We start from the raw sequence: 282,037 nt of genomic DNA on the forward strand, positions 1-282,037 counted from the left end.
GTGCTAGATAATAGTAAATTGGGGCAGGGAAATAGACGTTTGCAGGAAGTAGAGCGGATGTCTTACTAATTTGGAAGCCATGTTCTCAAAGCGTTTAAATCAGGCCTAGCCTTCATTTATCTCATTGTAATTTGAGTGAGATACAGTATTAACAAATTTATAGTTAAATAAATATTTAGTGTTTAAACAATGTCCTCATTTGCATTGTATGTTTTAATATTAAGATTGTTTTAGATTATGTTAATAATCTTAAGTATTTATAATTATAATATTCATACAAATGTGACTCATATAGTAGTGATGGCTGTATTATTCTAACAAAACCTATTGATTTATTTTGATAAGGGAGAGAGAATATATATGGCTTTGTGCTATTAATGGGGACCTCCTGGTACTTGATGCTTTAGATGGCGGAAGATGTCAAATTATAGGCAGTGAAATTATACAGTGAAAGCCTGTGTTGTTTGCTTTTATATGGTAAGTTAGCTACCTGCTCTAAGAACGTTTTAAGTATCATAAACTACTTTCTAAACTAACAGATCAATTTTAGGTAAGATATATTTATTCATAGAGCAAACTAATACATTTCAACTTTACCTTAAACTATTCTAAGGGCAATTATTTAATGTTCATTTGCAGCAACATTTTCATATCTATCAAGAAACATAGGTATATGGTTTATATTTATTCTCAAAAAGCACCTGGTAGATCTGACCCCAGTGAGAACTCTGCATCTTCCCTTAGGCAGGCCCTCTTGGTCCTCAGATAAAGGAACTATAATGCTCATACAACTCAAAGGGAGCTTGGCTATTAGTTACTCGTGCCAGCAGTTACATGCCCATCCCCTAAGCCTACTCTTCAGCAACAGGTAGTTGCATATTACACATCCTGGTCATTTCTCTAAAACAAAAGCAACACAGAACTAATTTTGATTCCTGTAAAATGATATTATTCATTATAATTATTCCCTCCCTTTATGGACATATACCTATATGTAGGGACAAACTTTGAAGTATAATCCCTTTAACAATAAAAACATGTATGGTTTTTATTCATCCAGAAGAAAAAATTATTTATAAATCAATTATTAAGTATGAATTCAAAAAACACTATTTAGTTATCATTATGACTTGTGTAAACCATGATGAGAACTCAATAATGTTATAGATACCATGCTTATTATATATATCTATGTGTCTTCACGAATAAAATAGAAACAAAAGTATAGTAAGCTTGAAATTTTCCAACTGAATTTTAAACAAGGCATACTGTTTATCTCTCTAATATCAAACTTTTAAATTAGAATCGACTGTGGGAAAATTTTTTAAATTGATGTTTCATAAAAATTATATTTCTTCTTATTGCATTCCTATATATATATTTTTAAATGCATTAAAACAAATGTACCAGAGTTTGAAGAGGAAACCAGAAACACACCATTTTCTTTTGCATAAAAAAAAAAACCCAGGGAATTAGGAAGTTCTTTTGAAGACATAGTAGAAAAGAGGACCTCCTTGAAATTATGAAGAATACTTAACTGGTCCTGAGATGGCATCTTTTCTTAACTCTACCAGAAAGTATTTGCTAAACACTGATATTACACAAGGCACAGAGCAATTATGGTCCTTACTCTTAACCCTAGCTCAATGTGAAAGTAATCTTAGAATAACTAGGGTAACTTTCCAACCAGGGGAACCCTTTGCAATTCTTCCCAACTAGTTCTTAAATCATAGCCAAGCCGAGATCTACCGTGAAAATGATATCTGAATTTTGATAATACATATTACAAAATATTTCCTCTAACTGGACACTCAGGATAGTTTGCATACAAAGCTACGGAACTATCATAATGTAATCATTAAATTAAGGAACAAAATTAATCGAATTATTTGGCCTATTAGTGGCTGTAATGGATTAGGTCACTGTGAAAATGATTAGAAAAATTAGATTTATTCTTATTAATATTAACACAGACATGAGGAAGTAGCTAGTTTTGCATTTCATGAAAACCATAAAATGAGAAAAGATAAATATAAGTTTTTCTGGAAATTGGCAATTAAATCTATGACTACATAAGAACCTTACAGGCAGTACTTTAGATAATACAGGAATTAGGACACTTAAGCCAGAAAAGAAATATCTTGAGCTTTCCTGTAAACAGAAAGTTTTAGGTTGAAGTGTATAAGCCCTTGTCTGAGTCATTTGTAGCTTTTGTCACTAGTATTGTGATATTCTGGATTCAGTTACATATGGCAACAAAATGCCCAATTATTTCAGTGAACCAGAGTTGAATCTTTGCTGGTCAAACTTAAAGGAATTGAATACCAACAAAGGACTGAGCAACATTTTAATTGAGCACAAAAAATATAAAGGTCTACCTTGGGAGAAATGAAGAAAACTATTCATGCCAGTGGCAAAAATGAAAATTGGAATGATCATAGATACAGAAAACTCCAAGGAATCTTCATGCAATTAGAATAAACATGTGAATTGAACATGACTTTAAGATTATGAGTCAATACATGAAAATAAATTGTATTTCTGTATTCTAGCAACAATCAATTGAAAAATAAAGTTTGAAAAACAATACTATTTACAATAATATAAAAAACAATTTTCTGAAAATAAATCTATTACTGCAAGGCATGGAAAACTGCAAAGTATCACTGAGCCTAGTTAAATAAATAAATAGAAATAAATAAATAGAAAAATATACTATGTTCATGTACCAGATGAATTAATATTATTAAAATGACAAAATTCACCTAATTGATTTGTAAAAGTCAATTTCACTTGATCAAAATCTCAACATGTGGGTGTGTTCACAAAGCAATCATTTATGTGAAATGACAAGCAATCATTTATATGAAAATAAAAAGACCAAGGAAACCAATAAAAAGACCAAGAAAATATGAAAGAAGAAAAAATTCTGTAGGACTTATACTATCAGATTTCTATATTTACCACAAAGCAAATGTAGTTAAGATAGCATGACCTGAGCTCCAGTCTACACATACAGAGTGATGAAACAGAATAAAGAGTGCAGAGAAAGACACACACATAAATGTTCATTTGATTCATGACAAAGGTAAAATTTAGTGAAGAAAGTTGTCTTTTAAAATGAATGGTGCTTATATTTTGGATCCATCTGGGAAGTAAAATGAATTCTACTTTATACCATATCGAAAGAAAAATAAAAATGAATCAGATAATTAAATTTAAAAAATAAAAAGTTTCTAGATGAAAACATGGGAGAATATTTTTATAATCCTTGGAAAGGTAAAGATTTCTTAAACAGGATACACCAAAGCCCTAACTATTAAGGAAAAAAATTTACAATTAAGTGTCATTAAATTGAGAACTTCTGTTGATTAAAAGTCACCATTTAGAGAGTGAAAAACAAGCCACAGGCTGGAAGAAAACAGGGTAATACCTATTAATATATTTAATACTGTATGCATTTCCAGACTCAAAACTCTTACTAACCAATAATTTGAAAATAAAAAAAACTCAACAAAAAAGAGTGAAAGATATAAATAAGCCTTCAAAAAGATATTTAAAATTATTGGTCATTAAAAAAACAAAAATTAGCCTGAGAAAAAAGAGGCCAAATAGAAGCCTCTACCAATCATCCACCACCCCAGAGAAACACCAAATTTAACAGCTACCTACACACACAAAACCACCTTTCAAAGAAAGCACCAAAAATCAGGTGAACAATCGCAATACCTGGTTTTAACTTTATATCACTGAAAGAGCCAATGAAGAAGGTAAGAAAGAAAAACAGTGCTCACTTGCTGATGCCACCTCTCTCTCCCATATCCTGACAGTGTCATGTGGCATAGTGAATCTGTACACTTAGGGGAGGGAGGCCACAGCAACTGTAGGACTTTGCATGACCTATAGTGCTGCCAACACTGGGTGGAATTCTGCTGACATCCACAGAGGGAGCATTTAGACCAACCATAGGCAGAGGGGAATCATTCGTCCCAGAGGTTGTAATTTCAGTTCCAGCAAGCCTCGCCTCCATGACCTAAAGTGCTTTGGGGTCCTAAATTACCCAGAAAGGCAGTCTAGGCAACAAAAATTGCAACTCCTAGGCAAGTTCTACTGCTATGCTGGGTTCTGAGCCAGGGGAGTTGAAGGGCACATGACCTACTGAGACATCAGCCAGGGCAGACAAGGGAGTGCCCGCATCACCCCTCCCTCAATCCCAGGCAGCATAGTTCACAGCTCCAGAAGAGACCCCCTTCCTTCTGCTTGAGAAGAGAGGGATAAGTAAAGAGGACTGTGTCTTGCACCTTGAATACCAACTCAGCCATTGTAGAATAGAGCCCTGGGCAGAGTCCTGAGGCCCTCATTCCAAGTCCTAGCTCCCAGACAACATTTCTAGACATACCCTGGGCCAGAAGGGAACCTGCTGCCTTGAAAGGAACAACCTTGTCCTTGCAGAATTAATCACTTGCTGGTAGCCAGGTAATACATGCCATGGGCTTTGGGTGAGACTGAGATGTGCTGGCTTCAGGCAACAACAAACATGTTCACAGCTGTGGTGGCTATGAGGAGAGACTCCTAATTGAGAAAAGGTGAAGGAATAATAAAGGGAACTTCACCTTTATAGGGTCCAGCCCTATAGGGTTCTGTGAGCCTCTGCCTGTTGGTGCGGAGATGAGAAACTGTAGAAATAAAAGACACAGACACAGATAGAGAAAAGAGAGTTTGGGCCAGGGTGTCCACTGCCAACCAAAGTTCGGAGACCTGCAGTGGCCCCGAGTGCCTGGACACTCTGACTTTTATTGAGTACAAAGCAGTGGGCAGGGAGGGTAGGGTGAGGTAATGGTGGTCGGTGATAGGGTCAGGGAAATCACGTGTCTCGAAGATAGGGGGCCCAATTCTTTCAAGTAGCCGAGGTGAGGAGAAAACCTAATGCGTCAGCGATCTTCGCATATTTGTCAGAAATACCAAGGACACTAAGATTATGTTACTATTATTAATTCTTATCTCTTAAGAAAAAGAGAAACCAGGTGCAGGAGCAGGGCGTGAGAGCAGACATGGAACGTGACCACTGGAGCACAGCATCACATAGACACGGTAAGACCCCGGGTGTTTGCGGGCTTCCCTGACAGGCGTCAGGCCTTGCCACAAGAGCCTGGGGAAGCGGAGTTTTCTCCTACTTCCCCGGAAGGAGATGTCTCAGTCATTTCGGACATCTCCTTCCCTAGTTGGCTAAACAGCAGGTGCTTTCACAGCACTGGCACTGCCGCACAGCCAAGGCGCCCTCCGGCAGCCTTTATCCGGGCGTGACAGAGGGCTTAGAGCATCTTGCCTTAGGGTCACTTTGTTCACAATGTCACCTCAGTTCCGTGCTTCATAACCCAGTAGTCATTAGTAAAATTAAAGGTTATATTGAGTATATATCTTTATGATTATAAGTTAGTAACTATAAGATTATATATGATTATATAAAGGAATAACTTTGTGCCTACATTTCTAATTCTTTTCTAAATCAGTATTTATATGGGAACAGGCTGAGGCTTCAGACTCTTGCCACGGCACTTGCAGGGTTTCCCCCTACACACCTTCATGTTGCAACTCAGCCATAGTGGGAAAGATCATCAAGTAGGCTTTCAGGACCCTTGATTCCAGGCCCTAGCTCTTGGATGGCATTGCTGTGCCTACCCTGGGTCAGAGGGGAACCCACTCACCTGAAGGGTGAGTTCCAGGCTTGGCGGCATTCACCACAAGCTGACTGAAGAGCCCCGAAGACAAGTGAGTATCAGTGGAACCCTGGCAGTACTCCCTGTGGGCCTGTGGTGGTGATGGACATGGGGAAAGGCTCCTCTGCCTGTGGAAAGGGGAGGGAAGAGTGGGAAGGACTTTGTCTTATGGTTTGAATGCTGGCTTAGCTGCAGTAAAATGAAGCACTAGGTAAATTTCTAAGGTTTCCAACTCTAGGCCCTGGCTCCCCGACAGCACCTCTGGAACCACATGGGGCAGTTACAGTGGGCCTCGGGCAAGACCAAGTGCTGTTCTGGCTTCAGGTCTGACCCAGTGCAGTACCTTGGTGGTGGCCACAGGGGTGTCTGTGTCACTCCTCCCCCAGCTCCAGGCAGCTCAGCACAGACAGAGACAGACTCCTTTTGCTTGGGAGAGAGTAAGAAAAGAGAAGAGTCTCCACATGAAAATCTGGATAATCCTTCAGAATCTTATTCAAGACCAACAAGGTGGTACTTTCCAAGACTACAAGAACTAGTGCATGAATGGAGTCACATTACCGTTTCTTGTTGCCTATAAGAAATAAAGTTCATCTATAAAGACACAAAAGACTGAAAATTCAGGGATTAATAAAGATATCCCATGGAAATGGAAACCGAAAAAGAGCAGGACATCACTATATAATGATAAAGGGGTCTATACAACAAGAGGATATAATGATTGTAAATGTATATTCACCCAACACTGAAGGACTCAGAAATATAAATCAAATGTTGTTAGAGCAAACGAGACAGATAGACCCCAATACAGTAATAGCTGGAGACTTCAACACCCCACTTTCAACATTAAATAGATCATCCAGACAGAAAATCAAGGAAGAAACATCAGACTTAATCTGCATTACAGACCAAATGGTCCTAATAGATATTTACAGAACATTTCATCTAATGGCTGCAGAATACACATTCTTCTCCTTAGCACAGGAATTATTTCAAGGCTAGACCATAGGTTAGGTCTCAAAACAAGTCTCAAAATATTTTGAAAACTTGAAATAATATCAAGTATCTTCTCTGACCACAATGGAATAAAACTAGAAATCAACAATAATAACTTTCATCACTCTTGTTCAACATAGCACTGGAAGTCCTAGCTAGAGTAATCACACAAGAAAAGAAATAAAGTGATCCAAGTTGAAAAGGAAGAAATCAAATTATACTTGTTTGTAGATGATATAATCTCATATCTGGAAAAAACCTTAAGACCCCACTAAAAAACGATTAGACCTGATGAACAAATTTAGTAAAGTTGCAGAATACACAGTGAATATACAAAAATCAGTAGCATTTTATATGTTAACAGTGAACAATGTGAAAAAGAAATCAAGAAAGGAATGCCATTTATAGTAGTTATAAATAAAGTATCTAGGAATTAACCAACAATGTGAAACATCTCTATAATGAAAACTATAAAACATTAATAAAATAAACTGAAGAGGATACACAAATAATGAAAAAATATTCCATGTTAATGGATTGGAAGAATCAATATTACCAAAATGTCTATACTACCCAAAGCAATCTATAGATTCCATGCAATCTCTATCAAAATACCAATGACATTCTTTACCAAAATAGAAAAAAAGAATTCTAAAATTTATATGGAACCACAAAAGATTCAGAATAGCCAAAGCTCTCTTGAATGAAAAGAACAAAACTGGAGGAATCACATTACCTGGTTTCAAATTATACTAGAGAGCTATAGTGGCAAAAACAGCGTAGTACTGGCTATTTTTGTCACTATAGGCCATTGTAGAGTAGAGTACTGGGCAGAGTCCTGAGGCCCTCATTCAAAGCCCTAGCTCCCAGACAACATTTCTAGACATACCCTGGGTCAGAAGGGAACCTGCTGGCTTGAAGGGGACAACTCAGTAGTTGCAGGATTCATCACTTGCTGGTAACCAGGTGATATATGCCATGGACCTTGGATGTACACATAGACCAAGAGAACAGAATAGAGAACTCAAATACAAATCTGCATGCCTACAGTGAACTCATTTTTGACAAAGGTACCAAGAATGTACATTGGGGAAAGAACAATCTCATCAATAAATGGTGCTGGGAAAATGGGCTCTCCACAAGCAAAAGAATGAAACCAGACCCCTATCTCCTCCCATATACAAAAATCCCATATACAAAAATCAAACCAAAATGGATGGAAGACTTAAATCTACAACCTCAAACTATGAAACTACTACATAAAACATTCAGGAAACTCTCCAGTACGTTAGCTTCTGCAAAGATTTTTTTGAGTAATACTCCACAAGCACAGGCAACCAAAGCAAAAATGGACAAATGGGATTGCATCAAGTTAAAAAGCTTCTGGCTGCGTGTAGTGGCCCACATCTGTAATCCTAACAGTTGGGAAGCCAAGATGGGTGGATTGCTTGAACTCAAGAGTTGGAGACCAGCCTGGTTAACACGGCAGAACCCCGTCTCTACAAACAATACAAAAATTACCTGGGCATGGTGGCATGTGCCTGTGGTGTCAGCTACTTGGGAATCTGAGGTGGGAGGATCACTTGAGCCCAGGAAATCGAGGCTGCAATGAGCCATGATGGTGCCACCACATTCCAGGCTAGCCAACAGAGCAAGATGCTGTCAAAAAAAGAAAAAAAAAAGCTTCACAGCAAAGGAAATCATCAACAAAGTGGAAAAATAACCTACACAATTCTATGGGGAAAAATCTAATTATCCAACTTCAAAAAAGGCAAAAGATCTGAACAGACATTTCTTAAAAGGAGACATAAAAATGTCAAACAGGTATATGAAAAGGCACTCAACATCACTGATCATCAGAGAAATGTTATTCAAACTACAATGAGATATCATCTTATCCCAGTTAAAAGGGTTTATATCCAAAGGACAAGCAAAACAAGTGTTAGTGAGGACGTGGAGAAAAGGGAACCCTCATATGCTGTAGTAAGGAATGTAAATTAGTACTACAACTATGGAACAATTTGGAAGTTTCTCAAAAAATCTAAAAGTAGAGCTACCATATCCAGTGATCCCACTACTAATTATGCACCCAAAAGAAATAAATAAATCAGTGTATCAAAGAGATATCTGCATTCCCGTGTTTATTGCAGCAGTATTCACAATTGCCAAGATTTGTAAGCAACCTAAGTGTCCATCAAGAGAAAATGGATAAAGAAACTGTGGTACATATACACAATGGAGTACCATTGAGGCATAAAAAAAATGAGATCCTGTCATTTGCAACAATATAAATGGAACTGGAGGTCATTATGTTAAGTGATAGAAGCCATGCACAGAAAGACAAGCTTCCTATGTTCTCACTTATTTGTGGGAGCTAAGAATTAAAACTATTGAACTCATAGAGATAGAGGGTAGAAGGATGGTTACCAAAGGCTGGGAAGGGTAGTGAGAGGGTGGAGGCAAGAGAGGATTGTTAATGGGTACAAAAAATAGAGTAAATAAGATCTAGGATTTGATATCATGATAGGGTAACTATAGTCACTAATTTGATTATACCTTTTAGAATAGCTAAAACTATCATTGTAGAGTTGTTAACATAAAGTATAAATGCTTAAGGTGATGGATACCCCCATTTACCCTGAGGTGATCAATACACACCACAGAGATATATCAAAATACCCCATATAATTCATAAACATATACACATACTATGTACGCACAAAAATTAAAAAGTTTTAGAAAGGAAATAAAAGGAAAAACTAACACTAAAGGAGAGATCTACTTCTGGAATGGTGACATGAGGAGCTCTGTGAAGATGCTCCATGGTGAAACTGATATAAGAGTTAAGAAGAAATCACTTAGGCAGACAGTGAGGGTATGGGAGTCCTTGGTAACGTTATCTCTTTAATAAAAAGCAGCCGCAAGTCATTTGCTAACAAAGAGCAGCCTGTAAAGTCGAGCTGCAGACAGAGACCAGCAAGCTGGGAGCTTGTGTGTGTGAATGCCGGTAGGAAATAGGGACTTAACATGTTCAAGATGGCAGTTCCATCTTCCCTTCTCTTTGTCAACCATGTGTACAGTAAAGAGCAGACAAGATGGCACTGATCAACTGGAAAGCCCATCTGCATAATAAGATTAGGGCAGGGAGACCAGCCTTCCCCTCGCACTAACTAAACTTCATATCTGATTGAACCAATCTGTGAGCCCCAAGTAAATCAGACAGCACCTCCTCAAGCCAGACTATAAAATCTGGTCAGTCAGTCTTTTCTGCTCAGAGATTAATCTCTATATATAGGGAGCTATTTCTCTTTCTCGTCTCTTCTGCCTATTAAACCTTCACTCCTAAACTCCTCATGTGTATCCGTGTCCTAAATTTTCCCGGCACATAATGAACCCCAAGATATATACCTCAGACAACATAGCTGCTTCAAAACTACCAGAAAAGGTAACAATTCTTTAAAAAAATTTTAATTATACTTTAAGTTCTGGGATACATGTGCAGATTGTACAGGATCGTTCATAGGTATACACGTGCCATGGTGATTTTCTGCATTCATCTCCCCGTCACCTACATTAGGTATTTCTCTTAATGTTATCCCTCCTCAATCTCCCCAACCCGTTATTCCTCTCCTAGCATCCCCACCCCCCAACAGGCCCCAGTGTGTGATGTTCCCCTCCCTGTGTTCATGTGTTCTCACTGTTGAACACCCACTTATGAGTGAGAACATGCAGTGTTTGGTTTTCTGTTCTTATGTCAGTTTGCTGACAATGATGGTTTCCAGCTTCATCCATGTCCCTACAAAGGACACGAACTCATCCTTTTTTATGGCTACATAGTATTCCATGGTATATATGTGCCACATTTTCTTTATCCAGTCTATCATCGATGGGCATTTGGGTTGGTTCCAAGTCTTTGCTATTGTAAACATTGCCACAATGAACATACATGTGCATGTGTCTTTATAACAGAATGATTTATAACCCTTTGGATAGATACCCAGTAGTGGGATTACTGGGTCAAATGGAATTTCTATTTCTAGATTCTTGAGGAATCACCACACTGTCTTCCAGAATGGTTGAACACTCCCACCAACAGTGTAAAATCATTCCTATTTCTCTACATCCTCTCCAGCATCTGTTGTCTCCAGATATTTTAATGACGGCCATTCTAACTGGCATGAGATAGTATCTCAATATGGTTTTAATTTGTATTTCTCTAATGACCAGTGATGATGAGCAGTTTTTCATATGTTTGTTGACCACATAAACGTATTCTTTTGAAAAGTGTCTGTTAATATCCTTTGTCCACTTGTTGATGGGGTTGTTTTTTTTCTTGTAAATCTGTTTTAGTTCTTTGTAGATTCTGGATATTAATTAGCCCTTTGTCAGATGGGTAGATTGCAAAAATTTTTTCCCATTCTGTTGGTTGTTGGTTCACTCTAATGATTGTTTCTTTTGCTGTGCAGAAGCTCTGAAGTTTAATTAGATCCCATTTGTCTATTTTGGCTTTTGTTGCCATTGCTTTTAATGTTTTAGTCATGAAGTCCTTGCCTATGCCTATGTCCTGAATGGTTTTGCCTAGGTTTTCTTCTAGGGTTTTTATGGTGTTAGGTTTTATGTATAAATCTTTAATCCATCTGGAGTTAATTTTTGTATAAGGTATAAGGAAGGGGTCCAGTTTCAGCTCTCTGCACATGGCTAGCCAGTTTTCCCAACACCATTTATTAAACAGGGAATCCTTTCCCCACTGCTTGTTTTTGTCAGGTTTGTCAAAGACCAGATGGTTGTAGATGTGTGGTGTTACTTCCAAGGCCTCTATTCTGTTCCATTGGTCTGTATCTTTATTTGGTACCAATACCATGCTCTTTTGATTACTGTAGCCTTGTAGTATAGTTTGAAGTCAGATAGCATGATGCTTCCAGCTTTGTTCTTTTTGCTTAGGATTGTCTTGGCTATGTGGGCTCTCTTTTGGTTCCATATGAAGTTTAAGGTGGTTTTTTCCAGTTCTGTGAAGAAGGTCAATGGTAGCTTGATTGGAATAGCATTGAATCTATAAATTACTTTGGGCAGTAAGGCCATTTTCATGATATTGATTCTTCCTAACCATGAGCATGGAATGTTTTTCCATCTGTTTGTGTCCTCTCTTATTTCCTTGAGCAGTGGTTTGTAGTTGTCCTTGAAGAGGTCCTTCGTGTCCCTTGTTACTTGTATTCCAAGGTATTTTATTCTCTTTGTAGCCATTGTGAATGGGAGTTCACTCATGGTTTGGCTCTCTCTTTGTCTGTTATTGGTGTATAGGAATGCTTGTAATTTTTGCACATTGTTTTGTATCCTGAGACTTTGCTGAAGTTGCTTATCATCTTAAGGAGATTTTGGGCTGAGACAATGGAGTCTTCTAAATATACAAACATGTCATCTGCAAATGGAAATAATTTGACTTCCTCTTTTCCTAATTGAATACCTTTTTTTTTCTTGCCTGATTGCTGTGGCTAGAATTTCCAATACTATGTTGAATAGGAGTGGTAAGAGAGGGCATCCTTGTCTAGTGCCAGTTTTCAAAGGGAATGCTTCCAGTTTTTGCCCATTCAGTATGATATTTACTGTGGGTTTGTCATAAATAGCTCTTATTATTTTGAGATACATTCCCTTGATACCTAGTGTATTAAGAGTTTTTAGCAGAAAGAGCTGTTGAATTTTGTCTAATGCCTTCTCTGCATCTGTTGAGATAATCATGTGGCTTTTGTCTTTGGTTCTGTTTATGTGATGGATTATGTTTATAGATTTGCATATGTTAAACTAGCCTTGAATCCCTGGGATGAAGCCTATTTGATTGTGATGGATAAGCTTTTTGATGTGCTGTTGCATTTGGTTTGCTGGTATTTTATTGAAGATTTTTGCATCCATGTTCATCATGGGTATTGGCGTCAATTTTTTTTTTTTTTTAGTTGTGTTTCCACTGGGTTTTGGTATCAGGATGAAGATGATGTTGGTTTCATAAAATGAGTTAGAGAGGATTCCCTCTTTTTGTATTGTTTGAAATAGTTTCAGAAGGAATGGTACCAGCTCCTCTTTGTACAACTGGTAGAATTTGGCTGCGAACCCATCTGGACCTTAACTTTTTTTTGTTGGTAGGCTATTAATTGCTGCCTCAAGTTCAGACTTTGTTATTGGTCTATTCAGGGATTCAACTTCTTCCTGCTTTAGTCTTGGGAGGGTGTAAGTGTTCAGGAATGTATCCATTTCTTCTAGATTTACTGGTTTATGTGCACAGAGGCATTTGTAGTAATCTCTGATGGTAATTTGTATTTCTGTTGAATTGGTGGTGATATCTCCTTTATCATTTTTATTGCATCTATTCAACTTTTCTCTCTTTTCTTTTTTATTAGTCTGGCTAGTGGTCTATGGATTTTGTTGATCTTTTCAAAAACCCAGCTCCTGGATTCATTGATTTTTTTTGAAGGGTTTGTTGTGTCTCTATCTCCTTTAGTTATTGCTCTGATCTTAGTTATTTCTTGTCTTCTGCTAGCTTTTGAATTTTCTTGATCTTGCTCCTCTAGCTCTTTTAATTTTGATGATAGGGTGTCAATTTTAGATCTTTCTTCTCTTCTAATCTGGGCACTTAGTGCTATAAATTTCCCTCTAGACATTGCTTTAAATGTGTCCCAGAGATTCTGGGGCATTATGTCTTTGTTCTCATTGGTTTCGAAGAACATCTTTATTCTGCTTTCATTTATTTTTATTATTTTCATTTCATTCAGGAGTAGGCTGTTCAGTTTCATGTAAATGTGCGGTTTTGAGTGAGTTTCTTATTTCTGAGTTCTAATTTGATTGCAATGTGGTCTGAGAGATGAGTTGTTATGATTTCTGTTGTTTTGCATTTGCTGAGGAGTGATTTACTTCCAATTATGGGGTCAATTTTAAAGTAAGTGTGATGTGGTGCTGAGAAGAATATACATTCTGTGGATTTGGGGTGGAGAGTTCTGTAGATGTCTATTAGGTCCACTTGGTCCAGATCTGAGTTCAAGTCCTGAATATCCTTGTTAATTTTCTATCTTGTTGATCCATTGAATACTGACAGTGGAGTGTTAAAGTCTCCCACTATTATGGTGTGGGAGTCTAAGACTCTTTGTAGGTCATTAAGAACTTGCTTTATGTATCCGTGTGCTCCTGTATTGGGTGCATATATATTTAGGATAGTTAGCTCTTCTTGTTGCAGTGATCCCTTTACCATTATGTAATGCCCTTCTTTGTCTCTTTTAATCTTCGTTGGTTTAAAGTCTATTTTATCAGAGACCAGGATTGCAGCCCCTGCTTTTTTTTTTCTCTTCATTTGCTTGGCAAATCTTCCTCCATCCCTTTATTTTGAGTTTATGTGTGTCTTTGCACATGATATGGATGTCCTGAATACAGCACAGTGACGGGTCTTGACTTTTTATCCTATTTGCCAGTCTGTGTCTTTCAATTGGTGCATTTAGCCCATTTACATTTAAGGCTAATATTGTTATGTGTGAATTTGATCCTGCCATTTTGATACTAGCTGGTTGTTTTGCTCATTAGCTGATGCAGTTTCTGCATTGTGTTGATGGTCTTTACCATTTGGTATGTTTATTTCAGTGGCTGGTACAGATTTTCCTTTCCATGTTTAGTCCTTCCTTCAGGAGCTCTTGTAAGGCAGGCCTGGTGGTGAGGAAATCTCTCAGCAATTGCTTGTCCATGAAGGATTTTATTTCTCTTTCACTTATGAAGCTTAGTTTGGCTGAATTTGAAATTCTGGGTTGAAAGTTCTTTTCTTTCTTTTTTTTTTTTATTGCATTTTAGGTTTTGGGGTACATGTGAAAAACATGCAAGGTTGTTGCATAGGTGCATACGTGGCAGTGTGATTTGCTGCCTTCCTCCCCTTCACCTATATCTGGCATTTCTCCCCATGCTATCTCTCCCCAACTCCCCACCACCTGCTGTCCCCCCAACTCCCCTCCAACAGACCCCCATGTATAGCCTTCCTCCTCTTCACCTATATCTGGCATTTCTCCCCATGCTATCTCTCCCCAACTCCCCACCCCCTGCTGTCCCCCCTACTCCCTGCCAACAGACCCCAGTGTATAGTGCTCCCTTCCCTGTGTCCATGTGTTCCCATTGTTCAATACCCGTCTATAAGTGAGAATATGCGATGTTTGATTTTGTGTTCTTGTGTCAGTTTGCTGAGAATGATGGTTTCCAGGTTCATCCATGTCCCTACAAAGGACGCGAACTCATCGTTTTTGATGGCTGCATAATATTCCATGGTGTATATGTGCCACATTTTTCCTGTCCAGTCTATCATCGATGGGCATTTGGGTTGGTTCTAGGTCTTTGCTATTGTAAACTGTGCTGCAATGAACATTCATGTGCATGTGTCCTTATAGTAGAACGATTTATAATCCTTTGGATGTATACCCAGTAATGGGATTGCTGGGTCAAATGGAATTTCTATTTCTAGGTCCTTGAGGAATTGCCACACTGTCTTCCACAATGGTTGAACTAATTTGAAAGTTCTTTTCTTTAAGGACGTTGAATATCAGCCCCCACTCTCTTCTGGCTTGTAGGGTTTCTGCCAAGAGATCCACTGTGATTCTGATGGGCTTCCCTTTGTGGGTAACCTGACCTTTCTCTCTGGCTGCCCTTAGCATTTTTTCCTTCATTTCAACCCTGGTGAATCTGACAATTATGTGCCTTGGGGTTGCACTTCTTGAAGAATATCTTTGTGGTGTTCTCTGAACTTCCTGGATTTGAATGTTGGCCTGCCTTGCTAGGTGGGGGATGTTTTCCTGGATAATATCCTGAAGAGTGTTTTCCAGCTTGGATTTATTCTGCCCATCACATTCAGGTACACCAATCAAACATAGATTAGGTCTTTTCATATATCCATATTTCTTGGAGGCTTTGTTCATTGCTTTTCACACTTTTTCCTCTAATCTTGCCTTCTCATTTTATTTCATTGAGTTGATCTTCAACCTCTGATATCCTTTCTTCTGCTTGATTGATTTGGCTATTGAAAGTTGTGTATGCTTCTCAAAGTTCTTGTGCTGTGTTTTTCAGCTCCATCAGGTCGTTTATATTCTTCTCTAAGCTGGTTATTCTAGTTAGCTTTTTGTCTAACCTTTTTTTTTTATTTTTTTTTATTTTTTTTTTTTTATTGCATTTTAGGTTTTGGGGTACATGTGAATAACATGCAAGGTTATTGCACAGGTGCACACGTGGCAGTATGATTTGTTGCCTCCCTCCCCTTCACCTATATCTGGCATTTCTCCCCATGCTATCCCTCCCCAACTCCCCACCCCCCCACTATCCCCCCTCCCCCCAACAGACCCCCGTGTATAGTGCTCCCCTCCCTGTGTCCATGTGTTCTCCTTGTTCAACACCCGCCTATGAGTGAGAACATGTGGTGTTTGATTTTGTGTTCTTGTGTCAGTTTGCTGAGAATGATGTTTTCCAGGTTCATCCATGTCCCTACGAAGGATGTGAACTCCTCCTTTTTAATGGCTGCATAATATTCCATGGTGTATATGTGCCACATTTTTCCTGTCCAGTCTATCATCGATGGGCATTTGGGCTGGTTCCAGGTCTTTGCTATTGTAAACTGTGCTGCAATGAACATTCGTGTGCATGTGTCCTTATAGTAGAACGATTTATAATCCTTTGGATATATGCCCAGTAATGAGATTGCTGGGTCAAATGGAATTTCTATTTCTAGGTCCTTGAGGAATCGCCACACTGTTTTCCACAGTGGTTGAACTAATTTACACTCCCACCAACAGTGTAAAAGTGTTCCTATTTCTCCACATCCTCTCCAGCATCTGTTTTGTCTAACCTTTTTTCAAAGTTCTTAGTTTCTTTGCATTGGGTTAGAACGTGTTCCTTTAGCTCAGAGAAGTTTGTTATTACCCACCTTCTGAAGCCTACTTCTATCAATTCATCGAACTCATTCTCCATCCAATTTTGTTCCTTTGTTGGTGAGGAGTTGTGAGCGTTCTGGTTTTTGGTGATTTCATCCTTTTTGTGCTGGTTTCTTCCCATCATCATAGATTTACCTTTGGTCTTTGAAGTGGGTGACTTTTGGATGGGGTCTCTGAGTGGATGTCCCTTCTGTCGATGTTGAAACTATTTCTTCCTGTTTTTTAGTTTTTCTTCTAACAGTCAGGCCCCTTTGCTGCAGAACTTCTGGAGGTCCACTCTAGACCCTGCTTGCCTGGGAATCACCTGCAGAGGCTGCAGAACAGCAAGGATTGCTGCCTGTTCCTTTCTCTGGTAGCTTTGTCCCAGTAGGGTGCCCCGCAGATGTCAGTCAAAGCTCTCCTGTATGAGGTGTCACAGTCTACCTGCAGAGGCATTGCTGATCTGCCACTGGCTCCTCTCAGCTGCTGTGTAAACTTCCTTGCAATTTTGTTTGCACAGGTAAGGTTAGAACTGCCTCAGTAGTGGTGGATGCCCCTCCCACCACCAAGCTCGACCTTCCCAGGTTGAGCTCAAACTGCTGTGCTGGCTGCAAAAATCTCAAGCCAGTGGGTTTCAGTTTGCTGGTCTTTGTGGGGTGTGACCCACCGAGCCAGATCACGTGGCTCACTGCCTTCAGCCACCTTTTTTCAGGGGAATGGGTGGTTCTGTCTCACAGGCGTTCTAGGTGCTGGCTAAAATGGCCACCCAGTTTTGTGATGGAAAACCACAGCACTGGTGTTGTAGGCCCCAGTGAGAATCTCCTGGTCTGTGGGCTGTAAAGACTGTGGGAGAAGTGCAGTATCTGAGCCGGAGGAGGGTAGGAGTGTCCAGGAAAGACCCTGATGGCCTCCGTTGGGCAGGAGGGGGCGTCCTCCAACCCAGTTGCACTTCCCAGTTGAGGCAACCCCCCACCCTGCCTTGGTTTGCCCTCCTTGGGCTACACCCACTGTCCAACCAGTCCCATTGAGATGAACCTGTTACCTTGGTTGGAAATGCAGAGATTGCTCACCTTTTGCATTGCTCTTGCTGGGAACTGTGCTCCAGAGCTGTTCTTATTCAGCCATCTTCACAGAAGTCATAACAGTTCTTGTATAAATAAAATAAGCATGCCTGTGCATGTGTCTTTATAGTAGAATGATTTATAATCCTTTGGGTATATACCCAGTAATGGGATTGCCGAATCAAATGGTATTTCTGGTTCTAGATCCTTGAGGAATCGCCACATTGTCCTACACAATGGTTGAACTAATTTACACTTCCACCAACAGCGTAAAAGCATTCCTATTTCTCCACATCCTCTCCAGCATCTGTTGTCGCCTACCTTTTTAATGATTGCCATTCTAACTGGCATGCGATGGTATCTCCTTGTGGTTTTGATTTGCATTTCTCTAAGAAACATTTAAGGTCTCTAGAAATATTTCTAAAAGTAGACATCAGATGAAGACATATTTTACCCAGAAAATCTACCTAATCACAAGCGTGAGAGTCTTTCACAGTTGAGCCATGGTCTGCTCTCTCTTCCATGATCCCTGGTAACATAATATGGAAGCTCTACTACAAAAAAGTATGACCAAAAATCTGGGACTCCCTCTCCCACACACTCCCTGGCAAGGGCTATTAAGTCTTACTAGAAAGAGCAGGACACAGACATTTCTCATTTTTTGTAACTCTGTTTTGCAGAGGTTAAATTCTATGTGACTGCAGCAAAGAGGTTAAAAACTCTCTTTCTTCATCCAGCCCTCACCCATAGGATGGATGCTCTACCCTTGGTATTGCAGTAAAAATATAAGAACTCTGGTTGCCATTGGCCCAGCTCATACATAGGCCAGAGGTTTTATATCAGGAGAGGCAAACCAAGAACAGAGGTTACCATCTCTTCCCAGAGCTCTGCTCGTAAAACAAGGACACCCCAAGATAAATGGGCCACTGTTCCCACTCCAAACCCCAGAGCAGTGGCTTAGAGATTTTGTCCAAAATGAGAAACTTGGTATAAGGACAGAGTTCTGATGCTCTCCCTAAAGGAACTGACTTTATTTAGAAGAGAATGGGGAAAGGGATATCTTAAGACTAGGTGCTTTGGAAAGTAATGGAGATTTTGGTGGTAAACAATGAAAATATCTAGTAGCTTATGATAGCAATAAAATAAACTTTAGGCCATCATCTTTACCAGAGAGAATCAGGCAATGAGACAGCTAGGAAGAGATCTTTTGGGGTCAGAAACGAATAAAAAGATTCATTTCAAAAACTATGCAAAGTGACTAAAATATAATTATTTCAAACTATGGAGTAATTTATATCACAGGGTATTGCTGAAAACAGTACAACAACCAGCCAGCAAGTAATGGAGTCTATCAAGTAATGGAGTCTATCAGTTTGTGAGATGTACACAAAGACATATCATAGTAAAATGTCCCAAGACAAACACAAAGAGAAAAATCTTAAAAGTAGCAAGAGAAAAAGGACTTGTCACATTCAGAGGAACCCTAATTCAACGCACAGTTGACTTTTTTGTACTTTTTAATTGATACATCACAGTTGTACATATTTCTGGGGTACATGTGATATTTTGATACATGTATGCAATGTATGATCAAATAAGAATAATTGGGATATCCATCCCCTCAAACATTGAAATTTTCTTTGTGTTGGGAACATTACAATTCTTTTAGCCATTTTGAAATATGCAATAAATTATTGTTAACTGTAATTTCCCTACTATATTATCAAATAATATGATTTATTCCTTCTATCTTATAAAAAGTTGACTTTTTATAAGAAAGAATGAAGGTTAGAAGGCACTAAGGTGACATATTCAAAGTGCTAAAAGAATCCTATTTCTAGAAAAACTGTATTTCAAAACTGAAGAAGAAATGAAGGCATTTCCAAATTAAGAAGAACTGAGAGAATTCATTGGTGGCAGACTACCTTACAAAAAATCTAAAGTTAAGTTCCTCTGGCTGAAATCAAGTACCTAGATAGAAATTCGAATATATATGAAAAATCAAAGAGCACTCATAAAGGGAATTCTGTAGTTATAAAGATATTAGAAATGCATATTTCTGTTTATATAACTGAGTTAAAAATCAATTGTTTAAATCAACATATTATATTGTCAAATATATAGAAATGTAATATATTTGACAGCAATAGCGAAAAGGAGATGGATGGGAACAAAGCATAACTGGAGCAAGGAAATGGCCACCAAAGGGTAATATGAATACACAGGAACTGAAGCAAGGAAATGGCCACCAAATGGTAATATGAATACACAGGAGCTGGAGCAAGGAAATGGCCACCAAATGGTAATATGAATACACAGGAACTGGAGAAAAAAATGACCACCAAATGGTAATATGAATACACAGGAACTGGAGCAGGGAAATGACCACCAAATGGTAATATGAATACACAGGAACTGGAGCAAGGAAATGGCCACCAAATGGTAATATGAATACACAGGAACTGGAGCAAGGAAATGGCCACCAAATGGTAATATGAATACACAGGAGCTGGAGCAAGGAAATGGCCACCAAATGGTAATATGAATACACAGGAACTGGAGCAAGGAAATGACCACCAAATGGTAATATGAATACACAGGAGCTGGAGCAAGGAAATGGCCACCAAATGGTAATATGAATACACAGGAACTGGAGCAGGGAAATGACCACCAAATGGTAATATGAATACACAGGAACTGGAGCAAGGAAATGGCCACCAAAGGGTAATATGAATACACAGGAACTGGAGCAAGGAAATGGCCACCAAATGGTAATATGAATACACAGGAGCTGGAGCAAGGAAATGGCCACCAAATGGTAATATGAATACACAGGAACTGGAGCAGGGAAATGACCACCAAATGGTAATATGAATACACAGGAACTGGAGCAAGGAAATGGCCACCAAAGGGTAATATGAATACACAGGAACTGGAGCAAGGAAATGGCCACCAAATGGTAATATGAATACACAGGAGCTGGAGCAAGGAAATGGCCACCAAATGGTAATATGAATACACAGGAGCTGGAGCAAGGAAATGGCCACCAAATGGTAATATGAATACACAGGAACTGGAGCAGGGAAATGACCACCAAATGGTAATATGAATACACAGGAACTGGAGCAAGGAAATGGCCACCAAATGGTAATATGAATACACAGGAACTGGAGCAAGGAAATGACCACCAAATGGTAATATGAATACACAGGAACTGGAGCAAGGAAATGACCACCAAATGGTAATATGAATACACAGGAACTGGAGCAAGGAAATGACCACCAAATGGTAATATGAATACACAGGAACTGGAGCAAGGAAATGGCCACCAAATGGTAATATGAATACACAGGAACAAATGAAGAGAACAAGAAATGGTAAATTAGAATGTTATGCAAGAAAATCTACTAATACATACTTATTCTCCTTTCTTCTCTCAGTTTCTTTAAAGGCATATGATTATGTAAAGTAATAATTATACAAATATATTGTTGGATTTTTAACAGATGTACCTGCAATATATATAACAGTAACAGCACAAAAGGGGGGAAGAAGAAATAATGCTATACAAGACCAATGTTTATATATCTCATTGGAATTAACAGTATAAATCTTACCTAGATTCTGACAAGTTAAAATGTATAAAGAAAGCCCTAGAACACTATTGAGAAAATTAAAATATAAAGTGAAAAAAATAAATGAATTTATTACATGATAAAATATTTACTTGATGCAAAAGAAATAAAAAAGGAAGAGAAAACAAAAAATGCCTAGAACGTACAGAAAACAAAAAGTAACATGAAAGATGTAAATCCAACTATATCAAAAAGATTAAATGTAAAGAAATTTAAAAATTTGCTCAAAAAACAGAGATTGACAAAATTGATAGAAAACAAGTTTCAACTATGTTGTCTACAAGAAACACATTTTGGAGTCAAACAAATATGTTGGAAGAAAAATAACAAAAAATGTAGACCATGCAAATAGCAACTATAGGAAAGCTGGAGTAGTGATACTAATATCAGACAAAATAGACTTTAAAATCTAAAAAGGTCATTAAAGATAAAGAGAGACACTTGATCATGACTAAAAATGTCAAGCAAACAAGGAAATACATAATTATAAACATATATGCACCTACATGCATGAAACAAAGTATGACAGAATTGAGGGAAGGAATAGACAATTCAGTGATAATAAATGAAGACATTAATGCCCTGTTTTCAATACTAGATAGAAAAACTAAGCAGAAGATCAACAAGAATATGGAAGGTTTGAAAAACACTATAAACCAATGAGATTTAATAGCTGTCTATACAATACTCTAACCGACTACAATAGAATACACATTCTCCTCATGTGCTCATTGAACATTTTTTTGGGTAGATCATATGCTATGCTGTAGAAAGCCTCAATAAATTTATGAGTATTTAAAATAATACAAAACATGTTTTCTGAGCAAAATAAAATAAAACTAGAAATCACTAACAGCAGGAAGTTGGGCAAGTTAACATATACTTGGAGATTACACAACATATTCCTAAATAAGAATTAGATCAAAGAAAGGGGGATCAAGAAGGAAAATTATAATATACTTTTAGATGAATGAAAATGAAAAAAAATCCAAACGCAACATAATGAAACGTATAGAATGCAGCTAAAGCAGTGCTTACAGGAAAATTTCTAGCTATAAACACATATTGATAAAAGAAGAAATAAATCAATGGTCTAAACTCACCTCAAGACACTGGACCAACAAGGCAAGTAAACCTTAAATAAGTGGAAGAATGGAAATTAAAAGAAAATACGAGTGAAAATTAATAAAGGGATAAAAAATACAGAAAATCAAAAAAATCAAAAGTTGGATGTTTACAGCTCCACTAAAAGTTTGTCAGTTTCATTCAAAAACAGACAGAGCATGGTGGGAGCAGGCAATACTACCTACTTCAAGGAAATAAAAAAGTTATAGACAAATACTGTGAACTTATATTAAATTAGATAACTTAGATGAACTAACTCCTGGAAAGATATAAATCACCAAAACTGACTTAAGAAGTAGTAGAAAAACTGAGCAAACTATAACAAATTAATAGAGTGAATTTGTAATGAAAATTATTTCACAAGTAAAAGTCCAGGTCCAAATGGCTTCAGTAGTAAACTGTACCAAACATTTAAAGAAGAATTGACAGTCCTTCACAAACTCTTCCAAAGAATCAAAGAGGGGAGAACACTCCCCAACATATTCAAAGTTATATTCTGGCCTTGGTAGCAGGATGGTAATAAAGCCAGACAAAGGACACAAGAAGACTACACACTAATATCCTTGGTACAAATGTTCAGTGAAATGCTACCAAACTAAATCCAGCAACCTATATAAAGGATTATGTACCATTACCAAACAATTTTAACTGAAAATAATGTAATGTAAAACACTACTTAAAAATAATGACAAAAATTAAATAATCATTGCAATATATACAGAAATAAATTTGAAAATTTAAACAGCCCTTCAGAATAGAAACATTCAATCAACCAAAATAGAAGGGAACCGATAAAGGTCATCTACAAAAAACCAACAGCTGACATCATAGATAACGATAAAAGACTCAATGCTTTTCCAGTAAGACAGGAACAAGATAAGAACATCTGCTCTCATCACTTTAATTCAATTTTGTACTGAGTTTCTTGCCAGAGCAACTAGGTAAGAAAATGGAAGTAAAAAAGCTATATTGAAAAGGAAGAAGTAAAACTATTCCTATATACAGATGACACGATCTTGTGTGTAGAAAATCTTGAAGAATCCACTAAAATCTAGAACTAATAAACTAATCCAGCAAGTGTGCATGAAAAAGATCAGTATATGAAAACAATTTTTTCTATACATTAGCAAAGAATAACTCAAAAATGAAATTAAGAAAATTCCACTTAAAATAGCATGAAAAGAATAAATCATTTCAAAATAAATTTAACAATGTTTACATCCTGAATACTATAACAAATTATAACACATTGTTGAAAAAACTAAAGATCTAAAACAGTGGGAACACATTCCATATGTTCATGATTTGAAAGAACTAACATTTTTAAATGGCAGTACTCTCCAAATTGATCTGAAATCTGTATTAAATTTCCAGCTGACTTCTGTAAAAAAATTGAGAAGGTGTTCCTGTAATTCACATGGAAATACAAGTGACCTATAGCCAGATGACTCTTAAAAAGGAAAAAATTGCAGGACTCACACTTCTGGATTTCAAGACAAGAATCATCAAGATAGTATGGTACTGGGATATGGACAGACATATAGCTTCTAGAAATAAACCCTCATATTAATGGTCAGTTGATTCTTTATAAGGATCTCAAGACTATTCAAGGGCAAAAGAATGGTGTTTTTAGTAATTATTGTTGGGATGAGTGAGTATCCACATATACAAGGATAAAGTTAGACGCCTTCCTCAAACTGTATCTAAAAATTAACTCAAAATGCACTGTAGTCCTAAATGTAAGAGCTAAAACTGAAACATTTTTTGGAGAAAACATCTAAGGAAATCTTTCCAACCTCGGACTAGACAATGCTGTCTCAGATCTAATACCAAAAGCACATGCAAAAAAAAAAAAAAAAGAAAGATACATTGGACTTAATTAAAATTAAAAATTTTCTTCTTCAGGATACCATCAAGAGAGTGAAAATATAACCCATGGAATGGGAGAAAATATTTGCAAATTATATGCCTGATAAGGAACTTATGCCCAGAATATGTAGGAAGCACTTATAATTCAGTAATAAAACAAAATCCAATTAGGAAAATGTTCAAAGTATCTGAATAGACATTTCTCCAAAGAAGATATGCAAATGACCAATAAGCACATGAAAAGTGGCTCAAAAACATTAACCACTAGTGAAATGCAAATCAAAACCACAAGGAGAAAGCATTTCACACCACTAGGATGGCTATAATAACAAGACAGATAAAAAGTGATGACAAGTTGTGGAGAAATTGGAACCCTCAGACACTGCTGGTGGGAATATAAAATGGCACAATTGCTTTGGAAAACAGTCTGGCATTTCCACAAAAGGTTACACATAGTTACCATATGATGCAGCAATCCTTCTCCTAGCCATATACCCAAGAGAAATGAAAACACAGGTTTACACAAAAAATTACACACAAATGTTCACAGAAGTATTATTCATAATAGTAAAAAAGTAGAAAGAAACAACTTAAATATCCATCAACTGGTGCATATGTGTGTGTATATATACATACACACATATGTACATACATACAAAGACATATATACATACATATATACACACATACACACATAAATATATATGATGTGGTACATCAATATGTCTTAGTTTCCTGTTGCTTCCGTAACAAATTACCACAATTTGGTGGCTTAAGCAATGCTAGTTTGTGTAAACTACTAAAGCATATACACACATATATATAAACATACATACACATATATATATGATGTGATACATCAATATGTCTTAGTTTCCTATTGCTTCTGTAACAAATTACCACAATTTGGTGACTTAAAGCAATGCTAGTTTACTATATTATAATCCTAGAAGTCAGAGGTTCTAAAACGATTGTTGGCAAGGCTATGTTCCTTTTTCTTGACTTCTTCAGCTTCTAAAGGCTTCCCTCATTCATGGTTTCACGGTTCTGCAGAATACAGCCTTTTTCCCTCTCTGTTTCTGTAGTCAGATCACCTTCTCCTTAACTTTGCCTGTGTTACATTCCTCTTATAAAGCCCCTGTGATTACGCTGAGCCCACCAGATACTTTAGGATAATCTCTCCATCTGAATACTGTTAACTTAATCAGATCTTCAAAGTCTCTTTTGCTATATAAGGTAACATATTCACAGGTTCTGGAAATTAGTATATTGACATCTTTTGGGGAGCCATTTTTCTGTCTACTGTACCATAAAATAGAAACTTATTCGGCAATAAAAAGGAATGAATTACTGGTAGATACTTCAACATGGACAAACATTGAGAATATGATGCTAAGTGAAAGAAGCTAGTCACAAAAAACACATATTTTAAGATTCAATTTACATAAAATGTTCAGAATATGCAGATCTATGAAGCCAGAAAGCAGGGTAGTGGCTGCCTACAGCCGAGAGGTTGGAGGAAAATTGACAGTAACCGCTAATGGATATGGGGTTATAAAAATGTTATAAAAATGATTGTGCTGATTCTTTCATAACTTTGTGAGTATATGCTAAAAACCATTGAATTTTCTACTTTAAATGACTGAATTGCATAGTATGTGATTATATAAAATAAAGCTGTCATATTAAAAAGAAAAACCCCATCTAACACTATATAGCCACCAGAGTCTCTCACCAACAAAATAGAAGAACTCCAGTTGATTCAAATCCTTACCAACATATGATATTGTCATATTTTACTGATGGGAGTGTAAATTGGCTACAATATTTTGGAAAAGTATTTGGCAGTATCCTATTTTTCTATTGCTACTAACCACCATAAAGTTTAGTGGCTTAAAAGCAACAATGTGTTATCTTTCACAGTTCTATGGGTACTTTAGCGGAGTAGCTCTTCCTTCAGATCTCTCAAGCAGCTGCTAGCAGGTGGTGGTAAGTACCATATTCATCTGAAGATTTGATTGGACACGACATAGAAGATGGCTCACTCACACAGCTTACAGTTAATTCTAGCTGCTGACTGTGAGGTTAGCTGGGTCCTTATATGTAGCTTTTCCATGTGGTTTGGGCTTTTTACAGTGTGGTAGCTGGATTTTGAAAGGGAGTGCTCCAAGAGTAAATATGCCAGGATATCTAAGTAGAAACTTCAAGGCTTCTTAAGACCTAGCCTGGGGAGTCACACAGCATCACATCAGTCATATTCTACTGGTTATACAGGGCTAGCCCAGATTCAGTGTGGACAGGGACTACACAAAGGCATGAATAAAGGGAAGTGTAGTTCACTAGGGCCGTCATGGGAAACTAGGTCTTGAAGTCCTCCTCCTACTTCTAATGATTTATTTTCATTCTACCAGCAAATTGCTCCTACAGCCTTCTCAAACCCCGAAAGTCTCACTGTATTAAGTCACGAATATCAAGTTGTAAGTCTATGATTTCATCTAAAACAGGTCCAGGTATGAATGGGGCTCCTTGGGACCAGTTTTCTGCTGAAGCACCTTGAATGCACTCTTGGAGCATGATTCCTCTCAATCTGAAGACTTGTGAATTCAAGAGACAAGTTATCTGCCCTTACACACCCAAGTACAATGGTGAGACAGGGATGAGATAACTGTATGAAACACTTCAACTTAAAAATGGGAAGATCAGGAGGCAATTACTGTCGGTGGACTATAGAAATAGTGTTGAGTCCATCCTGCTCCCTATGAGTAATTCTCTGTGGTTCCATTTTTTTTTTCTTTTTTTTTTTTGAGACAGAGTCTTGCTCTGTTGCCCTGGCTGGAGTGCAATAGCACAATCTCAGCTCACTGCAACCTCCGCCTCCTGGGTTCAAGTGATTCTCTTGTCTCAGCCTCCCAAGTAACTAAGATTACTGGAACGCTCCACCACGCTCAGCTAATTTTTTATATTTTTAGTAGAGACAGGGTTTCACTATTTTGTCCAGGCTGGGCTCGAACTTCTGACCTCAAATGATCCACCAGCCTCAGCCTCCCAGAGTGCTGTGATTACAGGTATAAGACACCATGTCCTGACAATTCTCTGTGGTTCTAGGCTCTGTCTTTAGGGCTCTTGATTCTGCACTCCAAGACATCTTTCCTTTCCATAAGAGAGAACACTGTTAACAGCTGAGCTGATTTCATAGATTTATTCTTGCCTGAAGACGGTTGGGGCCTCTGTGGGCACTCTTCCTTTTGAATTGCCTCTGTTCCTTTAAGACCAAGTAGATGGGTTGTATGTTTGTTTGTATGTTTCTCCAATGCAGTGCTCTCTAAGGTTCCCAGTGAATATTACTGGTGCTACCTCTGTGTGACAAAAGCCACACACACAAATATCTGCAGGATAGGCCACATTCTCCTTTGGAATGAGCGTCAGGTGCTTTGAGACGATGCCAAGATTTTCAGAAACTTTTTGCCTAACAGATAAGGACTGAGTAATATGCCCTTAAGATTCCTAAAAGCCTTCTTTGCTACCTGAGAGTCCTATGAGGACATTAATTTTAATTTTTCTGAGATATTTACAAGGGCCATATATTTTACTTCATTTGTACCCTGAAACCATGTGTTGCTGTTAGTGCCATGGATATCATCTTTGCTCTGAGCCAATTTCTTACTTTGTGAAAGTTCTGCTAGCCAGAAAGACTGTCATGGACCCTATTTTTCACTAAATTTTAATAAAAGCTGAGCAGTTTCTTCTTTATTTCAACTCTTCTTCTGTTTCATCATAGACACTAGAAGCAGCCAGTCATCACTTTCAACATCTGCCTGGACACTTTCTTTGTTAAGCCAAGTGTTTGTTAAGCACCCTTTCCATTTTCCACAGGAACTCAGGAGATAGCATTGCTCATTGTTCTGCTATATATAACTCACATCCTCTTCCATCCTGCACCTAATAATAACTTCCTTATTGTTCTTCAAGAGTTTGCCAACATTCTTCCCAACTGCCAAGGTTCCACTCAACTGCTCAATCCCCAAGTCAATATGACACGTTTTAGGTGTTTGTTACAAAAACACCTCACATACAGGTATCAATTTCTGTTCCATTATCTATTTGCTATATAACAAACCACCCCCGAATGTGGTTTCTTAGAACAACAATTTATTGTCTCTCATGGCTTTATGATGTTACTGGGCTCAGCTGGGCAATTCTCATTTGGAGTATTTCATGGTAGCTGGGACTGAAGCCACCTGAAGACTGACCTGTCATGCAGATGGCTCACTTACATGGCTAGGAGTTCATGCTGGCTATCAGCTGGGATCTCATCTGGATGTTTACCGGGTAACTTTCCTTCCTACTTATCCTCCTTCTTTCCTTTGTATTTGTGTGTATATAATGATGTGAGCAATAGAAAGACATGAAAATTTATGATACATGATGTTATAGTTTTATGACAATATATATGAAGAAAGGAAGTAATTTTTTAAAAGAACTAGAAGATTGTTTCTGACAAGAACAGCAAGCGTATTATATAAATTATGTGAAAATATATACACATAATATTTGTCTATTTGCATGATGATGAGATATATAAAAGGAGAGTCACTACATGTTAACGGTGGTTATCACAGGATGAATGGACTTCAAGTTTCAGTTTCTTTCTTCTTCATATATTGTTTGCAATTTTTTGCAGGGAGCATATATTGTCCATCTTCTCAAAAAGTGAAACTATTTTCATTTAAAAATAAAAGGAAGAGGATAGATGAAGGCTAGATAAACTTTTGGAGTAAACACACCTGGGCATAGAAGAGGAATGAAGTGATGACTGGTAGATCATAAGCAGGAAATGTGTTTAGATGCAACACTGGGTGATCCTGCAAAAAAGCCAAGATAGCTTTAATCGTATGGGCAGGAAAACCCCTTCAGCATCATATTCACAGGGGTGCTTCCTTCTTTTCTGAGAAAGGGTTGAGTATCCTCATGGCTGTGGTGACTGAGCCAATAGCAATGTTGTAATGAGAGAAAGAACATCAGTGCATGTGACAGCAGTGGGTGCTAGTGGACAACTAACAACCACAACACATGTGTGATTGTCTCCCTCTGTCTCCTCCCTATAACCCTCTGGGGCCAGAAAGGTGCTGAAGCAGGAAATTAGAGACTTGGAGAGACTGATGGGGAAGCAGGAGGATTTTACTTAACGTGAACATGGGCTTAGTGGAATTGCTAAGACTAAGCCTGGTGCAAAGAAACTGAGGGTGTTTTAAGCATTTTTGTGACACAGGAGGATGAAGCAAGAGGGAATTTTACAGAACCAAGAACGAAGAACAGTTAATTAACCTGTAATATGTTTTGTGATGTACATTACATTTGAAAAATGGCATTTTGAGAAACACATTGTACATTTTTTGGGTGTTATTTTGCCCTGTGACCTTGTAGCTGGTCAGCAAGAGAAACAGGAGTGTTGAGATGCCTGGGAACTCTGCTGAGAATGTGGGGAGTATGGGTAAGGTAGGTTTTACAGGGAGTTAGTCAATTTTAAGCAGAGTTGGGGGTTAGCTTTTATATTGAATACAACACAGTAAGTTGGCTTTATTGTACAGTAATTGCAAATTATTAATTTCTCTCTTCAGTGCACTCTCCACCTGAATCTTGCTGTCTGAGACTCCTTAAGGAAAACTCTAACCTCAAGAATCTGGTTACAAGGCTAAATATGCTAGCCTTGATATGCTATAAAACAAGAGTTGGGCAGAATATTAAGGAAATTTTAAAATATTCTCTCAAAATGACAATCTGTTTTACTAGGCTATTGTCTTGTTTTTTTCTTTCTTTTTTTTTTTCTGGACACAGATTGTCACTTTCTTGTCCAGCCTGCAGTGCAGTGGTGCGATCTCAGCTTACTGCAACCTCTACTTCCCAGGTTCAGGTAATTCTCATGCATCAGCCCCCCAAGTAGCTGGGACTACAGGTGCACAATGGCTAATTTTCGTATTTTTTAGTAGAGACGGGGTTTTGCCATGTTGGCCAGGCTGGTCTTGAACTCCTGACTTTAAGTGATCTACCCGCCTCAGCCTTCCAAAGTACTGAGATTACAGGCGTGAGCCACCATGCCCGGCCTAGGCTATTGTCTTGATGCATAAATTCTACTTTTAATGTCCAATATGAAAAATTATTTTTCATTATTTTTCTTTTGTAACACTGCTAATTTCCTTTTCCCATCTCTAGTAGTATTGGGGTAAAGTTTTTATGCCTGGAAAGTCAAAAGAGGAAAGTACATTAATTATTTTAAAATTATTACCATTGTCACAACAGATATCGTTTATATGTGCTTATTACATCATGCCAAGCATTGTGGTAAGTGTTTCATGTTCACTTAATCTTTTTAACAACACTATAAAAGAAATATCAAACCTGTATTTTTTTAGTGATAAGAAACCCAGTGGGATGAAGTAATTTACCCCAGAGTAAATTTAGCTAGAATATCACTGCTATTGGTAAATAAGACTAACCTGAAAACCCATTCTCTGAATCACTGTGATATTCCTTCTAGAAGTTTTTGGGACAGAATGTGTGTGTATGCGTGTATAAGTAAAATGTCCTGAGTAATAAATCTTTAAATGTCAGGTGTTTATATCTGCTCTTTATTGTCCTAAGCTCTTTTCATTCTCTTCCAATTCTAAAAATATCATTTGCATCTTTGGAGCTTTCCAGAACCTTTGACATAATCCCTAGTGGGATATTAAAACTTAAAGCAGAATATAGGACCCATAAGTGCAGTAGAAAAACAAAGCTATGGAAGCTGAGAGGATGGAAGCCACATCTGGTAGACAGATCAGTAATGATTACTAGGGACAATGATCTTTGCAAGGGCCAGCTTGAAGATGGAAAGGCTTTTCACAAAGTGTGGGTGGGCTGTGATTTCTGAAAAGAGTGGGGCTATAGGAGAAAGATTTTAGGCCTGGAGGATAATGCATAACAAGTTTCAGCCACAACAATCTTGGTTGAAGACAGAATAGGTGCAGCAGAAGATGAGGTTAAAAAGTGCACCTGGGCCTCTGCCACAGAAAGTGCCAAATGTCTGAGTGAGGGATCTGCTCCCATTCTGGGGTGTAGCCAGATGGGGGTCACAAATTCTCCTCCCCACAGATACTGGGTAGGTAATGGAAGAGAGTAAAGAGTCCTAAATGTATGACGAAGGCATACACCAGTTTGACCCTATTATATACTTAGAAATGGTCTGCATTCCATAAGCAAATATGTAGCCTTCTCAGGCTTTCATTTTTTTACGGTTGAAAGACAGATGAAGTTAGAGAAATATTTCTCCACTCTAAGAAAAACAACAGAACAAGAGTAACATAAATAATAAAGTATACTTGGCTTCAGCAGGAAGATAATAGGGAGTGCTGGAGACTCTGGCAACCTGGAGAGTATTTACTTTATCTGCAGGGAGCGGCCAATAGTAAGATGTTTACTGCCTCATGGGAGCCTGGGCCCACTGTTTGCAGATCTTTTCGTTTTTATGAGAAATCAGTTTTATATATGAAATCCCTTAACTATTTAACAAATGGCTAAAAATTTTATTTTAAAACTGAGAAACCCAAACAAACAAAACATATATTCCACCTAAATTAGAACCACAGGAGGCTTATTTGCAGCCCTTGCCTAGAAAGTTATTCAGATTTTTTTTGATAGAATAAACGGTGAGAATTTACTCTGGGAATGTTATCTAGATGCTGTGCGTAAAGTGAAAAGGGGAACTAACTTGCAAGCAGGCAACTCAGTTAGGCTACGCAAAAAGCTTGGCTCAAACTGGCTAGGCAGCCAAGGAAATGAAAGGGGTTTTCAGGTTTAGGACTATGAAGAAAGAAAGTCTGGGATGTGGCACCAGGATGCAGGGTATAAAACACAAACAACAACCAAAAAAAAAAAAGAAACCCAGAAACATAAAGTACAGTGATGGTTTACAGAAATAATAAATTCAGAAAAGGAGTTATTTTTCTTTCTCCCATTGCTTTGGTACTAGAGATAGGTATGATGATTTTGAGGTCAGGATAAAAGAGATTCTAGAACAGGAAATGTTAATCCACAGAAATCACAACTGGTAGAATGAAATCAGATAAGAAGGAAGTTTCAAGAAAGTGTCACTGGTGACAGGAACAATGAAGTCATAAACAGAGATGGAGTGTAGATGTCAGTGAGCATGGAACTTCACTGTGGTGCTGCTTTTTAAAACAAGTTGATTTTTCTTTTGAAACTCTTTCCATTGGAGAGGCAGCTGCTGTCAGACCAGAGCTAGAAAATACTCTTTCAACATTTTATTCAGCACTCAAAATGGGTCAGATATTATGCTGGCCAAGGGAAATAGATGCTGAATGAGATTGAAAGGTATATATGTTTTTATGGAGAGAATTCTAGCTCACAAGATAGAGAATTATTTTTATTAGACAAATTAACAAGAAAATATCAAGTAGTGATAAGTACAATACAAAAACAAAACCAGGGTGATACAGTGTGGAATAATTGGGGGCTACTTTAATATGGGTGATTAGGGAAAGCTTCTCTGATGAGGGGCTAGTTTTTATTTTCTGTATTCAAAGGGTGATCATCTAGAATCTAAATATGTTTTGTTGTATGAAATAAAAAGAGCTAAAATTAGAAAGACTGGCCACACCAAGTTTTGGTGAGAATGTGGAAAAACTGGACTCCCTACTTTGTAAAACAGTTTGAGAATTTCTTCAGAAGTTAAACTTATTTCTGCTGCACGATTCAGCCATACACTCTTAGGTATTTACCTAATGGAAATAAGAACACACCACTACACAAAGACCTGTACATGATTGCTCACAGCAATTTAATTTGCAATAGCAACAAACAAAAAGTCCATCAGCAAGTGAATGAATAAACAATGTATGATATATATCATCTTCACCAATAACAAGAAAGAAACGGTTGATATATGCCCTACATGGATGCATCTCGAAATAATTTTGCTGGGTTAAGAAAAGCCAAAGAGTACATGTAGCATGATTTTACTGATATAAAAATCTGAAAACTGCCAGGCATGATGGCTCATGCCTGTAATCCCAGCACTTTGGGAGGCTGAGGTAGGCAGATCACTTGAGGTCAGGAGTTTGAGAACAGCCTAGAAAAGATGGCAAAACTCAGTCTCTACTAAAAATACAAAAATTAGCCAAGTGTAGTGGTAGGCACCTGTAATCCCAGCTATTCAGGAGGCTGAGGCAGGAGAATCGCTTGAACCGGGAGTTGAAGGTTTCAGTGAGCCAAGATTGCACCATTGCACTCTAGCCTGAATGACAGAGTGAGACCCTGTCAAAAAAAAAATCTGCAAACTGCAAACCTGTCTGTAATAACAGAAAGCAGATCACTGGTTCCTCAGGATAGGAAGGAAGTGGGCAGAGGCAGAAGGGAGGAAAACAAAGGGGCATGAGAAATCTTTTGGGTGTAATTGGTCTGCTCAATATGTTCATTGTGGTGATGGCTTCATGAGTGTGTACATATGTCAGTTGCACACTTTAAATAAGTAGTTTGTTGCATACTAATATACCTGAATGAAGCTGTTAAATAATTGAAGAAAATATTTAAATAATTAAAGCCCAGCAATCAGAAGATGATCCTAACACTCTACGTGTATGTGTCATGTGTTCAATAAAAGTGGGTCTTGAAAATTGTTACTGGAATTGTCTGATAAATCATTTTTTATAAATTGTTCGAAGTCTTTTTCATTAGAAATGTGACAGTAGTCTTTTTATTACTATAAAATCCATTGGAAATATCATGTAATCATTCTGGCGTCTTTCTTCCTAGAGTTACTACTTTTTCATGTTTTCTTCTCAGTGGCTTTGCCCTTACTGTCTCCACCCCCACTGCCTGCCACTTCCTCCTCCTCTCTCATGTCCTTTTCGGTGTGTTATTTCCTCTCAGCCAGAAAAATATGCCACCTCAAAAGGCACATGAACCAAAGCATTACCGACTTTAAATATCAGGGCTTTATTTCCTCATTCAGCTGTTGATTCAGACACACTTTATGTGGATGAGACTCAGTTTGGGAAACTATTTTATACCTGGACTGTGGGTGTTTTTCTGTAGTTCAGAAGATTAATTGCTTTTCTTCTTTTACGTTTCACACAGGTTTTGGTCCATAGTTACCAAGGAGCTTAGCTATGAATAAATAGGTGTACTTAGAGAATGGTATGGGAGGAGTTACTAGGTTTTTCAATCAAGTAGGTCTTGTTTATTGATTCAGCTCAGTTTATACACCAGGCTCACAGGTATATATGAATTCTCAAAGATTGCTGTGATGGTTACTTTTTTTTTTTTCTGAGACAAAGTCTCACTCTGTCTGTCACCCAGGGTGGAGTGCAGTGGTGTTATCTCAGATCGTCACAGCCTCCGTCTCCCAGGTTAAAGCAATGTCACAGCCTCCTGCTAGGATTACAGGTGCCTGCCACCACACCCAGCTAATTTTTGTACTTTTAGTAGAGACAAGGTTTTGCCATATTGGCCAGAATGATCTTGAATTCCTGACCTCAAGTGATCCTTCCACCTCAGCCTCCCAAAGTGCTGGGATTATAGCTGTGACCCACCACACCCAGGCAGTGGTTAATATTAAGTGCCAATTTATGATACTCTGGACTTGAACTTTCAGGATAATGCTGGAATGAATTAAGACCTTGAGGGACTCTTGGAAAGGCATCATTGTGTTTTGAAATGTGAGCACATGTGATTTGGGAGGGGCCAGGAGCAAAATGATATGGGTTGGCTGTGTCCCCACCCAAATATCATCTTGAATTGTAATTCCCATTATCCCTACATGTCATGGGAGGGGTCCGGTGGAAGGTAATTGAATCATGGGGGTGGTTATCCCCATGCTGCTGTTCTGGTGATAGTGAGTGAGTTCTCAGGAGATCTGATGGTTTGATAAAAAGCTTTTTTCCCTTTTGCTCCCACTTCTTCCTGCTGCCACCATGTAAGAAGAATCTGTTTGCTTCCTCTTCTGCCATGATTGTGTTTCCTGAGGCCTCCCTAGCCATGCTGGACTATGAGCCAATTACACTTCTTCTCTTTATAAATTACCCAGTCTTGGGTATTTCTTTATTAGCGGCATGAGGATACACTAATGCAGTTGCTAAAAGTAGCACTAATACCAAGTGAAGTCAGTGTTAATTGAAGTACCAAAGATGCAAACTTTCCCTTTTTTCTCATGAACCTTGGAAAAGTGACCTATGAAAAGTTAAGATGGTTTGGGATCAAATATCGGATAAAATCATTGGTGCAAACAAGAACTCAGAGGAAACCAACAAATCAAGAACTCAGAAAGAAAAGAAAATTAAATCAATAAGATAAATTTCATTCCTCTTCCCGCCACACATAGCCCTTACAATACTTGATTATTCCCAATGAATTGGAAAGGTTCCAGTGAACAATTTAGAAGGGTAGAATTAAACTTTCAGCTCAGTTCCTTTCTTCTTAAGAGCTAACTACTGATCCCAGTATACAGTTTTCTAAGGGAAAAAGAAGATTTCTCTACAATGGAGAATTATGTCTTTGGAAGATGCAAAATCCTGTCACAGAAGGTTTATAAAACATTATTTGATAATAAAGTTAGAACTCATAAAAACGACCTCTTGAGATTTCTACAGATAATATACTTCTGCCGTCCTTTGAAGGCTTAGTGAATTAACACAGTAACAAGATCAATAAGAAAATTCAGAATAAAGAGTGTATTTTCTTTAAATTGGAGGAATTTCATTTTAATTATAGCCTGTATATTCAGGCCATGAAATCTGTGGATACAAACAGAGTCATACTAAAAATAGAAAATCTCATTTCCTTTGTCTAATATCCCATCAGAATATCAACAGTATCCTTCTTTTGATAGTTTCTGAGGTTTTCCATGGCACAATCCCAAGCAGTCATGACTAATTCAGCTCACCTACCATCCAGTGTCTACCAGATACATCCTCCTCATGGACAATCCAATTGTCCCTCACCAGCTGCATGTATGCCCTGCAATACACTTTGCAATTACCACTACAGTTGATTGTTCTGATGCCACAGATGTGATAGAGGAGAGCTTGGGGGGAAATTCTCACCCACCCAACCTGCCTCTCTACCCAGTTCCCTACAATAGTGTAAAAGCTACCCTTTTGCTTAGCATGATGTAGGAAGATTGTTAGCAAGTACTGAATGATACATATGGAAATTAAATATGATACTCAGAGTTTCCATCCCTGGTATTGATGACTAGGTTGCCTTAGACCAACTTCCCTATTAAAAACAATAAAAAAAAGACAAATTTAAAAAAATCCATTTGAAGATATAAGAAATGGTGAGAATTTTAAAGGTGAAAGTCTAGAAGAAGAGAGAAGTAATGAGAGATGAACATAGCATTTGAGGTGAACTTTTCCTTCAATTTACTTGGCAATTTCAAAAGCAAAAAGCATAGCTGAGAATCTAAAAACTAGGCAGAACTTCTCCAGTCTCAGGAGAGTTGAAGAACAAAAATGACAAGCTGGGACTCTTCAAGGAGAAGGGGCTTTCTGTAAAGATCCCTGACATAGAAATAAGGGTAACCTGGAAATAGACCATATTCATAGAGACTGAAGTCTTTATATCAACTAAGTCTTTAAAGAATTTAAGGTGACTCACCTCTATCCTAACCTTCTTTCAAAGCAAAATAAATTACTCATGAAAGAAGACATAATAATTAAAAGCATCTAGTTATCTTGGTGGTTTTTAAGATGCAATTTCCAGTACTCAATCCAAAATTAACTGACGTATTAAAAAATTTGTCTCAAAAGCCAGAGAAAAAGCAGACAAAGGAATCAGAAATACAGGAGACCTAAAAATTAAATTTTTCAGACACATAATTTAAATAAATGTGATAATATATTCAAGAAAAAAAATGAAAGAATGAAGAATTTCAACAAAAATTGAATATAATTTATATAAAAATATGGGAAATTTTAGAGCTTAAATTTTTTTTTATTGCATTTTAGGTTTTGGGGTACATGTGAAAAACATGCAAGATTGTTGCATAGGTGCATACGTGGCAGTGTGATTTACTGCCTTCCTCCCCTTCACCTATATGTGGCATTTCTCCCCATGCTATCTCTCCCCAACTCCCCACCTCCCACTGTCCCCCTCCACTCCCCCCCAACAGACCCCAGTGTATAGTGCTCCCCTCCCTGTGTCCATGTGTTCCCATTGTTCAATACCCGTCTATGAGTGAGAACATGGGATGTTTGATTTTGTGTTCTTGTGTCAGTTTGCTGAGAATGATGGTTTCCAGGTTCATCCATGTCCCTACAAAGGACGCGAACTCATCGTTTTTGATGGCTGCATAATATTCCATGGTGTATATGTGCCACATTTTTCCTGTCCAGTCTATCATCGATGGGCATTTGGGTTGGTTCCAGGTCTTTGCTATTGTAAACTGTGCTGCAATGAACATTCGTGTGCATGTGTCCTTATAGTAGAACGATTTATAATCCTTTGGATATATACCCAGTAATGGGATTGCTGGGTCAAATGGAATTTCTATTTCTAGATTCTTGAGGAATCGCCACATTGTCTTCCACAATGGTTGAACTAGAGCTTAAAATTTTTTAACGAAATTCAGACCTCACTGAATACATTTAAAAACAAATCACACAGAACTAAAGAAAGAATTAATAAATTGGGAGAAAGGGCAGAAGAAATTATTCAAAGCAAATCACAGAAACAAAAGGATGGAAATACACAGAAAAGAACACAAGAGATATATGCCATGCAGTGAAAAGACCTAAAGTTTATGAAATTCAAGTCTCAGAAGAAAAGTTTAGAAAAGATGGGCAGAGTGTTTTGAAGAGCTAATAGGCAGTAATTTTTCTCAGTTTATATGAATGACGTCAAGCTTCCAATTTAATAAGGGCTACAGCAACAAGCGAAGTAAATATAAAGAAAACTGCACATAGGCACACTGTTCAAAATTAGAGACAAATTAAAAAAAAAAAGCAATCAGAAAAGGTGACCCACTTCTAATAGGATAAAATAGTTCACAACAGACCAGGGACACCAAACAAATGCGTAGAAAATTCAGATCAATTACATCAGCCATATATTTAAAAGCATCAGAGAGTGGTGAAAGCAACAAGGACTTCGAGAAAAATTTCAAAGAAGAGAAATCCTTCAGAAGGAAGCAGAAGATCTGAAACTATTTATAAAGGCATTGGCTGATTCTGGGCACTGCCAGGGTGAAAAAAATCAGGCTTGTCCCCTGAGAGAAGAATTTTGTTGAGAAACAAAGTCACTGGGGGCAGGGGAGAGATTTTCATGAAGCTAGAGTGACAAAAGATTTGAGATTCTCAAAATAGATCACAGACCTAAATGTAAAGCTAAAACTATATTTACACACACACACACACACACACACACACATTTTTTAAATCTCAGTGTAATTTTTAAATTTTTATTCTATTCTTTGTTCTTGTTTTTAACTGACAAAAATAAAAATTATATATGTTTATGGGGTACAATGTGATGTTTTGATATATATCTACATTGTGATAAAACTGTAAATACTCTAAGAAAACATAGGAAAATCAACCCAAGCTTATGGCATGTTTTCTTAGATATTACACAAAATGCACAAAGCATAAAAGAAGAAAAATGATATGTTTCATTTTATCAAAATGAAAATTTCTCTTCAAAAGTTACTTAGGAAAAGACAGGTGCAAACTTGCAGAAAATATTTACAATTCATACATCTAAGTATTTCTTAAATTCAATAATGGACAACCAGCCAAATAATAAACAGGCAAAACATTTGAAAAGAGACTTCACAATACAAGAGATACAAATGGCACATGAAAAGATGCTCAAAATCATTCATCAACATAAACATGCAATTTAAACCACAATGGGATACCATTACACATCCACTAATTCTAAAATTTTAAAAAATAACCATACCAACCGTTGACAAGAATGCAAAGAAATTGGAACTCTCAAACATTGCTGGTGGGAATGTAAAATGGTAAAACCTCTTTGGAAAGCAGTTTGAAAAGTTCTTATCAAGTTAGATAGACACCTACGATATGACCTGATATCCTCACTCCTGTATATTTACCTAAAAAAAATAAAATCATGTCAACACAAAGACTTGTTCCTAAATGGTCACAAATTATTCATAATAGCCACAAATTAGAAACAAAACACCATAAAAAAGACAATGAATAAATAAATTGTGGAATAGTGACACAATGGGATACTACTCAATAAGAAGAAAAATAATTTGCTGGTACTTGCAGCAACATGGGTGGGTCTCAAAAGTATTATGCTGAGAAACAGAAGCCAGGCCAGACACAATGTGTCTCTCACCTTATGTCTTAGCTTGTTTGTGTTACTATAAAGGAATACCTGAGGCTACGTAATTTATAAAGAAAGGAGAATTATTGGGCTTGTGGTTCTGCAGTCTGAGGGCCTCAGGCTGCTTCCACGCATGCCAGAAGGTGAAGGAGAGCCAGTGTGTTAGAGATCACATGACAGAGGAAGCAAGAGAAAGGGGAGGCAGGTACCAGGCTCCTTTAACAATCAGATTTCTCAGGAACTAGTAAGAGTGAGAACTCACTGTTGCAGGCATTAATGTATTCACGAGGGAAATGAATAGGATGCAGTAGTTCAGCCATAGAGCATGACCTAATACCTCATATTGGGCCCCACTGCCAACATTGGGATCAGATTTTAACATGAGGCTTAAGGGGGCAAACATCTAAACTACAGCACCAGCCAGGTGCAGTGGCTCATGCCTATAATCCCGCCTTTGGGAGGCTGAGGGGAGTGGATCACCTGAGGTCAGGAGTTTGAGACCAGCCTGGCCAATATGGTGACATCCCATTTCTACTAAAAATACAAAAATTACTCAGGCATGGTGGCATGTGCCTATAATCCCAACTACTCAGGAGGCTGAGGCAGGAGAATCACTTCAACCTAGGAGACAGAGGTTACAGTGAACCGAGATTATGCCACTGCACTCCAGCCTGGGCAACAGAGCGAGACTCCATCTCAAAAAAAAAAAAAAAGAAAAAGAAAAAAAGAAAATCTATGTAGCACCTTATGATTTCATTTATATGAAATTCTAGCATCCAAAAATGTAGCCAATAGTGTCAGAAAGCAGATCAGTGTTTGTTTGGGGCAAGAATTTGGTGAGATTTAACTGAAATGAAATGAGAAACTTTTTAAAGTGGTGGACATAGTCTGTATCTTATACGCGTTGTTGAAATTCATCACATTGTGTGCTTAAAATGGATCTATTTTATTGCTTTCTAATTTTACTTCCATGAAGTTTATTTCTTAAAAACTACATCAAGATATCATATTATTCACCAATCATATTGGCAGTTAATGCAAAACTTGACAACAGACTCTGTTGGTGAGGCTGTGGGGAAATCAGTATTCTTACATTGATTGGGGAATTTTAAAAAATTCTTTAATCCCTAACAAGGGGAATCTCAGACCTCCTAATAAAATATTCTCAGAATATGCTAAACTCCTGCCAAAAATGTATTAATGGAAAATAATCATTGGAGACATCAAACAAAGCCAAATTCAGAGACATTTAATTGACTTGAACTTCTAAAAAATATCAATGTTAAAGATGATGAAAGATAGAAGAATAGTTCCAGATGAAAGGAGACTAAAGAAACACGACAATAATGCAATGTGTGATTCTAGATCTGATCCTGGAATGGGAAAAAAAAATAACCAAAAAGGACATTAATGAGAAAATTGGTAAAATGTGAATATAAACTGTATATTAGACAATATTATATCAGCATCAAATTTCTTACCTTATTATTATACTATTGTTATTTAGGAAAATGTTCTTGTTAGGATATACACATTGAAATAGTTTGGGAGTAAAGGATTATGGTATCTGCAATTTACTCTCTAATGTTTCAGCAATAACAATTAGATTTTATAAAGCAAATATGCAAGACATTAATGATTGTTGGTTATAAGTAAAGATTATATTGGAGTATTATTTTTTCAACTTTTAAAGTTGATGGTTCTTTTCCTTTTTCTTTTTCTTTTTTTATTTTGATGGAGTCTTGCTCTGTTAACCATCAAGCAGGCTGGAGTACAGTGGTGCAATCATGGCTCACTGCAATCTCAGCCTCCCAGGTTCAAGTGCTCCTCCCACCTCAGCCTTTCAGGTAGCTAGGTCCATAGGTGTGTGCCACTATGCCCAGCTAGTTTTTGTATTTTTTGCAGAGACGTGGTTTCACCATGTTGCTCATGTTGCTAGGCTCAAGTGATCTGCCCGTCTTGGCTTCCCAAAGTTCTGGGATTATAGGTGTGAGCCTCTACACCCAGCCCGGTAGTTCTTTTAAATTAAACATTTGAAATAAATAAATGAAACAAATCTTTAAACAGCTGTTTCTCAACTACCAAACATAAGACGGAAAGCCAAAGTAAGAAAGCAGGGCACTATTTTTGTCATGGGCTCCTGGAACAGTGTAGACCCCTGCCGTTCTTGTAGAGACTTCATAACGGATTTATAACTTCACTGGCACAGCAGCTTAGAAAGTAAGAACAGAATATACCCTGGGTGGAGAGTGGGCAAGAGGGTGTATGTGTGATGGTAAAGGAAGGAGGTCCACAGCTCTGCTCCTGCACCTGCTCTGCCACTTTGCCTCTAATTCAAAGGGCTGTAAACATACTCTTGCAATCTTGGCAACATTTGAAAATGTACCAACTATTATATCAGCAAAGGGTGTTGGTGACCACAATAATTTTGAGGAAAAAAAGATGCCTCAGAATTTACCTTGGACCTGGGGTGAGCAACTTTAGTCCAGAATGCCACCCGAAAGATTAAGACTATATCTTAGAGTCACTGCCAGGCAATTATGGGCTAAAGTACCCCAAGGAAGATGCCAAAGAAGGGAAATCTGAAACAGGGAAAGAAGGAGGGGAGGACAAGAGGAGGAATGTAGTGACTGATGTGTGGAATAAGCATTTGCCCAGGTACTACCCGGCTGCCCCTCAAGGGCATTTGCAAGAGGCAGCTTCTTTTGTTCTTATGCTGCCCATAAACCTTGGTCAGGAGGATCCCCTGAAATACAAGGTCTGGTCAGTCATACAGGAGATGTTTAAATTTTTTCCAACTTAAAGAAATTTGAACTGCTGACCTAGGCCAGGGGTGCCCAATCTTTTGGCTTCCCTCGTCCATATTGGAAGAATTGTCTTGGCCACATGTAAAATACACTAACACCAGAGATAGCTGATAAGCTAAAAAAAAAAAAATCACAAAAGAAATCTCATAATATTTTAGGAAAGTTTACGAATTTCTGTTGGGCCACATTCAAAGCCATCTGGGCTGCATGGAGCCCATGGGCTGTGAGTTAGACAAGCTACTCTAGACAAAGATTCACTTCTCTTCTAAATTTTTATGGTTCTTTTGTCTAGTTTTCTAACTTGCCTCATGCCTCCCTTTATTTTAACTTTTATCCATGCTTTGTCTCCCTTACCAAATTATAAATCTCTTATAGGCAGAGCACAGAATGTAGTCATTTAATATTCCTTACAATATTCAGCATAATGCCTAACAATTCATTTTCAATATTTGTTGAGGAAACAAAATTTAAAAATAAACAAAACAAGCTATCAATATTTTTATTTGACCTGTTGTGTGTTAGAGCCCCCTAGTGTACAAAAACATCTATCTAGAGGAGCAGGAATTAACTAGAATTTGAATAAATTGCCAAGGGAATGACCTCTGATTCACTCCTTTAATTCAAGATTACTTTGTTTTCTTATCACCCTGATTTATTCCTCTGAGGGGAAGGACCAGTTTTAGAGTATTAGGACACTTCTATTCTCCATGACTACATCACTGACTTGTGCTTCATCCTCCTTCTAAAATGCCTTTTCTTTCATCCCAATAATGGAAGACGAAAGTATTTATTGATTCTAAAATACACTTTTTTTTCACATTTTAACATTTCTGAGCTCAAACTGTACCTTACAATTAATGCTGTTACTATTACTGTTAGGTATGCAGCCTCATGAGGTTACTGTCATTTCCTACACATATACAAACTCTGTTACAGCACTTCTCAGTCTCACATTAGTTGACTGATGGGCATTGTTTGAGTCATTTTTGTTTAATTTAACTGCCATTTAAATATCTTTAAAAAGATGTATTATGATGAACCAACAGTTACATATATATATATACATGTAGTCTATACAGTGAGTCATAATTGGGCATTAAGACACAAAGCTGTTGCATGTATAAAAAGGCAGGAAAATTATGCAGTGAGATGTCAATTGATTACTATAAATGTATTATTTTTTGGAAGAATGACTACATTTCCAGATCATGCTGCAATACAACATCCAAGTTTTCTACAAGACCTAAGAAAGAAAGACACCCAGAAATGAATAAGGCTGGGTTATATTTTATTGCTGAGATTCATGCAAAATTATTGCTTATCATGTGCCATGCAATCCAACTAAAGGCAGAAAAATTTGCAATGGTACCTCTTAATAGATTAAATAAATTTCAAAGGAATGAGATACTGATATGGTCTATTCATTCATTATGCCAGACTATCAATAAAATGTCAATTTGTTAGCATCTTCCTGATAATTCTGAATAGAAGCTGATGAATTTAGGGATACATGATTCATTCAGGGAAAACATGAAAATGGTAAATTAGACATCCTAGCAAAATCCTAAGTAGAAGCATTCCTCAAAGTCATATGGGTGATGTTAAAGTTATTAAGGAGACCAAGATCGTGACTACAAGTTATAAAAATCAGTATATCACTGATAATATACATGATTACTGATGACCAAAAATTATTTCCACATATTTAATTTTAAGGCACAGCATGAAATCTAAGAATGAGAGCTCCAAAAATGCCACTGCATATAAATGCCAAAATAATTGGATGGATAAACTGATGGACTGTCTGAAAGTCATTTGGAATTGATATCTAAGAACTTCACTCAACCCACACAAAAGTTTGATTTTCAATTCATTTCATGCCCCCTGTATCTTAATAGTTAAAGAAAATGCTCGCCAAATGCTACATCAATGTGGAGTGTCTTGGCAATTATCAATCCTTTGCTTTTCTATATAAATTATAAAGTAAATTGTAGAACAAATTCTGTGGGTTTAGATCAATTTTAGCAGCAATGACATCTTTAAAATATTGAATCTTTCTGTCTATGAATACAGTACATTTTCCAATTAATTCAGGTCTTTTTTATTGTCTTTCAATAAATTTTATAATTATTCCATAAGAGACATGTACATTGTTTGTTGTGTTTATTATGTCTTGGCATTTCATTATTATTGCTGCCACAGTAAATAGTTTCATTTTTCAAACTGCATTTTCTAGCTGTTTATTACTAGCACTGTAAAAATGAAATTTACTTTTTATGCTGATCTTGTATTCGGTAATCTTATCAAATTTGTGCATTAACATTACAAACTGTTCAAATTTTGATAGGTGAAATCATAATTTTGGTTTTTCTATGTTTTAAATAGAAGAGTTGTGTTTTCTCTTTCAAATCTTTATGTTTTTATTTCTTTTTATTTTCTTTTTATGTCATCTAGGTACCCAGAGAAAATGTCGAATGATAAGGAATCCTACTCTTATCCTTTATTTTTAAAGGTATGTTCTAATGTTTCGCTGCTAAGAATTATGTTTACTATACATTTTTAAAGTACATATCATTATAAAGTTAGGAAAGTTACCTAAGTTTTTTTAAATCAAAAATAACTTAATTTTTTTTTCTCATGACCTTCTTTATCTACTGATATGAACATAAGATTGTTTTTAACCGGGTTAATGTGATTAACTATGTTAATATGTTCTCTAGTGTTGAAGCCTCCTTCTATTTGGAAATAAATCCAACCTACTCAATAACCAGAAAGTTGAAACAGTCTTAAAACTGTACCTAATAGCATAGCTTTAAAATATATTAAACAAAATTAGACGAAACTTCAGTTTGACAAATCCATCACAAAGGTAGAGCATTTGTCTTTCAATTGGACACTTGAGTATGTTTGAATTAATTGTGCTTGCTGATGTATTAGGTCTCTAGTTAACAAAGTGAACTATTCGTTGTTTCCCATACAGTCTGCACTTGCCTGCCTTTGCTTGTCTCATTCCCTCTCCTGGGAATGTCTTCCCCTCCACCTCTTATCTTTCTCACTCCATCATAATCTACTCTTCGAGGCTCAGCCTAAATTCTACATTTTTCTCAAAGAATTCCCTGATTCAAGAATGGGAAGTAATTAATCTTTAAACTCCTGTAATACATTATCTTTACCTCTCCAGGAACAAAACAAACTGAAAGGAAGTAGAAGAAAGAAAATAATAAAGCTCACAGCAGAAATCAATGACATGAAAAACAAAAAAAGAAAATGTAAGATGACACCAGAAGTTGGTGGGTTTTTTTTTCAAAGAACAAAACAACTGATAAATCTTTAGTAAGACTTGCTGTGAATAAAATAGAAAGACATAAACTACAATTCAGAAATAAAATAGGAGACATCATTGCAGATCTGAGAGAAAAAAAAGAATAATGGCCAGGCATGGTGACTCATACCTGTAATCCCAGCACTTTGGGAGGCTGAGGCAAGTGGATCACTTGAGGCCAGGAGTTCAAGACTAGCATGGCCAACATGGTGAAACTTCATCTCTATTAAACATTTTTTAAAAAGCAAAAAGTAGCCAATATGGAGGTGCATGCCTGGAGTTCCAGCTACTTGGGAGACTGAAGTATGAGAACTGCTTGAACCTAGAAGGCCAAGATCGCACCACTGCACTCTAGCCTGGGTGACAGAACAAAACTCCATCTCAAAACACACAAAAAAACACCAATACTATTAATAATTTTATGCCAAGAACTTAGACAAGTTACACGAATTAATAATACTGACTTATGGAAATTCTAAATAGATCTATATACAGGGAAGATATTTTAATTATCAATTAAAATATCTTCCATAAAGGAAAGCCAATGCCCAGTTGGTTTTACTATGATTCTATCAACAATTTAATGAAGAAATAATACAAATCCCAAACAAACTTTCAGAAAGAAGAGAAATGCTTCCCAATTTATTTTATGGAGCCAGTTTTAACCTGATCCTAAAGCCAGACAAAGACATCATAAGAAAAGAAAATTGTAAACCAATACACCTCATAAGCACACAAAATCCTCAATAAAATATTAGCAAATCATATCCTGAAACACACAAAAACTTTATACACCATGAGAACATGGGGTTTATCACAGAAATGCAAGACTGGTTTAATATATTAACTGATAAATTTAATACACCACAGTAATAGAATAAAGAAAGCAAGAACAATCATCTCAATAGATATACAAAAATACATTTGTAAGTAGTAAAGAATCATTTATAATAATAACTCTCAACAAACTAGGAACAGAAATCAAATTCCTCATTTTGATAAACGGCATCTATTTTAAAAACTTCAGTTAGTATCCTATTAATATTGAAAGATGAAATTTCACCTAATATCAGGAGCAAGTCAAACACGTCCATTTTCAGTATTTCTACGTGACGTTGTGTTTGCAGTTTTAGCTAGTTAATTAAAGCAAGAATTAAAAAATTAAATGCATCCATATTGAAAAGAAAGAAAGAAATGTGTCTTTATTTGCAGAAGACACCAAAGTCCTCTCTATGCAAAAATACCACATGGTCTTCATCAAAACAAACGTCCCTGGGAAGAAGGATGGGACAGTTAATGGGTACGAAAAACAATGCTTAGAAAAAATAAATAAGACCTACTATTTGATAGCACAACAGGGTGACTGTAGTCAATAACAACTTAATTGTACATTTTAAAATAACTAAAAGAGTGTAATTGTATCATTTGTAACTCAAGGGACAAATGCTTGAGGGGATGGATATCCCATTTGCCTATGATGTGATTACTTCACATTGCATGCCTGTATCAAAACATCTCATGTACCCCATAAATACATATACCTATGTACCCACAAAAATTAAAAATAACATTTTTAAAAAAGAAACACCTCTGATTTTAAGAGACAAAATTAAGAAAATGAATAAAAAATTTATAGAAGAAATTGCAAATCTTATAGCTGAAAAAGGACTTGTATACAGATTATATTTTTTAAAATCTTACAACCACTTCCCCTAAATGTGCAATGTAAAATATTTTAATACATATTTCAACCAAGGAGATACACAAATAGCTTTGCTGCAGGTTTTTCTGTTCATTTCTTTTTGTTTGTTTTTACAAATACTTGCTCAACATCATTAGTCATTAGGGAAATGAAAGTTAAAACTACAAATGGTATCATCACACAGTCTCCAAGAATGGTTTTTAAAAGACCATCACTAACAAATTTTTTAAAAGACCACCCACCACTAACAAATGTTGTTGAGTATGTGGGGAAACCAAATCAATCATAGATTGATGTTGGCTGGTGTAAAACAGTGCAGCTGCTTTGGAAAACAGTTTAGAAGTTTCTTAAAATGAAAACTCTACCATGAGAACCAGCAATCTGTACACAAACGTTTGCAGCAACATTATTCAAAACAGCCAGGGACTAAAAACAATCCAAATGTAGATCAGCGAGTGAATGTATGAACAAAATGTAGTACGTGCATGCAATGGAATATTATTCCACAATCAGAAGGAGCAAACTACCGATATATGCAACATAGATGAACCTTGAAAACATGCTAAGTGAAAGAAGCCAGACGTGGATGACTACATACATAATACATATTGTCTTATTCCATGTATGTAAAGTTTCCAGAAAAGACAAAGCTGTAGAGACCAAAAGGAAATCCATGGTTGTCTGGGGTGAGAGCTGGCAGCAGGGACTGACTCCAAACTGTACTAGAAAACTCTGGGGGTGGCAGAAGTGTTATAAAACTGAACTCTAATAATGGTTGCACAACTATAAATTTTACTAAAACAAATCAAACTGTACATTTATAATGTAAATTGTATGAAATATAAACTATCCCTAAAGAAAGTTGCTAAAAATTTATTAGAAACCCATTTAGTTTTAAGTAAAATATAATATTCACCTTTCACACAGATCTTGGGTAACTTGTCTGTTAAATAATAATAACAATTATAAGACAAACAAGCTATTGGTACTTGGAGCAGAAGGGGCTGACTGGAGTCTGGGAAAATCCAGATGCAATAATGATTGCCTTGACCTGATATCTCCTTCTCTACCAAAACACCACCAACAACCATTTTGATGGTAAAAGGTTAGTTAAATTAGACCTGAAAAACATAGAGATGAATGATTTGTGGTCTGGCTCATAAAAACTTGGAAATCACTAGTCCCTTCTAACAACAAGTAAAAATCTAAAGAAACTGAACATTCAACAACTCTTTTTAGATCCATAAAAGAAGTGAGGTCACAGGGCAAACTACTGTCCCCAAAATTGGAGGAACAGAAAGGCAGATACAGAAAGTCACAACTTACCTGAGCAGAAGCCAATACGCACAAACAGCTACAGGACCAGTGCTAGGGTAGGAAAATTTAAATAGTAATGGCTGAATTGGGGGAGGCTTAGTGTGGACAATTCTTAGAGTTAAAAACTTCAGGGAGACTTAATCATAAGAAAGCCCCAGCACTTTGGTGAGTTTTACCTCCAGGAAATGAGGTAAAACTAGTGACTATCAGAGAAAAATCCCCGTGTGTTTCTGGCAAGGAAAGGGAAAAAGGAACCATTTTTAAACAGGCCAGAGCACTTTATTCTCCTTAACAAGGTCTGCCCTCAGGAGAAACTAATCAGAGCCTAACCCACTGGAGTTTCATCTGAGCCTTAATGATCTGGGGGAAGAGAAATCTTAACTCTAGCCAGCTGTAGTCTTCCACACGGGAGAAGAGAAATGCCGAACTCCAACCCACTTAACCATTCTGTTCCAGTTTCTTTTTACTTTTTTTTTTTTTAGGGGGAAAAAATGAGAAGCATTTGTGATAGTCTAGAGGCACCAGCTTTCTGAGGACTGAGACCTAACCATAGAACTATAGGACATTACCCTCCCCTACCGCCTTACAACCACATGAGTAAAGGATTATTTATAGAAGTTCCTTTTACTCAGTACCTTACCAAGAAAATAATACACTAATTTACATTAGACGGGAAAATAACTTACTCAATCTGGTTATTAAGACAAAAATTACGAGGTGTACTAGAGGAAAAAAACACAGATTGAGGAGACAAAACAAGCATCAGAACCAGATTCAGATACGGCAGAGACGTTGAGATTACAGACCAGTTATTTAAAACAACGATAACTAATATGCTAAAGTAGACATGAGTAATGGATAAAGCAGACAGTGTGCAATAATAAATGGGCCATGAAGGCAGAGATATGAAAATATTAAGAAAGAACCAAAAAGAAACTAGAGTTCAAAATACTGCAATAGAAATGCAGAATGTCTTTGATGTGCTTCTAAGTACACAGGACACGGCTAAGGAAAGTATCTCTGAGCTTGAGGATATGTCAATGGAAACCTCCAAAACTGAAAAAGCAAACAGAAAAAAAAAAAAAAAAAAACGGGGGGTAAGAAAAAGAGAGAATATCCAAGCACTGTGGGATGACTACAAAAGTTGTAACATACACATACTGGCAATATCAGAAGTAGAACGGAGAGAAACGGACAGAGAAATATTTGAAACAATAATGACTAAAAAATTTTCACCTAAATGAATGTCGAATAATGAACTACGGACTCAAGAAACTCATAGACAAATAAGCAGAATAAATGCAAGAAAAAAACACCATATCTAGACTTGTAATATTCAAACTGTGGAAAATCAAAGCTAAAAAAAAAAAATTTTAAGTCAGAGAGAAAAAATCCTTCTCTATAGAGGAGCAATTACATCTATTTTCTCACAAACAATGCAAGCAAAGAGAGTGAAATGAAATAATTGAAATGTCGAGAGAGAAAAAACCCACCAACCTGGAGTTCTGTTTCCTGCAAAATAATTCCTCAAAAGTTAAGACGAAATAAAGATGTTCCCAGAAAAGTAAATATTGAGGGTATTTGTTGCTAGTAGACCAACCTTGTAATAAAAATTTAGAAAGGATTACGTAGGTCAGAATGTTAGTCCATTCTCACATTTCTTCTGCTATGAAGAAATATCAACGAGTGAATAATTTATAAAGGAAAAAGGTTTAATTGACCTATGATTCCACAGGGTTGGGAAACTTCAGGAAACTTACAATCATAGAAGAAGGCAAGGAGAAGCAGGCACCTTCGTCACATTGCCGCAGGAAGAAGTGCCCAGGAAAGGGAAAGGCGGAAAAGCCCTTTACAAAACCATCAGATCTCATGAGAACTCACTATCATGAGAACAGCATGGCGGTAACCCCTCCAACCAGGTCCCTCTCGCGGTACATGGGGATTATGGAAACTACAATTCAAGACGAGATTTGGGTGAGTATGCAGCCAAACCATATCAGTTGCAAACTCAGATCGACATAAAGAAAGGAAAAAATCTAAGAATAAATAGATGAAAGTAAAAAAAAAACTGTTTTGTTTCTTAGTTGACCTAACAAAGAAGAGTTTGTTCAAAATTATGATAGCAACAATGTATTTGATTATTTGCATGTATACGCTTATGTATATGTGAAATAAATGGCAGAAATAATACAAGTAATGGAGGAAGGAATTAGGAATATTTTATTATAAGGCACTATTTGTGAAGCAGTTGTTTTATTTGAAAGTGGAGTTGAATTAGTTGTAACTGTACATTGCAAACTCTAGAGCAACTGTTAAAAATATTTTTTCTGTAATCCCGGCACTTTAGGAGGTCGAGGCTGGCTGATCACGAGGTTAAGAGATCGAGACCATCCTGGCCGACATGGTGAAACCCCGTCTCTACTAAAAAATGCAAAGATTAGCTGGGCGTGGTGGCGCGCACCTGTGGTCCCAGCTACTCGGGAGGCTGAGGCAGGAGAATTGCTTGAACCCGGGAAGCAGAGATTGTGGTGAGCTGAGATTGCACCACTGCTTTCCAGCCTGGCGCCTGGCGACAGAGCAAGACTCTCTCTCAAAAAAAAAAAAAAAAAAAAAAAATTTAAAATACAACTGATATGCTAAGAAGAAAAGAGAAAATGAAATAATGTAAAATGTTCAATCAAAACCACAAAAGGCAGAAAAATAATGGAAGTAGGAACAAAGAACAGGGACAGCAAATAAAAAACACTAAAACATGTGGTAGATATTAATCCAACCCATATCAGTAATCTCTTTGAATATCAATACACCAATTAAAATAATAGAGAATGTAAGAAAAGATAAAAAATAAAACCCAAATTGTATGTTTTCTATAAGAAATTTACTTTGAAGACACATAGATAAAAGTATATGGGTGGAGAAAGATGTATTATCCTAACCCTAATCAAAAGAAAGCAGGAATAACCATATTAATTTCAGACAAGGAAGAGTTCAGTGCAAATGAAGTTATCATGGATAATGAAGGGCATTACATAATGAAAAGGGGGTCAGTTATTCAAGAAAACGTGGTAATCTTTAATGTGTATGCACCTAACAATATAGCATCAAAATAAATGAGGCAAAAACTAATACAGCAGTCCAGACATGGTGGTTCATGCCTCTAATCCCAGCACTTTGGGAGACTAAGGCGGGAGGATCACTTGAGTTTGAGGAGTTTGAGGCCAGGCTGGGAAAATATAATAAGACCCCATCTCTACAAAAAACAATTTTTTTTTAATTAGCTTGGCATGGTAGTGTGTGCCTGCACTACCAGCTACACAGAAGGCTGAGGCAGGAGAATCACTGAAGCCCAAGAGATAGAGACTGCAGTGAATTATGATTGTGTCACTGCACTCCAGCCTGGGTGACAGAGCAAGACTCTGTCTCTAAATAGATGAATAAATAATTTTTTAAAAGTCAATCAAATAGCAAGGAAGCATAGATGAATCTATTATTATAGTTGAAGATTTCAATATTCCTGTATCGGAAATGGCAGATCTAGCAGGCAGAAAGCCTGTAAGGACACAGTTGAATTCAACACAATCAATCACCTGGATATATAAGTATTTATAGATTCCTTCATCTAACAACAGTGGAATACGCATTCTCTAAAACTCCTGTGGAACGTTCACCAAGATATATCACATTTTGAACCATAAATCACATCTTAACAAATTTTGAAAGAACAAAAATTATACAGTGTCTTATCTCAAACCACAATGGATTTAACTAGAAATCAATAATAGAAAGCTAGCTGAAATATCGCCCAAATACTTGGAGATTAAACAACACGCTTCTAAATAACACATGGGTCAAAGAAGAAATTTCAAGGGGAAATTAAAAAATATTTTAAACTGAATGAAAATAAAAACACAATGTATCAAAATTTATGGGATGAAGTAAAAGCAGTGCTTAGAAGGATATTTATAGCATTGAATGCATACATTAGAAGAGAAGGGCTAGGTGCAGTGGCTATAATCCTAGCACTCTGAGAGGCCAAGGCAAGCAGATTGCTTGAGCTCAGGAGTTCGACATCAGCCTGAGCAATGTGGTGAAGCTCCATCTCTACAAAAAATACAAAAATTAACCCAGCTTAGTGGCACAAACCTTTACTTCCAGCTGCTTGGGAGGCTGAGATGGGAGGATCATTTGAGCTTGGGAGGCGGAGGTTGCAGCAAGCCAAGACTGTGCCACTGCCCTCCAAACTGGGTGACAAAGGGAAACCCTATCTTAAAAAGAAAAAAAGAAAAAAAGAAGAAAAAGGAAAGTAAAGAAAAAAGATTGAAAATCAATGAGTTAAGCTTCCACTATAGGAAATTAGAAAGAGCTTGAGAGAAAATAGTTGCAAAAAGACATACCCAATAAAGGAGTATTATTCAAAATGTACAAAATCTCAAACTCAACAGTCACACCAATAACCTGATTAAAAATAGGCCGAAGATCTTAACAGACACCTCATCAAATAGGATATACAGATGGCAAACAGCATATGAAAAGATGTTCCATCATTTTTCATCAGAGAGTGCAAATTAAAATCACAATGAGATATAACTACACATTTATAGAATGGCCAAAATCTAAAACACTAACATTAATGCTGGTGAGGATGTGGAGCAACAGGAACTTTGATTCAGTGCTAGTGGAAATGACTGTAAAATAGTACAGCCACTTAGGAATATAATTTGCCAGTTTCTCACAAAATTAAATATACTCTTACCATATAATATAGTAATTGCGCTCCTTGATATTTATCCAAAATAGTTGAAAACTTATGTTACACAAAAACCTGAACTCAGATGTTTATACCACTTTATTTATATTTAAATGTTTATTCTTAATTCACTATCAAAACTTAGAAGCAACCAAGATTGTCCTTCGGTAGGTAAATGAATGAATAAACTGTGGTATATAAATAGAATACTATTAAGTTCTAAAAAGAAATGAGTGATCAAGCCATTAAAAGACATGGAGGAAATCTTAAATGCATATTGCTGAGTGACAAAAGCCATTTTGAAAAAGGTATACACTATGATTCAACTATATGACATTCTGGAAAAGTCAGAACTACTGAGATAGTAAAAAGATCAGTGGTTGCCAGAGAGTAGGTGGGAGGGAGGAAAAAATAAACAGAACACAAAAAATGTATAGGGCAGTGAACCTACTGTGTATGACACAGAGTAACGTGTAATAGGGGTATGACAGTGGTGGAAACATGTCCTTATACATTTGTCCAAACCCAAAGAATTTTATAATACTGAGTGAACTGTAATGTAAACTATGGATGTTGGGTGGTAACTTTGTCAATGTAGGTTCATTACTTGTAACAAATGTACAACTCTGGTAGATGTTGATAATGGGGGAAGGTCTGCATGTGTGGGGACAGAGAGTATTTGGGAAATCTCTGTACTTTATCCTCAATTTTTCTGCGAACCTAAAACTGCTCTAAAAAATAGTGTATCACCTCTACTCCCCCTCACCCCCCTCACACACAAAGGACTTACATAGTTTTGCACATATTAGTGATACCTAGAACTGCAGATGCTTCTACTCTTAAATCTCTATCAAAATGCTAAAAACGGAATGAAAAAAAAGCACCCTAAAATAAAATACCTCTATCTGTATAGTTCAATACTACTACAAATTATTAATAAATAGGAATAATAATAGAAATAAAGCAATTACCTCTAATGATTTATAAATTTTCTTTTATTAAATTATGCACACATTTTTTTATCTGCAAAATTGAACTTTTTCTTTTTAAAATATGAATCTGGTGACTGTACTTGGGAAGTCACTTGTGCCTCTATGACTTGAAATTGACTCATCTGTAATGTAGAATATTTTGATTAGATAATCTCTAAAATAACCTTTGGTTTTGTTCAAAACCAAAACCCTAGGGTTTCTTTCCCTCTATGAATTTGCAAAGAATCATAGATTTTATATTTATGGTGTTTTGTCCTTACTTCAAATCTAACTGAATAAATCAGCAGCATTAGTCGGCTCATCAAGCATTTGAGGACTTTTTCCCTTCTACCAAAAGACAAGAAAAAGAAACAAAATGGCATTATTGGTGGCTACAGTGAGTTCGTCTGAAAAATACCATGCTTTAACTATTTTGCATTTACTTCAATAAAGTAGGAGCTCTAGTCTGCTGGAACGGGGAGGGGAATCCCTAAAAGAAGTTAGAGTGTGATAGGAAAAGCAAACATCACCTATAATACATTGATGATGATTCTAGTCAAATTTTCAGAAACATGGTAAACCAGAAGACAATGGGATGATATATTTAAAAAGCTGAAAGAACACCTGTGAAGCTAGAATTCTATAGCCAATAAAAATATACTTCAAAAATGAAAGTGAACTATAGACAGTTTTAGGTAAGTAAAAGCTGAGAGAGGCCAGGTGTGGTTGCTCATGTCTATAAACCTTGCACTATGGAAGGCTAAGGTGGGATGATCACTTGCACCCAGGAGTTTGAGACCAGCCTAGACAACATAGGGAGACCCTGTCTCAAAACGAGAGGGGAGGAGAAGAGAGGGGAGGGGAGGGAAGGGGAGGGGAGGGAAGGGGAAGGGTAAAAGAAAAGAAGAAAAAAAGCAAGCAGAGAGAATTTGTTACCTGCACTATAAGGAAAGCTAAAGGGCCGGGCGCGGTGGCTCACGCCTGTAATCCCAGCACTTTGGGAGGCCGAGGCGGGTGGATCACGAGGTCAAGAGTTCGAGACCATCCTGGTCAACAAGGTGAAACCCCGTCTCTACTAAAAATACAAAAAATTAGCTGGGTATGGTGGCGCGTGCCTGTAATCCCAGCTACTCGGGAGGCTGAGGCAGGAGAATTGCCTGAACCCAGGAGGCGGAGGTTGCGGTGAGCCAAGATCGCGCCATTGCACTCCAGCCTGGGTAACAAGAGCAAAACTCTGTCTCAAAAAAAAAAAAAAAAGAAAGAAAGAAAAGCTAAAGGAAGTTCTCAAGCTGTGGAGAAATGGTATCAGTTCTACAGAAAGGATTAAAAGAATTGAGATCTGTACATAAAGGGGTATATATACAAAAGTGCATTTTCATATTCTAATTTATTTGAAGGCATCTATGTTTTTAAAACAAAAAGCAACAGTGCTGTATTATGGAATTAACCAAATATATAGTAGTAATATACGTGGCAATAGGAAAAGGGATGGGAAATCAGACTAATGTGACTTATACTAATATAATCTTATATGTGAAGTAGTGTAATATTAATTCAAGTTATACTGTGATTAAATATGTGCATTATAATCCCTAGAGCAACAGATAAAAATATAGTTAAAAAATGATTAATCTATAAAAAGGCAAGAAAGCAGCATGAAAGGCAAAAATGGAGGAAACCAATAAAAAACAAAGTTATGCACCATACAACAATAATTCTATCAATAAATATACTGCATTTGCCATAAATAAACTGCATTCGCCATAAAAAATGATGAGTTTGTGTCCTTTGTAGGGACTTGGATGAATCTGAAACCATCATTCTCAGCAAACTGACACAAGAACAGAAAACCAAACACCTCATGTTCTGACTCATAGGAGGGTGTTGAACAGTGAGAACACGTGGACTCAGGGAGAGAAGCATCACACACTGGGGGCAGTTGGAGGGGGTAGGGGAGGGACAGTGGGGGGTGGGGAGGTTGGGGGGTAGGGAGGGATAACATGGGGAGAAATGCCTGATATAGTATACACCTAAAGTAAAATTTAAAAAATAATAATAAAATAAAAATAAATAATAATAATAAACTGCATTTATGACCTTGGTCCCATATTTAGTACAGCTTGAGTGTACATTGTTTGTAAAGTCTACAGTAGTGGACAGTAATGTCCTCGGCCTTCACATTCACTTACTGATCCACCCAGAGCAACTTCCAGTCCTGTAAATTTCACAGTAAATGCCCTACTAAATATATCATTTTAAAATCTTTTATACCATATATTTACTGTATCTTTTCTATGTTTAGATACACGAATACCATTATGTTCCCATTGCCTACAGTATTTAATACAGTGTCATTCTGTACGGGTTTGTAGCCTAGGAGCAATTGGCTACGCCATATAGCATAGGTGTAATTGGCTATAGCAACTAGGTTTGCATAAATACAGTCTATGATATTTGCACAATGATGAAATCACATAACAACACATTTCTCAGAATGTATTCCTCCATTAAGTGACACATGACTGTAATAAGATGATAGACTTAAACCATCAATATCCACAATTGCAGTAAATATCATAGTGATAAATGCCTCAAAGGGCAAAGATTGTTGAAATATATAAAAAAGCAAAACAAGACCCAAGTATGTTGTTTACAAGAGATACATTGAAAAAATATAATAACTACAATAAGCTCAAAGTAAAAGGATAGGAAAAGATACACCAGGTAAATATTAACCATAAAAAAGTTTGTAAGTTTTCACTAACTTCGATGTAGACTTCAAAACAGAGTATTAACAAAAAAAAGGAAAATTTATATAATTATTTTGATACTTATTCATATGATTATACTTACATTGTTATAAAAGTTAAGAATAAAAGAGTCAATTCATAAGGAAAATTTCACAATCTTCAATGTGTGTTTCAAGTAATCAGGTGTTGGTCAATTAGGACAATAAGCCAAACTGAAAGCAACAATCAAGTCTTTATTTACCTGCTATGACGCTGCAAGCAGGAGGGACCAGTTTCCCAGAGTATAGTTTTTCCCCATGGAATGGTACTGGGTGAGAGTTAACTAAATGCAGTGTAGACGGGAGAATTGACTCACTGCCGAGGAATCCTAAAAAAAAGGCTCTTTCCCTCTCTATGGATTTATGGGCTGGGAAAGAAGAGAGGGCAGGTCTTCTAGCAGTGAAAGGATACTGAGTCAAAGGGTAGAAGTGTCTCAACAAAGGCCCCTGATGAAAAGGCCGCCATATGAAGGTGTTGGGTTAGGAATGCCGATATGCATATGAGCATGGCTCTTCTAAGAGTCCTAAGTCCATGACTGCAACTCTCGCTAGAAAACTGATGAATTGACTATGCACCAAAGTGTGAAGAGGTGATATGATCTGGATGTTTGTCACCTCCAAATCTCATGTTGAAATGTGACTCCCAATTTTGGAGATGGGGCCTGCCTCGTGGGTGGTGATTGTTTGATGGGGGCAGAACTCACATGAATGATTTAGCACCATCCCCTTGGTAATAAGTGAGTTCACACTCCAAGTTCACACCACACCTGGTTGTTCTCTGCTCCCAGTCTTGCCATATGATGGGACTGCGCCTGCTGTGTGCTTTGTCTTCCAACATGATTATAAGCTTCCTGAAGCCCTCACCAGAAGTCAAGCAGATGTTGGTGCCATGCTTGTACAGCCTGAAGAACCATGAGCCAATTAAACTTCTTTTCTTAATAAATTATCCAGCCTCAGATATTTCTTTCTTTTCTTTTTTTTTTTGTTTTTTTGTTTTTTTGAGACGGAGTTTCGCTCTTGTTACCCAGGCTGGAGTGCAAGGGCGCGATCTCGGCTCACCGCAACCTCCGCCTCCTGGGTTCAAGCAATTCTCCTGCCTCAGCCTCCCGAGTAGCTGGGACTACAGGCACGCGCCACCATACCCAGCTAATTTTTTGTATTTTTAGTAGAGACGGGGTTTCACCTTGTTGACCAGGATGGTCTCGATCTCTTGACTTCGTGATCCACCCGCCTTGGCCTCCCAAAGTGCTGGGATTACAGGCGTGAGCCACCACACCCGGCCAGATATTTCTTTATAGTGATGCCATAACAAATTAATACAGGAGAGCAGCTTCTCTCCATTAGGACTGCCAGACAAAGCCTTGTAATTGGCTGTGTTCAGACAGGAAGGATTACAGATAGAGTTTGGTTTGGAAGTCAGACTCCTCAGTGAATGAAACTTAAAATAAATTTCAAAGTAAATTCAATAAATTTCAAAGTAGATTCAATAAAGCTAAAATGTATAGAACTAAAAGGAGAAACTGGCATATCATACTTAGAGACTTTAATATACTTTTTTTCCTATAGTTGATAAAGCAAACAGATAAAACATATCAGTAAGGGTGTACAGTTGACCCTTGAACAACATTGGTTTGACCTTGTGCAGATCCACTTATACGAGGATTTTCTTCCATCTTTGCCACCCTGAAACAGCAAGATAAACCCCTCTTCTTCCTTCTCCTCCTCAGTCTACCCAATATTAAGGTGATGAGGAGGAAGACCTTTATGATGATCCACTTAATGAATAGTAAATATGTTTTCTCTTTCTTATGATTTTAATAATATTTCTTATTCTCTAGCTTACTTTATTGTAAGAATACAGCATATTTTATATACCTATCATGCAAAATATTTGTTAATCAACTCTTTATGTTATTGGTAATGTCTCTGGTCAACAGTAGGTTATCAGTAGTTAAATTTGGGGGACTCAAAAGATACATGTAGATTTTCAAATGCATGAGGGTCCACGCCCCTAACTTTTACATTGTTCAAGGATGATCTCTACTTGACCTAATAAACATTTTCAGTACACTATCGCCAACAACTGCACAATGGACATTCCTTTAAAGTACTCATGGAACCTGCACCATAAAAATAAATTCCTAATAAATTTTAGAAAATAAAATCACAGAGTATATTCTGTGGTCATGCCAGAATTAAATGACAAAAAGTTAACAAAAAGATACTAGACAATCTTCCATATTTGAAACTTAAAATATAATAAATAACAATTGATTTAAAGAAAAATCACAAGATAATTAGATAATATTCTGATTTAAAAATGATAAAAGTACAATGTATCACAACTTGGAGAGCCACTTCTACTTCCATCTCTTGGTTCCCAGATCCAGATATTCTAAATACAGCCCAAATATATAATGGGAGAAACTAGTCACTGTGCAAAACATACACCACATCCTATAAGATGGTACACCATACTCCTAAGACATCGTCTCTCAGATGGTCCTTAAAATGAGTCTTGCAGGGCGTGGTGGTTCACGCCCATAATCCCAGCACTTTGGCAGGCTGAGGCAGGTGGATCATGAGATCAGGAGATCGAGACCATCCTGACCAACATGGTGAAACTCTGTCTCTACTAAAATACAAAATATTAACCGGGCGTGCTAGTGCACACCTGTAGTCCCAGCTACTCGAGAGGCTGAAACAGGGGAATCGCTTGAACCTGGGAGGCGGAGATTGCCATGAGCCAAGATCACACCACTGCACTCCAGCCTGGTGACAGAGTGAGACTCCATCTCAAAAAAAAAAAAAAAAAAGAGTCTCTATTAGGCCTTGCCAACTTTGGGTAAAGCAGATACTTCCAGATCCACATTCCTCAAACTTTTTTTTTTATTATCCCCCACATAAACTTTTAAAATATTTTTTTCTAACCATTATAATATATAAAATTTTCTTTTTTTACCTCTGTCATTCAAAAGATACCAGGATGGAAAGATAGTAGAAAGGAGAGTTTTATTAGCAATATTGGCTGAAAGCCAGGAAGAGAAAGTCTCCAGCATAGACCAAAGGTGTTCTGTCTTTGCAGAGGGGAAACACAGGCTGGGTTTTATGCCTCACAAGGTTTGTACAGTCATAAATATTCAGCAGGTTTTGAGGGAAAGCTATACATATTTATGAGGGGAGCAGAGTGCATGCATGATGGATAAACATCCATGTAACATACAGCCGTGTTCACTTTTGGGCTGGGATTTAGCATTAACATGAGGTGGAATTTGGCTCTTTATATCAAATGGTGAAGTATAAGATGCAAAGAATTTGTGTGTAGCCTTTATAAGCTGCTGAAACTGGCTTCAGGTCTGGAGTAGCTTATTAGAAGAGAATGTTTCTAAGGCTGGTCCCCTGTCCAATCAGAGTTGCAGTGGTCTGGGTTGTAAATCAGAGTTAGGATAACTTGCCTGAAAACTCTTATTATTAAGGAAGTTATTGAGAGAGAGAGAGAGAGAATGTGTGTGTGTGTGTATGTGTGTGTCTGTGTGTATTTGTAGAAATTTAGAAATGTGTCATGCCAGCCAGAACCTGAATTCTCCACCCATAGGTTAACTTTGTTTCCTTAATCTTTAGGTCTGTCCTGGTTGATAAAAAAGCATCTATTTTGGTTTCTCAGATCACACCCTCTAAAACCAATTTTTGCCTTTTTAGGGGGCAATATCTCTCCTGTTGATAATGTATGTTTTATATAATATGGTAAAGAGTAATACTAATACGAGATAATCCCATGGGAATTGGTTCCTTGCCACATTTCTTTAGCCATAAAATGTGTATCCTTTGGTCAGAAGGATATTATATGTTGTAAATGATGTCAATACGGTAAGTCATTCTGTAAGTATATAGACAGACGTGCTTGCGGAAGCATTGAGGACAGAAAAGGCAAACCAGGAATACATGTCTAATTCAGTTAGAATAGATTGTTGCATGCTCCAGGATAGAAAGCATTGATAACCACTCCAGAAATTAACCTCACTACCGCAGTCATAACCTTCATAAGAAGCCCAGACTAAACAATGTGTTGCGTGGGTATCAGCTGGTCTCTTTTCTCAATTACCCCACTACTTTCTCAGTGGACTTCTATACAAAGTGGTTTCAGTAACAGGTATGGAGGTTATGCATGGAATCAATATCAAAGACTAATGATAATCTGGCTGCCACTACTGCCAAGTGCCCAACCAGCAACAGCAAAAGGCTAATGTTCATCCTTCAGCAGAGACACATTCTCTTTCCAGAGATCAGTAACCTGCCTGGAAGGAGATTGATTACAGTATTCCCACCCCAGAAACACTTGTACCCCATTCCTACTGTCTCCCTTGCCCTCATATGCAAAAGTTGGAGTCTCTTTGATTGACATTTATCTTGAGACCCACAGATTCTTGATTGTCTTTTAACCTAATTATGATTGCACTGTTCATCAGGAAAAAGTTCCCAAATATTGAGGCTGACTTTTTAATTCCTGCCCAGAAATCATCACTATTGAGAAGGAAAGAATAACTTTTACTCTATCTGTATAAAAGAAACAAAGAACTTGTTTTCATATACTTCCAAAACCTCATAAAATGGAATAATATATATTATAAATGAAGTCAATACTCCTACATCTGTAATTATTGATATCACCAGGAATCTAACTGTATATCCAAAATAATAAGTTTTCAAGCAAAAATATATCTATGATTTATAATTATCCTCCTTTTAGGTTTAGGGGGAATTCTTGAGTAATTAGAGTCTTTTGGAGTCTTAATATCTGTTTTTGAATGCTCAGATCGAAACAAAGTAGAAGAGCAGGACTCAGTCAAATCTAGATTTGGGGACTTAATGATAGTTGGTGAAAACAAGTTAAGTCTGTTTTCCTCACATGGTCTGAGGATAGGTTAGGGTAAGCCACGTCTATACTAGAGTGCTGCCTTTTCTTCCAAGTGATTCAGCTAAACACCATGTAGATTTTCCATTAGGTAATAGAATGTTCTTTCTTAAAATAGCTGTAGCCCAAAAAGCTATATTTTGTGAGAATGAAGTCAGAGAATTAATAAGGAGATCTGTACAGAGTATGTTGATCAATTTCTGAGGAGAAATGTGTAATAAAGGATGGACCAAGGTCACTTTTCCTGATGTCACTCCCTCTGAGAAACAGTCTGACAGAACTGGGCCAACACAGCCCAAGGGAAATGGGAGTTTGAAGCAATTATCTAAATAACTCAGACCAAAAGGCACACTTGGGCCTTGAAAGTCACCCATATGAGTAGAAGGGGAATCTAAATGTATTCCATCTTGTTAGGAATGTATTAAAGTATCTCTTGGACACACATACTGATGTTGACAAAAAGGAGAAGTTTTATCACTGGAAAAAGTAGGCTCATCTACATTAATCATATTAAATAAATGCTCCGTTTTCTTTCTAGTTTGCCCTATAGATAGTGCCTTTCATCCACATAAGTGCCAATAGTGTTCTTACATTCTAGCAATTATACTTCAGTATTTCTAAAATGATTTCCTAAGTCGCATGACTTTTCATCTGTAAGAAAAAAAAATCAGTGTAGCTGACATGGTTATTAAATAAAGCAGGAATAGAAAAGGAAAGAGCTTTACTCATTTAATTCTGGAAAATAAAAAGACTTCACAATCTATTTAAAAAATCATTTTATTCACAGGGTACATTTACAAATTTTCTCCAAGTAAGGGAGGTAGAGAAATTGAGACTTACTGAACCTTCTCACTGCCAGCCATAATTACAATGAACACACCAAAGAAAAAGACATGTTTTTACAGCAAACCTCCTCCTATGACATTGCATTTAGATTCTGTGGAAAGAAACAAGTCAGCAGAACCAAAAGAGATAGACACTAATTTTTCTAGTCACACTGTAGAAAGTACCAATTAAAGTTTTCTTCTTTACCTGCAACATTTTATATGAAACTCTAAGAAAAGAATTGAAGTACACTGATTTTCTCCACACTTTCTGCCAATGGAGGTTGGCTTTAATAGAAAGAAGCAATTCCATATACTCTTCAAAGGTGATTTCAATTTTATAGTCTAATCTAAAATTTTTTCCCAGAATTATAACACCCATGAACTACTAGTCAGATTATATGAGAAAAAACGTTTAAATTTTTCTAACCTCCAGCCTCAAAATTTGCTCTTGAGAAACAGTTTGCACACCTGTGTAATACTACTACAATGTGCCATAACAGAGTTAAAGAGACCAAAAAGAAACCTTTTGTCCCCAATGCTTTTTAGACCACCATGCTGCATGGCAATTGGAGTTCTAGTAATATTCCAGACTTTTTAAAGATTAAGCAGGCTTTTCGATGGAGCTATATTTGTCCTCTTCTCTCTAGTGTCCCTATGATGTACCCTAATGGCCATCAATCATCCTAAATTGTGAATCCTGTATATTAATTATATGGGGAGTATCTGTAGTAACCTATCAACAAGAGAGCCCAACGGTGCTTAAGACTGAATGAAAAACAGTGACAGATTGATTCCCTGCTTCTGGTGTTTGCTGGAGAAACAAACACTAATCCTCTTGCAGTTATCACCTAAGGTTCTACTTCAATAAAGGATATTTACATACTATTATCAGACTTCTCCAAGGCCTATATGCTATTGTGCAGTTCTATAAAATAGTCACATTTGCTACATTTATAGGACTTCTTGATGATAACGATACAACTTGGAACAGACATGGTTACATCTCTACAGTGACAGAGGTACGTGAAGGAAACACATAAGGAAGGAGGGTTCAAGCCAGAAAAAGTTAAGGCACCCTCTGCCACTCCCCACTCTCACTAAATCAGCCATCTCCCTCTTCACCACGGGAGTGAATTATGTTAAGAGCTTATGTGTATGTGTGTGTGTTGTGTACACTAGAACACAGGGGTAGACAATGCATCTAAGTCAGCTGAAGTCATCATGGATACAAAAGCCTGTTACTGAAGTAATTGTGGAGGCAGGGTTAGAACCTCCTGTTCTAACTCTAGCTATGCGAGCCCACTTTCCAAGGGTGAGGGTCAAAGTGACACTTCCTGCTATCACTGCCTCAGGATGACAGGAGATCTAAATAATAATCTTATTTGGGGAATATGTGCCGAGGTGCAGATGAAAGAGGGCTATGAAAACGGGAGTGTTGCTTCACTTCAGTCAAACTCACAGGAGAGCAACCCTCTGAAACTCACAGGAGAGCAAGAGACGGAGCCTTGAGACTGTCATGGTCCAAGTGAGTGAACAGGTGCCACTCTAGTCTCTCCCTCAGCATCTCATGATCTTGCTGTCACACTGCTTCCTCTAGAATCTTCTCTCTCTCTCTCTCTCTCTCTCTCTCTCTCTCTCTCTCTCTCTCTCTCTCTCTCTCTCTCTCTCTCACTCTCTCTCGTAACCAGGGAAAAGCATGAACATAGTCTCCCACTACCACAAATTATGCAGTCAACTTTCCCACATTTGGGGAGATCACAGGGGTCAGCATATCCGGTATGCAATGAATAAGCCTCACCCGGGGAAAACCATCCATTATTAACCACAACAGCTGAATGACAAGGTATTTCCGATATTTCAAAAAGGTTCCGTTCTTGAGACTGCTCTCAAGGTCAACAGCCTCTTTCTTGCTTCCTGCTGAACTCTCTTCTGAGATCACTCCCAATCATCCTTTCTAATTAAAACCAACATTTTGTCTCTCTTTTGTTTTCATTTTGGTTAAACCTTTTTTTTTTTCTTTACAATTTTCTGTCTCACTGTGCAGATAAAATAGACATTATCTGATTCTTAGTTTTTCTGCCTTGGATTAAATCACATCTCCTAGATGTGTATTGATACTGTGTGAAGCATACATTTTAAAAATAAACAACTAGAGAAAATCTAATTACATAGAAGCAGAAAGAGGCAGGATCAATATATTTGGATATTATTCTATAAAATTCTCAGACAGGTTGGCATCATTGATCATACTCACAACTTCAACAGGATAAAAAAATCAGAAATAATTTTAGCACAATGTAGAGATCAATAGAAACACAGAGGGGTAACCATAAAATATAATTCCTCTTCTGTGCTTTAAAAAGTATAGTCATGGGCTTTGACTATCTGGCAAATGCTCGCAAGTATATAAGTCAATTTATAATATGGTATTTATTCCTTATGTATTAGAGACAGAAGAAATCAGAAATGTTGGCACCAGGAAAAAAACAAATTAGAAGGAAACAGAAGCATGTATTTTTCCCTTAGTGAAATGATGGGCAGAGGCTGTGTTATGTTTGAATAAGCTTTTCATTCATGCACTTGTTTCAATCTCTCACCCCTAAAATGTATGTAAAAAATTCAAAAGACAAGTCTGGGCTGAGGGTAAAGCAGATGGTATCCATTTTCTTATGATAGAAGGGAAAAAAAGCTACAGCAATTACAGATTCAGGTCTCCTTCCACTCGCGAAATAGAAATTTTATAGTGCTCAACCTAAATATTGTGGCCTCATATTTAGGAGTTTATAAACAGACCCTCTGGGCTTCAGACTTCCTATAAGTTAGTTTCTAGGGCTTTTAAAGAAGCTATGTAGGAACTGGTGGACTATTTGATATCTCCCTAGCTTCAAGGACTCAGACTATCCATATGAATGAGGAGGAAAGTTCCACTTTAGAATCACTGGCAGGGCTATAACTAGGTCGAGGTGATTAGACTCTGGCACAAGACACTCAAATTTAGACAGCATGAGTTTAAGCAAAAACAAGAGTTTAAGGCAGTGTAAAATTTTGAGCTCCTCAGCAAATTTCCACACTACCTCTCTAGTCACAATGCTACTAGCTCAACTCTGGAGCCAAGGCAGCTCTCCTGGGAGAGGACAGAGATCGACGGTGCTGAAAAGCCAAGGTTAAGGGTAGAGACCACTCTGGCCTTTTATATCCTGAGACTGGGGGATAGGGTCATCTCCTTTCAACTTGCCTCTCCCTCCTCCTAGCACATAGTGGAATGAGGCTGCTAGTTACATTTACTGCTGACTTTATTAGAACCTAGGCTTTGACCTAGGTTGCAAGTACCTTGAAATTGCTAGCCCACTTCTACCACTTCCACCACTTCTACCACTTCCACCCCTGATGTGTGCACAAACTAAAGTCATATACCTGAGAGTAGACCTATCTGCAGGGAAGATAAAGAAAGAAAAAGCATAGTATTACTCTCAGTCCTTACTCCTCCACAAGCTTGTCCTCAAGTTCACATAAATGCCCTTACAGCTCTTGATCTTTGGACTTCTACAAACATAGAGCATATATTACCTGGTGCTGGTGAGAAAGTATTTATACAACACGATGAACATTTCCTAAAGTTTTCAGTGGACTGGTAACATTCCCCTCTTCCTAACAAGGATTTGTCAGTGAAAAATTTCACAAAGTCAATATTTCAAACATAGAAACTAAAACTCTGGATGCCCAACTTTCTATTAATAAAGAAATCAAAAATTATATATAATAAAGTTATAAAACTGGAATAGATAGCTGCTGACGAAAAGAAATGTTATCAATATTGTTTCCATTTTTGATCATCTATAACACTTTTGTAAAGCCTTTGACTAATCCAAGAATATTTTTGGCAAATTTAAAATCCCAGGATTTTTTCAGTTATTTTCCATTTTAAGCCATGTTGTCCAGATTGCTTCAGGTACAAGTTATATATAGCCTAAATATTTTTTTTTTTTTAGCCAAGAGAAAGACATGAGACATCACAAAGCCAAACACAGTACTGTCTGAGCATGTGCTATTTGGAATCATTTACTTCCTACCTTTGTTAAGACAGATAAAAGTGAACCGTACAGAAACAAAACCCAATGAGCACTTCCTTAACTTCTTGTATGAGAAGTATGCAGTTTAGATGCACAATTTTGTATAACTTTTGGCAAAATACTCTATATAAAGCATATGTGTCTGTGAATCATTGTCCATATAAAAATCTTTCACATAAACATTACTTTTCTTAGTTATGGAATGACTTAATCCTTCACCTATTTTAATTTTACTGAAGTGTGATTAAAATTAAGCAGAGGCCGTCCTTAGTCATGATCTTTGGAATCAATGCAGTTCTCAAAGTGAGGCTAACAAAAAAACTGAAATCCTGTCAGGGTACTAGTTTTTAGCCTCCCCACCCTTCCTTGTGTCCCCATGGAGCAACCTAATATTCCTCACTACACAATTTTTTTTTTAATTAGTCTGATGGTACAAAGTGATGGCCTCTCTTGGCAGGTGCAAAATCAAAAGTGATTAAGTGATTAAAGATTTTCTTATTGAATGTCTTCTGAGCCGAATCTTAAGGGTCAGTCATATCAAAATATAATTGACCAAATCTGGAAAAGTACCAGGCCCAATTCTGAAGGTCTTAATTTCAGAAAAACAAAGTAAAATAATGGGAGCTTATAATTTCATCTTAATAATAACAGAGTATTTCAAAGCAGTCAACATGATGATTCTAGCGAGGTCTTTATTTAGGAACACATAGCACAGTAAGGATAGAGATGCCTAACTTTGTACTATACACACACACACACACACACACACACACTCTTTGATCTAACCAATCACAGAAAAAGGCATATATGTATGGCGCACCTATGAGTTGTAATCTACTGTAAGAAAACATTCTCATTAAATTGTAGTCATACTTTGAATGCTGTGAGCATGTATGTTTACCTTTAAGTGAAGACAAAGTAGAACAATCAAAATTTCATTTTGGGCTAATCCAGGGTGTCTCAACCTTGCTACTACTGACATTTCAGCCAGGATAATTGTTTTGTTGTGAGAGGCTGACTTGTGCATTATAAGTTACTTAGCAGGATCCCTAACCCCTACTAATTACATGCTATTAGCGCCCTCAAGCCATGAAAATAAATAATGTCTCCAGTCTCCAGACATTGCCAAATGTGAGCAGAGAGGGATAAGGAATCACCCCAGCTGAGAAGAACTGGTCTGATCAAACATCACCAGCACTGGCCATTTCTGTTTTGCCTTTCAGAAGCCACATGAAATAGTTTTACAAGTTTGTAAACTAAATGTTATAAGTAAATCTACTGCATAAATCTATCCCAGGCATCATAACAAGACGCAAAATTTTCACATAATATTTTCCTTCTTTTTTCTTTTTTTGAGACAGAGTCTTGCCCTGTCATCCAGGCTGGAGTGCAGTGTCGTGATCTTGGCTCACTGCAATCTCCACTTCCTGAGTTTAAGAGATTCTGGTCCAGATAATATTTGCAATGGAACTGTGATGTATAGGCTTTATGGAGCTCATTAAATACATTTTAACAATTTTAACAATTAAAGCACTAATCTGAGTAACACATACGTTATTATTATATGTGTTTTTTATTAAGCCTTTTACCTTTTTAATGGTATACTAGTAAAAATGGATTCTTCTTTTAGGTAACTACTAAATAACAATAGCTCAAAAGAGGAAACATATTCAGTTTCACTCAAAGTGAATATTTAACACAGTTTCTTCATGATACATTCTCATTACATTTTCGCTGCCATAGAGCAAACCAGTTCTCCAATAGAATTGATACTCAACTTCTTAACTTTCTAAGTAGCAATATAATCTGCATTATCAACAAGTCATATTTTAAATGCTAATTTTTATAATAACCTCAATATTTAATTTCATTTAGAAATGGCCTACTTCAATTATGTAGAATTTTGCCAAGGGCTTTGTTAGGTTGATGTCATGTTAAATTAACTCACCAAAAAATACCACTCACTATTATTCACGTGGTGACATGGTATGCTAAGTTTCTACTGTTAAAATTAAACTAGAACTTTTTGCTACAATTTACCTACAGTTTGGTGACATTAAAATCAATAAAGAAATTAAGTTCTAGTGTCTCATTTTAGCTTAAGACATTCCAAAGCATGAAGACAATGAGAGGCTTTCTTTACCTTTCCGTGAAATGTAAACACATTTGGCTACTTGTAATCTGTCAGAGTTGTTTTTTTTTTTTTTTTTTTCTGTGTATCAAAGCTGGTGTAACAAGCTAAGTAGTCCTACCTGCTACTAAGGAAATGAATAGCTACTAATTCACATCTCTTGACTTGTACAAACTATACCTTTTGTGACCATGCTCAACACCAGGCCCGTTCCTGAGATTTTAGGTAAAATCAGGATGAGTAAGACAATTCTGCTTATTCCGAATAAGCATTTGGGGGTAAGACTGGCATCTCATGCTGCTATGGGAGTATGTGCAGCAACCAGTGAGCTCAGTTGTCTTACAGCAACATGTAATGGATAGCACATAACACATTTGTGACTCTCCAACACTGGTTACAAATTTTTGCCATACCAGGTCGTATGAGTTCAGCTTTCATAGTTGCATGGTAATGAGCTTTGTTTAACTTTGTATGTGTGTGTCTATGTGTGTCTACATGTATGTATACGTGCATTCTTGCACGTATACATACATGTGCTTTATCTTGCAGTGAATATGCCATGGTAGATAGAAAAGGGATTTGTCTTCTGGTCTGTCTTTCACAGAGACTAAGCTTTTCATTATTGTGCTTTCCTGCTTTTCTGGGCATTAAATTATGAAGACAATTATGCCAATTTACAAATAAATAATGCACTCATACTGGTAGTCTTTTGCACTAAAATAAAAATGACAATGCAAACAGGCTTACATAATGCAGACCTAAAATTGGATTTATGTCCTAAATTCTGAGGAAGAAAAGTGGCTCCTGTTATCCAGACTATGAATCAACACAGTCTAAATTCAACAATGCTTCACATTGTCTGTGTAAACTTGACAGAAGAGGAAGAAGCAATTCTTATGCAAAATTTCAAAAATAGAAGGGAGCTACAGTTAATGTCGACGTAGCTCAACAAATCACAATTACCAGGAATAACATTTTGTATCTTTATTACTCAGGAAGGGATGTTTTTATTTCCCCTAAAGAGGGCAAAAATAAATAATAATTTTTTTTTAAAAACCTACGGTTCTAAAACCAGTCTTAATAAGACAGGTTCTTATTACTACTATTAAGCCAGTTTGTGTTGACAATCAGCAACACTTTTACCCCAACGTTTTTTTTATTCTACCTTGACAAGTTCCTCATCCCTAACAACTTGAGTCTGTCTTGTTTTTGAACCGCATCTTCTAGATTTGAACCATGTGCTTTACCAACAGCATTTCACCAGCATTTTAATAGCTGCAAATCTACCATGTGCTATAAAATATTTCATAGGATGTTTCATTTCTTATTTGTTTTCCAAGCCAACACTGAAAGTAAAGTTTTGCTTGGGTCTTCATTGTTCCTTTCCTGTTGTTCCTTTCCTGTTTTTCCAAGTGGCCCGTGCAAACCCATGAAACAACTTGGCCACTCCCTCTTGGAGTCACATAGAAAACCTAACAAAAATACCCTGGTTCAGTCCTTTCTCCTTCCATTGTCCCTAGGAAGTGGGCTGGAGTGAGGTGTTCTCACATGGGTCCAGCTGCATTCTCAGTGCACCGATTTTATGAAGATACCAGAGTTGGAGAAACTCCTCAGGCATGGCATGGAAGCCAGAAAAGGGTAAGACGTTATCATAGTAGTGGTGGCTGATGGGCTGCTCATGCATATTAACAGAGAAGGGCCAGAAGCCATAGATGGCCACCTCTTCACAGAGACCCAGAGCTGCGCTCACCAGAAAAAGTCCTGTGGACAGGCGCTTGGCATGGATTCCTCTACTTTTCCAGAACTTTCCAATGCTACGCAGAAAGTTGGGGTTGGCAAACAGCACTGTTTGATTGGCACCAACATCTGACAGTGTATAATAAACACGCAAAGATGGCTCTGTTCCTGTCTTCATAGAAAAGGCAGGCATGTAGATGTAACTGTGGTTATAGATTTTCATGTTGTCCACAAATGTCTTTCTGGACCACAGCAGGTTCTGAAACCTATTAAAGAGAAAAAAAATGGTTCAATTAAACCTAGAGAAAAAGAAACTCACTAAAACCCACTCTGTTGTCTTCTGATGCCCCGATAGTTCAAATCTTCTCAGTGAAACATATGAAAAACACTTTATTTGTATTTAAAATCCTCCTTGAACTTATTAATGATCTCCCAACAAGTATCCTGGCTTTTTCCCTGACCCCAACTTCTTAAAAGCAGTTAACATTCATTAATGGGGCTCTCTCTGAACTAAAATGCATTATACATTTGTTCTCTTCCGGAATGTTTTTGCCTGAAATGTAAAATGGTTTAATTCTCATAAATTCACAAAGGTTGTTGGCTGAGATTTTGGGTTGAGGCTGTTAGGTGATCTAACATAAGCACAGGACTGATTTCTTCATCTGCAAATCAAAGTAATCACTTCTAAGATAACTCTCCCCACTGAAATTCTGATTCCATAAGTATTCAGATTCATTAGTGCTACAACTATAAAATTACATGGAAAAAGAAAAGCTTGTTACTACTATGAAAGGATGCAGGGAGTTGCCCATATTGCTTGCTCCAAAGAACTCTACTTTCCTATGTTCTTTCAGTTTGGATTACATGAAATTCAAGTGCAGTTGTAGAAACAAAGATACAAATAAATACAATATAATGTTCTAAATACAATGTTGATATTTGTATAAAGTACTATGGAATACAGATAAAAAAAATAATTCTGCCTTGAAAGAGGGAGTGTGGTCCAAGAAAGCAAGAGTCGAAATAACATTTAAATACACTTCTTATACAGAAACATCAGAAAGAACAGCAACGAAACTCGAAGGGACACTTTGGTTACAGGCAAGAGTGGGCAGTATACTGAGGCAATGACAAGGATTCCCTGTCCCTAGAATGTGGGAGGTGCTAATGGAGGGGGCGGGGCTGAAGACAAGGCACTCTTCTTTGAAAAACCTCTTATGTCTATCCTGTTTGTTTGAACGTCACCCTGTGGCAATGGGAAACCTTCACAGGAGTGACTATTTACAGCACTCATGACAACTGTCAGTCTCTTTTAAAAAAGGTACTGTAGTAGAATAGAAGATAACCTTGGAAGAAAGAGGCTGGTAGCCTGGAGACCAGGTAAGAGGCTGCTAATATACTCAAGTAAAAAAAAGAGGGACAGACAGAGAGGGAGGGAGAAATAAGGGAGAAGAGAGAAAGAGAGGGAAAGGCAATGAACTAGACTAGGGCTTTGCAACTTTTTAATTCCTTTCATAAGGGAAGCTACCCATCTTGGGTTATGTGCAGGTGGAGCAGCAGCAGCATCAAAGAATGAACTGAGCCACAACTAGCAGAGAAAAGTCTGGCCTGACACGTTGGCAGGCTCATCATAATTATGTGAAATTAAAGTTCTGAATACACAAATCCAGGATTGTACATAGCAACCAGTGTTATTTTCTCTGCCTGCACAGAAAGGTATGTTTCTCAAGGCCAGAAGGAAGGGAAATGTCTCAAGTTTTCTTCATGTCCTGATCCAGAAGCCTGCTTTATCAATTTTCCCTGGGCTCTGACAGGGAAGTAATAACAGGGTCTTTAGGTAGAATCACTTTAACTTAGAAGAAGCCATAGAAGCACATTCAACCATATCTGGAGCTGGGCCAGCCCCTCCAATACAAATTCCTGCTTCCCAACTTCCAAGTGGGCTCTGCACAGCAACTATTTTCTTCTTTCCATTGCCCACCCATATCTTCCACCCTCTTCCGAAAACACCAATGCTTTCCCAATCATATCGACACACTATGCAGATAAGCTCCATTTGAGCCATTGGTTCTCATGCTTTAGTTAGAATAACCTAGAGACTTCACTAATATCATAGCTTCCTGAGTTCTGATGAGAATGATCCAGGAGCTGAATTTTAACCCAGCACTCCTGGGTAATTCTGATACAGGTGGGACATAGTTATTTAGAAGAGCAAAGCATTAGTGTAAGCTGTCTGGCTTTCTGCATCCATCCTTCAACACCTTTTTCTTTACATCTTCTAATGTTACCCTGCTGCCACTCTAAGAAGTGTTCCATCTTCCCCTTTGTATCTTGAGACAAGCTGTTTCACATTTCCTAAAGAACTTATGTTCTAAAGTGGGTCTCTCCTCTTAAAAAAAAAAAAAAAAAAAACTTCAACCTCTCCATCTCTACTGAATTGTTTGCTCTGTCTTCTAAATATGGTTAGAACTTTCCCCTTCAGCTTTACTAAGGTATATTTTACCAATAAAAATCATGTATATTTAAGGCATGCAATGTGATGTTTTGATATACACATACAATATGAAATGATTGTAACAAGCAGGTTAGAACTTTAAAAAACTCTTCTTAATATATCCACACTATTCCCAGTGCTACATTCTCATTCTCTCATTTCACCATCAACCTTCTAGAGCAGTTAGGATACCTCTATGGCTTTCCCTGCTTGCTTCCATTCCCTCCTTATTCCTGTACAGAGTGGCTCCCATTTCACAGGGCTCTCCTAGCTGCTGAAACTGATCCCTGTCTCTGCAGTGGACTACATGCTAGTGGAGAATTATACATAGCTTCAATAAAGTCAGAATGATTAATTTTGTGTTTTCTGTCTTAAAGCCAACTGATTAGTCTTGAAGGGAGTAGTTTTCCCTCTCTCATTTTTCACTTTGAAAAGGAACACACAGCTTGAATTTACTATAGCCCAAATTTTATTGACACTGTTATTATTTTCACCTCTCCCATTCTGCAACAAATGACATTATTATTTAATAACTTGATACAAGTCAATAATTGTTATGGTATACCAAAGATGTTTAATATTATCCTGATCAAGAGTTTCATGGGGTTGGTATTGAATTTTATTATATTATTACAAAATTCAACTGGAATTAGAAAAGAGGGGTGCTCCAGTTTGTCTCTCCAGCTTCATACTTAGCTACTCCTCATGTCCTCACCCTATGGTCCAGCCATCACTGTGTGAGTATCTGTCCACAATTTTTATTGCATATATAAATGCATTTTTGCTGACCTAGTCATCGTCCGGGTGAAGTTGTGCCTATAAATCAAGACCCAACTTAGGCTTTTCTTTATTAACCTTATTCCTTTCTTCCAACTTAAGCTTTCAAAAATCTTCTTTGAATTCCTGAATAATAATTGCTCATAGTCTCCAAGACTATGTACTTCTTGAAAATGAGAGACAAGTCCCATTCATCCTTTAATTTTTATAACCTAGCTTAGAATATTTGTGTACTGTATGAATAGAAAACTATTAAATTATAATTTTAAAAATTAAAAAGAAATCAGACCAGCCTATGAATTAAGAATAAAAATGAAATCAGATTAGCCCATAAATTATTAAAATAGAAATGATTAATTTATAATCAATATGGGCATAAAAGGAAAAACAAAAACAGAATGGAAAGCACAAAAATATACCACATTTTACAAAGGAATTGAATATGTGATAATGCAGACAAAACCAGTAAAATTTTTTAAATTACTTAATAAGCAATATTGAGATAATTAGCTAACAATTTGAAAATCTGAGAGGGAATAGATTCATACTTCACATGACAATTCCTAAATAATTTTAAGATACGTAAGATAAATATATAAAATCTAGCCAGCACAGTGGCTCAAGTCTACAATCATAGCACTTTGGGAGGTCGAGGTGGGAGGATCACTTGAGGCCAGGAGTTTGAGACCAGCCTGGGCAACATAGCAAGACCCCCATCTCAATAAATAAATAAAATTTCTGTTACAAAAAAATCTTTAAAAAAATCATGTAACTTATCAGACATTTGTAAAATGTATTTCGGCAAAGGAAAATATTGACAAAATTGATTATATCATGATGTAAAATTTCATTACCACGAAGAATAAGGTAACTAAAATAAAAAGGAATTATTCCAAGAAATATTTACAGTAAATACGACAAACATAAAGCCATATCAATAAACTCTAGAGTCTAAATATATTGATATTAAAATGGACAATTAATCTAGAAGGAATTTCTATTAAAAATGTTAAAGTGTTCGGTTACAGCTGCAAGATGCAAACTGAATACAAAGAGGAATATTAATAGAATAGAAAGGAACAGAATAAAGGGTAAGGGTCCAGCTCTCACCTCCTATGAACAATCTCTAGAAACAGGAGAAAATAGGTTTTAAAAAAATCCATATCCATTCTGAAAATAAAAAAGAAAGCAAACCCTCAGTGGATGCTGAATCTACGTTACCTCAAAAAAACAGAAAGTTTACCAAAGGAAACCAGAGCATGAAGTGGCTTACTGAGCATTCCTCTAAAAGGCAGCAAGAGCAGTGCCCTATGCCTGGAGGCAGGAGAAACTAGGGAATGTGGTGTCTAATAGCAATCAGCAAGGTTATTGTTCAGATTATGGGGTAGCAGAGAAACTCAGGTGGACTGAACTCTAAAATTCTGCACCAATCAATCACCACTGTGTATATGGAAGGAGGTGTCAGTTTCCAGGCAGGAACAGTGGGTATGTGTCCAGAAAGCTAGCTCAGCCCAGGGAAATGGAATTCTCAACTCATACAATATCAGCAGTCAGACTTATAGTTCCCAAGTGGAATACTGACACTGAGTAGGCCAAGGAGAAGACCTACAACCAGTGACATTTGGGAACTGACCAAGAGAAAGCAATGTTGCCACCTTGTCAACCCACAGTGAAGCCCACCTGTTGATAAGTGCAGTCTCTGCACAGAGCTTCTAGTCACCAAACAAGAACAGACAGCCAAGCTCAGAAGACACTGATGGATAGCATCCAACATGAGAGTCAGAGCAGAGGGACTCAGAGGAAACCAAAATCATTCAAGGGGCAGATGAAAACTCTTAAACAACTATAATTAGTTTGCTTACTCCTTCCTATTCATGAATATCACATCTGGACTAGGATGATATAAAAAGAAAAAGCATTTAGGTAATAAGAAAGTGCTGCTGGCAATTAAAAAATATAACAAATGATGGATTTGGGTAAAGGAAAACTCCAGAAAAATAGCTATACAGTAGGCCTAGAAAACCATCAATTTGGTTTGAGTAAGAGAAAAATACAGCTCCAAATGAATGTCTCCACAGAAACAGTGCCCCAGATAGACCAATGTGCAGCAGTAATAAAGAGCTGTGGCTCTCAAAGGAGTCCAGAGATGGATTCGTCGTTGCTGCATGGAAGGGCTCTATGCTCTCTGGGAGAAAATTTAAACTTGAACAGGATATAAATTCCTGTAATAAGCTTTTTATCTCAGATGTGAACTACACTTAGTTAGGCACTGACTATTGATTTGATTGTGATATATCTGGATTGAGAGGTCAAGAAAGTTTAAGTTTGTAGGGTACACAGCCATGCTGTGAGGAGCACATAAAGAGAACTCAATCTATTTTTCCATAAGAAATCAACAGACAAGTTGAAATTTTAAAAATTGTAATTAGGCATGTCATTTTCACATGTGAAAAGGAAAAAATCAGCTGAAGAAGTTGAAAGGTATAGATTTCTCGGAACATAACTTGAAGGAATTGGGGGTTCTGAGACAGGAGATTGCTGCTTTTCACTTTGAGCTTTGTCATATGAGTTAATTTTTCCATGTATGTATATTATTTTGGTAACAATAGAAATTTAATTTTTTAAATTATAAAAAAGGTAAAACAATTTATATTGACCAAGCGCACAAGACTACCAAAGTAATAATAATAATAGTCAAGAAACTTTATGTACCTAATATGATAGTTTTTAAAAAATATAGCATAAGCCAATAAAAACTACAGATAGACATTCACAAATCCACAATTACAGTAAATCTTCAATTTTAAAATATATTGTTTAAAATACATAAAATAGAAAATTTCTAAAAATGGTTACAAATTATGTTACAAAAGAAAAATCAGTAATAAAACAATTATCATCAAATGGGCCACACTATCTGATTGAAAATGTAATAAAATGAGAAGTCAACAACATAAAAATACACACACACACACACACACTGCACTAGAAAAATTTGTTAAAACATATTTCAATTATGTATATAAAGGGAAATCTGCCAATATTTGAAGATGTTATAATTACCTATCTAGAATATACAAAAGAACCAACTGAAAAATTATTTATTGGAGCCAGTAGAGTCTTAGGCTTTTCAGTCTCCCTACACAGCAGGAATCATATATTAAAAGAATATCATAAAACAAAAATTTCATTGTTAGTAGCAACAAAGACCCCAAACACCTTGAAATAAGCCTAAAAATAAACATAACATTTTTATGGAGACAAAAATGAATATTGAAAGATGTCTCCCCAAATAAATTTGTAGGTTCAAATCCAATCTCAACAAAAATACCAACATTATTTTAAAGTCAAATTTGATAAGATAATTCAAACTTCACATGGGAGATATAAATTAGTATGTATACTGACAATAATTTTGGACAAAAGAATAACAGAAAAAACTTAACTTACCAATGTCAAAACTGATTATAAAACTATAGTAATAAAAATACTATGGAACTCATGCAAGAATAAACCACATATGATTGAACAGGAGAATGAGTCTAAAAATGTACCTAAGCATTTTTGGAGATTTCCCTTATGCTAAAAGTAATATTTCAAATGAATTCATAAAAATCTACCATTCCATAAGATGTACTGGATCTACTGGCTATCCAATAATAGAAAATAAGATAAATTCTTACTTGACACTGTCCAAAAAGTTAAGCTCCAGATGGAATAATCACATACCATAAAATTAGAAGAAAATAGGAGAAAATGTCTTTAAGACCTTTAGGACACAAAAGGCATTGTAAACACGAGGCAATTCCTTAGCAAAATCCATTGAAAAATGTTAAACATGACCGCTTTAAAATTAAAGTCTTCCACAAACATATTTTTAAAGAGACAAGCAGCAGATTGGGATGAAAATGTTTACAACATACATGACAAAGGATGAGTATGCAGTATACAAATGATAGAAATCAATAACAAATATAGCAAATAGCACAATATATCAAGACAGTAGTATCCAGAATACAAACAATAAAAGTTAATAACAAACATGCAGTTGTCACAATGGGTAAATGAACAAAGATGTAGAACTGCCAAGTCTGAGATGAGAAAATTCAAAGGGCCAATATGCATACTAAAATAAGCACAACTCACTAGCATTCAAGTTATAATAAACTATAGCAAAATAAGTTTTCCACACATCTGACTGGTACAAATTAAGGAAACTGATAATAGCAAAGAAACCTGTGAGAAACAGGCACTTTTATGCTTCAAATGGGAGTATAAATTGCTACTGAAATGTTGGAAAGTGATTTTGCATTTCAAATATGTACACCTACTGACCCTGCACTTCCAGTTCTCAGCTGGTGCCTTTGATATTTGCATGGCACCATCCATCACTTCTTTTAGATCTTGGCTCAAATGAAAGTGCCTCATAGAAGCCTTTACCGCCACCTACTCTCTCATTTTTGTTTTCTTTCCTATATTTTTTAAATCTTTGTTGTATTTTTTAAAATTTTCTTTCTTAGATGTGTTTTATATATACATCTTTACTGTCTCTGTTATATTTCTTCTATCATACGTAATATTTTATTACATATACATGTCTTCATTTATGTTTGTCTCCTCTTACAAGTCCACGAGAAGGATTATTTTGTTTACTATTAAATCCTCAGAACCAAGAAGGGTGCATGGCATGTGGCACTAAGTAAATATCCATGAACGTTTGCTGGAGGATGCAGAAAATTGGAAACCACCTGAAGACCATCACTAGCAGAATGCCAAATAAATTATGTTATATCCGTATTAGGATACATGGCAACTTTTTAAAATGACACAACTCTAATTTACATTGAAATGGAAATATTTCCGAGACAAAATGTCATATAGAAAAATGAGGAAGTTGCAGAATTACTCCTGCTATTTGTATAGTGGATTATCATACATACATATCATAAAAGATAAAGATAGAAATTTTCTATAGTTATGTGTATGTATGTAAATGTATGGGAAAATAAAACAATGGTTACCTCCAGGGAGAGCAGTGGCATGGAGGTAGTGGTAAGGGTCTCTGCGTAAAATAACAAATTCAAAGCACTTTTTCTGTTCTCTCACTCAATACCAATCAACACAGAAAACTTCTGTGACCTATGTGTGGGTTTTATCCCCCACACACCAAGCAAGCAATGAGTTCTACAGTGGACACCAGCTGGGTGTCTTCCAACTCAATTTCAACAATATCTACCTAGAGATAGTGTCAGATCCCACAAGACACCCCTCAACCCCTTAGACATCAGTTGCAAGTCTGGGCCTCCAGAACTTCTGATCAACTGGCTTCAAGTTGAGGTTCCTGCAATCCCTTCTTTATGCTGGATTAATTTGCTAAAACTCACAAAACTCAGGCAAACACTCACATTTTCTGGTTTATTATAAAGAATATTACTGTTAAATTAAGTTTAGTCTAAAGCTGCCTCTTTACATATTTTAGGTTCAGCCTAAAGATTTCTCTGTACACAATGAACTGTAACTTAACAGGATGTGTAAACAGACCATAACCTATTCTTGTACCAATCACCAAGTTTTAGCCAAAGGTGGCCAACCGTTCCAGCTGTGTTCAAGTAAGGCAAACACCAAACTGTAATCAATCATGCCATTTCTGTACCTCAGTTCCGTTTTCTAGATGTCAATTTCTTTTTTCTGTCCATAAATTCGCTCAGAAAACACAGAAGCATGGAGTTGCTCTGAACCTCTTCTGATTCTAGGGGCTGCCTGATTCATGAATCTCAATTAAACTCTGTTAAATTTAATTTGTCTAAAGTTTTCCTTTTAACATTACTAAGGATACAGAGTGAGAGATGCACAGGGCAATGTATGAAGGAAGGGGCGTGCAACCCTCCAGGAACTTTCACATGTTCCGCTATCCAGAAGCTCTCCAAAACCTGTTGTATTGGGTTTTTATGGAGGCTTCATTACATAGGCATGAATGATTGAACCACTGGCCATTGGTGATCAACTCAACCTTTGGGCCCCTATTTCCTCCCTGGAGACTGGGGGGTGGGGCTGAAAGTCTCAATCCTCGAATGTTCCTTGGTCTTTCCTGTGATCAGCCCCTAGCCTGAAGCTACCTAGGGGCTATCAACCATGATTGTATACTAATGATTAGCATCCAAAATACATCACCTTATGGAGATTCTAAGGATTTTAGGAGTGGTATGTGATGAAATAGGTTAAAGATGAAACATGTATTTCACAGGGTCAAAACCTTATCTTGTAATGCTTTTAAGTTTTTAGAAGGTGAATATATACATGTAACTTGTGTTATTAAATATGTTCTTTTAAAAGGTTAGGCTCCTTAGTAATCATATAAATGCAAAGTAAACTAATTGAGAGTTTCTAATTTACTATTTTCTTTCTTTTCTTTTTTTTTTTTTTGAGATGGAGTCTTACTCTGTCGCCCAGGCTGGAGTGCAGTGGTGTGCTCTCAGTTCACTGTAAGCTCCACCTCCTGGGTTCAAGTGATTCTCCTGCCTCAGCCTCCCGAGTAGCTGGGACTACAGGAACCAGCTACCTTGCCTGGCTAATTTTGTATTTTAGTAGAGACAGGGTTTCGCCAAGTTAGCCAGGCTGATCTGGAACTGCTGACCTCAGGTGATCCACCCACCTGGGCCTCCCAAGTGCTAGGATTATAGGCATGAGCCATCATGCCCAGTAATAATTTACTATTTTCAACACAACAATAAGCGAGGATTATGGTGTACTTTTATTCTTTTGATTTTTTTTATTATTGTACTGTCTGTGCAGTATAAAACATATTTATAAAAAATAAGTCATAAATTTTCAAGTTAATTTATCTCCTAAGCATATTGCATTTTAAAAGTCCACTTGTTTAAAACAGAATATTTATTCTACTTTCTTCTGTATAATAAGTTTAATTTGAACACTTCCTTTATTTACTTCTTGTTCAAATGTTTCAGCAATTTTCCAATGGGTTAATTCATTTTCTTATATTATTTACTTGCTTTTCTAATATTTGGGGACCATTTTCCATGTTCATGGCTGCTTACTTTCTTCTGTCTCTTTGAGCAGCTGTTTGTTTACCCAACTGTTACCTCCTTTCCTTCTGTCAATGAATGTTAATTTCATGTTGATTTACAATAGTTTTCTCCTCCGTACCTTCTCATTTTATGGGTGTGTTTCTTCCATAGAAAAATATTTTACTAGATTGCAATGAACATTCTATGCAAGCTATTCCTTTGATAGATAAGATATGAACTGCCTTTATAAAAATATAAGAGTGAGAGAAATCTAACATAAATTGACTCCATCTTGCTTTTCATCTCACAAGCTATCTGCCCTTGCTCATTCCTGAGCACAGCTTAAGCTAACTATAGGAGAAATTTAGCTTATAGTTTAACTTTGAAGCAAGGATGATAATAGTCCCTTCCCCAAACTGATCTCCTCTGGGGAATGACACCACCTTTGTAAAACTATGGTGGGGCCTGAATTCTGCTAAGAGGTAGGCATAGTTAAACAATAACTAGCCACTGTTTCCTAGATTGCTTTTCTATAACTGCTCACTGCTCAGGAATTATATAGTCAGAAGTTACAAGATTTGTAACTTTCCCAATTGCTCCTGTATATTCATCACTACTGTAAAACCTAAGAAGACTGGTCTTTGACATCTTTTTCAGACTTTTGCATTCTGGCAGACCAAGTGATGCCACCCAAATCCATGACTTATACCAAAGAACTGACTCGACAGGTCCACTGGTCCTGTTACCCACCCCTGCCAGCCAGAAACTGACTCAGGATATGAGGATAGTTTCACAATCCTCATGATTTCATGCCCAACCAATCAGTAGCACCCATTCCCTAACCCCCTGCCTGCCAAATTATCCTTAAACACCCCAGCCTCTGAGTTTTCAAGGAGGTGAATTTGAGAAATATCTACCATCCTACTCACTTGACACCCCACCATTGTGGGGTGGTTATTTCTCTACTGTAATACCTGGTGTTTCCATGTATTTGCTTTTTCTGTGCAGCAGGCAAGAAGAACCTGTTGGGCTGTAACAATAATAAAATATGACTTATGAATGCAAGCTTTTACAATACTTGTGGCATGGGAGTTCCGAACTTAGACTGGGAATGTTACTAAGAGAGAAGAAAGTTAGGGAAGGCCTTTCAGATATGCACATATGTGAAATGAATTTTGAAGAATGAGTAAAAGGTAGCTATGCAAAGGGAGTTGAAGGAGAAGAACACTCTTTACTGAAAGATCAGCATAGGCAAAGGCATGTTGTAAGAGCAGGTAGTGCCTGGGGGTATGCAAACAATTTAATATAGTAAAGTTTAGAGCCTTGGGAGCAGCTAAAGATGTAGCCAGCTTGATGCACAGGACAGAATAAAGGAAGGATCTATGCCACTCAAGGTTGAGATTTTACCTTCAAGGAAAATGAAAACACATTAGCATGTGGATAGTCCATGGTGAAATGATCTTACCACAGCGGCAGTAGGGGCTGACTTTGATAACTGAGTGAAGCAGGCTGATCTTTAGTTGGGAAGCAATGGTGAGGTGTACGGGGCACTGTCCAGTATCATTTAATGCCTATACTGTGCCAACTGTTGAATATTTATCATTTCTAGATGTGAGAGTGGTTTCCGCTTGGGGAATTGAATGGCTTGAATTTCTGGTGACTGCTTTTATTGTGATATGTAACACAATAGGAGAAAAGGATTTGAAGAGAAAGACTATTATCTAAATTTGGACATGTTGAGCCACAGACATGAGCCACCCAGAAGAACACTGAGCTAAAATAAAAACACTGACAATTATCACATTGAAATGGTGGGCAAAGGAGGCAGAATGTGAGTAATAGACGATAAAGGGCCAAGTAGATTAGGAAAATATGTGAAGAGACCAGGCAAAAGACAAGAGGGAACAGACCCGGAAATGGAGTGTTGCTTGTCTCATTTAAGGATTTCAGGTTAAAAAGAAGGAAAAAAAGTTATAGCCAAGTGAAATAATTCTGCAGGCCAGATTTGGCCTGTTGACAAAAAGTTTGATGTCAAACCTCAAAACTTATTCAAAATTCCAAAGGACATGAAATCATGAAATCCCAAATCCTTTTGGAGCAAATGAAACAAAAAAATATGTATAATAGATATGGTCTCTCGTTACTTATGACACTAGTGATAATTTGAGATAAAAATCAAAAGATTAAATTACAGAAATAATCAACAAATTCCATCACAAGATTCTTGCTTAATGCATGTTATGTCATTTAAGCCTTGCAGTAACTCTATGAGGAAGGCATTATCCCTTTTCTGCTGTTGAGAAAATTAAGGATCAGGGGAGTTAAGTATTCCAGCAAAATTTCATAGCACAAATGTAATAGACTCTGGCTTCCAACTCAGATCAACCTGACACTTGATCCAATGCTCTTTTAATTATTCTGTGTAGCTTTTCCCAGAGTGGAAGACACACCCCTCCTGTCCTGTATGAATTCACTCCCCTGTAGTCTGGGTTCCTTCTCACCTTCTGCAGGCCCTGGTCCACATCATTCTCGTTACCCACTCAATGTCATTGACCCCTTCCTCCATATAGGCTCTTTCTCAAGTCTCCCCCAACTGAAAACTAACATAACAAAGAAAAATTTGCTCAGAAGTACATCTTTCTCTAGTTACTTCCCAGTCTCTTTCCTTTTCTCAATGGCTGATTTCTTCCCTCATGTCACCCATACTCTCTGGAAAACCTTATTCCACTGGCCAATTCCATTTGGATTCATTCACACTCTTAGCAATTATTATATTGACTACCTATCATGTACCAGATGCTGTTCTGTGCACTGAGGGATGTAGCAGTGAACAATACTAACAAAGTCTCTGCCATCATAGAGCTTTCATTCAAGTAAGAAGAGACAACCGGTAAACCAAAAAATGAACAACAATATGTGGGAAGTGCTATGAAGAAATAAAGTGAGATAATAAGAAAATAGAGAGTGAGAGTGTTGCTATTTTGTTTAGGGTGACATTTTAACACAGGTTTAAAGAAAGTTAGTCAGTCCTGTGGAGATCTGTGGGAAGCATCACAAACTCCCATCTTTCCTCCAATATCTATTGCAACAACCATATTCCTTGCATGAAAAGATTGCACAACCATCCACAAGTGACTCAACCAAAACTAAAAACATATATTCTTCCCTTTCCTGCAACTTCTACACCCGATTGGTCACAAAGTTCCATTTTCATAGCATTGCTTAAGTGTATCTTTCCATTTCTCTACCTATTATAGTATTACAGGCTGAGCCACATAAAACAGTCATTTTGAAGGTCAAAGACAGTTGTGTCCTCAGTCTGCAACAGCAAAATCCTCTGTCAGCAACCACAGCATTTACTCAAGAACTCTATAGCCCTAAGGTAATGGTGGAACCACTGGATGGAAGAATTTGGGGTCCATAAATGACAGTGTAGAATAGGACCATTCCCCTTCTTTGTGTACCCTCAAATTGTATCAGGATGAGAAAGAACGTTTTACTGTATTAAATCACGAAGGTTTGGGGAAGTTTATCATGGCAGTTGGCCGATCCTAACTAATGCATATCCTCAGTATCACAATTTAATTTCAGGTTACCATCAAGCCTCTTCATATTATTTGTAATAGCTCATTCACCAACACATAATTCTCAATGCTCCCCAAGTAACTGTCCCAAGCCCAATTTGACCATGTCACTTCTTGTCAAACGGGGCGTTCTTCAAGGACTTCTCCTCATCTTCAGGTAAAGTCCAAGCAATCCAGATATTTAAAGAGCTTGATGATATAATCCCTGTCTATACCTTCAGCCTTCTTGCCACTGCTTGTCAGCAATCCCTACCCCTACCCTGCCCAATTACTTGGTGTTCATCAAAAGGGTCACGCTCGCTGAAGCCTCTAAGCTGTTGCACATGCTACTTGTTTTGTCTAAAGTGAATGCCTCCTTGGCCTGCTAATTCCTACTAATCTTTCAGGACTCAACTCATGGCATCTACTATAAAAAGTTTTCCATGACCCTGAGCCTGCATTAGGTATCTAACTTTGTGCTCCCTTAGCACTTTATTTTTATCAAGGTACTTGTCACCTTGCCATATCTTTATCTCTTAATTTTTAGATCTCCTTTACTGAATTCCTTCAGAAAAGACGAATGCCCTTTACCTTGGTGTCCCCTAAGGCTAATAATAGTATGCTGGACACAATGCAGCATCTAATAAATATGTGTTGAACAAACAAATGCATAATGAAATGAGTGAATTTCTAAGCATTTTTGTATCTTTGTCACAAAGTGCATTTAATTCTTACCAAAATATGTCATGGGAAAAGCAAAACATGCTATTTCTTTTTTGAGGAATACCAAGATAACATAAGAGATACTTTTGATTGCCTTCACATTTGTCATGCAACATTTTCTATCACTGGCTTTCATGCAAGCTATTTTCCTGCCTGAAACAAGAAAATGGGTAATTAGGAACTGAATAGCACCCTTAAATACAAATCTCTCATTAGACGCTAGTTCATTTTCTTGTAAACAGAATATGGCAATTTCTAAGAAACATCAAACTTTCCAGAAATCACGCAATCATTTTTAATTTCAGGAATCATTTAGAAAAATCTCATTTTTTTCCAGGACAAATAAAACTGTACTTGCTGTTGTTTTGACCATAGGTGTTTATTTCTTATGGTCTCTCCCTTTTGAAGTTCTCAGAACAGCAATTTATTTGTTTAAGTTTCTTGATATGAAATTAAAGCCATACTAAACTTTAAAAACAGATATTAATTTATTTTGAGACATAAAATTAAGTGAACTATATTCTAATCTACAGACTATCACCATTTAAGTAAAAAACAATGGAGATGATGGCATAAAGCAATATCTTATATTTTTCAAAGTAGACTGTAGGAGAACCCATTGATTTTGCCATGTGTGTATCTGTGTCTAATATAGATGATTGTCTCAAATGTGGTTTCAAATTTTAGAGAAGGTATTTTGAGAAGCCTGTATGTTCTGCCTTTTCCCTAGGCAAACTGCACAATCTTAAGCTGGTTACTTCATTTCTTTATGCCTCAATTTTCTCATCTGAAAAAAAAAAAAAAAGCATCTAGTTCATAGGGCTGTTTTGAGAACTAGATGAGTTCATATGTATAACACACTTAGAAGAGGGCCTGGCACTTAATAAGCCTTACAACTCCTAGCTTTCATCATCATCATCACTGTTACTCTCCTCTTTGCAAAAGCAAGTAATGAAAATTTGAATCTTAAATAAACCTTTTCAAAGAAATAAGCATTATCTCCAAGGAACCAAGTTATAAATTAATAGAAAACCACTTCCTAGGCTTGGTATGACTGTACATTTATATATATAGGCCTTACCAGAATAGTGAAGATGAATGTAAATGTTCATTTCTCATTGTTTTGTGAAATAAAATTTAAACATGTGACTGATATTCCAAACCGTCAGTGAACACTTAGAAATAACAAGAAATAGGCCCAGTGACTCATGCCTATAATCCCAGAACTTTGGGAGTCCGACGGGCAGATCACTTGAAGCCAGGAGTTCAAGACCAGCATGCCCATCATAGCAAAACCCCGTCTCTACAAAAAATACAAAAATTAGCCAGGCATGGTGGCAGGTGCCCGTAATCCCAGCTACTCAGGAGGCTGAGATATGAGAATTGCTTGAACCTGAGAGGCAGAGGTTGCAGTGAGCAGAGATCATGCCATTGCACTCCAGCCTGGGTGACAGAGCGAGACTCTGTCTCAAAAAAATAAAATAGGCTGGGGGCAGTGGCTCATCCCTGTAATCCCAACATTTTGCAATTTAAAAGTTCAGGAGTAATTTGGAATTTTCTATTGTGCCATAAACTCAAATTGAAAACGTGGGAAGGGTGTGAAGATGGGGATCCTTCTCTTGGGATGCAGCAGTGGAAGGGGGCATCAGCTGCACTTGGAGCAGGACAGGGTGGAGTTGAGGGCACTTGAAACCATTTCTCAGGCCTCAGACTACATCTGAAGGAAGAAGAGATGACTTAATATTCCACTCATCTTGCCTTTGGTCAGGTCACTTGGCAGGTTGATTGTTGGCTACTGCAAGCCTAATTTGGGTAACCTTGTTGTGGAGGATTTCTTAAAATGAAATCATCATGAACTAATCATTTATAGGATCTTTAAAGTTGCTAGAGAGGGTATTTGCTACTTATGGGAAAGCAAATGGAAATATCTCACTGGCACGAGCCTGCCACCTACACCTTGCATTGACTACTTTAGGAGGCTGCTATAACACATCATGCCAGGGTGTCCATGATCCATCTGCAATGAATTTCCATTGAATTTGATGTGATAAAAACTTGACCCACATAGAGAAATCATTATTTTAAAAAAGAACCAACTACCAGATTTGACTGTGACTTTCACATGAACCTTTCTAATCCATTTTTGGTATGATCACTTGAGTCAGTATCATAACACTTTGCAAACTTGCTTCACTTCTGAAGATCAAAACAGAGTTCTGGTCTGTATGTAACCACAACATAGCCTAAAATTGTGAATGAAAAGGCTTGCATGGGAATAAGTTCTATGTAATCCCAGAAAAACGATTCCTAAAGACTTTGGAACTTACATTTAACTAACCTCAAAAACATATACTGAGGAACAGAAGAGTCAACTCCAAGGCCTGTTTACAACTCACATGGTGGGACATGTATCACTCAAATACCACAGTGAATGGATAGGATAGATTTATTTTTAAATAACTGTGACTTATGTCTTCCTCTTCACAAAAGTAAAACATAGAAATAGTTATTTGTAGAGGAATTCAGAAATAAAAATAAGCACCAAAGGAGTATGTTTGGCAGAGGGACAATGTTTAATAAATGTATATTGAATAAGAGAGAGAGAGAAGGAAAAGTAAAACAATAACCACCTAACAGTTCCACCATTCAGAGTTAACCTCAATGCACACACTGATTGCTGTCTTTCGTATACACACTCCTAATAGCAGAACCGAAAATTTATACACAACTCACATGTGCAAAAGTCTTTTTCTCCCTGCAACTGCCTTCATCTTTCTCTAAGGTTCCCATCCTTATGGATGGCAGAAAGAAAACCTTAAATTTGCCATTTAAAGCAATTCAGTGTCTTTCAAAGTAAAAATAATGTTGGAGGCAAATATTTCCTTCATTTAAAATGCAAACTCCTTCAGGGCTGGTTTTTCCCTCCCAGGTGGTCTCTCCCCCTCCTCTCCCTTCAGGATCCTCACAGAAATAGTGGATCCTTATGTTGTCTCCAACGTGGTGAAGTTGATCTGAGCTTGTCCTTGGGACCTGGCACTGGTAGTGTCTGCATGGCTGGTACATTTGGTTCTTCTGGACACCAAGCTGACAACCAGAACTCTGAACCTTCTCTGTTGTCCCAGTCATCTTTGGCTGTCTTTTCTCTGCCTTGGGCCCTTTCTACTTTTAGTGTTTTTCTACATATTGGACGTGTGGAAATGTCTCACTTCCCAAAATACCACATGCAGGCTGTGGCGAACTGGAGGTAGCATCTCAAGTCCATCCCTGGGAATTCCCTTCAACCATTTTTCATTCTCTCCTAGCACAAAGATGGCTCCCACCTAGGCCGCCAGTCTCCTTAGAGAAGCATGCAGTTATTTCAGACACCCACCCTGCCCTCCAGCAATACTACTACCCTAATTTTCCAATTTGTACCATCACTTGGAAAGAAAAACATGATGAGTAAGGACAGATGGAGAAGAAAGGGAAAAAAGAGAACAGAAGAATAGGAAACAAAAGGACAAGAGGAAGAGGAGGTAAATCAAAAAGTATTACCAAAAACAACTGTGAAGATAAAACAGGCAATCAAAAACTTTACAAAAAGAGAAAAAGAACAAAAATCATTTTCCTTCCTATCACTCATCCCATTATTTATCTGCCACAATGAACAAAGATGAAGAGAGAAATAGCAAAGTGTAGAAAATAACAAAGAAGAGGAGGTGAGAAGAGATGTCTCACTTGCTCTCTTCAATTTCAAGGACTAAATTATACAATCATTTCACCTTCAATTCTTTAAATCATGAGCTGCAAATGGCCCCAAACAAACCACAGTAGACTGCAAAACAGTTGATTCACTGGCTAAGTAAAAACAGACCCTAAGAGTTAATTATATTACAGTTGTTGAAAACAGAACATCTATTTTCATTTCACGTTGTGATTCAAGTGTTAGTGGACTACGTCAGCTTTTAAAATAAATCTTTTCCTTGCTTATACCTATATTAGATGTAGGGCAAATAGTAATTTCTTTCATTTATATGTCTCCTCAGTTACTGTCTCCCTAGACTAAAAAGTATTTTGAATAATGAATTTCATATGTTACATGTATATGCAGTGGTCATTCTCCTATCTCTCTAAAATGTCTCTCTAGAATACCACCATTCTTCACCCATTTTTCAAAAATGGAAAAGAAAGTTAAAAAGCTGCACAATACAATGCACACTGGAATATTTATTTATTTATTATTTGTGAGTCAGAGTCTCACTCTGTCGCCTAGGCCGGAGTGCAATAGTGCCATCTCAGCTCACTGCAACCTCTGCCTCCTGGGTTTAAGTGATTTTCCTGCCTCAGCCTCCTGAGTAGCTGGGATTACAGGTGCACGCACCACCACGCCTAGCTAATTTTTGTATTTTTAGTAGAGTCGGGGTTTCACCATCTTGGTCAGGCTGGTCTTGAACTTCTAACCTCATGATCTGCCAGCCTTGGCCTCCCAAAGTGCTAGGATTATAGGCATGAGTCACTGTGCCTGCCCTGGAATCTTCTTAATAGTGTGTCCTATAACTGCAATGTGTTAGGATAAGAAACCAAATATATTTATATTAAGAGAAAATTTCAAAAAAGTGTATTAACTTATTTAACAAATTTAAGTAAGTAAATGAACCTACTTAACATGTTTTATTATTAGGTAAATTTTACACATTAGTCCACAACTTTTAGCATCACACTGAGGGAATTTCTTGTAATGAGGTGGGCAGTTAAATCACCCCTCAGAGGCCAAGGCGGGTGGAATCCGAGGTCAAGAGATCGAGACCATCCTGGCCAACATGGTGAAACCCTGTCTCTACTAAAAAAACAAAAATTAGCTGGGCATGGTGGCGTGCACCTGCAGTCCCAGCTACTTAGGAGGCTGAGGCAGGAGAATTGCTTGAACCCAGGAGGCGGAGGTTGCAGTGAGCCAAGATCGTGCCACTGCACTCCAGCCTGGTGCCTGGTGACAGAGCAAGACTCTGTCTCAAGAAAAAAAAAAAAAAAAAAAAACCATCCCTCATATCCCCAAGGGAATTGTAGTGCTGGATCATGATGCTAAGTTGAAAAGCTTGGTCCATACACGTTCAGCAAGAGAAGCTGCCTCATGAGGAAAAATTGTGGAAAATAACCTTTTGCTCTACTTGAGTATTTTTATTTTAGTAATGGATTTACTTTAGAAAATCTCTAATTTTCCAAAGCAAAAATCTCTAATGCTTAAGGAAGTGAGAGAAAAGACATTGAAGAACTTACTATTTTTATCACAGTTGACAAGTAGTAAAAAGTATTCATTCAAAATACTGGATATTTTAATTAAAAGTAGCACTCTATGTGAAAGAAATGTTAAGTAATCTTACTGACAGTTAACTAGAAAAAGACCATATATATTTATATACTCTCTTTATACATATATATTGTATCTCTGGGTTTTCATTTTGTTTGGAAGCAATCATTGATTTATTTGTGATTGAAAAATAAAATTAGTTTCTTTACATTTTAATATTAAATAAGATTCTAAATAGTCATATACTTTAACAGAAATATTATATATATACACACATATATATTTATAGATTACCCAAGAGAAACACATAAATACACAAATACCCCTAAATTCAAGTCTAAATGACTAGCCCGTGCTACCTATGGTATTTCTTCAGCAGCTACAACTCATGGCTGATGTGAAAAGGCCAAATTTAGAGGGAAATTAACAAGCCTATTTGGATCTCTTCAAACCCTAAAACAGCAAAAGAAATGGCCATGGATATATTTATTTTCTTTTCATCCATGTTCTCAATACCTCATTTATTTAACAAACATGTTTGTTTATTTTGATGGGAACTGAGAATTATAAAATTAATTTATGTTCATTTTAGGAAACGTAAAAGGTATAATTAAGAAAAATAACAACTCCTATAGTTTCATGCAAGTGTTTAATGCACTGACATAGTTCTCAAGTGTTTTGTTCTCTATATTTTTCATAGATGAAATCATGAATTATATATGCTTCTATTCCATGCTTTTTAAAAAATGTTCAATCAAAAGTATTTCTGAGTCATTTAAAGCCATTGAATACATCTCTTATAATTTGAATGTTTAGAGTATGGTGTGGATATGGGCTGGATCACAAAATATTCATTTCAACCTCTTTATGTATCTTCCTGTAGTCCAAAGTTGGAAAGCTAAGAACTGCCTTTTTCAGACTTCTTTACAGGCGGGATTCCTGCTGTGATGCTGGCTTAGCCAATGTGATGTACCTGTGTGAGTCTTGACTTCTGAACTGGGTTAAACGAGGAGACAGAGACCCATTTTTCAAGCCAGATTTCTGATTCAAGCAGCATGAGTCTGGAGTGAGCAGCTGAAGTTGTGGCTTCCCAATGTGGCAGGGATTCTGATTCCGACTGATTCTGCAGTCTATTGATTGCCAGAGACGTTCTGTCGTTTGGCTTTTGGAGTTGTTTTCCATTTCCTTAATCAAGAATCTATTTCTTCACCCTCTCAACAGCTGTAAAATCCCTTTAAATAAACCCCTTTCTGCTTAGGCTAGTTAGAATGAATTGTATTCTCTTCAAAACCCTTCACAATAGAATGTTTCTAATTGTGCCAGATAATACTTAGTTCTGTTATATCTTCTTCTGCTTTCTACATCTTTATCCTTTATACATTGCTAGATTATTACTTTCTGACTTTTTTAGAAGTGTTATTGTGAATTCAAAAGGTAGGAACATTTTCAAGATTCTTGATGTATGTCAATTCTTTTGTTTTCCTAAAAGAAAGGTTGTACTAATTTATCCTCCCATTAGCAGTGCATGAGAATATACAGCAGCATTGTTATCATTTCTTTTTATTTTTGCTACTTTGGTCGTTAAAAATAGATAATTTGCTTCCAGCTCTAAAGTGAATATATTTAATTATTAATATGACTGAATACTTATTAATTTTACAAACCATCTGTATTTACTCCTTTGTGACTTTTCCACCTCTACACGCAATTATCTCCTGAGACTACAGTGTTTTTCATACCTTTTTTACATATCATCTTTATAAATATATAAAAAATATATTTATACTTTTTTTTTTGAGACGGAGTCTTGCTCTGTCACCCAGACTGGAGTGCAATGGCACAATCTCAGCTCACTGCAACTCCCTCCCCTGGGTTCAAGCGATTCTCCTGCCTCAGCCTCCTGAGTAGCTAGGATTACAGATGCCCACCACCACGCTTAGTTAATTTTTGTATTTTTTAGTAGAGACGGGGTTTCACCCATGTTGTCCTCCCAAAGTGCTGAGATTACAAGCACTTGCCACCACACCTGGCCTATTTATACTTTATCTTGTTATATCTGCTGCAATCTTTTCCCAAATAATTGTTGGTTTTTAGATTTTGTTTATGTTTTTGACAGGAACAAATTTAAAATTTTTGGAGTCAAATGTGTAAATCATTTTTCTTTGATTTCTGCCAGCAGAAAGTACTCTATCTTCAACACCAGTAAGTATTCACACTAATGCTTTTTATTTTTGTGGTATGTTTCTTACATTTAATGTGCGAATCCTTCTCTTGGGTCAAATCTTGTACTGGTCCCCGCAAAGTTCACATCCACCCAGAACTTCAGAATATGACTTTATTTAGAAATAGGATCTTTGTAGATATAATAGTTAAGTTAAAGTGAGGCCACAGCACATTAGGGTGGGCCCTGATCCAATAACTAGCAGCCTTGTTAAAAGAAAAAACAGCGACATAGATCATACATAGAAAGAATGCTGTGTGAGGACAGAGGCAGAGATGGAGTGCTGAGTCTATCAGCCAGGAAAGCTACAGATTGTTAGACACCATCAGAAGCTACGACAATGTAAGGAAGGATCCTCCTCTAGGGCCCTGGAAACTTCACAGAGAGCCTGACCTTGCTGACACCTTGATTTTAAAATTCTAGTCTCCAAAATTCTGAGAAATTAAATGCCTGTTATTTTAAGCCACTTGGTTTGTGGTAATTTGTGGTAGCAGCCCTAAGAAATTAATAAAATGATTATATACTTAATTTTGGTATATGGCCTAAGATGAAGATTTAAGTTATTTTGTGCTCAAAGAGTGAACTAATTGGTCCAGGTCCTAATTATTAGGATCTAGATCCTACTAGTAGCTGGATCCTAGTAGGCATGTGAGGACCACTTGCTCACTTTTCTCCTGTTAAAGTGAATGAAAATGGAGACCAGGGCTGAGGAATTCCTGAGCAGACAAAGCCAGTGAGAACTCATAAGAGACCTTAACCTTGCTTGATTTGCAAACATAAGTGAAACACAACTTGAGCTATTAATATTTCTTATAAATGCCTATATTAAAGGAAAACAAAACTTAAGCTCAATTTATCAGAAGCCACCAATTAACAAACTTACGGTTATGTAACTAAGCACTTTCTTGCAGGACAGACCAAAAAAGGCAACTGTATAACTGTTACCAATCAAATGTTTTCTTGCTTTATTTCAGCATTCACCCTATAAAAAGCCATCTCCTTGCATTCCCACTGCAGAGCCTGAAGCCACCTTTGGTTTGGTGCTTTGTGAAGCAAGAACCACTGTTTGCTCAAATAAACTCTTAAAAATATTTTATTGTACCTCAGTTTACCTTTTATTACTCCCCAACTCTATATTAATATCACAATGATAGCTTGAATTGGCCACGGGGGCAGTACTTACACCATGTATATCAGCAAACACTACAAATGAAGGCTTTCCTCCCCACCCCAGAGCTGGTGAAATATTTACCAGCACACGGTATCAATCTGCATACTCTCAATTGTTTTTGAATTACTATCAGTATCTTATACTGCAAATTTCTTATTCTTAGGCATTTGGCTCTCAGCTGTAGTGCATATTCATAATACTTATGTATATGGTACATATTTTATATTCAAAAAATTCAAGAAAAATATTTGAGAAATAACCTCTCTGAACCCTTATATTATACATAAATAACAACTTGGCTAGATAAAGAATCATATCCTTCACATCTTGGTACTTACCATGACATCTGTCCTGAAATTTAGTAATAGGGAAAACTCTGAAGCTACCTCGATTCTTACTCCATTGTAGGTAAGTCATGTTTTTCTGATTGGATGCTTGTAGAGTTTTTCTCCTTATCCTTGAAGTATAAAAATTCATCACAATATGTCTAAATGTGGGTCTTTTTGCATTAATTTTACCTGGAATGTAATTAAGTACTTCTGTCTGTGGACCCAGTCCTGTTTCAGCTCTGGAAAGCCTTTTGGCTCCTTTTTGGAAAAAAGATAAAATGGCTGAGTAAGCATTAGACTGTAAATCTAAAGGCAGAGGTCAAGGCCTCTTTTTACCAGCCCTGAGATGATTTCTCATGTTGAATTGCAAATTCAAAGAAGCAGCTTCAATCCTGCCGGGGATTCTCCTGCCTTTCTCCCCCGAACAACAGAAGTAAAGTGAAGCCAGTTGATTAGAGCGTTTACCTGTTAACTAAATTTTCGTGGGTTTGAGTTCCACCAATCTAGCAAGGGCTTAGCTTAATTAAAGTGGTTGATTTGCGTTCAATCAATGCAGAATAGAATCTCGCAGTCCTTAGGCCTGTTACAGAAACTAAGTATAATTAACTTACTAAGGGCTTTGAAGGCCCTTGGTCTTATTTAACCTACATTTCTAAGTTACAGTTAGTATTAGTGGAGAGATGGGTAAGAGGAGGGTAGAAGAAATAACAAGTGGGGGGAGGAGTAGTACGGGTGTTGTGGTTTTGAATTGTCATTTTATTTTCATATTATTAGATGTAGGGAATATTGTCACTGAGATGGAATAAATAAGGCGTATATAAGTAATAGATTAGTCCAATGTGATGTCAGGAGTTCAGTAGAGTGATTGGAATTTAAGATAGACGGTGAGCTTGAACACTTTCTTAATTGGTGGCTGCTTTGGGGCCAACTATGGAGGTAATATTTTTTACTCTCTGTAGGAAGGTTGTTTCCTAGGGTCTAAAGAGCTGTCACTTTTTAGACTAACAGTTAAACTTACAGGGAGATTAGGTATTTCTGTGGGTAAGTTTAAAGTTGAACTAAGATTCTATCTTGGACAACCAGCTATCACAAGGCTCGGTAGCCTTGTCACTGCTACTCATGAATCTTCCCCCTATTTTGCCATACAGGTGGGTGTGCTCTTTCAGGTGTTCTTGAGTAGCTTGTCTGGTTTCGGGGCACTTGGCTATGATTCTCTGTGTAACTTTATTTCTAGTTAATACATTATGCAGAAGGTATAAGGGTTTGTCTTTGCTTTTTAATGCTTGGTTCAGTTCTTTCATCTTTCCCTTACGTTACTATGTCTACTGCGTCAGGGTAAAAATTTCTATCACCTATACTTTTGTCTAAGGTAAATGGTTTGATTAAGATGGTTTATTAGTATTTTAGCAAGGTTTGGGGCTAGGGTTGGCTCAAAGTGATGAAATCTTCCCAATATAAGCCGGATGCTTTGGTTTGTCCAAGCACACTTTCCATTACGCTTACCATGTTACAACTTACCTCCCCTATATGTACATACAGAGTTTTTAGTAATAGTAATTTCTGGAATGATATTTGAGGAGGGTGACGGGCAGTGTGTGCATGCTTCATGGCCTTATTCAACCAAACACTCTGCTCTTGGTTTACTGCTAAATCCTCCTTAAGTCTTTAGATTTCATAAAGGTTGTCGTGAGATTTTCTGGGTGAAGAAAATGTAGCCCATTTCTTGCCACCTCATAAGCTACACCTTGACCTAACGTTTTTATGTATTGTGCTTACTCTATAGGCTTTTTAGGGTTTACTGAAGATGGTGGTATATAGGCTGGGGGCAAGAGATGGTAAGGTATATCGGGGTTTAATGATTATAGAACAGGCTCCTCTAGAGGGATATAAAGCACCGCCAAGTCCTTTGAGTTTTAAGCTGTTGCTTGTAGTATTCTGGCGAGTGGTTTTGTTAATGCAACTATTGGAGCTCAGGGCTACGCATAGTGGGGTGTCTAATTCCAGTTTGGGCCTTAGCTATTGTGTCTTCAGGGTATTAAAGACACTTTCGTAGTATATTTTATTTCAGCTGGAGTTTTTTACAACTTAAATGGAATTTAGCTTTATTGAAGGCAGTCCTTTAACACTCTTTATGCTAAGTTCTATTAGCTTATATTAATCATATGGCCGCGGTGGCTGGCATGAAATTGACCAACTCAAAAGAGCCAAAAAGAACCAAAACATTTTTTTCAACATTTTTTTTCTTACTGGGTCTGATAATACTTTTTTTTATTGTTTCTTGGTTCTTCTTCAGAAAACTTGTCATCTTTAGGATGAATCTCCTTTCCTTTTTCTCCATCTTTTTTCTCATTATATTCATTATAGTCTCATTATTTCTCATTATATTCTGAGATTGTTTTCCTCGACATTCTTAAAGTGGAAATATTATGGGCTGTACTTTTTGCACTATAACTCTGCTCTTTGCACAATCTGACATGAACTTTGTTGCTTTCTTTACAATTCTGCCTGCTCTCAGCCATCTCTCTTTTTATATCAACTTCCAGCTCATCTTTTATTCTTCTAACTATTCTGTGCACCTAATGAGTCAATTCTTATTAAGACATCAAGCTAAGGCTTTGAATTTTTTTTCTATTTCCTCTGCGAAAGCATGTTTATATGAGTGTTCTTCCTCTGAATCTTTAAGTCACATTTCCTGTGTCACAAAATGTTTTGAGGTGTTCTGTGCCAAATATTTCTTCTATTATTTCTCTTAAATAGTAGAAAAACAAACATAAAGCAAAACAGTTGTTCCAGAACTATATTTGGCTTCAAAAAGGTATACATGGTATCCTTTTATCTTTAGGTCCTAATCATTTGAGTAGTCGTGTATTTTCTTTCTTGACCTAGACTTAAAAAGAATGCCACAGTGCCAAGTCCTGAGCCTGGTTTCTCATGTCCAGCAAACAATCATCTAAAATTTCTGCTAAACTGAGGTAAAATCTTCTGCTCCAACGGACAGGTTGCCTGATGGCTAGGGAGTCATATGCAGAATTCAAATCTTCCTTTAGTGATAGAGATAAAAATTGCACCTCCAGCTGCACTGTGCTAAGGGCTCTTCTTCTCATTTTCCCTCTTTGGTTTCCTTAAGTTTTTACACAGTTCTGCCTGCAAAGTGATACTGCCCCTACTTTTCACTCTCTACCCATGGCAGTGTTGTGTATTGTGAAGTATAGTTGTCAAGTGGACGAAGACAGAAAAGAACTGATAAAGAGAAGAAAGGGCATGGCCCTAGCCAGCTAAGAAAAGAATTCACACAGCTTTGGGATTTTCTATGTTTCTTTGCCAGTGGATAGAGTGGGGTTGAGTCACCGTCTTTTCCCATCTTCTTCCCAGATTTCTGTGCTATTCTGGTTCAGCAGGCTTAGTTTAGGATTATGACTCTCAACCCAACACCCTCCTTGCTGCAGTAAGTGGAAATTCCCTGCAGATTCTAGCATTTTATTTTTCTCTTATCCTTATTTTTTAGTTCTCTTGTAGATTTTTTTGTCTATGCGTTTATTTACCATAATTTAATTTAAAAGTTGGAATATAACATTTCGCCAGAATGGCACATACTAACCCAGATACTTGCTAATGAGTCACTGTGTTAAACATGCTGCTAGATACTGATACTAAAAAGATAAAAAGAGACACAGTCATCACCTTTGGAGAGCTAAGCCTTGTAAGGGACAATACAAAGAAGAACTCTCAGGCAAAGGACATTGTATGTGTGCAGAGTTACTGGTGAGTGTGGTCCCTGCAGAGTGACAAGTGATACTGGCATCTGAGGCAAATGTAGGGTCCAGCCCTGCTGGGTCTAGAGGGTATTCTCTATGGATGCGGAGACGAGAGACTCTGGTAGTGGCCCCGAGTGTCTGGGCACTCTGACTTTTATTACGTACAAAACAGGGGGGCTGGGTAAGTAGAGTGAATCTTCAAGCAGATCACGTGTCTAAGGAACAAGGCGCCCAGGAGTTTCAAGTAGCCAAAGCAGAGGAAGCAAGATGCATCAGCACTTTATGTTATACTTGCCAAGTAAGAACAAAGGCTTCAAAAATTATGCTACTTCTTACTATCTTCAAAAGAGGAACCAGGTGCAGAAGTAGAGAGGGAAAGCAGACACAGATTGCAACCAATATAGCACAGCACCACACAGAGACAATTAAGCCCCGGATAGCTGTGGGTCGGGCTGACTGATCAATCAGTCCTTCCACAAGAGTGTCAGGGAGCGGAGTGTTCTCTGACTCGCCTAAGGATAAGGAATGTTCCCTTCCAAGGTCTGCTGAGTAGCGGGTGCTTCCCCAAGCACTGATGCTACCGCAGAGATGTTAGATGCCCTCCAGCAACCCTTATGCGGGTGTGACAGAGGGCTTGGTTTCCGCATTCAACGGGTTGTCTGCTGATTCTACCAATCGATGTTAGACAGGTATTAATGCTCTTGCCTCATGGCCACATCTCACAGTGTCCCTTATCAGACCCTGACAACAGCAACCCGAAGCTCTGAGATAATTATGCATAAAGTTCAAGAAGGCTTGAATCAAGGCTTAATATTCAGTAAGACTAATATCTAATCACTCATGACACTTATTCCTAACTAGATTCTTCTTTCTATATTCTATTTATTAAATAGGAACTGGCCGAGGCTTCAGTCTCCTGCTTCGGCACTTATGAGACTTTCCACCCACAGGCAAATGAGACAGTAGTGGAGATGATGACCTGAGATTCCATTTAAAAAGTAATGGGAATCCAGTGAAGAACACTGACTTTGGATTTTAAAAATCCAAAAGGTGAGAGGTGTTGAAGGAAGATCTTAGGACACTATTTCCATCAAGGGATTAGAATAGCCTGAACAAACACAATGGCAGTTGAAATAATGAGACAGTAACAGAGTTTATGGAGAATGTACAAGTGATATTAACAGTGTTTTGCAGATGAATATATAGGAATGATGACAGTGAGGATGTACAAGAATGACTTCAAGGGCTGAGCATGGTGGCACATGCCTGTAATCCCAAAACTTTGGGAGGCTGAGGTGGGAGGATCACTTCAGGCCAGGGATTTGAGACCAACCTGGGCAACATAGAGAGAACATGTCTCTACAAAAATTTAAAAATTACCTGGGCATGGTGGCATGTGCCTTTAGTCCCAGCTACTTAGGATGCCCAGGTGGGAGGATTGCTTGAGCCCAGGCAGTGGAGTCTGCAGTGAGCCGTGATGGCACCACTGCACTCCAGCCTGAGTGACAGAGCAAGACTGGGTCTCAAAAAAATAAAAGAATAGCTTCGAGGTTATCCACCGCGGTGACTTGATAGATACAGTGCCAATAACTGTGATGGGGACTACAGGACCAAGGATGGTTTGACGGGAGACAAATTCCTCACTTTAAGGACATATGAAACATGAGGTACCTGTGGGAGTTCTAAATGGAGTTGGCCAGTAGACACATAGCTGTCTGGAGCACAGAAGAGAATCAAGGCCTGGGACAGATCTGAACTAGTGGTAGTTCAACATTAAGAACACGAACATTAAGGTGGCAGATGAAGGGAAAACCCACAAAAGAAGCTAACAAGACACAGTAAAGAGAGATGTGTTGGGACATAGGGTGAAAAGAATATCAAGGATGCAGAAACCTGTATTAAGTGCAGCAGAGAGCAAGTAATGTAAGTACCAGTAATCACTAGTTTCACTCTTTCAGGACTTTAAATCTCTGTTTCAAAGTATTTGTTTAATAACTTTTCAAACAAATAATGGCAAGCTCTTATCAAAATAATGCTCTTACACAAATACTCTAATCAGAAAACTTTTCCGTCTAATGAAAATCTGTTATGAAACCTTTGCCTTCTGGGGTTTTAGTGATAACAGGCACATGTTATGATCTAGCACATATTTGAGGAATGAAATCTCTTTGTTGCAGAGAATTTGTTGCCAAGAGATGTAAACCCTGAAAAAGGCAACCTTGTAAGAGCCTATAGTCTTAGGGGACAGCTGTAGACTCTCTGAATCCTGCCCTCTATGTGGCTTTGTAATACAGAAGAGTAAATCTGTTTCCCATTAGTTCTCCAAAAGCCGTCATTAATCTTGTGGTAGCAAGGTCAGCTAGGAATAACCAGCTGTATGAATGGAATGATGTAAAGAACATAAAGGATTCCTTTCCAATCCCCCACCTAAAATCCCCTCCACAGCCCCCACTCTCAAGACAGTCAAAGTGTCTGCGGTTCCTCTAGTTAAAGAACTATTCTATGTTTTTAAAGCACTTAGTTTCTTCCAGGTGGCTCCAGTTAAAATGTAAAACCACAGAGAGAAGTAAAACATTACCCCTTATAAACTACTAACACTTCAACAAAGATATGTTTAACAAATGACTCACTATCATCTTGAAAAGAGTAGAGACTAGACACTGAATTGAGGAGATTTGAATCACAGGGCATTGCTGGGGGACAGGGCTCTTGGACCCAAAAAACACTGTGTCACTGGGAATGGGAGCAAGGATACCACAATAGGGAAGTGGGCAATAAAAAGCAGCATTCCCAAGACTGTTGTTTTTAACCCAAATTTATCTTTAACAAACATTAAGATCTCTGAGGCCACTGCCTCTGCCGATTCTGATACACTTCCCAGGGAAAATAGGACCTCTTCTAAGAATCGCATCTCCGCATATCCCAAACAACCAAAAATATGTTAGTGAGCTTGATATTTTGTAATTTGCGTTGTGAAAATAAGTGACTAGGAGTAGTTAAATATTTAATTATATACTTTATAGATATAATTATACCAATTATCTATAAATACATAATAGATATAATAAATAATACATATATAATATTACATATTTAAATACTCATATTTGGAAAATTTAATGAATTTCCAAATGAATTGAATGAATAATGCTGCATGTGATTTTCCAAAAACCCATGCCCTGCTGGAAATCATGATTGTAGCTGTCCTACAATCCCCACCCTATCACTAACACCTTGACTCCAAAATAGATGAGGCTAATAATTGTAACAAATTAATTAGAATAAGCTTTTTTTTCTGAGCTGAAGAGCACCACAGAAACAACTGTAAGATGAAATAAAAATTTAAAGCAGAAAAACTAGCCCATGTGGGAAGAAACTGCTTGGGGAGAATAAAGAAGCATAAGAGTTTGGGATGGCCAAGGATAAACTAATTATCCTACTTTGTGCTAATGCAGTAAGCTTTATTCTTAGACTGGGATGTTGTGGTTTTACAAATGCCAGAGTATTAAAAGACAAGAATAAGAATCTCTTAGGTGTGTGTTGACTGGTTTAAAGTGCTGGGAAATGCTGCAAGTTGAATTTAGTACTGCTATGGAAAGGAATGATTGCTAGAGTTATTCTCATAGGAACCAGAAGGAGACAGGGGACCCACAGGACGCCAGCAGGAAGGGACAAATCCATTTCCCCTCAAGCCTCCCGAAGTGTCCCTCTAGTGCCCCTAATTGGAAACTAGCTGGCAAAGGGGAAACGTGATTTGTAAAATCCTGGTTTCTGCACCACAAACCAGGGTATGGTAAAGTGGTTTTGCAGCTGAGAGGCAATCAGCTACTGAATAGCACAGTGGTAAGGCTGGAAACATAAAAACTTGTTGAGAGATTACTGCAATTATTCAGGAGACACGTGGACCAAGGTAGTGACTGACAGTGGAGGAGGTGAATAATGGTCACAAAATAGGAAAGTAGATCTGCCATAATTTAGAAGTGGATTTAATAAAATAAGCCAAGGGGGACTCAATTCAAGGTTTTTGAGCTGAGCAAATGTCCATTTTTTGAGACGGGGAAAATGACAGAATACACAGGTTTGCAGAAAAGGGGAAATAGGAGTTCTATACTGGTTATTTTAGTTTGATATTCATATTACATACCCAAATAGATTAGTCAAGCTAGGAGTTAGGTATATGAGGCTGGAGATAAAAGAATAGGTCTCAGATAGAGTACAAATTTAAGAGTCATCAGAGGATATACATATAGTATTTAAGCCCTGAGACTGGATAAAATCCTGTAGAAAGTTAATAAAATAGAGAAGAGTTAGCAAAATTAGCGGATAGAGGCCTGGACCACTCCAATGTTTATAGGTTTAAGAGATAAGTAGAAACCAGCAAAAGCTACTAACAAGTAGTAGCTTTTTTTTTTTTACAGAGTCTTGCTCTGTTGCCCAGGCTGGAGTGGAGTGCAGTGGTGTAATCTAGGCTCACTGCAACCTCTGCCTCCTGAGTTTAAGTGATTCTCCTGCCTCAGCCTCCTAAGTAGCTGGGACTATGGGTGCATGCCACCACGCCCAGCTAATTTTTGTATTTTTAGTAGAGACGGGATTTCACCATGTTGATCAGTCTGGTCTCAAACTCCTGACCTCATGATCTGCCCACCTCAGCCTCCCAAAGTGCTGGGATTACAGATGTGAGCCACTGCGCCTGGCCAAGAATTAGTAGCTTATAAAATAGCAAGAAAGAGCGAGTGCAGTGGCTCATACCTATAATCCCAGTACTTTGGAATGCCAAGGCTGGTGGTTCACCTGATGTCAGGAGTTCGAAACCAGCCTGGCCAACATGGCGAAACCCTGGTCTCTACTAAAAATACAAAAATTAGCCAGGCATGGCAACATGCACCTGTAATCCCTGTAATCCCAGCTACTCGGAAGGCTGAGGCAGGAGAATTGTTTGAATCCGGGAAGTGGAGGTTGCAGAGAGCTGAGATCGTGCCACTGCACTCTAGCCAGGTGACAGAGCAAGACTCTGCCTCAAATAAATAAAAATAAAATAAAATAGCAAGATAATCTAAAGAGTGTTAACTTGGAAACTAAGTGAAGTAAGTGGTTAAAGGAGAGAAAAATCAAATGTGTCATGTGTTCCCAGTAGGTCATATAAGAGAACTGACAACTCACTACTGCAACTGGCAAAGCAGAATTAAGGAAATAACTAAAACAAAAGTCCCAAATGAAAGGACATAAGCTTGCAGATTGAAAAGTTCCACTGCATGTCAGCACAATGAATGAAATTAACCCAATCACTAGGCACATCACTGTGAAATTTCAAAACATGACGTGAGGAAGGAGACCAGATTAGAATGCAGGGGTAGTAGAAATCCAGGTCATACACAAAAGATCGGGAATCACAATGACATCAGTTTTCCAAGAAGCAACACTGAATCTAGGAAACACTGGAGGAACAGCTTCAAAATGCTAAAAGGATTGTCAAAGTAGAAATAAAATCCCAGCAAAAATATCAATCAAGTATAAGAGTAGAATACTGTGGTGGTGTTTTTTTTTTTTTTTAACATTTACTGAGCATGCATTCTTTCACCCTTTCATATCTTCTGTTACTGTCAGAATCTTTGAAATACAGAGTACAAAGTCATCAATCACTCTTTTTTGCCTCCCCAGGAGTTTCGCTCAAGTTATCTCAAGTCAATAAATCCTCCCTTTCTCGTTTAAATGGTAAACTCATTATTGACCTCTTGGAATTTTCTTGTTTTCTCTTCTCTCCCAGTAAAACATGGCTAAGCTGCAAGACCAACCATAAACCCCTCCACAGTATCTCTCCAACTACGTCCAAAGAAAAACAAAGGGTCCAAAGGTCTAGGTTCAAGTACCTAATCTGCCACTTAATATCTGATTAAGCAAATCACCTGTCACAAAAATTTTCACTGAAAAATCAGGATAATGCTAATACATACATTACACACCTCTCAGTGTATCAGTTCTAGGTACCTCATGGTTGTGCAGTGCTTAGTATTTTCTTTTCTTTTTTTTTGAGGCAGAGTTATGCTCTTGTTGCCTAGGCTGGAGTGCAATGGCGCAATCTCAGCTCCTGCAACCTCCACCTCCCAGATTCAAGTGATTCTCCTGCCTCAGCCTTCCAAGTAACTGGGACTTCAGGCACCCACCACCATACCCAGCTAGTTTTTGTATTTTTAGTAGAGACAGGGTTTCACCATGTTGACCAGGCTAGTCTTGAACTTCTGACTTCAGGTGATCCACCCACGTCAGCCTCCCAAAGTACTGGGATTACAGGCATGAGCCACCATGCCCGGACTAGTATTTTCTTTTCTGTGTCACACTTCCTCCAAATTTTCTGTTCTATTTTCTATCTAATCATTTTTATTTCAGAGGAATTGGCAGATAATGTCTATTTAAAAGAAGTTATACTTTATCAAATATAAGATATGATTTACTAACTATAAAGAAAAAAAGCACTGCCAATAAAACCATGACTCAATATTTTTATAATAGTATTGTGAATAGTCTTGTACTGTCTCTTCTTGCTGTGGCATTTTTCTTCCATTCTAAGGAACACGAAAATTTTTCCTACTTTCATCTGCATTGTCTAGACAATCATTTTGCACACATCTTAGTAACTACTTAAAAGAAACCATCATCTACTTGTGATTATTTTCTTTTTCCTTTTTTTATGTTGCTTTACAAGAAAATACAAAATTGCTTCTATTATTTCCCTGAAGTAATTTGCTTACAAATCAAATTTACACACCACTGCTTTGTTTCCATCTTTATACACAATAGATATTCAATCTTTTTGGAGATATTTTAAATGCCAATCAAACTCAACATGTGCAGTACCAACAATGTGCATAATTTAATCAGGAGGACAGCACAGGAGCGGCCATGAGCAAGGTGACAACTAGGTACTCGCAGTGCCAACTATGCCTCAGCTTCCAACCGGACGACAGAGGCTGTAAGAAGCAGCTGTTTCACAGATGTTAAAATATTAAAAACTGTGCCACTCACAATCAATAAAACATGGTAATTTAGTCACGTGCGTAGCACTTCCTTTCTCTGCCTTTCCCTTCATTTGTATTTGCAATGATATTTATCAAATGTGGTATCTGTCTCATGAATTTATATTCTGCCCTTATCAATAATTTGGATTGTGATTCTGATTCTCCTTTGTCTCATTAGCATGTGTATGTGCACATGTGTGTGAATGTGTGTATTGTGTGTGTGCAGGTGTGTGTCCAAAGAGATCCAGATATGAAAGCTACTAGCGGAAACTTCAGTTAAAAATGCATATCACGATTTATAAATCTAGTAACACTAAAGCTCTGATTTTAAAAATTCTATTAAACAAATCGAAGAAATTTAGTAACAGAAATTTACAGAGATATGTTCTTATAATTCCAGTTGGAAAGCAAACCTTTTTTTTAATAAAAACATTGTTTTAAATAATATATAATCAAATGCAATACAGTTAGTAATCACTGAGACTATATTCTATTTAATCTACATGGTTCATATTCTCCAATAAAATGAATTAAAATATAAATTTAACAATAAAGTCATTTTTATTTTAATAAATAGAAATATTCACATACTAATAAATATTGCTGTCTTATCATTTTTCGTGAGGATAATGAAGAAAGTTCATTAGTACCTGAACAATCTGAAATCACTGACTACATAACAACTCTGTGTAATGAATTGTTCACAGACGAACTCCTACCATCTTGCTCAGAGGCTCTTGGAATATATGCAGTTGGTAAGATAATCAGCCAGTTTCACACTTTACACTTACGTTTGCCTCCCACAGATAAGCTGGGGCACAAATGCCTTGGCTGTAACAAAATAGCTTTGTGAGTCAAAAGTTGTCTCTACATTCTAAAAGGGGCATGCAGTCACTACAAAAGTGGTGTTTCCCAGGATTTCCATCTGAACATCCTTAGGAGCATTACATTTTCAAGGTCCTCTCTGTCACCTCAGTGCCATTATCCAGGAGAACAAACCATGTTGATTCCAAATGAAGGGAGCACATTCCCTTCATCTCACACACACACACACACACACACACACACACACACGTGCACATATACATGCTAATATTGTACACAAAACTGACAAAAATGCATGGCTATGTTAGGAATCTGAAGAGTCACAGAAGTTGAGAGAATGAAGGGGAAATAATCTCAGGACACACACTTTCTAAAAAACAACTTAAAATTGATTTTAGAAATTTCAGTTTATTTCTAGTCAACATGCCTAAGTTTCCCAAAGATTTTTCTCCTCTCCTTCACCTCATCTACTGTCTCTAGACCTTTTTTCTTCCTCAACCTCTCTCTTTTGTCTCATCCCAACAATTCTACACTCACCTATTACTCAGATCCAACTCTGGAACCAACACAGGCCCTTGAGTTTCTCCCTGATCCCTACAAGTAAGCAAGAAATAGTTCCATATACAGACAGCACACTTTCAAAACAAAATTCTGGTGCTGACTGTTAAATTTTTTCTGCCACATTCCATGCAGAGGGTGGTTGAACAACTCATCTTTGATCACATAGCCAATGTTGTCCTATTAGCTTACAGAAAACCCTCCACACATTTTCTCTTTCACTGAAATTGTAACTCACTGATATTGTACTGATTAGTAAAAATATTCAATTGAAGCACACATTAAAAAGAGAGTTAAGGATGGGTGGATGGGAGAAAGTTGATACAAATTGTTGACCCAGTGGTCTGAATACACTGCATATCAATATAAATCCTGGGTAAAGATTCTCAACCTGGTACCCTTGCTGGGTCCTCCCCTAATGTTTCTTCACTGGGTGCAACCCACTCTCAGTGGGCCTGCATGAAAGTGCTACGAGAACTTGGGCTATTCTCATATTTATTTATTAATTATGTAATAATTTTGCTTTTATAGTAATCTTTGATCTGATCTGCTATTTAACACTGAAGATTAGAGTTTCACAGAGGAAAAGAAAGAAACAAAGGGACATATGTGTATGCAGTAACTACTGTGTGTCAGGAGCTGGCTTCTTGGTGCTATGCTTACCTCTGCTGCTCTCAGGACAAGGTGACTGGAAAGACATAGAGAACATCTGACTCTGAATTAAATACACAAAACTTGGAGTTCAAGCTAATCTCACTTAAATCTGGAAGAGCAGGAACCCACACACGAAATCATGGCTTTATTCATATTGCCTGCTCCTTCAACTCACAGGGTTGCTGTATTGTCAAAATGAGTTAACATTAGGAGAAATAAAATAACAAGGCCTTACCTTTTTAAGAGATGGGGCCTCACTCTGTCATCCAGGCTGGAACACAGTGGCATGATCACAGTTCATCAGCCATGAACTCCTTGGCTCAAGTAATTTTTTATTTTTTATTTTTGTAGTGATGAGGTCTCACTATATGGCCCAGGCTGATCTCAAACCCCTGGCCTCAAGCAATCCTCCCACCTCAGTCTCCTACGTCCCAAAGGACTGGGATTACAGGTGTGAACCACTGTGCCCAACCAAGATCTGCTTTTTAAATAATTTTTTTCTTCATTATAAAGTTTTGCAACTTTGGAAAACATTGATTTATTTCCTTAGAGATTTTCTCTGAATATAATTATATTTTTTAATATATTTAGATATTTATATATTTTTTCATTTAATATTAGAACATTAGCATTTTGCCATTTATTAAAACCATTTATGTACATTAACCTATAATACCTTTGCATAATATACCATCAACATGGGTATATCATAAGTTACAAAATCACTGGTGTATTTTTTACATTTAGAGATATTATTTTGTTCACATTATCCATTTATAATGTACATAATACATTTGTGTATAATAGAGTTTTTTCTTGTTTTTTAGGATGGATTTGCAGAAAAATCATGAAAAGTCTATTTAAAAATAATAATTATTTATTTATCAACTTTACTAAAGGTTTGTCAATTGCAGTAGACTTTCCAAAGTATTAGCTTTGGCTTTTTGGACGCACTCTATTGTATTTTTGTTTTCAGTTTATTCTTTTCTGGTTTTTGTTGTTGTTGTTCTTTCAACCTTTTGGAGATTCTGGATTTTAAATTGATGCTGTAATGGGACATATCTTGAGAGTCTTCAGGAAGGGACTGAGTTTATTTTGAATATGTGAGGGATATAAATTGTTGTGACCCAAGGACAGATTATATTTTCTGCGGCAGGAAACTGTGGCATATTGCATTTTCCAGAGATGACCACGACAAATCTCCTACCACGCATACTTTTCTAATAATGTTACTTGAAAACTCCTCCCAACAAGAGGTGGATCTGTGCTAGAACTCTTCCCCCTTGTATCTGGGTGGGACTTTGGTGGACTTCGTGACTGCGTCAATTAATAAAGTATGATGAAAGTGATGCTATGCCACTTCCCATGTAAGGCTATTAAAATGTCATGCACTTCCAATTATTCTCTATAGACACTAGCTTTGGGAGAAGCCAGCTGGGATGTAAACAGTCCAACTTCCTGGAGTCTGTCATGCTGTGAGGGCGCCAACACTAACTCACAAGGAGAAACCACACGGAGAGCTCTGAGACTACAGGAAGGGAGATGTCTGGCCAGTCCCTGCTGCTCCAAGCCTTGGCCATTTCAACTCCAGCCACCATGTGAGAGATCATGAGACAGGTCTGCTCAGCCTAGTTCTTCCTGAATTCCTGACCCAGAGAAACAGTGAAAGATACTAAAATTATTGCTGTTGCTGCTTAAGACAAAAGAATGACTTGTCACTAAGCAGTAAAAACTGAAGAAGAGCTAAAAGCACTTCGGTCTCCCCCTTCTAAATTATGCAATGTCATTTTCTAGTATTTTAGTTGTCTTTTTTTTGATTACACAAATCATCTGCAAAAACAATGTATGACAGTAATTATTTTATACAGATAAAATTGTTTAGACTTATTGATATGCTTGGCAATTCATTTGCATCCCAGATTTTGTTTCTGGAATAACACATTCTTTTTCTGAGATATATTCTTTAGAATTTTTCTCACTGAAGGACCTTTGGAGGTAAAAAACCTGTGTCTGTTTTTCAGAAAACGTTTGCTATTGAAAAAACCGTTGAAGAAATAGATTGCTGAATATGCATTTCGATGTTGATAGTTTCTCTCTCAGCACTTTGGGGACATTTTTCCACTGCTTCTTGATGTCCATTTTTACTATTAGAAGAAGTTTGTTTTTAGTATAATTATTCTTTTGCAGGTGATCTGTCTTTTCTTTCTGGCTACTTTTATAAGCTTCTTACTATCTTTAGTTCTGTTTCACTAAAATTATCTAAGTTTGCATTTTTAATTTTAATTGATCTGCTTGATACTTTGTGTTTCCTTTACTTATGGCTTACATTAATCATGAATTCTGAAAAAGAATTCTTATCTCTATTGTATAATTCCACAATTCCATTTTAATACAGTCCTTCTCATTCTATCCTCCAGGTTTCTGTCTTGCCTTTACATTTTGCATAGCCTCATATCTGGAAAATTATTTTCTCTGTCTTCCAGTTCACCAATTCTCTCTTCAGTTATGTCTAATCTGATGTCTTTCCATTTCAATGATTATACTTTTCATTTCTAAAAGTTCAATTTAGTTCTTTTTCAACTTTACCTACTTAATTTAGATATTCTCTTATTGGCTCCTCATTTTTTTCTCAATCTATTTATATTTAGTAATCTACTGTATCTGACAATTCAAATAAGTTGGAATTATTTTCATTCCAGGCATTAAACTCATGTTACTTTTTGTTTGCTTTTTGTCTCTGAGAATTACACTACTGATGGCTTGAGTGCATTTTGAGTGTTTGCTTATGAGCTATCATTTGTTTGAACATAGTATACAAGAATTCTATGAGTTTTTTTCCAGAAGAAATTTGTGTTTGCTTCTGTTGGAAGCCAGGGAGTGCTACTGACCTGGAACCACAATAGGCTCCTTCTCAGGACTTAATATGGGACACCCATTAACATGGTGAGCCCAGAAATTGGTCTCCTTTCTAAGTTTTGGTATCCAACTTTTATAACTCACAGCATTTGGTCTCATTTTTGCTCCCTCATTTTCTGTTTTTGTTTTTTTTTGGTGGGAAGGTGGACATGCAGATATGCTTGGAGAGTTCTCTAAATTTGATGAGTACAATAATGCATTTAAAAATATGTTTTATCCAAGAACAAAATGCATTGCAACAGGAGAGTCCTCTTGAGTAGCTACTTTGATACTATTCTAGCTGCATCTAGTAGAAGCTATTCTAGTCAGCTACATTATCTCATTTATATCTCTCAACAGTCCTCAAGGTAAATAATTTTATACTCAATTAACATATGATACATTAAGTAACTAAGGTTACATAGCTAGTAGGTAGAAGCACTTACTAGCACTAGCACTAGAATTTGAAAACAAATTCGTTCTAAGTCAAAACTTGTGTTTTTCACTGCTATGTAATATTGTCTCTCAGACACCAACTCCATGTATTCATATTTTTAGGGGCTTTTCTTTTCTATCTCCTACTTGCTATCTCTAGTTTCAGTTTTGTTAGCTGCCTTCCAACTCCCTCATTGCAGAACAGTTAGAATGAATAAATATCAGTGACTTCCAAGCCTTGATACAAACACTGATAAGCTGCTCTGAGTATGGAGAAAAAAAAAAAAGAAGTCACACAAAGCCATGCAGCAAAACAGATATGTAAGTTTTAGGAACACAGTATGAAACATGTATGTACATTATGTGTACATTAAGTTGAACACAATTTTAAAGATAAATTGCTATAATCTTTTTGGACCCAAGTTGTTTTCCTCAAAGCTCAAGTTATTATTTTAAAAGCACATAAATAACATAAACAATTACTCCTTTGGCTATTATTTCTACATTCTCAATTCCCTTTATTAAACTTAAGAGACACTAACTACTGAATAAAATCTCTTGTACTTGTATGGGAAGATATTACTCAGGTTATACCTAAAAATAAATATCTAGGTCTCATATCAAGTCACCTTACTGAATTAAAAGTTATGCATTTACAAATTTTAAAAGGTTACCTCCACCATGATTTTTACTCCATTTGTTCTAAATATCTTTGTTTCCTAATTCATATCAACTGTTTTTTAAACAGGGTCTTGTTCTGTTGCCCAGGTTGGAGTGCAATCATGGCTCACTGAAGCTTCAACTTTCTGGGCTCAAGCAATCCTTCCACCTCAGCCTCTCGAGTAGCTGGGACTACGAGAACATGCTACCATGCCCACCAATTTTTTATTATTTTTTGTAAAGAACATTTTTTATAGTTTCAGAAGGTAATATGTTTTGTATCTGTGTCTGCACTAAAATCTCATGTTGAATTGTAATCCCCAGCATTGAAGGTGGGGCCTAATGGGAGGTGATTGGATCATGGTGATGATTTCTCATGAATGGCTTAGAGCTGTCCTTGGTGGTGTCCTTGCAATAGTAAGTGACTTATCACGAGACCTGACTGCTTAAAAGTGTGGCAGCTCACTCGCTCTCTCTTGCTCCTGTTCTGGCCACGTGATATGTCTGCTCTCCTTTGCCTTCTGCCATGATTGTAAGTTTACTGAGGCCTCCCCAGAAGCTGAGCAGATGCCAACATCATGCTTCCTGTAAGGTCTGCAGAACCATGAGCCAATTAAACCTCTTCTCTTTACAAATTACCCAGTCTCAGGTATTTCTTTATAGCAATGTGGGAATGGACTAATACAGAAGGGTTCCCTGAAATTTTTAAATTCCCTTCTGTGGCCACTCCAACATGGGTATGAATGCTTCTGGGAGCAACTTCAGGGCTTGAGGCCATCTCATTCAACTTTGTATGTCCTGTCCCAGAGTAGATTTCAAGAAATATTTGTTGGCTCCTATGTTATTCCTCCTTCTCACCATAAATTTCCAGAACTTCAAATTCCATATGTATACTTTTCTAAAATATATTTGCTCAAGACCAATCTGACAGTCTAAAGAACTCTCTTTTCCAAATTCTACTTCCATAATTTTTCTTTTTCAACTTCATAAAAGAAATTCATGCCTCCTATTATCTGAAATATTATAATGATGCCTTGCCCGAAAGGATAAAAACTGCTAGGCCACCAAACAAAGAAACATTTCCAAAATACATAGATTCTGAGAGAATATCCCCTGAAAAAAAAGCAAAAATTTGTTTAAAAGAAGTAGAAAGGAGCTGTGCCTTATTTTATCCAGGGGACAAACTCTCCTGACAGTTCCCCATACTGAATCAGTTGAATAATAAAACCTCAGAAGTGAGATGATTATATTAAGTTATACTGTAACACTTTAATTAAAAAGGTAGTCCATCTTTTCTGACAAAAAGTTAACTTCATAAGTTAATTTGACAAAGAGCACTGATTTAGCCATGAGGATATGTAACATCTGAAGAGTTCGATGTGCACTTCGGAAATTCTGACAATATATATTTAAAGCATACATAAATAATGCCCTAAAAAGTCCACCCTTAGCACACAAAATTTAACCTATGCCACAAAAATTAGGTTAATTAAAAATAATCAAGGGAATAATAGATTTTAAAATTTTTTTAAAGGATATTTGAACACTAACTTCACCACTATGCAATGTAGCCATGTAACAAAATGGCACTGTATCCCTTAAGTTCAGACAAATAAAATAAACAGTACTCGTACAAAAATGTTTGAAGAACAAGGGCTACAGATGGTATATTGATAAAAGGTAATGCTATGTATGAATCTTCTGCCTTCCACCTGCAAAGGCCAGCAAAGGAAAAGAAAGGATAGTAGTAAGGAGTTTAGAGATCCGGCTGCCAGATTAAAACCACTCCTTTTCTCCTCGACCATAAAAATGGAATCAGAGGATGAATGTGAATGCAAAGCCCCTTCTAATCTTATGTCTCAGGCACTCTAACTAATCTTTTTGTTCTAGGTACTGTCGAGAAAAATGCACTCCAAACAAGCTATCCTAATAAAGGCTGTAGCAAAGCTCCTTCTTACTGGGAATTTCTTTTATATACAGCAGTAAGTATTACCTTTTCTAACTTTCTTTTTGTCACTATAATTATGTATGCCTCTCATATATGTACACTTCAGTTTCTAAGACCTGTTTTATTCTGTTACTGATATTTTCTAAGAGAATTTTATAGTGAAAACTCTTCATGCTTGTAACTTCTGAGAGAATATTTTTAGGAGAATCAAGGTTTTGGAGACAGCTATGAAAATTAGCATTTCCACTGCACATCTTTGCCCAATGAGTTTAATTTTTCATCACATGAAAGTACAGGATAACTGCTGATGTCTTGGATTTGCACAGCTTTGAGAGAAGACTATGAGATATGAATAAAATATCTAATATAAATAGGATAATATTCTAATATAGAAATATTGCCTTTCTCACTTCAATATTATTTCTTTCATTTTAGTGTGCCATCATCGTATAGCATCCTCTATATTTTAATCCTTATATACAAATGTTAGCACCCTGTTTGCATATACTGCTAGCCACATGAAGAAGATGCTATGAATGTAGTCTCAGCTGTACTTAACCAAAAGTTTCCAGCACTTGCTGGATCCCTTCTATAAAATGAAAAGTTGACCATTGATGGGTTAAAACATTGTATTCCAATTTGAGAACAGAGCTTCACAACACTGACAGTGGTGCTGATAAGGCTCTAACTACATTTCTATTCAAATCTTTTTATTGGCTGGGGGTGGTGGCTCATGCCTGTAATCCTAGCACTTTGGGAGGACAAGGCAGGCAGATCACCTGAGGTCAGGAATTGGAGACCAGCCTGGCCAATATGGTGAAACCCCATCTCTACAAAAAATACAAAATTAGCTGGGCGTGGTGGCACATGCCTATAATTCCAGCTACTTGGGAGGCTGAAGCAGGAGAATCCCTTGATCCTGGGAGGCAGAGGTTGCAGTGAGCCAAGATTGTGCCACTGCACTCCAGCCTGAGCAACAAGAGTGAAATTCTGTTGCAAAAAAAAAAAAAAAAAAAAAAAAACAACTATCAATCCTTATTTTCAAGGCACTGAAATCTCTTTTATATAAAACTTACACTCCAGTATACTTCTCTGGAACTCAATTTTATCAAAAAAGCAAACTGAGAACCTTTAAAATTAACTATAAGTTGTACAGTCCTCCATTAGCTAGCATACTTTTTTATGATGTTTTTAGTAAAGTATAAATACTGAAGAGAGCATCTAACATAAATGTGCAGCCTAAGAAATCATTATGAAGTGTATATCTATGTTATACCAGCCTGGCCAAGAAAAAGAACACTTCCAGCAATCTAGAGGTCCCACTATTCCACACCTGAACCCAGTACTCTTCCTACCCTGCGAAGTGACTACTTATTGTTCCTTATAGTTTTACTTGCTATGTCTGTGTCCTTAGCCATATTGTTAGTTGGTTTAATTTTTAATTTTATAATCATTATTTTAGAGACAGGGTCTTACTCTGTCACCCAGACTTCAGTGCAGTGGCACAAGCATGGCTCACTGCAGCCTTGACCTCCTGGGCTAGAGCAATTCTCCTGCCTCAGCCCCCCAAGTAGCTGGGACTACAGCCATGTGCCACCAAACCCAGATAATTTTGTATTTTTTGGTAGAGACCAGGTTTTGCTATGTTGCCCAGGCTGGTCTCAACTCCTCAGCCAATCCACCAGCCTCGGCCTTCCGAAGTGCTGAGATTACATGCATGAGCCACCACGCCCAGTGGCTTTATTTTTAGATCTTAACCACCTGAAAATAATTTTTGCTATAAGTTATGAGGTAGAGGTTTATTTTAATTTAATTCAATTTTTCCCCATATGTAATCTAAGTATCCTAACAAGTTTTGAAATTTATACTTTTTTCACTGATCTAAATATGACATCTGTCATATATAATGGTTTATATCTATGTGGAAATATTTGGGAGTATCCTATTCTGTTTCACTGCTCAATTGGTTTATCCCTGCACTAGAGCCTCATTATCTTAATTATAATAGCTTTATAATAAGTCTTAACATCTTATAAAGCAACTCTGCCAATCATTTTTTCTTCAAGAGCTTCTTTGCTATTCTCAGCTCTTTGTATACCATTTTAAGTTTAACACACATACACACATGCATGCATCATTAGGATTTCTATTGGAATTTCAACGAATCTGTAGATAGATTTGGGTAGACCTGGTGCCGTTACAATACTGAGTCTTTCAATTATGCACATGGTATTATCAGTACATCTAATCAGGTTGTCTAAAATGTCTCTCAGTAAAATCTCATATTTTTTCCAAAGAGGACTTGCTTTCTTGTTTAATTAAGTATATCATATTATTTGATGCTATTGTAAATGCAATTTTTTCTTACGTCACAGAATGGAATTGGTATGCGCATACCAATTTGAACAGAAACCTTGTAACATTGAATACATTTTTTAAAGTGAAGAAACTTTCATTCACTTTTACAAAATGATTTACAACCTGTGAAAATTCTACTGTCTCCTTGTGTGACACATGGATCATGGAGAAAGATCAAAGGGTGTGATGGTGTCATATTATGACATATTTACTTGATCTTTGACCTAGTTTTCCGGAATGTAATGCCTAAAATCTTTAGCAACTCAGAGTGATATCTTTTTGGATGTCAATCAGTTGACTGATGGCAGCCCTATGCAGCTTCAGAGTAGGGGCTGGTCACTGGAAAGAGTCAAGGCAGGATTCTAGGTTTGGGACTTTCAGCCCCACTCCCTGACCTCTGGTGAGAAGAAAAGGGTTACAGGTTAAGTTGATCACCAGTGGCTAATGGTTTCATCAATCATGCTTGCATAATGAACCTTCCATAAAACCCCGAAAGGACAGGGCTTGGAGAGCTTCCAGATAAGAAGGTGGAGGTTTCTGGAGGGTGTTGTGCCCAAGGAGGGCATGGAAGCTCCATGTCCCTTCCCCCATACCTCAACTTGCGCATTCCTTCATCTGAATCCCTTGTAATATAATACACCAGTAAACGTAAGCAAGTGTTTCCTTGAGTTCTGTGAGCTGCCCTAGCAAATTAATCAAACCCAAAAAGAGAGTTGGGGGAACAAACTCTGGTTTGGGGGTGGGGGTGGTCTTGTGGGACTGAGCCCTTCACCTGTGGGATCTGACACTATCTGTAGATAGTGTTGGAATTGAATTGGAGATACCCCGTTGGTGTCTGCTGCAGAATTGATTGCTTGCTTGGTATGTGGGGGAAAAACACAAACACATTTGGTGCCAGAAGTCTTCTATGTTGATTATTCTGGGAAAACTCTATTGTCTCCTTGTGCAACTCATGGTTTACAAAAAATGATCAGAGGGTGCGATGGTGAAATATCGTGAAGTATGTATTCGAGAGCTTAGATCTCATATCCTGGTATGCAACTCCTAAAATCTTTAGAAACTCCTCAGTGCTATCTTTTTACATGTTAATGAGTTGATTGAGGCCCTATGCCGCTTCAGGGTGGGGGCTGGCCACGGGACAGAGCCAGACCCCCCCAACCCCCTACGGTTCTTTTCACGGTCTTCTGTGTTGTAGTGTGAGAACAGAGGAAAAAGCAGTTTGGGGTTTTTTTTCTCAGAGATGGTCACTGGTTGGGAGCATGGGCTTTGGAATAAGAGAGGCCTGGGTGAAGTCCCAGGCGCTTATTAGTAGCTGTGTGTATGATCAGGTCCCTAGATTCACCACATCACAGGTTTCTTCTGTCAAAGGCATAAATTAAAATAGATCCTGACTGTTAGGATTGTTTTAAGGATGAAGTGCCAGGTTCTGCCTAATAAAGAGCACAGAACCTGGCACATATAAATGTGAACTAAATACTTACCAATGTTGGTAATAATTCTTGTTTGTCCATGCTTGTTTTCTTCATAGTGAGCTTCAGTCTTAACCAACAGTTCTACTTTCCTCTTCAAAATTTAATTTTTGACCCTGTCCTTCCTTCCTCTGTATTTATATTTTTTCCCTAAAACAAATCTCTCCCTTTCCCTCCCTTCCTGATTTCCTTCCTCCCTCTCTCCCTCATCTTGTTCTAAATCTTGCTCTGAACATTCTTTTTCACATTCCTTTTTAAATCTTAGACCAACTCCACATATTCAGGTGGAAAAAAAACAGAATCTTCTGCTCCTGGATACAAAATATTGAATGTTTCATTCCCCACCGAAGGAACATGTGTTCCTTCTTAAAAGTTATTTTATTTCCAAATCAAAATAATAGTCACAGATGTCACCTTTGGGGGAAACTAGGCAAGGACCATGTAGAACCTTCTTGTAAATTGTTTTTTGCAATTTTCTGTGAATCTATAGGTATTTAAAAATAAATTGTTTTAATAAAAAAATTTTCTTCTCTTATTTCTTCTTTGCACTTTTCTGTTTAATTTCTTATAATGACATATATTTGTGTTTAAAAACAATAAAATTACTCATAAGAATAAAAATAAATACATTTACATGGATTAAATTTCTAAATGTAAACCATAAATGCATTAGAAAACTTCAGGATTTTTTTTTCATGGAAGGGAGGAGCATCAGGGTAAGAAAGATCATCCAAAGAACTATTGTTTTTATACAAGAAGCCATAAAGGAAAATACTAACAAGTCTCATTGCACAAAAATTTTAAATTACAATAGAATATAAGTTAAAATATGTGTGACAGGCTAGAAGAAAATATTTGCTACAAAGACTTAATATCCACAATATAAAGAGTTCCTATATAGCTACAGAAAAATATTTTTTAAAAGCAAGTTGGAAGTAGGCCAAAAATACGAAGGGGCAGAAGAAAAAATACTAAAGTCAATACTCACTCAACTCTTCTTATATTCAGAAAAATGCAAATTAAGTAAAGTATAATGTATCCTTCTTCTTTTTTTTCACATATAGTATTGTTTTCCATATAAGTAACAAGCAGTCTTATCCATTACTGAAGATAAATGGTATATTTGGGGAGGGTAATTTCACAATATCTGACAAAATTAAAAGCTGATTGCATTTCTAGATATCTATTCTGTGAGAATTCTTATGAACAAAAACAAGTAGTGCCACATTGTGAATAAGTGAACACACATATTGTTCATTATGACAAGCGCCTGGGCCCAGAACATCTGGATATTTCACTCCTAATTGCTAGGGACACAGGAGGGCCTAAAGCAATGCTTGATTTCTCTTTCCTCGGAAAGAGACTCATTCTCTACAATGAACAGTCCTTGGAGAAACAGCTGATAGCTCGCTGATGCACTTCATCAACTACAGACTGACCCACCCCGCCGAAGCTCCCACAGCAGCCGCCAAGATTCCAAGCAGTTTCAGATTTCTGGAATTGACACTAGAACAAGAATTTTACATCCACTCCCCCAAATATGATTGAATATAATGTAATGTAATATAGTATACTATAATCACACATTCTTGTACATTCTGACAATATTGCTATTTTAATGCATGCATATGCAGCGGATTGGCCATTGCTTTGTTTTTATTCTTGATATTAATTCGGTTCACAGTTGCCAATCAACAAATCGGGACTGACGCCAACAAACTGAAAAGTAGCAGTAATGAGTAAGCAGAATATTCTGCTGTTCTTTGAGCAAAACAATTGATCCTCATGTTACTTCTACCATCTCTAAAGGCAAGAAACAGAATCTTAGAGGAAGCATAAATACTGTTTGGATTCCCATAATCCTGCTTTCTTTATTTACAATTCCCTTCTTCATCCTTCCTCCGTCTCCAGATGGTTTTCCTCTTGATTTCTCAAACTGAATTATGCTCACTGCCTTTGAGATGCTAAGTACTTGAGAGGATTTCATCTTCATTCCTCAGAAACAGAAGACATAAACTCTTACCTCTGCCGAATTATGCTGGGATTAGCTGTCACTAAATGACTTTTGGATCCAACATCTTTAGTGTATTCACTTGACAAAGGAGGGAGATTGCATCTAGAGGAACAAAAATGAACATTTTGAAATGATTTGCATACTTTAAATCATCAGTTAGAATAATATGTATAGGAACTTTATTAATGCTAACTTGATTCGCAAGTAACTGCTTTTTTTTTTTTACCACCTCTCCCTTTTAATAGACATTAGATGAATAATTAACTATCAGCATCTTCCAAATGCTGTCATAAAAACTATTCCTGTTTAGGAAGAAAGGAAATGTCAGCCAAAGGGGCAAATGATCTACAAAAAGAAAGAGACAGTAACTAGGGGGTATTTATCCCATTCAAAATATTTTTGAGAAGGTAGGACAGACATTCTTATACCTGAATTAGAGCTCAGCAGAGTGTGATACACTAGAAGACAGAAGGACCTACAGTACCTCTGCACACGCATAAACCTCAGAAGACAGGGAGGAATTAATATATTGTTGGGAGGTTTTTCTTTATTTTTCCACAATCTAAATTGTAAGAGTGCTTTCAGGGCCATGTGCTATTCACTTAAATCAAAGCATGTCTGACTTTTGTGTGTGTGGTCAATGCATAGATGGGTTACTGGTGAAGGCATAATGGCTCATCATGCAAAGAAGTGCAGTGATCTACCATCCCAGCTCAGCCAAAGAAAGAGTACAGGTGATGTTTCCCTGGTGATGGAACAGCCATCCTACTCCCACCCACAAACACCACCCTGCCCCTGTTGCTCTCCTTGGCCACAGTGTCTTACAAATGCTTACAATGGGAAATATGACCACTGCAAATTCAAATCCCATGACTTTCTGCCTGTGGAACATTAGGCAAGTTAATTCATTTGCCTGACTTTAGTTTCTCCATTACACAAAATGAGGATAATGATTTTTCCTCTTTTACTGAATTGTTGTAAGGACTAAAAAAGGTATGTAATATAAAAATTCCCTAACCTTGATATATACACTCAATAAATATTCAAAAATGTCACAAATCAGAAATGGCATACAAAAATAATTAAATATACATTTATTATCTATGAAAACTCCAAACGAGCCTGTAGTTTCCATTACATTTTCTTTTGTTACTGAGTCCTCATTTCTCCTCTCCAACCGTATCTCTAACTTGACTCCTACCACATTAGGGCACCTGTAACTTTTTATTACTTCAGTAAACCAAAGCATCACTTATTTGCAGGTAAAGATATCTTACAAATATCGCAGTCTCTTCTAGTTCCCCAACTACTAAATTTTCCCTACAAATTACCCCCAGTATCCAGGCACCCACTCAGCTGACCAGCTTAAGTTCTCTGATTTTGTCTGTTATTTACCCTGTGACTATCACCACATCAAGGCATCCTGGGTGGAAACTTGTCTCAGTTGATTTAGAATCTTCCTTTTATCTGCTCTTTGGTGATAAGATACTGGTTTTTCTGGCAGCTACCCACAGGCCAGTTAACCAGTCAGTGTGGCTTTTGCTGAATACCCACTGAAAGCAAACACAGTGGGCATTATGGGGACTTTGGGGTGGAGCCCAAGTCACAGAACCTACTCTTGAGGCATCTACAGTCTAGTGTTTGCCCCGTATCCCCTGCAGTTTCCTGAAGATTCTCATGAGGGAGTGAGTTCATGCATTAACAGCTAGGCTCATCAGGCTGTGGTAACTGACTGTGGTCTTGTGATCTAATTGATCTTTGCCCAGAGGAAGATGACTTCCAGGATAAAACACAGACTAAAATTTGGATACTTGTCTCTTAAAGAAGCTTTGATCTTAATTGCCCTTGGAAGCATGTGAGAATCAGCTATGTTATGCTAAAACTGTAAACTGAGTATTGCTGGGGAGTGCTGTCAACATGCTTTGTCATTGTTAAACAAGCTGGTTTTCATGAGTAAATACTTTGTTTTCCTGTGTGTTCCATGGCTCATGTGTCTGGGTCTCTTTGTATCTACTGCCACAGAGTAATAGCTCAAGAAAAACTTGCAGGTGTTTATTATCTTGTATAACAGAGGGGAATGCTTAAAACCATAAAGATAACATTTTATGTAAATTTTGATGCATTTCCAGAAAATAATCACAATACATTTTGGTTTAAGTTCTTTTGGGTAAACTTACTCTTTAAGTGCAAATACCTGCGACACTTTCCTGTATCTCTTCTCTTAGGAAAAGCACATAACTATAGTTCCCCAATTCCTAAATTGCTAATTACAAAGATGTACACAAAAGGCACATTTAATAAAGTCAATTTGTTTTAATAAAGCATAATTGTGGTGTAAAATAAGTTTCAAAGTTTACATTATCACTTGTTGGCACAATTAACAGATAATGGCTAAAGTGTCTTAGCAACCGTGCTCATAATCCTAAAAGAGATCTGATCAGAGAATTAATGAGAAATAAATATTCTTTGAATTGGGATGTGGAAGTAAGTGGGAAATGGGCCTGATAGAAAGAAGTCTTTAAGTAGAAAAATCATAAAATTACTTTAAATTTTTTTTATATATATGAGTATGCAAAACATGCATTTATGTATAATTGAAAAGGAACCAAAATTATGTTCCCTCATCCATGTTCCTGAGTCAACCAGTTCCTCTTAAGGATCTAATACCTTTTACATTTGTCTGACAGCCCTTCTCAATAAATTGAATTCAACAATATTATTTTTTAAAGTATTGCTTTTGGCTATAGAGCAAATGTTTACTTTGAGAAATGAGAAACTGATTTTCATGTGTTTGAATTTAAGCAAAGAAAATTATGAAATTGTTATATCCTAGTCCTAGAAGACATTTTGAATTGTAATCTGGTATATCACTGTGTACACGCAGGGATATTTTTGGATGTTCTCTCTTACTGTACCTGTCCATTATATACCCTACAGGGCTGGACCAGACATATGACATGCTTTCTAATCTACAGTTATTCATTAAAATGCTTAAATATTATCTCAATATATTAATGCTTAAATATTATCTCAATATATTAATCATGTCCCAAAATACATATTAAGCAACTATTTATTAATAGATCTGCAAATGGTGAAATAATTTTAAAATAATCTATCAACATTTATTACTCCTATAATTTAAACCATACATAAGGTTTTTAAAAATTAAAATATGTCATGAAAACAGCACTACTTTTGCAATTAAATCAAAGGCATATGCATACATAGTTCTAATTATGGTACTACCTTGTTTGAATTCTTTCAACCCTCATCTCTCCATATTTTATAAACATTATACTTAATACTGTGCTAGGCATTCTAATCAGAAGTGCTCATTAATTCTGAACTTGAATATGTCAACACCAGATTGCATGTAAGGCTAACAAAGTCTTCTTTACTTGTGATAAATATGGCCCACGAGAAATAATAGATAACCCTCTATGGTACTTAAGCCTAGTCTTCTACACGTTAGTAAATGTCCATCTTCACAAATGGATGACACACACATACACACTCATGAATAATACAAGAATACATTTATTGTACTGCATGAAGTGCATTTATACTTCTACATATCAAGGCCACCTGAAATCACTTAACTTCTTTCAATCTATGAGTCGAATACTATCTATTCCTTCTTCCTTACATAATTTTTGGCAGGAGCACATAAACTAATAATATTCAGGAGCAATTTGAAAATTTAAACTAAACTACATAAAAGGTGTTACAAGCTTCTTGATCTCAGCTCCCCTTCCCCACTCAGCACCCTATTAGGATCAGTGTGTGTGGATGTGATAGCCCTGGGATGGAAAGGACTAGCCTCTACTGATGCAAAAAAAAATTAGTAACAACAACAAACGTTTCCTTCTTAAAGCACATGCACTTACAATGACATGATTTGTATTATCGTCACACGTGTTTACTACTGCTGGGGCCTTCCTTCGTCCTCTGAGGGCTATTTTGTACTTCCTGCAGCAATCAGCTTAGTAACAACAGTTATCACATCTGTCTCTCTCTCAGAGAACACGGTGTATGTCGACACATACATGGAAACACAAGAGCCCACCACTTGAATTTCTAAGACTATTTCATTCTGAAACTCCTTATCAATTAAACCTCAACGAAAAACAATTTTGATTTCTTTACTGAAGAAGATGCCCCTCCCCATTTCCCTCTCAACCCACCTGCATGCATCTCCCCCAGAGGAAACACTGAGGGCAGGGGACAGGAGGCTCAGGACTGGCACTCCGAGTCGAGTGTTTCTTCACGGGTAACCAAGAGAGGTCATGAGGGGGAAAGTCCTTTTTTGCCCTTCTCTAAAAGATAACTTTCCTCTTCAGAGACAAACTGTCCTATCCACTTGATCTTTTAGTATCAAAAGGACAAAGCTGCAAGGGTGCAAAGGGCCTGTGCCAGAAGAAAACACACAGGAAACTGCTTTTTTAATCAAATGTAGAGAATAGTTATTTGTAATCTAAATTAGAGAATTGTGATACAATGGCAGTCCTCAAAGGCTTAATGAGTTCATCTTTCTTTCACCATAGGGGTTAGAGTTCTGTGGCTTGTGCTACTCTGGAATCATTTCACTGTTTGTTTTTATTATCTTAAGTGCTAATTAAAAAAATAAAATTTTTAAAAAAACTTGTAGTTTCATTACCTTTTTGAATAATGTCATACAAAAAATGTATTTGTGTTTTTTTGTGCTGTGAGAATTGATGTTTATAGGTTAATAATCATTTTGCTTAGAATTACAAACTAGTTTTTAAATATTGTCTGAGAAAAGCCAAAGTTAATGCACCCTAGTGGAGACTGTAAGACCATTTGAGTATTGTTTGTTTTATTGAGGCATTTGGATTTTGTTGTTTGATGGAATTTGAGCCAAAAAAAAAAAAAAAAAAGCATACGCAGGCTTTCCTATTTCTACAACTGATTGTACTTACGCATTTTGTACCAGTGGAACTTTTTATACTGGAGATTAAAAAAAAAAGTGGAAATTTTTGTGGCTTACTCTGGTGGGCCCCTGACAATGACTGATTTCAAGTTTGATTTTGGGTTGATAGAAAGAAAGTTGCTTTTCTTTTGAGAATTAAAAACTTTGGCTTGATTTCTTTTTTCCCTTTGCTTATATCTAGCATTAGAATTTTGTCTTAAAATAACAGCGGTAAGTTTCACTTTTTATTCTGTATTGTGCAGTTACACAATAAGGTAATTAGATTTAGAAGTACTCAGTCACTTTAAGTGGATAAATGTATTAGTTAAAACTTTAAGGTTTGCTTTTTTGCTGTTTAGATCAAAGTTTTTTCTGATTCTTCTGTCTTCATTGTGAACATAACCGTGTAGTTGAAACAGTCAAACTTATTTTTGTAATGTATGTTATTGTGTGATGCAGTTTTTTGCTTCTGTCTCCAATATTAAACCATTTTCCTAATTAAAAAAAAAAAAAAAAAGTGTTACAATGATACAGTATTCACACAGTCTTCGATAGAGTAAGAGCTGCCACAGTGGGAAGGCCTGAGGAATTGTCTACTCCCGCTTCCTCCTACAAACTAGAAAGTTGGGCCCCAGCAAGGGTAAAACAGTGCACTGTAGGTCACAGACCTAGTCAACAAGAGCAAGGGCCTGTCTCCTACCTCACTGTCTTCTTTACTGGCTCCTCAGCCTCACCTAATGCCAAAATACTGGAGAGGGTGCCTAAAGGTGGACCAGGGCTCTGCTCTTCTCACCTATCCATGCTCTCTAGGTGATTTTCTCCACTCCTATGCCTTAAATACCTCTCTGACTCAATCTCAAGCCATTCTTTCCACTGTTAATGACACTGCAACAGCAGTGTCTTTCCCACCTTGGACCCTTGGGAAAAAACCCAGGTTGTTTCTCTGCTTAGGGTGAAATGAAGAGAAGACTCAGCTCACACACCACTCTCTTGAGAAGCTTCCATGTGTCTTAATTCCCCCATGGTAGCAAGCACATCTCCAGGATATAAATCCATTACAGAATTGTTCAACGCACCATTCCCAGACCCAGCTCAAGGCCCATATGTCATGGGTGCTCAATGAGCAGGTGTTGCATTGACTAGAACTAAAAGAACTACATTTGTATTTTTTCCATTTTTCTATTGTTTGTATATATTGAAAGGAAAAACTGTAATATAGCGGAAAAATACAAATGGGGGTACCTGCACAAAGGAAAGGTGAGTATAGAAGGATCTAGACTCTCCTGCAGGCTTCGCTAAGTGAGAAAAAAATGTTTTTCAAGGAGACCAACTGTGAGAGTGAACCCAGCCCCACAACTACATGGCTTCTCCTAAAACCCTCTCAAATAAAGTCTTTACTATTCCCACCCCCACTTAACTCAGGGCTCAGAGGTGGCTTAGCATTCTTTTGGCTACCTTTTTTCCACTCCTAGACTGTTACTCATTTATACTTAAAAATAAACAGGAATGCAGAAGCTCGCTCAGCTTTCTATCCTTGGTGTTGCTGCCATCTTCGCCCTTCCTGGCCACGGAGTCTGCTGGCCCTTGGTTCATAATCATTCCCACCTCAGCGAGGCTTGAGGGTCCACCTGAAAGGCCCCTCAGAGTCTATCCTCAAGGTTCCCTTATTTGCTCAGTAACAAATGTTTTCTTTTTCTACAACATATCCATTCATCCGCCAGACACCCTGAGCTCTGAAATCTTGCCCTCTAGAAAGCCATTCTTTGACTTTAGCTTTTTCTTCTTCTATTTCTTTTTCATTCATGGCCAGGAGCCACCCTTACCTCATCCCTGCTCTGAATGACTCCACCATTTGCCCCTTTCCTTTCTCCTTAACTCATCTCAGAGCCTTCTTTTTGCCCAGCCCAGATTTCAAGGTGTGTCACTTTACACCCTCTCTAGCCAGAGCCCCCCCACGTTGTCACTCTGTGTCCTTCTTCCCTCTCACCCAGATAATGCCAAACCTATCCTCATCCAATCACTTGCTGTCGTTCCTTCTATACCTGGCTGGTAAGCATGTCTGGGCAGAATCACCCAGCAGTGCAGGCTGCTGCCACTACAATTTGGCAGTCTGCCTCTGGCTGAATATGTCTCAGCAATCTTTTTTCATGCTCCCGCGGGGGCCTCCTGTTTATCCTGGAACTGATATGCACATCACCACTCTGCTCAGTCCCTTTACCAAGCATCCTCCTTGTTTGAAATTTACCCCTGCTCCTTTGTTCCAGTTTTCCTACCCACTCAAATATTTAATCCCTCTTCAGATCCCACTTGCTACTTACAAATGTTTTGGTGAAAAAACTAAGAAGAATAGGAAATAAAATAAAATGAATCCATTAAGATATTTATTCATAGAGAGTTGGCCTTAAGGAAAGGAACAATTGAAAAAGTCAGAAGCACCTGACTCTACCATCTAAAATGAGAGCTGAGATTTTCCACTTTCCACTGCTGCCTTTATTCACAGCAGAGTGGGTGTCTCCACTGAGTCTTCTTGGCTTTGTACTTTCTTGGGGCATGTTCCCCCTTACCCCTTTCCTAAACTCACTTGTCTATGAGCTGGAAGTAAAGCTAAGGAGCGTGCTACAACTGATTAATCACAACTGACTAGTTTTGAAAAGCCCCAGGGCTTGTGGGAGGGGTGGGGAAAAGGAGAGAAGGCAGAGGCCGCGCTGTGGGTGCTCTCTCTTACCGCATGACAAAATTTGCTTCATCTATTTGACGGCCACAGCCACTCTTCTTCAGAATCCCACCATTTCCCACCACCGCGCATTTCTTCAATGGCAGCTGGAATGGGGTTGCCTAGCAACAGAAAACAAGGCGGGTTTTCACTGCAAAGAACACACAACCACTCACAAAATCATTGTTTACAGCAGACCCTTTGGAGGAATTTGACTGAAGACTGGGTCGAGCAAAAAAAGAGCATGTGAAAAGAAAGATGCCAAGAAGTTTGTAAGGAACACACTAGTCTGTTGCCTTGAAATTTAAAAAGCAACATTTTTAAAAACCGTTCCTGAAGTGTATTTAAATATAACAACATTTATTTTTTTCATCTACCATTGGCCATGCACATAGCAGAAGGTGTTCACTAGGGAAAATTAAAAAGAAACACAAACTAAATATAGGATTATTTTTAAAGCCATTAAGCTGGAAACAAATGAGCTCTATTCTCCCATGTGATTGCAATTTCATTCATTCATACAATCAGCCATTCACTCGACAAATGTTTCTGAACATTTCCTTTGCTAACTGTTGGGGATAGATACATGCAGACACAAGTCACAGGCCTGAGGGTTCACAATTTGGTATGTGAGTAGAGAAAGGGATGATAAGAGTGTGAAAATACATACCTAGGTAACAAACTCTATTATAATGCTGAAGTTGCTGCCAAAGAGATATACACGGGATGCAATCCACAAGGAGGAAGAAGGCATTTCTGCTGAGCCAACTCAGGGAAAGCTTTCTCACTTGGAATGAAACTTAAAAAATAAGTAGGATTCTTCCAGGCACAGCATAAACAAAGGCACATAAGTATTTGCTGGGAGTAATGCTGTGTTTATGAGCAAATAAACACTCTGGGTGGGTCTGTCTAGAACTTAGGAGCCACTAAGGGGCAAGTGACTTGCAGAGAACCAGATAGCATGTGACTTTCTTTCTGGCAACACTGAACTGGACTGCAAAGAAAATGTTCAGTGTGTCTGAGTGTTCCCTGATATGCTATTTATAGTATGAATATGAAAACCCAGCAATAGCCCCTGAAAGTGAAATGCGTCATTCGGCCACTTCTAGCTGGGTCAGCAAGAACTGCCAGGTACAGAATTTCCTGCTTGCTGAAACCATGCAAAGCAGCTGGAGTTATTTGGGGAAAGACCTTACATATACACAACTGGTATCAAAAATAACCACCCCAGATGAATCTCAAGCAAATAATATGTGTTATTCTGAAAGAATAAATAAAGTTGGCCACCCTAGATGGATCTCAAGGAAATAAGATGGGTTATTCCAAAAGAATAAACGCAATAAGTATATGAATATACACTGTGGGGCCTCATATAGGCAGGAAGGAGTTAAACCAAAAATAAAATTCCAGGAGTTTCTGTGTTCATTGGTAGCTGAGGCGGCCACTTAATGCAGCATGAGAAGAGGATTTTATTCCTTTGATTTTTTAGTTGTCAAAGGAACAGCCAGAGCTATGAAAATACTGTTGATAAAAATACAGTACATAAAGTGTAATGCCTAAGCATTTGCCAGCAGAGTTAAGAATTTCCTGCATTACTACACCAGAGACCAGTCCAACAAACATCAGAGCAGACCCAGAGAGGAGAGATGGGCAAGAAACAGAGGAGGGCTTGGAATCAACACTGGAAAAACATTAGTTAGAGCTATAATTTGTTAGATGAAGATTTTAAAAGTAGCTGGTTGTTTATTCCAAAAGTATTTACAAAGTGCCTACTATGCATCAGGCACTGCCCTGGGTGACAGGGACACAAGTAAAAACTCCTGTTCCCACAGAGATTATATTCTAGTGTGGAAAACAGAAGATACGTAAAGATAAATGAGAAAAATGAACAGTAGGTCAGATGGTGACATGAGCTCTGGAAAGAAAGAAAGCATTGGCATTAGGAGATGCTTTCAGAGAGGAACTGCAATTATTATTATTATTACTATTATTATTTTGAGACAGAGTCTTGCTCTGTCGCCCAGGCGGCTGGAGTGTAGTGGCAAGATCTTGGCTCACTGCAACCCCTGCCTACCAGATTCAAGCAATTCTCCTGCCTCAGCCTCCTGAGTAGCTAAGATTATAGGCACATGCCACCATGCCAGCTCATTTGTTTTGTTTTGTTTTGTTTTGTTTTAGTAGAAATGGGGTTTTCCCATGTTGGCCAGGCTAATCTCAAACTTCTGACTTCAGATGATCAGCTCACCTCTGCCTCCCAAAGTGCTGGGATTACAGGAGTGAGCCACTGCACCTGGCCCCAGGAACTCCAATTTTAATAGGGTGATCAGGGAAGAACTCAAAGAAGGCATGTGAGCAAATTCCTGCAGGAGATGAGGTGGTGAGCCATACAGATCTCTGTGGGAACTCTTGGTGCAGAGACCCTAAAAGAAAACATTCCTGGGATGGGGAAGGAGGAGCAAAGAGCCTGTTGTGTCTGGAGATGAAGAAGCAAAGGAAAGAGGAGTAGGAAGGATATCAGAGAGTTGACTAATAGGGAGGTTGGGGAATACATTCTGAATGGCCTTGTAGGGTATTGTAAAGACACAGGTGTTTATTCTAAGATGAGAATCAAGTCAATGTTGGTTGTACAAGGGAGTGACATTATGACATATTTTGGAGCAATCAGTATACTGCTACGAGAACAGGCTGTAGAATGTCATGGGCAGAAAGAGAGAGACCAGATAAGAGTCTCTTGTGAGAGATTTTGGTGGCTCTTGGACCAAGGTGACAGTGATAGGAGTAGTGGGAAGAAGTAGCCAGATTCTGGACACACTCTGGAGAAAGAGCTGACTGACTTCGCTGATACAATGAAAACAGAGCAAGAGAAAAAGAGAAATCAAGGATGATGCCAAGAGTTCTGGCTTGAACAATTGTAAAGATAGACTTGCCATTTACGGACATATGGAAGATTACAGGAGGAGCAGGTTTCTAGGGAACGATTCGGAGTTCAATCTTAAATATGTCAAGTGCATGATGTCCTTTAGATGCCCAGGTGGCAATGTCAAGTAGGCAACTGAATATATGACTATGCAGTCAGGGAGTTGGTCTTTCCTAAAGATAGAAAATACAGAGTGATCAGCATGGGTACTTAAAGTCAAGAGATTGGATGGTGAATGAACGCAGATGGAAAAGAGAAGAGGTTTAAGAATTGTCCAAGTTAAAAAAAAAAAGTGTCTCAAGAAAAAGTGAAAAAATTACATCAAATGCTATTGATAGATTAAGTAAGACAACAGCTGAAAATTGCCACTGGACTTTGCAACAGGAAGGTCACTGGTGACCTTGAAAAAGATAGATTTATTTCAGCAATAAGGACAAAAACCTGAACTGAGTAAGCTATACACGAACATTTGCATATCTATTTTCATATAGCTTATTTGAAAAATCTGGGTTCACTCATCCTCAACTAATACTTAGTTTGCTTTATAAAAGCCAACTAAAAATCCCCTTAGGTGTTGTCAAAGAGTGGTTCTTGCCTGAAACTATTAGACCGACAATTCCACGTTTTCTGGCAGGGATCTGGCCCCAAAACAAATAGATTTTGGAAGCAGGAAAATAGTCCTGGATATAAACATTATCTCCTAATTTCCAAATTGTGAGACTATGGAATTGAAGGGTGAACTGTCAAACCCCTCTGTATTCTGCTTCCTGTCTTGGAAGGGGGATAACTTCGCACAGGCTTTCACAAAATTATATGAGCTTGTGTATATAAAGCATCTAACCAAGTCACTGGCATGGCAGTCCACTCATCTTCCTTCCCTTTTCCATTTCTGTCCTCCTTTTAGCAGAGTTTCCCTGGCTTGTTCAAGCCATGAAATGCCTAGATTTCATGGTTTTTGTAGAACAAGGTAAAATAGTAACTTATCACCTCTATCTTAACAATTAGTAATCATTTTATTAACAGAAAACTTAGCTATTATATCCATGCACTATTAAAATACCACCTCCTAAAGCCCTCAAACAAAAATCCAGGGGTTTAAAAAAAGCTATTTTGACTTTTTATTATTGACAAGCAATTTCACTTCATTTCAATAAATATTTCTTAAGTGCCTGAGTGCACTCTCTGGACACTTATGACACATCAATGAACAATAGCAGCACACCAAAGCTTTATAGACAAAAACCTTAACTGAGAAAATACTATGGATTTTTTTAAAGTAATTGAGATAATACTCTTATTAATACTCAAAGAATACCTCCTCAATTTCTCATTTTGGCAATTGTCAATGTTTTCCAGAATGATGTATGAGCAAGATTTCCTTTTTGAGTATGCTTATATAGAAAGAAGTTTGGTCATCCATTGCCACATGAATATTACGATTTTAACAGAGAATATTTTTATTAAGGCATTGCATGCTGTCTTTTCAAATGTGTCTCCTTGTACCTATGTAAGAAAATAATCTACTGGATTTGAGAATATACTATAACACTCTTGGTAACACTAAAAAAACCTACTGTAAAGGCAAGGATAAATTAGATTAACTAAAGTAATAAGCTCAAAGGCTTTTTTCATTTTCTTTTTTCTTTTCTTTTTTTTTTTTTGAGACAGGGATAGCTTTGTATCACCCATGTGGAGTACAGTGGTGCCACTACTGCCCACTGCAGCCTTGATCTCCCAGGTCCAGGCAATCCTCCTGCCTCAGCCTTTCAACTAGCTGAGACTACAGGTGCGTGCCACCACACCAGCTATTTTTTGTATTTTTCGTAGAAACAGGATTTTGCCATGCTTGTTCAGGCTGGTCTAGAACTTAGGTTCAAGCGGTCTGCTCACCTCAGCCTCCCAAAGTGTTGAGATTAAAGGTGTGAGCCACTGCGCCCAGCCTAAAAAATGTTCTATTCCTGCTCAGCCACTAACCATCCTACAGATCTTTGTCCAAATTTTTTCATCTATAACTGTTCCATCTGTTAATGGCCATCTTATTAATGACCATATTATGTTAATCATCTGGATTGAGATCCAGATTTGCCAGGCCCCTCTACCCCTCAGTGCCTCACTGGAAACAAGGCATGATAATAACCATCTGTTCCATCTTCCAAGACTACTTTGAGAGTTAAAACAAGGTGAGGCATTGAACATTATCAGGAACCTCTAAAGTCCCATATAAATATATTATATTAATGCATTATTATGTACTAACAAAATTGCATTCCTTAGGGGAAAGTTAGTATTTTGCTAGACCACTGTAATATTTACTCTATATTTGTGTTAGATATTTTCAATTTCAAAGATTTATATAGTTTTGTTTGTTTGTTTGTTTTGAGACAGGGTCCCACTGTGTCCCCAGGCTGGAGTGCAGTGGTGCAATCACAGCTCACGGCAGCTTCAGCCTGCTAGGCTCAAGCGATCCTCCTGCCTCAGCCACCAGAATAGCTGGGGCTATAGGCGCATACCACCATGCCCAGCTAATTTTTGTTGTTTTTTTCTTGGTAGACACAAGGTTTCACCATGTTGCCCAGGCTAATTTTTATAGATTTTGAACAAATTAATATATTTGGTCATTGGTCCTTTGAGGTTGTATTTATTAATACAACTTCTATCAAGTCATGAGTTTTAATAATGGATATTTTTGTAGAAATCATTGCAGGTATCCTATCTTTTTTTATCAATACTCCACATCTGGACTAAGTACAGATGAGATGATCAACAGTTTGTTCAATAATTAGCTATTTAGTCACAAATTTTTCCTGGAGCAACCAATCCATTCTTAGCAGTTTCTGGACCTAAAATGGCATTTCCTTACATTATAATAAATATATAAATTAATCTTCAAATTTGAAGAACAAGCATGAGCCTATCACTAAATATGCACTGATCAGTAAGGCCATTCAGAGCCTTGCTTCTGAGATACCCTTTATCCTCCTTTTCCGCCGGCTGCATCATTTGTGCCTCTTCTCAAATAGCCCTGATACCTAACTTCTCTGTTCATTCATCAACTATTCATTGGGCACCTTGTATGGAACAGGAGCTGTTATGGATGCTGAAAATGTGATGGTGAACAAAATAGACATGTACCCCACTCATGCAGCTTACACGCTAAATAGAAAAACAGAATTTAACAAACGTGACAGCAAGGTGCAGACTGCTACAAGGTTAGGGAAAATCTCTCTGAGGAATTAACATTAAGTTGAGATCTGTAGCTTTAGGCATATGAAAGTAGTGGAGAGTTCTGGTCTGTTGGACAATATTAGGAAGGTGAAAAAAAGACAAACAAAAATTGGGGTCTTTGGTGTTTTATAGTATGCATGAGAGTGGAAAGACTTGTTTCAGGCTAGAAGACTTTTCAGAAGCAAACTACAAAGTGCCAGCTGCAAACATATTCCTGGCTGACAAAGTGACTTCTGGAAAAATGCTATTCAAATCTGAAGAATTAAATCCTGTTTTTTGTGCCTATGTAAATAGTACTGGAGCATCTCAGAATGGTTTTTATAATTAAGTGAACAAACTATCGTTTACCAGAGTCATTTCCAAAGCTCACCTCTTCCTCCTCTCTATGTGCAATCCACACAAAGTAACAAAGAGCTGGCGAGCTGGGACTCCACCCCCAAAGCCGACAGCAGAGCCAGTACCGACCTCCACCACTGGCACAAGGAGACTTTACACCTGCTCATCTTCCATCCCACAGATATAACTACATATCTTGAATGATAACTGCGTGACCTCTAGAAGCACATAAGTTAACCACCATAAATCATTAATTGTTGCAGTGTCTGAACTGGTCAGGGCAAAAAGTAGGATGTGCATGGAGAAAAAGAAAAACTTAGTAGATAGAGAATTAGATGCAACAGCAATTTTCACAGGAATACACAACATTTTGTTAAGAGTGCTTCTGATTACAAATTAAGTTATAACAGCCCTCGAGAGAGGCCGCCTTTGAGGCATGTCTACAATTTTAAAAATCAGCATCACACATTGACGTAAAATCAAAATCTAACAATTCATAAGAAGTTCTTTAAAACCACTAAAGGGCAGAACAAGAGATTGGTGGCAGGCTGCAATGTCCCTACATCCACGTTATAAAAAGTAACTAATCTTAAATATAGATTTCTTGAATCCTTTTCGGATTATTTTTGAATCTAAAATCTTCAGAATCCCTGAAGCAACCAGCTCACCAGGATTCTATCAATACTGGAGTTCTGTCAGAACTGACCTAAGACCTGAACAGATATGAGAAGGCTCTGAGGCTCTGGGGTTTATGAGAATCGAGTGCTAGATTGAATCAATTTAAGCAGACTAGTGACCAATTAAATATCTTTAATTTCAACAGTTACCTAAGCAACAAACAAATATTTGAAATGTTCTCTAGCTTTTGAAGATGACAACAAGAGCCTCCATATTTTAAGTTTAATATAGACTGTATCAGATTATTATGATCACTCTTACCATACTTCACTGCTTCCATGTAAGTTTCTGAGATCCCCTGAGTAATTTTCCACCTACTTTCTTGTGATCATTCTTCCCCTGGCTCCCTTCTGCCGCTCCCTAGTTCCTCTTTTACCTGCAGCTACATTTGTTGCTTTGTTGCTTTTATATGTTAGGAGGATGCCAAAATTATTTATGAATACATGTTGTTTTAGAAATTTAAAATAATGAGGCTACCATAACTAAGTTTTGTTATTTTGTTACACATTTACGTACCATTTTGTCTAAAAGCGTGATGCTTACTTTCACACTTGGCAATATAAAGAAAAATCAGGTTTTTGTTGCTGGTGGTAGAGGGTTTTGTTGTTCTTGTTTGAGTGTTTCTTTCCCCTCCAAACTCTTTCCTCTTTGACAGGAAGGGGGAGCAAGTCTTCCTTGTCATGTAGTTGTGAGTAAAGCTAGAAAAATTATCCAGCCACTCAGTATTTGGAATTGTGGCACCAAGTGCTACAATTAAGAAGAATCAACAGCAGTGTTGTTAGCTGCAGGTCTCAAATCATATTGAAAAAGCAGAGAGTTTGCTTTGCAAACCTTCAGAGTGGTCTGAAAGGCTGTTACTACAGCCCACCTGCTATCAGTCATGATGTCAAAATATATGTTTGCCCTTCTTAATGAAAATCTCAAGTTTTTGTCCATAAGAACATCAACTCACACATCTAATTGCACTCCGACCCATTTCTTTCTATATACCCTCACCCATGTATCCTCATGGACTCCCACACATAATTATCCTTCACCCACACACATAATTTAATTTCTTGCCCATATGTTAATTATATCCTCAACTTAGGCATCTAAATACACACCCCTGCCTCACATTTAATTACAGACCCCCTCTTACGAATGTAATTATATCATTAAGCCTCCCACCTAATTATGCCCTCCTTAACATATTTAATTGCACCGCCCTGCTCAAGGACCTAATTACATTCTAACCAGCACACCAATCAAGCCCCCAACTCTCCAACAATACTCCTCATATGAACATCTCTTTATCTCTGTACCCCATTTGCTTTATTACTTCAACTAAGGACTGGCAACTTCCCACAAGCGAATTCCTAGCGAGCATGGTGCCCAGCTAAACAAACAAAATAATGACAAGATGCAGCCAAACCAAAAGCAGCTTTGGTTCCTTCCAGTAAGTAAACGAACACACATTGGCTTTTTCAGTCATTTAGCCCCTTGGAAGTCCAAATTAAAATTTCAGCTGTTTTCTTACTTTGCATACGTTAAGCTTTTTATGATGAAAATATCTGGTAATTAGTTCACTTATTCCAGAGGAAAAAATGCTTCTCATTATAGATATTTAATTATTAAACCCTTTAAAAAATTACCCAAAATTTTCCCTGAAGATATATATTTGTAAATGCTAATTATAGAATATTTGCAGTTCCCTACCACTCAAGGACTTTTAACTGTTCTTCAATTATATGAAAACAAATTTCCAGAAAGCTGCTGCTAAGATTTGTATTCCCCATTCTATTAATAAAATTGTGATTTTAAAAGGATAACTTCAGTGTGATGCTTTCTACACAGGATGCTTCTTTGGAAATTGAATGATGTGAATATTTATATAGTGGGTACTATTTGCTTATTAAAATTTGTTACTCAATCCATTATAAAAAATAACATGGAAGCATTCCAAAAAGTGTTTTGTATGTTTCACATGTGATCTGTTATTCTGGATACATCCTCATGTAGTATCAGTTCATGTGCCCAGGCAGCAGATTTATTAAACATTTCATAGTCAAGTTCCAATAAATTGAAATTTTTTACTGATGTTGATTCTGAAACATAAGATGACAAAGACTGAACCTATAGTTTAGGGCAAAGGTTTGCCACATTTTAAAAGTCCTCAAAACTGTCTTCTTCTCACGGTGGAAAGAGAAGGAAATATTAAGGGCATGCCCACCATTTCAAAGGTAGTGCCAATCATCTTAGTATTGGAGCAAAAAATGGAAGAAGCAGCAGCAGAGAGAACTAAGCCTCATGCTATCACTAGACGTCATATTTGCAACCCCCTCCTTGGAAATACCACTAAAAGATGATTTTTCTTCAAATACAGAAGGCACATCGTCATGCTGATGAGCATCATCCAGCAGCCTGCCTGCCTGCATCCAGTGCCTGGCTTTAATGTTTCTCTATGACCATTGGCAACTTATTTAACCTTAGTGCCTTAGTTGTCTCACTTGTAACAATTGTACTCGCTTCTTACAGTTGTTGTGAGGATTAAATGACTTATGTCTGGCACAAGGTAAATGATCAATAATTGTTATTTTTATTTTTAATAGACCAACATTTTCTCAGCAACACAGGCTAGGAATCTCAGAGCCATTTTTGCTCACCTCTTTCTTAATATCCACCTAACACCTCCCTCTGCTGAGGCTCTTCCGTTCTTCTCTTTCCACCCTCATCGTAACTATTGTTTAAAATGAGTTAATGCTACAAGTTGACCTCTAGTTCTTGCCCATCATCAATCCTTCACTCTTATATCCTAATTCTTCTAAAACAAAAGCTGGTAAAAATCACTTGTCTAATAAAAAAAAAAAAGTACCATTTTATGCCCACAGACAAAAACATTTGGGATCTTCATTGAAGCACCCACCCAGGACCTCTCAAAACCCTAAACTTTCTGTTCACTCTTTTCTACCACTTCATTATCTATGCATACACCCTGTATTCCCTCCACACCATTTTACACATCTGTATTTCCTCAGACACAGCTTGAATTTCTTGTCTAACTCTGTTAAAGCTGCTTCAATGGCTCACCCCCACCCCTTTACTTTCTCTATTCTATTACCTGCCTTCCAAATTATTTTTCAACCTTAAGACGTGTGAAGGATCTTCAGATATAGTGTCCAATAAAATTCCCTACAAGTGCAAGGAATCCTCAAAAACTCAAGCAGACAAGAGGCACACTGGAATTCATTTATGCCCCATGAGTCATGAGAATTATGTATTAAAGCTGTGCACAGTGGCCTGTAAATACACGTAGAATTGAATGAAATCATTTCTTCAATACTTCAGAGACTTCCAAACTTATTACTGTTGCTATTGTTATTTTCTTTGCTTCAAAATGGAAGCCTTTATTGTTTTTTAAACAAGCTTATACCCAGAAAACCCCTATTAATATATATATACACACACACACACACACACACACACACACACACACATATATATATGCCAGGCATAGTGGCTCACATCTCTAATTCCAGAACTTTGGAAGGCTGAGGCTCAGGAGGATTGCTTGAGGTCATGAGTTTGAGACCAGCCTGGGCAACACAGTGAGACTCTGTCTCTACTTAAAAAAACATTTTTTCAATTAGCTCAGCATTGTGGCACAGACATGTAGTCCCAGGTACTAGGGAGGCTGAGGTGGGAGGATCTCTACAGCCTAGGAGTTGGAGGCTACAATGAGCTATGATTGTGCCACTGCATTCCAGCCTGGGTGACAGAGTAAGACCCTTTCTGTTAAAAAAATGTGTATACATACACAAAAGTATATATATATATATACACACACACACACAAAAGTATATATGTGTGTGTTTGTGTACATATTATATGTATATAACATATACACATATACACAAAAGAGAAGATGCGGTAAAGTGGACACCCCTCCCGAATTTCTAGGTCTATTTCTGGAATTGACACTTAGACACCCCAAAGAATTTGATGGTGTAAAAAACCATGAATCTATCCAACTCAATTTTTTCAGAAATGAAGAACTATAAATACCAAGCAAATTTCAATTAAGAATATCCGGCAAGTATTTATCGAGTGCCAACCAACCATATACCAGTCACTATATGAGACGCTGGGTCCAAAACTGTGAGCTTGAGTTCAGTATCTGCTACACTTAAAGGTGGTGTGAATTAGGATATCCATTTTGTTTTCAACTATAAATAGTGTGCAATTACTCAGTAATGCAGCAGACTGCTAAACTGTTAATCCAATTTAACTGATTAGGCACCTGAACTAGTAGGACCAGACTCAATTGCCTGCTAATTAACTATTATTTGCATTAAAAAAAAAAAGCATGTCCATGATTGATTGTCTCATATACAACTATTTTATTCCATTAAAATACAAATAAATCAAGCAGAGAATATTCTTTTTGGGAATAACTGGCTGCTGCTGACGCTTTATTTCCCCAATTTCGTAAAATGTATCTGCCATCCTTTCTTATTGATAAAAAGAACAGTAAGTTATTTCCAGAGCATCTCTCTCTTCCCAGTATTCCTCCCTTAATTACCTCCCAGGACGCCACATACAAGCATCCAATCAACTGAGTTTTGCAGCCTCTAAATTTCCTTCCCACATTCCTACCTTTACTTATTTCCCCTGACCTGCTTGGCTTAACTTCTCCCCCTTTTTTCACAATGTAACACATATATTTCAGAATCACATGGAATTCATATTAAAGATGCATGTTCTTGGTCCACTTCAGCCCTCTAGTTATAGGATCTCTGGGTAGAGCTTAGAAATCTGAAGTTGCCCTACATCATACAATCCACATGTACAGTGATGTTTGTGACTCACCCAATCTGCCAACTCGCAGATATGACCCGAGGTCTTCCTTCCCCAGAACTTTCCCTGACCTATGTCATCTTCTAGGATTGGCATGCACATTTTGTCCATTCCCACAGAAACACCTACTGAACTTACCGTCAGTCTCACTAACCAGACATTCTAGGCTCTTGGCACTGGGTAACAGTTTACTAGCTACTGATGTGTATACCCATCTTCCAAAAGCATAGAATAAGCCCCTCAAGGGGATGAACCATGTCTTGTAACTCTTAGTGCCTCCAGAGCCTGCCACATAGGCATACAGACGTTTTCATTAATTAATTGATTTAATCCATCCCCAGACTATCTCAAGACATGCCAAGAATCTATCTAAGCAAATGGGGCAAATTTGTTCACTTTTTCAGACCACTGATTGAAAGGTTAAGGAAATTGCTAAATGATATGCAGATGAGCTTTTTAAATTAAAAGGTTAAGGAAATTGCTAAATGATATGCAGATGAGCTTTTTAAATTATTTTAGAGTTAGTACACAAGGTGCAAAATCAAATGCCTACACAATTCAAGCAGGTAACATAAATGAGTCGAAGGCAGGCAAGAGGAAGGGCTAGAGACTGTGGCAAACAAAAATCACGTGACCAAACGTATTAGTCTGTTTTCTCATTACCAATAAAGACATACCCGAGATTGGGTAATTTATAAAGGAAGAGGTTTAATTGACTCACAGTTCAGCATGGCGAGGGAGGCCTCCGGAAACAATCATGGCAGATAGGGAAGCAAACATGTTCTTTCTCACGTCGCAGCAGCAAAGAGAAGCGCAGAGGAAGTCCAGGGGAAGCCCATTATAAACCCATCAGATCTCGTGAGAACTCACTCACTATCACGATAACAGCATCAGGGTAAATGCCCCATGATTAAATTTACATCCCACCAGGTCCTTCACATGACACGTGGGTATTATGGGAACTACAATTCAAGATCGGAGTTAGGTGAGCACACAGACAAACCAAAATCATATCGCCAAAGCAACAGGATCAGGAGCTGCTCATACCCTACTCATGGGCGTGGGAGCCAGGACTGCCAGATATTCTGATTTTTTTCCAAGTGATACTAAAATTCCAGGTTTTAATGTAAAACCTCCTAGTTTTTAAAAGTTGGCATACAGTTCAAATGATTTTTTTTTAACGGTGAAGGCCAAAATTTGAAGGTCAGATTTCTCTTAACTGGTAGCCAATTTGCATATCCTACTATACACAGGCAGGGCCCTAGCAGACTTAATAAATAAATTTATTCCAAGAGTAGGCAGTTAGAGAAGAGTGCATATCTTAAATTATTCAGAAAGACATAATAGGAAAACACAGGTTTTCAGGAAATTTAGCCAAGGATTGGGAAAGACTCCATTCTCTGTGCCAGGTTTAAATGAAATACAGGGTTTTTTAAAGTAAGGCAGTTAGTAAAAAATTCGGGATTTTAACTGACAAAGAGAAGTCCAAGGCTTCGAAAAGTCTCCCTTGCTTCTTTTCAAAATAACATTAAGTAATATTCAGATATTAACCATAGTGATTTCTCAGCCCTCTGTTGCTTGGACTTCTCGTCCTAAACGGCTTGTTTTCTAGTCAAAATGAGGTCAGATGATCCCATATTAATACTGTTGTAATGTGCATTTTTACTTAATATGATATCATGGATATCTTTCCATCATGATTTTAATATCAACATGGTATTTAACTATATAGGTGGTTCATAATTTAACCAATTCCTTAATATTGAATATTTTAGGTCTTTCTCAGTTTTTCACTATGATAAACAATACTGCTATAAACATCTTTTAATTGTAACAGATCTAAGAAGGTAGATGAGAAAGGGGAGTATCAGCTCACTCTATTCTCTCCTTTTATAGGGAAAATAAAGTTTGCCGAATTTTATGTAAAATACCTTACATAAAAGGGGTCTTGTAGAGACAGAACCCCCTTTTTAATAAGCTCACCATCACTAACTCATTCCATGTAGAAGTCCTCCTGCTGTTACTTACCTGATACATATAGCCTGGAGCACTTGTCCAGTTAATTCCTTAAAAGAAATCCTTAAATATGGAATTGCTAGGTTTAAACAATTTGGGTCACATTACAGAAATTAGCAACTAAGTAAGTGTCTATCATTTCCACAAGAAAAACAAAATGGGAATCTCCTTATACACTATTATAGGTATTTTAGACATATCAGGAGAGAGACTTCACTGGATTGCAATTATTTTACAGCATATTACTTAATTTGAAAGGAAATGCAATGCAGTTTAAAGGGCTAAATTTGCAGATGTTATCTTCCACAGACTTCAGTTTGAATCCTGACTTGGAATCACAGCTTGGAACCAGTATCTAGCTGGGAAATCCCAGGCAGGTCACTTAGGCTCAGCCTCAGTTTCTACATGTAAAATGGAGACAATAATATGAGCATCATATGTTGAGATTATCAGAAAATGCATGCAAAACATTTAGCAAAGAGTCTAGCACACAGTCTTCAACAAACTATAGTTGTAGAGTGTATCCATAAAATCTAAGCAAATTGCAAAAATAGAACTAACTTATTCTTTGGTAGGTTTTCTGTAATACATTTGAGTTTCATTAATATTTCCTAGACACTTTCCTTAAAATGTCACATTCTGGGAAACTGAGTTAATTTTTTTAAACTAACTTACTTATTATTTCCAATTTGAAATTAAAATGCTGAATTAATACAAAAATATGTTCAATATAATTTTTCCTCTAAATAGACAGGATCTATTTCAATTAAGAAACTTTTATGTGGACCTAGAGTGTGGAAAGATAGACAATGGGGACTCGGAAAGGTAAAGGGGCAAAAGGGGGCTGGATAATGAGAAATTATTTAATGAGGACGCTGTACATCATTCTGGTGATGGAGACACTAAAAGCCCTCACTTTACTGCTATGCAGTATATCCATGGAACAAAATTATACTTTTTACCCCATACATTTATACAAATTTTTAAAGTAGGAGCAATAAGAAAATTGAAATTTTAAAAAAGGAAACTTTTTAAGGAGTTGTAAACAGTTTACGTTAATTGCTTTATTTGTACAGGTGGTCACAGAATCATAATTAGTAAATGGAAATGTATTTAAAAGTTCATTAAAATGTGCCTTTTTTCCTATGTATTTGGCCATTCTCACTTGCATCTGCTCTTTATTGCCACTCCATGTCTCTTGCAACCGTAGTCTTTTACATGAGGTAGGTAGTTTATGTCTGCATTTCCCATTGGCACATGGATTTCCTTTTTCTTTCCAATAGGAGCCTCAAGAAAATGAAGCTTTGGTTGTTTCATCAGCAGTGGCTTTGATGAGCATTTTGGCTCACATATCCATTAACTGACTCAGTAAGAAAAAGTCTGCATTAACAGGATGATTTTCAAGGCTGGAATGACTTTCTTATAAGTGTACTAAACAAAATGCCAAGCCCACAGGAAGCACTGGCAATAAAAAGTTCGGGGTTGGCCAATTGCATCCTCAGTGCTTCTCAAGCACAACTTAATTGAGGAAAACCTCAGAGACAGATGGAACAATAGCATATATAAACTGTATATGAATATATGTAACATATCTAAATCATTCCTCAGTCATCTTCTAAGTGCCCAGGTCATGGAGAATAAAATGGTTATTTACACAATTACAGCATCAGAGGCTTCTGCCATTTCCAATGTACTTTGTGATGGGTACTTAGCCTCAGCTTCCTCATCTATAACATGTGGTGAGAGGAGAGGTAAGAAATAACCTCCATAGAGTCACTGAAAGAATTAAATAAAATGGTAATTATAAAAAGTGCCAGGTCTGAAACTTAGGAATCATTCAGTCAATATGAGCTATTAATAGCTATAAAATATGAGAGTTCCAATCACCACATCATTCTGGTGACTTCCCTGCTCCATGTAATTTTTCTGCTGTTCTGTGCCCTACACCATCCTTTCCTGTCCCCTTGTTCTCTGCATCCCTCCACTGTTCTTACATCTTCTCTAAACCATGTGCAAAAGTGGAAAGAAATTTCTATATATCAAGATCCTCATGATCTGACATCCTAAAACGTGAAATTTATATTTCCTTCAGGTACTCTCTTTTTAAAGACATGACATAATCTTTGACATTTTATTACCATTATTTTTATTCATATGATAACAGTTTGCCTTTTTTCCCAAAAGTTTCCTGGCCCTTACTTCATCTATCTTACATCTTATAAATCCTTACCACTGAATGCTTATTTTCAGAAGCCCAAATCTTTATCTTCTAAATCCTTTCTTGCCTCTATTTGTTCATGATGCAATAAAAGATCAGCAATGAAATTACAAAATGCCTTAAGCAAATGTTTTAAGTGAATGACTATCATTTACTTTTTAATTTTTGACCTGTTATGGTCTTACTTTCGAATATTGCAGAGAACACTTTGCTACTTGTTTTACAGGGCCATTTCCTGGAAATGTGATTACAAGCTGAAAAAGAAGACCTAGGGGATTACTTAATGTATGTCCTTTACTAATTCCAAGAACACTCAAAAAGTTTTCAACTCAAAGGATGATTGTTCAAACTGCCCACACCAACCAAGGTTTAGTGTCCATAATCTGGATGAAAACTTTTTCCTGTTAAGAGTTCAAGAGGTTAAAAAATCATTTCTGTCTCTGCCAAGAGTTTGGTTGGGAGCTATATCGACTGGCTCGTTTCCTAAACATATTGGCTCCACAGTGAAACAAAAACTAAAAAGTGTTTTCCTCCAGCAGCTGGGTCAAGATAAATTGAAAACCAACAGGGAGACAGTATGTCAATTTCAAAGATACTGGTATTATAATAGCTGTGGTTTCCAAATACAAATCCCACTCATTCGCTTTGTGGGAAAATTGGTACAAGAATATTTGATGGCTAAAAGACTGAAGAGCACCAAGGCCCCAGTACAAGAGCTGAGAGTCTGGAGATGCCAGCTCCTGGCAGAGAAGAGACCTAGGAGCCAGTTCAGATTTTTGCTCTGTCACATTTAGTTCTGGTTGGGGAGAAAGCAGAGACTGGCTGAGCTGATACCTCTGACTATGATTTTTACATCTTCAAAAATAGCAGCAATTTCTCCATTATGGTGTCCCTTCAGATTGATTTCATTGCAACACCTGAGACTTGTATTACCTAATGACACAAGGATGATATGGTAACAAAAGGGCTCGCTGTCACCCTGTTTGACTATCTTCACAGTTAGCCCTAAAGGCTTTAGTCTGGGACAGTTATTCTGAGATTTCTTATTGATAGTGACAGGAGGGAGCCAAATGACTAGATAGATGGGGGCAGGTCCTGGTGAAATCCCACCTCCAAGCCGCAGACAGTTTAAAGCCTGAATGAAAGTCAAGCTACAAGTTAAATCCTCGGACCGGATTGAGACTCAACCTGCTCGTTTGGCACACTTTCCTCTAATTGATCCCCACCCTTCACCTATTTTGCATATATTGGCTTTCTACACTGTTGAGTCAGCCTTTGAGTGGCATCTTCACTTTGACTTTTTGCATACTTACAAACCAATCAACACAAACTACCTATTCTGAGCCCATAAAAAGCCCCAGACTCAGCCATATTGAGAACTTTCCCACCTTTGGGTAAGGGGACCAGCTCTGTGTTTCCTCCCTGCTAAAAGCTGTTTCATCATTCAATAAAACTCCCTGCCTTGCTCACTCTTCCAGTGTCTCTGTGCCTACTTCCTGATCATGAGACAAGAACCCAGACCTAGCTGAGCTAATGAGCAAAAAATGCCTCATCATTATGCTGACTGCTTCCAACTCGAGGATTTTCCCCTCCACTCTCTATCGATACACTCCAAGTCTCTTTATTTATAACAAAACATAGGCTCTAGGTACACCAGGATACACTTCGTGACTGCATCCAGTAAAACCAAGCAGCTCAACTCATTCATTCATTCATTCCACTGAAATGTATTGAATTTCTATGTCTCAAGCGCTATGCTACAAACCGAGATACATAACTCCCTATCCTCCAGAATTAAACATTATCCCTGGGGAGGTTCCCAGCTGGTGAGAGAAGGCAACTTGAATCAAATAGCTATACAATTGAATATGCAGTTGAAAATGAAAGCTACCTGGTGCTCTGGGGACCAGCCCCCTCCTCCCCAGGAAATGATTCTCAAATAAGATGTAAGGGATCAATGTAGGTTAATTAGGTAAGAGGAGGCAACAATCTTCCAGGAAAATGGATAGTAGAGGTTTCTGTTGAAAAACCTGTACAGAAAGAGAGAGCACAGTATTTGTGAGGATATGAAAGAAGGCCAGTAAAGCAAGGTATGAGGATGAGAGGGAACATTTTGGAAATTGATGCTGGAGCCACAGGAAGAGATCAGGTCTTAAGGAGTTTTTCTTTATCCTAAAAATAGTGGGAAGACCATCAAGGCTTTTAAGCATAATGATGGCATGATCTGATTTGCATTTTAAAAAGATAACTCAGGCTACAATGCAGTAGTGGACTGGAGAAGAGACCAAATTCGGTACAAAAAGCCCAAAAGATAACTTTTTTAGAATTCCAGGCAAGAGACCATTATCACTTGAAATAAGATGGTAAAGGCAATGGTGGAAAATAAGAAGTGGTTGTAAGAAAGAGAAATTATCTTCACAAGTATCAAAATGTCCTTCAGCTCCATCCAATAACAATTTCTTAAGAATAATGTACGTCTTAAAAGAGTAAGACTAGTGAAAGAAACAAAAACAAAATAACTACATGTCCAGAACCAATATTGTGGCTTGATTTTTAAATTGTACGATCTTGTCGCTTCAAGAGGTCCTGCACACCTAGCGGGTGACTGTCCACATACCATCACACATGCCATGCACTATCATGAATATCCAGAACCTTTCCTTCTTCCATCGCTGTTGCCTATGTGGACCTAGGTTGACTTTTTGATGCCATGTGGGTGCAAAGGCTTTGGAAAAAGCAGCCATCCATTTGATCATTCATTCAGTACATTTTAATTTTCCACCTGCTATGTTATGTGCCAGACCCCGTCTATGTGCTGCCTTGAAGGGGCTCACAATGTGGTCGGCAGAAAGCATGTGAGCCATTAATTGTTATTCAGTAACAATGTTGACAATTCAATTATTGAATTGTTATATAATAATTGTTATTCCATTGTATTAAGAGAGACATATACAAATTTGGGGGGAAACAGACTTTAAATCAACATTGCTGGGTGGTTGAGACATGGGAGAGGGAAATGGGAAGGTTTACAGAACCTATGATGCTTTAGTTGTAACTTGAAAGATAAACAAGAATTCATCAGATAAGGATAAGAGGGGCATTCTAAGCGAAGGAACAACATATACAAATGTGAAGATGAAACAAAAAACATGAATTGTTCTGGGATACGCAAGACACTTAGTAAAAGTAAAAAGTAATGAGGAGCTAGGGCCAGGCACGGTGGCTCTTGCCTGTAATCCCAGCAATTCAGGAGGCCGATGGGGGCAAATCACTTGAGGCCAGGAGTTCAAGACCAGCCCGGCCAACATGGTGAAATCCCATCTCTACTAAAAATACAAAAATTAGCCAAGCATGGTGGTGCACTCCTGTAGTCCCAGCTACTTGGAGGCTGAGCTTTAGCTGGGGTGGTTGGGGGACAGAGGTTGCGATAAACTGAGGTCACACCACTGCACTCCAGCCTAGATGACAGTGTAAGACTCCATCTCAAAAATAAAGTAATGAAGAGCTGGAGGAAGCAGATGGATGGCAGTTGATAAGCTTATATTAGCTGACATTCTCAGAGCGTTCATATCTTAAAAACCTTGTGTGCCACTCTAAGGGGTTTGAACTTTATCACAGAGGTTGTAACCAGGAAGGCTGAAAGGATGAACCTGCTCAAGATTGATTCCCCATAGACAGGAAAAAGAAGTGGCCTCCTGTAGAGCTGCATGGAAACCAGATGGGGCTCAGAGCTTAAGGCCCTCAATCCTCATCAGTAGCAAGGCTTGGATTCCCAGTATTCTCAGCAAGCCAAGGAAGAGACTAGCTCTTCTGCAACCATAAGCTGATGCAATAAATCCCGTTTGTGTTCTGTAGCCGGGGTGAGGGGTGAGGTGCTGGCAGTCCTCCGGGAAGTGGGCCTGCAGCCTTCCTATTCCAGGACGGCTGTGAGTCAGGGGAATGGTATGGAGGGAGGATCCAGTGCAGCAGCCTCCAGGCAGGATTCAGCACAGCACTGGGGAGTGATCCTTCCCTCTAGCCTCTGCCTACCAACAACTGGGCTTGTCACTGGGAAAACACAAAATATCACACAACCCAGCAACAGAAAAAAAAAAACTAGTCCTCTTAGAATATCTTGCACTTTGATTTTTTTAGGGCTTGTGCCCTATTTCATTTGTAGGGTATAGAATGCTTGAGTAAAAAGAAGATGCCCCAAAATTCAAAGCTGCTAAATGTTCTCTTTGCCAGAAAGACTTCATGTAACTGTGTGAACACTTGGGATTTTTCTCCTCTGTCCCGAGGCTGTCATCTGCTTTCTTTTTTGGGTTTCTTTCTAGAAGATTGAGAAGTTCCTGTAACAGCAGCTGAGAGTACCCACCAAACACACACGCTCTCAGCCACAAGCAGCTTCTCCATAGCCCCAGCTTCTCCTTAGCCCACAGACTCCTGGAGGGCTGCCTGGGGGAGGCAGCCATGGAAGTACCAAGGGGGTCAGATGGTTCCAGGACTAAAATGTCTTCATTTTTAACTGTTTGCCACTGCCACCTCCACCCCTACCTGGCTCTGGAGTACTGTCTGCCTCAGACAAGCAGGAGTGAAGTGGAGGGGGAAAGCACTGCCTCCCAGTCAGTTGGGGGGCTCCTAACTGAGCAGTAGAGATAGAAGGTGTGAACCTGGGAGTGCTTTTATACATTATTTTCCTTATAGATTTTATTATTTAATTTATCTCTGTGACCTGCCAGGGAGAGAGAGAGAGAAAGAGATGCTGTTGAGCACATAACATAACAAAATAAAACAAAATGGAGAAAAATGGCCACCGTTTCTGGCCACCTATGCCATTCAACTATATATGCAAGACTTGTACCTGAGTCACCCATCATAGCTACACTGGCTTTCCATTCCCTGCAAACACTAAGTTGATAAAATAGCCCAAAGCCAGGATTCTGCCCTATCTTAGTAAGTTGTTACAGTTCAGTCTCTGAATAGCACTGGGGAGGGTTTGGTGCATCCCTAATTACAGGACTAAAAAGCCCAGCATAGTTTCAGGTTTCCTTTCCTAGAGGGTAGAATTTCCTTATTTTTGATAATAAAACACAACAGCATATCTGCTAGCTGCTCCTTGTCCTTCATGACTTTCCTCCGTGAATGCTGCTCCAGCCGACCTGGTGAGTGGGCCATTTGGCGACTTGCTCATTTGCATGGCAAGTAATGAAGAGTAACTTAAGAGACATCACACACACCAATTTACATTTTATAACAACAAAATTGGCAGAGGGTGAAGGATGTCACAGGAAGGCAAATTCATAATAGTGAAACTTTTTTTTTTTTTTGAGACGGAGTCTTACTCTGTTGCCCAGGCTGGAGTGCAGTAGTGTGATTTCAGCTCACTGCAACCTCTGTCTCCTGGGTTCAAGCAGTTCTGTCTCAGCCTCCTGAATAGCAGGAATTACAGGTGCCCACCATCATGCCCGGCTAATTTTTGTATTTTTAGTAGGGATGGGGTTTCACCATGTCGGCCAGGCTGGCCTCAAACTCCTGACTTCAAATGATCTACCTGCCTCAGTCTCCCAAAGTGCTGGGATTACAGGCATGAGCCACTGCGCCCGGCTGTGAAACTGTTTTGAAAGTTCTTGAGTTAGTCTAAATAACAGATGATAAACCTTGACCTAACCCGGTGGCAGTGAGGTAAGAAAAGAGGGGATTGATTCAGAAGATATTTAAGAAATAAACTTGGATTTGGATAGTGAAATTCAAACATAAGATCCTGGTGTCCAGTTCAAGTGACTGAGTAGATGATAATGTCACTACCTGAGATCAGGAATAGATGAAAAGAAGCAGGAGAGAGGGACAGAACTGTGAGCATGTGAAAGGTAAGGAAGCTTTGGGACACTGAGGACAGTATCCAACAGGTGTAGGACCGGATCTGTTTTTACTCACTATTCTTCCCCCAGGAACTAGCACAGTCCCTGCAACACAGTAGCAGTTGCTCAATAAGTACTTCACGAATAAGTGGTTGAACACTTACTTTACTTACATAGAATCATCAAAATTTCAGGAAGGCGTAGTTGTGCTGGCAGCAGGGCATATTTACTTAGGTGACAAGTCCAATCAATGTGAAAGGTAATTTTCGATGCATCAAACCCTTGCTTTAAATTTAATTCTAACCTTGATTTTATTTTGTGGATTTTTGATTTACACTACATTTTATAGTTCATATAGAAATACTGTATTTTTTTGAGTCCATAAATATTACTGGACTTTGGATTTTAAAATATCTTCAAACAATCTCCATGTCAGGCATCTGGAAGTATGTACTAACTGTAGCAACTTCAGTCCTTACTGACCTTGGGTGTTATAGTCAAAGGAGGTCAAGAAAAGACAATTAGGAAATTTATAAATCATGGCTCTGGAACTAACCATACTTTGTGAATACACTATCCTCGAAATAGTATATTAGACTCAAGATGTATATAAAATCAGAGTGGACTGAACTCTAGAAACAGAAAAATTTAAGCAAAATAATCAGATGATACATATTGTATATGGGGCTGTTAGCCAGTGCTTCATTAACTACAGACCACCCCAGGTGAAGTGATTATCAAATTAATTTAATTTATAATTGCGTTTCTCTCAGCACTTATTTTCTTTTTCTTAGCAAAGAGTTACCATTCTGAAATCTCTGAGTCTGAACAGACAGGAAAAATAAAACATCAAGAAAAAAATTCTATGCATAATAATTTTCAGAGTATAAAATATTGTCTTACCCTCAAAAAGCACTTTTGTTTCTTTATAATCAGCAGATCTTGACCCATACCCCCCACTCTAAATTTTCTCACCACACTTATTCACTTTACTATTTTTCTGACAAGCTGTTAATATAATTTACTTACCTAACAATTTTCCCAAATCCCCTCCTTACACTTAGTTTTTGCTCTCTCTGTACTGTCAGCCTCCACAGAGTTAGACATCGGAGACAGTAAGAACCTAACGTTTTTGTCTGAAAAATTCTACTCATTTATCTAGCCTACTTCTCAACCTCTATATACACCCTGAACCTACAGCTGGGCCCACTACGGATTCAGACTGAGCCCTGGGCAGTGTGGGTAAATCTTGGCCTTTAGGGGAATTATTGGAGATGGTCATCTGAAGCTATGGGCATCACTATCAAGTTACACTTGTGTTCTGGCCCTGGCTTTGAGGTATGGCTCTAGTGATTCAGTTTATGACTTAATGTCAAAACATAACCCCAGGCTGCCCTTCCAGATCCCTGCCTCCCAGCTCATACCAAGTTCCAGCAACTGTGCTTCAGCCTTGCTTACAAAAACAGTCCCTAATTTTGGCCCCAATGCTGGGACCCTCACCTTGTTCACTTGTGTTCCTGCTGTGATAAATGATCAGTTCCCAAGCCTCTAGAAGGCCGAGACTCTGCCTTCTTCTGACCAGTACCCTTGGAGGCTACCAGTTGCCAAAATCTCCAGCCTAGCGACTGGTAATTTGAAGTCAATTGTTTTAACCAGGTCTCTGGGTATAGTCCCATCCACTCCCACTTTCATCTCTGCATCCTACATACTAGCAACACATCATGTTACTCCTTATTGTCTTCTGGTTATTGCCAACAGTATCCCATGGTAAGAACTGCAATACCCCTTTCTGGCTACTGAGTGGACTTCCTTTTAGGCCCCAAAGCTATGTCCACTCCCCATCCTATCTCTACCCAACCCCTTTCCCCATTGTGTTGGGCAAGTTAGCTTTAGGATTGGTCTCTTCAATCTACTTAGAAGTTCTGAACCCTGAAAAGAACAGGGTATAGCTAGTCAGGCTATGAGTGATTACAAATATGTTGTGCTATCTCACTTGTGATCTAAGAATTTTTGACCACCAATGGAAGGAAGACAGTGAATTAGAAGGAAGATAGTGAATTGATTTGAACATAGACACTCAGAAAACATTCTCTGTACCTATTCATACCTCTTGATTATTTGACCAAATTAATTAAGCCAGAGAAAATTCAGGGTTGAAATGATGCCTCTCTTTCAGTCAATCAAATATTAACTGACATTTAAGCTACTCCTAATAGAGTTTAAAAGTACAAATGAACATATTCATAGAAATGAAACAAAGGCTTCCTAGTATTCAAACAAATGCTCAAAACTAAATCAAAATAGGATGCAAATTCCTTTTTACACTTGGACCTTTGTAAGAGGGACCAAGATTAAGAAACTAATCAAAGGAAAAATAAAAGAAACTAATCAAAGAAAAAAAATAAAGGTATACCAGCTTTCTCTGCAGGGAAACACCCTGCACGTCACCAAACCTAAGAAGAAAACGTTCTGTGGAATAGTAACACCTCCTAAGAAAAGCCATCATTCCCGACAGGCCTACTGGATGAGAGGTGACTCAGTGGTAATTGGTGGCATGAAGTCTTTTCAATTATTTTCAGGAAGCTAGAATCCTGAGCCATAATCAGTCTTTGTATGAAATTTTACACACCATCAAGTAATTTAGAAGATCTATGCCGTGGCAAAATAGAGCATTCCTTTGTTTTTCATTTTGTTCTCAACCACAGACGACCTGCAAATTTTCATTAAAGAAAAGTCTTAATTTTTAATTATTTCTAAATTTGAAAAACAAGACATCTTATCGTTCCCGCCAGCTATTCTTTTAAGCAACTACATTGCACTACCTCACTTCTAATCAATTGTTCTCCTTTTCCTATGAAGAAAACAGATATTTGGATGTCCAGTGATGCTCCATTCTCCTCTTCTCAGTTACAGAGAAATTTGAAGAACAGTGGATATCAATTCATTGTTCAGATCACAATCTTAATTCACTGGAAGTTAATAATTTATTTCACCTTGCACTTTTACTTTACTGTATTATCCAAATACAATGACACAAGGACTTAGCATTCTCCATTACTACTTTATATTTTCCTAACATCTTTATTTCTTTTCACTGTCCTGGAAAATCGATTTGACCCCTTTTATAGTGGTGTTTTAGTTTTTGTTTTGCTCCATGGGTTCCTGGCATTACCCAAATGCCAAGGCAATGCTAAAGTCCATAAACACTTTGAGAGAAAATAACAGTAATAATATCATCATATCTTTTTACAGTGCATTCATTACAAAGCACTTTTAAACCCATTATCTCGTTTTAACTTTGTTACTCAGAGTAATAATACTGAAATATAAAGACCAAGTATTATTTGCCCCAATGTGCAAATTATGAAATTCATGCTGAGAATGGTTCCATGACTTGTCTGGGATCATAAACATCATCACAGAAAGGCCAGGCTTAGAATCTAGATTTTTAGACTGCATACCCTACATAGTACTCTAGTATTAGCATTAGGCCAAGAATGGCAGGGCGAATTACCTTAATTATTCAACAGTAATGGAGCCATGTTCTAGATTCCTATAATAAAGAAGGAATGCAAGGTTTCCCCTTTATAAAAATCAAAATAATGAAAATGCTCTTATTTCTCCTTTCAACACGGACCACTAGGGAGCTCAAAGCCAAAAACAGACTAGAGTATTGTATGAAAACTAGGGTCTTGAATAGGATTCCATATTCTGTATATTTACACTGTTATTTTTTTCTCCCAAAAAGCTGCAAAATAAATTTCTTGGCCAGGTGTGGTGGTTCACACCTGCAATCCCAGCATTTTGGGAGGCCAAGGTGGGTGGATTACTTGACCCCAGCGGTCCTAGACCAGCCTGGTCAACATAACAAAACCTTGTCTCTACAGAAAAAAAAAAAAAAAGACAAAAATTAGCCGGGTGTGATGGCACACACCTATAATCCCAGGTACTTGGGAGGCAGAGGTGGGAAGATCATTTGAGCCCGGGTCGAGGCTTGCAGGGAGCCATGATCATGCCACTGCACTTTTAGTTTATCAAACAGAGCAAGACCCTGTCTCAAAATAAAATAAAATTAAAATTAATTTTTTAAAATGAAACTTCTCCATTTCTTATAAGGGTATTTTTATAAGAGAAGTGAAAAACCTTAAAATGGTTTCAGGTTGACTGAGTAACAAGAATGAACTAATCCACTAGAATCCATGTCTTCTAAGGAAATAAACCGGAGAGTAAACACTGAAACCTTTGAAATCAGACAGGCCAGGTTTCACATCCCAGCCCTTCCACCTACTAGCTCCAGGACCCTGAACAAGATATTTAACCCCTCTCAGTCTTAGCTTCATCCATGAAATGGAAACAATAATAACAGCCACACGGGGTTGCCGTAAGAGACGAGTGAGAAAACATGAAGAAACTGAGGCAGCCCATATAGTTGACAAACGCAAAGCATTTGCCTGAAGCTGGAACACAGGACTTCCCAGGCTTCCTTGAAATTAGACACACCCATGTGACTCAGTCCTGATTAATGACACGAGCAGGAGTCTGTCCAAATTTCCTCTTCTGTTTACTCTTTTTTGCTGGGATCCTGAACCAAAACTGCAAAGTTCCTTGGCTGTCAGCTAAGGAGGTTTGAGTAGGAAGACAGAGGTCAGGGAGCTTGATGGGGCTATGTAGCCACCACTGAGCCTGAACTACGCACCCTCTAATTCCTTATTGCTTGAGATGAATAAGCACCTATTTGGTTCTGCCCCCATCACGTTTCTGTTATAAAGCAGTCACATGCAAGCCTCCCAACAGAAACTAACAAAAGTCCAGCAAAGATCGATGTCCACCAGACATTAGTCCCCTTAGTTCCTTCCAGTTAAAAAGATATGTAACAGGGGAAATGATTACAAAAATGTGAATAAGTGGAAAAAACCTACCAAATTCTGTAGACTATATAGTATGATCCAAATTTTATTAAAAGAAAAAAAATTCCTGTGAGACTCAGGGATATCTAGGAGCGCAGAGAATTCTATTAAGCACATTACCGTGAAGGAAAAAAAAAGTGTGTATTTTCATTTTAACAAGGCTATTTTGACAAACCACTTCAAAATGTCCTGCTGGGTTTCCCACAGGCCAATGACACTGCAGTCCAGGCTCAGTGGAACATGACAGGAGCCTACGGCCGACCTAGGAAGCTGGAAATGAGTTCTGTGTGGGGAGCATTAGTGATGTTTATTGATGCTTTACATATGGCCTTGGGTGAACATGCTGAGGAGAAATGAATAGTCATTTGTAATTTATATCACAATGTAAGAGAATGCAGAGCTAACCATGTTTTTATAACACCAAAAGGAAATATTTTTCAGATTATATCAGCGTGACACAGTTGTGACTTCTAACATTCCTGCTACTCCCTCACTCATTCCCATGGAAATTTGTGTTCTTCCTGGGCAATATATCTTAAGCCAAAGGAGAGTTTATTCTATAATTCCTGCAAACACTGGACCATGCAGGCTTAAAAGGGACAGTTCCTGGCTAAGCAGGAAAGAGCTGGTCCCAACCCAGGGGATTGGGAGCAGCTATTCTCAAAGTGGGACTGCTGATACCACCACACTTTCCTCCCCAAATACAAACACGCACATATATGTCACATGTTTTAAAAATCCTGTGGGAAGGTTAAAAATTCAGCCCTTCGTGCCTAAGAATATTCAACAAATAGTTCACCAAAATACATGTATAGAGCCCTTTGGAAACAGCTACCTCTGAATGTCCTGCTTGGTTTCCTATAGTTGAAGCAAGGGCACTGCAGGAGTCTAGCCCAAGTGAGACACGGCCGGGGAAACCCCTTGACAGACATGAGTGGTTGGAAATGAATATTTACACTGAGTGGGAAGCATTGCAGTGGGCACAAAAGCGAAAACCCTCTTGTTCTCAAGAGCTCACAAGAGGGTACTGAGATAGCAGATAAGGACTTTTAAACCCTGTCACATGTAGGTATGAAGTTACGTGCACAGCATTATGCGGCAGAATTGAATACATTTGAAAATAAAGTTACAGGAAGTTGTGGAAGGTCCAAATAACAAGGAACTAACTACCTAAAAGGTGTTTGATGTGGCATCTCAATGTACAGACATTTCAATAGTTACCTCGTGAGGATATACCGCCCCAGCCCTTACAGGACCTGTTGATATTCTCTAATGTACCAGAGCATCTCCCTTCTTACACTGCATTGGTACCAACGACAAAAAAAAAACATTAGTTAAAAGTAGGCAAACGAATAACATTGATAATGATGGCTAACATATACTGAGCATTTAAGGCGCAAGTGTAAAGGTACACATGTAGAACTGAGGTTGGAAATGAGTGACTTAGCATTATTTCACTGAAACTCAGGGAAAGGAGTGATGCTTTGTTCATGCTGAAAACATTGAGCCTGGCCTACTCACCTGTATTTCTACCTCATCTGCACACACTCTATTTTCTTCCCGCTGGGAGCGTGCATAAAGCATACCAATTAACGGACAACCTTGTTGGCTGATAAACTAGAAACATTTTGCTAAGATATAATAATGAATGAGAGCAAAGGGATAACACCATTTTTTTCAGTGATGCAAACTGGTTTACCAAGATTTCTACGAATCAATTAGTTATTTCAGATTCTTAGCAGGAAAATACATATGCAATGTTTTTTAAAACCTACTTATTGAATTGGTTCTGCCTTTTGCAATGGCTGTGTCCATACACAATGATGTGATGACTTCTGATTCCCAAGAAGAAAGCATTCTTCCTTTATTATTCGAGGATGTTTCCTTGGTCTTACAACTGGCACAAAGAGGCACAGAATTCATCTGCACACACTTTAAAAAGTAAATACTTCTTACAACCCTATTGCTGCAACCGACAGATATGATAGGAAGCTAGTTTATATATCTTTAATCATCCCTTTAAATCCATTTTCTAATACAAAGTTAGAAGTCAGTTGGTGTAACTAAAAGTCCTCGTCCGCAAAAAGGCTACTTTGGATTTCATTTAAAACATTTCTATGTGATAAGCTGTTAAAGGAGATTCCTTCCTTATCTCTTCCTCATGCCACAGCTAGTTGGTAGCAGTTTTCATACATAGAAGGTCCTGTGGATTGGCTTGCTCAACCCTGTTCCACTCTCTTTCCAGCTTCCTGCTGAAGCGTGATAGTTAAAAACTGCCTTACCTGGACTTCTTTGCAACTACTGTTCTGTATGCAAATTATTTCTTCATTAGAAACATTTGAGGAAGAGTTGAAAAGGGGAGGAGAATTTGAACCCATCTTTCCTGTTTCTAAAGGAAGCAGCTGTGGCTACGCTAACAGCAACGGAAGTCGCGGCTTCCCAGCCCCTGGACCACAATTACAGTAGTAGGTTCTTGAACTCAGTAATTCTAGGAGCCACCATTTGGCTCCCATTTCTCCATTCTTCCAGTGATTTTTCTAAACATCAAATTCCCTGTATGAAACATCTTTCTGCTGAAAATATCTACAGAGATGTCTGTACCTTGCCTAAACTCTCACCAATACAATTATATTCTTCATGCTTCAACCTCAAGATACTAAGTATGAATCAGCACATTAATACCAAACATATAATGCTTTGTAGTTTATAAAGTACATTTATATGCATTACAGTGGGGTGCGGTGGCTCATTCCTGTAATCCCAGCACTTTGGGAGGCCAAGGTGGGCAGATCACTTGAGGTCAGGAGTTCAAGACCAGCCTGGCCAGCATGGTGAAACGTGGTCTCTACTAAATATACAAAACTTTGCTGGGTGTGGTGGCGCATGCCTGTAATCCCAGCTACTGAGTAGACTGAGGCAGAATTGCTTGAACCTGGGATGTGGAGGTTGCAGTGAGCCGAGATTATGCTACTGCACTCAAGCTTGGGCAACAGAGTGAGACTGTCAAAAAAAAAAAAATGGACATATACATGCATTATTTAAGTTGATCTTTTCCACAACTCTGTAAAGTAAATAGGACAAGTGTGCTCTAGCCATCACAGAGACAAGACAGCTGAATCTCAGACAACTTAGGTAATTATCCAAGGAATTCAGTTAGTGAGAGAGAGACAAAAGTCAGTTCCATATATTATGACTCTTAGTTATTTCCTTTGACACTTGGAAGCCTCCCAAGGGCAGATGAAGAAGAGAGAGAGAAATACAGAGAAAACATGTAGATGCTGGCAATAAACTAAAGCTTCTATTTCCTATTTCAAAAATTAAAAGAAAAATCTTATCACTACATTTTAAAACCATTAAACTAGACTGAAACATCTAAGGATGAACGAGTCAGCATGGCTGTTATGTAGAGTATGACTTCGGATCTGACAGAACCTGTGTCACAACTTTGTAGGATTCCTCCTTTAAAGTCTCATGGGCTATTAACAGAGATATATGAAAGGTTCCGTCCCACTTTCCAAGGCTCATAAATTATCTTTCTGAACAATCATCTGAGCAAACCAAGGGTGGCTAGAAGTCTTGGGGAGGCCACAATTCATTTCTGAATTTTTCCCTGATCGCAATTTTACCTAAGATTTCCCCTCCCCACAACTAGGGTTCCCTAAAATAAAATTTCCCTTTTCTCCCCGCTTGCTGCCTACATGTATGTTAGAAAAACATTTTATTTCAATGCTCAGAAAACCAAGAAGAGATATTAAGTAAGCAAAGCTTGATTTAGACCACTTCGAAAGTGGTCAGGTTGGGTTATCCCTCTTCAAATTCACCACTCCTCCATTTCACAGCAGTAATCTAACCACAGGGTTAACATTCAGGAGCTCTAAGAAGCAACCTTCTAACCATATGGTCCCCACTCCTTGAGCAACATCAGTCCTAAGAAAACATTCCAGTATCACACAAATCCTCACGGTCATGCCACAGCCAACCTCAGAACACTAGAATTCCACAAGTTCCTGACCATTCACTTTTTGCTTCCTTCAGTCTCACATGACTCAAATTAGAAAAGCTAGGAAAACTGTAACTCTGTAATATCCTATGTCCACCCTTGCATCAAAACACTATGTGATTTATTCACACACACAAGGATGACAACTATAAAGAAAAACATTTAAGAGAGAAGAAAACAAAAAGTCAATCTGATGAGTTAGGCAAACTCAATTATCCCTTTTCTATGACAGCAAGAAATTTAAGAAACTATATTGAAATGCAACAAACTCTATACTAACCTGAGGGAAGAGAGAATAAGTTGAATTGTCAATGGTGAATGAGTATAAAAACTCCCCATCGTACCACATGCTCTTCCCCATGGGGGAATTCATCTTAGTCATTGCAAAGAGATGGGCAGGGTCGCAGCAGTCTTCCATTTGTTTCCTAGGAGAGAAAACAGAGAGAGAGAAAAGAACAGCAGGTTAAATGAGGAGCAGATTCATTCACTTGTCATTCTCACAGAGATGCGCTGCCTTACCTCAGTGCCAGCTCACAGAAGCATAGCATCTCCAGGGTGATTAGACTACTATTAATTCACTCTTCCAGCCAGCAACATGCGTGACTAGAATATTTCACAGTTAAAAAAAAAAAGTTTAAGAAAAACACATCAGCTCTCAGATTCAGGTGAGCTATGTCAAAAGGCATAAATAATCATCACAGTCGCAGATGTACTGATTGATTCAAACATCCAGGTCCAGGAAAGACTTGGATAGCTAACTTTGGAGACTGTTGAGCTCTTCAGCTACAGCAGAGGTGTATCTCTATCCTCATTAACAATCAGGTGGTTAAGTTCAGTGAAAAGACACTTTCTGTGAGCTGTATGGAAAGGGAATACACAGAGCGACCCTAAAGAGGGTGTACTCCCCAAAACTGGTGACAAGATAGAGAACAACCCCTTAGAAATCTTTTGAGTACAAATAGAATAAAATGAATGATGTGATTTCAGACACTGGAGAGCAACCTACCTTCTCATTGTTAAACCTCATGGGCCTTTTTGGTTCTCACCTCGTCTAGCCTCTCAGAAGTGTCTGACACCTTGAGCACCATGACTCTGGTGGAAGTTTCTCCCAGCTCCCTCAGTGTCTGAAGTGCCAGCATCACTGGGGTAACCTCACCCTTCTGGACTGGCTTGCAGGCTACTTCCCAGCTAGCCCCTCAAGTCTAAGCCATGTTTGTTCTATGGGGCAATCTTTATATGACCCTCCAATTAACAGTCTGTCAGAAACAAATTCCACTTACTCATGAGTAAAAGAGCTTATTCACCACCTCTGCCTCTAGGAAGATGAAGCAAATAAGTTGCTGACATAAACCACTTCTGAATGGTGACCTCACACAGAAATGCTTGCTCAGACATCTTTAGCCACCCACGGTACAGAAGCTAGGAGCTGAAAGGGGATGGTGGAGTGGCAGACCTGATTTCAAGTCCTGCCTCTGCAGCTTACTAACACCATGACTGGGCAAAAAGACTGTGCTGCAGAACCGCCCTATGAGACTCTCATTGAGAGTTCACTGAGAACATAGCAGCAGAGCACACAGTTCAATATACGGTAAGTGTTCAATACATGTTAGGTGTTCAATAGGTTCAATGCAGAAAGTTCAATATGTGGCAGGTGTTCTCCTTATTGTTACACCGTCCCAGCCTCATTGTTGCCTTGAATCAACCTAGTCAGTAAGGCTGCAGCTGCAGAGGCCCCGTGGTGTGGGCAGGCCTCCTCAGCCCACGGGGATGGTGCTCTTCCCGCCACACTGTGCCTCCCTTTGCACCCTCTGAGATCTTGGTTGACTTTGCCTTCACGAAGGTTTTAAAGGAAAGGAGGACAGGAGAGAAGGGCTCAAGGTGGACAACGGGAGAAGAGCTCAGGAGGAAAGCTTGCCTCTTATCAAAGTTGCTGGAACGAGTGTCCCTTCTTGCTCCTATGCCATCCCTCCGTTTCTCATCAGCTGCCTCTCTCTTTCCTCTTTTTCTCCACCTTCATTCATTTTTATTGGTGTTTTGCCATTCAAAAGATGGCTTCAAGAGATGGCGAAGGTTGCCTTTCTTGTTTGTTGTTGTTGCTGTTGTCTTTGTTTTTTGAAACAGGGTCTCACTCTGTTGCCCAGGCTGGAGTGCAGTCACTGCAACCTCAAACTCCTGTGCTCAAGTGATCCCCCCACCTCAGCCTCCCGAATAGTCGGGACTACAGATATGTACCACCATGACCAGCTAAGGTAAACTTTTATACTGGACTGCATACATTTTGTCAAAAGTGCATCCTAGGCACATATTGAGTCAACAGAAAACACTGGACGTGGCTTAAGACTGTCTTTAAAAATGAGAATTATCATGAGCACGACGCTACTTTGCGGGAGAATAGACTAAAGTTTTAGTTCCTATCTCATGTCTGGTGATATCTCATATTTTTTAGTCCTTAGAGCAAACCTAAGAGATAATTAAGGGAATAGTCATTATTATTATTATTATTATCATTATTATTCCCAATTCTCATCTGAGGAAACAGGCTTAGAGTGGTTCCAGGACTTTCTCAGGCCACATGGGGCAGAGCAGGAAGCCAGGTCTGTGGAGTTCAGGCTTTCTCCTCTTTGCAGGCTACCTGCTCAGAAGCATTTTGATTCATCTGTATCTTTCTCTGTCCTAAAAAAAAAATGCTGTGTAAACACTGGCCAACTGCCTACTGTATACCAGGTGCCTTCACAGATATTTTTCTACTTAATTCTCTCGGTAACCCATGAGCTGGATGACTTTAAGATTCTTTTCTCAAGTAATTTATCTCAGGTCACATAGCTAGTGAAACGGCGGGGCAGGGCTTTGTTCCCAGGTCTTTGGACCTCATGTCAGGTGCTTATGTTCAACCAGACCATGGCTCTGGCCTCCAACCAAGCTGACCTTGCCATTCAGTGCAAAGTGCTACAGGAGGTTCAGAAGAAAAAATTATCACAGCCATATAATAACAACTTATGTTGCCTAGTACCTGGCAGCTTGCAAATTGCTTTCATATTTGTTTCCTCTTTGCATTCTCCAAATAGCCCTAAAAAGACAGGTTACATTATTCTGAATTTATGGACAGTGAAACAGACGCTGAGACTCAGAGACTTGTTTAAGTTCATTAGTTTAGCAAATGTTTCCTTAATCACTGATAAAATATGTATTAGATGATGTGGAATCAAATTTCCATCTCCTCCTACAGCATCACCATGCTAGGGCAGTCATACCTTTAGTGAGGGACACCAAATACCCCATAGAAAATAGAAAGTGCCACATATATAGAAATATTTTAAAATCCAAGAGGTATAGCAAATTCACAGTGACCATACCACTATTTGCAATATGAGTGGCTTTTCTATCATAAACTCTTAAACTTTTCTTTTCATCCAGAACACCTCACATCTTCCCTCTGCCGTGACCATCTCGAGAGGGTGGCTGAAAAGGTACCACAGTGTGGAAATGTGCATGCATATCCCCTGTGCATGAGTGGGGTCCACATTAGCTCACCAGCTACACTGGATATGGCAGAAGCAGCAAAAACAGGAATAGTACTAGTACTCTAGTACTACCAGCAGCAGTACTAATAATCATAGTCATATTAGAAGTAGTAGTAGTGATTTTTACTGAGTTCTTACCTAAAACTGTGCTAGGTTCTTGGGATATCAAATTGAATTTAAAACCAGAGCTTCCTTCTAAAAACATAATCAAGAAAAGGGGCAACTAAGAAGCAAGTGATTTCCTGTGTATGCAGGGAGATGTGACCAAAGCCACAGCAGAGATGTGCACAGATATCTGCAGTTGTTTAGAAAAAGGAGGACATCCAGAGTTTAAGTCACATCCAGAGTTTCAGGAAGGGTTTCCTGATCTGAGATTTTCAGCCCATTGTTTGTGATGTATAGAAATTATCAGATTAAATAATGGACTTCAGCTTCATCCAACCTTCAGGTAATCCTGAAGCAGAGCTATAAACCAGCTTTTGGAATTTTTAGCAAATTTGGCTCCTACCTCCTTTTTCTCTTTCTTTTCTTTCCTGTTTTTGTTTGTTGGTTGGTTTGTTTGTTTGTTTGTTTTGAGATGGAGTCTTGCTCTGTCACCCAGGCTGGAGTGCAGTGGTGCCATTTCAACTCACTGCAACTTCCACTTCCCGGTCCAAGTGATTCTCCTGCCTCAGCCTCCTGAGTAGCTGGTATTACAGGCACACGTCACTACACCTGGATAATTTTTTTTGTATTTTTAGTAGAGAGGAGATTTCACCATGTTGGTCAGGCTGGTCTTAAACTCCTGACCTCGTGATCCACACGCCTCAGCCTTCCAAAGTGCTGGGATTACAGGCGTGAGCCACCACGCCCAGCTCCCTACCTCTCTTTTCATGCTTTGCACTGATTATTTGCTTTTCTTTTGTGGCAGACAATAAAATCAGAGGATCAAAAAAGCAAAAGGAATTCCTTTCTCATATTCAAGTTCAAATTGCCAGATCATTAAGTTTCAGTTGTGTGTGAGTTGAGTACTGGAATTAACATCTAATTGCCTTTTATTTGAATTCAAGCTTCAGCAATAGTCATAGCTAATGATGCTATAGCTGCAGCATGAGGGTAAATACTTTTGAAGCCTGGGAGCCACTTGCTAGAACCTCATTCAAGTTCTCATTCCTCCTAAGGGAAGTCATAAGATCAATTAAGCCAAGAAGCCCTCATCTGTTGATTATGTCTAACGACCAGGAAGACAGATTCTGAGGAAACTTAACAAGGAAATAAGAGTGAAAATCCAACCAATCAATTAATAATGCCTAGAATCAGAATGAACCTTGTTATAACCCTTTCAGATGCCACGTTCAATATTTTGGTCACCAGACAGGAAGAAGGTTGGGAGCCTGCCACTCCAATGAGTGATACTTTGTGCTCCTTCCAAGGGATAACTGAATTTGAGACAGGAGGGGTGGCCAAGAATTCTACCTCAGTCTCAGTATTTGGCCAAAATCTACTGTTAAACTAGCTTTAGACTTAGCTTTGGGAAGGTTAAATAGTGAGATAGACAAACATCCAAATCAATGTCATTGCTGGCATCCCTGAACATGTATGTGACAAATGATCATGTGATCACAAATGTCTTCATATCTAATCAGGGTATCAATGTGAGCAGCACAAACAGGGAGCATCATCAGAGTTTATTGTTTGTACCCGAATACGCAATCTAAAATTCTTATATGCAATCTAGGGGTAAACAGTGACAATCTCTTTATGTGCTTTCTTTCTTTCTTTTTCTTTTTTTTTTTTTTTGAGGTGGAGTCTCGCCCTGTCACCTAGGCTGGAGTGCAGTGACGCGATCTCAGCTCACTGCAACTTCTGTCTCCTGGGTTCAAGTGATTCTCCTGCCTCAGCCTCCCAAGTAGCTGAGATTACAGGCACTTGCCACCATACCTGGATACTTTTTTGTATTTTTAGTAGAGATGGGGTTTCACTATGTTGTTCAGGCTGGTCTTGAACTCCTGACCTTGTAAGGGATCAGCCCGCCTCGGCCTCCCAAAGTGCTGAAATTAAGAGTGAGCCACCACTCTCAGCCCCTCTTTATATGCTTTCTATGTTGAAATTCTATCAGTCAGGTGAAGTGTAAATGAATATTTAATATTGCAAGAGGAAAATGATGAAATAATAAATTTATTATGAAAGCTGTTAAAATGCCACATCATTATTCTGCCAATGAATATTTATAAAATTTTAAATAATATAAGGCAGAAAATATTAAATAAGTCAGGTCTTCCTAGAATCATCTTACATACTGGAACACAAAACATTAGACAAAATAACCTTGAAGAACTATAATTAATTTTCAGTTATTTAATTCCATTTAGACAATGAGATTTTCAAGAAAAAAAAATCCTAAATTGGAACTTTTCACATCTTGTTATGAAGAACCAAAAGTTAAATGCTAAATCTGCCCTCAAAAAGTTCCATGGGGAATAAATACTCCAAAACCAGTATCATGAGAAATCATCTTTGATCCAATCACAATAGAGAATTCCTCATATCCCCCTTGCCTGCTTTATTCTTCTCTATAGCACTTAAAACTATTTATATGCTATATATTTAATTTATAGTCTTGTTTATTGTCTATATCTTTAAGGCCCAGAATGTAAACTCCATGAAGGGAGAGACTTCTGTCTTCTGTTTACTGTTGTATCCCCATTTCCTGAAATGCTGGCTAAGACATTAAAAAGGTGCTTAATAAATATTGACAACCTAGATGATCATCAACAGTGGATTGGATAAACAAAATGGGATACATATACAGGATGGAATATTATGCAGCCATAAAAAAGAAGAAAATCATATCCTTTGCAACATGCATGCAACTGGAGGCCACTGTCCCAGGTGAGTTAATGGAGGAACAGAAAACCAAATACTGCAAGTTCTCACTTATAAGTAGAAGCTAAACACTGGGTACACAGGGACATAAAGATGAGAATAATACACACTGGAGACTACTAGAAGGGGGAGAGAGAAGGCAAGAAAAGAACTGAAAAATGACCTGTTGCATACTATGCTCACTACCTGAATAATGGAATCATTTGTACCCCAAACCTCAGCATCGCACAATATACCCAAACCTGCATATCTACCCTTTGAATCTAAAAGTTGAAATTATAATAAATAAATAAACACTGATTGAATAAATAAATAACAAATAGGAAGAAAAAAGACAGTGTTAGAGAAAACAGAGAATCTCAATGTGCATTTTGCTTCCACAATCAAAATTCAAATTTAAAAAGTCAATTCCTTATAGTTTTCATCTGTGTTGTCTGTTTCAAGAGCAAGAAACAAACACTTGTCAAAATAATTGCTTTAGACTGGCAAACATTTTCAGTAGCAGAAGATCCCGGATTTGGGGTACTTGCTGAGCAGTGAATCCCAGTTCCTGCCACTGTGTGCTAAACGTTAGTCCAGTTAAAGTAGGCATGTGTGTAGGACTGCGGACACGCAGCACAGAGACCACAGGAATAATCCACCAGTGGATGGTGCTGAGAAATTATTTTTCCTTCATTTGACTATATTTGACTATATTGTCAAACTTCCCAATTTTGACTTGTAAAATGTTTAGTAATTTTTCAACTTTAATCTTGTCTCCCCACAGTTCTTTCTATTCTAGTGATATCTGACTTGGCAATTATTGATTTTAACATTTGGCTGTCAGCCAAAATGTGTATCTAATGCATTTCCTCCAGACAGCTAAATCAATAGTCCTTATTGTAAAGTGTCCTGAGCTGAGTTCCTAAAATTCCTTTTAGACTATGATATATTGACTCCTTCGGTTAATGTCACAGAGCCTCAGATTCATGACTGAAAGTGTGCCCTAGCCTCAACATCAGAGGATGGTTTTGAAATTGAGGTGATATATATAAATCACTTAGCACATTATATGGCCTCAGTAAGTAATTTCATTCTCCTTCTTAATAGTTAGAGACCATACAACTTTGTTTGCCTCACACAATAGTAGTTTATAACATTTTTCTGGCCATTATTTTTAACAGTTACTCCTTCTAGTCTCAAACATGCCCCTATTTGAGTGATAAATTATATGTTCATGATATAGAGTAGAAGCTGAAAGGTTAAGCAGCTAACAAAGGGGAGCTTTTCTTTAAGCGAAGAATCTGGTAGCCTAGACAGAAATGAGAGAAATTTCTTATTCTAAAAACTAAGTGGCAGATTTCACAGAGATCACGGAAGTAGAGTTTGGGCCAGCATATATTTGTTTTTTTCCTCTGACTTAAAGAAATCTGTCTGAAATAATCAATTTCGAAGTAGGTATTTTTTTTTTAAAACACTGTTGGTCACTGTTGACTGAGAGCCCATATTTTCTATATGATCTAGAGCAAGAACTGGCAGAAGCTGCTCTGAAGAATTTCAGTGAATGTTTATTTTCAGTCTCTCTGTTTATACCTACTGGTCTATGTAGCAAAGAGTCTAATACTGTGCTTTGAGAATTGAGCAGCAGGGTTTTTCTCATGGAGGGGGAATGGAAGCAAGTGGTGACAATACTGCCTCTGGAGCGAAGACAATACCTTTGCTCCAGGTATTGGGGCAACTGTATCGGTTCCCTGCAGTGACTTACATCATTGACCTAATAGGCCAAAATACACACTCTATATAGGGTAGAGATTTGTATTCATCTTATATTTCCATCAAAATCTCTTGAATTGTATGAAGGAGAAATACTTCCGTTAGATTATTGCTTTAAAATAATGTTTTCTACAGGTATAATACAAAGTCTTTCAAAGATTAATCTTCTGGATAATTTGCCAGAACTACAAACACAGAGAAAAACAGCTCTTATCCACTACTTAAGCCAGCAAGTAATCTTGTATTTAGCAGTATTTTATTCTTCATATTTGAAATGACTGCAAGATCAAGGAAATGTGTTCCAAAGAAAGGGAGATTAGTGCCATGTATAATTTGCATTTCTCTAGAACGGGCAGAGAAAATTGAAAGAAGGAACTTTTGAAACAAAAATATTCCAAGGATGATCTGTTTTTTCTAATACATATTTGTTTTGTGATTTATTGAACAAGTACACATAATTATTTGGATTAAAGAATATCAATGTTTCCAGGAAAGATTTCAATGAATGCTTATTTTCAATCTTTCTACTCAGGCTTACTGGTCTATACAGCTAGAAATATTCTAATATTATCCTTTGAGAACCACTTATTTGTTATTTTAGTAGCTGGAAGTGACTGGGCTAATTCAGACAGCACTTATTCAGTCAATCAACAAACATTTGCTGAGCAAATTCTATGTGCCTAGTGCTGTTCTAGGCACAGAGGATAAGGCAGTGAATAAACCAGGGGTTGGGGTAGAGGGACACCTTGCCCTCCTAATTCTGATGGAGAAATCGGAAAACAAAAATAAATAATTTACTTGGGTGAGTTGGGAAAGATGCAATTTTTAACAGGATGGCTACGTCAGTCCTCATCAGGTGACATTTGAGTAAAGACTTGAAGGAGGTGATCTGAGAGAATAGTATAGTGGAGTCAAAACTCTCTCTCTCTCCACTCATAGGGTCCTGGCTGCATCTGAGAATTAAATTGATACATGATAGACTGACAGGAGAAAAGTTTTAAAATTAATTTAATGTAAGTTTTACAGGATATGGAAGCCCTCATAAGAAAAGTAAGATTCAAAGACATGTCAAAACCTCTAAGCAGGCCAGGCACGATGGCTCACATCTGTATTCCCAGCACTTTAGGAGACCAAGGCAGGAAGAAAGCTTGAGCCCAGGAGTTTGGGATCAGCCTGGGCAACACGGTGAGGCTCTGATTCTACAAAAAAAAAGTTGTTAATTAGCCTGATGTGGCGGTGCAAGCCTGTGGTCCCAGCTATTTTGGAAGCTGTTTGGAGGATTGCTTGAGCCCACGAGTTTGAGGTTGCAGTGACCCATAATCACACTACTGCACTCCAGCCTGGGAGGACAAAGTGAGACCCTATTTCAGAGCAAACAAAAAGAACCTACACGATTTTGTATAAGTTTGAACAAAGAGACGCAATTGTGGAAAAGTAACTAAACTACGGCGGGACTGAAGGCAGGCAAGATTTATTTTAACAAAGTCTGCTTGTACAGAATTCTCTCTGCTATGACTCCCCATCAAAGAATGTTTCCTTTTTCCTGGCATAGGAAAGGCAGCTTTCACCTGGGAGTTTTTAATCTCCTGCCTTCAGGGAGAAAAAGAGAAGATTAGAATGTCCTTCTTGTATCTGCTGTTCTTCAAGTATCTTTAGCTTGAAGTCATCCCCGTGTGGTAGTGGCATGTTTTGGGGAGGCATAATCTGCTGTCCTTCAAAAGCATTCCAGGTAGAGCAAACACCAAGTGCAGAGGGCTTAAGGAAAAGTGTGCCTGGTATGCTGAAAGGCCATCAAGGAAACCAGCGAAGCTAGAACAAAGTGAGCATGGGACAGGACGGGTGTGTTGGGGGAGCAGCTCACACAATGTGCAATTTGGCTTCAATAGGATTGGGTGCATGTGGCACTTACTCTGAGTGTAAAGGAGAAGAATCTGCCCTCCCTTACAGATCCTCAAGAATAAATCCAACTCCAAAAGCACAGAAAGACATTTGAATTTGACTGAAAGTTGCAATAGAGGGTGTGGGGCCACTACACAGCAGAAGCTTCACAAAATCTTCCAGTGGATGTGTTTCTCTCCTGGACACATTTCTCACATTTCCTCTAAACAGCCCTGTCAAGCCACTCTCTCTCACTCTTATCTCTGTCCTATCCACAGCAATGTATCCCTCTATTAGACTCTCCAATTTTGATTTCCCTCATAATCATTTAACACCATGCTTAGATATGAGAAAACCCACTATACAAACCCTTTTTAAAAATGTTTTTCCTCCTTTGAAAAATGAAGGAACAGGAAAGACTAAGAAAATATTCTTGTTATACATGAATTCATATCTTTATGAATAAAATTCTATTAGTCTGTTAATGGCATCACAGAAAAACAGGGAAGTGGGTGTCTACCACATCTGGAGAGTGTGTTTCAGTGTTCTGAAGTTTAAAACACATGTCTGGAGAGATGCACTCAATTCAGTTCTGGAGGCTTGAGCAGGAGCATAGGGGTGGGCAGGTGCATCCACTCAGAGAGATGCAGTAATCACGCAGTCATCATGAGAACAGCTGAAAATATGGTCCAGATCAGAAGCACTAGTCCCCACATGAACCCATATACTCCACTGGGCTTTAAGACATGGGCCCAAGTAGCAGATGCTCCAAACTGCAGGCACTGACTTATAATTGAACCGCTTCTCCAATATACACGTTTACACAGCAGGTTGGGAAGCAGCAGGGATGTCTTTACCCAATCATGGCCCATGGTGCTCCTGAATAGCACTGGGGAGGCCAGACATTATACAATAGATACAGGAACTCCATCTGGAAACACTTCCTTTCTTGTTGTAATGACACCTAGGTCTGAGATTATCTCTGTGAAAGATAGGGAGAAGTTTGTCAAAGGCGAAGCAAATGAAGAGAAAAAAGATACAGAAAAAGCATTACGAATTTCTAAATTATACAGATTTTTTAAGTCAGGGAACTGAACCAGCAAACATTAAGATGATCAGGGAAGTGACATATTTCAGAGGGTAAGATCATGGAGTCAGCTCCGTGGACTCATCCCAGTTGCACTGCCTACTAGATTCAGGACTGGACAGTAGCATTTGTCCTGAAATTTTACCAGACCCTAATTGTCTCTTTCATGATTCATGGCAGACACTTCTGGTATTTCTATGAGTAAGATTCAAAATTATTTTATGAAAAAAAATTTGGCTTTGTGCTATGAGCCATTTTCACAGAATGGAATTCTGTGTAAACACAAGTCAAAGATTCTCAATTTTCTTCACAGAATATTAACTGTGCCACCTGCTTGTCTAAAACATATGGGTCTCTCTTTACTCAGCACAGAATATCAGCATTTCAGGTTGTCAACAACCTTTAACTGACTGTCATCCAGTTCCCATTAAAGAATGTGCTAGCTGAATCTTATTCTGGGAGCTAGAGTCTTCATATTTGTGAAATTATGAAATATATATTTGGTCTTCGACCCTGTTTCCTGGCATACAAATCTTAAAACTTTTAGAAACTCCAAAATGATGTCTTTTTGTATGCTAAGGAGTTGACTGGTGGCTAGAGGCCCCTAGATAGATTCATGAGAGGGGCTGATCATGTAAAAGCCCAAGGCAGGATTAGAAGTTTAGAACGTTAAGCCCCATCCCCCAACTTCTGAGGAGGAAAAGGTGGCTGAAGGTTAAGTTGATCACCAGTGGCCAATGGTTTAATCAATCATGTCTACATAATGGAGCCTCCATAAAAACCCAAAATGACAGTATTTGAATTGCTTCTGAATAGCTGAACACCTGGCGGTTCCTAGAGGGTGATGTGCTGGGTGAAGGCATGGAAGTTCCACACCCCTTCCTCCATATCTCACCACATGCATCTCTTCATCTGCATCCTTAGTAATATCCTGTATAATTAACAGTAAATGTGTTTCCCTGAGTTCTGTGAGCTGCTCTAGCAAATTTACCGAACCCAAAGAGGAGGTTGTAGAATCCCCAATTTATAGCCAGTCAGTCAGATGCAGTGGTAAAACAACCTGGGGCTTGCTACTGGCATCTAAGGTCGGGGCAATCTCGGGGACTGAGTCCTCATCCTATGGGATATGACTCTATTTCCAGGTAGACAGTGTTGAAATTGAATTGGAATACACCCAGCTAGATCCGCTGCAGAATCAATTGCTTGCTTGTTGGTAGGGAGTAAATCCCCATGCATTTGGTCACAGAAGTCTGTGTTGATTGTTGTTGAGTGAAAGAATAGAAAAAGCACTTCGAGTCTGTGCATGTTTTCTTCCTACCCTCAATATTCTTTCTCTATATCAAGTCAGACCATCAGCAAGTAAGCTATTTATATCACATAAAGGTAACCCTTTTTAAAAATCCACCCTATAGAAGCTCATAGACATGAACATAGCTATTTTCCAGGTCCAGTGTGTCAACTCAGCTCCTCACCAACATATGGTGAAAACAGTCAGGCAGGCACTGCCACCTCATCTACCCATCATCCCTCATCTTGTTGCTGTGTTCGCTGCATTTGTACTTAATATTTTTTGTGAATATCACTGTCCATCTTGATAGAAAAGTGCAGAGGTATTGAGAGAGTTGAAAGCAACAGTTAAGGAGATGCATAGGCTTAGAAATGAAAACAAAAGTAGAGATGTTTTTAAACTTGGAAGCATTGAGAAAGTAAAGGATACTACAGATGTAGATGGAATGAATCATTTAACAAAGAGTGAATAAAGAAGCAACAACTGGCAAAAGGGAAGGAAAATGAGAAATGAAATGAACATTTTTTTTTTTAAGTTTGCTGAGAAGATAAGCAGAGGCTGAAAACTAGAGACCAGGTAAACTTACTATGATATACTCAGTGCTTAGAGAGTAACAAGGCTGCATGTAACTGAGAGAAGTACAAAAATGTTTGAATGTATTCCTAAAGAAAAAGCATAGATTCAAATGCCTGTTAACTCATTGATAACTCAGGGTAATGGTAGGGTAGTATTCAAAAATTTAAAGGAGCAGATGTGCAAGTACTGCTGATGCACGTGTTTTCCTTCTATTCGAAGCCACTGTGAATCTGCACATAGAGGGAACAGTGCCTGCTAAGGAATCCTTCACAGCATTTGAGGAGATCATCCAGGAAATGTACTTACTTGCCTCCAATTCCTTCAATACAGACAAAAACTAACCATTTTGGGAAAATGTTACGTATTCAGCTATAAACCGAAAAGCAAAAGAACATGCTTTCAAAAGATACTTTGAAATTCTATTTTGAAATTCTCATAGTAGAGTATCTTCAAAGATTCTATTTAGTGGAAATGTAATAGAGAACACAAGATTAAAATCCTCTTGGTCATTTTAGACTTAAAAGCAACTTTTGGAACTGTAACCCATGTAAAAGTTGAGAGGTCTCTGAATCAACTAGCCATCCTATAGAAAAGCCTTCACCAAATTATAGTACTAAGTTACGATTTTATGCAGGATCCGTTTAAGAAACAACTACATCAAGAATATTGTTCAGCCTCCTGTAAAATTGAAGTTTAGGATAATGTCTATTATCTATCCTGGAATTACTAATTTGCATGTTAATTTCTTCCTTGAATTTAATGTCAGAAATTTTTTTCAAATATTTAAAAATATATGCTTCTACTTATCAACAATGAGAATTATTTTCACCCATTAAACATCCCTTTCATCTGGTCATCAGGAAGTTCAGAACTAAATATAGCACAGTTATAAGAGTATCTCATCCTCAATTCTGTGGGCTACTAACCCTCTCCTGTTTACTAGTGGTTGCTTTAAACATGTTAATGCAAAATACTAAATTTAAATACTGATAAAATTCATGAAAATTTTAATTTTACAAATTTATAATTTTTAAATGTTAACTTTAGAAGTTTTCAAAAATATAAATTAGAGAAATAGGCAAAAATATATAGAAGAGCTCTAATGAATGGACTTAAAGAATAAGACTGCTTAAATCAAATGCTTTATCAGCAAAAAAGGAAAGACTAGTCAAATGCTTTTTCAAGTATATATGACTTGAGTAAAATCTTTAATAAATAAGCTAGCTTTTAAATTATTAGTAATGCAATATTAGAAATGTCTTAAGAATTGCCAGCATACATTTTTATTTGCATTTATTGATCAAGCAATTTCATACTTATCCCTGCCAAATCCTATAGAGTGTCAAAATTGGCATAGGGTTTACAAAACTATAAACCCAGTCCAAAACAGAATGCTTGTATAATTTTCATAAATAAGACATTGATATTGGTTTAATGCAGAGAGCTACATCTTGAGTTATTTAGTAAAATTACTGTAACTTCTAATCTTGTAGCTTTAGGCAGTCTAGTCCACAGGCAGTAAGGAGGTTTGTTTTGGGAAAGGACTGTGATCATCTTTGTTTCAAAGCTAAACTATAAACTAAGTTCCTCCCAAAGTCCAGGAATGAACAAAGACAGCTTGGAAATTAGAACCAAGATGGAGTCAGTTAGGTCATACCTTTTTCACTGTCTCTGAGTTTTGCAACGGTGAGTTTCATAACTTTAAATGATGGCTATCATAATTTTCATAAATAATTTAGATAAACAATTAAAATAAAGAGGAAAATGTAATGGGATAAATACTTGTAGACAAACTTGTCATAATTTAGATTCTAAAGTTATATTAATTAATAGATATTTCATTATTTTGGTATTTTCCAATAAAAATATACTGTAGAAAAAAATCCTTTCTAAAAAAGTGTCCTTTTTACAGAGGTGAACAATTTTTATCTACTTCAAAGCTTATTTAAATGTCATATATAAAACACAATAAAAGGAACTAGAAAATAAGACAGATGTAAAAAATGTTACAGAAATAAAGAGGTATTTTTTGGTAAGAAAGCTTACAGAGAAATAATTTTAAATGAGAAGGAATGTTATGTGGTAAATGTAGTCCTAGAATAAAATGACTAGTTGTTTATGAAAGAGAGATGTTCAGGACAAACCAGAAAGTCTGAGCATGTCATGAATGGTCTGAGTAAGTCCAATAAAAGGATTATTGAAAAGTGTATAGAGTATAAATCCAATAAGATGATTTATTTAAAAAAAATTAAAAGTTTTCATATGATGAAGTTGTCTACAATTAAAGGGAAATTATTCTGGTCTTTCTAGAGATTGGGTTTGATGTAAAAGAACATTAATACACTAAAAAATTGATTAGAACAATAAAATTTTCTTAAGGGATTGATTTACTCTAAATAAATTATCCAACATTTTAATTTTTTTAACCCAAAGTTCAACTTTTATTGCATCTCACCATTTTCAGTTTTCTCTCCCCTTTGAAAACCCACAAAAAGGCTGGGTGTGGTGGCTCACACCTGTCATTCCAGCACTTTGGGAGGCCAAGGTGGAAGGATCACCTCAGGTTGAGAGTTCAAGATCAGCCTGACCAACACGGAGAAACCCCATCTGTACTAAAAATACAAAATTAGATGGGCTTGGTGTCATATGCCTTAATCCCAGCTACTCAGGAGGCAGAAGCAGGAGAATCACTTGAACCCAGGAGGCAGAGACTGCAGTGAGCTAGATCGCCATTGCACTCCAGCCTGAGCAACAAGAGCAGAACTCTATCTCAAAAAAAAAAAAAACAAAACAAAGCACACAAAATAGTAACACTCTCCATCAACTCATTTTCAGCTCATATAAGGTTTTTTCCCCTTCAAGTTCTGTTTGCCATGGCCTGATGCTAACAATGCTTATTTAAAAGTCTAAAGGAAATTATTTCTTCCAACATAATATATTCTGTGCACTGCAGAAGGTCTTTCTTTTGCTTTTTGGTAACTGGCCTAACAGAATTTGTTTTATCAAAATTATTCGTATGCCATTATTATTAAGTTTTGGGTTGCTTTGAAAAAAACTAAGATTTAAAATAATTATTTTTTAATTAAGGTTATTACATCCATGTATCTTTCTTTATGTGCTTTTAAAGTCCTTTTGATATTGAGTTACAGGGTTTTGACCCCTGGGTCTAAAAAGGACACCAAGTTCTACTAAATCTTAAAAACTAAAAGCAATTAAAGCCTCATCTCCAGGCCGACTGGAAGATGCCAATCAAAATAAACTGCATTTCAGAGACACAGGGCCAGAAATTAAAGCTATTCAACTCCTCAAGGCCCAGGGACTATTGTGGAAGAGGTGGGCATGTGAGATTCTAAGGGCTGATGTTGAGAGATGAAATAAATTCAGTTTCTCAATAAATTAAGCATTAATGTTATAGGCACACTAATCAAGACCAGCATATGGGCACCTGTATCAGATTAGCAAGGTTTTCTTGAAGCATTAACTAACTCTTAAAATAGCTTTAAAAAGTTAAAAAAGGCTTATGGAAATTATATTTTATGGTCAAGATTATAATTTTATAGATTGTTTATAAAATTTTGAGAAACAATTTTAATTGGCCTCATGCTGTTTTTATTGGGGCTTATTATTTGGAAAATTAAGTCTCCTCTCTCAAAGACAGAAGGTTTTTGCCTTTTACTGAAATCCTTGAGTTATCACTTTGTTTAAGTGGATGACTTATTTTACAATGACCTGTGATCCAATTTTGTGAAATCAAGTGTCTTAACCTTTGATATTTGACAAAGTTTCCAAAATCAAGTTATAAATTATGTCTTTTTCTGACCTAATTAATCCTTTAAGATATTAGGTTTCCTAAAGTCCAAAATTGACATATTTGACTCATTTGGTATAAAAATTATATAGGAAGCATTACCAAATATGAAATGGTGTTTGGTTTTCTTTGGGCTGTATTTGTATAAATATGTTATTGGTATGTGTTCCAAAACTATGGGAGACTCCTATCATTCTGATATGACTTACTGTACATTTTCAGTAATAATTATAATTGTTATGATAAATTATTGTGTGCCACATAGGTAACAAATTTCCCTGTCAATTGTGTCTTTGCCTATAGCTGCCCTAAAACTTCTTGTCATCCAGGGACAATTGTTGTCTTATTTTGGTCCCCTTTAGAAGGTAGTTTTGTAATCAACTATAAAACTCTAACAGGTGCTCGTGAATGAGGGTGTCTGATAACTTTGGAGACTGTGACACCAGAATGAAAGTAAAACTTTCAGGACTTGTGGAGAGTTGAAATGTCATGAATATCAAACAGAATAGGTATTAACTGCATGGAGTAAACTAATAGAAGATTGAAGTGATCTTTTTGACTTTCTGCTTAAAACATTGCTGATCTTTTGTTTTGTTTTTCAGAGTCAAGAAAACTTTTCTTTTAAGCTATTGACAGCTTTTAACAATTAAGTATACTCCTATGAACAAAATTTGGAGCATATTTGTTTCTCTCTACCTGATTTCTCCAGATTTAAGAAACTATGAGTATTCTTACCTTACAGCAATATAGGTATTTGCATAAGTCAATAAGAATCTTTTCATTTGTGACAGGACATAATTTGAGGAACTGGTTATTTTACCAAGGCTTTGACTGGGATAATGTGCTTTCCTTTGAGGAACAGAAGTTGGTTTAGAAAGCCAATAAATGCCTCTTGGGAAAACTGGCCTCTTACCTTGTCTACGCAGCTCCTGTACAGGGTTCTTGACCCATGGTAAGTAAAGAAGGTCACTTTCTGATAGGCCCAGGAGCCCCAACCTACTAATATCTTGGAACCTCAAGTGGAGAGTAATTCATCCAACTCATAGGTATTTGATGGTACAAATCCACGGCTGGGCTCAGCTTTGAAAAAATCTTATCTGAGATTCCTTCTGTGGAACAAAGTTCCATCAAAGACAATTTTAAAAGCCTATGTGAAAATAATTATTCTTGCTGTACTTTATGCAAATAATCTGGCCAAGTATAATAAAGCAAATCAGTCCTACCATGATTTGTCTTTAGTAAAAACAGGAAGCTGGAGAGAGAAAAATTATGTTTCAAAAACTATAGTACACCTGATGTTAGATTCCAGTCTTGTCTAATGTTTTTTGGTTTTTATTATTTTCTATAGTCTGAACTGAATTCTAATTTTTCCTGGCTACAAGTATCCAAAATAATGTTTTCATTTTTTTCTTCTGTCTTTCCCTCCCACCCCCCATTTTTCCTAATTTGAAATCACTAAAAACTATAGACCACATTACTCTGAAGTCCATATAGTTATATGTTGCAGTTTAAGAAAGCTGTGCTATCTTAAAGCACTGCTCACTGAATTTAGACAACTTAAACATCAGAAGGAAATAACAACAATCTATTTACACACATAGGCCACTTTCATACCTGCCTGCTGATGTATGGACTTCAGAGTAATGTAGCCTATATCGATTTTCCAGAATTGTTCTTTTGTTTGTTATTGTTTCTCTCCTTTGGTCCCCCTATTTTCTCTTCATAGAACATGAGACTTCTCAACCTGCTAAAACTGAGCTTTCCTAATAACTCGGGACCTACCTGTATAGGAGTAAACCATCCCAGTCATGAGAGATCAGATAAACCTGAGACCAGAGCATTTCTTGTAAAATGCTTTCTCCAAAAATTTTAGAAAAGAAAAGGGGAGAAATGTGAAAGGAAAATAAATCTCGTGGCCCCAAAATCACTAAGCTAAAGGGAAAAGTCAAGCTGGGAACTGCTTAAGGCAAAGCTGCCTCCCATTCTATTCAAAGTCATCCCTCCTTTCACTGAGATAAATGCAGGCCTGATTGCTATCCTTGGAAAGGCTAATGGAACTCAAAAGAATGCAACCATTTGTCTCCCACCTACCTGTGACCTGAAGTCCACTCCCTGCTTGAGTTGACCCACCTTTCTGGATGGAATCCATGTACGCCTTACATGTATCTATTGATGTCTCATGTCTCCATTAAATGTGCATAAAGCCACACTGTGCCCAGATCACCTTGGGCACATGTTGTGAGGACTTCCTGAGGCTGTGTCATGGGTGCACGTCCTCAATCTTAGCAAAATAAACTTTCTAAATTAAATGAAACCTGTCTCAGATATTCAGGGTTCACATTTTGGTAACCACAAAGAGATTCTGAGTGGAGGTGCCTCTAACCTTTGACAAATCTCCTACTGGTATTTGATAGCAGCTTGAGATATCTTTATGGCTCAAATGAATAGGACAATTTCCTGAAGCCTGGAAGCATCCCCTCCAGAGAATCCCTGATGTCCCAAAATTTGGTCAAGATCTAAAGTTTATATTGCCATACAACTCCTTTTTCTTTTTGGAATTTTCCTTGCTTCCAACACAAGGAAGGCAGGTTTTCCTTGCTTCCATAACAATGGAAGGTAGGTTTTTCTTGCTTCCATGACAATGGAAGGCAGGTAACTATTTTATGAAGTCTGAGCTCTCCTCCAACAGGGAAGATGAACATGAGATTTTTCCTGCTTCTAGGATGGTAGAGAGCAGTCTTCAGCCTGAGACCCATTCCTAGATAAGTAACTGAATTGGGGTTTGTCTTGGCTACTGTTAAGATCCACAACCAGCTGGTTTTAATGCTCCTTATTAGAACACTCGGTAGTTGTATAAATTGTACCATTGTTTGTTCTGCCTGTTTTGTTGTTGTTGTTTATTTCTGTTTTTGTTGTTGTTTCAGTCTTTTCCCATTGGGTTTGATCAACTCTATCCGACTGAATCAAATTGGAAGGAAAGTTCCAAATTTTGAGGAAAAAGCCCTCTGAAGTGGCCAAATCACACATATAACACACACACACACACACACACACACACACAGGTGGTGTGGTATGGGGAGAAAAACAAACAGCAAAACATAGGAAAGACTTGATTTTTGACTACTTAAGGGCCTTTATTTACATAATAAGGCCACCTTTTTGGTAGCCAGGCCAAATGGAAAGAGCAATGGCTGTCACCCCATGCTGCTGTTCCATAGTTAAGGATTCTGCCATTCTCTTTTCCAGCACAACAGCCTGGGTTTGGTTCCTAAATCAAGCACTTTCTGGTTTGATACTTGGTACTTCTAAAATAGCAGCAATTTGTTCTAGCTGAAATACAGTAATAAGATTTAAAATATTTTGTTAAAGAAGCTCAATGGTGAAAAGTCAGCTTAATTAAAAGCTAACATCCAAAATGTATGTGTGTGTGTGTGTGTGTGTGTGTGTATGTTTGTATTTAAAAGGCCTTCATGTTGGTTTTTATTTCTCCTAGAACCTTGTCTTGTCTTTTCTTTTTTGAGCAAAAGTTTTTTTCTTCTCAGTTGACTGAATTCTGTTTTCTTCATTTACTTCTGCTGTCTCTCCTTTCTTTTGCACCCTCTGCTGCATGAGGAACCTAAAATAGTTTATAACAGCCTTAAAGAAAATGAAGAAGGTGCCAAACTCCTTTTGGGGGAGAAACATGTTTTTCCTTATGGAACCCCAAGAGTATAAACAGAAAAGATCACCTCAGCTCTTAAACTGCTTGCTTGTATCTTTTGCTATTTGATTTGACTAAAATAGCTATTGCAACAGAGGCTACTCTTGGGTTTTTAAGGAAGAGTGTGGTTCAGACACTCAGAAATGTCTTTGTTTAAAAAAAACCTTTTTTTAAGTGCACTGTAAAAGCATCATGTGGTCTAGACTCGTAATTCTCCCTTTTTGCAGACCCAGGATTCGATGTGGCTCTGCCCAGAGCTCAGATGCAGTTTAAAGATAAGTAGTCCCTATCTAAATAAAATTTACTCCTCATACAATCCTATGGTAGATTTGTATAATTTTGTGTTTGATATCCATATATAACCTCCCTCCAATACTACTAGACTTTTTCTCACTGTATCTTGAGATGTAAATTTTGCTATCTGATTTTTCAATAAGAATTGTTTCCTTCAATCTGAAGATTTAGGGCCATTTAGCTGACAACTGCCAAGGTGATGAAACAGGTTATCAAGAGTTTGCAAGTCTAAGATAGGAAAAAAACAAAAAAGGAGGTCTTAAGAATCTAAAAATGTACTTCTAGCTGTATGCCTAATACATCTATTTATGTGTTGTGTACATAATGTTTCACTAACAAAAATATATAAAAGAGCTCTAATAAATGGGCTTAAAGAAAAATACAAGTTCTTAAATCAAACGTTTTATCAGAAAAAAGGAAAGACTAATCAAATGCTTTTTCAAGTGTACGTGACTTAAGCAAAATCTTTAATAAATAAGCTAGCTTTATAATTACTGGTAAAGTAATATTCAAAATGTCTTAAGAATTGCCAGTATACTTTTCTTTTTGAGAGAATCTTTAATAAATAAGCTAGCTTTAAAATTACTGGTAAAGTAATATTAGTAATATCTTAAGAATTTCCAGTATACTTTTTTTTTTTTTTTGAGATGGAGTCTTGCTCTATCGTCCAGGCTGGAGTGTAATGGTGCAATCTCAGCTCACTGCAACCTCTGCCTCCCGGGTTCAAGCTATTCTCCTACCTTAGCCTCCCTAGTAGCTGGGTTAAAGATGCCTGCCACCATGCCTGGATAATTTTTGTATTTTTAGTAGAGACGGGGTTTCACCATGTTGGCCAGACTAGCCTTGAACTCCTGACCTCAGGTGATCCACCTGCCTCAGACTCCCAAAGTGCTGGGATTACAGGTGTGAGCCACTACACCTAGCCCAGCAGACATTTTTGTTTGTGTTTATTGACCAAGTAATTTCATACTTACTTCTGGCAAATACTACAAGGTATCAAAATTTGGCATAGGGGTTACATAACTATAAACCCAGCCCAAAACAGAATGATCTTTGCTGTGTAATTTTTAATAAATAAGACATTGATATTGGTTTAATGAAAATAGCTACATCTTGAATTATTTAGTAAAATTACCATAACTTCTAATCTTGTCATTTTGAGCAGTCTAGTCCACAGGCGGTAAGGAAGTTTGTTTTAGGAAAGGACTGTTATTATCCTTGTTTCAAAACGAAAACTATAAACTAAGTTCCTCCCAAAGTTCAGGAATGAACAAGGACAGCTTGGAGGTTAGAAGCAAAATGGAATCAGTTAGGTCGTATCTTTTTCACTGTCTCTCACCTCCACTGTGTGGTGGAGGCCCCCTCCCTGCTTGAGTTCTCCTGACTTTCCGGATGGAACCACTGTACATCTTACAAATATTGATGGATGTCTTGTGTCTCCCTAAAATGTATAAAATCAAACTGTGCTCTGACCACCTTGGGCATATGCCATCAGGACCTCCTGAAGCTGTGACATGGGGATGTGTCCTCAACTTGGCAAAATAAATTTTCTAATTTCACTGAGACCTGTCTCAGATATTCAGAGTCTGCCCCTTATAATTTCTTTCTTTCTTTTTTTTTTAGTACCCTCTCATTTTGGAGTAGCATACAGTGTATTTCTTTCTTGAGAAAGGGTACAAGCAAAGTACATTTTTTGAGGCCTTTGAATGTTAAAAACACTTCCTAGTTTGGCTGGGTAACAAAATTCCAGCATGCGTAGAAATAATTTCCCTTAGATTTTGAAGGCATTATTTATTGTTTTCTAGCTTTCAGTGTTTCCATTGAGTAATCTGATATCATTCTTAGAATAACCATTTTATTATAATGATTTTTCTTCTTCAAACATTTGTAAGACGTCAACTTAGGGATTCTGAAATTTCATGAATATGCCTTGGATATGCCTTTTTGTATTCCTTGTGCTGGACACTTGGTGTTCCCTTGCACCCAGAAAACAGGTCCTTCAGCTCTGGAAACAGCCTTTTACTGTTTCTTTAATATGTTCTGTCCTCTCTTTTATATTTCTCTTCCTGGAACTCCTATTATTGATACTTCTCAGCTTTTTATCTCTTTTTTCCTTCCTATCCTTTCAGGAGTGATTTCCTAAACATTATTTTGCTAATCTATTTATTGATATTTAAATTTCTACTATCACATTTTTAAGAACAAATTTTCTTAGCTTCAAAAGGGTCTATTTGCATAGATTCCTACCCTTTGTGAATGCAAAGGTCTCACTATGTTGCCCAGGCTGGTCTCTAGTTTGGAAGGATCCTAACTATATTATTTGTTATGTATTCTTCTGCCTCCTGCTTGTCTGTTTTCTGTGTTTTTTCTATTGCTTTGTTTGGTCTCTGCTTTTTTACGTGAGAGGCTTTCTAGAAATATTTACTGATCCATAGCTGTCCATTTACATTTGAGAATGAGTCACTACACAGCTGACTGAAAGCTCTTTCTGCTTGGGTGGTAATTACCAAGCGCTGGGCTTCATCAGAGGCTGCTCCACTGGGACTCAGCCCTTTCACAAATGTCAGTCTCCACATATCAGTAGTCTTTTTCTCTTGGCCTAGTCAGTCTCCCCAGAAAGAAACTCTCCAATCTCTTGGTGTGGTTTAAGCCTAGTCGCTAACATTCTGTGAGCCAGGTGATAAGAAGGGCTGAGATCTCTCTCTTCGGATACAACCTTCCCTGTCTTCAGCTAATGTCCCAAATCCAGTGCCTCCCGGTTTCATCTCCAGTATTCTAACAGATGGGCAAGGGCAACTCCTTGTACCTGTGAGTAGGGGAAGAGCAGACACACTTCCAGCCAATCTTCCCGGTTTTAGTGACATCAGCACAGTCACCTCTAATTCCTTAGTGTTTCAGGAATTTGCAACAGAGCTGACTTCCTTTTACTGCTTCCCGTGTTGTGAGTACTGAAGTTGTAGATTTCTGTACTCTCCCAGTCAGCTATTACTAGGCCATCTGTTTTTCATCTCCTAATATTTTGTTGATATCTTTTGTCTGCTATTTTCTTCTCTTCCATTATCTTCATTCTTACAAGTTTATGCCTATTTACATTCTTCTCTTCTCATGTTATTAGTCTTTCAAGAGGCATCAGAAAATCATAAGCCAGGTGGTACCATCCTTTTTAAGCTTAACTTCTTTACTAATGAATTTTCAATAATGTTTTCTGGATTTTAAAACATATGTGTATAAAAAATTACTGAAAGACTACCAAGAAAAAAAAAATTATTTTGAGATGAGAGGTCTCACTATGTTGCCTAGGCTGGTCTCTAACTCCTGGGTTCACAGGATCCTCCCACCTCAGCCCCCTGAGTAACTGAGACTACAGGCACGTGCCACCACGCCCAGCTTACCAAGTAAATTTTTGATGGTAGTTACTTTAAAGAAACAGAAATAAAATATTAGGGCATGTGGGAAGTTATAATTTTTATCTTATATGTTTCTATAGTTTCTTAATGTCATGAACATGTTTTATTTTATCATTTTAAATCTGCTTAACTTTTAAGAGCTATTGAACATTGAAAAGTTATAGATGCTTGTTATAGAAAATCTGGAAAATATAAAAGAGAACAAAGAAGAACTTAAAAGTTAAAAAAAGAACACAACCATACAAAGAAAAATACCACTAACAGTTTTCTCAGTGTGATCTTAACATTAGATTCTCAGGCTTTCTTCAAAGTTAGCACACACCTATCACTCATCTCTGCCCTCTGACATCTTCAAAATCTCCTTCTTAACTAGATCTTTAATTTTTGCCCATGAAAATACTTATTTCTGAACAAAAGTAAAATGTTTTCAAATATGACATCTCTTCAAGATAAGATAAAATCTCTCTGATTTTTACAAACGTCTCAAAATAGTTACTGCCTCTATTTCCTCACCATCCTTATTACTTTCCTCCAGCCCATTATCTCTACTGAAACTGCCCTCTTCAAGGCCTTTAAAGGAATTGCAATGATCAAATCACATGGCCTTTCCTCATTATTTCTCCTGATCTCTAGCATTTGATACAGTTGATGAAATTTCTCCTTCTTCTAAGCCTCCCTTCCCTGATATCCATGGCAGTCTCACATCCCACCTATCGTCAACTCCTCCCTAAGTGTTTTTTCTCTGTCTCCTGATAAAACAGCACTTTTTCCTCCCATCACCTAAAGATGATCGTCTCAAGGCTTACACCTTGATCCTCAGCACTTGTTATTCTAATCGTAATGAAGGATTGAGTCACAGCCACATTCCTTATATCCATCCCAAGAGAACTAATATCTCTAAAAGAGATAAAAAGAGAACAGACCTAGGATGGACCATCGGGAGATATCTAACGTATTGTGAACTAAAGATGAAATCCTAAGCTTCCCAAGTAACTGAATGGACACCCTCATGACCAAGGGGACCCCAAGATAATCCTGAAAACTAAGTTCTTGGCCATGATGTAGGATAGGAAGTCGGACATGCCTTGTTATACCTCCTCCCTCACTAACCACCATTAGTCTTTCTTCCCTAAAGACTAGAGAGAAACCGTCCCTTTCAAAGGACTCCACCACTGATGTCCACCATCCATCTGACACTGCCCTCCTTTTTGCCTAATAAGAGACCACCAACTATAGAGTGGTTTGGGCCAGTCTACAAAGAGTGCACAGTAACAGTTTTTGTGTCCTCTGCTTCACCTTTTGACATCAGAGGGCCAAACACTCCACCCTCAGATTAAGCTAACACCACTATTTTTTGCACATGACACCCAGGAAGGGGCATGAAGCTTTACTGCACATGTACACGGTTCTCCTTTCATTAATATTCATGATTCTTCCTATAGCTTATTGAATATGTAGATTTGGCCACTCTGCTCAGTATAAATTCTTGTTCCCTTTGTTCCTCTCTCAAAGTGTCTGTTTCTGGCTTCTGGTGGGAGGCTAGGCTTCCAAGCCTGGCAGAATGGCCACTTGCAGGGTGCAACACTTTATGAGAAATAAAGTTCCCCTTTCCAAATTTATGAACCTTATCATTCTTTAGTTGGCAGTAGAAAGACAGGGCTGGGTCACTGGAGAAAGGAGAGCCTACAGGAAAAAGAAGAAGACATTTAAAAAATGTATTTGGTTCTTACTATGCACAGGATGCTATGCCATGTCCTTTCATATATATTACCTGCATTTCATCCTCAAAATGTGACTTAGGTACTTTAATTTTTTGTTACAAGAGTTAAACAGCAGCACAAAACCACACAGGTATGATCCAGGTTATCAGAGAAGGAAGCCAGACTGATGTGATGGAAAAAACAGACACTTGGAGATTACATGGCTTTGATGCTACCACTTACTGCTCTACGGCGTCGGTCAAATACAACTCTCTGGTCTTCAGCTTTCTTATTTATAAAACAGGAACAAAATTAGTTGATTACAAATGAAAGACTTATAAATAAGGTGCATAAAGTACCTAGTACATAGGAAGTGCCTGTCAATAATTTGTAGTTGTTGTTATTCTGACTCTATAAATATGGGTTATTTTCACTAACAAAAGAGAACAACACTAGGGAAAGCAAGGCGAGCAAGTTTCAAAAAAAAGAAGTAATGTTTCTTTCAAGGCACAGACCCAAGCCCAACTGAAGCCCAGGTCTCTAGTGGCTGCACAACCTGTATCTATAAGGGGCTTGTCTGTGAGAAAAACAAAGGGTCAGGTCCCCCCTGTGACTTAGCAAGAGTCAGGGCAATAACTCGTCACAGTCATATTGTGAGCTGGGAAAAATGCTCAACCCAGTAAATTGATTGCCTAGAGACCATATGTCCACAAATGAGAGAGCTCAGTTCACCACCGAATCTTATGAGAAGCTGCATCTATGCGTTCTGGATATGTTGTTTTGCTTTCAAAAAATGTTTAAGGCAAAAACAAGTGTGGTTTTTAAAAAAGAAACAATAACAACATGAAAGCAAAGTATCATAAGCCTCGGTGGATTTAGAAAAATTAGACTACAAAAAATGCTGACTTTCCTTCACACTCACTATATAGCATGTCTTACAATATTATACATTCCTTTTCCCATAAAAATAAAAATGTGATAATCAACACAGCAGCCCAAAATGAATTGACTAAAGAAAAACACAAGCTGACCAGAAGAGCTGAGAGAAGCATTATAGCCCCTGTGTTTCAGATAGCAGCTGCAGACTGTTCCCAGACACTCTGATAATGGAGAACATAATGAGTTTTCTTCAGCAAAGAAAAACAGAAGAACTGATGAGGTCAACACCCATAAATTAATTCAATTTAATTAATATTAGTGTTTGTCTGAATAAATCCCATGTGCTCGACACCGCAGGTCACAGAACACATGCAAAACACAAAGAACAGGCAGGACATCCAGGTAATCACTCATTCACTCATTCACCTACCGCTTATTGTGCGCTGAGTGTGTGTCAAAGACTATGTGCCAGACTTTGGGAATGAAGGTGAATAAGATGCGGTTTCTGTCCATAAGAATCTCATGGTCTTGTGACAAGAGACAGCAGCAAATTACCACAGCACATTTTATCAGTACTTGGAAGAGGATGCACAGACTGCCACCAAGAGATAATTGGAAGGGTGGGTGGGGTGCAAGACAGCAGTTGGAGGGGGATGGAAGAATTTCTAAGGTCATGGTGCAAACTGAGAATCGAAGATCTAGGAGGATTTATTCAGACAGGCAAAAGGATACGCTACATCACTCCCAAACATCACATGCCAGTGTCAGTCCATAGCTATTTCCTCACCCGTCTCTGACAAAATGAGGAAAATATAGGCAATGTGCAAGGTTTTCATAGTTTATTTTAATTAGTGGCCTTTATTCTGAGATGATGTCCTTTCTACTTTTTGATGTTAACATAATAAAGGCTTTAATGAAATGGTGGTATTTTATAATTGCCTTACTTGCTGTAATACAACATCATCAACACTGTTCATTTTTTTATTTATTTGGGAATGTTCTAGCCCATTAAATCCTAAATTTGGGAAACTCTGTGCATGATGCATCAACAGAACCACTAGTACTTGGCATGATCAATCAGCAGAGTATACACAGCAAACAAACAATAACAGTTTATGTATGTAAGAGATTAAATGCATGAAGTAGGCAGGGTCCCCACTGCAAAGGACTTTAAATGGCTGGCTTGGAAATTTAGGCTTTATCCCAAGGTCAAAAGGGATGAAGGTGGCCGTCAAAATTGAGAAATTAGTCAATATAATGCCAGGCAAGTCCCCAACTCCTCCTCTCTAGTGCTCCTTTCTAAAATGTTGATGCTGATAAGCACCCAACCTACCAAGCTTTGTGGGTGCATAAACCACAATCGAGATGAGCTGATGATGTTCCCCATAAATTCTAGTGTGTTAGCCTAGAGGTAGAGGGTTAACGTTAATAACATTCTCCCTCTCCTCTAAATAAACTTATAAACTAACCAGCTGTTAAAACCTCCCCTCCTGGCTTTTTCTCCTGGATCACCTTTGGCTGGAATACTGCCTACCAGGGTCCTAGAACAGGACATGAAGCAAACCGAAAGACACTTCTTGGGTTCTAATAAAAACAGCACATCTTTCCCAGGACTTGGATTTTTATCTGTGAGGGAGGACCACCTACTAACAATCTACTAAGTTAATTTTAAGAGTTATTAAAATTCGGTATTCAAACACTAGAACTGCCACATTTGAGAGTTTACCAAGGATTCTCATTCAATATTCTCCAAAGAAGCCTGGCTGCCAAGCAGCAGTTGGCAATATAACAATGCTTCCTTTGTGCATGGACACATGCACAGTTTGGAAATTCCCACAATTGTCAGAAAAGACGTGTTTTACCAGTGCATCATTAGTGTTGTGGGGACTTGGCTATGATTTTCAATTGCTACTGCTCTTGTTGGTAAATAGAAATTTTAGTCATTGCTGGATTAACCAAAAGCAGATTGTTCCTATTTGGTGTGCCAACCAAGTAGGGGCGTCACAGAAATGAAAATAAAGAAATCAACAAATTTGTGAAAATAACTTGATATTTAAATTCCTAAAAGGATTAAAGTGGTCCTGATAGGCACATGCAAAACTTTACTAAACTGAGTATATACCATATTCTTTTCAATGCTGAAGTCCTCTAAAAGTTTTCATCAGAACTTTTAATATTAGCTTAGCAAAAAACTTTCATTTCTTGTGAATTACTGGTCTAACCCTTTGGTATACAGAGATGAGAATTTACATTGATATTGTATGCTATAAGTTCTGAATAACTTTTTAATTTGAGACATATCTGTTTAATTTGCAGTTTAAATATGAACCATCTGTAAATGCGCTGGTAGAGTCCAAGCTCACGGAGGCAGGCTATCCTGAATCTGAATTCTGGTCCTATCTCCTACCACATATGAGACTTTAGTATGTTCCACAGCCTCTCTAAGCCTCAGTTTTCTCAACTGGACAACAGAAATAAAATAGTACCTCCCTCATACATTAGTAGAGAGAACTAATTAAGATCATACATATAAACCCCTTTGCATGGAAACTCACATTTCTCAAGCAGTTAGGCATTAGCAGTAGTAGTATTATGTAAGTTCATGTTTTCAACAATAGTAAAAATAGGTAAGATAAAAGGGCAAGAAAGCTCAGTGCAGTCAAGCTACCAAATAAACACACTTGAGTTTTGCCAATGAAGAAAATAGGAAGGGCACAGAACAAATGTTAGAGGAGTTATTTCCACACAGAAACCATGAAGCATAGAAAATGGGACAATATCCAAGTACGCTGAAAATGAGAAGAGGATTCTAGCTTGTGCCAGAGGGCCTGGGGAAACATTTGTCCACAAATGTCACCTATCTCAGTGAATCTAGACAACTAAACTGAATACCCTCAATGCTCAACAACAATAAAGAATCACTGGAATGCACACTTAATTGTACTCATATTGATGAATTTCTGCATAAAGCCAGTTTACCAATTTTTATGGTAATGAATGATTATAACTTTCACACAGGTACTGCTGTATCTGGAACGTGCCAGGAATGCCTCTGGAGCCAAGAGCATGTGTTGCCAGCAGGAAGGTGCCCCAGGCCATATGGACTGACCAATCAGTGGCCAGATACCTGACACTGGCAGATATGCTCAACTTATTCCCTGATATTTGCTTATAATATAAATTTAGAAATTATCAATCTTCAAGATGCCTATCTCTTTAAAAAATATTTTGGTTGCATTTGTTCCATGTATGTGTGTGTGTTTATGTCTGTTTGTTGCAGGATAAGGAGTGAATCTGGAATAAGCAATTTGCGGTCCTTAAAGCCGTGAGCTGGTTTGTCTGAGGAGGGACAAAGGAGGCAAAGAAGGATGTCAGGAGGCTGTTTCTCCCATCCATCCAGACTCATGCTAGCTTAGTCCCACCAGGTGTACAAACACTTGCTACAAAGCGGGACAGGACAGAGAAACTGACAAAGTGGCTACATGAAACCCTGCACTCTCCCCCTCCTTCCATGCTCACTAGTACTACTCTTCATGGTACATCTTTAGCCATCAAAGAACTCTCAAACACAATTATCCCACATGGTCAAAATATGTTAACCCAAAGAAAAGAAAGCCAGCCAGCCAGTATGCCTCCTAACACACTGTTAAACCTCCTCCTCAATTTATGCCATATGGTGATAGCTTTAACTTTTCAGTCACCAGAGCATCTATTGGGAGGATCACTTGAAGACAATTCAGTGCATAACTGATAAAACTAATGGGAACACATCAAGAATCCTATCTAACAATGTAAAGAAAACAATGCAATAATAACTGGCTCAATTAGCAAAAGAAAACTCAATTGCAGTCCAGATTCCATGATCTAGAGCAAGAGTACCTAGATAGTGTCAAACCTGTTCGCCCAGTTTTGAATTGTGTATCTTCCTTCTCTTCCATGAACTTTACAAAATCACTTCCTTATTCTGGAGGGTTTTCTGTTGTGTCTGTTAGATCTACCCATTCTATGTCATTCCCATTGTTTGCACTCTAGACTGGGCTCTCGGCATGACTGTTTCTTAACTCACACCCCTGGCTCCAGGCATGCTCCTAAACACAGTTACCATGTTACTTACATACTCCAGAGCTGATGATGGCTCTCAAACTCCTACTGAAGTTCATCTTAACTGCCCCAGGTTTTCTTTCATTTCTCCCACTCACATAATGCTGCTCAAACCAACCATTCAGCTAACTCTCAACTAAAAACCATTTCTCAGGTTTTTCTCAAGCTCAGAATATGCATGACTGTTTCTCTGCCAATTCAAATCCCACTCACCCTCAAGATTAAGTTCAGCACTCCTCTCTGCTACCAAGTACCAGCATTTAGTTATCTGATCCATTAGTTACAATCACTTGGAGATCAGAGACTATGCCTTATACTTTCTTTATATTCTCCCTTGAAGCTGTCCTCATAGTAGAAACTCAATAATGACTCGTTGAATTAAAAAAAAATGTGCTAAGCAGAGTTGTAAATTCTATCACTTGCAAATAAGAAGCCACTATTTTTGTCATTTTTCCTACTCCTTATTCATCTCCATTCCAACCACTCATCACAGACCTGTGCTTCACTGACAGCGGACTTGATTAAACCAACCATTCTTTCTCCCAGTAAGATTCATGCAGTAATCCCACTGCTAGAGAAAATAGAGCAAAATTAACGCATACTGATTTTTTAAACCTAGAGAAGTTCCCTTTCTGAACAGAACATCTATTTTGCCTCTTGCTTTCCATTTCCCCTAGAAGAATCTAAACTATTTTCCTTCCCTACCTCCTGTGCTTCCTCCTAAAATAATGACATTTCCAGAAACCGGATTCATTTGATTTAAGTGTCTCACAGTGAGCTGTGTTTCCTTTCAAAGCGAGAACCTTATAGTGAAGGGCAAGAGGAGAATGTGCAGCAGCAAACCTTGAAGTAATGAGGGAACTAAACAACTCTGAACAATCCAGAAGAGATAAAAGTAGTTAGGGCAAACATATAAATACATTCACAAACCCCTTACCCCACCTCCTCAAAAAAAAAAAAAAAATCCCCTCACAGAGAGATGATGCTGTATGATCAAATCATTGTGCTTAAAGTCACAAGTCCATCAGGACAAATAGCTAAATGCCCATGGGGCCTAATATTTAGGTGATGGGTCGACAGGTGCAGCAAAGCACTATGACACACATTTATCTATGTAACAAACCTGCACATCCTGCACATGTAGCCCGAAACTTAAATTAAAAATTTTTTAATGATAGAATTTTTGAAAAACTAAATACTCTTTTTGGGGAAATAAAATGAGATTTAAATATACAAGAAAATATTCTTAAATAAGAAGTTTCAGTTTTTAATAATATATAAATGAGTGCAATTCAAATAAAAAATCTCAACAGAAATCATTTGAACTTGAAAAACAATCTTAATTGTATCTAAGAGAAAAATCTGACACAATAGCAAAGAAATTTCTGACAAAGAAACAGTGACTGCCTTATCATATATTAAAATTTACTGTGAAGCTACAGTATGGCTTAACAAAAGAACTAGGGAGACATAACTATGGAAGAAAAGTGGGACTTCTGAAATAGACCCTCACATATTCAATTATCTAGTATGGACGAACTTGGCATTTCAGATCACTGGGGAGAGGTGAGTTTTTGTTTTTGTTTTTGTTTCAGTAATGACGCTAGAATATCTCGTGAAAAAAGCTGGAGCTCTACCTCACTATACTAAAATCACAGATCGATCTCAAATTTAGATGCAAAAAGTTACATCATAAAAAATACCAGATGAAAAGGTTTTGGGCTTCAGGATTTATGACACAAAGGCTCAAAAGCTATAAAAGAAAAAACTGATGAGGTTGATTGCCTGATAATTTTTAAATTCATTATGGAAAAGAAAAATTTTAAACATAAACATAAGTGGTCATAAGACGAAGTGGGAAAAATATTTGCAACAGATGTGACAAAATCATCTGCTACATTCCCTTAAAAAATAAGGAACACTTTTAGTATCAAAAAAGAAAAGATGAACAATCGAAGAAGAAAGTAGGTAAGAGACATGAATGTGCCCCTCACAGAAGACAAAATCCACAGTGATAATAATGCATAGGTAAAAGAGAGCTCAGGCTCACTGATCAATACAATTATATTTTTTCACCTATATATTGGCAAAATTGTTTCAAGTTGGTGACGTTCAGTATTGGAAAGACAAGCAGGCTTTCCCATATACTCTTGGTCACAAAATAGATGACTTAAATTGGAAGACAATTTACAAATATCGACATAAATCTAAATGTGCTGTCTCATGACCCATAAATCTTTCCTGTAAGAAGCTACCCTGTGGAGATAACTGCAGAAGCAAAAATCATATTTCCAAGGATTTTTAAGGCATTTTTCATTTAAAAAAAAAAAACCAAAGAAGAAGAAGAAAAGGAAAAGAGAAATATTATGGTCAACCCTAAAATAATTTTACATTTTACCTATTTTAAAAAATGAAACAGCATTGCTTTTTACTACACATACTAAGTGGGGTATCTACTGTTAGATGCTGTGGGTGGAAAAGAGGATATTGTTCAAAACTATTAGGTGATTTTATTTTTTATTTAATAAATATGAATGAGTTATCTATTATAATATAACAAATTACCACAGACTTAGCAGCTTAAAACAGCCAAAACTGACTTTCTCACACAGTTGATTAGGGCCAGGGGTATCTCAGCTGGAGGGCTCTAGCTCAAAGTCTCTCGTGAAGTCGCAGTCAAGCTGTCTGCTGTGGCTGCAGTTATCGGAAGCTAAAGGACACACTTCCTAGTTTACTTACGTGGTTGTTAGTGGCCTCAGTTCCTCACTGGCTGCCTACCAGAACCTCAGTGTTTTGGCACACAGCCGTCTCCACAGACTGCCTGAGTGGCCTCACGGCATGGCAGATGGCTTCCCTATAGCGAGTAATCCAATAGGAGAGAATGAGGGCACTCAAAATGGAAGCCATGGTCTTTTCATAACCAAAGTGGTGTGCCATCCCTTCCACAGTATCCTATACTATTCTAGTAGTGAGTCACTAAATGCAGCCTACACTCAGAGGGAGAGGATGGCACAAGGGCATGAATGTCAGCAGTGGGGAGCACCGGGAGCCATCTTAGAGGTTGTGCATCACCATAAATAACACGTATGTTGAGTGTATCTAGATATTTCTATAGATATAGCTATGAAAAATCATACACAGTAGGAAGATTATATAACCCAGTTTGTTGGAAATAGTCTTAGTTTGTGCCTGTTGTCTTGGAATAATTATAGCATTTTATCTCAAGTACCCCAGTTTAAATAACAAATTATACTCTAAATAGGAAAATATCTGGAAGAATAGACATCAAAATATTAATATTGTTTATCTCTAGAAAATGAGACTGATAAGGCTTTTACGTTTGATTAATACACTTGCATAATACAAGTGCATTATTTTAATTAAAAAATACACATTGGATTCTCTCTCTGAATAACTCAAAACATTATCACGTACATTCCACTTCAGAGACAGTGACTGGAGCCAAAAGGAAAGTCCAGGGAGACTTCAGCAATGGAGAGAAATGAAAGAATCACTTCTCTTTCTGGGTGCATGGAAAAAGTCTCCACATGACTCACTGCTCCACTTGTTTCTCAGTTATACAGGAGATAGTTTCCCTGACTGTAGTATGGCTGGTGTCTTTTCTAGGCTTCCACCTTACAGATCAAAGCGGGAGTTAAGCAAGTGGGCTGTGAGAGCTAGATAGTCAAGAGAGCAAACAATCCTAAAGCTAAGTCACTGGGATGAATCAGAGATGTTAGGCAGGGAGAGGAAGAAAAGAGACACCCTCCCTCCCCCTCTTTTCCCCACCTCCTTCCCAAGCTAAGCCACTGGGATGAATCAGATATGTCAGGCAGAGAGAGGAAAAAAAGAGACATCTCCTTCCTCACTGCTTTATTTGTAGGGCCCTTGAGGAATGGGTGATATAACCAGCCTTTGATTTTAACAATAGCAAAATAGAATGAAGTGTTAATTCACCGCTACAGAATGAAGTTTTACCATTTGCGATTCATTCCTTTGTGGTAAGACACGACAATATAAGAAGCTATCAGGCTTTGATTTGAACCTTGAATGTGAATATGGATCTTACTGCAAAGGTTCAGCACAGTAAGGAAGTTTGTGAGTACTACAGCCAGACTATTTTCTAACTATGTAACCCTAAGCAAGATCCTTAAGCTCTTTGTGGCTCAGTTTCTCCATCAAGATGGTCTTAACATCCCAAAAGAGGAGCTGATGCATAGTAAGCATTCATTAAATGCTATCTCTGGGCCAGGTGCGGTGGCTTATGCCTATAATCTCAGCACTTTGGGAGGCTGACGCGGGCAGATCACAAGGTCAAGAGCTCGAGACCATCCTGGTCAACATGGTGAAACCAAGTCTCTACTAAAATACAAAAATTACCTGGGCGTGGTGGCATGTGCCTGTAGTTCCAGCTATTTGGGAAGCTGAGGGAGAAGTGCTTGAACCAGGGAGGCGGAGGTTGCAGTGAGCTGAGATTGCACTGCTACACTCCAGCCTGGTGACAGAGTGAGACTCCATCTCAAAAAAAAAAGCTAGCTCACTCTGGGCACCACTCTCTAAATGCCCTTATGCAAATAATTATTCACAGCCTGTTTCTTTGTAAAATAAGGATAATAACATCTTCATTTTGCATTTGCGAATGTTAAATGATAACACTGTGTAAAGTGCTTAAAATAGTGCCTAGCATATGGCAGACACAGAATAAATAAATAGTAGCTCTATTACTAAAAATATCATCATTACTGTCTAAAAAATGGAGCTGATCTAGGGTTAAATTGACTGATAAAATCTGCATTAAAGCATCTAGCACAGTGCTTGCACACAGTTGGTACTCAATAAATGTTCACTAAATCTGAACTTAATTTTCCATATTGTATCTCTGTTTTAAAAATCCAAAGAGAATTTTTTGGACCACTTATAAGTTATAAATCTTAACATCTGATACACAAGGAGCGATCTTCTGGCTTCTTTATCAGTTCCTTCTTTTCGTAACAGAATGTTCAGTGGGATTTTATGCTGGAATTATGGTTTAAGTGCAAGGCTGGAGATGCAGCTGCTGAGTATCTGGCATGAGTTGGGAGAGCCCCTGGACAAGATGGCCCTCAGCAGGGCTGGAGGAAGAGTCTGACTTGCAGTCCAGCACCACCACCTCAATTGCCCCTCACCTTGGCCAACATGAAGGGAAAAGTGGGAGCAAGAAGAACCTATTGAGAATGGGGATTCTTCGCTTCCCTGAAGAAGAGGGAGGACCCAAGAGAATCAAGGTTGGAGCTATCTGGCCAGAGGAGTGTCATTCATTGTTCCCCGTTTGGAGTCTGCTTAGCTAGGGGATGTGTTGATCTGAGCATGAGCTTCCTAAGCAAGAAGTAAAGGAAAATTTTTAAAAGGCAGTGAAGAGTGATTCTAAATGGTGAAGAGACAGTTTGAGACATTCATGGTAAGCCCCCTAAACAGGAGGTGAGGGGCTTGGGCATCTCATTTGTAGTGGGAAACTTTGATTTCTTGCTCAAGAGGAAACAGAGTGGACTCAGTTGAGCGTTTCCCAATGACATAGATCTGCAGAGATTCTTTAAGAAACAGTGTGCAACAGATTGGATTTCTACAAATTATATGAATGTATTAAATTATCACATGTACCCCAAAGCTATGTACATCTATAGTGCATCAATTTAAAGAAAGAAAAGAAACTTAGTCAGTGTACAAAACTTAAGCTTCACGAGGGTTCAAAGGCTTATCCAGGGAATAAGTATAACAAAGTGTGAGGAATTTTCCCTCTTATCTGAGAATTACAGTCAAAGCCCCACCCTGAGGCCAAGGTAGACTAAGTACCCCATCTTTTATGGTTACTACTCCACATGTTATCTAAGAGGACCAGTCCTGTCATCACCCAGCTGATTTATACTGGGGAAGGAGCTGCCTTGGGAGTGGTATGCTTTTGCAGTGAGGCCACAGCCTTTCCACCCCCACAGAGAGGGAAGACAAGGGCTTCCCTTCCCTGCCAACACAGGAGAGGTGTAGAGAAAACTCCAAACTAATCACCTGTAAAGAAGTGGAGCCAGGTGTGGTGGCTTATGCCTGTAATCCCAGCATTTTGTGAGGCTGAGGTGGGAGGATTGCTTGAGCCCAGGAGTTCAAGACCAGCCTGGCAACACAGGGAGCTCCCTTCTCTACAGAGATAAAAATTAAAAATTTGCTGGGCCTACAGTCCCAGGCACTTGGGAGGCTGAAGTAGGAGGATTGTTTGAGCCCAAAAGGGCTGCAGTGAGCTATGACTGCACCACTGCACTCCAGCCGGGGTGCAGAGAGAGACCCTGTCTCAAAAAAAAAAGAAAGAAAGAAAGAAAAGAAAAAAAGAAGGAAGGAAAAGAAAAGAAAAGGAAGGAAGGAAGGAAAGAAAGAAAGAAAGAAAAAGAAAGAAAGAGAGTCGGCAGAACCAATCAGACACCAGGCACTCACTCCTGCACTTCATTCCTGGATCTTTCATCTGGCTGTCCCTGCACTATGAAGAAAGGGGAAAGGTAAATGAGAAGAGAGATGGTGAGACTGAGAGGGGTAGGCAGGAAAGAGCCCTTTGGCGTGGCAAGGATAGGGGATCTCCCTGCGGATGGACTGTTTATCAGGACCCCACCTAAGAAGGTTGCCCGTCAGGTGAAAGAACCAGAACACTTTGCCCATACAAGACTGGGCAGGCAGGCAGGGTTCACAGGGTTCACAGTTTCACCATCCCCAACAGAGAAAGGGACTATGAATACTCCCCTCCTCCCTGCCCAAACTGAAGAAGCAGCTCCTAGAAGAGGGCGGAGTGGGCTCCATCTCAGAAAAGGCTCTCCTTGCCTTCAACCACAAGCTCCTAGAGGTTCTAGAGCCTGAGCAAGTGGAGATGGTAGACACCAGAATTCTCATTGTGCTTTAAAATAAACAAACTGAGCTAAATACCAGAGTGAGATTGTCCCAAGAATCAAAGTGGATAAAAAAATTAATAAAACCTGACCAAGTGGTTCAGAGACCCATTAGAGCCAGCTAAGTGGGGTGGGAGTGAGGGTCAGGAGGTAGATTTGACATGGCACAGTTGGAGCAGTTATTAGGAAACAACAAAGTGACTGTGTTTTTACCCCAAATTGAGACTCAGCTCACTGCTTACTGATCAGCTCACCAAAGTCTTGCTGCCGGCTCCTCCACTTCCTCTTCTTTGCTATTGCAGGGTGGCAGGTTGAGTTAAGAGAATAGTTGCTTACAAAGTGAGCAATCCTCATCCAAGCCAGCCTGCCGCTGTCTCTTTGATTCTGCCAGTAAATGAGCTTTGTGTTTCCCCCATGGGCTCACGTATCTTTCAGCAAGGTTTTCAAGTGCTTTTCCTCTCCATCATTGCACATGTTGCATAGATTAGCAAGAGTCCAAAGATATCACACCACTGAACTAGATGGAGACTCCTGGCATTGCAATCATGATTCAGGCCCCACACTGAATGGACCAGAGTCGTGATTGGGGCCCTTTCTGGACTGAATCAAATACAGACAGACACAGCTGAGTTCTGAAAGCTAAGGCAAACCTGTGTTTGTTTTTCCTTCTATAGAAAGAAGGGGAGAGACTGAAGAATATTTCTGCTCCTTTCACGACGTGTGCTACATGCTTATTTGTCATATGGGGGAAGGCCTGCGTCCTCTTGGCTTACCACTGTGTTCTCAGTAACTAGCATTGTTCATGGCACACAGAAGGCATCAGATACATATTTGTTGGATAAAGGAATGAAGGAGTGAAGAAATGAACCGGTAGTGAATATTTATTGCCTGCAGTCTTAATAATAGACAATAAATGAAACTGCCCCTAAAAGGTATTCAGACAGCTGTCTACCAGACTTTCAGACAATCTGATGTTTTCATTCATCCAGCAAATATTCATTAGACATTTAGTAAAACAGTGACCAGGGCCTTGAGACAGACAAATATCAACAAGACTCTATTTCTAGCCCCAAAGCACCAAAACAACAGTATGTAGAGCCATTTCACACAGGTGAAAGGGAGTAGAAGGACCCAATGCAGATTATATCGGGCAATGTCATCACAATCACCAATACTTGACTTCCAAAACGTCGACCCAACAAAATATCATGGAATTTTTGTGCCTTTTTACGACACCTTCACCCTCCATCAGGTGAGTATGATCTGCTCCAGATTCATGCTCAAGACATTTAATTTTAGTAAATAGGAAAATGACTCTCAAAATTAGAGTTGTGAAATATAATATTTCCATTTTATCTAAGACATTTTTTCCCTTGAAATCTCTACCTTATCATGAAGTAAAAGTTCATTTTCCTTTTTAAATCACAGTTTTATTTCATTGCCAAAGTCCTAGAAGAAAGAAAGGTATTGCTTTTTAAATGGAGATAAAACACCATGCTAATTATCAGCTGTACTGTAATGGAGAGGATAACCATGAAAAATAAAAGCACATGCAGCACTGCACTAAATAAATTCCTCATAGGGGGGTCTCCGCAATGCTGAATGAAGGGTTTAGCTGTCACTGTACATATCCAGTTGCATGGGGATCTTTATTCATTGCCTGACCTATTGTAAATCCACCTAAGGGAAATTTTATTATTTAATTTAACAATCATAGTACGTCTGCTATTTATGCAATCGCTATGCACACTTAAAGAGGGAAAACCCCAAATCTACATTTAGCCAAAGCCAAAGATTTTCTATGAACAACCAAAGATGCCAGATATAAGAACTGGTGTTTACTGTTGGTGGGAATGTAAATTAGGTCAACCATTGTGGAAGACAATGTGGCAATTCCTCAAAGACATAGAGGAAGAAATACCATCTGACCCAGCAATTCCATTACTGGTTATATACCCAAAGGAATATAAATTATTCTATTATAAAGATACATGCACGCATATGTTCATTGCAGCACTATTCACAACAGCAAAGTCATGGAATCAACCTAAATGCCTGTCAATGATAGACTGGATAAAGAAAATGTGGTACATATACACCATGGAATACTATGTAGCCATGAAAAGGAATGAGATCGTGTCCTTTGCAGTGACATGGATGGAGTTGGAAGCCATTATTATCAGCAAACTAACTCAGGAACAGAAAAACAAACACCACATGTTCTCACGTATAAGTGAAAGCTGGTCAATGAGAACACATGGACACACGGGGGGAGGAACAACAACACACCTGTCAGGGTAGGGTGAGGTGGGGGAAGGAAGAACAGCAGGAAGAATAGCTAATGAATGCTGGGCTTAATACCTCGGTAATGGATGATCTGTGGAGTAAACTATGGTACAGGTTTACCTATGAAACAAACCTGCATATCCTGCACATGAACCCCTGAATTTAAAAGTTGAAAAAAAAAAAGAAAAAACTATTATAGAATTAAGTCAACTTAAAGTCATGAAATGACAGTGTTATTATCATAAAAATAGTAAATAAACTAATTTTCCAACGAAGATCATTGGTTAAATACATTTAATGATATTCACATGATGGAAAATTATGCAAGCTTTAAAATGTATGTCTGGGCTAATGTTTAATGGCATGGAAGAAATGCTTGTAGTAGCATTCATTTTAAGTGAATAAATTCAAGAAACAAAAATTTTTAAAAAAGAATTGGTATTTAAAACTAAAAAATGTGAAAACATTAATTCTAGAAATTTATACCAAGAAAATAAACAGGTTAGTGTTTATGATGTACACAAAAGGATGTTCACCACATCATTATTTATAAAAGTGAGAAACTGCAATATAAATATCCAATAACAGTAGATGAATTAAATAAATTTGTATCTATCCTAACAATGGAAAATCTTACAGCCATTAGAAGAGATGATGTAGACTGCACATACTATTACTAGAAAAATATTTGCAATGTACTGTTGAATTCATTATATTTTTGCTTTATTTACACACACATTGGTATTGAATGATCCAGAAGAATATAAACCAAAATATTAGCGATGTTTGTTAAATGTCACTTTTACAAATGAAAATAGTGTTGCTTTTATTCTTTAAATACCAACCTTGAGAAAGCACAGATTTTTAAGAGGCTTTTTAATTTCCTATGCTCAGCTATTCCATAAATACGTATGAAGAAATCGCTCAAACAAAAGTCTAATGTAAATTTGTCAGCAGCATGAATAATCTTTTTTAAAAGTATTTTTTATGATAACACTTGGACAATGAATAGTTATTTTTCCAAAATAAAAAATTATAAAGCTATTTTTTCACAAGTTTGTATATTAAAAAATATTTAATTGTATAAGAAAATACTAAAGGTTTTGATTGAATAAAAGAGGATTTAAAATTAAATATACAAAATACATACAATTTAGTAATACACACATGCAAACAAATATACACGAAAGAGACTGTTTACAATGAGTACTTCCAAGTGAGGAAATTTGAGCAGGCTTTTTCTTCTCTTTACTAAACTTAAAATTTTTGTATAGTAATTATGTATTCTTTCCAAAATCAGACAAATAATAAAAGCTATAAATTGTTTAAATGAACATGGGGGACATAAAATCATGTACTATATATGTTTATTTTATCAATAATGGAAACACACACTTTGTTCTAAAAGGCTCTTTTCTCATTATGGTCACCTGGAAATCTCTGGTAGTGTCCTCTGTGCTTAACATCTGAATGTGTGGTTCTGAATTCATTTCCACTTCCTCCCGGCACCTAATTAGAGCAACACAGCTCTTACGGTCTTGGCTGCTTCCCTCTCACGCAATGCCACGGCTAGAAGGCAGTTCAACCAAAAGGGGAAAATAATCGATGACTTCAACTCGTTATCAATATCCAAAACAGACAAACTACAACCAACCCGTGGAATCCCACATTACTCAATTTCTTACTGATTTAACAAATGAAACTAGGAATCTCCTCTTATCTGTGGAGGATACATTCCAAGACCCCCAGTGGATGTCTGAAATTTCAGATGACACCAAGCCCTATATACTGCTTTTTCCTATTTTTTCCTATACATACATACCTATGATAAAATTTGATTTATAAATTAGGCACAGTAAGCGATTAACAATAATAGCAAATAATAAAATGGAACAATTATAACAATACACCTGCATCATCTCTCTTGCATTTTGGGGCCATTATTAAAGTAAAATAAGTGTTCCTTGAACACAAGCACGGTGATCCCACAACCAAGATGGATATTAGGTGACTCATGGGCTGCAAGTGTCAACAGTATGGGATCGCTGAATGAAGGGAAGAGTCACATCCCAGGCAGGATGTAGTGGGAAAAAGCGAGATCTCATCACACTACTCAAAACAGAGCACAATTTAAAAGCTATGAATTGTTGACTTCCGAAAGTTTCCATTTAATATTTTTGGACCAAATTAACCATAGGCAACTGAAGCCATGGAAAGCAGAACCATAGATATGGGAAAACTGCTGTTAATTAGCCTATACATTTTTATCAAATCAGGGACCAGGCCTTGTATTGATCACTGTATTGCCAGCATCTAACTGGTACATGATAGGCATTCAGCAAATGTGGTTGAATGAATGATTGAAATCAGTTGATTTATTGCTGGGCTCTTCTGTCTTCCATAAAATTTTGCAGGCCATAATACAGCACCCTCGACACTAACTGTAAAAAAAGAGGGTGTATCCCACATGGTCTCACTCAGAGGCGGGTGTTGAACAATGAGAACACACGGACACAGGGAGGGGAGCACTACACACTGGGGTCTGTTGGGGAGAAATAGGGGAGGGACAGCGGGGGGTGGGGAGTTGGGGAGAGATAGCATGGGGAGAAATGCCGGATATAGGTGAAGGGGAGGAAGGCAGCAAATCACACTGCCATGTGTGTACCTATGCAACAATTTTGCATGTTCACCACATGTACCCCAAAACCTAAAATACAATTTAAAAAAGTTAAAAAAAATAAATAAATTAATTAATTTTAAAAAAAGAGGGTGTATCACAAGGTCACATTTCATTTTCAGATATTCTTTTACTGAAAGTACAATTAATAGGCATAGAATGTGTCCAAAGACACAAATTTTCTCTTCATTATGGACTAATAATTAGCAATTATTCAGCATCTAATCCTCTCAAGGTAACTACTGCCACCTGTGGCTAAGGCTCAGGAAGACCATGTACATTGTTCAATGTCACAAAGTTAATAATAAATGACAGAACCAGGATTAGATCCTGATCTCTGGGACTTCAAAGACCAGACTTTTTCCAGGTAGGAACACGCTTCCTGTCATCCCACCCAGCCAGGTGAGGATGGCTGCGGATTCTACATTAGTTATCTGATTTAATTATCATCACAAACCTATGAAGTAGATTAGTACATTACATTCATTTTTCAGATGACACAACAAAGGTACAAAGATGTTAAGTAACTTGCCCAAGGTCACACAGCTCCCGATAGAGCCAGGTCAGAATGAGAAGCTAAAATAGATTATTTTCCCAGAAATCTATCAAATCCATCATGAGAGAGTGCATTAATGATACATAGTCATCATTATTTCCAAGATGATTCACAACTTTGTCAAAAGACTAACTGGCCATACTCCACACTGCTTGCATAATTATTCAATTGATCCAACTAGTTTCCTAAAATCCTTTGCTCTCAAATGAAGACTGATGGACTCCAAAGTTACCGAAACAACAACAACAACAAAAAACCCACTATGATTTTCTACTTGAGTATTGATTATACAGTACAAACCAAAAACTCTCCAACCACCTCCATTTGCAAGGCAGAGAACAAAAGCACAACTGTATCTAATATTGAGAAGTTATAATCAAACCAACAAACTGATAACATATGTTCCATTCTCCTCCCTGGACAAATATACCTGCATAACAATCTGGAATGCCATATTCAAATTTAGACTTCTGAAACTCCAGGAAGTTTGGTCCTGCAACCTAGGGACACAGGGCAAGCCTACCTCACGTACATATGTGGGCTCCAAGGCACCATATCAAAGTTCCTTTCATAATGTCCCCTTCCCTCAAAGAGCTTTCCCTTGGCCATCCCTTGTGCCTTCTGGTGTGTGGTAAAGGACTGTACACACCGGGGGTGGAAGGGGAAGCCACTCTCAGGGAAAAGATTGGGGAAAATGCCCCACACAGGTAGGCAGACTGGCTGTGGAAGTAGACTTGGGTATTAGGGCAAAAAATTCCAGGGTCTAGAAAGGCCCCATTAAGACACTGCCTCAAAGGGTGAAACCAGAGAAAAAGAAGGATGTGGCCCCTTAAAGTATAGGGCACAGAGCATGGACCCTTCTCACCAGGGGAGCACTAATGAAAATCTTCAACAGCTCTTACATGTACTTTCAACAGAGACGTTAACTTAAATAAATATCCTAAAACGCCTCCCCTCTCCCTACCCTCCCCTGACCAAGACGTATTTATCAAGTACAGTTCATTCAGTCCTCTTCCAGGAGGACTTCTCTAGCAACTCAGGCCCACAGAGACACATCCTTTCTCTAAACAGTCATAGCATTTACACTGTAGTTTCCAAATTTAGTTCTTAATTACACATACTTGCAAGGTTTCTTAAATACTGTCAGTTGGGCAGGTTTTGTTTCTGTAAATCAGTGGTTCTCAATCAGGTGCAATTTTCCCCCCAGGGGGTATTTTGCCAAGTCTGGAGACATATTGGGTTGTCTCATTTAGTGGACAGAGGTCAGGGAAGCTACTGAACAGTCGACAATGTGCCGGACAACTCTCCACAGCAAAGCAGCATGCCGCTAAAACATCAGGAGGGTTGAGACTAAGAACCTCTGCTCTAGAGTAAGAGCTCTTTGAGAATACAGAGGATGCTTACTCCTCTGATCTGCCACACTGCCAAACAGAGTGCTGGACACACAGTAGGTCTCATTAAATATTAGTCGACCAAACCATAATGAGATACCATCTCACACCAGTTAGAATGGTCATCATTAAAAAAATCAGGAGACAGATGCTGGAGAGGATGTGGAGAAATATGAACACTTTTACACTGTTGGTGGGAATGTAAATTAGTTCAACCATTGTTGGAAGACAGTGTGGTGATTCATCAAGGATGTAGAAACAGAAATACCATTTGACCCAGCAACCCCATTACTGGGTATATACCCAAAGGATTAGAAATCATTCTATTATAAAGACATATGCACACATATGTTTATTGCAGCACTGTTCACAACAGCAAAGACTTGCAACCAACCCAAATGCCCATCAATGATAGACTGGATAAAGAAAATATGGCACATATATACCATGGAATACTATGCAGCCATAAAAAAGGACGAGTTCATGTCCTTTGCAGGAACATGGATGAAGTTGGAAACCATCATTCTCAGCAAACTAACACAAGAACAGAAAACCAAACATCGCATGTTCTCATTCATCAGTGGGAGCTGAACAACGAACACATGGACACAGGGAGGGGAATATCACACACTGGGGCCTATCGGGAGGTGGGGGACTAGGGGAGGGATAGCATTAGAAATACTTAATGTAAATGACCAGGTGATAGATGCAGCAAACTACCATGGCACATGTATAACTATGTAACAAAACTGCACATTCTGCACATGTACCCCAGAACTTAAAGTATAATAAAAAACAAAAACAGTTGTTGACTGATTGGGTGGCCATCTGGTTCCACGCCATCTTAAGCATTCATTCACATGATATCTAAGCAAAATTTAGTGTGCCAGGGATCATCCTGGGCTTTGGGAATGGAACTATGAATGAGGCATAGTTCCCACCTGTGAAAACTTAAAATTTAGCAGGGAAGGCAGGCAAGTGCACTTGCATTTTTAATACAGCAAGATTAATGCACCTGTTGCTACCAGTTATTTGCATATTTCTCTGTTTATTTTCTGTCTCGCATCATTAGCCTATAAACTCCAAGAAAGCAGAAATTCTGTTCAGTTCAAGCTACAGACACAGCATCTCCTATAGTAGACACAGAGTGACAGGTATTTTGGATAACTGAAAGCATTACAATCATATGTAACATGGTATTAAAAAAAAGACAATAAGCTTCTAAGCCCAGCCTGGGAAGGGAGGAAGGAGTAAGGGAAGCTGCCTTGAGAACTAACAAGGACTGAGCATTCATTATATGCTGGAAATAGTTCTAAGCATTTTCAACACATTATCTAATCTAATTCTTATAACAATCCTATAAGAAGCCGCATTCTACAGATAGAGAAATGAGCAATGAAGGCTGATTTGCTCAAGAACACAGCAAGTGATGAAATCAGGATTTGAATACAGCTGACTTCAGAACCTGTGCTCTTAACCACTATAATGCACTATCAAGAGATGAGAAGGAACTGGCCAGGAAAAAGGCAGAAAGATGTGGTTTTAAAGTCAAGTCATTCCAAGTGGAGGGGATAGCTCGAGCAAAACCAATATAGCCTGGCCTATTTCAGGAACCATAACGATTCCAATATTAGCAAAGATTAAAAAGGAAAACTAATGAAAGATGACATTGGAGAAGTAATCAGAGCCAAATCATGAGGGATATATACAGCATTGCTTCATTTATCCAAAATTAAAAGGGAACAAGCATGAGGTTTAGAATTAAATAGCTCCAGGTTGGAAATCAAGCTCCATCATTTTGTTCATGGATCTCTCTAAACCTCCATATCCATATCTGTAAAACAAGGAACACACACAAACCTACTTTAAAAGGTTGCTTTGGGGACAAAAAAACATATATAAGTGCTAAGTACTGGACCTGGTATATTTTATGTATCCAATAAATGTTAGTGATTGGTTTTTACTATTGTGATTATTAGGGATGGAATTTTTCCACATTTGTAAATTTGCAACATAATTGTAGCGTATTTTCTTGAGCACCAAAACTCATTCAACCATCTTTTTCCTAAACTACCTTTTCAAAGTGAATTCCACAAATCCCCAACTTACAAACACTAAATTGACATTTTATCTGTACAGATGGCTGCACGTACACTCATACCCTCCATTCTCAATGCCCTTCTCCTGCCACCAGGACAACTATGGAAATTTCTGAGCTTTTATCATCCCTGGATTCAAAAATAGGGAAATAAAAGAGGCCACATGAAGGTGGAACTGCTGAAAGTAGTCGTTTGTTCAGAATTTTGGAAAAGAACGAACTTGACTGCTAAGAGTAATGGTTACCACCCAGTGAGTCAACAGAATTTTCAAAACAACAACTTTGCTGTGTTAACCTCTATTCTGTTTCCCAAACCCACTGGTAACAGTGATGTGCCATCTCTGCTGATGGCTAACCCGCAACCAGTATCCTCAGATCCTTGATGTTTGTCCATTTCTAATGAGCCACATCTTAAGTACCTTCAAAGATTCCTGGCTTCATCTTACCACCCCAGCCGATTTTTCTATGGTGGTCTCCATGGGTGACTTCATAACTTTCCATACAATAAACACACCAGGCACTTCCAAGTCACTCCGCCTTCACCTTTGCTGTCCTCTCTGCCTGGAATATATTTCTATTCTCACCTCTTACCACCATGCCACCCTACCATCCTTCGAGGCTTACTCCAAACACCACTTCCTCTCTGAAACCCGATTTCCCTCCCTTCAGTAGAATTGAATGTCATGTTCTGGGAATGTCCCCAGCACTTACTGGTGTTTCTATTGTTATAACAATCACGTATTAAACAGAGATATGTGGCAAGCATCATACTAGGTGCTGTCCATATGACAGCATGTAATTTTCACCACAAACTTACAAGACATTTTTACAAGCCCCATTTTACAAACGGAAGAACTGAAGCTCTGAGAGCTGGACTTACCAATGATTACACAACCAGAAAGTGATACAGCCAGGTTTCCAACCACGTTCTGACAGCTCCCAAATCCACAAGGTTTTCACTCCGCTATTTCACTTTCACAAGGTTTCCTCTCTTTGATAGCCCTATTTCCAGTTAGTTGATTATATACATTACTTGTCTCTTCCACGGGATTATAGCAACTCTCTTGAACACCAGGGCATGCTCATTTTCATAAATGTGGATAATACTGTATCCACTTATACAAGATTCTTATGAGGATTAAATGAGATAATACACACTAGCATAGTGTCAGGCAGATAACAAGCACCTAACATCTTGTTAGTTTAATTGTTACTATTATTGTTACCATGCCAAGTGCCAAGAATAAAGTCTTGCACATAAATTCCGAGTTCAGGTTCATTTCTGAGGAGCAAATGAAATGGGTGAGGATCTGATGGAAGAAGCTCACAGTGCTTTGGGTTGGCATTTCCCACAATACCACTCAATCAGAAGCAATAAGAATGAAGACAGTTTCTACGATAGGATCTATTGATTTCTTTATCTATTACCATATCAACATTAAGAAAACTTCCTGTTCCGTTCAGAACTCTTACAGCTTTCTTACTTTCTTTCTGCCCCCTCCTATGCAGTTTGACAAGGTTCTCCTCTGAGAATTCAGTACATATCAAGTTCTCAGCTAGAAGAAGAAAATTACAAAAGTAAATGGAAGCACAGAAGGCAAAATAAAATCTGAAATTTTGGTGTTTATAAACAGAGTAAACACTCTCTTTTCTCTTCACAGAATTTAACTGTATTTAATTTAACTGTTAAGTCATTGCATTTATTTAATCGTGTGTCAATCATCCTCTACTAGGAGGTAAGCTCTTAGTAGAGGAGGCTATCTATCCATCCTATTCACTGCTCTCCCCTGGGGCCTAATACATATCATGAAATATTGGTTGATTGACTGATTGCAAATATTTGTATTTATGTATGTATACACATATATTTCTATGCATATATGATATCATTCCATGACTTGTGAATAAATGGGCATATATCTCCACATATAAGTGCATCTTGTGCATTTGTGTGCATATATTTGTATTTATGCAGAAGATGTTTCAGACTGGAGAAAAACAGATGCTTGTTTGTCAAAGTTGTATCTCCTTCACATGACAATGGCTTCTGACCGACCTGTCTAATATTTAACAAATATACATTACTGCTATATACTAACAATCCAAATGTTAAAGAACATTAAATGTGCATGTAAAAAATAATTAACTTAAACCATGAAACTTCTCCTACCTTTCAAAATGTCTTGTCCCTGTTTATTAGTGTAAGTGTACTGGCTGGGGAGACGGGTAGGGACCAATAATGTTTCTCTGTAAATCTGGCAGGAGAAACATTCCAAATTCTCACGGACTGGCCAGATTTCCTTATTTAGGTTGTAACATATACCAGAAATTATAACAATTATAAAGCAATCATTTTCTAGGTATGCAATGTACCAGATACTAGGCATCAGTTTTTATTTAAAATTTAAACTTTATGGCCAAGCACGGTGGCTCATGCCTGTAATTCCAGCACCTTGGGAGGCCACGGTGAGCGGGTAACAAGGTCAAGAGTTCAAGACCACCCTGGCCAACATGGTGAAACCTCATCTCTACTAAAATACAAAAATTAGCTGGGAGTGGTGGTGGGTCCCTGTAGTCCAGTTACTCGAGAGGCTAAGGCAGGAGAATCGTTTGTACCTGGGTGGTGGAGGTTGCAGTGAGCCAAGATCACGCCATTACACTCCTCCAGCCTGGGCAACAGGACGAGACTCCATCTCAAAAAAAGAAATTAAACTTTATAACAATTCTGCAATGTAGATAAACAAGAAAGCCAGAACTCAAAAAATATAGTAACTTGCCAAGATTCTCTGCTGTTTATCTAGTCACGGTATACTCAGTATACATATTCAGAATTCTACTCTGAAGCTCAAACTTGTTTCAAGAAGCAATGGTGCTTTTTACAGTTTTACAGACACTAACTTTGAGGGATATGTGTTTAGGTAGTTTTTATAGTGTATGGGTCTTAACAAGTAATTCTCTGAGCATAAACACTAGACTAAATAACAGCCAAACACACTGAAGATTACTCCAGGCTACAGAAAGCAAGGAGCAAATGTGTCTCAGAAACTATCAGCCTGTGTTTCTCAGAATATGAAGCATTTTCCACTTGATTGTGTCCTCTAACAAGAAATCTATTCTCTAACAGGGCTTCATTATTCCTCCTCCTATATTAAAAAAAAAATGGACTCTTTCATTGCAAACCAATGGGAAGTTCTTAACTCATTTCCTTACATCACTTGAAATGAAAGTGCTTTCTGTCTTTAGAGAAAAGCATTGCTGGATGTGATGCCTTTTATCAGCTTTTGAGTCCCACAATCAATACAGTGAAGGAAAGAAAAAATTAACCCTTAGATACTTTTAGGAAGAGTGGGGTTATTTTTAAATTCAATGATGATAGAGTTCTAAAAAGAGAAGGAAAGCCCTTCCTTCCAAGGAGAATGCAAGTGCCTTCCTCTAAACAAACTGGCTCTATTATCTTCTTAACCCTCTTTCCAGGAGGAGACCTGAGGAGGGAAATCCGATGTTTAAAAGTTTTTTTTTTTAATGTATAGATGCTCCTGAATATTTGTAAATAACTGCAGTGAAAAATGTTGACGTTGGAACTCACCTGCCCCTGCACTGATTAGAAAGATCCTCTGCAGAGCAGAGGAGGGCATTTCCCACCCAGACCACTACAATCACAGGAAGAAGCCAACCGCAGTATCTTCAGCCCCAGGGACCAAAGGTGAAAGGGGCACCTCGCAGTGGTGGAAGCACCAGTGTGTTCCCTCAACATGTCTGGGGAGGTGGAGTGAAAGGGGAAGCAGGGCTGCCTTCTCTTCAATCTAAATACACAACCCCTGCTGCCAAGAACTTATTTTTGGACATTTAATCTAAAATTTCCAGAAAGGAAGGGGATCTACAACCTCTGAATGATCCACAGAGTTCTGATTTCCAACCTGGCTTGGGGGTTTTGTTTGTGTTCTGACTTCAAGTGCCTACCTAAAGTACATCTCCAGTCTTCCAGAGGCATCCACAGTCTAGGCCAATAAAAAGAGCTGGGAGCTTTGGAGCTTTAAGTGATGAAAATTACAGCCCCCGCAGGTCAAAAGTAAGGACCTTGGGGAAGTTAGTCATCCTTCTAAAGAATCAATTTGTGGTCAGCAAGATGAGATAATAATACTGGAAAGTTGAGATTTCAACACAAAAATTGCACCGTAACGTCTCTTAGTAGGACGTCAGTAAGTGCTAGGCATTTGCTGTGGGCACACTGCACAAAGCTGCGGGATCTGTCCATTTTTCCACTGCCCATCACTCCCACGTTGGGGATTTATGTTACCGAATGTGCACCCCACCTCCGGGACATGCCTTTTACCTGCTTCTTGTTCTCTACAGCTTCAAATGTCTGCAGAGCCCAAGAGATAAATCCTCATTAAGTGCAAGAGACTAAGTTATACTGGGTTCTCCTTTCCTCTGGTTATCCGCAAATTGTTAAATACAACTCCGGCTTGGGAAGAAATGCGTAGAGTCTTTACGTGCGCAAAGCAGGTGTCTGCATATCTCTGGGGGTCGGGGATGGGAAAGGGACCCTGAATAAGTCTCCAGGTTGGGAATGGCACAAATGGAGGGAAGGGATAAGGAAGAGCAGATGAAAGGGACATCTCTGCGAGGCGGTGCAAGGCAGTCCTCTCAGGTGACCCTGTCCTCTGCACACCGGGAGGAAAGGACGCTAGAGGGGAGGAGCCGCGAGGGCAGGAGTACCTGAACGCTCTGGCCGCGGTCTGGTTCCTCCTCCACGCCGTGCCCTGTTGCAGCACCCCCTGCACGATCTCCTTCTCGTTAGGCAGCCGGTAGACGGGGAAGATGTAGAGCCAGCAAAGGACCACGACACAGAGGGCACTGGCTCCCATGGGTAGCCGGGTCCGCGGGAACTTCCACGCCAGTACAGCCATGGCCCCTCTAGACGTTTGTCGCCGGGCCCGCCCGCAAGGGCTCATCTCAGCCCCGGCGTCCCAGGGGCGGGGGCCGGGGCCTCAGCACAAAGCTAGGCGAAGTGGCAGCAGAGGGTCCCCCACCGCCGGCCCCCCATGCACACACACCTTTCAGTTTCCTGCTTGCAAATGCACGCACGCTTCTTCGGCCCCGTCGGCCCCAAAGGTCAGAGCAAGGATTTTTTTAAATGCAACTTTTCCAAGGATTTCTTTCTAGGGGAAGTGGCTGGGGGGCAAGTCACGATCTATGGCCATGGTCGTTTCCCCTGCAGAAGGCAGGCGCTGGGGTCTCCAAGAGCGCAGAGAGCGGCGGCGGCAAGTCGCTCCCGCCGGTTCTGCAGCATCACGGTCGCCCTCGGCGAGGGTCCGGGAAAAGGCTTGGCTCTCTCCCAGACATTTGGCCCGTGGCGTCCCCTGGTCCCCTTCCGAGCGATGCTCCTGCGCCCTTCTCCTCCTCCCGCGCTGCTGCGCCCCCAGGCAACCCCCCCTTCCAGACGCGCTCTCTGAGCCGCGCCAAGTCCTTGGAAATTTCCACGGCGGCCCGGGACCGCTATCCTGCCCCGGGCTCCTCCGCCTCGCCCGCCAGGACCCTCGCTCCCCACCCCTCCCAGAGAAGAAAAGAACTCGCTCTCATCAGTTAATTCAGCGGCGCGCCGCAGCCTTCCGCTGCGCCCCGGACTTCGCAGACAAACGCCCGGGGATTGGTGGAAATCAAGGTCTCCCCCTCCCTCCCCCACCCGCAAAATTGCCTCCTTCGACCCGTTGCGAGCCGCGACACTCGCCCAGAGCGCGCACCCCTCACTCGTGCCCTTGTTCTTTGGAGATAACAGCAGACAATAAAAAACAACAGCACCCCGCCAATATAAATAGATCAGTCCTCGAGTGTGGCGGAGACTGACTAATATCCTGACCCTTCGACACGCGGCCGGTGTGCCCAGGCTGTCACCCTGCTGCCGTCACCGTCGTCTTTCTCTAACTGGCTGGATAATAACCCGCAGCCAGGCGCGAGGAGGCTGGCGGAGATTTATTCCTTCCTGGGCCCCCACCCCCATTAGCCGGTCCCGGAGCCGCGGCCCGCGTGCGCGCGCGCGTACACACACACACACACACACACACACACACACGGACGCTCACGGGCTCCAGCGAGCGCGCGCACGAGGCGATGCGTGCACTCCGGGGTCCGCCACCTCGCCGGGAAAGGCACTGCTGCATCCAGATGTGCAGGCAGCTGGTGCCCAAACACTAGACCTCAAGATGTCACAATGCCTTGGAGGCGCGGCCTTTTAGATTAAAGGACTTATGGTTCTTAAATGTCCTTCTCGCTCCTCCGATAAGCTTATCGCAAATCCGACCTTGGAAAAGCGCCACCCGCCTTGACCCACCGAGCGGAGGGAGTCACTGTTAGCCATTTCTGCTCGCCCGGGAGGCCGACGCATAGCTCGGGTACCTCCTAGCGGTCGCCTATTCTATTTGCTTAAGCATCTCGTCAAGCATAAAGTGTGCAAGGACAAAGAAGAAACCTGGTCAGTTTAGTCATCACAAAAACAAAATCTAAGGCTCTAACTCCATATGTTCAGCCGACCAGACTGCGGTGCCTGGTATCTTTTTCTAGCATCCTTCGCCACTGAGAGACGAAACTTGAGAAGCTGATGCAAAGTTATTTACCAAAAGCGAAGTAGCATCCCAGATGACCACCTTAGTGTCATATTCTCAACAATACTGTGCTCTCTAAGTTGAGTGACCTACTGCCCTCCACCGGCAGTCATGCCCAAGAAATCTCTGTCCTACTTAGGTAAATCAGTAGAGACAGGGAAACCTTGAAATCCCAGTCACATCTTACCACAGTGGAGGCTATTACAGATTGTTTAAAATGAAGATCATCTTAAGTCCTGCAAAGTAATCAGCCAACTCTTCTATTCTGGAAAAGGGCTTGAAGTGAAGGGGGAGCTTTTCCTACTTTCCAGGGCTTTGGATAAATCATCTGCCATCTTTAATCTTATAATGTAAATAAAATACAACCAGCCCCATTTCTTTCTTCCTCAAGTCCACGGGAGACTTGTAGAGTAAATAACAAAGAAATAAACTGAAAAACAAAACAAAGGCATATTACATTTAGAAAGGGGCTATGTAAATATTTCCTCATTTACTATTATAAGTATGCATTAAAATCATGCTTTATATGAAAAGATCTGTGTGACACAATGTGCTGTTTTTCTTTCGTCTGCAAACTAAGAATTTTCTTACCCTGGTGGGCTTTTGCCCACCCAACAATCCAAACTTATTCCCTGCTTTTTCTTCTTCTTTTTATTTATTTATTTATTTATTTTATTTTTATTGTACTTTAGCTTCTGGGGTACATGTGCAGATCATGCAAGATTGTTGCATAGGCACATTCATGGCAAGGTGGTTTGCTGCCTCCATTCCCCCATCACCTATACCTGACATTTCCCCCCACATTATCCCTCCCCTCCCTTCCTCCCCTACTGCCCCTGCAAAGGGCCCCAGTGTATGACGCTCCCCTCTCTGTGTCCACGTGTTCTTATTGTTCATCACCTGCCTATGAGTGAGAACATGTGGTGTTTGATTTTCTGTTCTTGTATCAGTTTGGTGAGAATGATAGTTTCCAGGTTCATCCATGTCCCTACAAAGGACACAAACTCATCATTTTTTATGGCTGCATAGTATTCCATGGTGTATATATGCCGCATTTTCTTTGTGCAGTCTATCATTGATGGGCATTTGGGTTGGTTCCAAGTCTTTGCTATTGTAAACGGTGCTGTGATGAACTTATGTGTGCATGTGTCTTTATAATAGAATGATTTATAATCCTTTGGGTATATACCCAGTAGTGGGACTGCTGGGTCAAATGGTATTTCTATTTCTAGATCCTTGAGGAATCACCACACTGTCTTCCACAATGGTTGAACTAATTTACACTCCCACCAACAGTGTAAAAGTGTTCCTATTTCTCCACATCCTCTCCAACATCTGTTGTTTCCAGATTTTTTAATGATCACCATTCTAACTGCCGTGAGATGGTATCTCGATGTGGTTTCGATTTGCATTTCTCTAATGACCAGTGATGATGAGCATTTTTTCATATGTTTGTTGGCTTCATATATGTCTTCTTTTGAAAAGTGCTCATATCCTTCACCCACTTTTGGATGGGTTTGTTTGTTTTTTTTCTTGTAAATCTGTTTTAGTTCTTTGTAGATTCTGGATATTAGCCCTTTGTCAGATGCATAGATTGCAAAACATTTTTCCCATTGTCCTGGTTGCTGATTCACTCTAATGATAGTTTCATTTGCTGTACATAAGCTCTGGAGTTTTATTAGATCCCATTTGTCTATTTTGGCTTTTGTTGACATTGCTTTTGGTGTTTTAGTCATGAAGTCCTTGCCTATGCCTATGTCCTGGATGGTTTTGCCTAGGATTTCTTGTAGGGTTTTTATGACGTTAGGGCTTATATTTAAGTCCTTAATCCATCTGGAGTTAAGTTTAATGTAATGTGTCAGGAAGGGGTCCAGTTTCTGCTTTCTGCACATTGCTAGCCAATTTTCCCAACATCATTTATTAAACAAGCCCATTGCTTGTTTTTGTCAGGTTTGTCAAAGATTACATGGTTGTAGATGTGTAGTGTTGCTCCTGAGGCCTCTGTTCTGTTCCATTGGTCTATGTCTCTGTTTTGGTACTAGTACCATGCTGTTTTGATTACTGTTGCCTTGTAGCATAGTTTGAAGTCTGGCAGCTTGATGCCTCCAGCTTTATTCTTTGTGCTTAGGATTGTATTGACTATGCGGGTTCTTTTTTGGTTCCATATGAAGTTTAAAGTGGTTTTTTCAAGTTCCGTGAAGATCATTGGCAGTTTGATGGGGATAGCATTGAATCTACAAATTACTTTGGGCAATATGGCCATTGCTTTTTCTTTTCTTTTTTTTTTTTTTTTGAGATGGAGTTTCGCCTTGTTAGCCAGGCTGGAGTGCAATGGCGTGATCTTGGCTCACCGCAACCTCCGCCTCCTGGGTTCAGGCAATTCTCCTGCCTCAGCCTCCTGAGTAGCTGGGATTACAGGCATGCGCCACCACACCCAGCTAATTTTTTGTATTTTTAGTAGAGACGGGGTTTCACCATGTTGACCAGAATGGTCTCGATCTCTTGACCTCGTGATCCACCTGCCTCGGCCTCCCAAAGTGCTGGGATTACAGGCATAAGCCACCGCGCCCAGCCCACTTTTTCTTAACAACTACACCAAATCTAATCAGGCCATCCCTCTTACTCTTCCAAGTCACACTATATTGATCCATTCTCACACTACTATAAAAAATGCCACCGAGACTGGATAATTTATAAAGGAAAGAGGTTTAATTGATTCACAGTTCCACATGGCTGGGGAGGCCTCAGCAAACTTACAATCATGGCGGAAGGTGAAGCAGGAATGTCTTACATGGTGGCAGGCAGCAGAGAGAATGCATGTGTAGGACATAGTGTCAAACATTTATAAAACCATCAGATCGCTGGAGATCTCACTATCATAAGAACAGCCTAGGGGAAACAGCCCCCATAATCCAATCATCTCCCACCAGGTCCTGCCCTGGACACGTGGGGATTATGGGGATTACAAGTCAAGATAAGATTTCAAGGGGGATGTAGAACCAAACCATATCATACACAGGCATCAATTCTGTCACGGTGTCATGATCTGCTCATGGGATGTGTTTTTCTCCCCATGTACAAATCTAGTGCATTATTCAAGACCAAGCCAAGTAGCTAGAAAGTTCTCATTCAATAATGTGTTCCCAGGTCACTTAAAACACAGGCTTTATGGGAACTCAATAACTATTTGTGGTTTCTGCTTCTATTCTCTTTGACCTCCTGATCTGATGTCATAGTATTTGCTGGCTCTGAGAGATGATTAAACACTTAGTTGTGTTCTGTTGTATTGTATTGTATTGTATTGTATTGCTAGTATTTTTTATGTATAACTATGGCTCATCAACTAGGCAGGAAGGGTATTTAGTCTTATGTATTAAATGAAAAGCCTGTGCTTTTGATTAAATTAGGACTCCAAGTGGCATGGCTTAGTGTCTAGGGGAAGAGCAAGAATAATATTTCACATTTTCTTCATGTTCCTCCAGGGACCAACTCAGGCACATACATCTCAACAAATAATTGTTGCTTGGTTTTATAATGAGATCCTCAAACTTATTCAGGCTATTGCCAAGGCATTACTGTTTAAGGAAAAGTATTAATTCCCAAGTTTTAATGTTTTAAATGAAATATTTTACCTGATATTTAGCCATCTTGTTTGTATGACTTATAGTAAGTAGTTTGGGTATTCTTTTATATTTCTGCATCTGAGTAAGCTTAGAGGACACAAACAGGATTTGCTCAGGGACTAAACAACTTTTAAAACTCTATAAATGTGTGGTAGAAAAATGTAAAGGCAGGAGTCCAGATTAAACAGAATTGTCAGTGATTTGAGACAAAAATTTTAAAAGGCCATTCTTCTGTCTCTGATCAAGTTCTTCTTGTCAGAATGGCTTGGAATGGCCAGTCAAAAGCATAAAATGATGCCTGTTTCACAACCAATTATACCACCAAAGTATATAAGGTTGTAGATTGAGAAAAGTTATATAGTTTATCTGAATAAATGCATTTATTTATCTCCACTCTCTATTGTGGCCACTAAAAGAACAGTAAGGGAGTAAAAGGGAAAAAGATTCAGAAGAATAGAGAAAAAGAAGGAATACAAAAGCAGACAAAGGATGTCAAAAAGTTCACAAGCAGGAAAGCAACTAAACAAGTGTTAACTGACTTACTAGGAGAGAGAAAGGTCTGGACCTTGAAGTAATTTGTGTGTGTGCACGTGTGTGTGTGTGTGGCACAGACACACAGAGTAGAGGAGCAGAGAGAGAAGACAACAAGAGTACAAATTAAGTACATTATTTGTACTAAGCCAACTTAGTACAAATCAGTGTTCTTGAAAGGCTCAGAAATAAAGGCAACCAGGACCTCTGGAGGTGGAGGTAATGAATTAAACAAAGAGGTTTGTTTGAAAATCTTTAAAAAGGAGCAGCTGAAACCTCTAGATCTTATTCCTCAGCTTGGCTTAAAACAGGAGATCAATTCTCTAGAGATTGACCAGCACAAAAGAGAAGACCTACAGATTATGATATGTGCAAGAGATCGCCAATCTAATGGCCACATCCCTGTCTAACAGCCTCTAGTAAGACCTATCAGCTCTGCCCACACAGAGTTTCTTGGCCTCTTTTTAAGGCCTCCTTCTTATATGAGTGGGGAGAAAAGGATTCCGGGACATTTGAAGAGAGTCTCCAACATGAAAGCAGAGAGAAAACAACCAAACAATCACACACAGAAATCAACGCTAGGAAAAAAATGATAATGCAGGAAACATAAGAAATCTTCAATAAAAACCATAATTAATATTCTCACATGGGCCAAGACACAGTCCAATGAACCAAGAACAAGAGGAATATTCAGATGACCAAAAATAAAGTCCTTTGAAATTGAAAATAAGATAACAAAATCTATAACACAATTCATAGAAAAGTTGAATTATAAAGTTGAAGAAATATCTCAGAAAGTAGGCCAAAAATATAAAAAAGGGTAAAAAAGATAATAAATTATACACTCACACAAAAAATAAATATCCAAACAACAAGAATTAAAAAGAAGATTTTCAAAGACTAACTAAAAAGAAATCCTAAAATTTAAGGTTCATTAAGGACACAATATAATAAATTTTTAAAACCCACATGAAGAGTATATAATAGTGAAATTTTAGAAAATAAGAAAGAGAAAATCATGAAAGATTTAAAAAGAAAAACACATGCAAAAGATTGGAAATTATGTTGGCCTAGATTTATTTAAAGCAAGAAAGCTGAAAATTAACAATTTTACTTGGGTTCATCAAAAAAACTAAAGTTACAAGGCAATTTCCCCCTCCTCCAATATGGAGAAATGGACAAATCCAAAGCTAGAGTTGAGATATCTTTATGTGGAACAGAAGATGTTGGAGCCATAAACTGGTAGGAACACTTAAGTCGTCCTCTGGAATTGTAATAGTGGAATTGCTGGAGGCTGAGTATGAATGAGGGTGAAAGGGAGAAACTTCTGGGGATCACAGTCAGAAACTCCTGGAGATCACAGTCAAGTGGGTCTCCATACTTTTATGAGTTTTGCCTCCAAAAATCTCACTGATACAGAATGGAGACAGGGAAGTGCTGGATAAAGAAGGGCAGTGTCCCTGAAGAGGGCTCTAACCTCAGGCCTGTGCCCACAGACCTAAGTGAGAACAAGCACTCCTATTTTCATGCCCAAATGTTGCATTTTTCCAAGATCACTCTGGCCGACCACGTTCCCCATCCTGTGCCCATATAAACCCAAGGCCTTAGCAGGCACAGACACAAGCAGCTGAATGTTGAACAGAGTAGAGGAACACATCTGCAGACACCAGCAGACTGGCAGACCAGTGACAGTGGAACGACATGGCAGAGAAAGAGAGAAGGGAGGGATGTCTGGATGCCAAGGGGAGTTCAGCCAGGGATGGTTAGAGAAGAGTCTGGCTGCTGGGCAGCCCAACTGCAGAAGAAGACCACCTTTCCACTCTCTCCCCCTTTTCCAGCTCCCCATCCATCTCGCTGAAAGCCACTGCCACCACTTAATAAAACTTTATGCTGATCCGTCCAGCCCACATGTGATCCAATTTTTCTGTACAATGGACAAGAGCTCAGGATACAGAAAGCTGTCACACTGGCCCTCTGCCCTTGCAATAAGGCAGAGAGTCTTTTGAGCTGATTACCACAAGCCATCTGCAGACAGCAAAGCTGAAAGAGCACTCTTTACAGGCCTACTTGGGCTTTGGGAGTTGCAGATACTCACCTCTAGATGCTGCCATGGGGCCAGAGCCCCAAAGTGCTCCCACAGCCTCTGCACCTGCCCATCTGCATGCTCCCCCTAAAAGTCTGAGCAGTGGGGCCACCAAAGGAGCAAGCCACAGCCCCGTTGCATGTCCTATGAGGGAAATAAGGGAGCTCTCCTGTTTCATCACCAGGTTTACAGGAAGAGAAACTGAGAAAGATCATCTTAGGGCTCTTGCGTGGGTAGGGAAGAGTAACCACTGTGAAATATTAAAGCCCTATTTTAAGGAAGAAAACCTTACCATATCATTATCTCATCTCAGGAAAGGACATTTCTTTCATTCCAATCTCCTCTAAGCTTTCTGTCTCTCCTAAGCTGGGAAAATAAAGTCAAGAAGTACTTGCAAAGTTCATTGTCCAAGGACACAGGGCCACTAAATGCTAAAATGTAACAATAAGATTATAGGATGTTTCTCCTCCCCAACACCTTACCACCACACCAATATGGCTCTGAAATAATATCAGTGGATTATAGCTGAAAAAGATACAAGACACAGATTCTCTCTGGGGAGAAGTACTTAGACTAGCCCAAACAGGAGAGACAAAAACTAGAACATTGGAGAAATTTAAAGACTCTGATACTCACAGCTATAGCAAACATTAAACACAGCCCAAATCTTAGCCAAATTAACATAAAACTTCACACTTGAAGGCCTGTTTACCCTTGCTTGTATTACCCAATACAACATATCTGGCTTTCAACAAATAATTACAAGGCAAGAAAAAAATTCTGAAGAGACAAACCAAGCATCAGAACCAGTCACAGCAAAAAACATAAAGCATACATGTTGGAATTAATGGACAGATAATTTAAAATCACTAAGATTAAGATGTTAAAGGTTTTAATAAAAAAGTAGACAACATGCAGGAACAGATGGCTGATGTAAGCAGAGACATGGAAACTCTAAGAAAAAACCAAAAATGCTAGAAATCAAAACCACTATAACAAAAATGAAGAATGTCTTTAATGGGCTCATCAGAGATTATATATGGATGGGGAGAGAATCAGTAAACCTGAAGATAGTTCAATAAAAATTTGCCAAGCTGAACCACAGGACAATTTCAAAAGGTATAATTTAAAATTAATTGGAATACCGGGGGAAAAAAAGGAACATAATAAATATCCAAAGTGATAATAGCTGAGAATTTTCCAAAGGTAATGACAGACACGAAACCACAAATTCAAGAACTTAGAGAACACCAAGCATGACAAATCACACACACACACAAAAAAATGCATGGGTATATCATACTCAAACTACATAAAACCGAATACAAAGAAAAAATCTTGAAAGAAGCCAGAGTGGATAAAAACACCTTATCATAGAGGAAAAACTTAAGAATTACAACTGATTTTTCATCAAAAACCATACAGATAAGCAGATAATGAAGTGAAATACTTAAACTGTTGAAGGGAAAAATTACAACCTAAGATTCTATATTGAGTGAGATTATCTTTCAAAAGTCAAAGATAAATAAACAGTTTCTTCAACAAAAACTGAAGTGATTCATTACCAACAGACTGACCCTGAAAAACTATTGAAAGAAGTTTTTCAGAAAGAAAGAAGTGGTACAGGTGAGAAACTCAGAGCTACCATAAACAAAGGAAGTACATTAGAGAAGGAATAAATCGAGGTACAAGCCAGGTTCAGTGGCTCATGCCTATAATCCCAGCACTTTGGGAGGCCAAGGCAAAGGGATTACTTGAGCTCGGGAGTTCAAGACCAACCTGGGCAACACAGTGAGACCTCATCTCTACTAAAAAAATTTTTTTAATTGTCTGGACCTTGTGGCATGTGCCTGTAGTCCAAGCTACTCAGGAGGCTAAAGCAGGAGTGTTGCTTGAGCCCAGGAGGTCAAGGCTGAAGTGAGCCATGATCATGCCACTGAACTCCAGCCTGGGTGATAGAGCAAGACCCTGTCTCAAAAAAAATAATAATTAATTTAATTTAATTAAGGTACAATAAAATGGGATAAAATATCAAGAGTTAAAGGGGTCAGGATGGGGATTCAGATGAGATCTCATCATCCTTACCAGGACTACTGCCCAGTCACCCCCAATAGATGTTTGGATGCAATGACAACTTAACCTGTTGGTTCTAGATCAATACATGGTGCTATTGTTTGGTTTGTTTGACCCCTCCAAATCTCATGTTGAAATTTCATCCCCAGAGCTGGAGGTAGGACCTAATGGGAGGTGTTGGGGTCATGGAAGTGGATCCCTCACAAGTGGCCTGGCGCTGTCCTGGCAGAAATGAGTGAGCTCTTGCTCTATTAGGTGTCTGGAGAACTGACTGTCAAAAAAAGCATGGCCTCCTCTCTCTCTTTCTCTCTCTCTCTCTCTCTCCCCCCCATCTCTCTCTCTCTCTTTCCCTCTCTGTCACTCCTCTCTCTCACCATGTGATCTCTACACAGTCAGCTCCCCTTTACCCTCCACCTTGAGTGGAAGCAGCCTCGAGCCCTCACAAGAATCAGATGCTGGTGCCCTGCTTCTTGTACAGCCTGCAACTCATGAATCAAATAAACCTCTGTTCTTTACAAAGCACCAGCCCCAGGTATTCTTTTATAACAATGAAAATAGACTAAGACAATTGGCTTTTGAAAAATCTCTTTTATACAATATAATATATTTGACAATGTCAAAACCAGATGAAGTCCCTAATTATTCCTTCAGCTCTCCTGACAGAAGTAGAGGCAATCCTGCATTATGGGAGGAACAGATAAAGCCTGTTCTAGTGTTTCTCAAACTTTAATGTTCATATGATTCACCTGGGGAATCTGGTTAACATTCAGATTCTGATTCAGAAGGTTTGGAGTGAATTATAAACAACTCACTGCCATTCTGAATTATAAACAATGATCCTTAATTTGTCAAAAACCAACCAATTTGTACCACACAGAATATAAATGCCTTTTTAATTTGTGGCGCTGTGAGTGCAATGAAACTGATATAAAGACATCTAGTGATTAGTGACATCTCGCCATAGTTTAGGCTTCCCATAGTTCCCTTCCAAATGTATCCTTCTAGCCTGAAACTTCATTATACCTGGGCACTGCTCTGCAAGTATATCACATTCTATTGTAAGCAACATGCCAAGGCTCAGGTCATCCAAAGATGTTAGCAAACCTAATTCTCAGTGCATTTGGTAATGGGCAATCTTCATTTGCATATTTCTTTATCATCTTTCCAGACCAACTGCCAAGCCCATGGCTGTTCCTCTAGTTGTCCTTATCTGACTTAACAGGTCTTTCCTATCACAATGGTGGGGCTCCCAAAGAACTGTCATCTCCACTTGTCTCCACAAACCAAGCCCAATTACTAACATCCACAAGCCTTTTTTTAGCATATTGCAGCCAATACTGGTTAAGGGACAACAAATGATGCCACTGTGTATTTGTGGTGTGGGTTAAATTCGAGAATTGTGTTATGTGAGCCTATGCAACTCTTAGATACAGTTCTGAGTTAGTTATAAAATTTCCATAATTATCCTTTTTGAAGTTCCAGGGATGAATTATCTGTGATATAGGATAAGCACATCAAGCGAGTGTTCACTGTCTGGGGCACAATCCCAATCCTATCAAGATGAGCTTGTCTAGCACTCTGTCTGTATTCACATCTGGTATTGTCAAATGAGCAAAGTAGACCCTGACATACGAGGCAGGCAGCAATACAGCAAGTCATCTCTCATCATACACAGTTGCCTTAACAGGCTGTCATCTTGGTTCACGGCAATGCACAGTATCAGCTACAGATGCCAAAATCACAATGTATCCTCCAGTTCAAAGAAAGGTTTTCTCTAAAAACTACAAGAAAATAAATACAATAAATACAACCAACATAACACAACCCAAATGGCAACTGCAACCTGCTCATATTCAAGAGTCATCAAGGGATGCTAATTAACGTATTTTCTCTAAACTTCCCAAGTACTTCCTTTGAGTGAATCTTATAGTATGGATCCAATCCAATCTTTTTTTTCTTAGGGAAAACAAATCTAGGGGCTTTGCCTAGCATTGGCCATGATTCCACACCACATCTGAGACAGCTAAAAATATTATTTTCCTGCTGTGAGATGATGTCTCAAGAAAAGAATGATGGTTCCCTTTCCTAGCATTGATACCAGTCAAACACGCCATTCCCATCTCCCACGATTTTCACTTGTTTCTATTTATTACCTAGCTTCAGCTTCCACAGGTGGGAGTTTCTGTCCCATCATAAGGCAGGTAGCAGGTATAGCTTTGCTCGAGCTTCCTCTTTTATCCCTGTCCAAGAAGGAAAAGTAGTGTTAAAAAAAGCGGGGAGGGATATGGGACTTCTACTACTAAACAATGAAGTGCACATATGGTCAGGCATCAGTTAGCCATACGACGGGAAGTCACTATCCAGCTCACTGGGCTCTAAGAATATACTGAGTCAAATTTGGAGTAATTATGAAATCTGTGTGGTGTTGGTGAAAGGACAAACATAATAATGATACAGAATAGGGAACCCGTAAACAGATTTGAAAAAATATAGGCAATGATTTTTTTTACAAAGACACAATGGAAGTTTAATGTAGCAAAAACAGTCATTTCAACAAATGGTGTTAACACATTCATATTCAAAAAAAAAAAAAAACCTCAACACATATCTCATACCTGATTTTAAAAATTCACTCAAATGGATCATCAGCCTAAATGTAAAACATAAGAACATATAACTTTAAGAGGAAAATAATGGAGAAAATTTTTGTGACCTTGAGTTAGGCAAAGATTCCTTAAATATGACACCAAAAGCACAAGCCATTTATCTAAAAAGTTGATGAAATTGGTATCAGCAAAATTAAATTATTTTAGCCTCTGAAAGACACTTTTAAAATGAAATGAAAGCCACAAACTGGGAAAAAAATGTTTACTGTAAATTTTATTACTGACAAAAGACTTGTATAAAGAGTAAAGAAGGGCTGCAGGCAAGATGGCAAAATAGAAACAGCTCCAGTCTGTGTTCCCAGAGAAATCAATGCAGAAGGTGGGTGATTTCTGCATTTCTAACTGAGGTACCCGGCTCATCTCATTGGGACTGGTTAGACCGTGGGTGCAGTCCAGGGAGGGCAAGCCACAGCAGGGTGGGGCATTTTCTCACCTGGGAAGTGCAAGAGGTCAGGGCACTCCCTCCCCTAGCCAAGAGAAGCCCTGAGGGACTGTGCTGTGAGGAAAGGTGCACTCCAACCCGGATACCACATTTTTCCCATGGTCTTTGCAACCTGCAGACCAGAAGATTTCCTTGGGTGCCTATGCCACCAGGCCCCTGGGTTTCAAGCACAAAATTGGGAGGCCATTTGGGCAGACTCTGAACTAGCTGTAGAAGTTTTTTTCATACTCCATTGGCAACTGGAACCCCAGCAAGACAGAACCGTTCACTCCCCTGGAAAGGGGGTTGAAGGCAGGGAGCCAAATGGTCTAACTCAGGGGATCCTCCACCCAGGGAGCCCAGCAAGCTAAGATCCACTGGCTTGAAATTCTCGCTGCCAGCACAGCAGTCTGAAGTTGTCCTGGGATTCTGGAGCTTGGTTGCGGGAGGGGTGTCCGCCATTACTGAGGCTTGAGTAGGTAGTTTCCCCCCAACAGTATAAACAAAGCCACCGGGAAGTTCAAACTGAGTGGAGCCCACCACAGTTCAGCAAAGCCACTGTAACCACAGTGCCTCTCTAGATTCCTCCTCTCTGAACAAGACTCTCTGAAAGAAAGGCAGCATCCCCAGTCAGGGACTTATAGATACATCTCCCCAGGAAAGAGCACCTGGGGGAAGGGGCGGCTGTGGGCATACCTTCAGCAGACTTAAACATTCCTGCCTGCAGGCTCTGAAGAGAGCAGTGGATCTGCCAGCACAGCGCTTGAGCTCTGCTAAGGAACAGACTGCCTCCTCAAGTGCGTTGCTGACCCTGTGCCTCCTAACAGGGAGACACCTCCCAGCAGGGGTTGACAGACACCTTATATAGGAGATCTCCAGCTGAAATCTGATGGTGACCCTCTGGGATGAAGTTTCCAGAGGAAGGAACAGGCAGCAGTCTTTGCTGTTCTGCAGCCTCTGCTGGTGATACCCAGGCAAACAGGGTCTGGAGTGGACCTCTAGCGAATTCCAGCAGACCTGCAGCAGAGGGCCCTGACTGTTAGAAGGAAAACTAACAAACAGAAAGGAATAGTATCAACATCAACAAAAATGACGTCCACACAGAAACCCCATCTGAAGGTCACCAACATCAAAGACCAAAGGTAAATAAATCCACAAAGATGACAAAAAAACAGCACAGAAAGTGAAAATTCCAAAACCAGAACGCCTCATCTCCTCCAAAGGATCACAACTTTTCACCACCAAGGGAACAAAACTGGACAGAAAATGAATTTGATGAATTAACAGAAGTAGGCTTTAGAAGGTAGGTAATAACAAACTCCTCTAGCTAAAGTAGCATGTTCTAACTCAATGCAAGGAAGCTAAGAACCTTGAAAAAAGGTTAGAGGAATTACTAACTAGAATAACCAATTTAAAGAAAAACATTAATGACCTGATGGAGCTAAAAAAATACAGCATGAGAACTTTGTGAAGCATACACAACTATCAATAGCTGAATCAATCAAGTGGAAGAAAGGATATCAGAGATTGAAGATCAACTTAATGAAATAAAGCATGAAGACAAGATTAGAGAAAAAAGAATGAAAAGGAACAAACAAATCCCCTCCAAGAAATATGAGACTATGTGAAAAGACCAAACCTACATTTGATTGGTGTACCTGAAAGTGACGGGGAGAATGGAACCAAGTTGGAAAGCACTCGTAAGGATATTATCCAGGAGAACTTCCCCAACCTAGCAAGACAGGCCAACATTCAAAATTCAAGAAATACAGAGAACACCATAAAGATACTCCTCAAGAAGAGCAACCCCAAGACACATAATCATCAGATTCACCAAGGTTGAAATGAAGGAAAATATATTAAGGGCAACCAGAAAGAAAGGTCAGGTTACCCACAAAAGGAAGCCTATCAGACTAACAGAAAATCTCTCTGGAGAAACCCTATAAGCTAGAAGAGAGTGGGGGCCAATATTCAAAATTCTTAAAGAAAATAATTTTCAACTCAGAATTTCATATCCAGCCAAACTAAGAAATTTCATAAGTGAAGGAGAAATAAAATCCTTTACAGACAAATAAATGCTGAGAGATTTTGTCACAAATAGGCCTGCCTTACAAGAGCTCCTGAAGGAAGCACTAAATATGGAAAGGAAAAACTGGAACCAGCCACTGCAAAAGCATACCAAATTGTAAAGACCATCAACACTCTGAAGAAACTGCATCAACTAACAGGCAAAACAACCAGCTAGCATCATATGACAGAATCAAAGTCACACATAACAATATTAACTTTAAATGTAAATGAGCTAAATGCCCCAATTAAAAGACACAGACTGGAAAATTGCATAAACAATCAAGACCCATCAGTGTGCTATATTCAGGAGACCCATCTCATGTACAAAGACACACATAGGCTCAAAACAAAGGGATGGAGGTATATTTACCAGGCAAATGGAAAGAAAAAAAAGCAGGGGTTGCAATCCTAATCTCTGATAAAACAGACTTTAAATCAACAGTCAAAAAAGACAAAGAAGGGCATTACATAATGGTAAAAGGATCAATGCAACAAGAAGAGCTAACTGTCCTAAATATATATGCACCCAATACAGGAGCACCCAGATTCATAAAGCAAGTTCTTAGAGACCTACAAAGAAACTGAGCTCCACACAATAATAGTGAGAGATTTTAACACCATACTGTCAATATTAAACAGATCAACGAGACAGAAAATTAACAAGGATATTCAGGACTTGAACTCAGATCTGGACCAAGTGTACCTAATAGAAATCTACAGAATTCTCCACCCTAAATCAACAGAATATACATTCTTCTCAGCACCACATCATGCTTATATAAAATTGACCACATAATTGGAAGTAAAACACTCCTCAGCAAATGCAAAAGAATGGAAATCATAACAGTCTCTAGAACACAGTGCAATCAAATTAGAATTCAGAATTAAGAAACTCACTCAAAACCGCACAACTACACGGAATCTAAATAACCTACTCCTGAATGACTACTGGGTCAATAACAAAATGAAGACAGAAATAAATAAGTTCTTTGAAACCAATGAGAACAAAGACACAACATACCAGAATCTCTGGGATACAGCTAAAGCAATGTTTAAAAGGAAATTTATAGCACAGAATTAGAAAAAACTACTTTAAATTTCATATGGAACCAAAAAAGAGCCCATATAACCAACACAATCCTAAGCAAAAAGAACAAACCTGGAGACATCATGCTACCTGACTTCAAACTATACTACAAGGCTACAGTAACAAAAACAGCATGGCACTGGCACCAAAATAGATATATAGATCAATGAAACAGAACAGAGGTCTCAGAAGTAACACCACACAACTACAACCATCTGATCTTTGACAAACCTGACAAAAATAAGCAATGGGGAAAGGATTCTCTATTTACTTAGTGGTGTTGGAAAAACTGGCTAGCCAAATGCAGAAAACTGAAACTAGACCCCTTCCTTACACCTTATACAAAAATTAACTCAAGATGGATTAAAGACTTAAACATAAGACCTAAAATCATAAAAACCCTAGAAGAAAACTTAGGCAATACCATTCAAGACATAGGCATGGGTAAAGACTTCATTACTAAAACAACGGCAACAAAAGCCAAAATTGACAAATGGAATCTGATTAAACTAAAGATCTTCTGCACAGCAAAAGAAACTAGCATCAAAGTGAACAGACAACCTACAGAATGAGAGAAAATTTTTGCAATTCAGCCATCTGACAAAGGGGTAATATCCAGAATCTACAAAGAACTTAAAGAAATTTAGAAGAAAAACACAAACAACCCCATTAAAAAGTGGGCAAAGGGTATGAACACACACTTCTCAAAAGAAGACATTTATGCAGCCAACAGACATATGAAAAAAAGCTCATCATCACTGGTCATTAGAGAAATGCAGATCAAAACCACAATGAGATACTATCTCACTCCAGTTAGAATGACAATCATGAAAAAGTCAGGAAACAACAGATGCTGGGGAGGATATGGAGAAATAGGAATGCTTTTATACTGTTGGTGGGAGTGTAGAATAGTTCAACCATTGTAGAAGACAGTGTGGTGATTCCTCAAGTATTTAGATCCAGAAATACCATTTTATCCAGCAATCCCATTAGTGAGTATATACCCAAAGGATTATAAATCATTCTATTATAAAGACACATGCACATGTATATTTACTGCGGCACTGTTCACAATAGCAAAGACTTGGAACCAACCCAAATGCCCATCAATGATAGACTAGATAAAGAAAATGTGGCACATATATACCATGGAATACTATGCAACCACAAAAAAGATGTGTTCACGTCCTTTGTAGGGATATGGATGAAGGTGGAAACCATCATTCTCAGCAAACTAACACAGGAACAGAAAACCAAACACTGCATGTTCTCACTCATAAGTGGAGTTGAACAATGAGAACACATGGACACAAGGAAAGGAACATCACACACTGGGGCCTGTTAGGGATGGGGGACTAGAGGAGGGATAGCATTAAGAGAAATACCTAGTTTAGATGACAGGTTGATGGGTGCAGCAAACCACCGTGGCATGTGTAGACCTATGTAACAAACCTGCACGTTCTGTACATGTATTCCAGAACTTAAAGTATAATAAAAAACAATTTAAGAAAAAAAAAGAGTAAAGAACTCTCAAAACTCAGCAATAAGAAAATTAAAAACAGCTTAAAAATAGGCAAAAGATTTTAAGACAGTTTAGCAAAATAGATATACAAATGGAAACTGAGCACATGAACAAATGCACATTATCATTATTCATTATGAGTAATTATTTTAAACTACAGGAAGTTATCACTAAACACATATTAGAATACCTTTATTTATTTACTTAATTTATTAAAGCCCATTAACAATACCAAATGCTGGTGAGGATGCAAAACAATGAAAACTCTTAAACATGACTGATGGAAATGCAAAATAGCACAGCTATTTAAGACAATAGTTTGACACTTTCTTATATAGCTATACATTAACTACCATATAACTCAGCAATTTCATTCCCAGTTATTTATCCAAGACAAATAAAAATTTATATTCATACAAAATCCTGTACATAGATGTTTATAGCAGCTTAATTTATAATTGCCAAAAACTGGAAACAGCACACATGAGTTTAGCTTGCGGATGGTAAACCAACTGTGGTTCATCCATTAAAAGGAATATGATTCAGCAATTTTTTAAAATACCCAACTTGATACCAAACAAAAATAAATCTCAAATACATCATGTTAGGTGGAAAAAGCCATAGGCTACATACTGTATGATTCCAACTATACAACACTGTGGAAAGGGCAGAACTACAAGGAGAGACGACAGATCAGTGATTGTCAGGGGCTGGCACTGGAGAGTGACTGATGACAAAGGGATACTGAGAAATGTTCTTTTGATGATGAAACTGTTATGTATTTTGATCGGGTAGTGGTGATCCTATAACTCTATGCATGTTTCACAATTCAATGAACTGTACACTAAATAATAAATTTTACTGTATGTAAAATTAAAATAGAATCAGACATACATTTTTAAATAAATTAAAATTTAATCTTGTTAGATTCTATCTCCGTGTAGTTTTTAACAACCCAATGTGGTTTTGCCTTATATCTAGCCACAATTCTATGACTATAGTATAAGTGAAAAACAGACTTTTTGGATAATCAGTAGACTCTGCCATATAAAGTTTAATTCTGCATGGAATTATTCTCCAGTGCAAACCCTTTCTACATAGATCCACAAATAAAATGATGTGAAGATCAAAAATTTGCAGGTTACAGAACAAAAACATTGTAACAATTCTGTCCTCTATGTAGAAACTTGGTAAGACCATTGCAGGCTGTTTGATAAACTGTAAAGAGATGAGAAAAGCAACTGCAAGGGAATAGAGAGAGGAAAAAATAAAAGTACAAGGCAGGGTAAAAGAGAAGAATGCAGTATAAACACACAAGAGAGGTAGGATTAGAAAGGGAAGACAAGGCCGGGTGCAGTGGCTCACACCTGTAATCCCAGCACTTTGGGAGGCTGAGGCGGGGGGATCACAAGGTCAAGAGACAGAGACCATCTTGGCCAACATGGTAAAACCCTGTCTCTACTAAAAATACAAAAATTAGCTGGGCATAGCGGTGTGTGCCTGTAGTCCCATCTACTCGAGAGGCTCAGGCAGGAGAATCACTTGAGCCCAGGAGGCGAAGGCTGCAGGGAGCCGAGATGGCACCACTGCACTCCAGCCTGGCGACGGAGCAAGACTCCATCTCGAAAAAAAAAAAAAAGAAAGAAAGAAAGAAAGGGAAGACAAGATAAATGGGGAATAAAATATGAAGAAACAGAGAGGGTATGAAACTTTTATATCTTTCTTGTGTAGAACAATTTTTCATGGTTGTAGCTATAAAGCAAAAAAGAAGTCAATCAGGAACTATGTGTTACTTTGTTTTGGTAAGTGAAATTAAGTTTCTCACACAATGAAATAAATTACTAAAGTCTCCCGCATTGCAAAAATGTTGCCAATTATTTTCCCTTAGTGCTAGCTTAGAAAATATTACTGTCTATCTCAGAAAATGAAATTGTCTAAATGTTCTTTTATGAGTATCTCTGATTCTGGTTCTCACGTCCTTTAATTGTAGAAAAACTACTTTCTCCATAAATGTTAAATTGCAAACAATATTGAAATCAATTTGTAAGCTAGATGAAGACTACCACAAAGTTTCCACAAAAGTACACTCACCTCACATTGCTGATATAAACATTTAACATAAAAGGTTTACATATGCAATTCTCTGGAATCTCTCTCTAAAAGTCAGCAGTCCCTATCCATCCTAAACAACCAGAGAACAACCTATCTGCAAATCTGAGTGCAGTCTGCTTTTCTGCTTTCTACTACGCTTGCTGCCATTTTGGTCTCTCTCATGACTTTCCGCTTTGTGTTGAGAAGCAGGACCCCTCTGCCTCCCTCTCCATCAACAATATCAAGGTAAGAGAAGCATTTTTAAAAGTTCTACTTGGGTCTGATTCTCCATACTACAGCGTATATTTGAATTACAACATGTGTATCGGTGATTTTCAAACAAGGAGATTTTGTTCTCAAGGTTTGGCAATGTCCAGAGATGTTTTCTGGCCATGATTACTGGGGGAAGGATGCAACTGGCATCTAATGGGCAGAGGCCAGGAATGCTGCTAAATTCTACAACCAATGCACGGGACAATCTTCCACAACAAAGAGTTATTCTATTAAAAATATCAGTAGTGCCAAGGTTGGGAAACCCTGATCTATCTATCTATCTATCTATCTATCTTAACATCACCACCTTATCTGTATCTAGTTTTAAACCAAGTAGTTGTTTAGGGTTTCTGATAGTTTTTGCAATTAGGGATGTGTGGAGTTTTCTGATAAGCATGTTGGTTGGTTAAGAGACCACCAGATTAATTAGCAGACTCACTGGAGATCTTGAATAATGCCTTCAGTAATACTGAGCATTGGGAGTGTGTTTCTGAGTCAAGCTGCAGAACCCTAGTTTATGTAGCCACATTAACTCTGAAGAGGAACAGACTGTCTAGTTTGGAGTGGAAACTTCCACAGTTCTGACGTTTGCACTCCCTGCCTCCACAAGGGGAATCAATATTCTTGTGGCACTTGTTTAAAAATCATACCAAAAAATGACCGAAAAAAAAAAACAAGCTTTAAGCATGAAATACCAGCATAATCATACTTGCAGATACTTGGATAATTGCTACTTTTTTACCTGGCATTATAGTACATTAATAACATAGCAGTAAGCTGAATTTACCCTTAAATGGATCCTTAGGCTCAAGTAATATTGTTCATCTCTAAAAGGCACTGGAAGTACAAAGCAAGTTCACCCGGGTAAGTGGATAGATAATTTATATTATAACATAAATCCAATAAAGTTTTTTATGCCTTCTTTAAAACTAAACAAGTATTAAAACACTTTCGTCACTCTGACAAATACAGAGCAAATGAGAGTGAAGCAGAAAACTAGTTTGCAAGTTCCAATTACTTCTGTAAGAGTCAAAAGACAAGGTTACCTTTTGAGGCATCCTATCAATACCTTAGACACCAGTGTTGGTATAAGTACAACAAAAAAATGTAATTATTATGTTATGTACATTTAAAATTTTTTTCATTTTAAAAACATTTTTATGGCTACATTTACAGATATATTTAAGAGTCTTTACAAGAAATTCATTCTATTGGACTTATAGAAACATTAAGATTAAAATATTTGTTTAAATATTTGGAAATTTTCATTGACTACATTAATAAGTTTTTATGTATAAAGAGTCTGTAAATATTTGGAAATACCTAGATTAAGGGTTAAACAGACATTACCTGACATACAAATAGAAGTAAGGGGATAAAGTCCTCCATAAAACTATAAATTTTACAAAATATTGAGACAGCCAAGTAAAGAGGGGTTCTGGAAGATTCTCCCACTGTCCTGTAAAGTGGGAGGACGGGGTGGGGCCTCGGGAAGTTCACACTGTCTTAGGTTTGTCCCCTCCAAGGCATCTGTCAAGAAGTTGTTCACTTTTGGCTAAGGAAACTGAGCTCTTGAGGATGACTTTAAGGGCTGGGTGTGGAAGTGGCATACATAAGTTCTGTACTCACTCTATTGACTAAACTAGACATGTCCCCAACATAACTATAAAAAGTAATAGGAAATGCAATCTTCCTGTGGGCCCAGAATAAAGAAATAAATTCTGTGAGCACAGAGCCAGTCTCTGTCTTACCTGTCTACCCGTGGCCTCACAGTTCTTGAGCAGTGAAAACAAAGTCACAAGTCCTTAGGGTTCAGCAAACCCTCTCAGAGCAACATTAGCTTCAGAGCTTGGTTTTTCTCTCTGGGTTTCTGCCTTCTCCTAGATTTAGGCCTGGCAATTGCTTTTCATGTCTTCTCGTCAAGGCCTTTAAAATGATACAACAGGCGGGGCACGGTGGCTCACGCCTGTAATCTCAGCACTTTGGGAGGCCACGGCGGGTGGATCACGAGGTCAAGAAATTGAGACGACCAACCTGGTCAACATGGTGAAACTCCGTCTCTACTAAAAATACAAAAAAAAAAAATTATCCGGGCATGCCGGTGCGTGGCTGTAGTCCCAGTTACTCGGGAGGCTGAGGCAGGAGAAATGCTTGAAACCGGAAAACGGAAGTTGCGGTGAGCCAGGATCGCGCCAGTGCACTCCAGCCTGGCTGTAGAGTGAGACCCCGTCTCAAAAAAAAAAAAAAAATACAACAGCATTTAAATGTGTTCAGCATTTTGGTTGTTCTCAGCTGGAGTGATGGTCCAGAAGCTCAACCAGACTGAATTCCAGAAATGAAAGTCACAAAAAAAATTTGCCATTCCCTGGGCTTTGTAGGGCTGTCACTATGCATGTGATTCCCTGGAGCTTAACTCCCCTAAATTAAGTATTTGTTTCAAGCTGGTAGGTATTAGGTTCTTATTCTGTAAGTCTAAACCGCACATATATAGAGATAGGGTAGACAGCACTACGTAAGATTTAAGTGATCTCACATCTAGGTTTCATACCATTTATTTCCGGAAGAGCCACTTGATCTTTCTAGGTGAGAGGGGACTGCCTGTTGCCTTACCCTTTACCTATCTGGGGCAGAGATTATCTATTTTTCCATGAAGCTAATCACGATTATCCATTCTAGCCTGCTTCTGCCTCTCCCACTCTGGGGCATTGCTTTGCTTCTCCTGTTTTTCACTGACAGCCTCTTTTCAAATTGGTTTTGTCTGCTTGTCTGTGGTCAGGGTCTGCATGTGCAGGACAGGCACAGGAGAAGTCTACTGGCTTGCTGAAGGTCAGGCACCTCACATCAGCTCTTAGTCTGAGTAGCATCCTCTTGCCTCTCACTTGTTTTTCCAGGCTTCTGGAATCCAAGCGTGTGTTGCCTGTTGACCAACTCTGCTGACAGATTTTTTTCTTTTATTAATTTCATCCATTGGACAGCTCTCTCTCCTTTTATGAAAGAATGTAAGAAAGGAACAACCAAATCTCAGCTTCTTTCCTAAACAATTCAGAAGCCACAGAAGCTGTGGCCTCCAGCCAACTATCCTAAGTCATGTTATTTTTTTCCCATTGCTTAAAATGTTGGTGGCATATAGGTATGATGCCAGATTGCTTCTATCAGAGTTTATCAAGTCCATCTATACCTCAACAGATTTATGTCTAAAGTAGGAAAGTAAGTTATTTAACACCTAGTTGCTTTGTCTCAGTGACATTTTTAAATTTAGTAAAATAGACTTCTCTGCAAATAGTGAGGCTTATAAATGTCTCAAAGATATTTAATCAAAACAATATTCTATCTTACTTGGCATAGATAATGTAGAGGCAGAGCTTTTAAAAAGAAATGTTTTGTATGCTTTGGCAATGAAAGTTTTATGAATCTATTGAATATCTAGTTCACTTAGAGAAACGATTTTAACACTCTGTCTTTAAACACAGATTTTTCTTTGAATGTAATTTATTTGTATAAATTTCAGTGACTTAGGCCAGGATTGCCACTAAGGAGAAAGATTTTGGTATGCGTTTTAATAGCATTAGTTAAAAATAAGAATTTATGAACCAGTTTTGATACTAAAGTATTTTTTCATAATTAGCCCTTTTCTGTAACTTTCACATATACAATATGTATTTTTCCTTTAATATTTTAAAGGGGAGAGTCTATTTTTTCATGGTAAGAGGAAGTAGGCCTTTTTGATCCAGATTTTCTGGTGTGACCTGATCCATTTTCATCCCCGCCAGCATGTAGATACCTTGGACAATTTACTTCCTGTGCCCTGGTTTCCTAAGCTACAAATTGTGTTTAACAACAGTACTTCACATCATAGAATTGTTGTGATATTAAGAGAGTCAACACATGTAAAGCATTTAAAACAGCTCCTGGTGCACCATTAGCACTAAGAGTTACCAGTTAATATTAACATAAATATCATTTTATTAACCTTTTTGTTTTGTACAAGCAAGTTATTAGTACTGTAATAAAACAATTTTAAACAATAAGTTATGTTGCCAGAATCACAGGTCTCAACCTTTTTGTTGTAACGATTCATCTATCACTCGCCACCCATTCAAACCTAAAAAAGCTCCTCAACCTCAGTGTATCAACTTCTTTTTTTTTTTTTTTCTTGACGAGTTTTGCTCTTAGGCCCAGGCTGCAGTGTCACTATAATCTCAGCTCACTGCAACCTCTGCCTTCCTATTTCAAGTGATTCTCCTGCCTCAGCCTCCCAAGTAGCCAGGATTACGGGTGTCCACCGCCATGCCTGGCTAATTTTTGTATTTTTAATAGAGACAGGATTTCACCATGTTCCCAGGCTTGTCGCAAACTCCTGACCTCGTGATCCACCCGCCGTGGCCTCCCAAAGTGCTGGGATTACAGGCCTGAGCCACCGCGCCCTGCCTGTTGTATCATTTTAAAGGCCTTGACGAGAAGACATGAAAAGCAATTGCCAGGCCTAAATCTAGGAGAAGGCAGAAACCCAGAGAGGAAAAACAAGCTCTGAAGCTAATGTTGCTCTGAGAGGGTTTGCTGAACCCTAAGGACTTGTGACTTTGTTTTCACTGCTCAAGGGCTGTGGGGCCACTGGTAGACAGGTAAGACAGAGACTGGCTCTGTGCTCACAGAAATTACTTCTTTTTATTCTGGGCCCACAGGAAGATTACATTTCCTATTACTTCTTATAGTTATGTTGGGGACATGTCTAGTTTAGTCAATAGAGTGAGTACAGAACTTATGTATGCCACTTCCACACCCAGCCCTTAAAGTCATCCTCAAGAGCTCAGTTTCTTTAGCCAAAAGTGAACAACTTCTTGACAGATGCCTTGGAGGCGACAAACCTAAGAGAGCCATCTGACTTATATCTATGACATGAATGAAATAATACATTTTTATTCTCTTAAGCCACCAAGATTTTGGCTACAGGAGCTGGTGAACATTAAGCTGACAAATTCAGGAGACTTCAAAGAGGCCCTCAGCCCCATAAACGTGAAAAACAGTATCAGCCCACTCTATAGACCCAACCACAGAACGCAACAAATGTCATCTTAGTTGAACAGAAAAGGGAAGAAGTGGAGATACACTTGAAAAACCGTAACCAGTGGCACATACACACCATGGAATCCTATGCAGCCATATAAAAGGGTGAGTTCATGTCCTTTGCAGGATGAAGCTGGAAACCATCATTCTCAGCAAAACTAACACAAGAACAGAAAAGCAAACACCACATGTTCTCACTCATAAGTGGGAGTTAAACAGTGGCAATGCATGGACACAAGAAGGGGAACATCACAAACTGGGGCCTGTTGGGGGTGGGGGGCTAGAGCAGGGATAACATTAGGACAAATATCTAATGTAGATAATGGGTTTATGGGTGCAACATATCACCATGGCCCGTGTATACCTATGTTACAAGCCTGCATGTTTTGTACATGTACCCCAGAACTTAAAGTATAATAATAATACATTTTAAAATTGCTAGGAAAAAAAAAAAGAAAAACCATAAACAGAAGTGAGTGATCACGTGGGTGATTAAATTGTGTTCCCATTTTCTGGACTATGTAAAAAAATTCAAATTGAGAATTCAGTTTAAAATTGTCTCCGATTATAGTACAGCCTAGAGTCTGGCAAATGCAAACATGAATCGCTTTGTAGGAATTTGTCTTTATCCCAGGCATCAAACAACTTTCAAAAATAGTTTTACAGGAAAAAATGCACGGATCACCACCCTAAACCACTGAAAAGGGCAGGAAACAAAGCATCATGAGCAAAAACAGCAGAAATAGCAGGCAGCAGGAACAGACAGGAAAAGAGATGATATATTGGAATTGACAGAAATATAATTCCATAATTTTTATGCCTAAAAAATAAAAGACTAATTTGGAAGTATCTATAGGAATCAGAGAACTATAAAGAATGACCAGGCCAGGCACAGTGGCTCACACCTGTAATCCCAGCACTTTGGGAGGCCAAGGTGGGTGGATCACGAGGTCAAGAGATTGAGACCTTGGTGAAACCCCGTCTCTACTAAAAAATACAAAAATTACCTGGGCGTGGTGGCACACACCTGTGGTCCCAGCTGCTCAGGAGGCTGAGGCAGGAGAATTGCTTGAACCCCAGGAGGCGGAGGTTGCAGTGAGCCGAGATTGCACCACTGCACTCCAGCCTGGCGCCTGGCAACAGAACAAAACTCTGTCTCAAAAAAAAAAAAAAGAATGACCAGCAGATTTGAAAAGGGTACAAATAGAACTTATTCTATTGAAAAATGTAATACTGAATTTCATAAACATAAGATGCATTTATTTTCTGGCTATTATTTCCTTGTAATTGAAAGGCTCACAATCTATGGCAATATTGATTCAAAGAAACATGGTCATTGAAATAAAAAGTCATTGGAAAGATTTAACAGCAGATGAGACAAAGTTAAAGGGACAATTGGTGAGATGTAAAATGAGTCAGAGGGAACCATCCAGAAAGATGCACAATGAGGAAAATAAATGTAAAATGTGTTTTTGTTTAAATTTTGAAACATGGAGGAGATAGCACTTCCAAAATTATGGAATAAAGATCTATAAAAACCAGCTCCTCCATAAGAACAAATATTGTCAAAGTCAACTTTTCAATAATGCTGGAAACTGATGGCTTGCAACAATCCAGGAGTTATTTATTCAAGAAAAATAGCTGAATTTTAGAAATACTATTATAGTGAGCCCTGTGATGTTTGAACTTGCTCTGGTCTCATCTGCCTTCTCTAGTTCTGCAGTAGCCTTGAAAGCCAACAGCCTCACAAATGTCATAGCTGTGAAAAACACAACCTAGCAGCCCTGGAGGGGACAGAACAGGTTTGGAGAACCACAAAAACTCTACACTCAGAGAATTGTCAGTATTTGACCAGTCTGTAAACTCCCTGAAAAGTTTCTTTCTCATAGCTTGGCTTGTGTAACTATCTTAGGCCTATTGTCTTAAAAACAATCAGCAGTAGTTATTTAACACTACAGTTGCATGAAGCAGTGATAACAGTTAGGGATAATAACAACAAGCTGACCAAGAAATTCAAAAGGAAGAATTAGGAATGGGATGTCTATAGGGGGCACTGAAAAGCCCTGACAAATTTCTAGAAATCTAAAAAGCAACGTGCATGTGCCAAGGAAGACCTGACAGGCCCTGATGTCTTACTTCTGGCAGATCTTAAGGTTCTGTGCAAGCAAGAAGAGAAGGTTAAGACAGAGTTGTGAACTACTTGCTGAGGACTGAAAACACGTTCCAACACACACTGAGAGATTCTTAGCAAAGACTAATGTACTTATTGGTTTAAGGCATTTAGGGAAATAGTGTTGAATCATTACTTAATCAGTAAGTTAACAGAAAAGAGATTTTAATGACTACACACAACAAAGAATACAGAGTCCACAAATTTAGTCCAGGAAAGTCACTATACAACCAAACAATAGCAATAATAGCACCAACAAACAGCAACAATTAACACTGGGGAGGTACAAGGGGAAGATGCAATTTCCAGGGTTGTAACATGGTATTATTTTAAATATCCAGTTGTATACAAGATGAGACATGCAACAAAACAGAAGAGTATGGCCCATACACAGGAGGGGAAAAGGTAATATAAATGGTCCTTCAGTATACCCAGACACTAAACTAGAGAAAGACCCTCTATCAACTATTTTGAATATCATCAAAGAAATGGAAATAACCATATCTAAAGAATTAAAGGGAATTATGAGAAAATGTTTTAACAAATAGAGAATATCATTTAAGAGACAGAAATTATTTAAAAAAAAAAAGAACCACAGGGAAGTTTTGGAGTTAAAAAAGTTAATTGAAATAACAATTCACTGGAGGAACACAACAGTTGATTTGAAATGGCAGAAGGAAGAGCCACCGAAATTTAAACCTAGATTGATTGCAGGTTTCTAATCTCAGAAACAGAAAGAAAAAATAATAAAAAAAAAAACTATGGGAAACCTCAGAGAACTATGAGAAACCATCAAGCATAGCAACATACACATAATGAAAATATCAGGAAAGAAGAGAGAAAAGGGGGAAGAAAGAATATTTTTAAAATAATATTCAACACGTTCACACATTTGATGATGTCTCATCAGAAATCATGGAGCCAGGAGGCAGTGGGACAATTTATTCAAAGTGTTGAAGAAATAGACTTTTGACCAAGAATTCTATATTCTCCAAAACTATCTATCAAAACAAATAAGAAATTAAGACATTCCCAGATAAACAAAAATGGAGACAATCCATTATTGGCAGACCCACCCTGCAAGAAATACAAAAAGGAATCAACTGAAATGAAAGGACACTAGATAGTAGTAACTCAAGTCCATATGAAAAAATAAAAAGCATCAGTAAAGGTAACTATACTTGATAATATAAAAGACATTATAAGTGTACTATTGCTCATAACTCTTCTCTCACTGATTTCAAAGACAACTGCATAAGGTGCTAGTTATAAAACTGTGTTGAAAGATGCATGAAGAAAAAGATATAATTTCTATGACAATAATAGCACAAAAGATCAGTGAGGAAAGAGAACTATACTGGAGCAAAGTTTTTATATGCAATTGAAATTAAGTTGTTACTAATATAGATTGTTTTAAGTGAACGGGTTATTTGTAATTTCCAAAACAACCACTAAGAAAATAATTTAAATAGATACATATGTTTATACTTATCTATAATATGTATTATATATATAAACATAAATATTTGAACCATTTAGTTTTTAATATATGAAAAGAAAGAAGGGAATTAAAATGTTATACTACAATATATCAATTTAACTCAAAAGAAAGGTGAAATGGAGAAATAGACAAAAACACAAGATGTAAAGAAAATAAATGGCAAAATTCCAGATATAAATCATACATTATCAACAATTGCATTAAATGTAAATGGATTAAACTTATCAATCAAAAGGCAGATTGGCATAATAAATTTAAAAAGCATAATCCTGTCATAAACTGTCTACCAAACACATTTGATATTCAAGATACAATCGGTTGAGAATAAAAAAATAGAGAAAGATACACTATGCAAATGGTAAGTAAAAAAAAGCTAAAGTGGCTGCACTAATTTCACAAAACAAACTTTAAACAAAAATTATTACTGAAACGAAGGACATTTTATAATAATAAAAGAACTAAACCATCATCAAGATTCATTATTTATTCATGAAATGAACAAATATATGTATTTCAACATTTTGGAAAATATTTAAAAATATATATGCAGCTAACACCAGATCCCCAAAGTGCATGAAACAAAAGCTGACAGAATTAAAGAAAAAATAGACAATTCAATAATAATAATGAGAGGCTTTAGTATGCTAATGTCAATACTAGATAGAACAAGGCAGCAGACAAACGAGGAAGTACAAGATTTGAACACTCTAAACCAACTAGCCCTAACAGAACATCTATAGAACATTCCACTCAATGACAGAAGAATGCACATTTGTTTCAAGGGTATGTGGAACATTCTGCACCTTAGACCATCTGTTAGATCATATTGCAAGCCTTAGTACATTTTAAAAAATTTAAACCATACAAAGTATATTCTCTGGCCACAGTGAAATAAAACTAGGAATCAATAACAGAAAGAAATTTGGGGAATTCACACAGGTAAGTGTACATTAAACACACTACTAAGTAACCAATGAGTCCAAAATAAATGCAAACTAAAAGGTAAACTAAAATATGTTGCTAAATAAATGAAAACATACCAAAAATTATGGGATGCAATGAAAGCAGTGCTTAGAAAGAAATTACTAGCTATAAACACCTACATTAAAAAATGAAGAAAAATCTTAAATCAGTAGGCTAACCTAACACCTTCAGACTAGAAAAAGAAGGGCTAACTAAACTGAAAACAAGCAGATGGAAGAAAATAATAAAGATTAAAGTGGAAATAAATGAAATAGAGAACAGAAAAAAAAAACAACATCAACAAAACCAAAAGTTGGGATTTTTTTTAAAGCTTAACAAAATGAACAAATCTTTAGCTAAACTGAAACCAAAAAAAAGAAAGAAAGAAGATTCAACTTAATAAAATCAGGAATGGAAACAGAGACATCATTACTGATCTCATAGAAATAAAAAGAATTCCAAAAGGATACTAGAAACAATTATATGCCAACAAATTAGATAACTTTGGTGAAATAGACAAATTCCTAGAAAGACACAAACTACTAAAACAGATTCGAGGAGCAAAGAACACCTGAATAAGCATATCACATGTAAAAAGATTTTATTAGTGATCAAAAATCTCGCCACCCCCCAACATACACAAGTCAAGTACCAAATTGATTCAGTGTTCAATGATGAATTCTACAAAACAACTAAAGAAGAATGAACACTAATTCTTCACAAACTCATTCAAAAAAATAGAACAGGAAAGAACACTTCCCAACTGCTTCTGTGAGGCCAAGATTATCATATTAACAGAACCAGACAAATATGTCACAAGAAAAGAAAACCACAGATTAATATGTCATTATGGGCTGGACCCAGTGGCTCATGCCTGTAATCTCAGCATTTAGGAGGCCAACACGGGTGAATCACTTGAGGCCAGGAGTTTGAGAGCAGCCTGGTCAACATGGTAAAACCCTGTCTCTACTAAAAATACAAAAATTAGCTGAGTGTGGTGGTGCATGCCTGTAGTTTCAGCTACTTGGGAGGCTGAGGCACAAGAATCGCTTGAATCTGGGAGATGGAGGTTGCAGTTAGCCAAGATCATGCCATTGCACTCCAGCCTGGGCAACAGAATGAGACCCTGTCTCAAACAAAAACAAAAGTCTTTATAAATACAGATGGAAAAATTCTCAATAAAATACTAGCAAATTGAATCCAGCAACATATAAATAGGATTATATACAATGCAAATCAAAACTACAAGGATTTATCACTTCACACCTGTTAGCATGGCTATTACTTGAAATAAAAAAGGCGTTGGCAAAGTTGTACAGAAACTGGAACATAAAGGTTGCTTGGAATATAAACCAATGTGGCAGATATGGAAAACGGTATGAAGATTCCTCAAAAACTAAAAATAGAACTACGATATGATCCAATAATCTCACTTCTGGGAATATAGCCAAAAGAATTGACATCAGAATCTCAAAGAGATATCTGCACTTCTCATGTTTATTTCAGCACAATTCATAATAGCCAAGACATGGAAACAGCCTAAGCGTCCATCAACAGATGAATGGATAAAGAAAATGTGATATATACATACGATGGAATATTAGTCAGTCTTAAAAAGTAAGGAAATTCTGCCATTTGCAACAATGTAATGAACCTGGAGGAGACTATTCTAAGTAAAACAGGACAAATACTGCATGATTGCACTTCTATTAAGTACCTAAAATAGTCAAACTTACAGAAGCAGAGAATGTAATGGTTGTTGCCAGAGGCTGGAAATAGGAGAAGTTTGGAGTCGTTATTCAAAGGATATAGTTTCAGTTATGCTAGATGAATAAATTCTAGAGATCTGCTTATAACACAGTGCCTATAGTTAATGAAATGATATGGTACACCCCTCCTCAGAAAAAAACAAAAAAAAAAACTCTGGGAGGTATTAAATATGTCTATTACCTTGATTGTAATGAGAATATTATGGGTGGTTGCATATGTCCAAACTCATCAAATTGTACACAATAAATATGTGCAGTTCTTTATATATAACTATACCTCAATAAAGCTCATTTTTAAAAGGATTATACAACATGACCAAGTGGAATTTATCTGAGAAATAATTCAAGATGATTAACATCTGAAAATCAACCAATGTATAATATCCTATTACAAAAACCAATCATTTCAATAGACACAGAAATATCATTTGAAAAAATCCAACATTCTTCATAATAAAAACACCCAATAAATGAGGAATACTTTAAAAAAAAAGTTATCAGCCTGATAAAGATCATGTATAAAAATTGCATAGCTAATATCATAATTAATGTTGAAAGGCTAAATGCCTTTCCCCTAAGCTCATGAACAAGAAAAAAATGTCGGGCCGGGCGCGGTGGCTCACACCTGTAATCCCAGCACTTTGGGAGGCCGAGGCAGGTGGATCACGAGGTCAAGAGATCGAGACCATCCTGGTCAACATGGTGAAACCCCGTCTCTACTAATATAAAAAGTTAGCTGGGCATGGTGGCATGTGCCTGTAATCCCAGCTACTCAGGAGGCTGAGGCAGGAGAATTGCCTGAACCCAGGAGGCGGAGGTTGCGGTGAGCCGAGATCGTGCCATTGCACTCCAGCCTCGGTAACAAGAGCGAAACTCCGTCTCAAAAAAAAAAAAAAAGAAAAAGAAAAAAATGTCCATTCTCACCACTTCTGTGCAATTTTCTAATGAAGGATCTAGAGAAAAAAAATGGACAAATGTCTCTACAAAAAAAAAAGATTAAAAAATTGCCAGGTATGGTGGCATACCCCTGTTGTAGTTCCAGCACTCAGGAGGCTGAGGCAAGAGGATCACTTAAGCCGAGGACTTACAGGCTGCAGTGAGCGAAGATCACACCACTACACTCAGACTGGGTGACAGTGTGAGACCCCCAACTCTTTAAAAAAAGAAAAGGTAAAAAAATAAAAAGTTTAATATATCAGAAAATGTAACAATTTTAAATGTATTTGTTTCTATTTACATTAATACAAAATAGATAAAGCAAAATTTTACATAACTATGAGAAAGTTAACACATTCACAAGAAGAATAAAACATTTTTTAACAATCTACCTCAGTACCTAATAAAATAAAGCAAAAAAAGATATTTAAGTAGCATACCCTACAAACTTCAAATCACATTCTTTGAAATAAACATAAACCAATTACAAAAACTGATCAATGACTTGGCCTCAAAACAACTCCCAGATAATTTCAAAGTTTTAAGATCATAAAGATGAAATACTATGACTATAATTCAATTAACCCAGAAGTCAATAACAAAAAATATAACTAGAAGATATTTCATGTTTAGAAATAAATATATTTCTAACTGAACTATGGTCCAATAAATAAATCATAATAGAAATAAATTATAAGAAAGTACTCTACTGAAAATGGAGAGGAGGGAGTACATGATAACATAAAAGAAGAAGAAAGTGAGTAAAAAATCACTTGAAAATATAAAAAGACAGGAAAAGAAGATGCTATGTGGGGGAAATTGGGAATATATTTAGAAACAATACAAGTAAGTGTAAAATAACTAAGAACTTAGAAATTTTGTAAAGCAAAGCAGAGTGTATAAAATGTATCTTAGTTTTTAAAACTCAGTAAAGTAGTAATATACGGACATTCACAAACACACAAATAAACACCACGCATAGATCTGAAACTAGTCTGATTGGCTTACTATCAGAACAGAAACAGAAGAAAAATACAAAAAAAAAAAAAAAAAAGGAAAACAGGATTTGATTGAAGGAAGAAAGGTATTTTCTTAAGAAAAAAGGTTGTCTGGGTGCTGTGGCTCACGCCTGTAATCCCAGCACTTTGGAAGCCCTAGGTGGGTGGATCAACTGAGGTCAAGAGTTCGAGACCAGCCTGGCCAATATGGTAAAACGCCATCTGTTCTAAAAATACAAAAATTAGTCAGGAGTGGTGGTTCGCACCTGTAGTCCCAGCTACTCTGGAGGCTGAGGCAGGAGAATTGTTTGAACCTGAGAGGCAGAGGTTGCAGTGAGCCAAGATCATGCGACTGCACTCCAACCTGGGCACAGAGCGAGACTCTGTCTCAAAAAAAAAAAAAAAAGAACAAAAGAAAGATAAAGGGCAAACTGGAGAGAAAATATCCCCTTAACAACATAAAACTATCAAATTCCTAGGAACTAACCTAATGAAGAATATGCAGAGTTTTATAAAGAACTATTTTAAACTCTATTGAGGACCTAAATAAGACTTAATAATGCAGATTTAACTATGTACATGGTTGAAAAACATAAGATTGTTAAAATGCTTTCCTCCATACACAGATACACACACATAGCCTATAAAGTCTTCATTATTTCAATGGACTATAGAAGAGAATGGTAAAGATATTCTCAAATTTAGATGAAGAAAATAAATGAAGGATAAGTGAGATGATTTTGAAAACGAAGACTGAAAACATAACTCACACAGATAGTTGCCTACACAACAACTATTTTCCCATTCTTTCTATTTAGCAGAGGTCTTATTTTGTTCCCTCCTTCTATGCAACTGAAGGAATGACCCTATTTCGAGTTCCTCCCCAGCGTTCGTTCTATGTGGTCTTATGTAATCATTGTGGGCCTAATCTCTTTGCCTGTAGCTGGGTTAGATATGGACATGTGTGTGATCTGGCCAAGGACATGTGAAGAGAAGCCTACTGGAGGCCCTCTGCAAAGGTTTCTTCACTCTCAAAGAGACAAGTAAAGACAGCCCCTCTTTTAATATTATGCTTTGGCCTGTTGGAATATGACCCCTGCTATCCTGCAGCCATTTTGTAATCAGGAGGAGAAAGCCAATGTGACAATGACAGCCATACTCAGTGGGAAAGAATGGGATATTTGATGATATTGTTGAACCTTTGAATTAACCTGCTCTGGACTTTTTGTCCATAGCATAATAAGTGGTGCTTCCTCGATGTATAAAAAAATGGAGTGACAACCATAAAAAAGGGAAGAAAATAATGGCATTTGCAGCAAACTGCATGGAATTGGAGACCATTATTCTAAGTGAAGTGATTCCAGAATGGAAAACTGAACGTCGTTTGTTCTCACTCATAAGTGGGAGCTAAACTATGAGGATGCAAAGGCATAAGAATGATACAATGGGCTTTGGGGACTTGGAGGAAAGGGTGGGAGAGGGCGAGAGACAGAAGACTACATATTGGGCACAGTGTACACTGCTTGGCTGATGGGTGCACCAAAATCTCAGAAATCTCACTAAAAAAAATGTATTCATGTAACCAAACACCACCTGTTCCCCAACACCTATTAAAATATTATTTTTAATGGAGGAAGATGGAATATACTGCTATGAAAATATGTTGAAACACATTTTAAATAGGAAAAATATTCAAAATAGTATGTAGAATATGATTTCTTTTGTGTAAAACAAAAATTTATATGTATTATTTATACTTGTAATGTGCACGGAACATGTATATCCAAGAAAACAAAATAATCTATTAATGGTTTTTACTTCTGTTGTATAATTTCAAACTTTTGCTTCATATACTTTATAATTTTTAATGTTTGAATGTTTTTTATCCTATGTGTTACTTTAAACGAGGTAAAAATTTAGAAAATGTTGATTTGTCAGGTGCTGGGGAGAGATAAAAGGGAGAACATAGTTACCGAGAAAAACAAAGAAGCATGATTAAAAACCAAAGAAACAAAAATTCCAGCAAATTGAGAGTGAAGTCTGAAGTCAACATCTAGAAGTTGACCTAGCTTTAGACCGGGTTGATACTGTTGCTAACTGAAGCTTCAGTTTCAGTTATAGCCAATGCCAGCTGTTGCCTTATGTTCTGGGACAGTGGGGAAGGAGAATCAAGTCGGGATGGCAGGGGCTCTTCACTTACATGCTCTCAGCTGGTTGAAGAAGCCTTTATGTTCAGAATCTTGGCTCATCTCATAGAATGCCCATCTGCATCGTTTGCCATGAAATGAATTTTGTGTTACAAGAGGCAAGTTTTGCCATTCTTAATTATACCAGATGGTGATGGAAGACTTATTAGACAATAATTCTGTTTGGAAAATATCAATAAATGAATTCAGGAAATAGGGTCTATCCATATATCATTAGGGACAGTCATTAGTTTTTCCACAGTAGGTATCAGTCTTTGAAGTTGGTTGCATAGTCGTAAATTAAATTATCCAGAAATCCAAATAGGAAATTACAATGTTTAGAAAGCACAGATTCCCAGAATGCTAAATTTTAGGAGGAAAAGAATAAATTAACCCTTTTTATTTGAACAGAAACACAACTCAGTGTGATACAATTAGAGTGCACCTATTATGCCTTGAATTCATAGGGAATAGTTTCCAGCAGCTCAGGCTCCTTCTCACTGGTTCTTAGAAAGTGCGCTTGTCTGGGTGGAGCAGGCTGGCGCTTCAGTTGAACCCAGGTACCTTTCTCTTTGGCTTCTTTCTTTTTCTGATCATTTTCCTTCACGAGTTTCAGGAAGCTGTCTCGGCTCTTAGAGTGCTTGATGTGCTCAATACGCACATTAATTCTCTTGGCAAGAATCTTGCCCTTCACTTGTTTATAACGACGCCAACAGCATGCTGGGGACCACTGTAGACTCTTCCGTTTTGCCATGAAAACACTTGTGGGGCCTTCCTTTTTGAATAGTACCCATTCCCTTGATGTCTACAACATCACCTTTCTTACAGATTCGCATGTATGTGGCCAAAGGAACAACTCCATGTTTTCTAAAAGGCCTAGAGAATATCCATCAGGTGCCTCTCCTCTTTCCCTTTGTGTTCTCCATTTTGATGAATTACTGGAAGATGGCGGTTCCGGCCCAAAGGAGGAAAACCTCATTTTTAAACCTTTATAATAAATTCATTCCATTTTAGCCAGCTTAACTACACAAGATTATCTAACTCTCTTCATATTATCTCTTTCTCTCTCTCTCCCCCACCCCTATTTCTATGTCCATTCAGTTTTTGTCCTTCATTTTCCTCTTTTTCATTTGAAATAATCTTTAACCTCTAAAATAGAACAAAATAATTCTTTCTTTTTCTCAACAAAAAACACATCCTTGTACTTTATATCTTGTCTTACCAAAACTAAATCTTACTTTTCTTGTCTACTTAATATAAATTTGTTTTTCTTATTATTTCTAGTGGTCTTAATTACATATATTAACTAATTCTTAACTCTTAGTAACCTTAATTTCCAGCAAAAATGAGGAAGTATGCTATTGCGTAACTATGAGAAAGCATAGTACAATTCTTAAATGTGGCACATGTTTACTTATAAACTCAAATATCTTGAGTCTCTCTGTAATAAGAAGCTACAGAAGAGGCAAAATGTTCTCTCTCTCATCTCTCTCCTCTTAGAGTTTTCAGCTGAGCCTGAGAATCAAGTTGTTGTTTGTACAGATTTCCCTTTGCCTCAACTTTGCATTCTTGACAAGAATGTTACTTTCCTTCTTATAAGGTGAGAACATCTTTCATATGAGAATTTTATGTCCTGCTTTTAAGAAATAGAAGGCAAATCAGAGTGTTTTGTTTTTGTTTTTATATATGCTATTTTTCACGTGCCTTTAATTCAAAATAGTTAATATGTCAGTGCAGTATATTTTGGGGACAGTGTATTCTGAACTCCTTCAAACCTAAAAATAAATAAACTTATGTTTAGCATTAATGTTTTTATATGTTATCTTATTTGGGAAATAATCTAGATAGTGAATAAATATCCATCATTTCACTTAATATAACTTCAGAGGTGTAAATTACTGAAGACATTTGGGAAACTATCTTTAAGTAGATATAATTACTGTTGAAAATTTTATTGACATACTTTTATTTTACTTACATCTATTTTATTTGTTTTTAACAATTATGCTTGCTTAATATTTATGAGACATTAAATAGCCATCATATTGAGTTATTTTTCTGACTGGCAAATTTTTTAACAGGGATAACAGGAGCTTATTTTATTAGTACACACAGATAGAAAAGTTGCGTGTCTGTATTATATTTAATGCTGACAACACTGAAGATGTATCTGATGTTTTTCTCATTTGTTTTGCTTCTTTTTTTTTTTTTTTTTTTTTTGAGACAGAGTCTTGCTCTGTCACCAGGCTGGAGTGCAGTGGCACAATCTCGGCTCACTGCAACCTCTGCCTCCTGGGTTCAAGCGATTCTTCCACCTCAGCCTCCCGAATAGCTGGAACCACAGGAGCGTGCCACCACGCCCAGCTAATTTTTGTATTTTTAGTAGAGACAGGATTTCACCATGTTGGCCAGGATGGTCTCGATATTCTGACCTCGTGATCCGCCCGCCTTGGCGTCCCAAAGTGCTGGGATTACAGGCGTGAGCCACTGCGCCCAGCCTGTTTTGCTTTTTGTTTCAACATTGATGATGACCCAGTAAATAGTGATATACCATGAGACTCCAGTTAAGATGTCAACAGTGGTGTGAATACAGAACCGAGAACGTGGCATGGCAAACTCAATAAAGGATTCATTTCAGTTTGTACCACAATGAGGAAGTTCTTATTTCTGCCAACAGTTGGGCTATAAGCCTGCATCTCATTCTTACATCTACGGAGGCAATAGCTGCTGAAAAGAACAGAAACATAAGACAAATTGCCCAAGTGCCAGAGAGAAGCACTAAACTACAATATTGATGTCATGCTGCCTTCTCAGCTTCCCTGGAAAGCAAGAAGCCTAGATTTATTAGTGCAAGTTGGGGTCAAGCAAAGTCTTCCATAGAAATCAACTGACCAAGACTTATTATTTATATTTGTACTTAAATACGTACATTAATACAGATTAGGACTTAGTAATAGGGTTTTGATTCAAGAGGTAGTCGTCCCAATATTCTGTGAGACACTTGAGAGGAAACCTAGAAATAGGAAGAAGAATTTGGACCTGACCCAAACCAGTTTCCTTGCTCATGGATTAGGCATTACCAACAGCTCCTTAACCAGGAGTGGTTAGAAAGATGTATCTTTTTATATCCTTCATAGCTAATCCTCTATTACGGCAGTGCAGGTACAGCTGCTCTCAAGAAGTCTTTTTGTAAAAAGTTATTGTAAATGTATGACATAAAAGAAAAATGTGTTGTGACTTTTGGAAACTAGGGTTGGATTAATTCTACGCACTGGTCTGTCAAGATTCTTACAGCAAAGCAGAAGCAGCACTCTTTAAAGAAATAGTCTTAATAAGGCTTAATTAGGAAAAGTGCAAGTATTTTAGGGTACTATGTACTCATACAAAGAAGTAATAGTAACAACCGACACTTACATAGCACTTAATATATGGCAGTTACTTAATATATCGCAACACTTACATTGCACTTAATATGTGGCGAGTACGCTTTATACTTATAAAGTGTTACATGTTGAGCATCCCTAATCTGAAAATCCAAAGTCCAAAATGCTCTAAAATCTGAAACTTTTTGAACACTGGCATGACACCACAAGTGAAAAATTCTACCCTGACTTCATGTGATGGGTCAAAACAAAACTGTGTTTGATCAGGCATGGTAGCTCACACCTGTAATCCAGCATTTTGGGAGGCCGAGGTGGGTGGATTGCTCGAGCTCAGGAGTTTGAGACCAGTCTGGGCAACATGGCAAAATTCCTGTCTCTACAAAAACACAAAAAAATTAGTGAGGCATGGTGGCACATGCCTGTAATCCCAGCTACTCAGGAGGCTGAGGTGGGAGGATCACTGGAGCTGGGGAAGTTGAGGCTGCAGCGAGCCATGATCATGCCACTGCAACTCCAGAGTGAGACCCTGTCTCAAAAACAAAGAATAATAATTCAAAAAGAATGCAACTTTGTTTTTGTGCACAAAATTATTTTTAAATATTGCATAAAATTATCTTCAACCTGTATATATAAGGTGATATGAAACATACAGGAATTTCATGTTTAGACTTGGGTTCCATCCCCAAAATATCTCATAATGTATATGCAAATATCCAAAAATAATCCAAAATCTGAAATACATCTGGTCCCAAGCATTTCAGGTAAGGGATACTCACCCTGTGCTGTAATCGTCCCATTTTAAAAATGAAGAAATTTAGTTACAGAGATACCGTAATGGCTAGTTTTATGAGTCAACTAAGCTAGTCTATGCCAGTCTAGGTGTTGCTGTGAAGGTATTTTGTAGATGCGCTTAAACATCTGTAATCAGTTGACTTTAAGAAAATTATCCTCCATAATGTGAGTGGGCCTGATCCAATCCATTGAGATTTTCCTGAGGAAGAAGACGTTCTGCCTGTGGGTTGCATTACAGGTCAGCCAGGCTGTCCTACAGATTTTGGGCTTGCCCAGCCAGGCTGCACAATCACATAAGCCAATTCTTTGAAATAAATCTCTTCGTGTGTGTGTGTGTGTGTGTGTGTGAGTGTGTGTGTGCCTACACACACATATGCTACCTTTCTGTTTCTCTGGTAGAACCCTGACCCCTAGAGACCTTAAGTATCTTGGAAGTAGCTTGTTCCCAGGCACACTGCCAGTAAGTGGTAGAACCAGTACAAGGACCTGGCCAGGCTGGGCCTTGAACCAAAGCCTTACCCCACCACCCCGACACTACCCCTCCTAAAAATTCCAGTCATTAGCAGTCTAAAAATGTAAGACGTGGCTCTGTGGGAAAAAGCAAAGAGAAAGAAAAACAAAGCACACGTGAATGAAAATAAGTCCAGTATAAAAGAGTTCATTGTGTGTAGAGATCTGCAGAGTATGGAGAACAGCACTAGTCCCTACAGAAGAGATTTTTGAGTTCTGTTAAGGAGTGAAAATGAAGAATGTGTATTTGCTTAGAAGAAAAGGAAAAGAGCATCTCCAGCGGAGTGCACGACATAGGCAAAAGCCCAAAGCAAATCCTGTAGAATCTGGCTATGGAAACCTGTCAGAATGAAAGTTAATGAGCAAAAAGCATGAAATCTATATTAGTTCCCAATAGCTGCATAGCAGACTAGGGGTTGGAATCAGCTGAAATTCACTATCTCATGTCTGGCAGCAAGGCTGCTGTGTGCTGAGACTGTAGCTGGGGCTGACAGCCGCTTTATGTGTTCTCTTCACATGAGCCAGCTTGAGCTTCTTGAAAACATGATGGCTAGCTTTCCAAGGTGAGTGTGGAAAGACAGAGAGAGAGAGAGAGTATGAGAGAAACTGACTCTCTCGTCTCCTAAGACCCAGCCTCAGAAGTCGTGCAACATTTCTTTTCTTTATTTTCTATTCTATTTTCTATTTCAAGTGGAAGACACCTACTCTACTTCTTTGTAGGTAAGGTGAGGTTCTTGAAAACTATGTGGGGCTAAAAATATCATGTTGTCAATTTTGAAAAAAAACATCTGCTGCACAATAACTCATGGGAGATTATTCCGTTGTGAGTTAGTCCAATATCTCTTTTAAATGCTTGTTGATAGAAACTCAGTGGGGAGAAAGAAGGATGTATCACCCTCCAGCTGCTCACAGTCCCGTCACACTCTGCAAACAGTGATCTGGGCTTTGAAGCCAAACCATTGCATTTCACACCTAAACCTCAGAGATATGCAAAATGCGTATAGACACTCTCTGTGTTTTGTCGTATCACAAGTTGGGGAGAGAATGTTCAGAGCTGAGTGAGTGAGCTCAGCCTGGGTGGCCAATACTTGGCTTGGGGCATTTGCTAGAATTAGAGCTAGGATGAGGTAGGTAAGCTCGTTTTCATTCAACCCAGAAAATGACTTCATTTCAAAGCAGAAGCATGAACAGAATGTGAATACGCATGTTGAGTACTCTTCCTGTCAATGGCACATTGGCCCCAAGTTTCTGCTCTCTTTATGTGGTGCCATGATGGAAAGTGCTATCACCACCTTGGCTCAAATGAGACTTAAAAAAACAAGAGACTTTTCAGTCTAAGGACATATCATTTTGCTCTGATGTGGAGCTGTTGTCTATCCTTCACACAGTTTCCCCTAAATGCAGCTTCTGTGCCTTAAGCTAATTGAATCTTGGCTAACTGGGTCATTCCATTTTGCATCCACATACTTAGATTATCTTGCTTCTAGAAAGACTGTGCTGACATACCCACTTGGAGTCTGACTTCTCTGACTAGAGAAACTGATATTTCCAGGTATTTTCTGACAGCAATAAACACATTCTTCCCATCTGTTGCTGTGCCAATCTATTTTTTCAGTGCCAGTACCAAGCCATATTGAGTGATTCATCTATTTTGTCAGTTACTTCTATCCATTGCTAGTGTCCTAGTAATCTAATATCAAGAATATGGAAGTTTCAAGAAACTAGGAAACAAGACAGAGCTGAAAGGGGAAAAAAGCATAAAAGGCACTTTGAAAATCATAAAACACTGCTATTAAAATAATTATATATATCCATACATATATATATATAAAACTTTTTAATCTTTTGTAAACTTGTAGAAATATTTATTAAACAGCTAAAATATGAAAGATATCCAATCAAATACCAATCTAGGTGTTGCTCTGAAGATATTTTGCAGATGTGCAGTGGTGAACAAGAGACACGTCATTGCTACCACCCAGTGTTTAGAAACAGAGGAAGCTGGGACACCATGGGAGGGTGGAAGAAGCCGATGTCAGAGAAGGCATCAGGGGCTAATTCATACCGGACCTTGCAGGATTTTAATTTCAGTCTCCATGTAATAAGAAAATGTGGGGTGGTAGGGTTAATGGAGGGGGCTTGATCTGGAGAGCTCTATGATCTAGATGTTTCTATACAATTGTATCTGGTTTGTTGTGGACATTTCAAAAACTTTTCTCTAAATTCGATGTGTGATAGAATTTTAAGATTTCTCATGGTCTTTGGACACTTAAACCTCAGACTAGTTTTGGAATATCCTTCCCTAAAAACTATAACAAAAGACAAATTTAATAGAGAGATGACTTCTCTGGGTGACCTCCTGAACCCCCTCCCAACGTGTAATTCTGTACATGTCTTCTGGAAAGCTTCCGTATGTGCGATGCCTAGCAACTAATCTCAGAAGGATTTCCTGCAGTTGGTAAGTGGTGTCTTTCATGCTCTTAATTGGGAAATAGATCTCCATTTCGAGCCTAGCACTGATACAGAATCATAAGCTATACAGACTCGCATTTTAACAGTTGATGCACTAAATAAATCTCTTACTCATCTTCCATTTTATTTGTTTGTCATTCATCTAATAATGAATTGTGTCAAATGTTTTGTCAGTTAAACTTCCCTAACTTGTTGTTTTTCTTACTTCTTAAGCTTTTCCAAAATGTTCATTGCCTTTATTATTATTATTATTTTGAGACAGAGTTCTGCTCTGTTGCCCTGGCTGGAGTGCAGTGGCACAGTCTTGGCTCATTGCAACCTCCATCTCCTGGGTTCAAGCAATTTCGTGCCTCAGCCTCCTGGATAGCTGGAATTACAGGCGTGTGCCACCAAACCTGGCTAATTTTCGTATTTTTAGTAGAGATAAGGTTTCGCTGTATTGGCCAGACACCTGACCTCAGGTGATCTGCCCACCTCAGCCTCCCAAAGTAGTGGGATTACAAACGTGAGCCACCGCACTTGGCCACCTTTATTATTTTTTTTAAAAAAGTTGACCAGGAACAAAGAGATTGTTTGAAATGCTCATTGTATGAATTAGCATACACGTGGTTTAAAATACAATAGGTGCTTAGTTCTCCATAATCTAGGATTCTAGAAAGCTAGTTTACAATAACTAATGCATCTGGAAGAGGGTGGCTGTTAGAACTTCTGGGGCTTTGCCATTTCAAAGGAGAAAATATATTCTGTTTATAATTGCATGGCATTTTCAGTGGCTGCAGAGATACCAATAAATAAGTACCTTTGATTATAATTTTAACAAAAAGTTTGGCAGGGTACTCAGCAGTTTTTAGTAAATTTAATACATTCAGAACTAGGAAGATAGGATGAGTATTCCTGAAGTGGTCTATAAATTTTGAAATGGACTCCTTTCTAATCCTCCTTTGATTCTGACCTGCAAGTAGAAATTCGAATTATGCTTGCAAGATTCCCACAGCTGTGCGAACCTTTAGCAGCAAGCCAAGTACAGGAAGGACCCTAGGGAAGTTGAAGCCAGCTTCTCTCCGTGCCGCGTAACCAAAATGAAATCTTTCCTGAGGCAACAAACTACAGTACATTACCTGTTCCAGGGTGGTCAAAAAACCAAATAAATAATAAAGCAAGAAATGTGATAATATTAGTTAATAATATACGCCATTGTTCTTACTGGGTTCTCTGTGGAGGGTCTCATAACCTAGGGAAATAGACAGACAGGAAGCAATTAATTACAATAGAGTCAGATACTTGAGGTAACAGAATAACGTGTGGGAAACAAAGTAGAAATGGATCCCAATTTTCCTTCTAGTTTCATTCCTTTCACTGATGTGCAGATCACGGTATCCAAGACAGAGCCTCCTGTAACACAGGTCGATGCATAGTAAATTTAAGACCACAAAGATTAATTGGCATAAAAAGTGATATTTTTAGCTAGATGATATGCAACTATATAGGTTATCTGGTGAATTAAGGAGTTGCTCCCCAATTTTTTAGACATTGACTTGAGGCTTTATAAAGGAGCAATTCTGGCCAGGCGTGGTTGCTCACACCTGTAATCCTAGCACTTTCAGAGGCCAAGGCAGACGGATCACTTGAGGTCAGCAGTTTGAGACTAGCCTGGCCAACATGGTGAAAGCCCCTCTCCACTAAAAATACAAAAATTAGCCAAGTGTGGTGACAGGCACCTGTAGTCCCAGCTATTCTGGAGGCAGAGGTGGGAGGATTGCTTGAGCTTGGAAGGCAGAGTTTGCAGTGAGCCAAGATTGCATCACTGCACTCCAGCCTGGGCGACAGAGCGAGAGCCCGTCTCAATAAATAAATAAATAAAAATAAAAGAGCAATTCTATGACTAGTCACTTAGTGACCATTCTGCCACTTTTGGAGATAGAGGACCCTGTGGCTGAGCACAGAAAAATCTTAGTTGGCAAACACGGTTTTTCAGCATCTGCCCATTGGGTCACCTGCTGCCAGGCCAGCTCTTCCCCAGTTGGCCTGAGAGTCCACCATGGCTGCAGCTAGAGGCCTGCTCTCTAACTGGAGCCTCTCACCTTGGCAAAGAGTCCGGAGGTTATTCCTTCTGCATGTCCTGGGAACTAGGCCATATTGAGGCTAAGAATACCTTTCTTCCTGTGTGTAAAGCATCTCATTGTTCTTTTGTCTCTCTAATGACAGTGCTCTATGCACTGTATCTAACGAGCTGCAGCTGGGAGACAGAAAGGGGTCAGCTACATGTGGCAAGAATCCTCACCCTTCAATCATCACCTCATCAATTGTCTAATAGAATAGCTGGGTGGTATTCTTATTGTTTGACATGGAAATTTAAATCCTTGAATACCAGACTGGACAGAATACTTTTAATAGTTCACTAAAATTATACATCCTTACATTTATCAACTCCAGGCATTTACAAAGCATGTAAATTTTTTTTTTTTCAAAAAGGGCTCTTAGAGGACTTCTAAGCCAACCTCTTAATTTTCTGAATGGGGAAAATGTAGCTTAAGGAATAAACTGGCTTGCCCAAGGACACGTAGATTTAACAAAAGTCATATATTCAAGTACTTGAAAATTATTTATTTATTGAATACCTATAATAGTTCATTCTCACATTGCTATAACAACTACCTGAGGCCAGGTACAGTGGCTCATGCCTGTAATCCCAGCACTGTGGGAGGCCAAAGAGGGTGGATTACCTGTGATCAGGAGTTTGAGAACAGCCTGCCCAACATAGTGAAACCTTGTATCTACTAGAAGTACAAAAATTAGTGGGCCGAGTCAGGAGAATCTCTTGAACCCAAGAGGCAGAGGTTACAGTGAGCCAAGATCACACCACTGCACTCCAGCCTGGGCGACAGGGTGAAACTCTGTATCAAAAAAAAAACACACAAAAAACAAAAAACCTACCTGAGACTGGGTGATTTATAAAGAAAAGAGGTTTAATTGGCTCAGCGTTCCACAGGCTGCACAGGAAGCATGGCTGGGGGAGGCCTCAGGAAACTTACAATCACGGCAGAAGGCAAAGGGGAAGCTGGCACATCCTATATGGGTGGAGCAGGAGAAAGAGAGGGAACGGGGAGGTGCCACCCACTTTCAAACAACCAGGTCTCCTGAGATCTTACTATCAGGAGAATAGCAAGGGGAAAGTCTGCCTCCGTGATTCAGTCACCTCCTGCTCGGCCCCTTGTTCAACACGTGGGGATTAGAATTGGACATGAAGTTTGAGTGGGGACACAGAGCCAAGTCATATTAGTACCTATAACCCTTATTTTTTCAATTTTAAGATGTTCAATTTTTCACATTTCCACATCTCAAATTAGTGTGAGTCTTATAGTTGCTGTCTGCCAGGCATTGATGGCCCATAAACATCAAAACTTAAAAGAATGAATGTCAACATCTAGGAAGAAACTCTCAAAGACAATAATAGAGGAATATTTTCAGAAATTCAGCTTCACCAATACTCTTGATGGCACAAACAATGATATCATGTTGAAATGCCACATATAGGCAACTTGTCATTGAAAATGCTGAAGAGGCTAGGCACAGTGACTCAGGCCTGTAATCCCAGCATTTTGGTAAGCCGAGGTGAGCAGATCGCTTGAGCACAAGAGTTCAAGATCAGCCTGGGCAACATGGCCAAACCTCATCTCTACAAAAATACAAAAATTAGCTGGGCACAGGTGTGGTAGTGTGCACTTGTAGTCCTAGCTACTCTGGAGGCTAAGGAGGGAGGATTGCTTGAGCCTAGGATGACAAGGCTGCAATGAGCTGTGATTGCAGCACTGTACTCCATCCTGGGTTACAGAGAGAGACCCTGTCTCTAAAAAGAAAAAAAAGAAAAGAAAGGCCGGGTGCAGTGGCTCATGTCTGTAATCGCAGCACTTTGGGAAGCTGAAGTGGACAGATCACCTGAGGTCAGGAGTTCAAGACCAGCCTGGCCAACATGCTGAAGCCCTGTCTCTACTAAAAATACAAAAATGAGCCAGGCATGGTGGTAGGCATCTGTAATCCCAGTTAATCGGGAGGCCGAGTCAGGAGAATCAATTGAACCTGAGAGGAGGAGGTTACAGTGAGCTGAGATGGTGCCACTGCACTCCAGCCTAGGATACAGAGCAAGACTCTGTCTCAAAAAATATATACAAAAAATAAAAAAAAAGAAGAAAATGATGAAGAATTTGACTTGAATATAGCTTAATTTCAGGAATTAAGCTTAATCAATATATTTTCGGGAATATAGCTTAATATATTTTGCTTACACTGTGTTTTCACTTTTAGAGTGTACAGTAAGATGTGCAATAAATGTACAGCACTTTGGGAAGTTGAGGCAGGCAGATCACAAGGTCAGGAGTACGAGACAAGCCTGACCAACATGGTGAAACTCCATCTTACTAAAAATACAAAAATTAGCCAGGCGTGGTGGCGCATGCCTGTAATCCCAGCTACCCAGGAGGCTGAGGCAGGAAAATCACTTGAACCTGGAAAGTGGTGGTTGCAGTGAACCAAGATCATGCCACTGCACTCCAGGCTGGACGACAGTGAGACTCTGTCTCAAATCCTCAACATAATGATGCATCTTACCATTGATGCCACTGGATTCAATGAGACATAGTATATTCCTGGCTCTCTTCTAGATGCTGGATAGTTGGCAGTGAAAAAAGATTAATAAAGTCTCTAAAGTTTAGATTCTAGGAAGATAATCAAAAGAAACAAACAAGAAAAACACCCAGTAATGAGCAATAAGGGCCATGTAGAGAACTAAAATTAGGGGATGTGAAAGGAGTGACTGGATGGCTATCTGCATTGTCAAGGTTCTCATCTTGTGGAAAAGGTGACTTTAAACTGAAGGAGTCGTAATACCAGATGCGTGGAAGAGCCAGAACTACAAGAGTCTCCTGAATCCCATCATTCTTGCCAACAAAACCTTGGCGCTTGAGAGTACAATCATTGTGCCAAAGCCTATTTACAGTTTCTTATTTCACTCGTGGTATAATTTCATTCCAAAGTGAATGTGGGCTTTGAAGGAAACTACTCTTTCATCTGGTCATCTGAAGTGGAAATGTAACTGCTGTACGTGGGTGGTATTTTATGCAACAAAACACATCCAAGTTCTGATCTGATAAATGACATAGGGAGAATGAATTGAAAATCCTTGTGAAATGCAAACAAAAAAACATAAATGCTTAATGTCAGCTTTCTTACTCTTCAAAACTTTTGCCAAAGCTTTAAATGATTAGACAAAGCCAAAATTAGAATTGAAGAATGTATCAATTTGGGGTTTGGACCAAGGGATAACTGACCTCACTAGAATTTTTTTTTCTGATTGATTGCTGTTTAAATAGCAGGTATTTAAAACTAGGATATTTATGAAGGGATTAGTTAAAAGATTCTTGGCCAGTGACCCTAGTTTCAAAATATCAGGTTGCAATTCTGAAAAACAAGCATCCAGTAGAATTAATATTTGAGACATAAATGATATATAATTTTAAAAGATTCTAAAACACTGGGAGCAAAGAATAATATAATGTCAAAACACCCTCCCTGACACATACACACAAACAATGTAATGCAAATTCAAATAGGATGATCTTAAAATGGCAACAGGCCATTAGAGCCAAACAAGCATTAAGAAAGTTAACTGATTTTTTGCTTACATGGCTTTATGCTTAGCAGTATATCTTGGACCCTAAATAATAGCACTTTAATTTTTTTTAAAAAAGATAAACTTTTATTTCTATCACATGTTATAAATATTTACTGCACCCTCATTACATACCAATCTCTGTGCTGGTAGTGGTCGAATTCTTAATACAACAAGATCAACTGAAGCAATACATCAAAGCAACTGTGAACAGGTTATTAATTGTTTAATAACTAAAATCTGAGGGTAAAGTGGTGCCTGTGTCCATTCCAGTGAGTCTCCGGTCAAGGAAAATTGGTCTATACTTGGAACTCATTAAGTGGAGATCCTTTATTTGTGCCCCTGGAACATGATAAGAATAAATATGAAAGGCTTTTCTGAAAAATGCCCAAGGGGACAAAAAGCAATCAACCTACCAAGGCTAGTCCCTCCTCACCTTCTTCCACTCATTACAGATTGAGGTTTCAGCTGTGATTTCCCTCGTTCTAACCACTTCAGTAAATGAGGTATTTGTGCCAATGTGTGGAGTAAAACCTCATAGACCACTAAGTATTTCTAATATCTATGCTGGGAGTCAATAATGACTGAGTACTTTATTTCAAAGTGGAGAATTAAGACACTGACCAATTTAAATTCTGAGGAGGTCCATCCAACATAACTGGGTGTGAAGAGGTAAGAGTAGAAATGTTTTTTTCCTCCATTTCAGACAGTGACAAGGAGATAGGAATGACATCTGTAAATAGACCAGCTTCTCTAAATAAGCCTAGAATATATCACCTAAGGCAGACAAGAATAACTTAATGATGCTACTCTGCTGTTAAAACATATGTGTGTGCTTATTTCTCGTAGAATATGGAATAGTTACCTTCAGCCTTATGCCTAAAAGAATCCATCCTGTTCCCTCAACCTGATTTCTAGCAGTTTCTTTGAAAATCTTATCTGTGAGAATAAAATATTGCTTGTGACTGACTGCAATACAAAAGGAGGAGAAAAACTTTTCTAACCCTTATAGATGCTGGGTCATTATTCATTCTGAACTTCACATGTCATCTTCTGTAAAAATTTCATCAATTCCCTTGAACAATCTCAAATAAATTATTTCCTGTCAAGAAAATGTCACTACTAGAAATATGAAGTTTTCCAATTAACCATTTATATTTGAACCTACTTGAAAAGTCATCACAATAAAAGCACTATATTGATACTGCAGGCAAGTCTTCAAATATGCAATATCTATTTTTGCTGTGACAGTACACTTTTCTTAGTATATGTTCTTTGAATTGATGTAATTAGTCATAGTTGAAGTCATAAAAAGTATGTCCTCTGAACAAAAATGAAACTAAAAACCAACAACAGAAACATATCTGGAAAATACCTAAATATTTGTAAATTAAACATCATCCTTTTAAATACCCATGTGTCAAAGAGAAAGTTAAAAGGGAAAATATAAAATATTTTGAATTGATATAGTTAAATTCCCCAGAGAAGAGTTAAGCTGATGAAACATAATAAAATGATTCCATTGTTTAACAAGGAGAAATACAAAGCCAACCTTATCAAATATTCAGAATCATTTGACAAGCACATGACCAAATTCCAGAAGTGGATGTAGATTCAAATTAGGATTGTGGAAATGTTTCTTAATTGATAGTAGTTATTTTGTGTTTACTCAATATTAAGAGTTGGTTTTATTTGGGAGGAAGATAGAGACAGTCTAAGTTGTTAGATGAAACTTGTTAGACAAAATATTAAAAATAAATGGGAAGATGTGGGTCAAAACGAACAAAACTGTAGTTATGTAGGATGAATAAGGCTAGAGATCTAATATACAACATGAAAACTATAGTTAGTAATAACGTATTGTGTACCAGTAATTTGCCAAAAGAGTAGAGTTTAGATACATTTACCACAGGAAGAAAGAAGATCATTATATGAGATGATGGGTATGTTAGTTTTCTTAACTATAGTTATCATTTCACTATGTATGTACATATCAAGATATGTACATAGAAGTATCACGTTGTACACCTTAAAAATGTATAATTTTGACTGCGCGCAGTGGTTCATGCCTGTAATTCCAGCACTTTGAGAGGCTGAGGAGGGAGGATCACAAGGTCAGAAGTTCGAGAGCAGCCTGGCCAATATGGTGAAACCCTGTCTGTACTAAAAATACTAAAATTAGCCGGGCATGGTGGTGGGCGCCTGTAATCCCAGGTATTCAGGAGGCTGAGGCAGGAGAATTGATTCAATCCAGAAGGCAGAGGCGGCAGTGAGCCGAGATCGCACCACTGCACTCCAGCCTGGGCGACAGAGCAAGACACTCTCTCAAAAAAAAAAAAAGTATAGAAGTATAGTTTTATATACAAGATAAACTAAATAATGACCCCCAGAGATATCTATGTTCTAATCTCCAGAACCTGTGATTCTATGGCAAGGGATTTTGCAGATGTGATTAAATGAAGGATCTTGAGATGGAAGGATTACCCTACATTTTCTAGGTGGGCCCTAAATGTAATTACAAGTGTCCCTACGAGAAGGAAAGAGAAGGCGAATTGATTACAGTACAGACAGGTAATGTGATTACGCATCTGAGGCAAGATGATAAGCTCTGGTTTTGAAGATGGCGGGAGGGACAGTGAGCCAAGACATGCAAGAAATGACGCACTAGAGACTGGAAAGGAAATAGAGTCACACCCACTAGAGCATCTGGAAAGACCACAGACCTGCTGACACCCAATCTTGGCTCAGTGATACTGCTTTCAGATTTCTGGCGTCCAGAATATGGAACCATAAACGTGCTTTGATTAAAAGGACTATATTTGTGGTCACTTGTTACAGCAACCCACAGGACCCTAATACAATATACTTAAATGTGGAGTAATCACTGAAAGAATAGATATAGAATACATGACATATTTTCATGGAACACTTATGCCCCTACTCATGTTTCCAGGTGGGATTTTTATTAAAATAATACTTCCGGGCTCTCAGGCCACCTAGTCTCACTCTTCCCTGATGGAGACAAAATGGCTTCTCTACATGGTGGTTTGGGAGAGGCAGCTGAACAGTTTGCACAGACCCTTCTAACCTCCTTTCTCTTCTTGCCATCTGCTTGCCAGCAGAGAATCTATATTCTGCTCTGCTCCTCCCTAATGAGTCCTGAAATTTCTCACCACTGCTAGTGATGAGGTAACTCTGCCTAACTCAGGGATAATACTTAAAGTCAGATTGTCCAAGGCTTTGCTCCCTCTCATTCATCTCTCAGTTGCTTCAGAACATGCAGGTGGAAAAGCATGATATTACATATTAGTTTCTTGAAACCTCAATTTTTAAATGGTAAAAGAGAAAAACAAAACTAAAACTTATTCAGTTCAACAGAAAACAGAGAAAGAAAAAAAAAGACCCAAAGAAATGGTGGAGAAAATATAAGAGGCACAATCAGAACAAAAAAAGCACAGAGAATTTAAATATAATTGGTTGGAGAGAAAAAGTGTACCAGGCAAAAAATTATTTCAAAGGAAACTGATATGTTAATCCTTATAATAGAACTGCTTAAAATAGAAATGTGATTTTTTAAAATGCATTAGTGGTAATACATTTAACATTAGTGAAATACACATTTACATTGCTAAAGGATATAAACAACAAAGATGATATCAAAATTAAAATGTTACATGCATCTAAAATCATGGTCTCAAAATATAAAAAGTAAACATGTTAGAATTATAAAGACAAATTGACAACTACGTAACTACAGTGGAAATGTTTTATGCTATATGTCAGTTAGCTAGTGCTTCATAAAAAATCACCCCCAACCTCACTGCCTGAAAATAATGATCATTTATTATTGTTCACAGCATCTACTCACCAGTTAACTAATTCAAGTGTAGAACAGGCACAACTGGGATGTCTTATCTTTGCTCCACAAAGTTTCTTACCTTCTAGCAGACTAGGCAAGGCTGATTGGCATGGCATAACAGAGGTTCCAGAGAGAAAGCAAAGCACGTACAACACCTCTGTGATCCAGGCTCACAGTGGGCACATCATCACTTCTGTGTATTCTATTGGTTAATGCAAGGTAGAAGGCTAGCTAAAGCTCAACACATAGGGAAATCAGTGCCACCTCTTGATGGCAGAAGCTGCAACGTAACATTGGTAAATATGTGAAGCCCAGGAGTTTGAGACCAACCTGTAAAATATGGCAAAACCCCGTCTCTACTAAAAATACAAAAATTAGCCAGTTATCTTGGTGCACACCTGTAGTCTCAGCTACTCGGGAGGCTGAGGCACAAGAATCACTTGAACCCAGGAGGCAAGAGTTTGCAGTGAGCCAAGATCACACCACTGCACTCCAGCCTCGGTGACAGAGCAAGACTCTATCAAAAGAAACAAAAAATTAGTAAGACTATGGAAGACTTAAACAACACTGTCAACTAACTTAACCTAATTACCATTTATAGAAAATGCCATCCAACAAAAGGAGTATAAACATTTTTCTAAGTGCATATGGAAAATTCAATAAGATAGGTTATATTCTGAGTCATAAAGTAAGTCTTAATAAATTTAAAAGACTCGAAGTCATGAAAAGTATATCCTCTGAACAAAAATGAAATTAAAAATCAACAACAGAAATATATCTGGAAAATACCTAAATATTTGGAAATTAAACATCACCCTTTTAAATACCCATGTGTCAAAGAGAAAGTTAAAAAGGAAAATATAAAATATTTTGAATTGATTAAAAATGAAAACACAGTATCAAAATGTGTGGTTCTAGTTAAAGTAGTATATAAAGTGGAATGTATCACATTAAATGCTTACCTTAGAGAAGAGGAAAAGACTTAAGTAAATGCTCTAAGCTTCCACTTTAAGAAACTTTAGAAAATATCAAATTAAACTAAAGGCATTTAGAAAATGGAAATAATAAAGATAAGAGTAGAAGCACCTTAGAAAACTTAAAGGAAATGGGTGAATTCCTGAAAACACACAACCTCCTGGGATTGAACAATGAAGAAATGAAACTCCTAAACAGACCAATAACAAGCAGCAAAACTGAATCAGCAATAAAAAAACTCCCAACCAAATAAATCCCAGGACCAGAGGGATTCACAGCTAAATTCCATGAAACATAAAAAGAACTAATAGCAACCCTCCTGAAACTATTCCAAACAATTGAGAAGGGAATTCTCCCCAATTCATTCTATGAGGCCAGTATTACCCAGCCAACAAACATATGAAATTGCTCAACCTCACTAATCATCAGAGAAATACAAATTAAAACCACAATGAGATATCATCTTATACCACTCAGAATGGCTACTATTAAAAAGCCTAAAAACAACAGATGTTGGTGAGGATGTGGAGAAAAAAGGGAATGCTTGTATGCTGTTGGTGGTAATGTAAATCAGTAAAGCCTTTATGGAAAGTAGTATGGAGATTTCTCAAAGAACTTAAAATAGAACTACCATTCAATCCAGCAATCCCACTACTGGGTATATACCTAAAGGGAAATAAATCATTATTTAAAAAGACATCGTACTCATGTTTATCACAGCAGTTATTCACAATAGAAAAGATATGGAATCAACCTTAGTGTCCATCAGTGGAGGACTGATGTATACATGTATATATATATACACACACACCATGGAATACTACTCAGCAGTAAAAAATAGTGAAATTATGTCTTTTGCAGCAGCATGGATGTAACTGGAGGCCATTGCCCTAAGTGAAATAATTCGGAAACAAAAAGTCAAATACGGCATGCTCTCACTCATAAATGAGAGCTAGACAATGGGTACACACGGACATAGAAAGTGGAATAATAGACATTGGAAACTACAAAATGTGGAAGGTAGGAAGAGGAGTGAGAGGTGAAAAATTACCTATTGGGTACAATGTTCACTGTTTGGGTAACTGGTATACTAAAAGCCCAGACTTCACCACTGTGCCACATATACATGTAAGAAGTCTGCACTTGTGCCTTCTAAATATATTTTTAATTTAAAAAAAAGAGCAGAAACAAAACCAAAACAGAGAAAAATAGGGGGAAAAAATCAATGAAATCAAAAGTCAGTTCTTTGAAAATATCAATAGATGAAATGAACTTCTATCCAAATTGACCTGATTGAGAAAAAAAAAGGAAGACACAAATTACCAATATCAGGAATAATAGCAGACATAACACTATAGTTTCTACAGATATTTTAAAAAATAAGAATAGAATTTTATGAATAAGTCGATGTCAATAAATTTAACAATGTAGTAAAAAAAGGGACAAATTCCTTGAAAGACAAAACTGCCAAAGCTTATACAAAAAGAAAAGGATAACCTGAATAGCCCTATATTTATTAATGAGATCAATTCACAAAGATAACTCAAGTATTGGATACCTTTACTGGCAAATTCTATCACACATTTATGGATCAAACAGAATCAATTGTAGATAAACTCCTCTGTAAAGTAGGAGAAGAGGGAACATTTGGTTTAATTTTTAAAAATCAATAAGTGTAATGCACAATATCAACAAACTAAATAAGAAAATCCATGCAATCACATTGATAGATGCAGAATAAGCATTTGACAAAATCTTAAGAGCATCTTGGAAAACCCTGAAGATAACATCACAGTTAATGGTGAAAGAATAAATGCCTTCCCCCTAAGAAATGGAACAAGGCTAAGATGTCCACTCTTACCACTATACATTGTACTTAATAATTTAATAAAATAATTATTAATATGGCCAATTTAATAAGCAACAAGAAAAAGAAACAAAAATCATCCAGATTGAAAAGAAAGAAGTAAAACTGTTACTATTTGTAGTCATGACAATGGGGAACTCCACTGATAGAAATTCAGAAAACTCCAATGATTCTACAAAAGGATACTAAAATTAATAAATGGCTCCAGGATATAAGATCAATATAAAAATCAATTATAGGTGTTCGCAGCTGCCGCCACACCGCTGTCGCTCTCCAATGCCAGCGCCACCTCTCCCTAGCAGAGCTCCAGCCTAAGAAGGGGGGTAAGTAAGGTGGTCTCTATACCATGGCTCCTACAAAGCATACTGCCCACAAATTGACTGCTGGTAAAGCACCCAGGAAGCAACTAGCTACAAAAGCCACTGGCAGGAGTGCACCCTCTACTGGAGGGATGAAGAAACATCATTGTTACAGGCTTCGTACTGTTGGCACTCCGTGAAATTAGACTTTATCGGAACTCCACTGAACTTCTGATTTGCAAACTTCCCTTCCAGTGTCTGGTGCAAGAAATTGTTCAGGACTTTAAAACAGATCTGCACTTCCAGAGTGCAGCTCTGGGTGTTTTGCAGGAGGCAAGTGAGGCCGATATGGTTGGCCTTTTTGAAGACACCAACCTGTGTGCTATTCATGCCAAACGTGAGCAATTAGGCTAACAGACATCCAGCTAGCACACCACATATGTGGAGAACGTGCTTAAGAATCCACTATGATGGGAAACATTTCATTCTCAAAAAAAAAAAAAAATCTCTTCTTCCTGTTATTAGTAGTTCTGAACGTTAGGTATTTTTTTCCACAGCGTCAAAAGGTACCTAAGTATATGATTGCAGTGGAAAAATAGGGGATAGAAATCAGGTATTGTCAATTTTTTCATTTTCATATGTGTGTGAATTTTTAACATAAATGCGGAGACATAAGCATTAATGCAAGTTAAAATGTTTCAGTGAACAAATTTCAGCAGTTCAACTTTAAAATAATTATAAATAAACCTGTTAATTTTTTCTGAACAATGCCAGCATTTGGATTTTTTTTAAACAAGTAAATTTCTTATCGACACCAAAAAAATCAATTATATTTGCATATGCTAAAAATAAATAATTACTGGAAATTAAAATTAAAACTAAAATAGTACCATTTACAATAAGACCAAAAAAAATCTGAAATCGGTATAAAGCCTCCAAAGATGTATAAGATTTGTGTGCTAAAAACTATAAAGCATTGATGAGAGAATGAAATTAACAGAGGACAATACAATGTTTATGAATTGGGAGACTCAATATTGGTAAGTTGTCAATACTCTCTCAACTGTTCAATGAACTCAACACAATTTCAACGAAAAATGCCAGCTTCAGGGTTTTTTTAAATAAAAATTGTAAGACCTATTCTAATTTTATGCAGAAAAAAAAAACTAGAATAGCCAAAAAAAATTATTTTAAAAATGTGAACAAAGTTGGAGGATTTACTCTCCTTTATTTGAAAACTAACTATAAGTTTCAGGAATCAAGACAGTGCAGTATTGGAAAAGGGATAGCCATGTAGATCAGTGGAACATAAGACAGACTCCAGAAGTAAATTCATATAGATGTGGACAAATAATTTTCAACAAAGATGTCAAGTCAAATCAGTGAAGAAAAGCTAGTCATTTCAACACATTGTGCTGGAGCTACTGAACATCATATGCAAAAACAAACCAACCAAACTTGACCAAACCTGACACCATATACAAATGCCATTTGAAATGATCACACACCTAAATGTAAAGCCAAAACTCTGAAACTTCCAGATAATCTTTGTGATCCTGCATTAGGCCAAAATTTCTAAGATGGAACACAAAAAGCATGAACCACAAAATTAAAAAATGATAAATTGGACTTTACTAAAATTAAAAACTTATGTTCCTTAAAAGATAATGGTAAAAGAATATAAAGACAAGTCACAGATTGAAGAAAAAGTCCACAAAATTCATATCTTATTAAAAAAAAAACAACTGATATGCAGAATATATAAGGAACTCAATCAAAATGCAAATCAATTTAAAATGCAAAAATGGTCAAAAGACTTAAACAGACATTTCACCAAGGAATAAATGTGGATAGCAAATGGAGCATATGAAAAAATACTCATAATATGATTAGTCATTAGGAAAATGCAAATTTAAACCACAATGAGATACAACTACTAGAATTGCTAAAGCCAAACTGAGAATACCAAGCACTGGTGAGGATGCAAAGCAAAAAGAACCCTCATACATTGTGAACGGGGATGCAAAATGGTACAGCTACTTTGGAAAGCAATTTGTCAATTTCATATAGTTAAACATATCCTTATCATATGACAGATATGATAAGCAATCCTTCCCTTAGGTATTGATCCAAGAGAAATGGAAACTTATGCTCACAAAAAGACCTGCACATGAATGTTTGTAGGGTTTTACTAATGATCTCCAAACACTGGAAACAACCTGGTGTACACCAGTTGGTGAATGGATAAACATATTGTGCTGCTTCCATCTGATAGAACACTACTCAGAAATAAAGGGAGGAATGAACTGTTAATACATGCAACAACACAGATGAATCTCAAATGTATCGTGCTAAGTGAGAGAAGTGGACTCAAAAGGAAGCATTATGTATTATTCCATTTATATAACATTCTTGAAAAGGTAAACTTGGGAACAAAAAAAAGATCAGTAGTTTTGAGGGGTTAGGTGCTGGTAGAGGGGATTAATTACATAGGGGCAGGAAGGAACTTTTTTGGGTGATAGAAATGTTTTAGATCTTGCTTACAATGATGGCTACATAACTACAAGTGCTTTTCAAAATTTATAGAATTCCACACACAGAATAGGTAAAAAGTTTTGCATATAACTAGACCTCAATATACCCCAGTATATATTGACATTGCAATAAGGAAGAATTTGTTAAAACAGAAGCCAACAGACATACAAAATTGAATACTTAAAAGATTAATAAATTTTACCATATAGGGATCAAGGCAGATGGGAGGCAGGACTAGATTGCAGCTCCAGAGAGAGCAGCATGTGGAGGCTTGCATTGTGAATTTTAGCTACAGATTGGCTGCAAGAACAAACCAGCAATCCTGAGAGGACCCACAGACGCTCTGAAGGAAGTAGACTGCTCCTACAGGACCTGGGAGACACCCCAATACTGTGAGTGCCCCAACTGTAGAAGTGGTAAAGGGAGACCCTCCTCTCCTGAACACACACACCCACTGGAGAAGCTGAAGTTCTGTTTGTGGGAGAGGTTTCCAACTTTATCTGGAGCTGAGTCAAGTTAGAGAGCCAATCCAAGCAAAATACAGGGGTAGAGGAAGCAGCAGAAAGGTCCTGAGGGGAGCTTGCGGGGTCCCCAAGCAGCCCATTCGTGCCTGGGACCACAGGGATCCATCGGGAGGGTGGTCAGAAAAGAAAAGGGTAAAATGCAACAAAAAGAAGGAATTCTCTGACGGAACTTCATAACAATTGAACAGGGTGAGAAACCTCCTGGCCAGAACTTGCAGGAGGGTGCGAATCTGGCATGCAGACTTCACAGGCCGGGTAAGAACTAAAGCCCTTTTCTTCATAGCTGGGAGACGGAAAGCCTCGGGCAGATTTTCAAGCCTGTCTCACCCTCTGCCTGGAAACAGACTCAGGACTGTTGTGGTACACACAGTGGGAGGGAGATCGGCCCTTCAGTTTGCATGAGAGCTTCCCTGACAACCTGCATGACTCAACAGAGGCAACCACAATCCTCCTAGGTACACAACTCCAATGACCTGGGAATCTCACCTCCATGCCCCACAGCAGCCACAGCAAACTCATCCAAGTAGAGTCTGAGCTCAGATGCACCTAGCCCCACCCCCACCTGATGGTCCTTCCCTATCCACCCTGGTAGTAGCAGACAAATGGCATATAATCTTGGGAGTTCTAGGGCCCTGCCCATCGCCAGTCTCTCTCTACGCTACTATAGTTCATGCTTTCTGGAAAGTGCCACCTCCTGGCAGAAGGCCAACCAGTACAAAAATAGAGCACTAAACCACCAAAGCTAAGGACCCTCGCAGAGTATACTGCACCCTCTGCCACCTCCACCAGAACAGGTGTTGGTATCCATGGCTGAGAGACCCAGAGATGGTTCACATCACAGGACTCTGTGCAGACAACCCCTAGTACCAGCCCAGAGCTGGGTAGACTCTCTGGGTACCTACACCCAGAAGAGAAACAACAATCACTGCAGTTCAGCTCACAGGAAGCCATAATCACAGGAAAAGTGGGAGAGTACTACCTCCAGGTAACACCCCGTGGGACAAAAAAATCCGAACAACATCCTTCGGCCCTAGACCTTCCCTCTGACAGAGCCTACCCAAATGAGAAAGAACCAGAAAACCAACCCTGGTAATATGACAAAACAAGGCTTGTCAACACTCCCCACAGAAATCGCACTAGTTTACCAGCACTAGATCCAAACTAAGAAGAAATCACTGACTTGCCTGAAAAAGAATTCAGGAGATTAGTTATTAAGCTAATCAGGAAAGGGCCAGAGAAAGGCAAAGGCCAATGCAAGGAAATCCAAAAAAATAATACAAGAAGTGAAGGGAGAAATATTCAAGGAAATAGATAGCTTAAAGAAAAAATCAAAAATTTAGGAAACTTTGGGCACACTTTTAGAATGTGAAATGCTCTGGAAGGTCTCAGCAACAGAATTGAACAAGTAGAAAAAAAAAATTCAGTGCTTGAAGACAAGGTCTTCGAATTAACACAATCCAACAAAAACAAAGAAAAAAGAATAAGAAACTATGAACAAAGCCTCCAAGAAGTCTTGGATTATGTTTAAATGTCAAAACCTAAGAATAATTGGTGTTCCTGAGGAAGAAGACAATTCTAAAAGCTTGGAAAACATATCTAGGAGAATAATCAAGGAAAACTTCCCCAGCCTTGCTAGAGACCTAGACATGAAATACAAGAAGCACAAAGAACACCTAGGAAGTTCATTGCAAAAAGATCTTCTTCACCTAGGCACATTGTCATCAGGTTATCCAAAGTTAAGATGAAGGAAAAAATCTTAAGATCTGTGAGACAGAAGCACCAGATCACCTATGAAGGAAAACCTATGAGATTAACAGCAGATTTCTCAGCAGAAACCCTACAAGCTAGAAGGGATTGAGGCCCTATCTTCAGCCTCCTCAAGCAAAACCATTATCAGCCAATAATTTTGTATTCAGTGAAACTAAACATTGTATATGAAGGAAAGATACAGTCATTTTTAGACAAATGCTGAGAGATTTGCCATTTCCAAGCCACCACTATAAGAACTGCGAAAAGGAGCTCTAAATCTTGAAAGAAATCCTAGAAACACATCAAAACAGAATCTCTTTAAAGCATAAGTCATACAGGACCTATAAAACAAAAATACAAGTTAAAAAGCAAAAACAAAAAAACACACACAAAAAAACCCAAAGTACACAGGCAACAAAGAGGACAATGAAAGCAACGGTATCTCACATTTCAATACTAACATTGAATGTAAATCACCTAAATGCAACACTTAAAAGATACAGAACTGCAGAATGGATAAGAACTCGCAAACCAACTATTCGTTGCCTTCGGGAGACTCACCTAACACATAAGGATTCATAAAACTAAAGTAAAGGAGTGGAAAAAGGCATTTCATGCAAATGGACACCAAAAGTGAGCAGGGCTAGCTATTCTAATATCAGACAAAACAAACTTTAAAGCAACAGCAGTTAAAATAGACAAAGAGGGACATTATGTATTGATAAAAGACCTTGTCTCACAGGAAAATATCGCAATCCCAAACATATATGCACCTAACACCTGAGCTCCCAAATTTATAAAACAATTACTAAGAGACCTAAGAAATGAGATAGACAGCAACAAAATAATGATTTGGAGGGGGGGGGCTTCGATACTGCACTGACAGCACTAGACAGGTCGAGACAGAAAGTCAACAAAGAAACAATGGATTTAAACTATACCTTGAAACAAATGGACTTAACAGATATATACAAAACATTTTATCCAACCACAGAATACACATACTATTCAACAGCACACGGAACGTTCTCCAAGACAGACCATACGATAGGTCATAAAGTCTCAAGAAATTTAAGAAAATCGAAATTATATCAAGCACTCTCTCAGACCACAGTGGAATAAAACTGGAAATCAACTCCAAAAGGAACCTTCGAAACCACACAAATGCATGGAAATTAAATAACCTGCTCCTGAGTGAGCATTGGGTCAAAAATGAAATCAAGATGGAAATTTAAAATTCTTCCAACTGAATGACAAAAATGACACAATCTATCAAAACCTCTGGGATACAGCTAAGGTGATGCTAAGAGGTTCATAGCCCTAAATGCCTACATCAAAAAGTCTGAAAGAGCACAAGCACAATCTAAGATCACACCTAAATGAACTAGAGAAACAGGAACAAACCAAACCCAAACCCAGCAGAAGAAAGGAAATAACCAAGATCAGAGCAGAACCAAGTGAAATTGAAACAAACAAACAAAAATACAAATGATAAAAAAAGCAAAAAGCTGATTCATTGAAAAGATAAATAAAAGTGATAGATCATTAGCAAGATTAACCAAGAAAAGAAGAGAGAAAATCCAATTAACCTCAGTAAGAAATAAAACAGCAGATATTACAACTGATCTCACTGAAATAGAAAAGATCATTCAAGGATACTATGAACACCTTTACACACATAAACTAGGAAACCTAGAAGAGATGGATAAATTCCTGGAAAAATACAGCTCTCCTAGCTTGAATCAGGAAGAATGAAGTACCCCGAAAAGACCAATAATAAGCAGTGAGATTGAAACCGTAATTTAAAAATTACCAACAAAAAAAGTCCAGGAGCAGATGGATTCACAGCAGAATTCTACCAGACACTCAAAGAAGAATTGGTACCAATCCTTTTGACACTATTCCACAAGATAAAGAAGGAACCCTCCCTAATTCATTCTATGAAGCCTAATTCCAAAACCAGGAAAGGACACAATCACGCACATGCGCACGCACACACACACACACACAAACTACAGACTGATATCCCTGATGAAGATAGATGTTAAAATCCTTAACGAAATACTAGCTAACCAAATCCAACAACATATCAAAAGGATAATCTACCATGATCAACTGGGTTTCATACTAGGAATGCAGGGATGGTTTAACATATGCAAGTCAATTAATATGACACACTACCTAAACAGAATTAAAAACAAAAATTACATGATGATCTCAATAGATGCAGAAAAAGCATTTGACAAAATCCAGCCTCCCTTTATGATTAAAACCCTCAGCAAAATCAGCATACAAGGGACATACCTTAATGTAATAAAAACCATCTATGACAAACCAACATAATAATGAATGGGGAAAAATTGAAAGCATTCTCTCTGAGTACGGGAACAAGACAAGGATGCCAACTTTCACCACTCATATTCAACATAGTACTGAGTCCTAGCCAGAACAATCAGACAAGAAAAAGAAATAAAGGGCATCCAAATCAGTAAAGAGGAAGTCAAACTGCTGCTGTTTTCTGATTATATGATCACATATCCAGAAAATCCTAAAGACTCATCCAAAAAGCTCCTGGAACTGATGCAAGAATTCAACAACATTCCCAGATACAAGATTAATGTTCATAAATCAGTAGTTCTTCTACACACCAACATCAACCAAGTGGAGAATCAAATCAAGAACTCAACCCATTTTACAATAGCTGCAAATAAAATAAAATACTTAGGAATATACTTAACAAAGGATTTGAAAGACCTCTACAAGGAAAACTACAAAACACTGCTGAAAGAAATCATAGACGACACAAACAAATGAAAACACATTCCAGAGAGAGATCCAAGATGGCTGATCACTAGCAACTCAGGATTGTAGCTCCCAAAGAAAACGCACAGAAAGAGAGGACGCCACACTTTCAGACAAATTTTTGTTACCCATGGACTGGAAGATTCCCAGCGGAGGCGCCCCATGGGTCACCAGGGCGACTCTTGTGGCTGGCGTCGCTGTTTTGCCGGCGCCCCAGCCTGGCGGTTCTTGGTGCAGAGTAAACGGGACTGATCGATGTTTGGAGCTCCGGGAAGGCAGAGTCGCCCATTTACCTGATTGAAGAAGGGACTCAAGAGGGAAGCCAGACTGGAGATTCCCAGGCAGAAAAGCACCACGAATCTTGATGCTGCTGTTTTGGCCAGCGCAGTGGGTTGCTCAGATTTCGGGGCTGGGAATCAACAAGTTGGACATCCACTCAGACCTAATTTGAAAGTAGGCAATTACAAAGACGACAGGTGGATGAACTCACAATGAAGGGACGAAACCAGCGTAAAAACGCTGAGAATACCCAAGATCAGAATGCCTCTCCTTCTACAGGTGATCACAGTTCCTCATCAACAAGAGAACAAGGCCTGATGGAGAATGAGTGCGTTCCATTAACAGATTTAGGCTTCAGAAAGTGGATAAGGAACTTTAGTGAACTAAAAGAACATGTTCTAGCCTAATGTAAAGAAACTAAGAACCTCAAAAAAAGGTTTGAAGAAATCCTAATGAGAATAGACAATTTAGAGAGGAATATAAGTGAATTAATGGAACTGAAGAACACAATATGAGAACTCCGCGAAGTATGCACAGGTTTTAACAGTCGAATTGATCAAGCAGAAGAAAGGATACCAGAGGTCGAAGACCAACTTAATGAAATGAAATGAGAAGACAAGATTAGAGAAGAAAGAGTAAAAAGGAATGAGCAAAGTCTCCAAGAAATATGGGACTATGTGAAAAGACCTAATTTACGATTGATAGGTATACCTGAATGTCATGAAGAGAATGAATCCAAGTTGGAAAATATTCTTCAGGATATTATTCAGGAAAACTTTCCTAATCTAGTAAGGCAGGACAATACTCAACTCCAGCTAATCCAGAGAACACCACAAAGATATTTCTCAAGTAGAGCAACTCCAAGACACATAATCACTAGATTCACTAGGGTTGAAATAAAGGAAAAAATTCTAAGGGCAGCTAGAGAGAACGGTCACGTTACCCATAAAGGGAAGCCTATCAGACTCACAGCAGATCTCTCAACAGAAACACTACAAACTAGAAGAGAGTGGGGGTCAATATTCAATATCCTCAAAGAAAAGAATTTTCTACCCGGAATCTCATATCCTGCCAAACTAAGCTTTATAAGTGAAGGAAAAAGAAAATTTTTCACGAACAAGCAAGCACTTAGTGATTTCATCACCACCAGGCCTGCTTTACAAGAGCTTCTGAAAGAAGCACTACAAACAGAAAGGAACAATCAGTATCAGTCATCCCAAAAACTTACCAAAACATAAAGAGTATCTTTATAATGAAGAATCTACATCAACTAATGGGCAAAATAGCCAGCTAGCATTAAATGACAATATTGAACTCACAAATATTAATATTAATTCTAAATTTAAATGGATTAAATGCCCCAATCAAAGACACAGACAGGTAAATTGAATAAAGAGTCAAAACCCATTGGTACGCTGTATACGGATCTATTTCACAAGCAACGACATACAAAGACTCAAAACAAAGGGATGGAGGAAGATTCACCAATTAAATGGAGAGCACGAAAAAAAAAAAAAACAGGAGTTGTAACTTTCGTCTCTCACAAAATAGACTTTAATAGTAACAAAGACTAAAAGAAACAAAGAAGGACATTACATAATGGTAAAAGGATCAATGCAACAACTGGAGTTAATGATTATAAATATATATGCACCCAATACAGGAGCACCCAGATACATAAGACAAGTTCTCAATGACTTATAAAGAGACCTGGACTCCTGAACAATAATAGCAGGAGATTTTGACACCACATTGTTAATATTCGAAGGATCAACGACATAGAAAATTAATAGGGACATCTATGATTTGAACTTAGACCTGGAATAAGTAAACTTAGTGAATTTTCATAGAATTCTCCACCCCAGGTCCACAGAACATACATTTTTCTCAGTATCACATTACACTTATTTTGAAAGTGACCACGTAATTGGGAAATTGGAAGTAAATCACTCTTCAGCATTTGCACAACATTTCACAGATTTAAATGAAATATTGGTTGGCTGTTTGTTTGTTATTTTCTTCCCTTATTCCTTCCTGTCGCTAAAAAAAAAGAAAACACATTCCATGTTCATGGGTGGGTAGAATCAATATTGTAAAAATGACCATACTGCGAAAGCAATCTACAAATTCAACACAATCCCCATCAAAATGTCACTATCATTCTTCACAGAATTAGAAAAAACAATTTTAAAATTCATATGGAACCAAAAAAATAAAAACCCACATAGCCAAAGCAAGACTAAACAAAAAGAACAAGTCTGGAGGTATCACACTACCTGATTTGAAACTATACTACAAGGCCATAGTCACTAAAAGAGTGTGGTACTGGTATAAAAATAGGCATATAGTCCAATGGAACAGAATAGAGGACCTGGAAATAAACCCAAATACTTACAGTCAACTGATCTTTAACAAAGCAAACAAAAACATAAAGTGAGAAAGGACACCCTTTTAAACAAATGATGCTGGGATAATTGGCTAGCTACATGTAGAAGAACGAAACTGGATTCTCATCTCTCACCTTAAACAAAAATAAACTCAAGATGGATTAAGGACTTAAACCTAAGACTTGAAACTATAAAAATTCTATAAGATAACATTGGAAAAACCCTTCTAGTCATTGACTTAGGCAAGGATTTCATGATCAAAAACCCAAAAGCAAATGGAATAAAAACAAACATAAATAGTTGGGATCTAATTAAACTAAAGAGCTTTTACATGGCAAAAAGAAAAAAGAAAGACAAGTAAAAGAAAAAAAACAGCAGAGTGAACAGACAACCCACAAAGTGGGAGAAAATCTTCATAATCTACACATCTGGCAAAAGACTATATCCAGAATCTACAATGAACTCAAACAAGTCAATAAGAAAAACAAAAAAATCCCATCAAAAAGCAGGCTAAGGACATGAATAGACAATTCTCAAAAGAAGATATACAAATGGCTGACAAACATAAGAAAGCATGCTCAGCATCACTAATGATCACGAAAATGCAAATCAAAACTACAGCATGGTAACACCTTTCTCCCACAAGAATGGCCATAATTAAAAAACAAAAACAAAAACAGTAGACGTTGGTGTGGATGCGGTGATCAGGGAACACATCTGCAATGTTGGTGGGAATGTAAACTAATACAGCCACTATGGAAAACAGTGTGGAGATTCCTTAAAGAATTAAAAGTAGAACTACCATTTGATCCAGAAATCTCACTACTGGGTATCTACCCAGAGGAAGAGAAGTCATTATTCAAAAAAGATACTTGCACACACATGTTTAAAGCAGCACAATTCACAATTGCAAAATCTTAGAACCAACTCAAATGGCCCATCAATTGATTGGATAAAAACCTCTGGTATATACATATATACAATGGAATACTACTCAGCCATAAAAATGAATGAATTAACAGCACTTGCAGTGACCTGGATGAGATTGAAGACTCTTATTCTAAGTGAAGTAACTCAGGATTAGAAAACCAAACATCACTGTTCTCACTGATATGTGGGAGCTAAACTATGAGGACACAAAGGCATAAGAATGATACGACTTTGGGGACTTAGGGGGAAGCGTGGGAGGGTTTGAGGGATAAAAGACTACAAATATGGTGCCGTGGATACTGCTCAGGTGATGGGAGCACCAAAATCTCACAAATCACTGCTAAAGAACTTACTCATATAACCAAATACCACCTGTACCCTCAATAACTTATGAAAAAAATAAAGTAATTAAAATTAAAAATAGACATTTATAAATAAGAAATTTACCATATAAAGATCCTTTTAATTTGCTCTAAAATATTAACTGTAATGAGAGGTACCAGCAAGCCCTCTATTACCAGAAAATCATCCTGATTTTGCTAAACTCCCTTTAGAAGGGTGCATATGAATACTTTGGAATTTCCTGATATGATTCCTTTTGGGGAATAAGGGAAAGGTCCCTGGAAGCACTTGAGGATATGGCTATGAAGTGACAGACCCTAGAACTAGTTATGATAAGGAGCCCCCTGGGGCTTCCTGGTCCTTTGGGAGGCAGCTGTGAATGAGAGCTAGAGGGCTGAGCAGTGGGAACTGAACCTGGGCAGGCTTTCTTGGTTGGATTAGGCATGGCCTAAAGACCCCTGGAAGCCTGTGCGGGAGTTTTGGTTAGTATGGCATCATCACCTGGGGAGAGCTACTGCTCCGATCTGCGTGGAACTCATTCCAACAGCGCCACCGTGTGATAGCAAGAAGCAGATGCAACAGTGAACGGAGAAGGTTCCTACACTATATATATATATATATATATATATATATATATATATATATATATATATATATATATATATATACACAGCCCTTTGGGTGTGGAAGCCCTTAACACTTTGGGGACTGCATTGAGCCCTGGAATTGTTGGACAATTCTAGAAGTAGAGAGGAGCTTACAGGCAGGAGATTCTGGACTTCTGCTAATTATTCATAATGGGTATACAACAAATTGTTTGGAAAAATAAGAGAGATGACTGTGCTTGCACCTTCAATTTGTGAAGCATTTCCTATTAGATGCTGTTATCACAAATAGCACAGCTGTATGGTAATTTTTTTTTTTTTTTTGAGGTAGGGTCGCATTCTGTCTCTCAGTCTGGAGTGCAGTGGCGCGATCTTCGCTCGCTGCAACCCCGCCTCCAGGGTTCAAGTGATTCTCCTGCCTCAGCTTCACCTGTAGCTGGATTACAGGCGGGTGCCACCACGCCCTGCTAATGTTTTGTATTTTTCCGTAGAGACGTTTCACATGCTGGTCTCGAACTCCTGACCTCAAGAGATCCACCTGCCTCGGCCTCCCAAAGTGCTGAATTAGAGGCGTGAGCCCCAGCACCCGGCTTGCTATATGGTAATTTTATACTTTATGTATCTCTATAGTTGAACTTGTATTGGAATTCGTGTTTGTTTTCTGTTGCTACCGCAACCTTAGTGGTTTAAACAGCACAAATGTATTACCTTACAGTTCAGTAGGTAAGAACCGGCATGGACCTTACCAGGCTCAAATCAAGTCATTGGCAGGACTGTTCCTTTCCGGAAACTCTAGGGGAGAACCCACTTCCTTGTTCATTTGAATTTCTGACATAATTCAGTTTCTCCTAGTGTAGAACTGAGATGGTTTCTGGCTGTCGGCTGAGAGTTATTCCCAGTCTACAGGTCACACACATTTCTTTTTGTTTTTTGTTTTTGTTTTTGAGACTAAGTCTCCCTCTTATGGCCCAGGCTGGAGTGCAATGGCGCGATATCGGTTTACTGTAACCTCCGCCTCACCGGTTCAAGAGATTCTCCTACTTCAGCCTCCCGAATAGCCAGAATTACAGGCGCCCACCACCACACCTATATTTTTGTATTTTTAGTAGAGACGGCGTTTCATGATGTTGAACTCCTGACCTCAAGTGATCCACCCACATCAGCGTCCCAAAGTGCTGTGATAACCCACAGCCACCTCGCCTGGCCCACGTTTCTTCCTCTTCCTCAAAGTCAGCAGCGTTGAGTCAAGTCCTACTCACATGGAATCTCTGACCTCTTAGGCCCTCTGTTTCCACTTTTAAGGATTCATGTGATTAGATTCTAGGATCCTCCCAGATAAACCAGGATAATTTCTTCCTCTCGAGGTCCTTAACCTTGATCACATTTGCAAAGTTTTTGACCTGTCCTATAATATATTCATCAGGGATTAAGTTAGAGACATCTTTAGGGGCCCATTATTCTGCTTACTGTAGATATTTTGAGGTTTTTAATATTTTAAAATATAGTTTTTAAATATCTCCAATGAACAAATGTTTATTTAAAAGGATTTTTACAGACAACACTCTTACTTTCAAAAAGCAGAGGAACCATTTTTGTATGTTTATTTTTTATATTTAAAAATAATAGTCTTTGTTGGAGAGTGTGTGGAGAAAAGGGAACCCTTGCACACTGTTGGTAAGAATATAAATCAGTACAGCCATTATGGAAAAGAGTCTAGAGGCTTCCAAAAAATTGAAAATAGAACTACCATATGATCCAGCAGTCTCACCATTGGGCACATTTCCAAAGGATATGAAATCAGTATGTCAAAGAGGTATCTGCATTCCCATGTTAATTACAGCATTTTCCACAATAACCAAGTTATAAAATCAACCTAAGTATCCACAAACAGATAAGTGGATAAAGAAAATATGGTATCTATACACAATGGGATACCATTCAGTCTTTAAAAAGAAGGAATCTGTCATTTTCAACAACATGAATGAACCTGGAAGATACAAAGTTAAATAAGCCAGGCAAGAATGACAAATACCACATGATCTTATATAGTATATGTGAAATCTTAAAAAGTTGAGCACATAGAAAAGTAGATAGTAGAATTGTGGTTGCCAGAGGTGGGGCACTAGCAGATGTTGGTCACAGGATACAAAATTTCAAGTAGATAGGAGGAGTAAGAGTTCAAGGAATCTATTGTACAACACGGTGGCTCCAGTTAATAATGTAATGTGTTCTGAAAATTGCTAAGAGAAGTGGATTCTCAGTGGTCCCACAACGAAGAAAAAGCTGAGGTAATGCATATGCTAATTAGTTCAATCTAGTCATTCCACAATGTATACACAATTTAAAACAATTATTGTAGAAGATTAATATCTGCAACCTTTTGCTATTTAAAAAACTTCAGGCCAGGCACAGTGGCTCATGCCTGTGATCCCAGCACTTTGGGAGGCCAAGGCGGGCGAATCACTTCAGGTCAGGAGTTCAAGACCAGCCTGGGCAACATGGTGAAACCTGTCTCTAGTAAAATTAAAAAATTAGCCGGGCATGGTGGCAGGCACCTGTAATCCCAGCTACTCAGGAGGCTGAGGTACTAGAATCTAAGAAAAAAAAACTTCAAAAAATTATACCTAAATATATAAATATATATCTAATTTATATAAAGTATGAATATAGTATATTATATATAATTTTATATCATATATATACATGTTATATGTTAATATAAATATAAATATTTATTAAATTAATAAATTACATATTATATAATTGACAAATATTAACTAATATATATTGATTTATATTAATTATATATATTTATAATTTATATTAATTATATATAATTATTTAGTTACACATATAGAGAGAGAGAGAGTGAGAGAGTCTTTATAGTGCCTTGGCTTTTCTATTAGAAAGAAGCCAAGCTTCTTAGGATAGTATTTATGCAACCACTCCTAACATTTCCCTCAGCAAGTTTCCTTATTCAGCCTGGGGTCAAAGAAGTGGTTTCAATAAACCTCCTGAAGTAGTAGGCTAAAGTTCATGTGTATACTTATTTTTTGAACAAAAAAGATCCAGTGCTTAGATCAGATTATCAAGTGCTGTTAAACACCCTCCTCTGAAGGAAAAAGAAAAAGACAGTTTGTAAATAAAATGTGTTGCTTCCACACAACACACATTTTTATGCTTCCATGTCTTTATGTATCTGGTGCCATGAGATTAGGCGGCGTATTGAAAGAGGATGGGTTTTGATCTCAAGACTTCTGACTCAACTCAAACTGGCTAAGTAGTGATGCATTTATGGAAATCAGAAACAGTACATTTTTATTGACGGAGATATGCGGGCATGAGAACAATTCAAGATGTGTGAAAACCGATGAACCTTCAGGATGGCCCCCCCCAAAAAAAATCAAGAAGAGAAAATAAGTCATTCTAACTAAGAACCTAAAAAAAGAAAAGATAGTCACACTGTCCATAATAAAAAGTATAGATATTGTAAAAAGTTACCGTAAAGATAGACAACAAAATGGGGGGAAATTGTCACACACAGCAGATTAAATAAACAAGAAAAAGTCAAACCCATTTGATTTTCACAAAAAAAGTGCAAACTCAAATGCAAAATAGCTCTATTATTCCTATAGCCAAAAACGTTGTCCATGCATGAACGCATCTCAGAAGCATTATGCCAAATGAAAGCTGCCAAGCACAAGATCCCATTGACATGAAGGAGTAGACGGACTGCAAAGGGATACCAGGGAACTTTATTGGTGATGGAAATGTTCCAGATCTTGGCTACATGATGGAACATATTTGCCAAACTCAAACTATACACATAAAATAGATGAATTTTGCTGAATTTAAATGATACGTAACAGATTTTTCAAAATATGTAAGGATACATACTGGGTTATTAATTAATATGGAACGGGAGGGATGTGATGGGGAAGGAAACCAGGCAAAAAGGTAAAAAATAAAACTATTTAAACATTGTTTATATAATCCCATTTATGCCCTTATGAAAAAACTGCATGCATTAAAAAAAAACTTGCCAACTACTTAATACTGCAATCCAATACTTACTTTTGGTTGTTCAAATTCAGGGGCAGAACAGGTGATAAAACCTAGATGATAATGAATCATGGAAGAGTAGGAGGTGTAGGAAGTGAGACAGTGAATTCGTTTGAGTAGTTTCTCTTCGGAGCGGCGATGAAGGATGAAGGGCATGTTAGGTCTGCTGTAAATGCTGTAAACTGGCCTATTTCAAAAAGAGTGTAAGTCCCAGTATGTCCATTCCGGATGCTCATGTTTCAGGGGTAATCCACACATAGTGAAAGAGCAGCAGCTCTTGACGTGTAGGGTAACAGCCTTTCTGGAAGGAGCCAATCTTGACACAGATGATTGTGCTTCAAAGGTAGCCCACAGGAGCAAACAGGCCTATGCGAGTAAATAGGCAGCAAGTGTGGGTGGTTAAGGAAACTCTAGCTTTTCAAAGAACTCAGTCTGGGTCTCACCATGAGTATACAATTAATCACATTAAAAGAGAGATAATGTCACCTGGCTTCTTTTATGGATTAGGTATTAGCAATAATGTATGTACACAGGACATGACACAAAACAGCCATTCAATTAGCGATAGCTGCGTTATTATTATTCCTTTGCCTAGAAAAGACTCTGGAGCACACTATGCAATCACTTAACAGGTGCTAGACCAACAAATGGTTGGATGAACGGATGTATGGATGAATAAACTGGGAATACCCAATTCCAGTGAACTATTTTTCCTGACTGAGCTAAAACATCATCTCCTTTGGGAAGTACCTCTATTCCAAGCTACACTCACATTTTCTCACTTACTAGTGTAAGTTTTAGAGCCAAATTGCCTGCACTTGA

General features: G+C 38.0%; 1 protein-coding gene and 2 pseudogenes across 1 annotated transcript; all 3 read right to left on the reverse strand.

The window, feature by feature from the left end:
* Positions 1-62,990: 62,990 nt before the first annotated feature.
* Positions 62,991-210,098, reverse strand: ST8SIA1 (ST8 alpha-N-acetyl-neuraminide alpha-2,8-sialyltransferase 1). The gene is made up of 5 exons (XM_012457132.3): positions 209,269-210,098; positions 158,067-158,211; positions 126,826-126,935; positions 119,177-119,269; positions 62,991-71,262 (listed from the first exon to the last, which is right to left on the reverse strand). Exons 1-5 carry the CDS (start codon positions 209,502-209,504, stop codon positions 70,776-70,778), a joined length of 1,071 nt encoding a protein of 356 aa, XP_012312555.1. The 5' UTR covers positions 209,505-210,098; the 3' UTR covers positions 62,991-70,775.
* Positions 64,744-64,897, reverse strand: LOC135275566 (U1 spliceosomal RNA; annotated as a pseudogene).
* Positions 210,099-245,626: 35,528 nt separating the features above from the next.
* Positions 245,627-246,107, reverse strand: LOC105720540 (large ribosomal subunit protein eL21-like; annotated as a pseudogene).
* Positions 246,108-282,037: the final 35,930 nt, after the last annotated feature.

The sequence above is a fragment of the Aotus nancymaae genome, unplaced genomic scaffold (genome assembly GCF_030222135.1).
Source record: "Aotus nancymaae isolate 86718 unplaced genomic scaffold, 86718_ANA_hifiasm-v0.15.2.pri h1tg000016l, whole genome shotgun sequence".
Classification (NCBI taxonomy): Eukaryota; Metazoa; Chordata; class Mammalia; order Primates; family Aotidae; genus Aotus; species Aotus nancymaae.

Bases quoted from the DNA above. Each gene is read 5' to 3' on its own strand.
- ST8SIA1 (XM_012457132.3), bottom strand. From the start codon at position 209,504: ATGAGCCCTTGCGGGCGGGCCCGGCGACAAACGTCTAGAGGGGCCATG. The intron at 158,212-209,268 runs GTACTCCTGCCC...TTTCTCTCCTAG, and splicing joins ACCGCGGCCAGAGCGTTCAG to GAAACAAATGGAAGACTGCT. The intron at 119,270-126,825 runs GTAAGAGAGAGC...TTGTTCCTCTAG, and splicing joins GAAGCAAATTTTGTCATGCG to ATGCAATCTCCCTCCTTTGT.